The 227,717-nt window shown below is 46.7% G+C and overlaps 5 protein-coding genes and 1 long non-coding RNA gene across 8 annotated transcripts in view; 4 read left to right on the top strand and 2 right to left on the bottom strand.

The window, feature by feature from the left end:
• LOC144935772 (uncharacterized) overlaps positions 1-7,232 on the bottom strand; it is a 17,804-nt gene extending 10,572 nt beyond the window's left edge. Inside the window, exons 1-2 of the mRNA XM_078862513.1 lie at positions 6,657-7,232; positions 1,766-1,860 (exon numbers count right to left, since the gene is read on the bottom strand). Coding sequence (XP_078718639.1) covers positions 1,766-1,860; positions 6,657-7,232 — 671 coding nt within the window. The remainder of the gene's footprint in view (positions 1-1,765; positions 1,861-6,656) is intronic.
• Positions 7,233-56,891: 49,659 nt separating this feature from the next.
• On the bottom strand, positions 56,892-67,149 carry LOC144935729 (zinc finger and BTB domain-containing protein 14-like). Of its 3 annotated transcripts, none has more exons than XM_078862468.1 (4): positions 67,029-67,149; positions 62,573-63,151; positions 59,991-60,540; positions 56,892-58,095 (listed from the first exon to the last, which is right to left on the bottom strand). In XM_078862468.1, the coding sequence occupies exons 2-4, from the start codon at positions 63,109-63,111 to the stop codon at positions 57,736-57,738; spliced, it is 1,449 nt and encodes a 482-aa protein (XP_078718594.1). In that variant the 5' UTR covers positions 63,112-63,151; positions 67,029-67,149; the 3' UTR covers positions 56,892-57,735. The 3 variants fall into 3 exon arrangements, with proteins under 3 accessions (XP_078718594.1, XP_078718596.1, XP_078718597.1); XM_078862470.1 differs by having other exon boundaries at positions 56,892-58,092; XM_078862471.1 differs by having other exon boundaries at positions 62,573-62,947.
• Positions 67,150-73,901: 6,752 nt separating this feature from the next.
• ALDH8A1 (aldehyde dehydrogenase 8 family member A1) lies at positions 73,902-86,803 on the top strand. Its single transcript, XM_078862467.1, has 7 exons — positions 73,902-74,146; positions 74,879-75,026; positions 80,454-80,609; positions 81,481-81,630; positions 82,549-82,805; positions 84,776-84,937; positions 85,531-86,803. The coding sequence occupies exons 1-7, from the start codon at positions 74,009-74,011 to the stop codon at positions 85,981-85,983; spliced, it is 1,464 nt and encodes a 487-aa protein (XP_078718593.1). The 5' UTR covers positions 73,902-74,008; the 3' UTR covers positions 85,984-86,803.
• A 2,170-nt stretch (positions 86,804-88,973) lies between these two features.
• PAFAH2 (platelet activating factor acetylhydrolase 2) lies at positions 88,974-141,375 on the top strand. Its single transcript, XM_078862558.1, has 13 exons — positions 88,974-89,116; positions 98,050-98,144; positions 109,648-109,726; positions 111,850-112,012; positions 113,021-113,114; positions 113,562-113,630; positions 114,116-114,308; positions 115,765-115,878; positions 117,632-117,723; positions 118,220-118,390; positions 121,732-121,880; positions 137,875-138,022; positions 138,339-141,375. Exons 1-12 carry the CDS (start codon positions 89,006-89,008, stop codon positions 137,982-137,984), a joined length of 1,440 nt encoding a protein of 479 aa, XP_078718684.1. The 5' UTR covers positions 88,974-89,005; the 3' UTR covers positions 137,985-138,022; positions 138,339-141,375.
• Positions 141,376-155,946: 14,571 nt separating this feature from the next.
• Positions 155,947-166,037, top strand: LOC144935801 (uncharacterized). Its single transcript, XR_013637350.1, has 3 exons — positions 155,947-155,970; positions 158,505-158,591; positions 166,022-166,037. It is a non-coding gene; the product is annotated as an uncharacterized LOC144935801 (long non-coding RNA).
• Positions 166,038-174,245: 8,208 nt separating this feature from the next.
• Positions 174,246-213,418, top strand: TNFRSF21 (TNF receptor superfamily member 21). The gene is made up of 7 exons (XM_078862557.1): positions 174,246-174,763; positions 186,233-187,977; positions 189,688-189,917; positions 193,048-193,971; positions 204,079-204,386; positions 208,520-208,799; positions 209,534-213,418. The coding sequence occupies exons 1-7, from the start codon at positions 174,632-174,634 to the stop codon at positions 209,761-209,763; spliced, it is 3,849 nt and encodes a 1,282-aa protein (XP_078718683.1). The 5' UTR covers positions 174,246-174,631; the 3' UTR covers positions 209,764-213,418.
• Positions 213,419-227,717: the final 14,299 nt, after the last annotated feature.

Below are 227,717 nucleotides of genomic sequence, written 5' to 3'. Positions count from 1 at the left end.
ACATTGGGTTTAACAGCCTCTGTTGAATGCATTATGGCGACACGCCAAGTTATATGAAGGTTGTATGAACCCGAACGGACCAGGCAAACTTACAAAGCTCTGAACCACCTCGCCCCAGCCTACAGCGTGGTCCAGATGTCTTGTGGCCCCAATTAAATTCTCTGAAACTAAATACATCTTTTAAGGAATATTTATTTCAGCGTATTCCTCTACTACTTCCTGTCCTCGTGCTTAAAACTTTAACCATCCTCTCCCTTTCCCTTCCTAACCTCTCTTTCCCTATCATCATCCTTCCCTGCCATCCCTTCCACTCCCCAACACTCAAACCCTATCAACCATTAGCCAACGCTAATGTACAATTTCTAACTATTGTTAAGCGCTTTAAAAAAAAGCGCTATATAAAATCCTAGAAAAAATTTAAAACAAAAATTAATATGCAAAAGGGAAAAAAAGTGTGAGGCTTTAATTAATTTGGGGGAGGGGGGGAGGTCACAAGAAATCTGTATCACCCTGTACATCAGGGACACGCTGTACCCACGTGTCGTCAAGGGTCTCTACGATGTGGGGATGCGGATCTTCTCCGCGTCCCCAGCTCGTGGAGGCTTCTCGGCTCGTTGGGGGTTGGCCCCCGGACTCTGGGGACCCTCTCTAATCCGCGACATCTCCAGGATCTCCGAGTAAAACACGACCGAAAACTTAGTTAGACACTTCCTTGTATTCAACTATTAGTTGGTTGAGATAATGGCGTTCAGCATTATTTTAGCATGATATATATATTTTGTTTCGTTAGCTATTTTTTACGCTGAGTGTTTGCTACCGTGTCTTGTACAAAGCTTTGAGATACTCGATGAAAGGTGCCTTATAAATTGAATAATGATTATGTACATCATACTGATATGGTAATTGATACGTATAAAAAACTAACAATAATACACAAGTGTTTGCTGCATATAAACTGACTCTTGCATACATTTTAGCAACATAGCGTACCGCTAAACTCTCCTCTGCATGAAGCCAGCAGAGATACAACGCTGTATTTAAAAAACCGTATGCGTTAAGTGCTTCGTCCCGCAAAGCATCGTTTTTCAAAGCTATGCTCTGTTCGTATCGCTGTCTTTGATTTTGACAACGATGATCGTGGTGGTGGTGATGGTGGTGCGGTGGTGATAGGCGGCGATGCCTTGGTAATCACCATCGCAATTGTCATCGTCATCTCACGGTTAAAATCTTGATCATCGTTACCGTCATCGCGCCCACCTTCGTCAAGATGAAGATCTTGATCATAACCGCCATAATAATCATCATCATCATCATGACCATCATTGTCAAAATATCGAATGATCTTGATTATAGTCATCATCATATTAAGATAAAGTCTTGATCATCATCGCCATCATCGTCATCATCATGTCAAGATGAAATCTACCTCGATGAGTAACGATGGGTCCCCGACGTCCCCAAAAAGTAAAACATCTGGGACACGTGGACAAACTGGTGAATCCTGCAGAAGGCGCCAATGTTTTATTCCTCTGCTGCTGTTGCTGCTGCTGCTGATCCTGTAGCTGCTGCTGTTGCTGCTGCTTCTCTTGCCGCTGCTATTGCTCCCGCTGTTGCTGCTGCTGATCCTGTGGCTGCTGCTGCTTCTCTTGCCGCTGCTATTGCTCCCGCTGCTGCTGCTGACGACGATGACGATGATGATGTTGATGCTGGAGTCGCTCTCCCTTCGTCTTGTGGCGACCCCTGGGAGAGGAGCGAAGCCACTCACGCGAGCGAGGAGACGGGCGAGGCGCACATGCGGGAAGCGGATCCGGCGTCCTTCAGCTCGGAGTCGCCCTTGGCAGCGGCCAGGAAGGGCCACGTCTGCGAATCAGACGAGCACGCGCACGCACGCGGTAAGACATCCCCAGATCGCCATTAACGCAATCGCCTAATATTCACAACGATGACATATGGTGTATACACGACCGAACACTGGCCTCATCGTCATCAACATCGTATACGGTCTATGCACTGCTGGATGACGATATTTCACCGTACACGTATATATGCACACATCCTACAGACTTGCTTCCCCATTGCTCATCACAGCGATGTGAGAGATATCACGTGGAGGGTCTAATCCTATCGGACCACAAAAACTGCGACGTGCATCGTGATCTTTTCACTTTAAAGAGGACTTCTTTTATTACACCAACGAGAGTGTGTGTGTGTGTGTTACTTCAAGAGTGGTGTGACCTTGTGTGAAACTAACTCGGGCAGTATTTTATTCGCCAAGTGTAGAATTACGCGCGCTGCTGCGCGCAGCGGTCCTCTGGCACCTTCACCTCTGAGCACTCGGCGCAAAACACAGAGCCGCTTCAAAGCAAACATCGCTCAGCAGTCGCCGTGTACGATATCGCTCCTGGCATCGTGCAGGCACACTGCGCAGTGTGCGCGGCGCCCTCCGTATATCTACTGACTGCTGGATCAAGGCAGGAGAGGTTTCCTGATCCACACTTCACCTCGCTGGTCGGCAGCGCAGGTTTTAGTGAAGTTAGAGGGGGCAGCCTAGGAATCGTGACGGATATCACTCGACAATCACGTTAGCCGTGGGCGGGAATCAAACTCATATGGATGGGTTTCAAGTGCTGTGTGTGTACCAATGCAAATATGCCACGCAAATTTTCCGTATAGTATAATTATGCGACGTAATGGCGCACAACAGATAAGACGTGTACATAAATAAACACACTTTATCTGTCAACAGACGCATGTTCATTATTCCAATGTTTTACGACAGCTCCATAGCTGCCTTAAGCGGATGGCTTTTGCGATGACACGTGTCAATAAAACAGCGGTTTGTTTACCAGGCCATACCCCTGCTGATGAAGCCCAAGAAGTCGAAACCAGTTCGGAGTTTGTCTGCTTAAACACATGCTGATGTGACACATTACGGTTTGAAAGGTCAATAGGCCGCATTATGTTTTATTTTATATTTCCTACCAATAGTATATGATTACAAATAATACATCATTTTTTAAAATACATGTTTTTTTTCTTGGAAGATACTTTGTGTATTTTCTGTATATATATTTACGTGTGCACGTTTGTGACTCCATTGCAGGCCTACGTTGTGTAACGTGAAGACAAAAATGCATATAACTGACTCATGCTGATAATAATTCGTTGAACGTATGTATATGTTTAAGTTGAACAGTGCACACGTAATAATGGAAAGGTGGGTGCTTGGCATTACACTGAAAGACGTGGAAGAGTAACGCATGGATTCGTGAATATAAAAACTAAACGATATATTCAATCATTGCTTATTTTACCAGGTAAGGCCCACTCAGCTCTATAGCTATTTTTCAGAAGCGACCTGGCCACAAATTATAGCTCAACGAAGTGGCTTATCGTGTGGAAATGTATTGCAACCAAATATTCTAAACGCGTGTTTCTAAATGTGGAGGTAAAAACCGGAAGGCCCGGAGAGAAGTCCACACGACCACGGGCAGAACATTCAAACTCCACATATACAGACGTGGGAATCGAACCCACGACCTCCTGTATACCAGGCGAGGTAGTTAACATCTCGCCACTGCGGCGGCCTTTAACATACGCAAAGTTAAAAACATCATACTGACTGCTAAGCAAATAAAGTGTCGAGAAGGTGATGACCGGTGACCGAAACGAACGTCTTCTGAGTGTCATTCACAGGAGAGAACGCGTGCAGGCGCTCATGTGGGTCGTTGTATCGCAATACCTTGAGAGACGGCGGCAGATTTGGGGAGGCATTTATCCAGCAGTGGATAGACCATAGCTGGCATTGATAGTGATTGAGTCACATCAAGTGCCGTGCAGCGTTTGGCTGAATATAAATACTATACAACCCCCAAAACAACCTCTCCTAATACGACAAAGCGTCAATATGCATGCACGTCATATTCGAGCATTGCCTCGTGACTCTCCACAGAATGAACGTTCATGCTTCCCAATAAGCCGTTTTGTACTCACATTATAAACCGATTTGTACGAGCATTACAGTAATGCATTCTCATTGTTACGAGTATTATTAACCGTGTTTTTGTACTTGGATGAATATTGCTCGCGAAAATGTCGACTGGCAGTGATTTTATTTTGAGATAGCCTACGTTTGCTCCACGTGATCATTTGAATACAAAACTCCAGTAAAGAATGGATCGACATTGACCGCTTATCAAGTTTCTGATTGAGCGACCTCACACAACAATAATTATCTAAACACGGCGGTACAAACGTATAATTAAAACAGACTTTATTTCCCCCATTGCTGAAAGTTAAAATCACCGTTCTTTCTGGCCTAATAAAAATCAACGTTCTGGCATAATTCACAAAGACTATTGTTTTAAAAAAAAACCCTTCACATTCAAGTAAGACTCACCAGCACAGCTGTACATGCCGCAGCGCTACGGAAATTATATATGCACATTCATTCGGTTGTAAAAACAAAGATATATTTTTTTACTTAAGGACTACTTATGCACATTCTGCGTGATTGCATGCGTAATATCATGATCCGTTGCCTCCTACATTGCCATTTGACCACGTCACCAATTATAAGACTGTCCTATATTAGAAAGGTGTGCGTTCGAACAGCGCGGGTGGAGCGGTGGCGCAGTGGTTAGCGCACTGCACTATGAACCTAGCGAGCTGAGTATGATTGCCCGGCCACGACCAACATCAGTTGCGTGTGACATCTGAAACCGGTTCTGGGCTCTTCGCCTTCACCAACCCGCACTGACCAGCGTGGTGAAGTATGACCAATCAACCACCACTGCGGGGACGGGTCAGTGAAAATGTCTACAGTCTACATTAGTGGTTTTTATTATTTAAAAAAATTATTCACTTTTTTTTCTTATTATTTTTCAATCTACGTGACTTTACCGAAAGAACCAAAGAATATTTATCTTCCTTCTCAAACGAGCGATGGGTCTGCCCTCATCTCCGTAAGCGGTACTAGGTGAGTGTTTGAAATTCCACATTTTCATGGCCGGATAAATAATAATTATAATAATAAATAATAATAATTAACGTATGTATGTTGAACTTCTTCGGCACCTTTACGTAGCCAACCGTGCTAATCGGAGGTGCCGGGGGAATGAACGCTTTGCGGGGTTTCAAGCAGCTTGTGCAAGAGGTTAACGACATTGCAACTTGTTCGTTGTCATCTCTTTTGAGGAGCGTTTGTTTCTGTGCATAAGGGCAGCAGAGATCCCGGAGAAATCCCACAACGCAAAGGAATGCGATGCCCTTCAAAAGGTCCGCCCACGGATAGGCTTCATGTGCTGCCATCTCCTGACCACCTCGCAGTTCTAGGGTTGGGAAGTGCCACTGGTCTCTACGTGATCCACTAACCCTTGCGTTGATAACGCTGGTTCGTAAGTGTGCGCCAACACGCCCAGCACCCATCTCACACAGTTCACCGGAACATTCTAATGATGTCAAAGAAGGGCGATAAGACTCACATTTCCCCACGAGTACAGTATTGTCCCAGCCTAGGCGTATAACAAACAAACTAAATCTGAAATTCTAAACGTTAGAATTTGGCCTCTGAAATAACGACACAGATGTTGATTGGTTACACAGATAGCGCAGGATCTGGCTTAACTTATAGATCGCTTTACGTCTCGTGCCAACTACTTACAAACACACAAACAAACCATCTCCTCCCCATTAGCGAGCCGAGACATTTGCGACGCTTAAAGTGGGACGCTGAAACCGATGGCAATCGGGCAAAGCTGCACCAAGTTACTACGGCTCATTGACCCCGAAATGCGCCTGATCGACACATTTGGGAAGCTCAGTAGGGTTGCGTCTGGTTAGCGCTTGCATGGCTGAACACCAACGCTTGCCACGTGTTGCGCGCTGCGAGGTGGTGGCCAGCATACACGGCAGTCATGAGCGGCACCCCCTCGAATACGTCGTGAGTATTCTTTTCTTCCCGGATACTCCGCTTCTTTGCCGCACGACGCCAAACAAGAAGTCACGGTATTGGATAAACATTCGAATGTGGCACGAACCTCTCGAAAAAAGAGTCCTGAAGACTCTGTGAGGTGTCCCTGGATGAGTCAAGTAGCGGCGTACCCACATTAAAGATACGGATTAGATTTAGAGGACGATTAATAGCCTCAGAAACTGAAAAGCTCCCCGTACACTTCAACCTTATCTTATCGAAATGTATATAGCGACTAAACCATTTAAATACCCTGCAGCTGTTCCCGTGCGGTACAATGTGTACGCAGCACTGGCCTGCAAATGTCCATAAGAGAAACCCGTAAAAACAAAGTTTTTCACTATAAATCCTTTATATGCGTGGCATCGGTTTTATTTTATTATTCATTTCTGTTTTTCTTGAGTAAGAGTTTCATTTTTATCACATTGGTATTTTAAATTAAATATGAAAAAAAAATTCCCAAAAAGTAGAACATTTTGGAAAACATTTTTCACGAAAATAAATTGTCACGCACAACGAGTCTGTGTGCAAAATGTCAGCTCGATTGGATCACGGGAAGTGGGTTAAAAACGACGGAAAGATTTGCACGGTCGTAAGCGCGCAAGCAAGCAAGCAAGTGAACTTAATATAAAGGATTTAAAAAGTGCATCGGCGCCCTGGGCAGACATCTGACGCAGTCACTCACCAGGTTGACCGGGTGCACGAATCCGTTCTGGTAGGTCTCGTCGGCCAGGATCTGCCGCAGGTGCCCGATGTAGCTGGAGGCGAGGCGCAGCGTGTCCAGCTTGGAGAGCTTCGTGTCCGCGGGCACCCAGGGAAGCGTGGTCTTGAGTCTGGAGAACGCCTTGCTGAGCACCCGCATGCGGGCCCGTTCCCTCGCGTTGGCCGCATTGCGTTGTCCGTGTTTGCCCTCGGAGAGGCCCTCTGCTCCGTCGTCGCCAGGGCCACCACCACCAGCAGCAGCAGAACCACCGCCGCCTCCTGCTCCTCGACCTCTGCGTCGACCCTGCGTGACTCGGCGTCGGCGCGTCGGCCTCATCTCCTTACTGCTGCTACTGCTGCCTCTGCTGCTGCTGCTGTTGCTGCTGCCGGGGCTGCAACCGCTGCCCTCTTCGGAGGTGAAGTCCAATTCGTCCACAGCGATGGTCGCCATTCCTCTGGCCGGGCGGCGTGGGTCGCTCTTCGCGCGCTCGTGTCGCGACCCGTGGCCTTCCAGATCGTGCAGCAGCTCGTCCGTGTCGCTTGTGGAACCCGTGGACATAGCCGGGGTGCGTGTGGGGTGTGGGGTGTGGGGTGCGTGTGGGGTGTGGGGTGTGTGTGGGGTGTGGGGTGTGTGCGGTGTGTGGGGTGAGTGGGGTGAGTGGTGCGTGTGGGGTACGTGTGGGGTGTGTGTGGGGTGTGGGGTGTGTGTGGGGTGTGGGGTGAGTGTGGGGTGCGTGTGGGGTGTGGGGTGTGAGTGGGGTGAGTGGTGTGTGTGGGGTGTGTGTGGGGTGTGGGGTGTGTGTGGGGTGTGTGTGGGGTGTGGGGTGAGTGTGGGGTGCGTGTGGGGTGTGGGGTGTGAGTGGGGTGAGTGGTGTGTGTGGGGTGAGTGGTGAGTGTGGGGTGTGTGTGGGGTGTGGGGTGTGTGTGGGGTGTGGGGTGAATGTGGGGTGCGTGTGGGGTGTGGGGAGCGTGTGGGGTGAGTGGTGCGTGTGGGGTGTGGGGTGAGTGTGGGGTGCGTGTGGGGTGTGGGGTGTGAGTGGGGTGAGTGGTGTGTGTGGGGTGTGTGTGGGGTGTGGGGTGTGTGTGGGGTGTGAGGTGTGTGTGTGGTGTGGGGTGTGTGTGGGGTGCGTGTGGGGTGTGGGGTGTGAGTGGGGTGAGTGGTGCGTGTGGGGTACGTGTGGGGGGTGTGTGGGGTGTGGGGTGTGAGTGGTGTGTGCGGTGTGTGCGGTGTGTGAGTGTGGTGTGCGTTGCCCTGCGGGCTCTTGCTCTACCAGGCTATACACGTGTTGAATAATACGGTGGCCTTCTGCCTAACCACACACTATATAGCGTGGTATATATCTAAATATCACTGCTGCAGTATTGATGTTTACGATTTTTATCGTACCGCCTATACAAATTATATGCTGTCTTGTGTTATAGCCGTTAAAGTCCGGGCTAACGTAAGGCTAAATAGTGTACTCTTATCCAGACTATGTGTAGTGTTGTAATTATCCGTAAATACCCAGTCAAAAAAGTGTACTATATATACTGTCAGACTTTAGTGTTCTAGCAAATAATAAAAATCTACGTAGTGTATTATATATATGTAGAGTTATATATTTATACTCTCGCATCTATCCAGCTTAGCACCTATCCAGAATACACCGTCTTATTTGAGAGGTACCAGGGTGTGTACCGTCACATCTACGATGGCTAAGTACGTATTGCAATGTCAGACAAGGCTCACTCTCTCTATATAATGCCATCAAATGCCTACCCACGCAGACTGCAGCGTGTAAGGTCTACCCTCCCGTGTGCGTCTTGCAGGCTCCGGGTCTGAAGAAGAGATTCTTGTAATCGTGACTCCCTTCCCTTCGCTGCGCCGTTGACTGGGAACCCAGATCCCCCCCCACACACACAGCCGTGAAATGATGCAAGAGGGGGGGGGGGTATATGAGGGTGGCTGCTGCCTGCGTCAGAGTTAGTTGGGTGGTCACTTTCCCATGGATATTGATTGACGCCGGGCTAGAGCAGCTGAACTCCAAGTCCTCCCTCCTGCCTCTCACTTTATCTTGTGCGTGGACTATACCAAGTGGGACATATGCAACGTGGTATTAAAAACGAAAGTTTGTTTTCAGGTACGGCCCATTGAGCTATACAGCTTTTTTTTCTTTTCAGGAAGCGACCTGGACACAAATGATAGCTCAACGAAGTGGCTTATCACGTGGTAATGTACTGCAGCCAATTACTCTAAACGCGTGTGTCTAAATGTGGAGGGGGGGGGGGGCTGAGAAAAGCGTGGTGTTGTTGGGACACCCGGATCGTCGTAATGATTTACACTGCCATGTATTGTACAGCTCTCTCATTGTCAATCCACTGCTGGACGAGGGGCCTCACTTAAACCGTGTGGGCCAAGTGTGATTTGCTTTTGCCACACCTCACTCAGCACGCTGTTCGCTGAAGTGGTGAACCTAAGCTATTAAAAATACGTTCAAGTATGAACCCACGATCGATTCCGATATCACGCGCCACTGAGTCCAGGTCGCCGTGTTGATATCGTAACGCGGTGCGCTAACCAGTGTGCCACCGCTCCAACCTTCGCTTCGTGATGTTTCGTTTTGCAATCACCAACTAACGCGCACAGGGACACCGTCCACCCCGCGCACGCCACCGTCTCACGACAAAGATGCACCACCACCTGCTGCTCTCATGCCCTCTCCCGACAGTTACATGGTGTGCGGGTTTGTGTCAATGATGCACACGTGCTTACGAGTTGTATTATTCTGGCATAACCATAGTTTAAGCAAATGCAGATGTTGTGTTGATCCTGTTTATTCTTTTGCGGGAAGATTAAGTGTGGATGTGTTCCTCACTTCCTTCTCCCCACTCCCCCCCACACACCCCGTAACCCATATTATGACTGTAATTCATCATCGTCGGCCACGGCCAATCCACGGCTGGATGTATGCCACTCCAAGCCTGCGACGGAATCTCATCCACCCCAGCAGCTGCACACGAACCCGAATCATTCGCTCCGTCTCCCCGGGGGACGTCCTCCCGGACGCGTTCTGTCACCCTGGCTGTCACACTCCGTCATTCGCCTTGGCCGTCAGCTCCCGTGTCACGTGATTATGCAACGTTTTGTAATTGTGGTGGGCGAGCATTGCCATCGATGTGTATGACTGTGGGTATGTTTATGTGACGGCCCTTTTTTAATCCACTGCTGGATGAAGGCCTCCCTACGCCTTGTCTGTCATGGAGGCGGGGTTGTTTGACCATACTTCACCATGCTGGTCAATGCTGCAGTCGGGGTGGGGGGAAGGGGTCAGGATCTGTTTTGTAAATTAACCTGTGGCCAATTCGCTATCCTGCTTCACGGGCACATTAAGAGTTGTGCTGAGTTTGAAATAAGAATTTCAACTTAACTTGCAACGTGCCGCACTCGAATTGCCCCACCGTCGTAGACAGAGAATGACTCAGAGGCGAGAGGAACTGCAGACAAGCAGGAAGGCAGCCACGCGATAGGCCGGCGCCAATACTTGCCCAAGCTCTGCGGTCTTCTATATATATGTGCATTATCGGCCAATTAATGAGTGTTTACATGTAGCAAAGGAAACTGGAGCACCTGGAGAAAACCCACGCGTGCGAGGGGGAAACACTCTATCCCAAATGTATGGAACGAGCGGAGTCCACAGTTTTGCTAAAACCGCCTGCTCCTGAGAGGCCGGCCTAAGACATTTTTAGACACCCACGAGAAGGGAGTTTCGCAACATTTGTGCGATCCGCAAAACCTCGCTTCCACGGGGCCTGGATTACTTGCTTGCGCAGCACCACCGCCTGGCCCATGAGTGCGCTCTCCTAGTGCCGCGTGACAGCCTCTCGCGGTACAACCGTGCACAACGTGAACATTAAAACAGTCCACCCTGGGGGTGTGCAGGATTCTGCAGCGGTGTGCGCGCACGAACTCAAGGCCACCCAGAGCGACACTCAGAGAGACCCCCGGTGGGACCCCATCTCAGCGACACCTTCCGCCCAACGCCCACTGACTCAAGACGCAGCGTGCGAGACCCAACCCGACTGCATCATTGCTTTGCTCGGCGGCCTTGGCTGAAATTGGTAGAGTTTGACTCCAAAGCACGCGGGGGGGGGTGCTCCATTGACATGCGTCTGTCCGTTAACCCAAGTCAAAGTTCACCACTCTGCACAAAACACGAGGTTTTAAGTTTCCCACTGGAATAAATCAAGCCGAGAAAAAGAAAAAACAAGTTCGGTATTTAACAGTGGATTAGAGAGCACGTATATCACACTAGAGACATTGTATCGACTGTTATGGAAAGTAAGTGGACTTGGGGAGGACACGTCGCTAGCAGGAATCATGATGATGGCCGGTCGGTGGTCGAGACTACAAATAAAAATGCTACGAGAGGCTACGAGACATGATCAAGTGGCACACTGTTATATTGGTAATGTAATCGTAAAAATGGTTATGTGTACAAATGCCGAGGGCGTGACCCGTTCATCCGTCTTCTAAAGCCCCACGTATTTTAATTGCGCGCAAAAGCGAGTCTGAAAATGCGTTCGTCGAAGGTCAATATTTTATCTTTATTTCTGCATTTGTGTGTGTAGCGGTGAATGCACCGCGCTACGCACCCGGCGACCCGAGTTCGATTCTCTCTCAAGGTCAACATCAACACCAAATGAGTACATTACCTGGTGCAGGGTGTAAACATCGCCGCTCGGGAGACAAAGGCGGCGGACGTGGTGCTGGCCACCCACCCCCTCGTGCGCCGTGTCGCCCTTCATAGCTGCTCGCTCACAGCACTTGCTCCCAGCAGTCTGTTAAGCCTATACGGGGGATCTTTGTATTTGGCGATCACTGACTACAACTGTATCGAGCAGCAGTCAGCCAGACAACAGCTTTCGATATAAACACGGCAGACTGAAAGAACTGTGCCAACTTTACAGTCTGGAAAGTCACAGAGTCCATTGCGATCTGAATGGTGCACAGTACAAAACAAAAACACGCGATTAGACGTTGCTGAATAAACGTGCACATGTAAAATAGCGTCTTCAATAATTTTCTGAAATCGCTCAAAGGTTATGATGACACGCAGCTGCGATCTGTTGGGTCTTTCACTGCAGAGCCGCGCAAGCAGCCGTAAATTTATGATGGTCGTGATCCAGCCTTATCCTGCTAAGTACCTTTAGAGCTCCCAAGTCAGACATGAGCTAAACGGCCTCGCAACCGTGGCCTCTTTCCCACGAGAATTTCGTCTTGGGGAAAAATAACTGGCAGAAGTGAAGCCGTATAAACTTGCCTCGGCAAGAGGCTCGCCCTGATAGAGGCCGGATTGGCCAACGTGGCTTATCTCCACGAGACGTAAATTAGAAAGCTGTGGACACATCGCAGAACACAGGATTTTAACCCCCCCTCCCGCCTCCCTTCAGAGAGGCGTGGTGTGGCTGCTAGCAGGCGGGGTTGTCTTGTTGTAAGATTGTGTTTCGTAGCACTTTGCAGGTCACACGCCTTTCTCTGAAGGGCGGAACGACAAACAGGAACAGCCGTTCCGACGTAGTCGTGGTTGCTCATGCGCACCAATTGAACTTCAGATTGCCGCTTTGGTGTTTCCGTCAACACCGAGATTTGCATGACAGTGTGACGCCAATTACATTTAAAGGGAATATTGGAGAATTTTTTTTGGGGGGGGGGGGGAAATGAAATGTTAAGATAACATTTTTCAATGCGGTATAGTTATTGGAAAAGATCGGTGTGCGACGAAGGCCCTATAACTGTGATTACTTAATTTTTGTTTAAAGTTACTGATATTAAATAATGAACAACACTAATATTTATGTTAGCCCTCTGTCAATCATCTGCTGGAAGAAGCCCCCCCCCCAAAGCTACATCGATGATGGATCAAGGTGGGGGGGGCGGGGGAGGTTGACCATACTTCACCACACTGGTCAATGCGGGTTGGTAACCAGAGGGCCCAGGACCAGTTCAGACACCACTCGCCGCTGATGTTAACCCTGGCGAGGAAGTTCATAGCACAGTGTGCTCACCATTGCGCCACCACTTGAAACAAAGTCAAGTCAAACGTGTTTTGTCGTCGAATATTACGCGCAGTTCTTTCAGCAGGCGGGGATGTCTTGTCTTAAACGTTTAAGTTTGAATTACAGCACAAATGACGTACAATGATGCATACTGTAGATAAAATACTGTATGCAGTAACTAATGCACCAAATATTCCTCGCTATACTCATTACATCTAAGCCGAACGTGAGAGTAAATATTCATCACGGACACTTTTTTTTATTGACCTCTGCATATTTCCGTTTAAAAATATATACATAGGCAATAAGACATTATCTGAATGAATATCAATATCATTAACATCGCAGTGAAAAATCGATTACAAAAAGAACAAAGGTCATCAATCCACTCTGAACTTTCTTTTCCCCTTGCCAAACACGCCTGACCATTTGTTAGGAGGGCCAAACAGGAGTGCACGACGAGGTTTGATCATGGCTGGTTGCTCGTGGTATATTAACACTCAATTTTTGCGTGCCGCCCTGACGTGCAATTTATCGAAGTCCGGGCGACGGAAACGCATGCGAGGCATTCCAGCAAGACACGTGAGATCCGTGTCCCTTCTCGTCCAAGCCGCGAGCTCTTTGCATCCATCTCCTGCTCTGCTCAGCCAGCGGCGAAACGCCGTTGACATTGGGCCGTGGTCGTCATCATCATCATCATCGCGATCAATGGGCAGATTGCCCGCAGTAGGTGTCCACTGCGCATTTCGTCATTTTTCGATTTAAAGCTTTCGTGACTGCAGGGATTCATATTTTTGGCTCTTTCGGTAAAGTCACGTAGAAGGGAAATAATAAAATAAATAAAATCAAACATAATATAATAAAATTCTCACGACGTTTCGGCCACAACACAAGCAGCCATCCAGGTGAAAAATCAGCTATCGGGACGCTGTCTTTCCGACAGCTCTGTTTTTTCACCTGAGGACGGCTGCTTGTGTTGTGGCCAAAACGTCGTGAGAATTTGATTATATTATGTTATATTTTTATTCTTTTATTATTTCCCTTCTACGTGACTTTACCGAAAGAACCAAGAATATATTTCGTCATTTGTTTCCACTTTCATCTCTCTCTTGTGCAATGTGCTCACGTACGGCCACGACTTTCTGGTACCAATCTCTGATGTCGCCGTGAAGCCATTCTCGTTTAGGTCTTCCTCTCTTTCCGGTTCCTTCCAGTTTCCTTCATTGCCTGCATCGTCCATCAGGTCTTCTTCTATGTGCAACCTTTTGTACTTCTACGATGGTCACTCTTTAGGCCCGGAGCTGCTCAGATATCCACTGGGGTCACCCCTCTGTCCAATGTCCCTTGTTTGCCTGAGCCCTTCTGGTCTGTGGGTCTCAGTATCGTCACACCGGCTGCACATTCAACAGCTACAGCATTTGGTATAATACAACATAGACAAAGTGTCACTGACATTTTTTATTTTACTTTATAATATGCTGTGAAAGAGAGCCATTTCCAGAAACTTCACATATTATCGACGGTATATTTCTGTGAAGGGCATATTATTATTATTGACAAACGTGTTGAGTGCATTTGTTGTTAATTGTGCAGAGAACCACTAGCCTATGCAGCATCACCGAAGAACTGGTTTAATATTTGAAGACAGAGGAAGGGTAGAGCAGGGAGAACACTGCGGCGAGTGGCAGCAGCGCTGTGCAAACTCTTCCTTGGCATTTATTCTAGATTTGAAGCTTTCGTGACTGCAAGGATTCATACTCTTAGGTTTTTTCGGTAAAGCAGAACAATTAAAATTAATAAAAGTAATAATAGAAATAAAATAAAATAATATTATATAATAGTAATATTATGTTATTTATATTATTCTTATTATTTTATTTATATTATTACTTTTATTAATTTATTTTTTACCTACGTGACTTCACCGAAAAAAACCTAAGAGTATACTTCGTTGGCAATGCAGACGCGATCCCTCCGACGTGTTCTGCACCTCGCGCCTTATTCGGCGTGACACTTCGCTCCACGTGCTGGGAGCTCATTGAGGATACGATGACTGGAGCAGTTCAGAATCAGAAATCTGTATTTATACCGGAAATATAAAGCTCTTTTTCACAAATGTCCAGTATATTTCACAGATGACGAGTACGTACGTATGTATGGTGAACTTATTTCGCACCGTACGTGGCCAGCCGTGATAATCGGAGGTGCAGTCTAGAGCTGTTCTACTCAGCTGCTGAGGAAGTTCACAGCACGCGGACCGAACAGTTGGACATTGTGCCGAACAACGCCGTGGTACGGCCAGAAAACAGAATTGAGCAATAGTGTTCCCTCGCTATTCGCGAGGAATACGTTCCAAGTATGTATGTTAAACTTCGTTCACACCGTACGTAGCCAACCGTGATAATCGGAGGTGCGAATGCTCGTGAAGAGGACATTTCGTGGAAAATTATATTGGCCAACGTAAACCTATATTTTTAATGAATTACCTTAAATAAATACTGGAGTAAGCTTTCTCTCTTATCACTTTATCTCATAGCTGTATTCGCATCACATTATCTCATCGCTTTCTTCCTCTCTTGATGCAGTCGTGTGGAGATCCAGATGCAATTCGCGGATATCAAGTTCGCGATTAACGGAGGAATTATTTTTAGATCGATCCCTCATATTTAAAATGTGGTCCCATCGGGCATCATGGCTCTTAAACTCAAGTTATAAGCCAACACCATTCGCTAAGAATGTATACAAGTCCCCTTGTGCAATATAAAAACCGAGAGAGCTGCAGTTCGATGGCTTTATATATATATTTACGTAATGTCATGCTATCCTATCAACGAGGGCGTAAGTGTATGCTTTTAATCACTGCATTGTAGCCCCCACACATTCCTCATTGTTTGGCAAAAAAAGTCTGTATTGGCCCTCCCCCCACCCCCACCACCGCCTTTATCTACGTAATGAGGACGGCAGCTAATCTGCGCCTTTATTTACCAAGTCATTTGTCAACCTCACTTGCCCACGACGTCAACAAACATCGTGCGCTTGTTGATGGGTGTTTTGACATCCCAGCGCATCCCAAATGTGCAGCGTATTGGGGGCGTCCGGTTTCGGCAGCAACAGAATTGTGCAGCCCAAGAGTGCCGTGGTTTTGGCCGTAGCGGTGTGCTCTATTGAAAAACAACTATTTTATATTTTACCAGATAAGGCCCACTGAGTTATACAGCTCTTCTTTTTTCAGAAGCGACCAGGTCATCACAAATGACGGCTCAACGAATTGGCTTAGCTGGTGGAAATTTACAGCAGCCAAAGAATCTAAACGCGTGATGTTGATTATAAATGTGGAGGGGTAAAAAACCCGGAGGACCCGGATAAAAATCCACGCAACCACGGGGAGAGATACATGCAAACTCTAAATTTCCAGGCATCGAACCCACGACCTCCTGTATACTAGGCAAGGGAGTTAACATCTCGCCACCGCGACGCCCCAAAGCATCAAATAAATGATGCTGACTATGATTGCCACGCCGCAGGGCCAGCTTGGGGAGACTTCATCCAGCAGTGGATTGATCATGGCTGATGATGATTGCGAATATGAGAGCCGAAAGTCGAGAGCACGCCTGAGAGAGGACGTCTACCGCCGAGATGGACGATGCCATCAGCTCGTGTGCGCGAGCTCGATGGATGGTCACGTCAAGTGGCGATGAAGGATGGCGATGGCTTGCGGAGGCCTTCCTCAAGCAGTGGAGAGATCGTGGCTGACTACGATGATCCTTACAATCGATACTCACTATTTTGCTTATTCCATAGCATTGAGGGCAACAAATGCATAATTATGATGGGCTTCAAAAACAACCACGAGTCACATGTTTATGCATTATATATGCTGTACTATAATACTTGATCATTACAGGGTGAACCATTTAAGCTCAGTTGTAGAGAGGCTTCATGTATTTTCTGTTCATTTTTTCTGCAACTTAAATACACGTGTAATTTATTATTTGTGTGTGACTTTGAAATGTGAGTCCTGACACCGGTACACAATGGCCTACATTTGTCAATGATCACAAGAATCTGGACACGGTGCATGACTCTACAACTGTTACAAAAATACAAGCGGTTCAATGCTGGGATATTTTTTTTTTGCGCAGTTAAAAGAGCCTAATTATTTCTCTCTTACCCTTAATGCCACCCAATCATTGCGGTGGCCAGCTGTGTTTTGGTTCCCACGTAATGGATATTTCTGACGAGCTGCCAAATCCACGGGGCTTTTTTTTGGTGCAGGCGCTGTTAATTAGGGGGCAGCGAAGGCGGGCCCCTGATTACCCGTGGCATCCTCCCCGATGTCTCCTTCCCATAACAAGAGGATTTGCTGCTGAGAGGGTAGAGCTAGAGGGACCCGCAGCGGTTGCCTTTGGCTGCGGCGATCTCGCACAGAGGAGGGCCGAGTCGTAAATGGAGGCCCTCGGATTGCGGGGTTAATTGGTGTCAGGCTGCGATGGGAGAGCGCGAGAAAGGTTTCGATGGCGGGACGGGGGGGGTTGGAGGAAGCCGTGGTGAGTAGAGTTGGTTTCAGTGCTTGGGAGTAAGGGGTGGGCAGGTTTGGAATGGACGCGTTGTGCAAAAAACAAACGCAACCCTGACTGGTGTTGCGTTTCTTTGTCCTGGGAATTTAGTCGGGGTTTCGGTTAGTCAGTTGGTGGCTTGTTAACAGATTTCTACGTGTGTGTTCACGTGCATCGGTGCGCTTACGCACATGCCCTGCTTGTTTTTGTTCGGTTCAGCGAACCGTCGCGTATTTTTTTGTTAACGCGTAATTATTGTTCATTAGCTTCCAAATGCCGGCTTCGAGGAGAGCTTCCGCCGGGTCATTAGAAGCAAGGTCAGCATCCTCGAGCGTGCAGCGGCTCGGTCCCCAAGGTCGCCGGGTCGCTCTCACTTGGCAGGTCATGGCTCGCTGCCCATCCAGCGAGGAGTGAACTCGCAAATAAACGGACGCTGAGCTCGGTGGCACGGTGGGTGACCACCGCGCAATGGAAGTTACACCATCAGACTCGTGTCATTATGCAATAAATATTGGGATCCACATCACTTGAACGTGTTTCATAGCCAACTGTGTGAAGCCAACAAAAAAAACATTTGTACGACCGGGATCATCATTATCATCATAAATAATCATCATCATTTTCAGTTTCTTATTTTGTATGGCTGATGTTAGATGCAAAGCAACAGCTACAATTTCACAATCAGGCGGTCAAGCAAGATAACCGAGTCAGGAGCAGCGCAGTTTATCATCACTGTGATGTCTCCTTCGTATTTGTGGATCGAGCATTGCGTCGTCATACGTTGCACGGTCTTTTCTGGGTGACCACAGTCGCGTACAGGAGATGACACAAAGCCGTGACGACAACAGGCGACTAACACGTCATTCTCTCGGCCTAGCGGTCGTGATTCCAGAGGGGTGCAGATAATTTTAAGTAGTTATGTACGGGGCAAGCGTTGTCCAGATCTATAGTGATTCAATTTAATATACCCCACTAATTTCGAATAACCCTCTGTTAGTGTCTTCTCAACAGGTGAGTGAGGATTGTGAAAGAGATGACTCCCTATCGTATGAAGGAACAGAGGTTAAAGGTGGGTATTGATGTAACATGTACATTGAAATTGGCAGGAGACACATAGAGGGCATTTAAATCAAAATGCCCCTCTCTCTATATTTTCCTTTTGATTAAATATACGCTCCAAGCCTGGGGTGTTTCATTCAGACGCTGTCTTGTCGCCAGACCTGTTCTTCACCTGAGGACGGCTGCTTATGTTGTGGCCGAAACGTCATGAGAATTATTGTATTATGTTTTATTTTTATTATTTTATTATTTCCCTTCTACGTGACTTTACCGAAAGAACCAAGAAGATGAATCCCTGTGGTCACGAAAGCTTTAAATCGAAAAATTGAATGATGTATTATAAGTTTACCAAATTGTATACTGAGGCCAGATTTAAAAAAAACTGTGAGCATCCTATCTAATGTCTACCTGACCTCTCTGTATGTATGTACAGTTGAACTTATTCCGCACCGTCCGTAGCCACCAGTGCTCGTTGGAGGTGCGACGAACTCTCTGATGAAACGCCGCGTGTCCACAGGCGAGCAAACAGTTTGAAGTTGGGGCATCAGATCTCTGGGCCCGTCGTCTCGGTGGCCGAGTGGCGCATGGGACACTCTGGGCGGCATGCTGGAGCACGGAGGAGCCAGCATTGACACGATCCACGATTGAAGCCAAACGGAGAGAGGTGATGAAACAGGATTCTCTCGCGTGGCGTGTTGACGGTCTCCTCGATCGCCGGCCCACCCACCACCGCCGCCTCTCCTCCGATGAAATTGAATTTTTTTTTTTTCACTTCATAAAACACGCAGGCCGTCACATCTCCGGCTGGCTCGGGACTGTAGTAGTGGCGGATATGCGAGTATCGCTAGTAAATCAAAGTTGCACCACGCACAAGAATTGCGCTATGTGTGGGCGGTTAACGTGGTCAGGTAGGACACTTTCACGGTTGGATATGCGACTGTGTATTTTACTGCATTTGCCCATCCGAGGACCAAAACAAAAATACTGCTGTTATTGCCGTTTGATCGAGCACATCTACAGCACATCACGTGGGGAGCAGTGCCCCTCGTTTAAACAAGAAGCAAATGCGGCAGTAGCTTCGTGATATCGCCCCGCACCTCCTATTAGCACGGTTGGCGGCTACATACGGTGCGAAATAAGTTCAACATACATACACACATACCTTCCGGAAGCCGTTTTCAAACTCGGGGTCATGCGCTGCTTCTGTGAAATCTCCAAATGAAGCATTCGTTTGCCAGCTGACATAACGTCGATAGCACAATTGTAGTGAAATTGGCGGAGAAGAGAGCGTCGTGAAGGGTACACTGGACTTGCTGAACTCTAAGATGCCCGCTGCGTTCATCATCACAGTTCTACGTGTGGAAGATCCTTAAGCCTTCACTGTAAACATTCGTCAAGGACGCTACACCTCTTTCATAGGAACGTATGTAATAACAACAGCGCAGTGTGCATCCACTGCTGGATGATGGCCTACCCACAACTTGCCAGTCTCCAGGATTGTTTGACCAATGGCCACGCTGGTCAATGCGATGTGGTGAAGAATGGAGTGACCGGCACCTATTTAGATATCACTCGCCTCGAAAGCAACCCGTGGCTGGGAATCGAACACAGGTAGCCAGGTTCATAAACAATTACGCCACAGTTTCCCCCGATATTTCCATCATGTATTTTTGTTTATCTTGCCTCTGATTTTCGTTCCACAAGCAAAGGGTGCTTCTGAATGAAGTTCTATGGAGCTCTTTAAAGGAGTTACAGGGGGGAAAAAAGTATTGTCACGGGAGCATTGATTAATATTCTACAATGCGTAGGTTCTCTGTCTGTGCCCAACCAAGCGTGAAATCTAATTTGTATCAAAAACACCTTTCGTTGGAAATCGTGTAATGTTGTTGTTTTTCTGCAGTGTTTCTCTTTAATACATCGACCTTTTACAATATTCATCTTTGATTTATGCTCCTGTGTTGTGATTCCTGGGAGGTAGGTTAATGGGTGATCGCCAGTAAAATTTTTGTTTTTCTAGTAATGTGACGCTGCACTTTCAATATTGAACTTGCAGAGCCGGAGTTCACGGTGACCTTCACGAGATTTATTTTAGTCTCTTTGATGAAACTTTTAATTAAAGCTTACATTATATCAACTCGTCGCTTTTATTTTTCGTCTATAGTCTAACCTGCAATTTCTGTCAACTTACAGCAGTTGGTGGAGTCTTTGTTATGATTATATATATTGATAATAATAACTTTAAACACTGTGTCATTCTACCGCCAGGATTTTCCCTCCACATTTTAGAATCAACATCACGTGTTTCGATTCTTTGGCTGCTATAAACTTCCACATGATAAGCAACTTCGTTGAGCTATCATTTGCTGCCAGGTTCCTTCTGAAAAAGAGCTATATAGCTGGGAAAATAAGAATAGTTTAGTAGTTTGATCAGTGGGGGTTGGCGAATGGGGGGGAGCTAGCATTGGTTGAGATATCACTTGGCATGGCCAGAAATCAAACCTATGTCACCGGGTTAACCATTAAACTGCCGATTTACCTTATCTTACTGTGTTAATGCATACTAATAATGACTAAAATGATAGCTTCCTAACAATGTGAATAATAGTTTCGTCAATTTGGAGATGCAGCGGTTAGCACGATGCAATTTGACACTGGCGACTTGAGTTTGATTCCTGCCAAAATCTTGGGCCGAGTGATGTCTGGGATAGCCCTTCACATACCCACACTGACCATAACGGCGAAAAGATGTCAACAGCCCCATAACTAACACGATGTGGGGAGGTATTCATCCAGCAGTGGACTGGCCAAGGGGTGACTATCAAGTCTGATGTTTAAGACTTTTATAGACTTTGTGTCAACGAACTAACTGAAAGAGACAAAACATTTTAAAAGATAATTTAATGAAATCATATTGTCTGTATTAAAAAATATGTCATAATGTAATAATTAAACGTAATTTATGTCGACAAGTTTGAATATAATTAATTAAATTTGTATTGCTTTTTTTGTTGCTTTACTTTGTACAGAGTAGTCTGATTGAATCTACAGAATTTTCCAGAATGTTTGATCAATTATTGAAGGTTTACATGTAAAATAAATTAGCATTCATGGAAAAAAAAAAACTTCACACAGATATAATTTTAGACCATTCAAACGCCACACGGATTTTCAACAGCCTACTTGCTGTACCTCTTCCTATACGACCCACAGGAGGGTGTCTCTCCTATCCTTTGACCGAGCAAACCGCATCATTTGCCGTCAAACGTTCTGTTAAAATAATTTCCTCCAAAAAATTCACCCTGGAGCTTCGTTTATGAACAAAGACAAAGTGAAGTCTGAAGCGTGGAAGAAATGAGGCACGCAAAAAAATCCCCACGAGGAAAATGGGAAAATATTTAGTTAGCGGCGTTCCTCTGTGTTTACTGAAACATGTCACGGATGTACTGCTTACACTAGCCATAAGCCCCGCGTTTCCAAAAAAAAAAACCCAGGGTTGGCAGATGTGGATAATGTAAACACATCGCCGAGCAGAGAGATTTTCTGGAGCTCAGAAAAACCGCTTGACCGAGCCGCGCCACTTAGGAGGGCGCGTCAGGGAAGAGTTGGGGCGAATGACGGCTTGAACTCAGCTGGTTATTAACCAGGTAAATGAATTAAACCCACTGCAGGTGGGAGACTGACATGTTACACACCTCTAATTGCCCTGCGACTGTGTGACTGGGACGACTGTAGACCATTAGGGCATGGTTGTATATGCAGAATGCATCACCTGTATTTATAGAATCACAAATTATTCTATCTCCTGACGTGGAAGTTGATAAAATGGGGAAATTAATAAAATCCACCCCCCCGCTTCCTCTGTGCAGCCAGCACAATAAATGGGTTCACCACAGCTGATCGATCGGCAGGTCACGTGTGGTGGGGTCAAGTGTGGGTACTCCCAACCCTTCGAAGACGTCTAGCCAGTGTGGACAAGTAGGCCAAATTCATTCGAGGAGGGGCTTCTCTATGGATGCCTGTAATGGAGGCCCGTCATAGCAATGTGAGGGCTGTAACTTTTACCGTTACATTGTAAAGAAAGTGTTACATCTTTTTTTACTTCCGATTTTTCTTTGAGTAAACATGGTGCTCTGCTCCGTGCAGCCTTCATAACAAAAAACAGCTTAGGCAGCAAAATAATAGTAGTAGTAGTAAAATCCGCAATAAATGTGTGGATATTCCACGAGACCACATCTGACCTCTTTTTTGTTGCGAAGCTGCACAGCGTCAGCGAATGCATCTGCTTGGAGCATCTGGGAACACGGGAACTTGCTTACAGCCAAGTCCGTGTAAACTCACTGACAGTTTACAAAGGCCGTTTGCATGGCGCACTGTCAAAACACCAATATATTTTCGTGTTGTTTAAACACGTTGTGCCGACTCATTAGAAATATGCACAAAAGCCCACATCTGTTCGCCTTAAATTTTAGCGGCGGTTGTACAACGCGCACGGATTCCGCTCGCGATCTGTTGATGGACTCGACTTGAAGGTGCACGTGCATCGCCCGCCTGTGTTTACGTACTGCACCGCTTGGTAAAGGTAAAAGGTGCAGCCCTGCAATTTCTGCCTCATTCCACTGCTGGCGGAAGACTCGCTGCCCATGTCCACCGCACTAATTCTTAACGTATTTACACATTTTTGTTTTGATATATCAATGAAAGGCACAATGAGTGTTTCTCAGATGGTAGTGTTTGCTCTTATGTAAGAACCTTGACGTGTTGTAATGTGGTGGCCATCTTGAACGTTGCGTCTTTCTCTAAGATTGATATTAGTGACATTGATACCACGCTGTAATCCTGCGATATATAAACAAAGATCCAATAACTCAGTCTATACTCAGACAGATCGATGGAAACATCGCAGGAAATATGGTCCCAGAAGACCCCAAATAATAAACGATGGCCACCCAAACTAATGCCAAAGTCTTTTCCGAAAAAAAATGGACTTGAGCAAAAGTGTAACAATGTTAACGCATATACACAGCAGCACTGTATACACTGTGCAATAAGCTGATGGTCACAGCTCCTACTTTAGGATTATTGAGCATATTTTGTGACCAGGAATAAACCAGAGGTCCAGAAGAAAATCCATTCATACGAGAATAGATTACACGAACTTGCCATCAATAGGATGTGTACCACCAATCTGGCCTTTAAAAAGAAAATCTTGATTTAACATGAGCTCAGATAAATTGTTGAATTCATGACGTTGTTAGTTGTTTCTGTTATTTTACGTGTGCATTAGCAGACCGTGTTTATGGAAAACAACTAAATGTATTATGTTTTATTCAATGTCAGGTCATTGCGCTTCGTGGTTAATTTTTGGGTAAGAACACTGCGCCAATCGGAAGAATTATTGCAAAGAACAATCTGTGGAACGAAGTAAAATGTTTATTTCATCTTACATTTTTAAATATAGATTGGCAAGATGGAACCAAATTCCACGTGTTACATTTAATTTGGAATTTAAGCTGCATATAAGCGGACTTATTAAACTCACCTGTGTGTACAAACTCAGGCACGCGCTGCTGTGGTCAAAAGCATCCGTAAGAATAACTCCGTTCTTTATTGCCACATACAAATAAATACTTTTACCGGTGCAGTGTTTGCTTGCTTTAAATGAATACTGCTGGATAATATTGGTCGGAGAATCTAGTGGAGCGCAGATGAACCAAAATGGATGTTATTCATGTGTGGAGACTCAGAACTGAGATCTGCGTATACTGTATACTCTTAGGTTTTTTTCGGTAAAGTCACGTAGGTAAAAATTAATAATAATAAAAAAATAGAAATAAAATAAAAAATCACGACGTTTCGGAGGCAACACAAGTCTCCGTCATCAGGTGGGACCGTCACAGCTAAATTTACTGTATGTACGCTCTTTAACTCGTGCAATTGTTGTCTGGCTCCCAGAGTAAAGATGGGGAATTTTTTTTCGAACCAAGTGCGGTTAATTTGCCTGGGTGAGACATTCATTAACCCATTCTGAAATGTGAGCCTAAGCTTTGGCCACAACACCTATTTTGGAATGTCTGCTCGAACCCACGCAGCCATGCTGGAGGTCTGCTCTTTGTATCAACGTCTGGAACACCCAACAGCCCTCGCCAAGGCATCTCATCATCTGCCGGACACATTATATTATTCAATTTCTGTAAAAGCTTTCCTTATTTTTAATTGCTATAGTATAAGGTCACCGTAATGGGATAACGGTTCCCACGTACTGCCGGACTCGGGTAAAACACACACGATCGGATTGCAGACGGGAAGAACATTTCTCTCCCACCCTAGCCCCCGTGTTATGTCTCCGAGTCATCTCTCTTAGCAACGAGAGGAAGGGATCTCTGATGCCCTGTCTGCAGCTTGCTGCTGCTGCGTTCTCGCCTGCTGTGCCGCATCTGTCATCCGCCCTCCCCCCACTGCGCCTCCCTCTCGCCACACCCAGCGACGCGAGTAGCTCGTCCCTCCACGTCCCTCCACCTCCCTCCACGTCCCTCCACCTCCCTCCACCTCCCTCCACCTCCCTCCACCTCCCTCCACCTCCCTCCACCTCCCTCCACCTCCCTCCACGTCCCTCCACCTCCCTCCACGTCCCTCCACCTCCCTCCACGTCCCTCCACGTCCCTCCACCTCCCTCCACGTCCCTCCACGTCCCTCCACCTCCCTCCACCTCCCTCCACGTCCCTCCACCTCCCTCCACGTCCCTCCACCTCCCTCCACCTCCCTCCACGTCCCTCCACCTCCCTCCACCTCCCTCCACGTCCCTCCACCTCCCTCCACGTCCCTCCACGTCCCTCCACCTCCCTCCACCTCCCTCCACGTCCCTCCACCTCCCTCCACCTCCCTCCACGTCCCTCCACCTCCCCCCACGTCCCTCCACCTCCCTCCACGTCCCTCCACCTCCCTCCACCTCCCTCCACGTCCCTCCACCTCCCTCCACGTCCCTCCACCTCCCTCCACGTCCCTCCACCTCCCTCCACGTCCCTCCACCTCCCTCCACGTCCCTCCACCTCCCCCCACGTCCCTCCACCTCCCTCCACATCCCTCCACGTCCCTCCACCTCCCCCCACGTCCCTCCACCTCCCTCCACCTCCCTCCACCTCCCCCCACCTCCCCCCACGTCCCTCCACCTCCCTCCACATCCCTCCACCTCCCCCCACCTCCCCCCACGTCCCTCCACCTCCCTCCACCTCCCTCCACCTCCCTCCACCTCCCCCCACCTCCCCCCACGTCCCTCCACCTCCCTCCACCTCCTTCCACGTCCCTCCACCTCCCTCCACCTCCCTCCACCTCCCTCCACGTCCCTCCACCTCCCTCCACCTCCCCCCACGTCCCTCCACCTCCCTCCACCTCCCTCCACCTCCCTCCACGTCCCTCCACCTCCCTCCACATCCCTCCACGTCCCTCCACCTCCCTCCACCTCCCTCCACCTCCCTCCACCTCCCCCCACCTCCCCCCACGTCCCTCCACCTCCCTCCACATCCCTCCACCTCCCTCCACCTCCCTCCACCTCCCTCCACCTCCCTCCACCTCCCCCCACGTCCCTCCACCTCCCTCCACGTCCCTCCACCTCCCTCCACGTCCCTCCACGTCCCTCCACCTCCCTCCACCTCCCCCCACGTCCCTCCACCTCCCTCCACCTCCCTCCACCTCCCCCCACGTCCCTCCACCTCCCTCCACGTCCCTCCACCTCCCTCCACGTCCCTCCACGTCCCTCCACCTCCCTCCACATCCCTCCACGTCCCTCCACGTCCCTCCACCTCCCTCCACCTCCCCCCACGTCCCTCCACCTCCCTCCACCTCCCTCCACCTCCCCCCACGTCCCTCCACCTCCCTCCACCTCCCTCCACCTCCCCCCACGTCCCTCCACCTCCCTCCACCTCCCTCCACCTCCCTCCACGTCCCTCCACCTCCCTCCACATCCCTCCACCTCCCCCCACCTCCCCCCACGTCCCTCCACCTCCCTCCACCTCCCTCCACCTCCCCCCACGTCCCCCCACCTCCCTCCACGTCCCTCCACCTCCCCCCACGTCCCTCCACCTCCCTCCACGTCCCTCCACCTCCCTCCACCTCCCTCCACCTCCCCCCACGTCCCTCCACCTCCCTCCACCTCCCTCCACCTCCCTCCACCTCCCTCCACCTCCCCCCACGTCCCTCCACCTCCCTCCACGTCCCTCCACCTCCCCCCACGTCCCTCCACCTCCCTCCACGTCCCTCCACGTCCCTCCACCTCCCTCCACCTCCCTCCACCTCCCTCCACCTCCCCCCACGTCCCTCCACCTCCCTCCACGTCCCTCCACGTCCCTCCACCTCCCTCCACCTCCCTCCACCTCCCTCCACCTCCCTCCACGTCCCTCCACCTCCCTCCACCTCCCTCCACCTCCCTCCACCTCCCCCCACGTCCCTCCACCTCCCTCCACCTCCCTCCACCTCCCTCCACCTCCCTCCACCTCCCCCCACGTCCCTCCACCTCCCTCCACGTCCCCCCACGTCCCTCCACGTCCCTCCACCTCCCTCCACCTCCCTCCACCTCCCCCCACGTCCCTCCACCTCCCTCCACGTCCCCCCACGTCCCTCCACCTCCCTCCACCTCCCTCCACCTCCCTCCACGTCCCCCCACGTCCCTCCACCTCCCTCCACGTCCCTCCACCTCCCTCCACGTCCCCCCACGTCCCTCCACCTCCCTCCACCTCCCTCCACGTCCCTCCACCTCCCTCCACCTCCCCCCACGTCCCTCCACCTCCCTCCACGTCCCTCCACGTCCCTCCACCTCCCTCCACCTCCCTCCACCTCCCTCCACCTCCCCCCACGTCCCCCCACCTCCCCCCACGTCCCTCCACCTCCCTCCACGTCCCTCCACCTCCCCCCACGTCCCTCCACCTCCCTCCACGTCCCTCCACCTCCCCCCACGTCCCTCCACCTCCCTCCACGTCCCTCCACGTCCCTCCACCTCCCTCCACCTCCCTCCACCTCCCTCCACCTCCCCCCACGTCCCTCCACCTCCCTCCACGTCCCTCCACGTCCCTCCACCTCCCTCCACCTCCCCCCACGTCCCTCCACCTCCCTCCACGTCCCTCCACCTCCCTCCACGTCCCTCCACCTCCCTCCACGTCCCTCCACCTCCCTCCACCTCCCTCCACGTCCCTCCACGTCCCTCCACCTCCCCCCACGTCCCTCCACCTCCCTCCACGTCCCTCCACCTCCCTCCACGTCCCTCCACCTCCCCCCACGTCCCTCCACCTCCCCCCACGTCCCTCCACCTCCATCCACGTCCCTCCACCTCCCTCCACGTCCCTCCACCTCCCTCCACGTCCCTCCACCTCCCCCCACGTCCCTCCACCTCCCTCCACGTCCCTCCACCTCCCCCCACGTCCCTCCACCTCCCTCCACGTCCCTCCACCTCCCTCCACGTCCCTCCACCTCCCCCCACGTCCCTCCACCTCCCTCCACGTCCCTCCACCTCCCCCCACGTCCCTCCACCTCCCTCCACCTCCCTCCACGTCCCTCCACCTCCCTCCACCTCCCTCCACGTCCCTCCACGTCCCTCCACCTCCCCCCACGTCCCTCCACCTCCCTCCACGTCCCTCCACCTCCCTCCACCTCCCTCCACCTCCCTCCACGTCCCTCCACGTCCCTCCACCTCCCCCCACGTCCCTCCACCTCCCTCCACCTCCCTCCACCTCCCTCCACCTCCCCCCACGTCCCTCCACCTCCCTCCACGTCCCTCCACCTCCCTCCACCTCCCTCCACCTCCCTCCACCTCCCCCCACGTCCCTCCACCTCCCTCCACGTCCCTCCACCTCCCCCCACGTCCCTCCACCTCCCTCCACCTCCCTCCACCTCCCCCCACGTCCCTCCACCTCCCTCCACGTCCCTCCACCTCCCCCCACGTCCCTCCACCTCCCTCCACCTCCCTCCACCTCCCTCCACGTCCCTCCACCTCCCTCCACGTCCCTCCACCTCCCTCCACGTCCCTCCACCTCCCTCCACCTCCCCCCACCTCCCTCCACCTCCCCCCACCTCCCTCCACCTCCCTCCACCTCCCTCCACCTCCCTCCACCTCCCCCCACGTCCCTCCACCTCCCCCCACCTCCCCCCACGTCCCTCCACCTCCCTCCACCTCCCCCCACGTCCCTCCACCTCCCTCCACCTCCCTCCACCTCCCCCCACCTCCCCCCACCTCCCCCCACGTCCCTCCACCTCCCCCCACGTCCCCCCACGTCCCTCCACCTCCCTCCACCTCCCCCCACGTCCCTCCACCTCCCTCCACCTCCCTCCACCTCCCCCCACCTCCCCCCACCTCCCCCCACGTCCCTCGACCTCCCTCCACCTCCCTCCACCTCCCTCCACCTCCCCCCACCTCCCCCCACGTCCCTCCACCTCCCCCCACCTCCCCCCACGTCCCCCCACGTCCCTCCACCTCCCTCCACGTCCCTCCACCTCCCTCCACGTCCCTCCACCTCCCTCCACCTCCCTCCACCTCCCCCCACGTCCCTCCACCTCCCTCCACCTCCCCCCACCTCCCCCCACGTCCCTCCACCTCCCTCCACGTCCCTCCACCTCCCTCCACCTCCCTCCACCTCCCTCCACCTCCCTTCACGTCCCCCCACCTCCCTCCACCTCCCTCCACCTCCCTCCACCTCCCTTCACGTCCCTCCACCTCCCTCCACGTCCCTCCACCTCCCTCCACCTCCCTCCACCTCCCTCCACCTCCCTCCACCTCCCTTCACGTCCCTCCACCTCCCTCCACCTCCCTCCACCTCCCTTCACGTCCCTCCACCTCCCTCCACGTCCCTCCACCTCCCTCCACCTCCCTCCACCTCCCTCCACCTCCCTCCACCTCTCTCCACCTCCCTTCACGTCCCCCCACCTCCCTCCACCTCCCTCCACCTCCCTCCACCTCCCTCCACCTCCCTCCACGTCCCTCCACCTCCCTCCACCTCCCTCCACCTCCCTCCACCTCCCTTCACGTCCCTCCACCTCCCTCCACCTCCCTCCACCTCCCTCCACGTCCCTCCACCTCCCTCCACCTCCCTCCACCTCCCTCCACCTCCCCCCACGTCCCTCCACCTCCCTCCACGTCCCTCCACCTCCCCCCACGTCCCTCCACCTCCCTCCACCTCCCTCCACCTCCCCCCACGTCCCTCCACCTCCCTCCACCTCCCTCCACCTCCCTCCACCTCCCTCCACCTCCCCCCACGTCCCTCCACCTCCCTCCACCTCCCCCCACGTCCCTCCACGTCCCTCCACCTCCCTCCACCTCCCTCCACCTCCCCCCACGTCCCTCCACCTCCCTCCACCTCCCTCCACCTCCCTCCACCTCCCTCCACCTCCCCCCACGTCCCTCCACCTCCCTCCACCTCCCTCCACCTCCCCCCACGTCCCTCCACGTCCCTCCACCTCCCTCCACCTCCCTCCACGTCCCTCCACGTCCCTCCACCTCCCTCCACCTCCCCCCACGTCCCTCCACCTCCCTCCACCTCCCTCCACCTCCCCCCACGTCCCTCCACCTCCCTCCACCTCCCCCCACGTCCCTCCACGTCCCTCCACCTCCCTCCACCTCCCTCCACCTCCCTCCACCTCCCTCCACCTCCCTCCACGTCCCTCCACCTCCCTCCACCTCCCTCCACCTCCCTCCACCTCCCTCCACCTCCCTCCACCTCCCTCCACGTCCCTCCACCTCCCTCCACCTCCCTCCACCTCCCTCCACCTCCCCCCACGTCCCTCCACCTCCCTCCACCTCCCTCCACCTCCCTCCACCTCCCTCCACCTCCCTCCACGTCCCTCCACGTCCCTCCACCTCCCTCCACCTCCCTCCACCTCCCTCCACCTCCCTCCACGTCCCTCCACCTCCCTCCACCTCCCTCCACCTCCCTCCACCTCCCTCCACGTCCCTCCACCTCCCTCCACCTCCCTCCACGTCCCTCCACCTCCCTCCACCTCCCTCCACCTCCCTCCACGTCCCTCCACCTCCCTCCACCTCCCCCCACGTCCCTCCACCTCCCTCCACCTCCCTCCACCTCCCCCCACGTCCCTCCACCTCCCTCCACCTCCCTCCACGTCCCTCCACCTCCCCCCACGTCCCTCCACATCCCTCCACGTCCCTCCACCTCCCTCCACCTCCCTCCACCTCCCCCCACGTCCCTCCACCTCCCTCCACCTCCCTCCACGTCCCTCCACCTCCCCCCACGTCCCTCCACCTCCCTCCACCTCCCTCCACCTCCCTCCACGTCCCTCCACGTCCCTCCACCTCCCTCCACCTCCCTCCACCTCCCTCCACCTCCCTCCACCTCCCTCCACGTCCCTCCACCTCCCTCCACCTCCCTCCACCTCCCTCCACCTCCCTCCACGTCCCTCCACCTCCCTCCACCTCCCTCCACCTCCCTCCACCTCCCTCCACGTCCCTCCACCTCCCTCCACCTCCCTCCACCTCCCTCCACCTCCCTCCACGTCCCTCCACCTCCCTCCACCTCCCTCCACCTCCCTCCACCTCCCTCCACGTCCCTCCACCTCCCTCCACCTCCCTCCACCTCCCTCCACCTCCCTCCACGTCCCTCCACCTCCCTCCACCTCCCTCCACCTCCCTCCACCTCCCTCCACGTCCTTCCACCTCCCTCCACCTCCCTCCACCTCCCTCCACCTCCCTCCACCTCCCTCCACGTCCCTCCACCTCCCTCCACGTCCCTCCACCTCCCTCCACCTCCCTCCACCTCCCTCCACCTCCCTCCACCTCCCTCCACGTCCCTCCACCTCCCTCCACCTCCCTCCACGTCCCTCCACGTCCCTCCACCTCCCTCCACCTCCCTCCACGTCCCTCCACCTCCCTCCACCTCCCTCCACCTCCCTCCACCTCCCTCCACCTCCCTCCACGTCCCTCCACCTCCCTCCACCTCCCTCCACGTCCCTCCACGTCCCTCCACCTCCCTCCACCTCCCTCCACCTCCCTCCACCTCCCTCCACGTCCCTCCACGTCCCTCCACCTCCCTCCACGTCCCTCCACGTCCCTCCACCTCCCTCCACCTCCCTCCACCTCCCTCCACGTCCTTCCACCTCCCTCCACGTCCCTCCACCTCCCTCCACCTCCCTCCACCTCCCTCCACGTCCTTCCACCTCCCTCCACGTCCCTCCACCTCCCTCCACGTCCCTCCACCTCCCTCCACCTCCCTCCACGTCCTTCCACCTCCTTCCACGTCCCTCCACGTCCCTCCACGTCCCTCCACCTCCCTCCACCTCCCTCCACGTCCCTCCACCTCCCTCCACCTCCCTCCACCTCCCTCCACCTCCCTCCACGTCCCTCCACCTCCCCCCACGTCCCTCCACCTCCCTCCACCTCCCTCCACCTCCCTCCACCTCCCTCCACCTCCCTCCACCTCCTTCCACGTCCCTCCACCTCCTTCCACCTCCCTCCACCTCCCTCCACCTCCCTCCACCTCCCTCCACGTCCCTCCACCTCCCTCCACCTCCCTCCACGTCCCTCCACCTCCCTCCACCTCCCTCCACCTCCCTCCACCTCCCTCCACGTCCCTCCACCTCCCCCCACGTCCCTCCACCTCCCTCCACGTCCCTCCACCTCCCCCCACGTCCCTCCACCTCCCCCCACGTCCCTCCACCTCCCCCCACGTCCCTCCACCTCCCTCCACCTCCCTCCACCTCCCTCCACCTCCCTCCACCTCCCTCCACGTCCCTCCACCTCCCCCCACGTCCCTCCACCTCCCCCCACGTCCCTCCACCTCCCTCCACGTCCCTCCACCTCCCCCCACGTCCCTCCACCTCCCCCCACGTCCCTCCACCTCCCCCCACGTCCCTCCACCTCCCTCCACGTCCCTCCACCTCCCTCCACCTCCCTCCACCTCCCTCCACGTCCCTCCACCTCCCTCCACGTCCCTCCACCTCCCTCCACCTCCCTCCACCTCCCCCCACGTCCCTCCACCTCCCCCCACGTCCCTCCACCTCCCCCCACGTCCCTCCACCTCCCCCCACGTCCCTCCACCTCCCTCCACCTCCCTCCACGTCCCTCCACCTCCCTCCACCTCCCTCCACCTCCCTCCACCTCCCTCCACCTCCCTCCACCTCCCCCCACGTCCCTCCACCTCCCCCCACGTCCCTCCACCTCCCTCCACCTCCCTCCACCTCCCCCCACCTCCCTCCACCTCCCTCCACCTCCCTCCACCTCCCTCCACCTCCCTCCACGTCCCTCCACCTCCCTCCACCTCCCTCCACCTCCCTCCACCTCCCTCCACGTCCCTCCACCTCCCTCCACCTCCCTCCACCTCCCTCCACCTCCCCCCACCTCCCTCCACCTCCCTCCACCTCCCTCCACCTCCCTCCACCTCCCTCCACCTCCCTCCACGTCCCTCCACCTCCCTCCACGTCCCTCCACCTCCCTCCACCTCCCTCCACGTCCCTCCACCTCCCTCCACCTCCCTCCACCTCCCTCCACGTCCCTCCACCTCCCTCCACGTCCCTCCACCTCCCTCCACCTCCCTCCACGTCCCTCCACCTCCCTCCACCTCCCCCCACGTCCCTCCACCTCCCTCCACGTCCCTCCACGTCCCTCCACCTCCCTCCACCTCCCCCCACGTCCCTCCACCTCCCTCCACGTCCCTCCACCTCCCTCCACCTCCCTCCACCTCCCTCCACCTCCCTCCACGTCCCTCTACCTCCCTTCACGTCCCTCCACCTCCCTCCACGTCCCTCCACCTCCCTTCACGTCCCTCCACCTCCCTCCACCTCCCTCCACCTCCCTCCACCTCCCTCCACGTCCCTCCACCTCCCTTCACGTCCCTCCACCTCCCTCCACCTCCCTCCACCTCCCTCCACCTCCCTCTACCTCCCTCCACCTCCCTTCACGTCCCTCCACCTCCCTCCACGTCCCTCCACCTCCCTCCACCTCCTTCCACCTCCCTCCACCTCCCTCCACCTCCCTTCACGTCCCTCCACCTCCCTCCACGTCCCTCCACCTCCCTCCACGTCCCTCCACCTCCCTCCACCTCCCTCCACGTCCCTCCACCTCCTTCCACCTCCCTCCACCTCCCTCCACCTCCCTTCACGTCCCTCCACCTCCCTCCACGTCCCTCCACCTCCCTCCACGTCCCTCCACCTCCCTCCACGTCCCTCCACCTCCCTCCACCTCCCTTCACGTCCCTCCACGTCCCTTCACGTCCCTCCACCTCCCTCCACGTCCCTCCACCTCCCTCCACCTCCCTCCACCTCCCTCCACCTCCCTTCACGTCCCTCCACGTCCCTCCACGTCCCTCCACCTCCCTCCACCTCCCTCCACCTCCCTCCACCTCCCTCCACGTCCCTCCACCTCCCTCCACGTCCCTCCACCTCCCTCCACCTCCCTCCACGTCCCTCCACGTCCCTCCACGTCCCTCCACGTCCCTCCACCTCCCTCCACCTCCCTCCACCTCCCTCCACCTCCCTCCACGTCCCTCCACCTCCCTCCACCTCCCTCCACGTCCCTCCACGTCCCTCCACGTCCCTCCACCTCCCTCCACCTCCCTCCACCTCCCTCCACGTCCCTCCACCTCCCTCCACCTCCCTCCACCTCCCTCCACGTCCCTCCACGTCCCTCCACGTCCCGGCCATTAACTCACTAAGAGCACCGCCGTCCGTTTCTGTTTTCTTAACCGTTACCTGAATTAACAACAACAACAATAATAATAATGTTGATACTGCTGTTATGGCAGTGGTGTAAAAGCACAATGAACAAAAATAAACTCAACACAATCATCAATTACACTGCCGTAAAGAGGACACGCGTCTACAAGGTGGCGTTTGGGCATTGGCACTTTATCATAGACGAGAAAATTCACCCTTTTCCCTGCAAGTTCGTATCAGCCGGAGCGAATATGTAAGGTAATCCACTGCTGGATGTCGGCATCGCCAACCCATGTCGGTCACGGGGTTTGTTTGACCATGCTTGGCCACGCTGGTCGTGGCGTGTTGGTTCATGGAGGCCCAGAACTGGTTCAGATTTCACTCACCACTGATGTTAGCCGTGGGCAGGAATCCAACCCGTATGGCTGGTTCAGTGAACAGTCTGTTAACCGCTACGCCACAGCGCCACCTCAGCCAGAACTAACTATATTGACTCGTTCGAATTTTCATGGTCAAATAAACTCAAGTAGCATGTACATGAAGGAAGGAAAGTTAAATTAGATAGCGCCATAATGATGAGTCGATTCACCGTTTAATAGATTGTCACGCTCATAATACCTGCATTGCATCGCGTGAGTTGAGGATCGATGTTTTTTGATTGGTAACTGTTGACTATAATGGGCTCACGTGACCCAACCAGCCGCTGGTCACGGTCACAATATTCGTGATGGTTACACAAAAATAATGAAAAACCTCAACACACTCGTCATTAACGTTGCGTGACCTTAAAAGGAAAACCAAATATATAATATGCGACGTTTCGGGCAATTACCCTTCTTCACAGCATAGAAATATGAAGGCCAGAGAGATGGAGCAAATAAAAATAATAGTTACAGACTGCAGTTTTAACACCATGGTACCTGATAATATATATATACATTAACGGACGAAGAGTTAATCTATTATTATTTATTGAGTAACTGCAAAACCATCTTCTTGGTTCTTTCGGTAAAGTCACGTAGAAGGGAGATAATAAAATAAAAAAATAAAACATAATGAAATAATACAATTCTCACCGAAAGAACCAAGAAGATGAATCCCTGCAGTCACGAAAGCTTTAAATCGAAATTTAACTGCAAAACCCTTCAGTAATCTAAAAAATATTCATAAATAAACTAATTTGTATTAAAAGTAACATTCGAAAATGTTGCTGGCACATCACATCATGGGAAGAATCGTTTCTGCGAGGTCACCGATTGATGAAGTGATGATCGTGACCCTGAATCGTGACAGTGTATTGATTCTTCACGAGCAGTTCTATGTTGTGTGTCTGCACACACACACACAAAAGTGTTTTAGTCCATTGGCTTATTGGCGTTGCAGGCCAAGATGATCCAGCAGCATTTGTTTAAGCAAGCAACATGTCGTTGTGTACCGTGGCTAATATGGCTGAACATTTTAAAAGTTATCTTTCAATTAGTATTTCCTCTGTGAGAGATAGGGTAGACATCAACTTCAGGACCCCCCTCTGAGATTGAATCACATGGGACGCAGGTCCTCTACTCCCCAGGATTCTCAAATGTCCTCCTTCACAAAGAATAAAGAAAGAGAATGGAGCACGAAAAAGAGGATTTTCCGTTTTGAAGAGGAGAAAAGGCAAATTTTCTGCTCAAGCTCAAACTCAAACAAATTAGTTTTTCAAAAATTAGCAAAAATGATTAGCCATATGAAACTGTGATGGATTTAGCGTCGTCCAACTGACAATGCAATGTAAACAAACGGACAGGACAGCAAATATTGTGTTGCCCTCTCTGAGCTCTGAGTGTTCTTCGCGTGGATGATTGTGTTTTCTCCGTGATTACCAGTTTCCTCCCACGTGCAAGTATATTCCTTTTTTAATGGGCCACATCTTGCATCTCAGTGAGACCTTTCTGGGAAAAAAAACAGTGGACATGACCTTTATATAAATTATATATACTGCTTGGCATAACCGTGCATTATTCCAAAAAGCAGGTGTTTTTTCCGCAAACCACTTTAGTGGTTGGAAAAATTGGGGAGACGAAAAGAAAACTACGCCACGAAACATTTCATCCGCTCACTCGTGCGCGGCCGTATCGTTAACGCTGACGTCCTGTTTGTCTCCCTGCCGTCACATTTTCTCACAGCCTTCCGTCTTTACCGCAGCAGCTGCACAGATCACCCCCCCCCCCGAACGCCGGCCCCGGGCTCAGCCGCTTGCCGTTGTTCCATCGCTCTCACGGCGCGTAAGCGCTGGAATATCACCCCCCCCCACCCTTCTCATCCCACAGGCCGAGCTATTTGACCGCAGCCGACGCATGAAAAGCGACGCCTCATGCGTTTTCACACGGGATCGCTCTGTTTTTCACACCCGCGATTACGAGCTTGTGTTATGAACACGCTTGTTTAGATCTGGCCCGGCGGCTCTTGGGGATAATTGCCATGTTAAGAAGCAACTAGGATGGCGCAGCTGAGATCCTGAGTTTGAATTCAGATGGCCACCCATGATTATGATAATGCCATTATATTAACCATTGTAATGATGATGCCAATTGTCTACCCAGGAAATATCTCACCGAATCTCAAGATAATATATTCAGGATGGTCATACTACAATGGGATGGGTTTTTTTTCAATCCCATTTAAAGGATGTTTGATTTCACGTGGGAGAAAACCAGGGTGCCTGTAGAACCCCCATCGTGTGCATAGAACAGGGTGACACTCATAAGCTGCCATCTCCTGGCCACCTCGCAACCCCATGCCTATAACACCTGGCAAGCGCTGGTAATAACCCACGCAAGTACTAACCAGGCTCAACTCGGCGTAGCTTCCGATATCTGACATGATCGGTCACAATTAGAGTTATTGATCGAAGGTAAACAGCGTTCTCCAGTCGCAAGTATCGTGAGCTCATGTTGTCTTTGCACTAAGCTTCGGCAAGTCCAGCTTTAAAGGGTAAAATGTAATGTATCCCTCTTCTATGCTTGCATGTGTTGGCAATGTGTTCGGAAGCTAAATGCCATTGTCGAGGTCTGCTAGCCCAGACGAGAGGGATCATGGAGAGGTCTGTGTGCTCTTGCTATTCCTCCCACATTGCAGGAGCGCAGACCGCAGCAGTTTGCTATATGGTCCATAGTTTGGATTGCATGGCCACTTTCGCACTGTGTGCCTTGTTGATTTATCATTAAATTGTATATTCAACATTGTATTTGTACACGTGTAAGACCCATCATAAATGTACTTTCGCTTAATTTGGTCAAGAACATGTTAAGCAGTACGTAATGTGTATTAAATGCACTACAACACATTACACGCTATAAAATTTGAACATTATAGACGCCAGTGCATTTATTTTGCCCCGGTGCGTGCTGACGACGCCTCGTTTGAAATCACTCCACAGCCCCAGTGACGGTGGCAACCCTGAGCTCCAGTGCCAACATATTATTGTGTGGGGAGCGGTAGTGCAGTGGTTAGCGCTACGCTGCGCTACGCACCCGGCGTCCCGAGTTCGATTCCCGCTAACGGCAAACTCCAGTGACGATTATCTGAACCAGTCCTGGGCGTCGCCTAGGTCGACTCGGCCTCAAATGATTACCTGGTGTGGTGTGTAAACATCGCCACTAGAGAGACAAAGGCGGCCGGGTGTGGTGCTGGCCGCCGACTCCATCGTGTACCGTTCTGGCCTTCATCGGTGATTGCTAACAGCACTTGCCCAAGCAGTCTGTTAAGGCTATACGGGGGATATTTGTCTTTGTCTTTTTTATGTATGCTGAACTTCTTTCGCACCGTACGTAGCCAACCACGTAGGACGCGGGGAATGCGTGCGGGAGCTGCCTCACCAGTGCCCGTGTTTAAATGCCTCCAATTCTCGCCGGTCATTCCAGCGGATGTGAGCAGGGCCGAGACAGCCTCGTAAGCGCTCTGGCAAGCGTGAATTATAACCAGAGCGTTGTCGATTTTGCGTAGGCCAAGAGCTGGGCCAGCTCTTTCCTGAACGCTGTGACTCCTCAACTCCCATTTGACATGACGAACAAAATTTTTACCCGAAATGGAAACAGATTCCAGTTTTTTATGTCGTTGGTGGGTGGAGAGAAATAAAAAACGAGATGAAAAATCCCCATAAAACACCAGTCATTTATAAAGAAAACACTTGAGAAAGAGAGAGAGAGAAGAAAACTCATTTCATTGACTTGTCAAATGTTCCATTTGTCTGATCATTGTTTGTTTTTGAACTTCGTCACACTTTGATATAGGTATACACATTGACGCAGGGAAAATTGTTGAAACTTCCACATTCATTTTCGGCCAGATGATATCCCTATGCAGTGTTAAAAAAATACCAAGTTAAAATGGTGTTTTCCTTGCTTAATGACTGATGGTACTAAAGGTTCCACATTGCCCTCACGCGCACATGGCAGTTTAGAGAATCATTTGTTAAATGTTGCGGGGATAAAGGTTTGCAACACCCAGTGTACAAAGACAAGCGGCAGTCATGTTTGCTCCTTAGTTTGGAGAAAGTAGCACTGAGCACAACATCAAGTAACACAACCCACGATGAAACCCCTATCCTCAGTTATTCCCAGTCTGGTGGGAAATGACTGTATGAAAAAAATAATGGGAAAAATATACAAATATATACTTTCGTTCAATTTGACCAAAAGCTCATTTTGTGAAGAATAACATTCTGACATGTTAGGCATAAAAACAACACTACCAAGGGATTTGATTAATTGTCACAAGTTGGGGTCACAATTCTATTTAAGAATAAAGTATTTGTCTCGTTTATCTCATTTGTACAGTTTATATTTTCGCCATGAGCCTAAATATCACCTTGTCATGTGATTTGCATTTTGTAATCCATTCGCATAAATTGTTTACAATCCATGAAGCAATAAAGCATTTTAAGGGATGAAACGCATCCCTTATAGGGATTGAAAACTCGTTAATTTCGAACTGCTTTTTGTGTTTAGTTTGTTGTCCTTCCCCTGCGCCTCCGATTAGCACGGTTGGCTACTTACGGTGCGAAAGAGGTTCCACATACATACCTCACCACACGCAGGTAATCTGGTGATGTGTGCTCGTGATACAGCTATCGTGCTGTGACGGTTCCACCTGAAGACGGAAGCTTGTGTTGCCTCCGAAACGTCGTGATTTTTATTTTACTTTTTATTTTACTTTTATTAATTTTATTTTTTTACCTACGCGACTTTACCGAAAACCTTAGAATATGAGTCTCTTTCTCCCGCGAAATGTCAGCAGCCTGCAGCGGCTGCGGGGATCGAGCAAACCCATCACTCGCAACATCTGCGGTGAATCTAAACGCATCGTTCCTCGCAAATGCGATTCCATTCATTCATCGTGAGTTTAAACATCGATCATTAACGGGTGCTTTGCATGCGTTGTTATACCCACAATCGTTGAACTAACAATAATAATTATTATTATATTGCGTGACTGGCGTGTGGGTGAATCAATAGATATAGTTTGATGACTGTTGTCTCGCGTTGGGTAAACAGTACATCTTAGTCTAGTATCTCCGTAAGTCTTTCTCTGGTGTCGTCATCAATTGCGGTGCAATTCATTGTTTTTTTTCAAGCATCGTGTCAGCAGTAGATGGGTTGGATCACAATATATTGTGGCCAGTTGCATTCGTATCCACCGCAGGGCGAGGTGCTCCAATTTCCAGCACGGGACTGTGGTCCTACACGTTATGTAGCCGCAGGTGCAGTGGTAATTGTCTCATCTGTTGTTCTTTTTTTTATTGGGCAGACACATCACTGGACCCTGATTGAGAAACACGTGTCAATCAATAAATAACTACAAACGCTGTGAAGTCAACTCAAGCCTGCATAAGTGTGCGAAGTATTTAACTGACTAACGCTTAAAGGTGGAGGTGGTACCGCAGTGGTCCTAGGACTGCGCTCTGAACTTGGCCACCTCAGTTTGATTCCTGGCCATGGCTTACATCAACAGCGAGTGATATCTGAACCTTTCCTAGACCAGCCCTTCACCATCGCATTCACCAAGGTGGTGAAGTCTAACGGCGCTTTGAGTGGCAGATTTGTTCTAGTAAAAATACAATTCACTCGACTTGAAACACGCCGTCACGATGTGGGGAGACTGTCACCCAGAGAAAGAACTCTCATTTATTACGTTATTATTTTATTATTTTGGACATGTAAAAAGTCACTTTGCTGTCCCATATCATCATGATCAGCCACGATCAATCAGCTTCTGAATGAAAGGACATCCCCAGGCCGGTACCAGATTTTTTTAATAGCCTAAAATCTCAATGCACTCTCCAATAAAACTGCCTAAAAGAAATGTGAAATTGATCAACCGCAATAGAATACGGGCAATTAACGGAAATGTTTTGTTCATTGCGCTTGTGCATCACTGACAAAGCAACATCATCACCAAATGCACCTCTCACAACCTGGGTTATAATCCATCTTTGACTCTTACAATTGTTTTAATATAAATACCTCTTCCACTTCCTTCTCTGTTGCGCAAGATTTGTTTTGCCAAATCGCGCCTCGCTCTGTCCGTCCGCCGCTGCCGTTGTGTATTTCCGTCGAAACTAAAAAATAAGTGTTCGTAAGTTATCTTTGTGGGAGTAGAGGGGAGGTCGGATTTAAAAAGATGACCACCGCAACGAAAACACGGCGAGGCAGCGGGTCTCGCCGTGTGTGTCAGCCCCAGCTCTAAGATAAACACAGCCGGGGCTGGGAAAATAAACGGGCAGAGCGGCGAAGAGATAACGGGGCCATCCCGAGGGGCGAGCGGAGAGAGAGAGGGAGAGGACCCTGCCAAGAGCGAGCGTTGTCCCTCCGTGCAGACATCCCAACACGGAGCCCGCAGCGGGAAGCAAGAGCGATCGGCGGTTTGGCATTGGGGCTCATTCTCGCGACGTTCACAACCACACGACCGTAACTCCTTAAAAGTGAATTTTTCAATCAATCTAAAAAAAATGTAAATGTCTGATGGGTTAAACTGCTCAAGTGTTTTTTTTATTTTGCAGTGGATTAGCGAGAAAATTATCCAGTGCTGGATGAACCATGGCTGATAATGATGTGTATTATTACATTTTAATATAACTTTGGTGTAGTGGCTCGTGCACGACGCTATGAACCCGGTGACCTTAGTTGAATTGCCCCCTCCATGGCTATAATGATATATTAGAAGTGGCCCTGGGTTTCTCCCCATACTTCACCGATCAGCGTATATGAAGTATGGTCCAACAACCCCCATGAACTGACAAGGCATGGTGGGGCCTACATCCAACAGCGGATTGCTAAAGGGCTGTAATATTATTATTTTCTGTATCGTAACACGCAAAAAAAACCTTAAAATGTTGTAAGATTCCAAAGCCTAAAGGCTGAGAAAAATGTGGGAATTTCATTATTGGCCCCATGATAACGGTGAGTAGAATTACAAATTCCAAAACGCAGTTGCCACGATTTGATGCTGGGCAAATCCTGGTGGTAATTATATCCAACACCCCTCCCCCCCACCTCGCACTGTTAATGTAAACTGCTCGGAAATAGTTTCACAAATTCGCGTCGAGAATTCACCAAAAAAAACATGTAAACACACGTCGTGGGGAGAATTTCCAAATGAGGTTTTTTTTGTTAAAATTCCATGTATCTTACTCCACGTAGCCCTATCGCAATCCTTTATTCCCTGCAGGAGGAATGGGAGGGGGAGGGATAATTTTCCGCCCGGCAGTGTGGCCCAGCTGCTCGAACGCGACGTTTGATCCGCTTGTCAATGGCTGTCGAGTCGGCTTGACGGCTCCATCGCGGCCCCTTTTATCTCTGTCCCCTTTGCACTCCGTGGCTGGGCCAGACTGCATGGTGGCCCACAGAGCCAGACACCACGAGACGCTGGGAGTGCAAAAATATGTGGAACGGTTTCTCAAAAGTCAACAAATCAAAAACGGCGCTCTCAAGCAGGTGAGTGAATGAATTAATAAAGTGCTTTAATGGGGGTGTTTTGGGGGGGGGGGGGGCTCGCTGTGGTGACACCTACTGATACCGTGTGATGGTGGGGGAGGTGTGACTGGGGTGAGAGGTCAGGCGAGGCCAACTGATTAATTGTGTCTTGGTTGCCTGATTGTGGCAATGATACGGTTTGAGAGAAGAGATAATTCATTACCAGTGACGAATGCCCAGTGATAGGGATACATCAAAATTATTGTCTTTTAAAAGCCTAATACGTTTTTTTTAGTTACCTACCACATTGTATTTCTACTGGTTTGTACACGATGCTTTTTTTACATGAAATAGAAGATAATATTTGTTTTTCTTTCACAAATGTGAATTAATCACAACAGAGTGAGCTTGGAAAGGTGAAATTGCATGATTTACTTGGGTGTAACGATGTACAGATTCATCAATGAATATCAATCCTTAAGCTCATAACGCGTGCAGTTCATCGTTTGTCTAATAATATGTTTCTATTCATATCTACTGTATTGAATGGACTCATGATGTGACCCCTCCTGTCATTCGAGGCCACTACCTTCACCACAAGGTAAAAAAGAAAACTCGAATAAAATCATAACCATGAATTGTGACAATTCAATTACCACTACGAGGCAGCATTTATGATGAAAGTGCCGAGTGTACTGTGTTGTATGTTGCAGAGTGTCTTGAGATTGCATGTTGCATTTAGACCGTGGCTCCGGGTTGGGGACGCGACAAAGGCAGCCTCGGCGTTTCCCAGTCTCGGGCGACATCGCGTTGCAGGTGCAGTGATTGAGAAACTGGAATGCGCTGACGGTAGCTTCATCGTCAGCAAGCGCTAAAGCCTCACAAGACTCACACGGAGACGTATAGACTCGTAAAGACACCCATAGACTCACATCGAGACCAGTCGAAAAAAACTTGAATGCGCTGGCGGTAGCTTCATCGTCAGCAAGCGCTAAAGCCTCACAAGACTCACACGGAGACGTATAGACTCGTAAAGACACCCATAGACTCACATCGAGACCAGTCGAAAAAAACTTGAATGCGCTGACGGTAGCTTCATCGTCAGCAAGCGCTAAAGCCTCACAAGACTCACACGGAGACGTATAGACTCGTAAAGACACCCATAGACTCACATCGAGACCAGTCGAAAAAAACTTGAATGCGCTGGCGGTAGTTTCATCATCAGCAAGCGATAAAGCCTCACAATACTCACACGGAGACGTATAGACTCGTAAAGACACCCATAGACTCACATCGAGACCGATCGAAAAACACTTGAATGCGCTGACGGTAGCTTCATCGCCAGCGTTTTCTCCAGCAGACGGAGGCACTCGCAGTGCACGCAGGCTCCCAGGAGAACCGGTCTGGTGAGAACCCCGCACTGGTGAGAACCCCGCACTGGTGAGAACCCCGCACTGGTGAGAACCCCGCACTGGTGAGAACCCCGCACTGGTGAGAACCCCGCACTGGTGAGAACCCCGCACTGGTGAGAACCCCGCACTGGTGAGAACCCCGCACTGGTGAGAACCCCGCACTGGTGAGAACCCCGCACTGGTGAGAACCCCGCACTGGTGAGAACCCCGCACTGGTGAGAACCCCGCACTGGTGAGAACCCCGCACTGGTGAGAACCCCGCACTGGTGAGAACCCCGCACTGGTGAGAACCCCGCACTGGTGAGAACCCCGCACTGGTGAGAACCCCGCACTGGTGAGAACCCCGCACTGGTGAGAACCCCGCACTGGTGAGAACCCCGCACTGGTGAGAACCCCGCACTGGTGAGAACCCCGCACTGGTGAGAACCCCGCACTGGTGAGAACCCCGCACTGGTGAGAACCCCGCACTGGTGAGAACCCCGCACTGGTGAGAACCCCGCACTGGTGAGAACCCCGCACTGGTGAGAACCCCGCACTGGTGAGAACCCCGCACTGGTGAGAACCCCGCACTGGTGAGAACCCCGCACTGGTGAGAACCCCGCACTGGTGAGAACCCCGCACTGGTGAGAACCCCGCACTGGTGAGAACCCCGCACTGGTGAGAACCCCGCACTGGTGAGAACCCCGCACTGGTGAGAACCCCGCACTGGTGAGAACCCCGCACTGGTGAGAACCCCGCACTGGTGAGAACCCCGCACTGGTGAGAACCCCGCACTGGTGAGAACCCCGCACTGGTGACGCGTCATCGCTGCCTCTTGCTCCCAATTATTACACTGGTCAACACACTTTTTCTGGCATAAGGTATTCCAACGGTGTTAATGCAATTTTGGGGTGCTGATTCCAAATCTGGCATCAGTGTTTGTCTATCACATCAGGTTTTTGAGATATCAAATATTGCATTTTCAATAAAAACTGCAGAAGAAAAATGTTAAATAAATGTGGATATCTACATAAAATGATATTATAAACACACTATCCTAAAAATACAGCACCATATTTTAACACTAAAGCAGTCACTGACTCGCAACAACTTGCAATCATAAGTGACAGAGTTAATTTCGGGTAAAATCAATGAAAATGGGGTATGCCGATAGCATAAAAATGATGTGATAGAGCAAATCTGAGATCAGATTTGGAATCGGCACCCTGAAATTAGTCTAAAACAGCTGCAAAAGTCCAGGCCAGAATTGTTTTTTTGTTGACCAGTGTTATCAACGAGTTCCACCCGCAGGAACTATCGCCTGAGACTGGAAGACCCGAGGTGGACTTCGTCTGATCTGACCGGACACACGTATGTACATCACCCCCAGCTATCCGCTTAATAGCAATGCACGGTCATGTTGGAGTGTGCGCGTTCACCGTGTGCTGAGCCTTGCATTGCCCATTCGCCCTGAAAGAGAGAGACAGTCAAGGTGAGACTCACAACGAGAATGTTTCCTCTCGTCATGTCGGCCTCTCAATGAGCACCCGCAGTGCCATGACCTCAGTTGAATCGGGCGGTGCTGTCTGCTCCGTCGTGGACAGTTCCACAATTCCAAGGATGTACATTTCAGACACTTCAAAGGTGGAGTTGGTGGCGCAGTGGTTCGCGCTGGGCTTTGAACACAACGACCTGAGGTTGATTTCCATAGCTACCGCCATGGCTAACACGGTGTTGGCTGTTTTTGCACATGGCCAGGTTACGTGCCGTGTGTAGGTTGTCTCCAGGTGCTCCGGTTTCGTGTGCCATACCCTGGCTTGCCAGGAGAAAGCGGTACAGCCAAGTGCGGTGTCACCTTCATCTGTCCCATCTGCACGGGATATAGTGCTGCCCCCTCGCATGTGTAGGTTGTCTCCGGGCGCTCCGGTTTCCTCCCACATGTGTTAACACTCGTAAATTGGCTGAATACATCGTCATATATATATCATAGCCACCCCCGCGTGTTGCGGATTGCACAGCGTTGTGAGATGCAGTTTGCGCGAATGATGCAGTTAGCACGAATGATGCAATGTTAACACACTGATTATAATTGTTGTTGTTGTTATTTACAACATTGGCGAGTGGTATCTGAATCTGGGCTCCAACCCCTCCGCCCCACCTCTTCACTTTTGTGTTGTGTTTGTTGTCCTTCCCCCGCACCTCCAATTAACACGGTTGGCTACGTACGGTGCGAACGAAGTACTGTCCAGCGCAGTAGAGTGTGGTCAATAACCCCCGTGACGAGGGTAAATATTCATCCAGCAGTGGAGTTGACGAAGAGCTGTGCATTACGGTATTACTGTAATGATGTGGGTCATCATTAGTATATAGCATAGTATGTTACCCGATTAGGACTATCATTCAGATGGAAATTATTATGATTTGGGAGAAATGCTTGCAAAATACCAGTGGTGTCGGACGTACACAGACAGCTTGACTTTTGCTATCCACACTGGGATGGTGACGGCACATTCAGTTTCGCGTCTGCGTCAAAGCACTCATATTCTGTAAGATATACTTTTTAAGTTGTATGTATGTACGGTTGAACTTCTTTCGCGCCGTACGTAGCCAACCACGCCAATCGAAGGTGCGGGGAAAGGACAATAAACTAAACACAAAATAAATGATGATCACCTTCAAAATTACACCAGATATGTGAGATTGCCTAATTTGTGGAACTCCCCTCGTGTTATAATATACACAATCATGCCCAAACTGAGTGTGGCTTATTGAGGGACACCTTTAAACAACACATCATTATTTTTCTGACCTCAATTCGTCACACGAACGACCACCGGTATGGCCATAACAATACCAACGCTGTGCGAAGCGCAGCTCGCCAAAAATAAAAACCCCGCTAATGCCTTTATGATAAACTTGAGCGAGCCATTCACAGTTTCGCTTCGCAACTCTCTTCCTCGTTCGTGTGCAATCCTCAACTTTAAACCCCGCGCACAATGCGGATCGCAAGGGGCAAAGCGCCACCTGGCGGCCCGGCTACATCTCCTGCCGAGTGGCGAGTTTGGCTGGCCACGTACGGCGCGAAAGAAGTTCAACGTATATGCAAGTGATCAGTGCACTTTCACGAGTCGCCACGCTCTACTATACAATACTGCGCGGTCTGTAAAAGGCCCTCCTCGTGGGTGAAGTATTAAAGGAAAATCCATACGGTGAAGAACAGAAGTCAACGGAAGCCCGCAAATGTGTTAAAAAATCATCAATAATAGAGGTTGTTGGGTTAGATCGTGTAAATATATAAATGTGTCGTTAAACCCGCCGCCACCCAACACAGCCAACTAGTAAGGGTTGTCACGTAAACAGAACGTGGCCAATTCGTCACTAGTACAGCACTAACCGGTGTGTTGGAGATCTGGCTGTACGGCTGTCTGGCTGTCGCCTGATGAAGCTAGTTGTAATTACTGGCGAAACGTCGTACTCGGATTGTAAATGTTGTGGCTTGGCTCTCCAACACACCGGTGTGCTGTACTAGTACACTACACTATACACTACACTATACACTACACTATACACTACACTACACACTAGTGCTGTACTAGTGACGAATTGGCATGTTCTGTTTACGTGACAACCCTTACTAGTTGGCTGTGTTGGGTGGCGGCGGGTTTAACGACACATTTATATATTTACACGATCTAACCCAAAAACCTCTATGGAGGATATTGGTCGCAAAAGCCTACAACGTGTTAAACTGTTAAAGAATACTTAGTATAATTCCATAGCAGTCATTATAAACCATGATGTTGTCTTAAACAGAGACATCCTCCGAGGAAAGTTAAATAATTAATCAGTCAACACTTTAAAAGCACTGACATTGCAGTGGCACTGCGGTGTTACTGTAAAACACACATGTACTGCTAATTGTAGCGCGTGCACAGATAGTCTGGTGTCATTTGCATGTTGTGACTTTCTCCCCGGATGATTCCCTTTAAGCCTTCCATCATCCACCGCCAGAGTGTGGAAAAACAACATCGCCTTTGTGGCCGACGGAGACCTGGTGGCAGGATGGCGACTTAAGTAACAACAAAGACAAAGATCCCCCCCCCGTGTAGCCTTAATAGACTGTTGGGGCAAGTGCTGTTGGCGAGCACCTATGAAGGCCGGCACGGCACACGAGTGGGGTGGGTGGCCAGCACCACGCCAGGCCGCCTTTGTCTCCCCAGTGACGATGTTTTTCCGAGCCACACCAGGTCCTCATTTGAGGCTGAATCGACCTAGGGGAGGCCCCGCACCGGTTCAGATAATCGTCACTGGGTGTTCGTAGCGCGGCGCGCTAACCGCTGCACTACTGCTCTCCAACACCCATGAATAATAAAGTTAGAGTATGAATTATACATTCTCATTGTCCGACAAACAAATGTTAATCGTTCCTTCTACATGAAAATAGATATACGGTATGCACTGCATATTAAATGTCCCCACAAATGTACAAAATATTACTTTAAAATTCATTCCGACGGTGTGGCACTCGACCTAAAATATCTCAGTTCAAATCTTCGCTAAAATATTTGAGATCGCACCATTATTCTATATTGTAAAAGTGCACTTAAAATATGTTTATCGGAAGCCCTTTTTAAAATGCTAAAAATGATTTACCAAAATCTCTGCTTTCTGTTTCACTGACTTACAGCATTAACTAAAATGTTCAGAAAAATTGAAGAGGAAATGGTAATAAAATCACATTACAGCCGACGGGAAACATTGCAATTGTGGAATACCGTACAGTGTTTCAAGAGGGCTTCCTTAGGATAACTGTTTCCTAAATTTACGTTTGACATTGAGGAACAAGTAATTGATTATGTGGCCTCCTAATCAAAAGGCAGGCTGACTTGCAGGGAGAAGTGGGTGTTCTGTTGTTCAATGCTTTCACCTCATGATTTGTATGTCTGGTTTGAATAAAATCACGGTGGCGAGATGTTAACTATCTCGCCTGGTATACAGGAGGTCATGGGTTCCATCCCAACTCTGGCGCCTGTATATTTGGAGTTTGCATGTATTCCTCTCTCCACGTAGTTGTGGATTTTTCTCCGGATCCTCCGCTATTTCCCTCCATATTTAGAAACATTCATTTAGAGTATTTGTCTGCTTTAAATTTCCACGTGATAAGCCACTTCGTTGAGCTATAATTTATGATAAGTTTAGTTGTTTTTAGTTTTAAATCCCAAACTTATATGTCCACTGTGGTGGGGACATTGCCAAAAAGCGCAGACTGAGGAGTGAGGATACATTGCGAGTTCCCATGAGGATCGCGAGAGTAAACCATTTTACATGACTGCCATTAGTGACACCCTGTTTAGAAAACTGCCCTCACAGTTGCTAAATCGTCTCTTTGGACACTTGCCTCAGATAATGGTCCATTTGAGCTAAGAGCCTTGGGGGATTTTCCAAGGCCAATCTGTCATAAAGGGGCCCTGGTGACTATGGAAGTCCCCAAGTGACGAGATTGACTACCAGGCCAGACGAACGGCTGGGCGGCATAGAAAGTGACGCAAATAATTCACGGCAGCTGGGGTTTCGGTCAGTGATGCCCAGAGGGTGGCTATGAAAATCCACCCAGGTCCTTTCACAGACGATAGCCGAAAAGCACCAAACATTTATGAGGCTAGTTGTAATTACTGACGAAACGTCGTACTCGGATTGTAAATGTTGTGGCTTTGCTCTCCAACACACCGGTGTTGCTGTACTAGAAACGAATTGGTACGTTCTGTTCACGGAACAAACCCTTACTAATTGGCAGAGGTGTGGACTCGAGTCATGTGACTTGGACTCGAGTCAGACTCGAGTCATGAATTTGATGACTTGCGACTCGACTTGGACTTGCATAACAATGACTTTGTCCCACCTCTGCTAATTGGCTGTGTCGGGTGGTGGCGGGTTTAACGACATTTATATACTTACGCGATCTAACCGAAAAAAACCTGTATTGTGGAGGTAGTTTATTATTTGCAGTGCAATGTAATTTGTATGTTACAAGTCCTTCCACACACACGATAATGGTCATGCAGCATTTATTTGTCTGTTTGGCTTTTTCTTTTCTCCACAAGTTTCAGGACTCACCGAGCAGCACCTCAACTCCTGTTTTCAAGCCAATGTGGTTGAGTTTATAAGAGACTGACGTTTTATAATGGACAGACATTCTTTAGGCTCCTCACTGAAACCTATTTGAAACCCAATTTCATCTCAAAATGCCTTTTCTAATGCTACGTCTTGCTGATGGATTTCGGAGTAGCTCCAGTTGTATATCTCGAGTGTCGTTGAGGTGGATGGATGGACGGATCTGTAACGAGAGCATTGAGTTAGAATCGCTGAGACCCTGGGTTTGAATCCAAGCAACAACCACCTATGATTAAACTGTACTCTTAAATGCATGAATTTGATTATGTCGGCCAAATCACCAATAACTACACAAACCATCCCACTAAAATAGTTTTCACTTCATTTGGGCCAAATTCCAGCTCTACAAATATTTTTTTCAACCATAATTTGACTCATCCGATAAACATGTTTTTCACCTCATTGCAGGGCATGACGGAAAGTGTTGCCCCCCTCTGGGTGTCGGCGTGAATCAAAGGTCACTTGAAGTGAATCTCAGAAACGTTTGCGATATCCGCCTCACAAAGGCCGTTCTCGAACGAGCGGGGGGAGGGTGGGGGGAGGTCGCGCACCGCTCTGCGAGAATTCCAGACGGACACTTCGTCCAATAAAATGATACGGAACGCACGTTTGGAATAACGTTTGTAGCCATGGAGTCAACATTAGGGGGGGACCAAATCTTCCAGGGGGTCTGGGGTCCCCCCCCCCAGAAAAAATAAATACATTTTGAAACGAATTTCCTGCCATTTCTTGCCGAAAATGCACTAACACATAGGATGGACTTTTTATTTATTTTTTACAATAATGTTTTATAGTGTATTATATTACATTGCTCTGTTTAATCTTTTTTTCTTGTTCTTGTTTCATTGTATGTAATGGCAGAGATTAGGGATTAATAAAGTACAACCACAATCATATAAACAGAAATCTATTTTATAGCAACATATTGGGGGGCGGGGGGCATTTTTAGCATATTTGAATATTGGGGGGGATGTGTCCCCCCTAATATTTATTATAATTACGGCCTTGTAAAAAATGCAACAAAAACATATCCGAGTAGAGTTCGAGCGTGCGTGCAACTGTCCCAATGAAGCAAATCGTGCGGTGAAGTGGGCTGGGCCTGCCTTTGTTCATCATCATGAAAGAGGTGTGCTTTGTATAAACCACGTGAGCCCTCCACACAAACACCATGTATCTAACCATGTTCACAAGCTCGACAAACTGCACTCTGTGTCAACGCGCCGTGTGTATTGCTCGCAGCACAGCTGTTGTGCGTCGTGCAAACGCACGATTCACGCGGACTGTGCACGATACACACACATACAGAGCACGATAAACACACGTACAGCACGTCTGTCAATCCCCTGCTAGGTGAGGGCCTCCCCCATGCCTTGGGGGCCGTCCGAAAATGACGTCACGCGATTTTGGACGATTTTTGACCCCCCCCCTCGTCACAAAAAGTCAAACCCCCCCTCAAATATGACGTCACAAAGCTCTGCCCCCCCCCCCCCCCAAATAAAAATGCTTCAAATCGCTTTAAACTATTGTCATTGTAGTGCGTATTTAATGTGGCGCTGCACTCTGATGTCGTAGAAGAAAACATTTATTAAAAAGTCTATTTAATTAAGTAGAACGTGTTGTCTATATTTCTTTAAAGTTGCGCATTTTGATGTGACGTCACATTTCTCAAACCCCCCCCCCTCGCCACAGATCTCACAAATGTCTGCCCCCCCCCCCCCTAGGTGCGTGACGTCATTTATGGACGGCCCCTTGCTAGGTATGGGTAACGTTTGATCATACTTCACCACACTGGTCAGTGCGGGTTAGTGAAGGTGGGGAGGGGCGGTATGGCGGGGGGGGGGTACGACACAACAGATCATTCTGCGTTGCCCCTCGTCTGCCGAACAAAGCCTTGGACGGTCGCCCATCCAAGCACTATCCAGGCTCAACCCTTGCTTAGCTTCCGAGATCTGACAAAGGTTGGATGCATTAATTCACGTGTATGCGAAATGAACTGATGATATCGGCAGCACTGCGGAGAGAGCATTTGACTGCTGCAGCAGTTCGTGCTTTTGCAAGAGAAAGTCGCGTTGTTTTCAGCTGTTGTTGACATTGCTGGCTGTAAAGCACGCGAATGTATATATGTGGATGTAGACGCACGCTATGCTCTTCATTTGCTCACATTGCGAAGGGCTAAAAGGTGCAGCCTTGCAATGTCTTGCTCACACGACTGCTCGCGCAAGAGCCTCCACTCGAGGGAGCTCTAGAGAATACTTTTTACGGGGTAGTTGGCCTACTCTTCCATGCTGGCCACACGTCGTAGAAAGGGTAAGAGTGGCCACAGTTTACCCCACCACACACGACACGCTAATCGACCGTAGGGTCCTGAATTGCACTGGTGGGTGGACAGAGAAGGGGAGATTTAAGGAACTTGCACCATCGATTCAACAGCCGCGCTGGGAAGATGAACCAGTGACCTCGCGATTGCCAAGTCCGGCGTGCCAAACAGCACACGACGGCAGCTTTCAAGATTCACCCCTGGTCACTTGAAAATTCAAAGCGTCGTAGATCCCCCTTTAAGTACACACCCATTATTTTGTGACGATGTGACCCGTGAACATTCGTAACCAATCCGTGGCCGTGGCTCTGTCTGTGTGTGTGTGAGAGCCGTGTTTATTCAGACTCGGGAGAATTTCCCCGGAGATGTGGTGATCTATGTCCTCCACGCGTCCCCACTGTGTAAGCACCAGGGGGTTGGTGTGTAGTGGTCGTGAAATATTGAGTGCTCTTGCTGGGCTGCCGACTGACATGTCATTCCGTTTTAATTTCTGCGGTCCCATCGCACGTGCCTTTGACACGCTGCTCACAGCACGATGTGCAGGCAATGGTGGTGCTTTAAGCCGATTATTGCAGAGAGGACGGAAACCTTTTATGGCCTCTTGCCTAAAATAAAATCCGAATGGTGTGAACGAATTTATTTATTTGCCAGGTAAGGCCCCCACTGAGCTGTTTCGCTCTCTTTTTCTTCAGAAGCGACCACAAATGATAGCTCAACGACGTGGCTTATCGCGTTGAAATGCATTGCAGCCAAATACTTGAAACGCGTGATGTTGATTCTAAAAGTGGAGGGATAAACCGGAGGACCCGGAGAAAAATCCACACGACCACGGAAAGAGAACATACAAACTACAAATACACAGCAGGCGTCAAGGGTCAGGATCAAACCCATGACCTCCTGTATACCAGGCGAAGTAGTTAACATCTCGCCACCAAATAGGTCTGGAAGCACCCCCCAAGTGTCCTTTTGTTAGATGGCATGGCAGAGACTTGATGTTGGTCCCCATTGCATTTTACATTTCACACGTCACCCTTTTCATGTATAGCCTTATTGTATTGTTGGGCACATGCTTTTGTTTTCATTCACAAATGGTTGCAAGGGAACGCTTAAATCATACGCTCTTCCCATTTATCCCCTGCTGGCTCAGGATAAGCTTAGGTAAGAGTGCACTTCCTTCCATAAAAAACGTAACCCATAATGGAATTTTTATATCGCATTTGGCACCATGTGCTGAACACTTGCGTATACATTTGCTGTGCTTGAACACTTCATCGTACTACGCTGTGTATCATAATATGCATTTACTGACGTATTAGAAGTTACCTTTGGGGTAATTTCATAACCACGCTTGAATTGTAATAATAATCGTTCAATCTCGATTTAAAGCTTTCGTGACTGCAGGGATTCATCTTCTTGGTTCTTTCGGTAAAGTCACGTAGAAAGGAAGTAATAAAATAATACAAATAAAACAATAAAATAATTCTCACGACGTTTCGGCCACAACGCAAGCAGCCGTCCTCAGGTGAAGAACATGTCTGTCGACATGACAGCGTCTGAATGTCTTGTCGACAGACATGTTCTTCACCTGAGGACGGCTGCTTGCGTTGTGGCCGAAACGTCGTGAGAATTATTTTATTATGTTTTATTTTTATTTTTTTATTACTTCCCTTCTACGTGACTTTACCGAAAGAACCAAGAAGAATAATCGTTCACTTATACAAAAGCAGAATTCCAATAGCCTGCACGACAGGTGGACGCCATGTGTAACCCTGTGAAAGTGAGGTTCATGTGAACGGTTCGCCCAGAAAGGTAGGTACAGAAATTACATCAGAGGATATATCTATATTTATCGATACAAGAAACAAAAATTCACTGTAATATTGTCAGGTGCAAATAATGACACTCGATTTGTTTCAGTGTTGCTTTCGCATCGGCATGTTTACGCACTGCATCTTAAAAAAAATGTTGCAGCCAGAGGGGGAAAAAACATTTCCTTGTTTCTGTGAACTGCACTTAAAATCCGCGCAACCTATACTAACGGCTACCTATTGGACTGCTTCGTTTCATCATTACCGTGTTCAACCACCGTACTGAATATCAAACACTTCTCTGTTTGCACAGCTCGACTTTGGGATTCCCTCCTATGGTCTGATTTCCCCAGCTGTGACCTTGTTCAATTCAAGCAATGTCTAACCCTTATACCATGAATAGTGCTGTTTGTTGCTGGCTGCTTAACCTTCTGGGCTTTTGTGCTCGGCAACTGTGATACAAAAAAATCATCCATCTTTATTCTTGCAAGAAAATGCATTTCGCAAGCAAATTTCTGTGTACAAATTAAATGATGCAATACAACACATCGCAAGTGCAAGTATTTACAAATGTAGTGGGTAATTACACAGACATGCATAAATGAATAATATAATGCAACTTTAGTCAGATTATATTTAGCTCAGTAGCAAAGTATATTTATTTGTTCACGTGAATCTCATACATCTGGTAATTTCCAACTTTACATAACTACAGCGGACTGGACACATAAAATTATTTAGTCATTCAACCAATGGTGAATTAAGAGTTGTATGTACAAACAGTAAGGGATAACATTGTATGTCTTGATAGTTAGACCATTGATGGTAATGGTGATACTGCATATTTTGAACTTCTCTCGCACCATACGTACTCAACAGTGCTCAAAAAGCTACACGAAATGTTCTTCCTTAATGACACACATTTGGTTATTTGTGGTCATTTGATCAATTAACGATAAAAACTCAAATTTAAATACTGTACTAAATATTGGTTCCAGTTCGAAAATTCAATGGTACAATATAAAAAAACATTAATTTCCAGATATTAATTTATTTTTTCTGGAATACCAATTTTAAACCCAAGCAAAATAAGACGTATTTTTATACTGGAATCAAACTTTTAACCTCTGCAGTCGTATCAGCCACATGCACTAGTCACCTTACTCCAGTGAAGTACAACACAAGCATCAGCTGATGCACTGGTGAATGTGAAATCCTGGGATTAAACCACTCACAAACATCAAAATCCCTCACCAATGCACACTTCACTCAGGTGAGTTCACTGCAATGGATATGAACAAATCTCAGCATCAGTTAGGAGGAATGTCAATAAAAAATTTCATCACTGGCTTTGTGTTCTGCTCAAGACAAACACTTCGGAATGTACATTTTGTATAATGGACACAACAAACGTTTAATTTCGTGTACATTTCACTATCAAAACAACGTAAACAGATGTAACATTAGACCACAAATCCTTTTTTTAATTATCTGCCTGTTAGCTAACATGGAAAGCTCGTTCAACGTCAGCAATAGTATATTTCATATGATGCAGCTTGTGTTGTTGACATGAAGAAAATAACAGTACAATGTTCAGAGAACGGAAAAACATTATAAACGTCTTAGCTACTGTCCAGTTGACAGCTCTTCAAAATCAATATTTCAAATGGCAGCAACTTAAAACGACAAACGTGGACACTCCGCTTTTCATGCTTTTAGCGTTCATAAGCACATAAATAGTCAGATGCACAATTGCCAAAGTGTACACCAAGACATTATGGGCAAGAGCAAACACAAATGCATTACCCTCCCGAATACTAAACACATAAGTGCTGCTTCACAGAAGTGCTCTTTCAACATTTAGAACGAAAGTGCTCGACCACAGGCACAGTCATGAGTATTTGTAAATGGAACATTAATTAAGCTCGTTTCAATTTTACTCGCCAAAGCCGCGTGAAATTGGGGGCTGCGTCTCAAATGGAGGCATTCTGGGCTTGACAGGGGGGCTCCTGCCGTATGCCTCAAGTGTTTAGACAAGAGACGTCATCTCAGACGATGCCAATAACACAATTAGTGCAGTGCCTTGTTAGCCAGTGCAGGTACTCAATATAAATAAGAATGTACATTTAACGTGTAGATTTATATATGCTCCAATTAAGTGGACTGAATGTTATCATTTTAACCACAACATAACTATTAACTGAAATCCTATTTAATACATTTTATGAATGTTCGTGTCCAAATCACCATAAATACAGCCCAATCTCATCAGATCTAGAAAACCAAGCTGGGTTGAGCTCGGTTCGTAGTAATAGGATGGGCGACCAGCAGAGATTGCCAGGTGATGTCGGCATGGGGCTGCCAGACGGTCAGAAGATTACATGCGACGCGTCAGGCCCTTGTAGACACGACTTTTCTCTGGGTTCTTCAGTTTTTGCCCACGTTAAGCCAACCGCTCATCAACCGTATCTGCCAACCATCCCAATACAGGACCCTCATAAAATGTAAGTAATGTTCTGCAAGTATTTAGTGTTATAATAGGCTTATTATATTTCACCCGTCCATCAATTCTGCCAAGCTAGCACAATTTAACCTTTACAATGAAGATACAGAAATGTAGCAGTGAAAGGCCGACAAAAAATGTATACCGCACCTACGTGGCTATGCTTTTTAACGGAGCTTGGTACTGGCAGCAAATCACAAGTGTCAGTCCAATAAATCGTTCCCGCCCCCTCCCATTTTGAACCTAGCAAGCAGATGGATAAAATGTAAATATTTATAAACTATCTCGATCTGAAGTTTCCGTGACTGCAGGGAACCATACTCTTTGGTTCTTTCGGTAAAGTCACGTAGGTATAAAATAAAATAAATTAAATCACGACGTTTCGGGCACAACACAAGCGCCCGTCATCAGGTGGGACAACCACAGCAAGAAACATTTGCTGAAGTGGTCAAGAGAACTGCTGCAAAACAAGAGGGTGGAAGCAAGGGGGGCTGGGAAGCTGAAGAACAAGATGCGGAAAAAGAAGCAACAACAAAACGCAATTATGGTTTTACCTACACTCCTGCAGTTGCAGTTCTCCCTTCCCCCGTACTCTCGCTGCCTCACCATTCCTCCCGCCCCACGACCCCCCCCTCTGCCTCCCCTCCCTGGTCCCCCCCCCTCTCTTACTTATATATAACCTCTTGTTTTTCAGCTGTTCTCTTGACCACTTCAGCAATTGTTTCTTGCTGTGGTTGTCCCACCTGATGACGGGCGCTTGTGTTGCGCCCGAAACATCGTGATTTAATTTAATTGATTTTATACCTACGTTACTTTACCGAAAGAACCAAAGAGTATTTATAAACTATATTTTGAAATCCATGTAATCTGCACAAGTCTGTATAATTACCTATCTAAAATTACTGTACACACATACAGCACATTTTAAATAACATTTTAAATAATGCCTGAAGTTCTGCAAGAAGCTCTAACAATTTAAATTCCACTGCGAGCTCATATGGTTAAAACGCTATATTCATTAATTACAAATCCAATAACTCGGGCATAGGCCACTTGTGAAACCAAAATTCATAACAGTTAAAAATTACTTCAAAGCTAAAGTTTGTCCAAAAAACACATCTCGAGTCAAGAGAAAACGCAGAGCAATAAAGCTTCAGGGCACAATTTAAACCAAATAATTGTACATTTCTGACATTTTCACACCTGGTAATCTCTACATTAAATTCTCACAAAAACGAAAGAGCCATGTCGAGTGCATTAAGTAGAAAAATAATATATTATTGTTCTCCGATGTGTGTTCGGGTTGTACCGTATGTTGTCCGGGACCACGTCTGACGTTTCGCTTTACGTGCTGGGAGTTCGTTCCCAAAGAAGTTTCAGTTCCTAACGCTGCTGCCAACACGCGAAGCGGACGTCATGCCGAACAGGCGCAACACAACCGCAAAACACATCGGAGAGTGATACAGCACAACTGCAAAAACCTACGCAGTAAGAATATATTATAATCATTTCAAAAGTCGAATTAGAAAAATCTTGGTTTAATACTCGACACATTGTTTTAAGTTTACAAGTTCACAAACCCCCGCCCTTTACTTTTCAAAATATTGCAGAGGCTCCTCTTGACAAGTAGCTAAAGCCCTGCAGCCCCAGCGATGTGAGAAATGTCCGAGCCGTCGCCTCCTCCTCCCATGAACTGCGATGGCGACAGGGGCGACGCGTGCTGCCCGTGCATCGTGTTGAGGTGCCGCTTGAGGTCCGACGTCTTCCCGAACGCCTTGAGGCAGACGCGGCACACGAAGGGGCGCTCACCGCGGTGCCTCCGCTCGTGGTCCTTGAGGTGTGACTTGTGCTTGAACGCCTTGAGGCAGAGCGGGCACATGAAGGGGCGCTCGTTGGTGTGGACGCGCTCGTGTTTCTTCAGGTCGGGCCCCCGCGCAAACGCCTTGCCGCAGCGCGTGCACGCAAACGGCTTCAGGCCCATGTGCACCTGCTTCAGAGGCCAAACAAAAGCGAGGCAAACACGTGAACTGTTTGCATCTCCAAAGGCGATAGTAGAGGTACCTACACATTACTTAACTTTGAAAAATAAAAAATATCGAACACGGGCAGCTAACCGGAGTGTATCTGGCATAGAGATGGGGAAGCTTTAATTCAGCAGCAGCTGATTAATCATGGCTGATGATTTGGACAGCTCAATTAATGCCAATTTGTATGTACCATGTTACCAATCACTTGTTAGTTTCTGACTAATTATTCTTATCAATAATCTGCTATTAACCACTTTTTCCAATTTGCTCAAGATTATAGTTACTGAATGGGAATTTATCACAATCTCAAAGTCAGAAACAACCCCATAACACCTGAGAATGCATCCTACTGCCTGAGGCTCGGTCTTTTGTAACAAAAACAACTTTTCTATCCGTGGCAATGTCTTCCTCCACCTCTATCCCCACTTTATCATGTCAAGTGCTGGGTATGTCATAAGTGACAAATTAGTACTGAACAAAGTGAGAAAATCCTAATGTTATCAAGTAATGCATCAAATGTGACAATAATTTATTAAAACAGTCATGGTTAATGAGAGACCTTTATTTACCTGGGAAAAGAGTCTTCTTGGTTCTTTCGGTAAAGTCACGTAGAAGGGAAATAATAAAAATAAAACATGTAATATTTGTATTACTTTATTATTTCCCTAAAACATGTTAAATTTTTATTATTTTATTATTTCCCTTCTACATGACTTTACCGAAAGAACCAAGAAGATGAATCCCTGCAGTCACGAAAGCTTTAAATCGAAAAAATGTCAAGAGTGTTGTGGCCAAATCTTTATTGTGTTTGTGCTGGGGGAAAAACTCAATTGCCACAAAAATCCCACACATGTACTGTATACGAGAGAAGGAAATACATCAAAAATCCACAAATGGGTCAATAACCTAATTCCTTTCTTAAAATTGTCACGTGCCATCTTAGTGAACTGAAGGTAAAAAAAGTAAAAACACAAGCATCCATTTCAAAAACATTGAGGTCTATGTGACCAAAAGGCTTTCCAAGCTAATGTGTTTCAGCTATTGGTCTACAAGGCATTGGTCCAGGTTTTTCTGGCCGATGGCCATACAAATATTTTTTATATATATTAATGACAACTTCTATCGCACCATAACATGGCAAGCCATGTGAAACAAACCCTTGTGCATTGATTTACATCACACGTTCTGCACTGAATGAAGGCCATTTCGTAAACCTACACCTGGGAACATCACGGACATAGCAACCAACCGCCACCACCTCCAAAGAGCTGCAGCAAGACGTCTACTACCACAGCGATCGTTCGTCAAGACGGCATTGGTACCATGTCCACACTTAACAAGATGCATAACTCAGCTACCCTCAGAGCATCTGGGCACATCCATCAAGGATGATAAAGCGTTCGAAAGAGCCCGGAACCTCTTTCTTAAGAAGTGTAGCGAGGTTGTAAATTGACAGGACCACTTGGCTGTATTCTGTAGTTGCCTCTCAATTTGAAACGTTGCAAGGTATTTTTAGCTGTGGCACCTCTTCCCACCCCACATAAGTATTTGTCACTGAAAAGGCAGGTTTTCATGATGGCAATGGTTAATGAAATAAAGATACTGACTTGCGATGCCTTATCGTTGCACAGAAGCTGGATATAAGCACACCCCTTGGGAGCAAGTCCAGGTGTGCTAATATCAGAAGTGTGCTTGTAACAGAATGTACCCGTTTCCTTTCCCCACCAGTGTAATGTAATGTGTTGCATAAATCATAACGGCGGTTGTATGAGATCTGCTTTATTCAGCTTCTAGTCGGTGTTGTTGCATTGTTGTCATGAATTAAAGTTTACACCAAAACGCTGGCACACCCACTCACCTTCATGTGCTCTCTGAGATGGGGCTGCTGCATGTAGGCCTTGTCGCACATGATGCACGTGAACGGCCGCTCGGCAACATGGTGCTGCTCGTGAGCACGCAGTCTCGGCTCGGACGAGAACGCACGACCGCACTGCTCGCAGAAGTACGTTCCGCCACCACTGCCACCACCGCCGCCGCCGCCACTGCCACCAACACTCACGAAATAGTCCAGGTTCTCTGTGGCCTCCGAGTCCACGGCAGCTTTGCGCAGCGCGTCCATGTCCTCTCCGCCTAGGAAGTCCTGCTCGCTTGGCATCAGGTGGCGGTGGTGGTGGTGGTGGCGTGACTGCTCGGCCACAGAGGCGAGCGCCACAGGGCCGGCGAGGGCTCCCGGTGTGCTGCAGCGGTAGAGGCCGCCACTTACGCCGCACGCGTGCTCGCAGCTGCTGCCATGGCCGCTCACTCCAGAGCCCAGCGATTCGCCAAGGCTACCCGAGTAGGGCCCATTTACGACGATGGCAGCGGCTCCCTGCCCTTTCTCCGCCTCCAGGCAGTCATGTGAGCGACGCCTGCACGCCAAAGCGACCGACCGTAAAGAAGCGGGCGTGTAATTGTGCACCGATTCGCCGATTGATACACAATATTGACTGATGTGTGTGAGAATTGATAATTTACAATCTATGCAGATTACATGTACGTGGCATGCTGTTACCTTTCAGTGAATCTCAAGCAAAAAAATGTACAGAGGTAGCAACAAAAAAGAAGCAATAATAAAGAGACAAAATAGAATAGATTTCACTTGAATCGTGACCCACAAAGAGTGGCAGTTAATGACATTGCTAGGGGGTGAATCGTTACATGCCTACAACAAAGGTGCATTGTTCTCACAACAGCTCTGCAGCAGCAGTCCAAATACTGTCTCCACCGCACTACTGTGTGATCCGTATTACTGGAGTGACGAAGCACAAAGAACCCAAAAAAAACATTCGTCAATAACACTTCCCTATAACTGCTCTATTCTTATGAAGATATAGGCAGTAGAGTAAATAAAAAAACACATTGCAATCATCTGCTGATTGGCAATAACTAGATATGGGTTGCGGTCGAAATGTGGTTTAAATGAAGATGAAATGCGGCAAATAGATTGTATCTTGTAGTTTAGTACCGAGGCTGCGATCGGATTATCCAACACCAATTTAAAGCAATGTTAATGAGAAAAAACCTATAAAAATGTGGTCAAGCACAGGATAGTGAGTTTCATCTCTGTTTAAAAAACAGTGAAACTAAAGCAATACTTCCTTTCATCAACTTAATATATTTTCCAGATTCACAAGACAGCCTAAATTGCAGACAGCAGAGGGCAGTGCAGAATATCCATTGTGCTACTGTACCATACACCCCAGGCTATGCTCCCCACCTTCACCAACCCAAACTGACTAGCGAGAAATATGGTCAAATAACCCGCATGACCGACACGGCGTGGGGGGAGGACCTAATCAAGCAGTGGATTGACAAAGTGCTTTTACTGGATATGAACATGTCACAAGACAGCCGGTAATAAGAACATAACCTAAACGTCCATGGTGCTTTTATAAACATCCCCATTTAGTTGACGTGCCTCTCTCGAACAATTACACTACGCCTGCTGCCATCCCCGTGCATGGCAATGAAACAAATAATTGACTCAATAACATTTTACCAAGAATCTAAAAAGAATAACATGTGAATGTCTCACATGAATGTAACACTGGACATTTATAAATCACCAGTGCTGCTACAACCCAAGTAATGGCTTCCAAATGTTTTGAGGCACAAATTCATGACCAGCTGGTTGATAATACAACTCCAAAATCAGTTGCCACGTTGAGAAAATTCCACAGCTACTTATTATTTTATCGGCATAGCCTGAACTGCAACAAGCCGGAACGAGTGAAATATGGGAAGATATGTTGCGCTATGGCCAACAAAAACAAAACATGAATCTTCACTGTCAACAGATACACGCCTGGTAATCTTCTATCGGTAGGTTTTCTCTATGTCCACTGCATGGAACATACGAAAGTGCACATTAAGCATATCTCCCAAAAGGAACTGCATGCATGAGGCTTAAGAGTGTTGTTAGGGAAATATTTAGTTATTTTAAACAAACGATAAAAAATTGAATCTCACATTGTGGCATAATGCTAGTGAAAATATTTGCTTGAAAGGCAATCTAACATGAACCCAGTGAATCAAGTTTGATTCCCTCCACGGTTTACATCATTGGCGAGGGGTATCTTAACCGGTCCTTAGCACCACCCTTCACCAACCTGCACTGACCAGTGAGCTAAAGTTTGGTCATTTAAACCCCACGACCCACAGCATGAGGAGGCCCTCGTCAAGCAGTGGATTAAATTTCACGTTACATTCCTCAATGTCACTGCATTACAGTATTATGCTCTCACATGTCCTGATACAATTGTACGATGACCTTTATAACCAGGTAAGAGTGCCCAACAGCTCTTACAACCAAAATCTGATTTAGCAAAGTGTTGTAATTTTTTTTTATCAGTGCCTTCATTGTAAATTTTCCCTACATTTCGTGTTGACCGGTACAGCTACCTGCAGGGTGCCATGACGGGCCGGTGGATGCGATCGCTGATGCTGTAGGGGTAGCGCGCTTTTCGTCGTCCCTCCGATGGTGAAACCGGTATGGGTCGCGGAGTGGACCCTGCCACGGACGACGGCATCGGCTGGCAGGAGTGGCCCTCGCACAACGCGCCGCGCTTCTCCGCACAGATCTCATCGACGAAGGCCACGCCGAGCGCCCGCCCGGACGCCACTACCAGCTCGAGGTCCTCGGGCTGGACGCTGATCTCGGCCGTGTACATGTAAGCGAGAACGGCCTCGAACACGGCCGGGCGCACAAAGTCGAGCTGCAGGACAGCCGGCCGATCTGTGCCTGGGTGGCCGCACAGCAGCCTACGGAAGTAAGAGCTGCACGCGGCCAGAACACAGCAGTGCGCGGGGTAACACACGCCCTCGACGATCACCGAGACGTCGCACAGCGCACCGCCCTCCATGCGCTGGTCGTTCAGCAGGCGCAGCAGCGTGCTGGAGTGGCGAGCATCGCGAAAACGCCGGCGTTCAAAGGCTGCCATGGCACCACCCTGTTGCCGCCAACCCTACACCACCAGGTTCCTGCAACAGATGTCTTGGCTTTTAATACAGTAAAGTGTATGGCAGAACCGTGAGAGATGGCTATGATTTGAGGCCTTCAACCAGCAGTGGGCTGATCTTGGCTCATGATGTTGAATGGGAGGATTGGGGAACCGATGGCCCATAGGCCAGACCGCTTCATATGGCCTGCAGCTACATGCGGCCTGACATTGAAAATGGGTCACAAATTATATTTATCACCGCAGGTATCTTAGCCGCGTGCCTACGTTGCAACGGTGACCCGACATCAATGTGTGTAGCAAAGGTAAGCCTTCACCATATTTTGTATTCTTATTGTAGAATTCCAAAATGTGCAGCTTACCAAATATATTTCAAAGTCCTATTTGGCCCTCACGAAGGAAATGTTGCCCCGACTCTTATGCATAGCATGGAATTTATTGCACTTACACAGGCACGGAGGTAGAACTGTCAGCATCGAAAGTTTAGTGTCCAGCAGTGGATTGGGAATGTGTAACACGCCAGAGCTTGGACCAAAGTTGAAGCCATTTGCCAACTAATTGGAAAGGTAAGTACATTAAGTTTACGCATGCTAATGGATTTTGATATGAAATGCATTTGGCCCCTTTTATGTAGGCTACCAGAACAAATTGACGGTACATTACTTGCAATTAGAAGCGGCCTTTTCAGTTATGCTTAATTACTCAGGCAACTAATTTTTTTAAGTTCAACGTTGCCGTGCATTACTATATTAAGCATAATTGGCATTCTGTCTGTTTATTGTAGTTTTTACAGAGCTGGTCGATTAGGGATGCTAAAGAGTCTTATTGTGTAGACCACGCTTAAAACGGATAAACCTGGTAGTCACAGCCCGATTCCTAACCCAACCAACAGAGCCACTTGGTCAATAAATGAGGTCTTTGACCTCCGTCATGAATGCATGGCTTCAACTTTAGACCCATAAAGTTGAAGATCTCACGAGGGTGACCCCGTGACAGTCACACCAAGTCACTTGTGAGGCCCAGCAGCAAAATTCAATGTGGAGAGGAACTTGCAAACGGCACAATATACAAACAGTGCCCTAGATTACATCACAGCTACTAATTCCATGAAATTACAATCCAGCATCAGGAATCTAGTTACTACAGTATTACATGATGGGGGAGTGGTGGCATAGTGGTCTGCACACTGTGGTATCAACTGGAAATCTAAGTTTAATTTCCAGCCACAGCTAACATCAGTGGTGAGTGATATTTAAACCAGTATTGGTCACTCCCTTCACCAACCTGCTGCACTGGCCAGCGTGATGGGAGTACGATACAGGAAAACAACCGCCTTAACCGAAAGGCATTGAATCATAATGAGAATATTTATTTATTTTGGAGGAATCCAATGAGCTACAAAGCTCGTGTTCACAAAGTATCCAGTTGGGGCGGGTCATCTAGTAATGGATTGAAAAAAGGGCTGCACATTAAACATTACATAACATTCGTTAATGCTATTGCATTGGTTTTATGGCTTAGTATTTATGATGTGAATAGATGATGATGTGAATAGATGATGATGTAACCGAATAAGAGCACCCATTGATCCCACAAGGCAATTTTTCTAGGAGACCTGCGATTAAACACGCCTTATTGTGGGAATTGGACAAACATGTCAATGAAAATAAGTCTGGATATTGTGAAGCTTTTACACGCATCAATATCATAAATATAGCAACATTAATATTGCAATGAAGGCATTGCAATTATTCTAGTGTGAACTTCAAGTTGCTATTTTTTTTGGGGTCAGTAAGATTAACACTAGCTTGCATTTATAAACGATATAATGCAAACACATTCAATATCAAACAAAATATTCGCCAAAAGTATTGGACTGTAGCGAACAGGAGGCAAACAGCCTTAGCCCACCAATGTTTTAAACTCAAACTAAACTATATTTTTTACCAGGTAAGGCCCACTGACCTATAATGTATATCTCTTTTTCAGAAGCGGCCCGGCCACAAATTATAGCTCGAAGAAGTAGCTTATCACGTGTGAATAAATAGCAGCCAAATACTCTAAACGCACTTTTTCTAAATGTGGATGGAAAACCTGGAGAAAAATCCACGCGACCGCGGGGAGCTGACGCAAACTCCAAATATACAGCAGTCGTCAGGGTCGGGATCGAACCCACGACCTCCTGTATACCAGGCGAGGTAGTTAACATCTCGCCGCCGTGTTTTTAAAATAACTATCAGACCACCGGACTTTCTGGACCAATATTTGACAGCACAATTTGTTCAGCTGATTCGGCTCAAACAAGGCAAAAACGGCCAAGGGTTTGCTGCATAAACAAATGCTGTTGGGAAACTCTGATCCAGAAGGCCTCTATTTTGAAGGATCTAAGTGTTCTTTATTATTTCATGCCGACAAAATTGAACCTTGTCTCTGCTTTCGTTATCTTAACTTGCATAATAGTCCAAGTTCTAGTCTTGATTCAGAGCACTCGATCCATTACACACACAAACACACCAATATGTACGTATGAAGAAGTGTTACGTATAAACAAAACATAAAAAACATTAACAACCCAGCACAAACCAAATAACCCACAGCAACGGGCAGCACCACGCCCGTCCGCTCGTTTCCAGCCAACCCCTGGCGACAACGGGGTCAGAAGCGAGCTTGGCATGGGCTGACGTCTGTCAGTCAATACACAACACTAACAAACACCACAAACAGTGGCCCGACTATAACACTGACAGAATATTAACTAAAAACAACCAAGACCCGAGCGAGGCCTAGGCGGTGCGTGGGCCCTCACGTCAGCCACGGCAACTTTAACACGCGCGCTGACTTACAACGTTAAGAAGTCGCTCAAGTTGACGAGTGTGTTCGACAACACGTGTTTTGTCAGTGTTCGGCAATTGTTTATGCCATGTGGTGTGCTTCTTTATCATAACAGGTACATGCTCACCAGGGTTAAGACTGTTGTGGGAATTTGCATGCAGTCTATCGCAGCCTGTGTGTGTGTGGGACACACGTGAAAGCAGCCTTCATCCAGCAGTGGATTTAACAAAAAGGGCTTCAGATGTACGTGGCGTGTGTTTGTGTACAACACAAAATTGCACGTGGATGCTGTAGATACAACCTATACGTGTTTGTTTTGTTTGCGTGTATGCAAGTGTGTAATGTTTATATGTAACACGTGGGTACTGTATACACATGTTGTACGTGTTGTTGTTGTTGCAAGTGTCTGTATAACGTGTCTAACGTGTGGGTAATGCCTGTATAACCTATGGGTTTGTGATTATAACATGTGCACACTGTAAAAAATGTGTGTACTGTGTCTAACATGTGTGTACTGTGTATATATAACATGTGTGTAATGTGTGTAAGCCTAGATATGTATATGGCAGGACGTGTGTAAATGCGTGTATCTAACACACGTGTGTTCAAATGTGCATATAACAAGTGGTAAAACGTATGTATACATAACGCTGTTAATGTATTGATATTCTTCGGTCATTATACTATTATTGTGTGTATATTAAAACATAAGTGTATAGTGTCATGATGTTGCTGTTAGTGTATCAATACCCGCGTTATGTTGTACTTGTGTGTTGTGCTATTTCTGTATTACTATAATACATACTCCCTGGTCGTAAAGCTATCACTGTTGTCTACCAGACGTCTATGTGTCGTCCTTAGTGTACCAACACCTACCAGGGTCATGTGTAATCAGACAGTCGTCGTTATCTACATGTGTGTGTATATATTGTTACTACTACTTTTAACTAATTCACACGCACACACGCTCTATGTATTATCACACTGCTATCATGGTTAGCCTATCAGCTGGTGATAGCAGCTGACAAAGCGGCAACAAGCAGGCGTGGTGGATGTGATCACTCTACCTGCACGGGGACACGCGGCCTCCTCCCGCGGGCTGGGGGGCGGGCGCGAAACGTCGGGGACGACGCGCCCGGGTCGCGGCTCGGAGGCTGTGAGGCGCCAAGCGACGCGCAGGGCCCTAGAGCCCCGCCCCCCCAATACCAGTTCCCCCGCCCCCACCACAATTCTCCCCGCCCCAATACCAGTTCCCCCGCCCCCACCACAATTCTCCCCGCCCCCTCCACAATTCTCCCCGCCCCCTCCACAATTCCCCCGCCCCCATCACAATCCCCCCCGCCCCCTCCACAATTCCCCCCGCCCCAATTCCCCACCCCCCGCCTCCATTCCCTCCCCCCGCCCCTATTCCCGCCCCCCCGCCTCCATTCCCTCCCCCCGCCCCTATTCCCGCCCCCCCGCCTCCATTCCCTCCCCCCGCCCCAATTCCCCACCCCCCGCCTCCATTCCCTCCCCCCGCCCCTATTCCCGCCCCCCCGCCTCCATTCCCTCCCCCCGCCCCTATTCCCGCCCCCCCGCCTCCATTCCCTCCCCCCGCCCCAATTCCCCACCCCCCGCCTCCATTCCCTCCCCCCGCCCCTATTCCCGCCCCCCCGCCTCCTTGGCCCTTAACTTTGCCCCCAACCCTCCACCCCGCCCGGCCCCGAGAGTGCGCCCCTCCCTCCCTCCCTCTTGATTATTCATGCCCCGCCCCTCTCCCCCCGAGTCCAGAGTCCCGCTCGCTCCCTTTGCTCGCTTCCTCTGCCGCCCTCACCCCGCCCCTCCCCTCCACCATCCACCGCTCTTTAGCCCCGCCCCCTTCATTATACCCCCGCCCTCTACGATCATTTAACCCCCGCCCCTTCCCCCCCACCCTTTCTCTCGCCCCCTCCCCACCGGCCCCGCCCCGCCCGTTTGTCGCGCGACTCAACTCCACACGCCCTCCCCTCTCTCCTTCCTCACCCCTCCCCTCAACCCCCCGCCCCTCCGCTCACACGGGGGGGGGGGGTGCCCAGACGCTCCCTGCGCGTGACAAGAAAAGAGCGAGCACGCGCGCGCGCCCCGTGACCAACGTTGCCAGGGCAACAGGCGCCCCGGTTAACCCGAACGGAATACCGAAATTAGGGTTATAGAAAACGCGAAACAACGCGATCCACGTACCGTCACCAGAAACCCTAAATGCTACCGAATACTTGCATCTAACTCCGGCCAAGAGGGAGGTCGGCCCCTTCTCCCGTGCTGCCTGCATTGTCCGAAAAGGGCCACATCTCCATTTAATGCGACTTTCAGACAAATGCTGTCAATTACATTGCAAATGCTGAACTCCATATTTTATTCACAATAATTTTAACTTGCAACGCAAACTATTCTCACAACTGAGGCGTGAAAAACCATGCTAGAAGGCAGCCAGGTGGTGCAACAATTTCCCAAGCTCTGCGGTCCTGTTTATATTAAGGTGTTATCGGCCAATTTGGAAGAAAACAGAGAACCTGGAGAAAACCCACGCATACAGATGGAACAGGTTCAGCTTAGTCCACATGTCCCGTACTGCCTTTTAGCAAACCAGGGTATAATGTGGCACGTCGACACCCGTGGGAAGGGAGTTTCAAAACATTATCCATTAACCCTCACCTCCACAGTGCTGGGTTACAGGTGTGCACCACCACAAACTTTATTGGTCTACTTCAATAGAGGGCTCTTTGGATATCTGCCATTGGAACATGGGCATTTCCACCACCTAACCATATGAAACAAAATAAACATACCATATTCGTCATCAACACTGCCTTATTAATACCAAAGATGAAATAAAAGTTACAATTAATGGTTACAATTTTAAATCTTCAGTTACAAGGCAGTGTTAATGACGTATTTGGTGCTTAATTTCTGTGTACAACTGCCAATGTCGTTCCTTGATTTTTTTGTAAACACCATTATCCATAGTAATGGGTTTTTACCCTTTTATCTGGTACAAAAACTGACACCTTTATACAGGGGATGATGTTTGCAATAACCACAACACAAGCAGTCAAAATGCAAACAAAAATAAACAACTCTGATAATGATAATGATATGCACTGTCCTTGAAGTTGATTGGTCCACACCCGAGACAGCTTTTCTTAGAGCCTAGTCTCCATTGGTGTTGGACCAGATGACGCCAAAAGGCGTACAACTCAAAAACAGCGCACTAAAAGGGTAAAAACCTATTACCTATTACTATATTTGCTACTGGTAAAGGAGGTCTCATAGTGTAAACCATTATCCATATTAATTGCATAATGATAAGAATGTATGAGCATACTAAAAAACACACCTTCTAGACCATCAACTATAACCAATGTGAACTTTTAACCTTCAACAGAGGCATTGAAGTAAAAGACAGCAACATCAACTGAACCCAATTCCTGGATTAACGATCTGGGCACAGTCTGATAAGGTGATATTCATCCAGCTAGATGAAAGAAGACCTTTGGCCACGTGCCCATATCCAAGGCAGGAGATGAGTACGGTACTGACCATCGTTATACAAAGCATGGGGCATATAAATTGGTTGGCTTTTGTTGCATTAAAGCTGCTGCTTTAAGCCTACACGATGGAATCGACATCATCAGGAACAATGTAAATTGGGCACCCACATCGATACCGTCAACGTCATATTAAAAGTGGCATACTAAAATAGCAGACCTTGAAGGTCAGTATCAACTGCCTAATCGCTGTGGGATCTTGCAGAAGAAAGAAAGTGATGGTAAAGTCTTTGCGGCATCAATTGCATTGGCTTTCATGACCTTTAAAACTTACTTTCCTGAAGAGTCGATATGATGATTCTGGTTAACACGTAGCCCACAAACTTTTATTATGAATGATGCTTCTGTTTTGTATTTGTTCCCTCATCCATGGGTTCCTATTTATATCTTTCAGTGTAATTTCAAGCACACATATCTTATTTTTTTTCTGAGTGTACTTTTCCAGATTCTGATCCATATATCATTTCAGGTAATTTTCACTGAGTGCTAAAGTTCTTCTTTAGGCCCATTGGTTTGTTGCTTTACATGATTGAAATTACAGCTTTTAATAACACTTTATATAGTACATATTCACTTTCTTTATTTAATGCTTTTCACGCCAATCTATATCAACAATAGCCTTAGGTAATCGTATTTTGCTGTTTTCTAGTATTATCCCTCCAACAATTATTGCTTTTTATAAAATTGTTGTACATGACTTATGCTTTGCTCATATATATTTACCCCAACTCTGTGGCATTTTTTTGTTAAGGTATTCCATAATTTTCCATAGTTCATTTAAATTGTTGTTATCATGACTATTTCCTCATCAAATCTGAGATGGCTTTTCCTTTCTCCATTAATGTTCATCCAGTACGGTACTCTTTCTATTTCTCAAATTTAATCTTCAGAATAACTTTCCTAATGTTGTGATAGATAATATTGGTAAGGGCATATCTCATTGCCTAACTGATTTTCTGGCTTGTATTTTTTGTGATCTTCATACAATATTATTGTAAAAGTTCCCTCTTTGTAAACGGTCCCTATATTTTCTATATGTTTTCATGAAGGCCTTGGTTTTTGTGACCTTGGATGACTGCATAAATTTCCAATGCGTCGAATTGCCTTTTCATATTCTGCAAATTCTAGTAATGATATATTAAATTAATTTGTCTTTTCCGGAATCTGAATGACAGTCTGTATGTAGTGGATGGTAAAGCAATTTTTTCGAAACCTTGTCTGCTAACATGGTAGTGTTCGACTTGCAGCATCACAAAGGATGGCAACGGCTTGGGGAGACCTTCACCTAGCAGTGCATCGACGATGGCTGATGATGCTAATGAAGATCTGCTTGATTTTATGTGGTTAAAGGTACCATCTGATACTTTATCTATATGGCATTCATCTAACATTGTTACCCCTTTGAGCTCAGCTGTTTCAGAGCCCCGGTTTCAGTCCCCCCGCCCACACACTGACCATTACAAGTGAGCAGTAAATTATTTACTCTGTGTACAAGAGTCGGGGTGAGGGCAACACTGGGGTTACCCCGAGGCAATGGTTGTCTCAACTAGGGGTCTGTGATTACAGCAAATCCTCACTGGGGCACTTTTGGCTCTTCCGTGGCTGTCGGCAGATGTCGCTTTGTCTCTGTTATTACTGGTTCACACTTTATAATATCTTCGTGTTAAAATTTATAAGCCACCTAAAAGCCCTTAATGGGGATCCTTCAGTGTTTGATAGTAAATGCCTGGAGGGCATTACGCGACCCTCTCTCCACAGTTCATTTGTTTCAATTACTAGAGAAGCATTGTTTATAAGCATCGCTATAAATCGGCCAAAATAATTAACACATACTCTACAAACATTATGCTAATTGCAGTGCACTTAGTTCGTGAAGAGAATTGAACACTAAATCATGACATAGATTACTGTACAATATTTCTTTATCATCTACGATAAAAGTACATAAACCACATACATTACGTAGTGTAATACAATTGAATTGTGCAACATACGTAACAAATACTTATATTGAGCAATAATGCTAATTATGAAAAGGACCGCTCAACTCACCAAGGCCATGGTCATATATCGAGCAAGATTTAACTGAAGCTGTGTTAAGGATTATCCACAATTGAGGAGACAGCAAAGCAACATCACAATATATGGCTTTAACATTCCATAGAAAGTGACGGGAGCAAATTGCTCCAATGTGAAAGTAAACCCCCGTAATCTTGCATATGGTATATGAGATCAGAAGCACTTTCCCTATTGTTACAGACATTTAGAGTTATGATGGAGTGGTAGTGCAAATATTAACAAAGGAGCAAGGGGAAAATATCTTCCTGTAATTTATAAGTTATGCAGCCTTGCATACAAATTATTAAGGAGTGGTGCCAAGTGCTGCATTTGGCACTGATTACTGCGTGCGGTCTACTTAAAAACGCCTGTTAATTTGAATAAGCTGGGAGGCTTTGAATAAGCTGGGAGGCTCAGGGCTAAGAATATTGAGTTAGCAACACTGAAATCTTGAGTGTGAATATGGGTTTGTCCGCCTATGATCAAACCAGGCTCAGTTTAACACTTCAATGGGCTTTGCCTGGTAGGATGGGGATGCAGTGATTTTGCTGTGACGGTTCCACCTGAAGACGGAGGCTTGTGTTGCCTCCGAAACGTCGTGATTTAATTTATTTGTTTTCTTTTTTAACCTACGTGACTTTACCGAAATAAACCAAAGAGTATGTATCCTTGCAGTCACGAAAGCTTCAAATCTAGAAACGATGGGGATGGTTTAGTTTTATTTGTATGTTTTTGGTGATTTGCTTACCTTTCTTGTACTTTGCACTCCTATCGTGAATTGTTTGTTGTAACATTCTTACCCGCCCCTGCTGGACATCTGTGAAAAGCGCTTCATAGATTATCGGATTCCTCCAGTATAAATACATAATCTGATTCCGAGAAGTTAATATCCTCGGCCCAGTTTTCACTTAATTTGGCTAAATACCAGCTGTGAAAGTAATTTTTTTTTATTTGATTGAAATGCAGCAAACATTTTTCTGTCGTACGGTGTATGGGAAAGTGCATACCGTAGTGTGTGGATAAATAAATATCACTTGAAGTGAACTCAAAAGCAGTTCAATATTTCCTTCCTAACCCAAACTCGAACACATTGTGGTTGCACAGCTATGCCTGTTCGAATGGATACTGCCTAGTGCTATGATGCCGAAAGCAAAACTGAAAGCAAACTGTGGAAAACACAAAAAAAGTAAACAAAGAAAATTGGTCTGGATGACTGGGTGGTTCAGAGGTCACAGAACTGAGCCGGCACCACTGAGATTCTGGGTTTAAATCCAAACAGCCTGCCGTGATTAATTAAATCAGGTTTTTAAAGTTTTCGGGAGCTCATCATCTCAACCCAGTCAACAATTACTTCACAAAAAAGAAGTCACTTTAAATATGATTTCGCATTTCAATTAGCTAAATTCAAGGTCGGATCATTGAAAATACTGGGTTGACTGTTACGTGACGTACACTTCTCTTCGTGGTAGGGCAGATGGGAGAGTGTTGCCTACTCGTGTGAATAAGATGTCACTTTCAGAAGCAGTGCTGATATATCCTACCACGAGCTGTTCTAGAACAAGGGGCGATGCACTGCGCTGCGAGTTCCCAAAATACTGTTTGTTTCATGCCATGGCGTAGACAGCACTGTGAGGATACAATTTGGGTAAAGAAAAACGACCCCATCACATGACATCACGATTCATTTGGTGATAAAATCCCAAATTTCAAAGACATCGCATACAATTTATACAGGTGTATGGGACGCCGATATATGTCTCAGTGGCATAAAAGGACAAGGTGCAGCCCAACATTTTCATGCTCATCTAAAGTGGCATCTGACCGGGTTAAATAAAGCTCATCAATCAAGACAAAGATCTCCCCATATAGCCTTAACAGACTGTTCGGGCAAGTGCTGTTAGCGAGTACCTATGAAGGACACACGAGTGGGTGGTGTGGGCAACACCACGCCCGGCCGCCTTTGTCTCCCTAGAGGTGATGTTTAAACATGGCACCAGGTACTCATTTGAGGCTGAGTCGACCTAGGAGAGGCCCAGGACCGGTTCAAATAATCGTCACTGGTGTTGGCCGTGAGCGGGAATCAAACCCGGCCGCCAGATTCGTAGCGCAGCGCACTAACCTCTACACTACCTCTCCAAACAATCACACAGACGCACACAGGCACACGCATGGGATGCTGGAATGAATAAACACACAGCTGATCCGGTGAACGTTGACCCCTAGAGTGGGCGTGGTCTCGCAACGCCCCTCGCTCTCATTGGCCAATGGCCTTGGCGTTGGCGCCACATGGAGCGCACGTGTTGGGCACGACCGTAGGCATTTAAACTCTCGGCTGAGGCTGCACGTTTCAAGTTGCTCGGGACTCCCCATTTGAACAACAACGGCAATTGTAATAGCCCAACAACAGCACGCTACTTTGTGCACAGATGGCGTGCAGCGGCGTCCTGCTGGTGCTGGAGAACTACATCAATGGCGAGTTCGTGGCCAGCGAGACGCACGTGGACTCGTTTGAACCATCATCCGGCATGGTGTACTGCCGAGTCCCTGACAGCGGCGAAGCCGAGGTGTGTGTGCGCGTAATGTTATTGTTGTCTTTGTGGGGAGCCGTAGTGTAGCCCTGAACATACTTGTTCATGCAACCGCCGGTGGAAGGGATTCCAAATGCAGGAAATTTGGCCTACTCTTCCACGTGGACACACGGGAGGATTAAAAAAGCAACTGGCCATTTTATCTGCCACGCGAGTCGAACGAACCAGCGACTTTTGGCTTCAAATTTCATTGTTGCCTCCCATTAGAGCTGAATTCTAGTACGTTACGAGTTTGACTTTAAAGCCATCTTTCTCAAATGTGTTTGGCTCGCGGACGATCTGGCCGATGCAAACATTTCCGCGGACCACCCGACCCCTCGCCCCTGATGACAAAACGCATTCACTTCTCTCTAAATACCAGTGAAAATTATTCGTATTACCCGTACGTGTAAACTTTTTTTTAACGCAGCTATACGTTTTTTATGGGGGGGGGGCATTTAGACCATATGGCGAGGGTAGCTTAATCTGGGTAGTTACATTTTTTATGTAAATATCATAAGTCAAAGCTTAATGTCCAAAATAACAGGTCATTATGTCTGGCTCAACCTCCACTTGCATCACCGTTCGCGGACCCAACCTTGAAGGTCCGTGTCCACTGGTGGCCCAGGCGCCCACACTTTGAGAGCACGCCACTGCTTTAAACAACACGCAGTGTACGCTGTGGCATGACGGTGGCATGACATCCCCTCTCGCTGCCGTGGCGAGCAGGTGAACGCCGCGGTGGAAGCGGCGAAGCGCGCCTTCCCGGCGTGGGCTGCCACGAGTCCTCTGGAGCGCGGCAGGATCCTCACCAGGCTCGCCGAGCTCATCGAGTCCCGGCTGGAGGAGCTGGCAAGAGCAGAGTCCCACGACCAGGGTATGCCTGTTACCTCTCGTCCACTTGACAACCGAGCCACGTCGTTTTCATGCCTTGCCAGCCATGCACGGCTCAGGAGGCATCAGGTTGTTTCACCCTGCGCTCGCTCGCAGTGTTTTGTCCGGAGCTAGATTCAGATGTCTTTGTGGAGCCAATGTTTCACAGTTTGGTTCTGGCTCGGCTCGGTAAATTGCCAGTGGGAAAACCCACCCTTGCCACGAGAGCCCCGCACTGGCGTGGCTCAGATGCGCCAGTGGAAAAGGGATGTGTGTGATTCGAGCCATGCTGCACTGATACCCAGTTTTCATGGGCAGCAGTCGCTGTTCTTTTCCCTAAATATGACTGATGAAGACTTTAAAGATAAATTCTTGCCAGTCAAAGATCAGTCGGAGTGCATTTCTGATGAAATGAAAGTCCAATGAAGTGTAATATTAACTACGCCAGACACAAACTTGATTTGAAGCTTTCGTGACTGCAGGAATTGCTCTTTGATTCTTTCGGTAAGTCACGTGGAAAGAAAATCAATTAAAAAATAGAATACGTCGTTTTGATTGCAACACAAGCAGTCGTCATCAGGTAGAACTAAATTTGAGAGAGAGACAAAACACAGACACGGAGACACACAGACACACAAGCAGAGAGCGACAACACAGAGACACACAGAGATAGACACACAACATAGATACACAGAGACCCAATGCCTCTGTGTCGAGGCCATAAATAGAGAGGGGGGGGGGTCTTTGTGTGTCTATGTTGTGTGTCTCTCTCTCTGTGTGTCTCTGTGTTGTCTCTCTCAGCTTGTGTATCTGTCTGTGTGTCTGTGTTTTGTCTCTCTCTCAAATTTAGTTATACCTGATGACGACTGCTTGTGTTGCAATCGAAACGTCGTATTCTACGATTCCAGATACCTACAACTTTATTTTTGTTCGACATGTGTAATGATGTATTACTGCTCAGCCTGGATTCTGACGGAGAGACTTTCATCTAGCCCACAAAGCGAAATCGGCCTGCAGCATTTGGGCTTTAGCACAATGTCAGTTGAATAAATAAATATATGGAAATGCGGGGCCACGGGTGCAACTACAATACTGTAAAAAAATTTAAGAATACTTTGATACTGGCAAAAAGGTTATATTCGAGTACTGTACATATTCGAGTTCTGTGGCTCATGGAAACCTATTTAATTATATATCATACTAGTTTATTATGGGAGATATCCTCCATGATTGGAAATGCTCACCCCCAAATTAGCTTGGCTTCCAAGAGGCGTTGCTGAATTAATAGTGCGTTATTGGAGTGTGCATTGTATCGATTATAACACAGCATTCTGTGTATATCGGCAATGCTCTTTAATGTGAGCAGTCGCTGCATAACTATTAACATTAACAAAGACAATTTCTATTGCACCGTAGAATGGCAAGCCATAGTACGGGTTTTGCCACGTGATGGTAATGTATTATATATACTGATGATGCTCGTGTCGTTGGGGTTTATCATTAAACAGTACTGTACATATATTATGCAAAGCAGGACTTGCCTGCTTGCATGCAAATTAGTTTTGCATTCACAAAATGTTAACCTTTCACAAATGCTAACATTTTGACGCTTTGAAAATGGGCACTCGCATGTTTTGTGAATAGATGAGGTTTCGTGGCTCATCCAAGTGATTTCATATCATTCATAACTGCTTGTGGGCAGTGCCAATATTTGAATGTTTGTAAGCCTACCAGATTTGTTTAAAAAATATGCAATGTTATTGTAACCAGCGTCACTGGCAGATACATTTTAGCAAATTTTCAATTTCCAATTTGTTTTCGAACGTTCATTAAAAACTTGCTCGTTTGCAAATGTTGACCTGCATTGACCAGGAGTGCTTTATTTATTTATTTACACGCTTTTATTGAACTCCGTCTGTTGTATCCTTAAAAAAACCTTGCAACTAAATTTTTACCCACTTCCCAATGTGCTATCTATTGCAAACTTGGTATACTTATGTCATACTGATGACAAGACTATATTCTATCATAAAAAAGATATATATTTAAAAACATTTTACACGCTTTTATTTAACTCTGTCGTATCCTCAAATCTTGTAACTCAATTTCAACCATCTTCCCAATGTCGTATCGACTGCAAACTTGGTATACTTATGTCATACTGATGACAAGACTATATTCTATCATAAAAAAGATATATATTTAAAAACATTTTACACGCTTTTATTTAACTCTGTCGTATCCTCAAATCTTGTAACTCAATTTCAACCATCTTCCCAATGTCGTATCGACTGCAAACTTGGTATAGGTATGTCATACTGATGACAATACTACATTCTATAATTAAAAATTAAAAATGTATATTTTTAAACAATCTTTTTTACGGGTCTAATTGTCCACGCTCAACTCACGTTGGCTGTAAATCACCATGGTCCCTGACGTTATGGAGTCGTGGAGTTCTGCCATTACGAGTACGGTACATTTCATTAAAGCGTGTTATTAAAAAAAATATTTTGAAATATTTTATGACAATAACATTTGGCTCCACTAATGTTTCTGTTTCCAGGCCCGTACAATAGAGTAACTGGAAACAGTTTTTGCACAAGAGGCGTTGCATATAATAAACAACATACAATTTTTTCGTGTTTAGTTGTCCTTCCCCCGCACCTCCCATCAGCACGGTTGGCTTTGTAGGGTGCGAAAGAAGTTAAACATACGATGATTTTTTTCTGAGCTGTTTGTGCACACAGATTGCCGAATGATCAACAATGTTAAGTAAACAATTCTTTTAACTCCGTGCATGCTGGCTAAGGCATTCCTGAGTATTGGAGAACAGTGTTTAACCCTGGTGCGTAAACCAGCAGATAATATATTTCGCCGTATTACAGTTACAGAAACTTATTATGTAAAAAAGGAGCAGTGTCGTCTTCAAGATCGGGATCTTGGGCGCTGTTTTGTCTCACTGGCTTCACCTGTTTAGCAGTGGTAGTTGAAATTGCGGCAACTTATACCTGGACAAACATTTTTTTAATTCTCTCTCACAGTTGGACAAAAAATACTTGACCCCAATTTAACATTAAAGTTCGATTTCATTAATCTGTCACACAGAATCCCACCCCCCTCTTAATACCGAGCTGATTTAATTATGTACTTTTAAGTTTATCCATTCAATAAATTCTAGAGTGAAACTGCTCTTATCTGTGTAGATATGGGGTGTGTGCTCTTCACAGCTCCTGTCATCCTTGTTTATCTACTTTAAACCCTGTTTTCTGTGAAAACGTCTGAATAAATGCAGACAATGAGTGATTTGCCCCTTGAGTGTGATGTGATATCTACCATTGACATCACCACTGTCACTATCTTTATCAAGATCATCTTAGTCATGTCATCATCCCCCATTTGTCTAGTGACTGCTAGTAAGAAGACTGCTCATGCTGTCGCTGTTCTCAATGGTTCTGCGACGCAAAACTCCGTCTCACCTTTACACACGAGTCGCCTTCGTTGCTGTGTCTCTGCAGTAGTCGCCATCGGTGCATTTTCTTCATCGGCAAAGTATCTATTAATCGCAGACTTTTGCCAGCGCTGGAAATATTTTAGTGTGCCGTGGATGAATATGGATATAAATCTCCCCCCCCCCCACCCGCTTATCTGTGAAATGGCCACGAATAACAGAAAATAAATGTCCTTTATAATAGGAGTTTCTACTGATAGATTTTGGCCATGGAAAACAGATATCGTGCGTAATCGGGTTGCTGATCATTTTTGAGTGCCATTGTTTATACTGTATACCAGAGGTGGGACAAAGTCATTGTTATGCAAGTCCAAGTCGAGTCGCAAGTCATCAAATTCATGACTCGAGTCTGACTCGAGTCCAAGTCACATGACTCGAGTCCACATCTCATAGGTGGGACAAAGTCATTGTTATGCAAGTCCAAGTCGAGTCGCAAGTCATCAAATTCATGACTCGAGTCTGACTCGAGTCCAAGTCACATGACTCGAGTCCACACCTCTGCTGTATACTGTATACTCTCTATACAGTATGAAGTGCATACAGTGGTGCTCATCTGATTAAAATATTGTTTTGCAATCACTGTACTGTGCTACTTTCATAAACCATCGGATAGGTTTTATTTATAACTTGATGAAAGTCCGTGAGTGTGCAGTAATGGAAAACAGACCTTTGTGTTTTGACATTCAGATCTGCCCTTGACTCTGACACAATAAATTAAATAATGATTGCAGTGCTGCCTTATGAGTGCTGGCCTCATCCCAAATGTCAGGGCATGTTATCTGGCCAAACTAAAGGCTCTGGTAGCATCAATAGGCATGGGGCTTCACTAACAATGGAGTTGGAGGATATTTTTTATAATTCTGTTCCATTTCTCAATATGTATCAATATTGTGCTATCGGCATCGTGTCCTGAGACAAAAGAGTCCATTGGGAATACTTGCAGAGCAATGCATCATCACACCCTAGAGAATGGTTCGTGGAAGGAGATATGACAGAACCTCGACTGAATCTCAAGTGACCTCTGATCCATACTTAGGAGCAGCAATTCCCCCCCCTTCCTTTCTCCAGAAAGAAATGTTAATATCGTGGCATTCTGTTTTTTTTCTTCTCAGAGCTGGAAGGTAGTTGAATCAAGCACAAAACCAATGCAACATTATTATTATATGCAATCATTCCAGACCAAAACTATCAACTCATTACAATTGCGAACCTGGGATAATCAAAGCGGCTGACCCGATTGAGTCCAGAGTGTCAGTAGTGTCCACTTGGCCCTCTTGTCTGTTGAAACTCTTACAATCTCGGTGTACAGTAGCCATGTATCGCAATGATGAAATGAAACAATCGGTTCCACTTATGTTACACTCATCAAAGCTGTGTGTGTTAGAATTAATGACATAATACATTAATGTTGGGGTGCAGTAGTGTTAAGTGCTCCAGTGGCGAGATGTTAACTACCTTGCCTGGTATACAGGAGGTTGTGGGTACGATCCTGACACCTGCATATTTCGAGGTTGTGTGTTCTCTCTCTCCCTAAAATGCTTTTAGAATATTTGGCTGCTATGAATTTCCACATGATAAACGACTTTGTTGGGCTATCATTTGTGGCCAGGTTGCTTATTAAAAAGAGCTATATAGCTCAGTGGGCCTTACCTGATAAAATAAAAAATGTTTTTTTAGTAGTTCGTTTTTAAGTGCTCCGCTCATAAAATGTTGTTGGTTGTCTGAGAAATATATTGTGAATTTTAAGTTGGTGTGCTACTTACTACCTTTATGCTGTGCTCTGCTCAATCGTGCTTCTTCATTCCGTTTGCGCTGCAGGGGTTGTGTCGTACGCTTGTGCGAAAGGCGTGATACTGAGTACCAAACGATTGCACGTCGCCCTAACCGGTCGACTCTGAGCGTCCTTCGCTGTCATTGCAGGAAAAACACTGGAACACGCAAGAACAGTGGACATCCCGCGCGCCGCGTACAACTTCAGATTCTTCGCGTCCGCCGTGCAGCACTACACCAATGAGTGCACGCAGGCTGACCACATGGGCTGCATGCACTACACGGTGCGCAGTCCCGTTGGAGTGGGTACGTAACCGCGTGGCGCGAAACATTTGCAGGACATTGCACGCACGGACAGCAAGCAAGTTTGCGAGCGAGCCGCAGTGCTTCATGTTTGGGGCATTGAGTTCATTCTTAACTGGGAACACCGGGCATGATGTCGTAGTCGGTCACGTTGGCACGGTGATAACTGCTATTACTCGATCGTGTATCGTTTTGTCGTTTGGCATTGTACTATGTTTTTTATACTATCATAGACTCGGGAATATGTTTTCGGAGAGCAAAACTGTGGTTTTTGGTAATGCGATTGTACGTTATGGATATCAATTGACTTTCATAAAACTGTATAGTATAAAATTTCCGCTGGTGATGTTAGCCAATTGCATATTCGTATTAGTCTGCATATACAAAGTGTCGTGAGTTTGTATTGTATAAAGCCACTGGGTGAATCTAAGTTTGTTTTACTTTTAATGTTTTTTTCCACACAATGGAAATTAGATCTGCATATTAGTGTTAAGTGTGGTGAACATATAAAATATCTTGATTCTTACATTTGGAAAATAAAAACAACTTTTAAATAACTTTGATGTCCCACACAAAGACTGTTGATTATTGGAATAAAATTAAACATTATTTGAGGACAATGTTTCACTTTTATTGTGGAACAAAACAGAGTGGCACCAATGTTGTGTGCTTGCATCAGAAGCACGAGTCGGGTGTAATATAACATTCCCAGCGAAGCGTCAAATACAAGACTTGCACCTCCTGTCATACTGAGCTCCGGCACACTGCGGAAACTGGCCACTTTACTTTGCCCCCATACGCGTGTGGGCTCACGTACTGAACCTTTGTAGGTCGACAAATAATGAGCTTGTTTGGTGTGCACGTGCTTTGCCAGTTGGGCTGATCAGCCCGTGGAACCTGCCGTTATACCTGCTCACGTGGAAAATCGCTCCAGCCATAGCCCTGGGAAACACGGTGGTTGCCAAGCCCAGCGAGTTGACCTCTGTGACCGCATGGATGTTCTGCATGCTGCTCAAGGAGGCTGGTGAGGTGGCCTTTTACATCTTTCTTGTTGTGAAAAATCTATAACTTTGCACATTTCTTGTAATAGCCGTTACATTTACCCGATGCTATTCCGGTTGTGCTATTGGCTAAAATTTAGTTTTTATGTTACGTTAAATTTGTTTTATTTTACCAGTTAAAGCCAACTGAGCTATGTAGCTCTTTTTCAGAAGTGACCTGGTCGAAAATGATCACTAGATGAAGTGGCTTATCATGTGGAAATTCATAGCAGCTAAACACTCTGGCATCGTTTCACGAGTAGACATTGCATCGTCATCCCTGTCAACGATGAACGTCCGTTAATGGAAGCTGCATTTTGTTGAATAATCACAGCTACTATAAAGCCGAATATACGTTATGGTCAGTTGTACATATCTTTGGTCAGTTTTGATGATGCGACAACTTGACTCTAGTATACTACGTTAAAACTCTAAGAAAAGAATAAGGGTCTCATTCTTGATTGCCATACTACAGCGAGAGAGATTCTTATGTTACGAATCAATGCAGTTCACATTATGTTCCTGTGCTAATTGCTGAACATGTAATCCATGGAGACTGGAAAATTGGAGGTTATTAACGGTTTGCTATACAAATGCACAACTATTTTAATGATATCGCCTGTGTAAAATTAACGGAGTCAGTCAGTAAAACTGTTAATGATAATTTGAATTGTTCCAAAATTATGGTCATTCCTTTCAAGACTTGATTATTGTTTGCCATCTCAATGGTATTGTCTTGTTTTTTTAATTCATTCCATTAAAATATATAGCGCATAATCGGTGTACAATTCGCATAATTAGTCATCCATTCTCCCGCGCAAAATGCAATGCACCTATCGCGAACGTGAGATTCTGCAATAACCGAATGAAGCAACGCATCATTGGGTGATTCTACGGTTCAGGCGTGCCGGCTGGCGTGGTGAACCTGGTCCTGGGCACGGGCAAGAAGGCAGGCGCCGCCCTCGTGAGCCACCCCGACGTCCCAGCGATCTCCTTCACGGGCAGCACGGCCACGGCGTGCGACATCACCGTGCGCAGCGCACCTCACTGCAAGCGCCTCTCCCTGGAGCTCGGCGGGAAGAACCCCGCCGTCATCTTCGCCGATGCCGACCTCGACGCCTGCGTGGCGACCACCGTCCGATCCAGCTTCGCCAACCAGGTCAATGGGGGGGGGGGGCATTTTCGCTCACAGCTGGGGGGGGGCTCGTCCGGCTGTGTTTTCCGATAGGCCACGTGCCATCATCACTCTCGGTTAAACCCTTTCCTGTTCCGATGACGAGTACGTCTACGTCATCGGAACGGAACCGGAAGGGAAAAAACAACTTTATCAGTACCACTGTTCCCACAAGGCCATGCGGGAGGGTGTGTGGCACAGTTTGGCGCCAGCTATCACAGAGTGGCATCGTGCTGCTACAGTTCTCTGCAGTGAGTACAGTGTCTTTAAAAACGACGTCGATATACCTCTCTAAATAAAGTTAACACTAACCGCTTGCACGTTCTGAGATTCGGTGGTGAACGGGACCCACCCTGCAAACTAGAGACGTCTCGGAATGGTGAAGGGTTAATATTTGTAGCACGGCTGCAATGCGGTATTTCTCGGTGTTCCTTGTGGCAGGGAACCCCCCTGCGGCATCTTTCCCTGTGTGGCACAAGGTGAAATTTGCACCGGCCAGCAAGTGAAATTTTATATGCCAATAGGAAGCGATGTTGCTATGCGCCGTGATCAAATTGGGTACACACCAGTACACGTGACCCACTATTTTTTTTAAAGAAAATAACTTCACAGAATGTTTAGTGTCCACTACAAAACAGACTGCATGGATCATGGCAGCCGCGGAGCCCGAACTGCAAACTTTTTTAAACAAGCAGAAAACGTGCTACCACTCGGCCATGCCGCTGCCCATGTGCGATGGGCTTTTATTCATAGCAAAGTTCATCAGCTATATTTTCCCAGTGGGCTGTGGTGCAATGGTAAGCACACTGGACTTAAATCCCCCTGCCTCTTCTCCACGCAGCAGTACAAATGGGGGTACATCACCACAGTCGATCGGCCGGTTGCGTGCGATGGGGTAAAGTTTGGGTACTTAGCTCTTGCAAAATATCTGGCCAGTGTGTAAGAGTAGACCAAAATACCCCCGAGGTTTCTTTAGAACTCCCTCTAGTGGAGGCCCTTCTGTGAACGGTGGTGTGAACAAGAATTTTCAGGGCTGCATTTCCACCTCGACCAAAGGGGAGGCTCAGACCAGTTTGGGATACTAACAGCCGCTAGTGTTGTTATATCATTGAATATCTGTTTTACATTGTCGTGAATCTAGCAGCCTCTAGTGGTTGGAGGGGTCATGCACACTCATTATAACATGTAAACTATTCGTACGCACCAGATGATGCTGGTATAGTGAGATTAAGGTCACTGTTAATTAATGATTTTATGAATTTTTACACCCCTAAAAGGTACGTGAATGATTCACCCCCTGCTGCTTTATTTTGATGAATTGTCATGATTTGGAGTCATGATTATTTCAAGAATTATTGTTTTGTTTACAGCGTCTTGTTTGTGTTGCCTGCCTCAACTATATTCGCCTTTTTTATAATCTCATAAGGTACTGTGTATCAACTGTACTGTGTATCAACTGTACTGTGTATCCCTTAAATAAAATTTTGTCTTTTTTATGATTGTGCTAACCATTGACCTTCTGGTAAAATTTCCATATAATTTACTTGAATTGAAAATAATTGTTAATATGATTGAGTCGATTGAGTCGATGCATATTTTGTGAGCATAAGATATCAATTTTATTCGATGCATCAATTAATCTTCAAATGCCTAGCAGTGGCTTATTATGTCCATGTATAGATGAATCGCTTGTGAATTGAGTATCGGCAAGAAATCTATATGCAAGTTGTATATCTAGCTGATGGCTTCAGAGGACGTAATGTGTATACTACTCGCGCTCTCGGGTTAATGCTCGTAGTGAACATGCGTTCGCCGCGTGTTCCACTGTTGAAGTGTACCGCAGTGGCATTTGGACGATTCTTTGATTTACCGCTGGAGAATGTTTTCTTCGGACCAAGCGCCACTGAAATGATGCTGGATTAAGATTTTTTACTCTCTAACATATCTTCCTGCAGGGAGAGATCTGCCTGTGCACAAGTCGTATCTACGTGCAGAGGCCCATTTTCAAGCAGTTCCTGAAAAAGTTTGTCGAAGCATCCCGTGCATGGAAGGTGGGACCTCAGAATGACCCCACCTCCAACATGGGACCCCTCATCAGCAAGGAGCACCTCGCAAAGGTGCGTGTGTGGTGCTGTGGTTAGGGCAGGGGTGAGGTACTGGGCCTTTAATCGGGTGCCCAATCGGACTTGCAACCACATTATTAACACGCACCTCGGTGTCATCGAATAATTACGCAAAGAATTGTGTGCGTGTTGATGGAGAATAAAGAGGCCCCTGCAGGGACAGAAGTTCTTGCAGGGGCCTCTGAGTATCCTTAAACTAGGAAGACTGTTTTTGGCGTGTCGAATTTATACCCTTCAAGTAACTGATTCGCGTGGCTAAGATGCTTGCAGTGATGGACAGATATCTTTGTGGGCCGTTCTGCAGTGGTAATAAAGTGGCCTATTGTTGCAGGACAACAATTTGTACCCTTTGTGTATGTGTAATTATGCGTGCATGTAGCCTGGCACAAGAACGATGGTGACCTCAATGCCACTAATTGGTGAATGGCAGATGTTTTTGCTGTTGTCCTTTAACACTTGGCATCCCCAAGCAGTGCCCTACACTAGTACAAATTCGTCTCAACCCCACTTGGCTTCCTTGATCTGGTAGCTACAAACTCCCTGACCGGTGCGATGCCGCGTGCGTGCGTGCGTTGGCGTGCGAGCAGGTGCGTGGATACGTGGAGCAGGCGGAGCGGGATGGCGGCTGCGTGCTGTGTGGCGAGGGAGTGGACCCCCTGCTGCTGCCCCCGCGGTGCCAGGGCGGCTACTTCCTGGCGCCCACGGTCATCACGGGCGTGCCGGACGACTCGGCCGCCATGCAGGAGGAAATCTTCGGACCGGTCGTGTGCGTGTCACCCTTCGAGGACGAGGACGAGGCGGTGGCCCGCAGCAACGGCGTGCGCTACGGGCTGGCGGCGGTGGTGTGGTCCAGGGACGTGGCGCGAGTGCATCGCGTGGCCAAGCGTCTGCAGGCTGGCATCGTGTGGACCAACTGTTGGCTCATCCGCGAGCTCAACCTGCCCTTCGGGGGGATGAAGGCGTCGGGCATCGGGCGTGAGGGGGCCAAGGACTCGTTCGAGTTCTTCACCGAGGTCAAGACGATCACCGTCAAGTACTGATCACACGTGATCTGTGTACCACCTGACCAAGCCAATCGGCGTGCTAAATTAAATTAAAATCCTTCATTCCTTTTATGCCTGGTTTAGCTATTGGTGGTCATTCAATTATTAATTATAAGTGTGCAGTATATTGGGACTAACTTGCAGGTGGGACTGAATGTTGCCCAATGATAATTGTGTTCTCTTGATGAAAACAATCAGCTGATGCTAATTGTCTGTGCCTCTTGTATTATGTGTATGATAAATTGCCGACTTAATCAAATGTATCCTTGCAGAGTTTTCTTGCATTGTTTAGCTATTCATTGCCATTGTCTTTTTAGAAGTGAGCAATGTATTGTACTTTAACTTGCAGATGGAAGCGGATTTTTGGTATAAAAAATGAAGTATGGAAGATGTTTATGTGCTAAAATTGTTAGAGCTTATGTTTAATGCTGCGATTGTCAGATTCTCATCTATTATGAACACCGCCTTATATTACACTTTTTCTTATATTGATTCAGTAACTAATAATGTGCACTTTTATATTGGTGGATCCAATTGGCTTGTGATAACGGTAGGCGAGAAACGCTGATTTAATGTGCTTTGAAAATATGCAATTTCTACCACTGCCATGTAATGTTTTCTTGTTATTGCACTCCTTATAATTCTGCTAAATGCACACTGCCATGTGATCCTCATTTTTGATTTTAATTTTTTTAGTAGAAAATGCCAAACCAGTTGAAGTATGCGAGCAAACACACATTGCATTATTATTGGTGTTAACCACAAGCATTGACAAGAAGTACCCGTGGTGCCTTGATTTAAGTTTGAAGATTCTACGCTCGCCCGTCTGAACTTGTCTGAATAAACACTGCTTGCAAATAACGGGGACTTTGTCACTTGATGGTGTGTGGCAGCATCGGCTCGCTGCTGATTCAAGTGACCTTTGCCCGAGGCACTCAAGGCAACATTCCCGCAGTTGATGGGACCCAGTGCTCTGTGCACTGCGGTGAATGAGTTGGCAGATCTTATACCACCGAGTGACAGGACAAACCTGTTCAACCTCACGCCGCCCGATTGGCGCGGTCGGTCTACTTAGGTTGCAAAAGAGGTTCAACAAGCAGACATCCTCGCAGTGGCTTTTAGCTAGACATCGAACAAGGACGGGTTACCGCATCGTGCGCTTCCAGATGCGCTTCTGCGACTGTCTGGAACGCTCTTTTAGATATAAGGAAGCCACTGGAGCTATGGACTTTTACAGCTGAGTTGAGAACTCTTTTTTTGTAGAACTGCTTTTTGTGTTTAGTTTGTCCTTCCCTGATGTACGACTGTTCATCCGATGTCACGACTCTTCATCCGATGTCCTATTCACAACACGATTTTATTATCCTTACACGTATCACTTTGTGACTGGCATTTGCTCTGTTTATCTCCCCCCCCCCCCCCAAAATGGCTGGAGTTTAATTATTTTATTTTTCCTCCAGTATGTTAGTTCTGGGGTTCCTTGTACAATGACTGTGACCGGTCTTGGAAGCAACAACAAAACATTTCTCCCATTTCTAAGTGAACAGCTGTAGAATGAAGCCATCAAAATTAAATCTACCCCGGACGATGAGCACTCGAGTTTAAACGTGCTGATTCGGGTTGAAGAAGAGATTGATATTCAAGTGAAAAACGTGAATTCTTCCTTGGATGAAAAAAAACCCCTCCCATGATGAAAACAAAGGAATATAAGCTAATTCTAGAATACAATCAAGTGCATGTATTCATTCAAGTGTAGTACAGCTATTTTTATCTGAGTGGTAATTTCGTGATGTTTATTGCACAATAGAAAGCTCTTCTCAGTGGTTGAGCACATGGTTTTATCTTCACATTCGCCGGTTGTGCCCTCACTTTGTTATAAATACTGTACAGTAACACTGTGGTTACACATTACATAAAGAGTCCATTGGCTTGGGGAACAGCCTGTGTTAAGCGTGTTTACTCGATGGTCTGATAGTATCACATTGTTTCAGTACTGTGAGCTGCAATGCAAACTTGAGGATTGTATTAAATCGCTTTGTTAAACATGTTGCAGAAAATGGAAAACGTAGTAGGAAAATCAAACCTCGCCACAAAAATCACACCATACTCTTTGGTTCTTTCGGTAAATTCGCGTAGGTGAAAAAATAAAACATATAAAGAAATCACGACGTTTCGATTGCAACACAAGCAATCATCATCAGGTGTGACAACCACGGCAAGAATTTTGTTGTTGTTGAAAACTTCAAAAATCACACCGTCGGTTTTTGGTTATCGAATGTCTGCTGATGCTGGGGGGACGTGGGCCATGGGGGGGGGGGGGCGGTTGGGATGGACGTGAAATGAATCGGAATCTTTATGCGGGAGGAATCCGATGAGCTATAAAGCGCTTTTTCACACACGTCCAGTAGAGGCAGCTCAGAAAGTTACAACAATCATACAAAAAAACCACGTATAGGAGTGCAAAGGGGCCGCCATAAATTACGTCACGTACCTAGGGGGGTGGGGTCAGACATTTGTGACGATGTGTGACGAGGGGGGGGAGGGGTTTGAGAAATGTGACGTCACATCAAAATGCGCAACATTAAATACATATAGACAACACGTTCTACTTAATTAAATAGACTTTTTAATAAATGTTTCATCCTACAACATCAGTGCAGCGCCACATTAAATACGCACTACGATGACAATAGTTTAAAGCGATTTGAAGCATGTTTTATTTGGGGGGGGGGGCAGAGCTTTGTGACGTCATATTTGAGGGGGGTGGCTTGACTTTGTGACGCTGTGTGACGAGGGGGGGGGCGGTCAAACATCGTCCAAAATCGCGTGACGTCATTTATGGACGGCCCCAAAGTATCGGAAGGGTAAAAACATAAATCACAATTGCTTTTTAGTTTTTTCTGTCTTAAAAAAAAAAACTACTTTATTAAAATGTTTTAGGTTAAATACACTCATTTTGTTTGCGTGCGCACCAGGACGTACATTCGTCACCGGGGCATGGCGCGATGGGGGTTGTGCAATGCGACTGGAGGGGCGTTCCTTGTGGATGTATAAGGAGGGCACACGGGGTGAGAGGCGAGGTGGTGCTGCTGCGTGTGCTGGTGGAGTGGCCCGACGAGACGCGCGAACGGTGAGTCCCATCTCCATCCCCTCCCCTCGTGTTCGGGTTTGGAGTGGGGTCTCACACAAGCACACAAGCACACACACAGCTACACACAGTAACACACACACACACAGCTACACACAGTAACACACACAGCTACATACAGTAACACACACACACAGCTACACACAGTAACACAGCTACACACGCAGCAGCACAACACACGCAGAGCGCTGTGTGTCGTGTCGTGTGTCGTGTTCTGCAATCGACGGCTGCCCTTGTGTGTGTTTGTGTGTGAGGTTTGGTTGACTGTCGGTCATCTCGTCAGCGCTCGTGTGAGTTTGCACATTTCTGCCCCACTCACACACACAGTGTACACACACAAAGACAAAGATCCCCCGTGTAGCCTTAACAGACTGTAGGGGCAAGTGCTGTTAGCGAGCACCTATGAAGGCCGACACGGCACACGAGGGGGTGGGTGGCCAGCACCACACCCGGCCGCCTTTGTCTCCCTAGCGGCGATGTTTACACATCGCACCAGGCACTCATTTTAGGCTGAGTCGACCTAGGGGAGGCCCGGGACCGGTTCAGATAATCGTCACTGGTGTTGGTCGTGAGCAGGAATCGAACTCGGGTCGCCGGGTTCATAGCGCAGCGCGCTAACCGCTACACTACCGCTCCCCGCACACACACACAGTGCACAAACACACAGTGCACACACACGCAGTGTACACATACACACAGTGCACGCACACACAGTGCACACACACACAGTGCACACACACACACAGTGCACACACACACACAGTGCACACACACACAGTGTACACACACACAGTGCACACACACACACAGTGCACACACACACAGTGTACACACACACAGTGCACACACACACACAGTGCACACACACACAGTGTACACACACACACAGTGCACACACACACACAGTGCACACACACACAGTGTACACACACACAGTGCACACACACACACAGTGCACACACACAGTGAGACACACACACACACAGTGCACACACACACAGTGAGACACACACACACACAGTGCACAATACACACAGTGCACATGTAATGTAGTAACTCGGCGGGAGACGACTTCACGGGTAACACACTCTTTATTTTATCAAACTCGTTCACAGGTGACTAACACCTACTTTGTATCTCGGGTGACAAACACCCACTTAGTATCTCGGGTGACAAACACCCACTTAGTATCTCGGGTGACAAACACCCACTTAGCTACTTGGCGACTAACGCCCACTGAGCTACTCGGATGACCAACATCCACTTAGTATCTCGGGTGACAACCACCCACTTAGCTACTCGGCGACTAACGCCACTGAGCTACTCGGATGACCAACATCCACTTAGCTACTCGGCGACTAACGCCACTGAGCTACTCGGGACACTCCCTGCCCGGGGTATCCGTCTCGACTGTGGGTCCCCAGCCCGACCCACGGGGGCGTCGGACCCCGGGTCCCACAGCCTCGCCTCCGAGCCACACAGGGCCCCGGTCCCCACAAGGACGGCGGGACTAGGGGTCTCGGGGCACTAGGTCTTCAGCTCCGTCTTCGGGTCTTCAACTGGGTAACTCTCCCCGAGTGCTCTCGCGCGTCCCCCTTTATACCCCACCTGCGGACGTCGCTGCGAGCACCCACTTATTCGACCAATCGCCGGGCGCTGGCTACGATCCTGTTTTCCCACATCTCATCGTGCCTCACCACCCACGCCGCGCCGCCCCGTCATCTGTCACTCCCGGCGCGCGCGTCCACACCACGCCCACAACGCGTGCCCAACCCCGCACCCCGCGCCGCCCCGTGATCCATCACTGTCACAGTCGGCGCACGTCAATACCACCACTACATCACCCCCTACCACATAGCTCGCAGCCGACCCGGCTGCTATAAAAATATACAAACCGCCCTGTGTGCCCCGTAACACAACACAACAACAAGAACAACTAACGTAACAACACAACACGACGCGAACACTACCATCCGCAACCATCAACCAGTGCCACCGCGACAATAGAACAATATATACAAACCGGCGAGTGACAATAGCAATGTGTATGCAAAAAGGAAAATAAATGGAAAAAAAAAAATTTTTCTTTCGACTCGTGCAGTGTCCCCTTCTTTTTCCGAGCGTCCCTACAACGGGACATTACCCCGGCAGAGGGGAACACCGGGCGAGCTCGGTGTAGAGAAAAAAACGTCTTCATGAAAATTGTTGAGCCCTAGCCCGAGTCCGCCTTGCCGGTCCGTCGTACGGCACCAGACGCGGTTGAACGTCCGGTGGTGCCGGCGGTTCAGGAAGACATCGGCCAGGCATCGAGGACCCGTGCGTGCCCCGGGGTTCAGGCTCTCGACGGTCAGCAGCCGTCAAGCCCGAGGCACCTGGGGGTGGGTCAGGTGGAGGCACGTGAGGATCAGCCTGCGACACCTCCCTCCCCGAGTCGACAGTCACATCACACACCCGGTCGTCACGGCACAGAACGGGGTCACACGGTGCCGCATAGGGCTTCAGTCGGGAGGGGTGCACGTACCAACGGCGTTTCCCCCATTTAATCTGTATACTCTGGGGTCGTGCAACCCGCACAATTTCCACCGGTCCCCTCCAAGGTCTCAACAACTTGGGGGACGTAGCCAACGGTGCATGTGGACAATGCAGCCAGGCCTTATCGCCTGGTTTCCAATCATGCGTATGCACCCTCCGCTCATGCAATTTCTCGTTCGCAATTTGCCGCGACCGCGAATTCAACCTTGCCGCCTCCCGCGCTTCAGTCAATTTGGCGATATTAAATTTGATGTGGTCTGCCAATTTAGATTTTGCACGTGGCTGGGAAATCCCCAGTTGGACGTCCATGGCCGGATCGGCCTCCCGCCCATACATAAGAAAAAATGGGGAAAACCCCGTCGCCGCATGAGGGGCCATTCGATAGGCCGCGAGTACCCCCGGCACCTGTAAGTTCCAATCAACCTGATCGTCGCAGACCTGTTGGCACAACATAGACGTAATCGTCCTGTTCAGACGCTCAACCATCCCGTCAGTCTGCGGGTGGTAGGGGGAAGTACGCACTTTCTTTGTACCCAACAGGTCGCACACCTCGCGCAACAAAACGCTCGAAAAATTCTTTCCTTGATCCGTCAGCAAGCGTTCGGGGGCGCCCTTGTCCAAAACATAACCCTGGACAAAGGCGTCCGCCACCGCCGCAGCCGACTGGTTGACGAGCGGCCATGCCATAGGCCATCGGGTGAAGTATTCCACGCCAACCAGCAGGAACCTATTTCCCCTTGGTGTAGCCGGAAAGGGCCCCAAGATGTCCAACGCTACCAATTCGTTTATGCGCGAAACCTGAATGGATTGCAGCGGTGGATTAGCTGCCAATGGTGGCGGTTTCCTTTTGGCGCACCCTACGCATCCCTTAAGAATATTCGCCACGTCGTTACCCATCCCCGGCCAATAATAGTCTCGCTGGATTAGGGCGAGCGTTTTGTGAAAACCCAGATGCATGAGCCGTTCATGAGCTGCCAGAACAACCCTACCCCGCATAGCAACAGGCACAACGAGCACGTGACGCCGGGACATGTTGTCCCACTTCATCAAAAGGCCCTGTCTGCACACCCAGGAACCGACCCGCGCCTCCCCTACCTCGGGAGCGCCAACTTTCCGACGTAGCGTAAGTAGGGAGCTGTCGGACATCTGGAGGCGGCCCCACTCAATGAGGGGCAACGACAACAGCGAATCCCTCCCCGTGGGGGCGTCCTCTCCCGGGGTGTCAGTGGCGGCGAGCGCAACTCCCGGGGTGCCGGCAACCGGGGGTTTGCACCGCGCCGATCCCAACAAACATGTGCAGTCCGTGCACGGAGGCAACCGCGACAAGGCGTCCGCATTTGAGTGTCGCAACCCCTTGCGGTAAATCGTCGTGAATTGGTAGTCTTGAAGGACCTCCAACCATCGGGACAATTGGCCCGATGGCTGTGCCACGCGCATAGCGTATTGTAGAGCCGCATGGTCCGTACGGACCGTAAAATGACGGCCGTAAAGATACGGCGGAATTGCTGTGTAAAAAACACAATGGCTAACAATTCACGACGAGTTACGCAATAGCGTTGTTCGGCGGGGGAAAGAACTCTACTACCGTAGGCGACCACCCGTTCAACCCCCCCGACCACCTGTGAGAGCACCCCCCCGATACCCGTATTGCTGGCGTCTGTGTCAAGCAAAAACGGTTGTGTGAAATCGGGGTAACACAAGGGGGGAGCCTGCACCAAGGCGTCACGGAGGGAGCAGAACGCAGCCTCCTCTTCCGCCCCCCAGTGAAACCTCACACCCTTAGCCGTCAAAGCGTGCAGGGGCCTGGCTATGGTGGCAAATTGCTTGACAAAACGACGGTAATAGGAGGCGAAACCAATGAAACTACGAACCTCCGTGACCGAGGTTGGCGTTGGCCATGAGCTGACGCAATGCGTCTTAGCAGGGTCCGTCGAGATCCCTGAACGACTCACGATATGGCCCAAATACCTGACCGATTCCCGAAGCAGAAAACATTTAGCCGGTTTAAATTTAAGCTTAGCGGAACGCATCCTGAGGAACACCGCTCTCAGTCGCTGGAGGTGCTCCTCGAAAGTCCGACTAAAGACGATGATATCGTCGAGATAAATCAAACAGGTATCCCATTGGAGGCCCGACAAAACCAATTCCATGAGTCTCTGGAACGTGGCGGGAGCGGAATGTAAGCCCATGGGCAAACGGTTGAATTCAAATAGGCCCCCAGGTGTCCGGAAAGCAGTTTTAGGTTTAGACTCGTTATCGAGTGGCAATTGCCAAAATCCAGAAAGCAGATCGAGTGTGGGAAAAAAACTGCGCTCCCGCCAAGGCATCCAGCGACTCATCCATCCTGGGGAGCGGATACGCATCCGCCATCGAGATTTTGTTTAAGCGGCGGAAATCGACACAAAACCGCAAGGACCTGTCCTGTTTCTTTACTAGGACAATAGGAGCACCCCACGGACTAGAAGAGGGCGAAATGATATCGGCCGCCAACATATCATTAACCGCCGATTGCACATGTTCCTTCTCGGCTGGGCTGAGCCGGAAGGGATTCTGACGAATAGGGGCCGCGTCCCCTGTAGCTATGTGGTGGCGCAACAGGTCAGTGCAGCCGATATCGTACTTATGTTTGCTGAACACATCAGCAAACTCGATTAGCAAACCCCTCAATGCTCCCAATTGCACCGCGGACAAGTTAGCAGAACCGGCACACAACGAGTCCAACCACTCAGTCCCCTCATCACTTGGAGGATGCGACTTAACAGTGAAATCTGCTTGAGCCACGAGCCGTTCCTCAACGGGTAGCGGCGCGGCGTGAGCCAGCACCGTTCCCTGCGCAATTACGGCCGGCCGCGACCCCGTATTCAGGACCATTACGAACGGCTCACTGTCCCCTCTCACCATGGTTTGAGCAACCGCTAAGTCGAGGCCCCTACTGGCTCTGTTAGACGGCCCCAACAGCACCCCCTGTGCCTCCGCACCCACCTCGAGTGGCTTCCTGAACCGAAGGGGTACTAACATTTGCGATCCCGGGGGCACCCGTACAGTGTGAGTCGCCAGCGCCTGCACCGTCGCACAAACCGTGCGCATTTTGGTAGGGCTCGACAAGAACGCAACCCGCCGACCTGACGGAAGCTCTATGCAGGCCTGATCTATAAGAATTTTGATGGGCATTTTGGACAAAAAGTCCGTACCTAGCAAACAGGGAACGGCCAGCGATGATGATACAAAAATAGGGCCCGCCAATTTGATGTCACCAATGCAAATAGTCGCCCGAATCTGGCCGATGATCCCCAGGGATCCCCCATTCGCCGCATAAAATGGCACGTCTAATGGCAGAAGGGGTCTACTTTGGACGGGAAGAATGTTATAAATAAGGTCCGAGATGATGGTGGCCGACGCACCCGTGTCAACAAGCACCCGGACCTCAACCCCGTCAATGAACCCCGTTACCACGGACGACCCGGCCGACGCAGCCACGATCCTGTGGGCCAATTCGGACCACTCGACTGCTTGCGGGCCGCGTACGGACCCCCCTCGCCGAAATGAACCCCCGGCACCCAGCCGCGAACCCCCCACCGCGAAGCGGCGACCCGAATGTGCCGTGTTTGTGGACCGAACGTGTGAGGTGCCGCGACTTGCCGGGTTTTGTTGGGATGACTTGTGGCCCTGGTCGTCGTCCCGACGTGGTCCTGTGGCGCGCTGACGCGGGGCCCGGCACCCGGCTGCGACGTGACCCCGAAGGCCGCAGTTGTAGCAGACGACGGACGTCGTAGGTTTCGGTTGCTCCAGCTTGCGGGGCGAACGTGTGGGCGAACGACCTCCCGTTCTCCACTCCCCCGGACGCGATGCAGCGAAGGCCTGCTCCTGCACCGCAGCTGGCTGAGGTTCGGCGATCGTGGCGGCCAGTGCCGCGTTCCCCGCCCATTTGCAGACGACCCCCGGCTTGCGTTTGAGGACCTCGTACGCGTGGATGCTCGTGGCGATCGCCAGGGAGCAGATATCCATCTCGTCCGCCACGTTGATGGGGACCCCCAACTCGTGGGCCAACACCAGCAGCTGCTCCGTCACCATGGCGTCCTTCCCCTCCTTATCCATGCGGGGAAAAGCTGCGTCCGCCAAGGCGAGTAGTGCCGTGCGATAGGCGAGCGTCGTTTCTCCAGCCACCTTCCGCCGATCGTAGAACTGGTGGCGACACGTGGAGGGCGGCCCGAACACCTTCGCCATCAGGTGTAGTGCGGCCTGGAGCGTAGAGCGGGACGACCTTGCAGCAGATGTGAAGGCTGCAAGCGCGTCGTCGTCAAGCATCGCTGGCAACGCACGCAGGGCAGTGGTGTCGGACCACCCCGACATCTCCTGATGAGCGAGGAACCTTCGTTGGAAGGCTCCCCAGTCGCCCCCATCCGCCTTGAACGCCGACAGCGCGGGCAATCTTTGCTGGAGGACCCGATCGTCGTCGACGTCGGAGAGATTTTCCCGCGCTCCGCTGTAGTTGTGTAAAATGTCGGCTCGGTTGTCAGGCGCAAAATGGAGGGCTCCGGCGCGCGCTGATGACGTGGGCTGCGCTGCGCGGAGGTGTCCGGCCACGTGGCGTCCGTCTTTCCCGCCAATCGGTGGCGGCCCCCCAAAAACGGCGGCAACTTCCAGACTTTTGGCGCGAAGCGCCTTTTGGCGGGAATCCTCCAACGTCGCTTCCTCCACGACCCCCGCAGCCGTTTTTCCGCTCGCCGGAACGGAGATGTCGGCCAAGACAGCGGCGGCGGCGAGTAGCAACTCCGCCAACCGGGAGTGCGCGTCCTGGAGGCTGGTGTCGGAGGCAAGCGGAGCGTCGGCCATCACCGCGAAGTGCTGCATCGGCGGCAACTCCTCGTCCTCTACTCCCGAGGTCGGTGTCCCCGGTACGCCGTCGTCGTCCCGACCTCGCTCGTGGGTACGGGTAGTCTTCCTCGTGTCCATACTTCTTGAAGACAGGTTTACTTCTGACGCCAGTTGTAATGTAGTAACTCGGCGGGAGACGACTTCACGGGTAACACACTCTTTATTTTATCAAACTCGTTCACAGGTGACTAACACCTACTTTGTATCTCGGGTGACAAACACCCACTTAGTATCTCGGGTGACAAACACCCACTTAGTATCTCGGGTGACAAACACCCACTTAGCTACTTGGCGACTAACGCCCACTGAGCTACTCGGATGACCAACATCCACTTAGTATCTCGGGTGACAACCACCCACTTAGCTACTCGGCGACTAACGCCACTGAGCTACTCGGATGACCAACATCCACTTAGCTACTCGGCGACTAACGCCACTGAGCTACTCGGGACACTCCCTGCCCGGGGTATCCGTCTCGACTGTGGGTCCCCAGCCCGACCCACGGGGGCGTCGGACCCCGGGTCCCACAGCCTCGCCTCCGAGCCACACAGGGCCCCGGTCCCCACAAGGACGGCGGGACTAGGGGTCTCGGGGCACTAGGTCTTCAGCTCCGTCTTCGGGTCTTCAACTGGGTAACTCTCCCCGAGTGCTCTCGCGCGTCCCCCTTTATACCCCACCTGCGGACGTCGCTGCGAGCACCCACTTATTCGACCAATCGCCGGGCGCTGGCTACGATCCTGTTTTCCCACATCTCATCGTGCCTCACCACCCACGCCGCGCCGCCCCGTCATCTGTCACTCCCGGCGCGCGCGTCCACACCACGCCCACAACGCGTGCCCAACCCCGCACCCCGCGCCGCCCCGTGATCCATCACTGTCACAGTCGGCGCACGTCAATACCACCACTACACACACACAGTGTACACACACGCAGTGCACACACACAGTGCACACACGCAGTGCACACACACAGTGCACACACACACACAGTGCACACACACACACACAGTGTACACACACACAGTGCACACACACACAGTGCACACACACACAGTGCACACACACACAGTGCACACACACACACACAGTGTACACACACACACACAGTGTACACACACACACAGTGTACACACACACAGTGCACACACACACACAGTGTACACACACACAGTGCACACACACACACAGTGCGCACACACAGTGTACACACACACAGTGCACACACACACAGTGCACACACACACACAGTGCGCACACACACACACTGCACATACACACAGTGTACACACACACACAGTGTACACACACACAGTGCACACACACAGTGTACACACACACAGTGCATACACACACACACAGTGTGTGTACGTTGCGTGCTGTAAGCTGCGTGACCTCGACTGTCTGTGTCAATCGTGTTTGATTGACAGGTGTTAGTATGAGTTTTACTCCTTTGATACGTGGTTTTTTAAATAAAATTTTCGATTATTTGTGTTTTTTGCTTGGCTACAGGCGGCTGCTGCTCCTCCTCGGCTGCTGGCGATTATCGTGAGACCAAGTTGCCTTGAAGTCTTGGTTCTTCCGATAAGGGCTGCTGCTGTTGCCAGGTGAGCGGTGTCACACAATCTGGTGGCCAGGAGGCGTTCACCAACAAGGCGGGACCGTGGGGTCCATCCCGAGCCTGACCATGTCTGGGTGTTATGTGTTCGGAGCAAAGGAAAATAATGAGATCATATTTGATTTGGAGCTTTCGTGACTGCAGGAATTACTCTTTGGTTCTTTCTGTAAAATCACGTAGAAAGAGAAAATTAATTAAATAATATCATCATCTGATGATGATTGCTCGTGTTGCAATCGAAACGGCGTATGCTATTATTTTATTTATTATTTTATCTTTCTACGTGACTTTACCGAAAGAACCAAAGAGTGAGACCATAAATTGTTCTAACTCTTTGGCAATAGGACACGTGCTTTAAGATGTCCCCGCACCAAATAGGCGCTTTGCAAGGCAGTCGCGTCTGCATTAACCGCAGACGTGCTCGTGGCAATACATGCGAACAAATATGCTCTGATAATATAGTTTGCGTTTCTTTTTTTTCTCTCCCGTAACATAAACATTTAGAATAAACATCACGCGTTCAGGGTATCTTGGCTGATATAAATGTTCACGCGATAAGCCACGTCGTCGAGCAATCATTTGTGGCCAGGTCGCTTTTGAAAAAAACTCCAGCTCTGTAGCTCGGTGGGCCCGAGCTGTAAGATTTAACAAACCAAAACCAGTGTTTGAGTTTATTTGCTCTGCGAGGTCAACAGATTTGTAGCGTGGCGTTGGCAGAACGTGGGGAGTGGTGGCGCAGTTGATGGCGCACTGCCCTACGAACCCGGCAAAGGGCCGAGTTGTATTCCTGTGACGGTGCTGAATATATCTCTGTGGCTGTCCCTGGGTCGTAGACAAGGTCGACTTCGGCTTAAATGTAAACATCGGCACTGGGGGAGACAAAGGCGGCCGGGCGTGGTGCTGGTCACACGCCACCCCCTCGTGCGCTGTGCCGGCTTTCATTGGTGCTCGCAAGCAGAACTTGTTCCAACAGTCTGTTAAAGGGGGATATTTGTATTTTTAAGAATGTACATGTGCAAAGGAATATTTCCTGTTTGTGACTGTAAGTATACTATTTGTAGATACAATGTATAGATACAACTTATTTATTCACTCAAGAGGACGCTTTTCATCTGTTCATGTCACTTGACTGGGCCACGAATGGTTGTCAAACTGATTTCGGATCCGCGAGTCATCCCAGATTCAAGTTCTCAATGGAGCTGCTCCTGAAACAACCATCCATGCCATCGTAACCCTGTTGAGGAGTAATTATAATAATCTGTAGAGCCCCTTTCATACCACTAGTTTCAATGCCACATCACAAAAATTGGGATGAAAAAAACATTTCCAAAGACACGTTAAAGCGCCCATTACTACTGTTGACACCGCTGGAGACTTGTAGATCCACACGGAGCTTCATGTAAGGGCTTGCGCCAGTTTTATTAAACACTCTTCTTCACACACGACTCTGCTTACACTCTGAGTACGGCCCACTCACTGCCTACACTCCACACCTGCCTCCCATTATTCTAACCCCCCGGCACGACTTCCCTTCGTCTGCCCCGGGCGGGGGCATGCCCATCATCGCCCGGCAACGAGGTGGGGCTGTAACCCTCTCGCGTTCCTTCGGCGGCGGCTGGGCTGTTCCCACTGCAGGCACACGTTCCCATCTCTAATTAGCCGCACTCTACAGCTCAGGAAGGGTGCTGGGAATTTCTAGCCCTTACACAGGCTGCTCTATCCTGGCGCTAATTTCCCCCGACTCTGGTTCCAACTTCCATCTTCACACGATCCCGGACTCCTACAACGACCTGGAACACGTCACGGGTCCCAACCTAAATACCCCAGGGGGACATGACGTCGCCGTCCCGCCCGCCGTGCATGACGTCACTCTCTGACGTCATCGCACCGGAGGGTGAGTGTGACGTAACATCATTAACTACTACTCTACTCTTAATTTAGGAGCTTTCGTGACTGCAGGAATTATTCTTTGGTTCTTTTCGGTTAAGTCACGTCTAAAAATAAAATAATAAATTAAAATAACATATTACGACGTTTCGATTGCAACACAAGCAATCATCATCAGGTATAAAAGAAATAGCAACAAAAAATCTAACTAGAAAACTATAGACAGACATACAAGCAGACAGACATCACAACGGCACACAGAGAGAGGACACACATCGGCACAAAGAGAGGGGTTGTCTCTATGACGGTCCCTTAAATATAGAGAGGGGGGGCGAGAACGGAGAGAGGGAGGGGCAGAGAGACTTAGCATATCAATGAGTGTACGCCAACGTACTGCTGCTGCTGCAAGTAAGATGACAATGTGGAACGCGCACGCAAAATTGAAAACTAGGAGACAGGCACACGAAAATTAAATAACCCAGCAAAATATCGAAATGTGATGTAATACAACACAGAGAGTCGGTTAACACACAATTAACGCATAGCCTGGTTGATTACGTGTTTCAAAATTTGCTAAGTTAGAATTTTAAGTGTGAAAATTCCAAAGAGAGGACACAGGCAGAGAGAACAAATAGCCAGAAAGAAAAAGGATAAGCTTAAAACTTCCCCGTAGAAGTGGTTCAATCTTAATTTAGGAGCTTTCGTGACTGCAGGAATTATTCTTTGGTTCTTTTCGGTTAAGTCACGTCTAAAAATAAAATAATAAATTAAAATAACATATTACGACGTTTCGATTGCAACACAAGCAATCATCATCAGGTATAAAAGAAATAGCAACAAAAAATCTAACTAGAAAACTATAGACAGACATACAAGCAGACAGACATCACAACGGCACACAGAGAGAGGACACACATCGGCACAAAGAGAGGGGTTGTCTCTATGACGGTCCCTTAAATATAGAGAGGGGGGGCGAGAACGGAGAGAGGGAGGGGCAGAGAGACTTAGCATATCAATGAGTGTACGCCAACGTACTGCTGCTGCTGCTGCAAGTAAGATGACAATGTGGAACGCGCACGCAAAATTGAAAACTAGGAGACAGGCACACGAAAATTAAATAACCCAGCAAAATATCGAAATGTGATGTAATACAACACAGAGAGTCGGTTAACACACAATTAACGCATAGCCTGGTTGATTACGTGTTTGAAAATTTGCTAAGTTAGAATTTTAAGTGTGAAAATTCCAAAGAGAGGACACAGGCAGAGAGAAGAAATAGCCAGAAAGAAAAAGGATAAGCTTAAAACTTCCCCGTAGAAGTGGTTCAATCTTAATTTAGGAGCTTTCGTGACTGCAGGAATTATTCTTTGGTTCTTTTCGGTTAAGTCACGTCTAAAAATAAAATAATAAATTAAAATAACATATTACGACGTTTCGATTGCAACACAAGCAATCATCATCAGGTATAAAAGAAATAGCAACAAAAAATCTAACTAGAAAACTATAGACAGACATACAAGCAGACAGACATCACAACGGCACACAGAGAGAGGACACACATCGGCACAAAGAGAGGGGTTGTCTCTATGACGGTCCCTTAAATATAGAGAGGGGGGGCGAGAACGGAGAGAGGGAGGGGCAGAGAGACTTAGCATATCAATGAGTGTACGCCAACGTACTGCTGCTGCTGCTGCAAGTAAGATGACAATGTGGAACGCGCACGCAAAATTGAAAACTAGGAGACAGGCACACGAAAATTAAATAACCCAGCAAAATATCGAAATGTGATGTAATACAACACAGAGAGTCGGTTAACACACAATTAACGCATAGCCTGGTTGATTACGTGTTTCAAAATTTGCTAAGTTAGAATTTTAAGTGTGAAAATTCCAAAGAGAGGACACAGGCAGAGAGAACAAATAGCCAGAAAGAAAAAGGATAAGCTTAAAACTTCCCCGTAGAAGTGGTTCAATCTTAATTTAGGAGCTTTCGTGACTGCAGGAATTATTCTTTGGTTCTTTTCGGTTAAGTCACGTCTAAAAATAAAATAATAAATTAAAATAACATATTACGACGTTTCGATTGCAACACAAGCAATCATCATCAGGTATAAAAGAAATAGCAACAAAAAATCTAACTAGAAAACTATAGACAGACATACAAGCAGACAGACATCACAACGGCACACAGAGAGAGGACACACATCGGCACAAAGAGAGGGGTTGTCTCTTTTTTGTTGCTATTTCTTTTATACCTGATGATGATTGCTTGTGTTGCAATCGAAACGTCGTAATATGTTATTTTAATTTATTATTTTATTTTTAGACGTGACTTAACCGAAAAGAACCAAAGAATAATTCCTGCAGTCACGAAAGCTCCTAAATTAAGATTGAACCACTTCTACGGGGAAGTTTTAAGCTTATCCTTTTTCTTTCTGGCTATTTGTTCTCTCTGCCTGTGTCCTCTCTTTGGAATTTTCACACTTAAAATTCTAACTTAGCAAATTTTGAAACACGTAATCAACCAGGCTATGCGTTAATTGTGTGTTAACCGACTCTCTGTGTTGTATTACATCACATTTCGATATTTTGCTGGGTTATTTAATTTTCGTGTGCCTGTCTCCTAGTTTTCAATTTTGCGTGCGCGTTCCACATTGTCATCTTACTTGCAGCAGCAGCAGTACGTTGGCGTACACTCATTGATATGCTAAGTCTCTCTGCCCCTCCCTCTCTCCGTTCTCGCCCCCCCTCTCTATATTTAAGGGACCGTCATAGAGACAACCCCTCTCTTTGTGCCGATGTGTGTCCTCTCTCTGTGTGCCGTTGTGATGTCTGTCTGCTTGTATGTCTGTCTATAGTTTTCTAGTTAGATTTTTTGTTGCTATTTCTTTTATACCTGATGATGATTGCTTGTGTTGCAATCGAAACGTCGTAATATGTTATTTTAATTTATTATTTTATTTTTAGACGTGACTTAACCGAAAAGAACCAAAGAATAATTCCTGCAGTCACGAAAGCTCCTAAATTAAGATTGAACCACTTCTACGGGGAAGTTTTAAGCTTATCCTTTTTCTTTCTGGCTATTTGTTCTCTCTGCCTGTGTCCTCTCTTTGGAATTTTCACACTTAAAATTCTAACTTAGCAAATTTTGAAACACGTAATCAACCAGGCTATGCGTTAATTGTGTGTTAACCGACTCTCTGTGTTGTATTACATCACATTTCGATATTTTGCTGGGTTATTTAATTTTCGTGTGCCTGTCTCCTAGTTTTCAATTTTGCGTGCGCGTTCCACATTGTCATCTTACTTGCAGCAGCAGCAGTACGTTGGCGTACACTCATTGATATGCTAAGTCTCTCTGCCCCTCCCTCTCTCCGTTCTCGCCCCCCCTCTCTATATTTAAGGGACCGTCATAGAGACAACCCCTCTCTTTGTGCCGATGTGTGTCCTCTCTCTGTGTGCCGTTGTGATGTCTGTCTGCTTGTATGTCTGTCTATAGTTTTCTAGTTAGATTTTTTGTTGCTATTTCTTTTATACCTGATGATGATTGCTTGTGTTGCAATCGAAACGTCGTAATATGTTATTTTAATTTATTATTTTATTTTTAGACGTGACTTAACCGAAAAGAACCAAAGAATAATTCCTGCAGTCACGAAAGCTCCTAAATTAAGATTGAACCACTTCTACGGGGAAGTTTTAAGCTTATCCTTTTTCTTTCTGGCTATTTGTTCTCTCTGCCTGTGTCCTCTCTTTGGAATTTTCACACTTAAAATTCTAACTTAGCAAATTTTGAAACACGTAATCAACCAGGCTATGCGTTAATTGTGTGTTAACCGACTCTCTGTGTTGTATTACATCACATTTCGATATTTTGCTGGGTTATTTAATTTTCGTGTGCCTGTCTCCTAGTTTTCAATTTTGCGTGCGCGTTCCACATTGTCATCTTACTTGCAGCAGCAGCAGTACGTTGGCGTACACTCATTGATATGCTAAGTCTCTCTGCCCCTCCCTCTCTCCGTTCTCGCCCCCCCTCTCTATATTTAAGGGACCGTCATAGAGACAACCCCTCTCTTTGTGCCGATGTGTGTCCTCTCTCTGTGTGCCGTTGTGATGTCTGTCTGCTTGTATGTCTGTCTATAGTTTTCTAGTTAGATTTTTTGTTGCTATTTCTTTTATACCTGATGATGATTGCTTGTGTTGCAATCGAAACGTCGTAATATGTTATTTTAATTTATTATTTTATTTTTAGACGTGACTTAACCGAAAAGAACCAAAGAATAATTCCTGCAGTCACGAAAGCTCCTAAATTAAGATTGAACCACTTCTACGGGGAAGTTTTAAGCTTATCCTTTTTCTTTCTGGCTATTTGTTCTCTCTGCCTGTGTCCTCTCTTTGGAATTTTCACACTTAAAATTCTAACTTAGCAAATTTTGAAACACGTAATCAACCAGGCTATGCGTTAATTGTGTGTTAACCGACTCTCTGTGTTGTATTACATCACATTTCGATATTTTGCTGGGTTATTTAATTTTCGTGTGCCTGTCTCCTAGTTTTCAATTTTGCGTGCGCGTTCCACATTGTCATCTTACTTGCAGCAGCAGCAGTACGTTGGCGTACACTCATTGATATGCTAAGTCTCTCTGCCCCTCCCTCTCTCCGTTCTCGCCCCCCCTCTCTATATTTAAGGGACCGTCATAGAGACAACCCCTCTCTTTGTGCCGATGTGTGTCCTCTCTCTGTGTGCCGTTGTGATGTCTGTCTGCTTGTATGTCTGTCTATAGTTTTCTAGTTAGATTTTTTGTTGCTATTTCTTTTATACCTGATGATGATTGCTTGTGTTGCAATCGAAACGTCGTAATATGTTATTTTAATTTATTATTTTATTTTTAGACGTGACTTAACCGAAAAGAACCAAAGAATAATTCCTGCAGTCACGAAAGCTCCTAAATTAAGATTGAACCACTTCTACGGGGAAGTTTTAAGCTTATCCTTTTTCTTTCTGGCTATTTGTTCTCTCTGCCTGTGTCCTCTCTTTGGAATTTTCACACTTAAAATTCTAACTTAGCAAATTTTCAAACACGTAATCAACCAGGCTATGCGTTAATTGTGTGTTAACCGACTCTCTGTGTTGTATTACATCACATTTCGATATTTTGCTGGGTTATTTAATTTTCGTGTGCCTGTCTCCTAGTTTTCAATTTTGCGTGCGCGTTCCACATTGTCATCTTACTTGCAGCAGCAGCAGCAGTACGTTGGCGTACACTCATTGATATGCTAAGTCTCTCTGCCCCTCCCTCTCTCCGTTCTCGCCCCCCCTCTCTATATTTAAGGGACCGTCATAGAGACAACCCCTCTCTTTGTGCCGATGTGTGTCCTCTCTCTGTGTGCCGTTGTGATGTCTGTCTGCTTGTATGTCTGTCTATAGTTTTCTAGTTAGATTTTTTGTTGCTATTTCTTTTATACCTGATGATGATTGCTTGTGTTGCAATCGAAACGTCGTAATATGTTATTTTAATTTATTATTTTATTTTTAGACGTGACTTAACCGAAAAGAACCAAAGAATAATTCCTGCAGTCACGAAAGCTCCTAAATTAAGATTGAACCACTTCTACGGGGAAGTTTTAAGCTTATCCTTTTTCTTTCTGGCTATTTGTTCTCTCTGCCTGTGTCCTCTCTTTGGAATTTTCACACTTAAAATTCTAACTTAGCAAATTTTGAAACACGTAATCAACCAGGCTATGCGTTAATTGTGTGTTAACCGACTCTCTGTGTTGTATTACATCACATTTCGATATTTTGCTGGGTTATTTAATTTTCGTGTGCCTGTCTCCTAGTTTTCAATTTTGCGTGCGCGTTCCACATTGTCATCTTACTTGCAGCAGCAGCAGTACGTTGGCGTACACTCATTGATATGCTAAGTCTCTCTGCCCCTCCCTCTCTCCGTTCTCGCCCCCCCTCTCTATATTTAAGGGACCGTCATAGAGACAACCCCTCTCTTTGTGCCGATGTGTGTCCTCTCTCTGTGTGCCGTTGTGATGTCTGTCTGCTTGTATGTCTGTCTATAGTTTTCTAGTTAGATTTTTTGTTGCTATTTCTTTTATACCTGATGATGATTGCTTGTGTTGCAATCGAAACGTCGTAATATGTTATTTTAATTTATTATTTTATTTTTAGACGTGACTTAACCGAAAAGAACCAAAGAATACTACTCTACTACACTACTATACTATGGGAACCTCATTTGCCAGTAAAAATATGATAATTGGTTTTTTACCCTTCTATCTGGCAACAAAACTGACACCTTTTTACAAGGAGTCATGTTTGCATAGACCGCAATACCTGCAGTCATAATACAAAAAAAGACATAACTCTGATAATGTGCACTGTCCTTGAAGTTGATTGGTCCACACCCGAGACAGCTTTCCTTAGAGCCTAGTCTCATATGGGTTGGACCAGATGACGCCAAAAGGCGCCTTTTGGCGTCATTCACCCAGCGTATTGAACTATCGTGAATGTCTTTATTACGTTATATTTGTCAGAAAGCCCACGTGAAGTCTGAGTAAAGTGTCAATCATTTATGTTGTGCTGCATGTGTAATATTTGTAGTAGCTTTCAGTTATTGCATATTCGTATGGTATATGATAAAAAGCATGTGTTCATTTGATGAAAGTGCAAGCAGTTTTATTACAGTCAGCTTTCATTCACAGTGAGTGTCATCTTCTTGGTTTTTTCGGTAAAGTCACGTAGAAGGGAAATAATACAATAATTCCGACAGACCTGTTCTTCACCTGAGGACGGCTGCTTGCGTTGTGGCCGAAACGTCGTGAGAATTATTTTATTATGTTTTATTTTTATTATTTTCTTATTTCCCTTCTACGTGACTTTACCAAAAGAACCAAGAAGATGAATCCCTGCAGTCACGAAAGCTTTAAATCGAAAAGTGAGTGTCATCATGAGCAAGAGGAAGGGTGGCATATATTTTTTCTGGGGGGGAGAGACCCCCAGACGCCCTGGAAGATTTGGTCCCCCCCAATGTTGACTCCAAGGCTACGGCCTTGGTTTTAGCTGTGTTAGTAAATGGCGGCTTGCCATCTGCTTCCACCTCCATGTGGCAATGGCTCCTTCCGAACTCTCTCCGAGCTTACATTTACAAGCAAATCTCTTACATTGACACGTTAATCTCTCACAATACAATGGCCACCCCCATAGCTTCGTTTGTCAAGATTTCTCCTATCTTACATTTACATGCAAATTTCATCTCTAGCACCGCCCACTGACCCTTGGATTACACCCATCTCAAACCTTTATAACTTCCTGCCTTAGCAGCGCTCCAACCATATATTTTTTTCTGCCTCAGCAGCTCTCCCGTTATATTTTTCACCTGATGACGATTGCTTGTGTTGCGATGGAAACGTCGTGATATTGTTATTATTTTTCTATCTATGTGGCTTTACCGAAAGACCCAAAGAAAATTAATTCCTGCAGTCACGAAAGCTTTAAGTCAAGATTTAACACACAAGCTCGCGCACTCTACATGCCGCAACCCTCCCCTCATTAATAATCATGAGCGGGTGACGTCACTCCACATGCCGCACCCCTCCACAATAACCATGAGGGGATGACGTCACTCCACATGCCGCACCCCTCCACAATAACCACGAGGGGATGACGTCACTCCACATGCCGCACCCCTCCACAATAACCATGAGGGGATGACGTCACTCCACATGCCGCACCCCTCCACAATAACCACGAGGGGGTGACGTCACTCCACATGCCGCACCCCTCCACAATAACCATTAACCGGTGACGTCACTCTATGGGGCAACCTCCCCCGCCTCATTAATAATCATGAGCTGAACAATTTTTATTTTGAATATTTCAGATTTATTGCAATATATACCCGTCCTTGGACGGGCAAAAAAGCTAGTTAATTAATAACGATACATCAAGAGAAGGGGAGAGGCGTGAAACTGTAAAGTAAGATGACAGAATGAAATCAGAAGGCTACATTATACAACAAAGTATGTCGTGAGCCTTGATTTCAGAGTAGCCACTTAAAGTATCCTACATTTATATGGTCTTCCTGAGTCATTCACATGATTCTACGGCGGCGAGTAGTGGGGGTTGTATGTGTATACCTGCATGTTGAACGTGTTTCACGCCATACGTAGCCAACCGTGCCAATCGGAGGTGCAGTTTGGTTGGTGACTCAGTCGGTGAGAGGTCACGGGGGCGGGGGGCTCACAGTAGGTGAGAGGTAATGGGGAGGAGGGGGGATCCATGGTACTGCTGATCTGGCAGAACTGGTGATGCTGCTGCTGCTTCTGAGGGACTGGAGTGGGGAGTTGGACCATCCAGGGAGTTGGTGGTGACTTTAAACACCTTCCTGGTCATTCCCTGGACTTCTTCTGATGTCGGGAGCTCAATAGTTTACTCACGCCCCATGCCGTTGCGTGTCTGGGGTGACTGCGGGATGGACTGTCCTATACGCTACAAGACTGCGGCGTAGGAATAGTCCGTAACATAGTTCACGAAAAGTTTGTTGTAATATGTTTACCCCTGTACCCTTGATCATGTGTTGTTTTGTATGTATGTGTTGGTTATTTGTGGTGTTCACAACACTTTTTACATTAAAATGTTCACAATGTTCGGCATTTTGAGATGCAATTTGCATGAAATGCACTAAATATAAGAAACTTACTATTATACATACCTATAGCTGTGCAAACAACAACGCAGAGGGAGAGTATACTGTATACCTCATTTCAATCCTTTCATTGAACAGGGAATCAATAACATCAAGCCTGACTGCTGAGGAGACCCAGATGGTTGAAACCGGTCCAGTGTTTGCCTGCTTAAGAAAATGCTGCTGAATAATATTGGCCTGCAAAACCAATGGGCTGATGGACTTGAAAACATTTAAAATGTACATGCATGCGGAGACAGAACGGAGTTATACTCATACCGTTTATGCTGATACACCTATATGCAGGCTCCCTTACTGAAGCTTCGTTGATGAGAATGCTCTACGATTCTGGTCAACTGCTTCCTTATGCAGCCTACAACAACCTGTCATGCATGTGAAGAGGAGTTGGAGACTGGCTAAGCACTTCTTTATTTCTCCAACCCACAGTAGCACTCGTTCCAAAACCAACCACTAACACGCGTCCCACAGCCCCTTTTAACCCCTCCATCTCCACCCTCGTGCCCAACACACATCCTCGTATCGCACGCCTGGTCTCTGGTGACGTCGGTGCCCTCTAACCCTTGACCCCCGTCTAGTGTATTCCCGTGCGTGTGATTGGTGCGTGTTATACCGAGTGCGGAGATTTCATGTCTGCGTGGTGTGTGTGCGTGACGGTGGCTCGAAGATCCCTTACACATGCATGGTGGGCACCCATCCAAGCATTAACCTGCCTCGATCCTCCTTAGCTTCCAAGAAGAGACCAGCTTGGGGACATTCCTGTTCATGCTGGCCTCGGTCACTAATGGGCTGCACCTACAAATGTAATTGCAGCGCTTTGGTTGTCTCTTTAATGAATGTTTGCACTTGTTTTGTTTTCTGCCACTGTGCCACGTCGTCGACTGTGGTCGTGGTGCAGGAATATGGCAGGGATTCCGCCAGGAACGGGACCGTACCCGGTGGGCTGCACGGATGTAATGACTCCACACGGCGTGCAGGTGAGCTGGCTGAACGCTGGGGTACAGGAGGTGTTCGAAGTGGACTAGAGGGCGAAGGAGGTAGTGGCGTGGGGCACATTTAGTGATTCTAGAAGTGTTTATCTGAGTAAAAAAAAAATTCAAACTGAGCGTTGAAAATGCGCAGTGTGTTTACCAAGATGCAGTGTCCACTGTACAACCATTTTTTGGCATGTGTTCTGACGGCTAATGCAAGATCAGACTATGTCCGTCTAGTGTCTGCCAAGCTGCATTGGCTTCCGGTTGCCGAACGATTACATTATACAGTTGCACTCATTATAAACAAAGTGCTTGCCACAAATGAACCACAATACCTTGCTGATCTCCTCAGGGAGCAGAAACCATCACGCGAACTCCGGTTATCCGCACCTACGATTAGTATGGTTGTCTACGTACGGTGCGAAAGAAGGTCAACATACATACATCCTCGCAGTGGCTATTGGCTAACCATCAAAGAGGGTTACCACATCACTCGCTTTCAAATGCGCTTCTATGGCCATTTGGAACGCTCTTCCTTTTGATATGAGGAAGCCACTGGAGCTATGGACTTTTAAGTCTAAATTGAAAGCTAATTTGTTGAACTGCTTTTTATGTTTAGTTTATTGTCCTTCCACCGGTTGGCTACATATGATGTGAAAGAAGTTCATACATAAGGGTTGTGAACACCATAGAGAAACAAACGACACATGATGTAGCGGACATTATTTCGGTCAATAACACAGCCTTAAAGGAAATGAATCAATAATGGGTGACATTTTGGGCAATGGTCCTTCATAACACATGTGTATCTACATATATTTCCTTTTTAAAGTAGTGTTATTGACGAATGTTAGTTTTTGTGGTTGTGCAGATATTCATTTTGGACACCAACCACACCACCACCACATTGATAAGGAAGGAGGCGGTTTTCAGTGCACTCCTGCAGTAGGAATCACAATTCACAAACAGGAGGAGAACATTGACAGCGTGGTTTAGGACTGCCCACTTTGCCAGTAATGCCCATAATACAGGGTGCTGTTAGAAGTACATCAGCAGGTGCGTTGCTTTGGCAGGCCAGGTCTTTTTGATGGGCTATGCAAACCACGTTGCAAGAGAAGAGAGACACGACTTGAGTGTAATAAAAGTGAGTGTTGCTCGATGTACGCGTTAATACGATTATGCGAATCCTGGGTGGATTTTGCGCAGGATGAGGGAGGCACATTTTGCCGAGACTAGCCCAGGGGGTCCCAGGGGGACACTTAAAAGACCAGATGGTGGGAAACTTGCAGGGAAGCTCTTGGGAGGTAACCATTCTACTGTGCAGCAACTGAGAGTAAAAGCAAAGCATTGGGGAGGTGTGGTGGTGTCGACAGCTTTGGCCATGGTAATTATTCTTGATCATAGTCTAGTTGACAACAAGCTGTGAAAGTTTAGTCAAGTTCAGGACAAGTTCTCTTAGCCCAGTCTTAGTGGTTCAATGTTGGTGTCAGAGGCACACAATTTCCCATCCGAACCCCACACATTTCAGGTCAGCCAATCCGTGAATTCACTACATTTTGATGTATATACTTACACTTATAGCCAATTATGTTTGGTCTTCTCCAGTGTATTGCAGTCTCTGATGTTCCTAAATTGAAATCTGCATCTTCGTTCCAACGAGTTCAGTTTGTCCCATCACAGTGGGTAGTCTTAGTGATCATCGTGCTTAATTTCTGTCCACTCATAGTCATCGCTGACGAAACAAAACGCTGTTGTCGAATACCTGCCACTAGTTTCAATAACAAAACAATTGACGGACAACCCCGTTGTCGTCGTAAACTTTGGTTCTGCATTTCATAAGGATGAATTCCACATTAAGTGTTTGCTAGGTGGGAAAGTGATGCCCCATACTTTTGGATCACAGGACCAGACCAGGAGTCAAATTACCTCTCAAGCGGTAGCTCAGTGATACCCACTGTCGCCAATTTTCTAAACAAACTCAACATTGCTAACAGGTGGCCGACCAGCTCGTAGTAGCGTGGAGCTGGCACCGCTGACAAGCTCCTCCGTTTGAGGCTCAAGTGCTGTCAAGTCTTCCTTCCTCCCTCCCCGTCGCATTTCTTGGTGTCGCGTGTGTACGTGCGCAGGGCAGCTTCATGCGCGTTTACTACCCGGCTCGTGATGCCGTGGTGCAGCAGCCCAAGGTGAACCCGCAGCCGCTGTGGATTCCTCGCCGGGAGTACACGGGCGGGCTCGTCAACTTCCTCAACCTCAACCCGTGCTTCACGAGCTTCTTCAGCTTCATGTTCGGTGACGATCTACCAGCCACACGGGGCACCGCTTGCGCTCCTTAAGCTTCAAGCTAAATGTGGTGTATTTCTTCTATAATGTCACGAGAAATAATGTCATCTGTGTTTGCTTCGTTTATCTTACGGGGCACCGCCGAGGGGCATAAACTTCGTTCAACATGCTTTGAATTGAATTTCGATTTAAAGCTTTCGTGACTGCAGGGATTCATCTTCTTGGTTTTTTCGGTAAAGTCACGTAGAAGGAAAATAATAAAATAATAAAATGTAAACATAATAAAATAATTCTCACGACGTTTCAGCCACAACGCAAGCAGCCGTTCACCTGAGGACAGCTGCTTGCGTTGTGGCCGAAACGTCGTGAGAATTATTTTATTATGTTTTATTATTTTATTATTTTCCTTCTATGTGACTTTACCGAAAGAACCAAGAAGATGCTTTAAATTGCTTTGTTTTTTACACAAGCAACATGCACTCTGATTTGCTGTTTGGGATGATGTGGTCATCATTTTAATCTGCTCCAACATGCATGTTTTAAATGCATGACAAATAGGAAGATGGTTGATGAGAACATTTTACTAATCTCAGTTAATGGTTTCAGCCCAGCCACCAATGACTGTACAAAAGCCCAATCACGTAAAATTTGGTTCTGCATTCATAAGGATGAATTCCACATTAAGTGTTTGCTGGGTGGGAAAGTGATGCCCCATACTTTTGGATCACAGGACCAGACCAGGAGTCAAATTACCTCTCAAGCGGTAGCTCAGTGATATCCACTGCCATGGCCATTCTCTAACACAATGGACCACTATGGACTGCACTGCTCTGCGATCTGAATAGATACTTTGTCTTGTGATAAAATACCAACAGCACAACCGGGATCAAATTGGATAAATAATAATAAGGACATTGTTGTGTGACACAGACGTCGTTTTTAATGTCACCATTTAATGTAAATGATTGACCCACGCTTGCTTACTAACTGCCATGTGTTGGATATTTGTGTTCCTAGCTTCGTACCATGTTCCTGTGGAATGGAACGCACCGTTTCGTTCTGGAGAGAAGTTTCCGCTCATCATATTTTCTCACGGTCTGGGGGCCTTCAGGTACACATCGGGCAGGGCTGGGAATGCACCGTGGCTTCTGACTTGGGTTTTGCGGCACACCCTTGTGCAGTTCTTAACAGTATGTGGTGTGCAATTATTTACTGTTAAGAAGAAAAATAATGATTAAAAACATGCTTTATCATGCATCAGCCATAATACAGAAAGTATCAATGATTAATTATATAATTATCTATGCCCTCATGATGATGTGTTCAATCACGCACATGATACGTTTGGGCAAATAAAGCTGTACAAACGAGAAAGAACGTAAAAATAAATACTATGTAAATGAGATGGCAAAAAATGTGACAGAAAATATGAAATTATCTAACCAAATCGTGATGCGGAATTATGACAAGTCATCGAATCGCCGACGCGTCTGTGAAGCGTTACGTTCCTGCTCGTGTGCCGTGCTGGCCGTGACCGAACCCGGGTATCTGTGTGCAGGACCCTGTACTCGACGGTGTGCGTGGAGATGGCGTCACGGGGCTTCATTGTGGGAGCGGTCGAGCACAGGTAAAGTTGATTCAACTGTCGCAACACTTGCAAAGAATTGACACTTGAGTCACTTCAATAAGCCTACTTTCATCAACACTGCATTCAACTACATTTGTCGGTCGTCCAATTGTATCTTCGGTTCAGTCTTGAACTTGACAATGTCAAATTTTATTGAAACGACGACATTTCTAATGTTCATTTGCACGGACATTGATTGATAACCGGGCCAAGACCAAGAGATGCACTGCACTTTAGAACCAGGTTAAATTACAGGTGACCGCCAACATTCAAATCCAGGATATCAGTGGTGCTGACTCAGAACGGCACCGGAGCTCATGGGCCAGAGCGGCCTCGGCGCCGGGATACAAAGACGTGAAAAAAAGATGGGGGGCCCCCGGCTGGATGAGAGCCCCTCCCTATCCCAACTGCGCTATGCCACTGACTCAACGTGACGTTCCCCGCTAGTGATCTTTTTCAACGGTCACGTCTGCTCTCCCTACCAGAGACCTGTCTTCCTCGGCCACTTACTTCATTCGGCCAAAAGAGGGCGAGGGAGGGACAGCGGCCGAGACGGCGGCGGCGTGTGAAGGGGAGGAGAAAGCGGCGCTGCAGAACGGCGAGTGCATGCAGGAGGTGTGGCTGCCCTACCGCAAGCTGCTGCCCGGAGAGAAGGAGTTCCCCCTGCGCAACCAGCAGGTGGCGCACCTCGCACATCTGACACGACAACTGCGGTCTGGGGCAGAGGTCGCAAACGGGTTTTGATTCCTTACCCGTACCCGGCCGCACCAGGGTCGCAAACGGGTACCCGTACCCTACCCAATATCCAGCCGGGTACGGGTAGCCGGGTATCGGGTAGGGTACGGGTACCCGATTGCGACCTCTGGGATGAAGCCATGTTGCAGGCGCGGGTGGGTTGATTCTAGGAACTTGAATTGTGAGAAGAGACAAGAGGCTGGGAAATGAGTGACAAACGGTTACTCACCAGTGACTCACGGCCTACCCGTACCCAGGTGCACTAGGGTCGCAAACGGGTACCCGTGCCCGGCCGGGTACGGGTAGCTGGGTATCGGGTAGGGTACGGGTATCGGGTACCCGATTGCGACCTCTGGTCTGGGGGGAAGAGACCAACTGCCGCCCTGTGTTTACCACCAAGCCTTGGGCTGACGCGTGCAGGTGGATTAGCTCAGCGATGTGCCGCGTGTTAATACGGCACAACCTCGGTAAACGAGGGACGCAGTGTTGCGATTGACAGTGGAGATGAGCAGGCGGCAACGTGTGATAATGCGCCATTGCTGGGCTCCCATCACATTCCCCCCTCTCTCCCTAGTTCTCTGCCCAATGACGGATCTTTGGCTCAAACTCCATCTTGTCCAGCTGCTAGCTTCGTCTTCATTTTACTAAACGCGCCCTCCTGCAATAGACACCCCCTGCCCCCTCTGCCTTCCTTCAAGTTGTCATAGCTTCTTTCTGGTTCTGCCAGGTCCCCCTCGCAAAAGGAGTTTCTAACCTCAAGGGTTTTGACCTGGTTAAATAAAGGTGAAATATAAATAAAATTTTGGCCTTTTTGCAAACATTCTTCCTTCTAGAACGTCCTTCAGTAAGCTGCCACCTCTGAGATTATACTTTGACCGCATATTTAGCTTTTCCTGGCTTGTTCTAAATATACGTGTTTCCATTGCATTTTTCTGGTGAATCTTGTGTCGACGAAGCAGTGCCGTTACGCATTTAATGCCGCTGCACGCGTCGGCTGAGACTGGACAACCCGAAGCGGAGTTAGAGCCTCCTCAGCCCCGGAGAAACGAGCCGCCATTCTATTTCGGTGCACGGCCCCCTCCGTGGAGTTATTTGGCTCATTAGCCTGATTTCAGATTAATTTCACATTTGGCCAACAACCTTGTGCTAATGCAGATTGTACTTTGGCACTGATTTTTGTTGTTGTCCAAAAAAAATCTGTAAGAAATATAGGAGCCAAGTGCCGTGCGCGAACGCCTGGTATTTGCGATACTGCGGATGTTGACCACGTTCTGTGCCCTGCGCAGGTAACAGGTGTGGCGCTTTGGAATGTTTGGAGTGCGGCCTTGAGGCCAGGTTAACGTTAATCCACCCCAGTGGACGAGCGGGAAAATCTGACGGGAGAGACTTTGTCCCCCAGGTTCACCAGCGAGCGGACGAGTGCGTGCGCGGCCTGCGTCTGCTGGAGGACATTAACGAAGGCCGTCCCATTCAGAACGTGCTCCCCTCGGGCTTTGACTTCCAGCAGCTGAAGGTAAAAACCAGCGCCGCTGGAAACGGGGGGGCACTGCCTTTGTTTTATATCAAGGCTACTCGGGCAATAATTCAAGTGCTCAAATAAACTGTCCCTGTGTCCAAAATCGCCGTTCATTGAGGCAAAGAGTAGTCTGACACTGAGACTTTGCATGAATGGTTCGGAGAGCTTTGCGGATTATATACATGCACTAGCATAAGTACCCGGCGTTGCCCGGGTGAAAAATATATTTCTTAATAACCTTACATATATACACAGATGGGCTGCTACCCTTGCCCCCCCCCCCCCAGCCACGATCTCCTGGGCCGCTGTGCAGTAATATGTACGGCCTATAGTGTGGTGGGGTGTCGAGGCCTAGCACCGTGCAGAGCCTCCGGCCTCGCCTAGATTGCCTACCCGGCTGAGGCTGGGTACCGGGGCCGTTACACCCCCCCCCCCCCCGCGCTACAATAATACTGTGTAATCGCTATAATTTTATTATCTACCGACCCTATAATAGTAATTGCACACATTGTGGTGGGAGGGGAGTGAAGAGGACGTGAAACTTTGATGAATTTACCTCAGTCGCGTGGTGGGTGTCAAGGCCTAGTACTGTGCAGAGCCTCCGGCCTCGCCTAAATTGCCCACCCGGCTGAGGCTGGGTACGGGTGGCGTTCCCCCCCCCCCCCCCCCGCGCTACAATAATACTGTGTAATCGCTATAATTTTATTATCTACCGACCCTATAATAGTAATTGCACACATTGGGGTGGGAGGGGAGTGAAGAGGACGTGAAACTTTGATGAATTTACCTCAGAGTCGCGTGTTAATGCGTGCGCATATTTTTAACGGGAATTAAAAATGGCGTCCACCCCGCAGCGAATGCGTCGCTACCCGTTGCCAGGGGCAACCGCCGTCCAATGAAAGTGCGTATGGTCCGGCGACACACAGACACACACACAGACAGACAGACAGATTTGCGATTTTATATATATAGATGCGCAATTGACGGCTAGATGAGAGCCTCCCCATGCCGTGCAGATGGAGAGGAAGTGGGAATTGGATCATACTTCGCCATGCTGGTTAGTGCAGATCGGTGAAGGTGAGGAGAATGGGTGTGGGAGCATAGACGCACAGCATAATAATGGACTTTGCTCCACTGCCCTCTGCTGCCCACCACTTACAGGGCAGTCAATCAATTAGTCTTCATTTTACATGCCAATATCACCGTCAGTAAAGTAGGCATCAGTGCAAATAACAACGGAACGGGTACAGGGGGCACAGATCAACAGGAATTAAAAAATAAACCCGTCACATCAGCAGCTTACACTGACTTGGGCAAGTAAATTGCGACCGCGCACGAAATAAAGTGCAACCGTGCCCCATGAATAACAAAAATGAATGAAAAGCAGAGAGACCGTTTTTATTTCGAAATTATTATTTCATGGTATCTTTTTTTTAGTTTTAGATTTTGGATTCACAGCACCCAATCACTGTTCACCTTCCAGCAGCAGTTCAAGGCTCTTATCTGTTGAGGCTCTCATCTGTTCAGACTGGCGTTTGAGCTCCGACTATGCGCCTCTTGAGTTCTCTATCGAACAATGGGTCCGATTCGTGAAATATGTGCCCATTATAAATTGTGTCTATTATTAACGATAATTCTGAATGTTTTTATTTTTTTGAGACGTTCTTTTCCTTCAACGGGTGACCTGCTCGTATCTGCAATTCAGTATCAGCTGTTACACTCGGTGGCGCCCTTTGTCACCGATGTGCAGGGAAGCATGGACCTGGAGAAGCTGTCGGTGATGGGGCATTCGTTTGGAGGAGCCACTGCAATCGTCGCTCTGACCAAAGAGCCCCGCTTCAGGTGCATTTTGCTTGTTGACGCCTGGGGGTGGAGGTGGTGGTGAGCCGGGGCTGCCCAGTGAATCCTTGGAGTGCACGTGCCTTGCACCATCACATGGTTGTGGATGAGCTTGGTTGTTTTGTTGTAATGAGTAGCGTTTTTGCTGCCTGTCCTGGTTTTCTCAGAATCCGTAGTTCTTCCGTCTGCTGGTATTGTGAGATTTTGTCATTTCCACGATATATCCTGGGTTTTATTTGGATCTAAGTGCAGCCCTGGTTATGGGTAGTGATAGAGTAGATTGAATGCTGTGCTGACCACTGAACCAAGCAACAAAGGTCAAATTCCTGGTCATGGAGAACAACGGTATGGAGTGATAGCCAAAACTGGCAAAAGCTTCATTCGGATATACGTAACCTCATACTGTGAATTTTGGTCAAATCGATTTTTGCGAACCGCACTTTCCCTGCTGACACTGTGCTGATGTGGGATCTTTGTGTTCATCGCTGTGTTTTGCCAGGTGTGCTGTGGTCATGGACAGCTGGATGCTGCCGATCGAGAGGGACCTGTACCCCAACGTCACGCAGCCGATCTTCTTCATCAACACGGAGAAGTTCCAGTGGGTGGCGAACATCCAGAGCCAGCGGCAGCTCGACTCCAGCACCGTCGATCGCAGGATGATCACCATCCTGTGAGCAGCCGCTGTTCCCCTCACCTATTTTGTACTCGTGTTGAATGATGTTAGCTCATTGCTGAGTAAGCACAACATGTTGGTGATGGCCTTAATAATTGTCCCTAAGCATTGACTCTAAGCATGGTCCCAAAGCATTGTCCTGAAGCATTGTGTGGACATTGGTGGTTAATTTCTGACAAAAAGTCAGATTGCGTGCAGGACAATGTAGCGGACAGAGCAGGGCCATGCAGCAAGATCCATATTTGTACTGTATTTTCTATGCTCCCTGCCTTCATCAACCCGCACCGACCAGTGTATTGAAGCACGGCGAAATAAAGTCCCACGACTCGCACGGTTTGGGAACTCCGTCATCCAGGTAGCGAACTGACAAAAGGGTAGGGCTCTTCTTGTTTGTAAATACTTGCAGTCAGTTCTGTTGTCTTCTCAGTGGAAGATGCCCTGCAACAAATCCTGGCGCCTAACCAGTGCCTAGAAGGTGGCATTTGGCAGAGAGACACGGTCCTGTAAGCTCCGTGGACACTAAAAGCCACTCTTCAACAAAGAGCAGGCCTCCTGGAAACAAATCCTGCTGCGAGTCAATAAGATGCTTCTTCTGGGCCACATTCTCTTCCACATAGATAACAACCTTTAACATTCTTTAAACATACTTTTCCCCGTGACCAGGATTTATTCGCTTCACTATCTCTGTCCAGCATACAGCGTAAAAAAAAGATTTAAGGTATAAAAAAAATGCGTAAAAGCCGGGGTTTGTAAAACTCGATGGGTGGGTGGGGGGGCATTTGGAAAACTTCCAGAATATCCCGGGACCCAGCGGCTGTTGACTGCTTGCCCAACCCATCGTGGCCTCGCGACGTGCAGTCCCAATCCCCCGCTGCAGCAGCAAGTGTTTGGTTTTTGCGAACGAAATAAGTGATGAAAATGTTCCTCGGCAAGATGTCGATCTCATGATGGACCCTGTGTGTGCATGAATATCGTCAAACATGACAATGACCCGCCGCTGTCCATTCGAAGACCACCCAGCGCGTGATTGACTGTGATGAGCCAAAATTTACGGTTCTGAATTAAGACCAGAATGAATTAATTTAGTAACGTTATCGGACACTGCAGTGCACTGAGGAAGACCAAACATTGAAATTGGCTGTACACGTGTATCGAAAGATTTACCGAGTTTATTTATTGGCTCGCCTTATTATATAAAGGGGAAAATTTGCACGCCTTCTCACGCCAACATTTAATGACGTAGTATTGGACAAAATGTTTGATGGCTTTAGACCGGTGGTTCTCAAAGTGTGGTCCCCAAACTCCCGGTGGTCCGTGGCGGTCCTCTAGGTGGTCCACGGTGCTGTGATGCAAATGCAGATTGATGTGGACATAATGACAACTTTCGTTATACCTTTTGTTACGGACATTAATAAATATTTTGTGATATTTAATTTAAAAAATTAAGTTTGGTAAACTACCCTCATTAAACTACCCTAATCCTAAGATCTAAATGGCACTCCAAAAAATTTACTTTCTCGCTGCGTTTAAAATAAGAAAAAGTGTTTATGTTCCGGTTAATAGGAATCATTTAGTATGAATGGTATATAGAGCGGGAATTAAATGCGTTTTGTCACCAGAGGTGGAGGGGGGGCTGGGTGGTCTGAGGAAATGTTTGCATCGGCTGAATGGTCCACAGGCCAAAAAAGTTTGAGAAACATTGCCTTTAGACTAAGAGAATGACTAAATCAAAACCACAAGTTGTTGTTGACTCTACCAAGACCGACCAAAATAAAAGATGCTGACTAACACTGCAGCAGCAGCAGCAACAGTAGCGGACAATCGCGGCTCACCTTACATTCACCACACAGCTGCTTTGAGTCACCGGCTCATTTTGTGAGCTCACTGTTTAGTCTGAGTTGTGACGGAGTAACCGTGCTCATCGTGCCGGTGAAACGGCGCACGATTTGTAATGTGTTTCTTTGCCCCGAGACCGTCACGCTGACGCACACGCTCAACGTGAGTTATTGCCGCTCAGACGATTTGTGTTAATTCGTGTTGCTCCGCAACTGCGTGCCGTTCTTGGGCTCTTTTAAAGTGGCCTCTCTCTGATTTAATGGGTGCTCCTTTGTTCAGCTCATCACTGCTTGCCTGCGCTTTTAAACATGCCACTCTTTTTTTAGGCCATTAATTGGATGTGCACAATTGTCGTTTGTGGGTGTGTGTTAGGAATACGTTTTACAAGAGTGTCTATTGTTCTAAGGGTAATTTGCGTGTTGTGTTATGTCACGGTGTGTGCATGTGTGCTAAAAGGGAGCCGTGCTGTATTGGTTGGTGAGCCGAACTATGATTCCACAGACCCAAGATTCGATTCCTAAGTCGTGGTGTAAAAACACCACTGGCTGTTAGTATCTGAAGCTGGTCTGGACCCTCCCCTTGGTCTAAGTGGAGGTGCAGCCCAGAAATTTCTCCCTCGCACCACTGTTGGCAGAAGGGTCTCCACTCGAGGGGGACTTTTACCCCACCACACTTGCGCCCTGCTGATCGACTAACCATGATATACACATTTATACAGCTGGGCGGACACAGGCAGTGGCGAGTCAAGAAACGTTTGCTCCATTGATTCAAGAGTCGCCCTGGGAAAATTAACTAGTGGCCAAGGTCGCAGGTCCAGTGTTGTAACCATTGCACCGCGGCAGTACCCCGCCCTGGTCAACTCGGCCTTCAAAGGAACGCAAGTTTCCCTCTCTTGATGCGGTGGTAGATGCGTTCTAAGAAAAGGGCGCACAAAGCGAAATGGCACGAGACAACGGCGTGCCGAGTAGCGCATCCAGTACACGCACCAGAATGTTGTCCCACGTCCGACCCCATAGCCGCACGTAGAGTGAATTCAAACCGCAGAGAGCAAATTCTTTGATAGAAATAGGTGAGCCGCATGTTCACGAAATCGCACAAACCAAACCCGTAAAAAATGAGGGAAACCTGCACCTGATACGGTGAAGTTGAAGGAGGAGCGGCGTGCTTGGTGTTAACCACACGGTTGCCTCGTGTGCTGTTCTGCCTTTAATCTTGATCTTTTCTTTGCTTGTCCATCGCAAATGATGACAACTGTGGAGAACAGCGAGTAGCATTTTCCCGTGTGCTGGTGGAATGGGAGAGGTCGGCCCTGTAGCGGAAGCATCAGCCTGAGCTCTGGGCAAGAGTTATTAGTCTCCTGGATGGGATTTATGTTGTGCCGCTGCGAGTGTTGATGCTGATAGGTTTTTTTTTATTTCTGCCTTTTAATAAGTGCTCGCGAACACAATTTTTTCCATCGGTCTTCGCGTTTAACGACAGGTCTCTGTCCTTGTGTTGCGAAGGGGCACGGTGCACCAGAGCCAGGCCGACTTCACCTTTGTGACGGGCTCCTTTCTGGGGAAACTGGCCAAGACGCGGGGAACGCTGGACCCCTTGACCGCCATCCACATCAACAACAGGGCCTCGCTGGCCTTTCTGCAGAAGCACCTGGGTAAGCACACAGCCTTGGCCTCCTCGACGCTCGGCTTAGTTACCCGTTTTACTCTTCTCGTTCTATGCTCTTTGGTTCTTTCGGTAAAGTCACGGAGGTAGAAAATAAAATAAATCGCGACGTTTCTGGCGCAACACACACGCTTGTGTTGCGCCCGAAACGTCGCGATTTATTTTATTTTCTAACCACGTGACTTTACCGAAAGAACCAAAGAGTATGGATTCCTGCAGTCACGAAAGCTTCAAATCAAGATCTTCTCGTTCTGTTTATTTTCATTTCCCCCCCATCCCCCCTTTCCCCACTGCCCCCTCTCCCATCCCGCATGCAAATATGTTTACCCCGCAGGCCAGGCCTGTTCACTCACACTCAGTATATACGCGTGTGTAATTGTGTTTTTGCAATAACTTAAATTATTTTTTTTCCTCGGTGAGCCCCTCACTGAGCCCGTCGCACTCGTATTCAGAAGGACCTTGTTTGCGGTATTTGAATCGTTTCTTGGCCATATAGACTCCACATTAGGATTGATGTAATTGCTCTCAATGCGGTTCACTGAATTTTCGAATCAACAATCGTTTTTATTTTTTGACAATGTGGTGAATGGTACCACCGATGGAATCTGCATAGGTCTTGAATTAAATGCAACTAGTTGTAACATGTACAAATAGAAAACGGTAGATTCTCACATGCTGCATGTATTGCGAGGCAAAAGGAATATATTTTAATCGATGCATCGCTATATCTCTGCCATATATGTATGTGCGGTACATATTTTCTCCTGCACGTAGCTATGGTCATTCAATACAAGGCCACACATTTGAACTTTGGCAGGATATAAAAAAAAAACCCGTTGAGATGCTCATAGGCCTTATTAAAAATGCCATGGGTCTTAACAGCTTTAACTTGCACTCCCATTAGTGCCATTTGAGCCGAGCCAATTGGAGCATCTGAAAAGCGTTTCGAAAAGCCGGGCCGCGTTCGTGCCGTTTGATGCCGTCCATCACAAAATGCTCGGCCGCCTGAAAACGACACGCACGGCTCTGCAAGTTACAAGCAGAGGCATTTTTCCCCAACACTGAATGCGCAACTCTGTACGTCTGGCGAGAAGGCATGGAGCTGAAATTAAACATGCCCTTTTGTGCCCTCCTGCTAGTTAGTATTGTGCCCCTAATGGCAGAAAGAAAAATGGGGTAGTGCAAAGGCCCATATTTTTTGTTACGGTGTAACCGCTACAGAGCTTATTGGAAATTGACTCAAGCCAGCGGAAACTTTGTTTTTATTCCCTGCAATGGCACATGCAAAAGTTGGACACTGAATAGTCATCCAAATGAAAGATCGTTCTTATTTCGAGGGTCATTGCCTGAAACGTAAAACTGCCATACAGCAGAAATAAATATATAATAGTGTTCATGACGGACATGATGACTTTATTTCACATGTGCCTTTGCGCGGCTGCCAATGTGATGCTTACATTTTTCATTTTTAGACTACCAGGCTTAAGTCTCACAGAATGGATACACGCCAAGTCAAAAGTGTCTCCATGCTCAATTGAGCATTGGGCAGCATTCGGTTTGGTTTTCACGGTTGTGCTTTTTTGTATTCAGTTTGTTGTCCTGCCCCCACACCTCCGATTTAGCACGGTTGGCTATGCACGGCTCTCCGATGTGTTTTGAGTCGTACCGCCCGCCGGTCAGCACGACTTCTGACGTTTCGCCCCACGTGCTAAGAGCTTTTTAAGAATTCTGAATAATAATAACAACACGCGGTACAACCCCTAAACAACACATCGAACAACCGTTCTCCTCCGTCGGTGGGCCTGAGCCACTGGCGAAGCTTTTACCTTCACGTAACGAGGAGGGGCGGCAAGACTTATCTGACAAAAGCTTGCTGCAAACGAACCGTCGGAAAAGCCTCTTGAGGTCAGGTGCTGACATTGGGGAAAGTGCGTGTGATGAAAATGTGCCCTGAACTCACGTGGGTGCCCCATCGTGGCTCGTGGGATCGCATCAACTTGATTTTTTGTTTTTACCAGGTGAGACCCACTGAGCTATTTAGCCATTTTCACAAGCGACCTGGCAAATGATAGCTCAACGAAGTGGCTTATTGCAAGGAAATGTTTCGCGGCCAAATTCTCTAAACGCACGTTTCTGAATGTGGAAGGAAAAACCAGAGGACCTGGAGAAAAAGCCACACGACCAAGAGAGGGGGGAGAGAGACACCACAATCTCAAATATGCGGTCGTTAGGGTCGGTATCAAACCCACGACCTCCTGTATACCAGGCGAGGGAGTTAGCATCTCGCCACCGCTGTGCCCTCCTGTGGGTGCGACATGGGCAGAAGTCATGCAGCCCCAGCCTCAGTCCGCCCCCTGCCTTGTCCGCTGGCCTTTATCGAGATAATCGGCTTTGAAAATCACACAACTCACGGAGAGTTAATGAACGTGGAATCCGCAGCAGAATGCAAAAAAAAGAGGCTAAAATTGCCTTCCTCTAAAGAATCCCTCGTGATGAGTGGTTGAAAAACATATATTTTGGTCATATGGCTCTCAAGATGTACTTTGGAGAGTATGACTTAGTTAATTGAGTTACATTTAAGTCGTGTAATAAGAGTAATTGTAATAGCATTTTATGTCCCAAGAGTAAAAAGTGGATTTGAAAATGTTTTCTTCTCCCATGGAGCTTATGAATAAACAATTCCCTCAGAGTTGTTATTTTTAATAACGCTAATACAACATGGATGTAAGTTATTTTGAGCATTCCCTCCGACTCCCTGTTCATTTCGATTTTACTTTACGCCCTGTTTTATAACTGACTAGCGGAAGTACCCGGCTTTGCCCGGGTGAAAAATATATTTCTTAAAAACCTTACATATATATACACAGATACTAAGGTATTGTCAAAGCCCGGCGGGCTGTTTGTACATTTCTCCACCAACAAATATATAAGAGGCTTTCACAAGTCCAAAAAGTTGTAGAAAGTGTGGGGTAAATAGTTGATGTCAAAAGGTTTCCGAAAATTGCGGTCTCCCCCCCCCCCCTCAAAAAATATCTTTACCCCTCGTAGGTATATATACTAACAACACCTTACATACAACAGAGGAAGTGGTATCTATTGACTCTGTAGTAGTATCTACTGACTGTACCGTAGTATCTACTGAGCCAGTAGTAGCTACTGACTGTGTAGTAGTATTTAGTGACTGTAATAACTACTGACCATAGTAGTATTTACTGGGCCTACAGTAGTATCTCCCGACTATATACCCGTAACGACTAACTGTATAGTATCTGCTGACTCTATAGTTGTATCCACTGACTATAGTAGTAACTACAAAATCTATAGCAGTATCTACTCACTCTATAATAGTATCTACTGACTCTAGTAGCTACTCACCGTGGTAGTATGTACTGACTGTATAGTAGTATATACTGACTGTAGCAGTATTGACTGACTGTAGCGGTATATACTGACTGTTTTAGTGTTTACTATAGCGGTATCTACCAACTCGATAGCAGTATCTACTATCGCTACAGCAGTGTATACCGACTGAGGTCGTACCTGCTATCACTACAGCAGTGCATACTGCTGTGTTGGTACCTGTTATGATGACAGCAGTGCATATTGTGGTGGAACCTGCTATGATTACAGCAGTGCATACTGCTGTGGTGGTATCTGCTATGATGAGAGGAGTACATATTGTGGTGGTGGTACCTGGTATGATAACAGCAGTGCATATTGACTGTACTCATCATTCACCCTCACCATTCACCACTCACAACTCACCCTTACCACTCATCCTCACCACTCACCACTCCCACTCACTATTCACCATTCACCCTCACAACTCACCACTCACCAACCTCCCTCACCAATCTCCCTCACCACTCACCCTCACCACTCACCCTCACCACTCACCCTCACCACTCACCAATCACCACTCACCCTCACCACTCACTCTCACCACTAACCCTCACCACTAACCCTCACCACTCTCACTCACCACTCTCCCTCACCACTCACTCTCACCATTCACCCTCACCATTCAGCCTCACCACTCACCCTCACCACTCACCCTCACCACTCACCGTCACAACCACCACTCACCACTGAACTTCACCCTCACTACTCACCATTCATCCTCACCAATCACCACTGACCAATCACCACTCACCACTCTCCACTAACCCTCACCACTCAACCTCACCACTCACCCTCAAAACTAACCACTCTCTCACCACTCACCCTCACCACTCAGCACTCACCCTCACCCTCACCACTCACCCTCACCACTCACCCCTCACCGCTCACCACTCACCCATCACCACTCACAACCGCCACTCACCCTCACCACTCATCCTCACCACTCACCCTCACAACAACCACTCACCCTCACCACTCACCCTGACCACTCACCACTCATCCTCACCAATCACCACTCACCCGCACTGCTCACCCTCACCACTCACGCTCACCCTCACCACTCACCCCTCACTAATCACCACTCATAACCGCCACTCACCCTCACCACTCAACACTCACCCTCACCACTCACCGTCACCACTCACCCTCACTACTCACCACTCATCCTCACCAATCGCACCCTCAACAATCACCACTCACCCTCACAACTCACCCTCACCACTCACTCTCACCACTCACCACTCACCCTCACAACAACCACTCACCCTCACCGCTCAGCACTCACCCTCACTACTCACCCTCACCACTCACCACTAATCCTCACCAATCACACCCTCACCAATCACCACTCACCCTCACCACTTGCCACTCACCACTCACCCTCACCATTCACCCTCACCACTCTCCCTCACCACTCTCCCTCACCACTCACCAATCACGCTCACCACTCACCCTCACTACTCACCACTCACCCTCAACACTCACCCTCACCTCTGACCACTCACCCTCACCACTCACCCTCACCACTCACCCTGACCACTCACCACTCATTCTCACCAATCACACCCTCAACAATCACCACTCACCCTCACCACTCACGCTCAACACTCACCCTCACCACTCATGCTCACCACTAACCCTCACCACTCACCCTCACCACTCACTAATCACCTCTCACAACCGTCACTCACCCTCACCACTCACTCTTACCACTCACCCTCACCACTCACTCTTACCACTCACCCTCACCACTTACCCTCACTACTCATCCTCACCAATCGCACCCTCACCAATCACCACTCACCCTCACTGCTCACCCTCACCGCTCACCACTCAACCTCACCCTCACCACTCACGCTCACCCTCACCACTCACCTCTCACTAATCACCACTCACAACTGCCACTCACCCTCCCACTCACCCTCACCAATCACCACTCACCCTCACCACTCACCCTCACCATGCACCCTCACCACTCACCCTCACCATTCACCCTCACCACTTTCCCTCACCACTCTCCCTCACCACTCACCAGTCACGCTCACCACTCACCCTCACTACTCACCACTCACCCTCACCGCTCACCACTCACCCTCAACACTCACCCTCACCGCTCACCACTCACCCTGACCACTCACCACTCATCCTCACCAATCACATCCTCACCAATCACCACTCACCCTCACTGCTCACCCTCACCGCTCACCCTCACCACTCACCCTCACCACTCACGCTCACCCTCACCACTCACCCCTCACTAATCACCACTCACAACCGCCACTCACCCTCACCACTAACCGTCACCACTCACTAATCACCTCTCACAACCGTCACTCACCCTCACCACTCACTCTTACCACTCACTCTTACCACTCACCCTCACCACGCACCCTCACAACATCCACTCACCCTCACAACAACCACTCACCCTCACTACTCACCCTCACCACTCATCCTCACCAATCACACCCTCACCAATCACCACTCACCCTCACTGCTCACCACTCAACCTCACCACTCACGCTCACCCTCACCACTCACCCCTCACTAATCACCACTAACAACCGCCACTCACCCTCCCTACTCACCCTCACCACTCACCCTCACCAATCACCACTCACTCTCACCACTCACTACTCACCCTCACCACTCTCCCTCACCACTCTCCCTCACCACTCTCCCTCACCAGTCACGCTCACCACTCACCACTCACGCTCACCACTCACCCTCACTACTCACCCTAACCACTCACCACTCACCCTCAACACTCACCCTCACCGCTCACCCTCACCACTTACCCTGACCACTCACCACTCATCCTCACCAATCACACCCTCACCAATCACCACTCACCCTCACTGCTCACCCTCACTGCTCACCCTCACCACTCACCCTAACCACTCACGCTCACCCTCACCACTCACCCCTCACTAATCACCACTCACAACCGCCACTCACCCTCACCACTCACCCTCACTACTCACCACTCATCCTCACCAATCACACCCTCAACAATCACCACTCACCCTCACAACTCACGCTCAACACTCACCCTCACCACTCACCGTCACCACTCACCCTCACTACTCACCACTCATCCTCACCAATCACACCCTCAACAATCACCACTCACCCTCACCACTCACTCTCACCACTCACCACTCACCCTCACAACAACCACTCACCCTCACCGCTCAGCACTCACCCTCACTACTCACCCTCACCACTCACCACTAATCCTCACCAATCACACCCTCACCAATCACCACTCACCCTCACCACTTGCCACTCACCACTCACCCTCACCATTCACCCTCACCACTCTCCCTCACCACTCTCCCTCACCACTCACCAGTCACGCTCACCACTCACCCTCACTACTCACCACTCACCCTCAACACTCACCCTCACCTCTCACCACTCACCCTCACCACTCACCCTCACCACTCACCCTGACCACTCATCCTCACCAATCACACCCTCAACAATCACCACTCACCCTCACCACTCACGCTCAACACTCACCCTCACCACTCATGCTCACCACTAACCCTCACCACTCACCCTCACCACTCACTAATCACCTCTCACAACCGTCACTCACCCTCACCACTCACTCTTACCACTCACCCTCACCACTCACTCTTACCACTCACCCTCACCACTCACCCTCACTACTCATCCTCACCAATCGCACCCTCACCAATCACCACTCACCCTCACTGCTCACCCTCACCGCTCACCACTCAACCTCACCCTCACCACTCACGCTCACCCTCACCACTCACCTCTCACTAATCACCACTCACAACTGCCACTCACCCTCCCACTCACCCTCACCAATCACCACTCACCCTCACCATTCACCCTCACCACTCACCCTCACCATTCACCCTCACCACTTTCCCTCACCACTCTCCCTCACCACTCACCCTCACCACTCACCAGCCACGCTCACCACTCACCCTCACTACTCACCACTCACCCTCAACACTCACCCTCACCGCTCACCACTCACCCTCAACACTCACCCTCACTGCTCACCACTCACCCTGACCACTCACCACTCATCCTCACCAATCACATCCTCACCAATCACCACTCACCCTCACTGCTCACCCTCACCGCTCACCCTCACCACTCACCCTCACCACTCACGCTCACCCTCACCACTCACCCCTCACTAATCACCACTCACAACCGCCACTCACCCTCACCACTAACCCTCACCACTCACTAATCACCTCTCACAACCGTCACTCACCCTCACCACTCACTCTTACCACTCACTCTTACCACTCACCCTCACCACGCACCCTCACAACAACCACTCACCCTCACAACAACCACTCACCCTCACTACTCACCCTCACCACTCATCCTCACCAATCACACCCTCACCAATCACCACTCACCCTCACTGCTCACCACTCAACCTCACCACTCACGCTCACCCTCACCACTCACCCCTCACTAATCACCACTAACAACCGCCACTCACCCTCCCTACTCACCCTCACCACTCACCCTCACCAATCACCACTCACTACTCACCCTCACCACTCTCCCTCACCACTCTCCCTCACCACTCTCCCTCACCACTCTCCCTCACCACTCTCCCTCACCAGTCACGCTCACCACTCACCACTCACGCTCACCACTCACCCTCACTACTCACCCTAACCACTCACCCTCAACACTCACCCTCACCGCTCACCCTCACCACTCACCCTGACCACTCACCACTCATCCTCACCAATCACACCCTCACCAATCACCACTCACCCTCACTGCTCACCCTCACTGCTCACCCTCACCACTCACCCTAACCACTCACGCTCACCCTCACCACTCACCCCTCACTAATCACCACTCACAACCGCCACTCACCCTCACCACTCACCCTCACCACTCACCCTCACTACTCACCACTCATCCTCACCAATCACACCCTCAACAATCACCACTCACCCTCACAACTCACGCTCAACACTCACCCTCACCACTCATGCTCACCACTAACCCTCACCACTCACCCCTCACTAATCACCACTAACAACCGCCACTCACCCTCCCCACTCACCCTCACCCTCACCAATCACCACTCACCCTCACCACTCAACCTCACCCTCACCACTCAACCTCACCCTCACCACTCAACCTCACCCTCATCACTCACCCACACCACCACCACTCACCCCCTCACCGCTCTCCCCCTCACCGCTCTCCCCCTCACCGCTCTCCCCCTCACCGCTCTCCCCCTCACCGCTCTCCCCCTCACCGCTCTCCCCCTCACCGCTCTCCCCCTCACCGCTCTCCCCCTCACCGCTCTCCCCCTCACCGCTCTCCCCCTCACCGCTCTCCCCCTCACCGCTCTCCCCCTCACCGCTCTCCCCCTCACCGCTCTCCCCCTCACCGCTCTCCCCCTCACCGCTCTCCCCCTCACCGCTCTCCCCCTCACCGCTCTCCCCCTCACCGCTCTCCCCCTCACCGCTCTCCCCCTCACCACTCTCTCCCTCACCACATGTTAAGGGCGATCCTAAAGGAATCTACAACCTTCGATGATTCCTTTGCGCGATTCAAAGAATCGATTCCTGGCGCATAGGAGGTTTCCATTTTTAATTACAGAGTTTTATTTTCATTGTTATGTTATGTTTTAAAGTTTTCAGGCATTTTTTATTATATTTTAGCCCCGGTCAACGCCGGATATTTCCCATTCGTAGCAGTTTATATCAACTTTATAACCAACTTATATTAAACGGAAATAAGGCGATTCTAAATTAATCTACAACCGTCGATTCCTTTTCGCGATTCAGAGAATCGATTCTTGGCGCGGTTGGGTTTAGAATTTTAATTACACAGTTGTATTTTCATTGGTATGTTATGTTTTAAAGTTTTCAGAAGATTTTAAATGTATTTTTCCCCCGGGCAACGTTGGGTATATCGAGTTTATACCACAAAGTCGTCGCCTGACAGAGTTGCGTGTCGAGGCCTAGTACCGTGCAGAGCCTCCGGCCTCGCCTAGATTGCCCACCCGGCTGAGGCTGAGTGCTGGGGCCGTTAACCCCCCCCCCCCCCCCGCGCTACAATAATACTGTCTAATCGCTATAATTTTATTATCTACCGACCCTATAATAGTAATTGCACACATTGGGGTGGAAGGGGAGTGAAGAGGACGTGAAACTTTGATGAATTTAGCTCAGAGTCGCGTGTTAATGCGTGCGCATATTTTTTAACGGGAATTAAAAATGGCGTCCACCCCGCAGCGAAGTTGTTGCTACCCGTTGCCAGGGGCAACCGCCGTGGTTCGCGCCGGTCGGCGATATTAAATAAATAAATAAAGCGTTAAATAAATAAATAGAAATCGCACTAAATCGATAATCGGTCCGATTTAAAGTTTAGAGACGAAAAATCGGAAATGCCTAAGTTTACCGCGGGGCGGGGGCGTGCCCACCTGCAAAATTTAATCTCGGCGAACCCCACGGTCCGAGAGCTACATCCCCCGCAAGGGAGCGTACGCAGACGGACGGACAGACAGATAGACAGACAGATAGACAGACAGACAGATAGACAGACAGACAAAAAATGAATTATATAGGTTAGATAACACTTAACGGTGTTTATCATTGCTTAATGTCTCATTTTTAAGTTGTCTGGAAGCATGGTGCAACGATTGCTATTTTGGCATTCTGTCAATCAATCTTAACAGGAATCCAGAGGGTAACCTTTCTTAATCACGCGCACCTGACTCTGAAATTGTGCACATCAGATGTGAAATTTATCCAATTTGTTTGTCACTAACAGCATTTCATTTTTCTTAGATTTTTTTGGTAAAGTCACGTAGGTAAAAACATTAAAAAGTGAAAAAAAAAAATAAAAAATAAATACTTGATACAGCTGTCGTGGCTGTGACGGTACCACCTGAAGACGGAAGCTTGTGTTGCCTCCGAAACGTCGTGATTTTTATTTTATTTTATTTTTATTTTTTTTATTTTACTTTTTAATGTTTTTACCTACGTGACTTTACCGAAAAAACCTAAGAATATGAATCATTGCAGTCACGAAAGCTTCAAATCTAGAAGCATTTCATTTAGTTGTGTGTTTTGATTTCATTGCTGGATGTCAATGATACCGTGTAGGATTTTTGCCTTGATGCACTTTCATTTGTTTTCCTAAGCAGCACTAAATGCAGCTCTAAGGAGTGAGAAACATGAGTTTAGAGAATTGGGCTGCGATACATTTCCACGCGATAAGCCACTTCGTTGAGCTATTATTTGTGGCCAGGCTGCTTCTGAAAAAAAGCTGAAAAGCTCAATGGGCCTTACCTGGTAAAATAAAAATAGTTTAGTTCAGTAGTTTTCTGTTTTGGCCACTGTCCTGCTTTGCTCCACTGTTTTTGGAATGAGAAACAAATTGTTAACGTAATGCAAGCAGCGTTAAGGTTCATGTGATATTAATTAGGCTTGTAAAGTGCTTACTTGAAGATCAAACAGTTGTTGCCCATGTTGTCTGCATGATCCGCAACATAGGATTTTAAAAAGGGTGGAATATTAACTAAGTAAACTATTTATACATCACGGAAAAAAACCCCTGTAGATTTTTGTTAACCCTACGTGGGAATTCCCACACAATTTGAACCGTTCTGAGTAACCAAGCTCAGAAATTCAGCGACTTGACGGCCACACAGAGAGCTTCAGATGCACAGATACACGTCAGCCGTCAGACTGTGATGTCCACTCATTTGAGAAGTTTCTTCTCTGTATTGTCATTCAGGAGAGTTTGAAGTTGAGAAAAACATAGGGCAACTAAAAATAACACGGGGTGTCGGGAACCCTTCAAAATGAGGCCTCAGCTCCCGACCTAAAGGTTTCAGTCTCTTTTGATTAATATTTCGACCCTGCATGACATTTGTTTTTTATTTTTAATCATTGCCTGTAATGCTTTTACGTCTCGGATGCCTCTTTTCTTAGAAGAGACATTTAGTTTCAATGAGCTCTCACCCAGTTTAAAATAAAGATATGATTGACTCAATGCATTTCTATTTTGCCAAAGCATCTCAAGTGGACCTTGCTGTCGATGTTTGGCCAATTTTTGTTAAGTTTTCTCTGCATGTGGGAGTAATTCACAAGCTCCCCAGAATTCCCACTTGTCTGATTTGAAGAACAGTCAAACGCCACATGAAAGCCCCTCGCTGTACCTCCTCCACACCTGCAGTCACAACCTCTGGGGTTGCCTTGCAAGTGGATGTACCGCCTGCACGTTGTTCAACTCAACACAGTCTGCCCACACATAACGCAAAACAGGTTTTAAACTTCGGTAGTAGTTTTTTTTGTATAGTAGCGTGGTGTTGTTTTCCCTCGTCTATCTTGTTTCGAAATCGAGAATATTTCCACGGTGGAAATTTTTTATCGAACTCGAATCTGTATCTGTTATTGAGAAACACGAATAGGTTTTACCCTTTATAGCAAGATGTTCAAACACCAAACAGAAAACTTTTGCAAGCAACCAATGTTATTGTGTTCTCGTAGCGCAGCACATGTGGATCTTTATCAGACGATGAAGAAAGCACCCCACGCGTGAGCCGCTACACCGCGCACGCACACACACACTCGCTTTGCGCGCTGTGCCGTTGGTCAACAACACGGTGGATTTTCTGAACAGCCAAAATTTTGTTTTAGTTCTAGACTTTTAACAAGGACCATTTGGCTCAGAGGTCACAGCAACTGAGCCGGCACCATGTCATATGACTAGGTCGTGTGTGAAAGGCTAACGCTTGAACTCCGAGACGACACCACTGCCCCGTTGGGCTCGAATCTGTGTATCACCTACTCTGAATTTTTTTCGGTAAAGTCACGTAGCTAAAATAATAATAATAAAATAATAATAAATGAAAATAACTCAATTAAATCACGACGTTTCGGAGGCAACACAAGTCTCCGTCTTCAGGTGGGACCGTCACAGCTAAATTTACTGTATGAAGTGAAGAGAAATCCAAGAGACAAGATCTTATATATACTGGTTAAGGGGAGGGGGGAGGAGCTTATCTAAATGTGGCAGTCAGGGACTGGGAGGGTGGGCGGGGCTAGAAGGGAAGGTGGGCGGGGCTAGAAGGGAAGGTGGGCGGGGCTAGAAGGGAAGGTCCAAGTGAAGAACCTCACAGGGGTTACGGCCGATGTTGGCTGCCAAAACCAAAACAGCAGCGCTGTTAAACGCTGGGGATGTCAACAACTCGGTAAAATAGACTAGTACCTGTCAAATAAGATGGTACAAATATGCGTAGTTAAATCTTGCGTATCACCTGCCCGCGATTTATACAAGATCTCCAGTGGTACGGGTTGATGGTCTCGGCACAGTCGACAGTGATATCACGGGGACCTTGGTGAGTCACAGAGGAGACCAATGGACTTACATAGACTGAGTTGTGAATAGATTGTATTCTTACGTGTAGCAAGTCGCCAGTACATTTTGGGGTTTTATTCATTTGGATAAATCGATACCCTAATAATTGAAACTAAATGTCGATTTGATTGTCAAGACGCATTTCGCTTTGCAGATCATGGGGGGTAAAGGGCAGGAATCCCCTTGTTGTGTGGATTACAAATGTAACTTTTTTATCCACACATTGATTTGAATTGGAATTTAACAGGTTTCTGCCATGGAAGATCCGTGCATCACGGTCACGAATTGTCTGGGCCGGCTTCCACCAGGCTGACCAGGTCCCCCCACAGGCCCCCTCCCATCTCTCCTAAACGACACCCTGGAATCAGGATGGATCCGGACCAATTGCCTGCACTGACCATTGGCCGTGCATTTCAACGGCAACGCTGGAGAAGTTTTGAACGCCAATTCTGGCTGCCTGATATCGGGGTCAAGTTCAGCTTCGAGCAGAGTCTCCGCTGAAACAAACTACGTGGGTATTGGCCATGCGATTCAATGGCGATTTTGCTCAGAATCAGAATCTTTACATCGACCGGAGGAATCTGATGAGCTTCGAAGCTCTTTTTCACCGATGTCCAGTAAATTCACAGATGACCACTCGGCCGGATAGCCCCCCACAGGTCCTCCCCCCTCCCTGCCAGAATGTCAAGCTGGGCTCCGTGTAGCCCTCCCGCCATCCCCCCCGCCCCAACGATCCCACCGATCCCACAATCACATTAGGAAATGGTATTTTGATGTAAAGCTTTCGTGACTGCAGGGATTCATCTTCTTGGTTCTTTCGGTAAAGTCACGTAGAAGGGAAGTAATAAAATAATAAAAATAAAACATAATAAAACAATTCTCACGACGTTTCGGCCACAACGCAAGCAGCCGTCCTCAGGCGAAGAATGAGAACATTATCAAGCTAGGAGCTTATATAGGTGTAGCGAGGAGGAGCGCCTTAACAAAAGAATGTGCATATGAAGAGGAATTTAGCATACCAATGGGCAATGAGTAGGAGGTGGGCGGAGGGGTTTCAAAGTCCCATTATGCCCCTGCATTATGCAGGATCAACAGCACCACGGGGGGGCGCAAGGAACAGCGTTAATAAAGGAAAGGAATGTTAATGATATGTAGCTGCATTTACCAAACAACCACGTAGAAAACCAAAGTAAAAACTACATAAAAAACTAAAATATAAACTGATACTTACTATACTCTACAATAAGCTGAGTTACTAACAACAAATAATAAATTACAATTCTACGTCGTAAGAAGTATATAATATACTTCCATCTAAACTTTATTCTCTTAGCATATACAGTACTATATACTGCCATAGATAAACCCAACATTAAATTATATACTGTATTATATATAATTTCTCGCTACACCTATATAAGCTCCTAGCTTGATAATGTCTCATTCTTCGCCTGAGGACGGCTGCTTGCGTTGTGGCCGAAACGTCGTGAGAATTGTTTTATTATGTTTTATTTTTATTATTTTATTACTTCCCTTCTACGTGACTTTACCGAAAGAACCAAGAAGATGAAATGGTATTTGTCTCAGAATCAATTTGTAACTCTACGCAGTAGCTAAAAATCCTGCATGTATTTTTCTTCCAATTGTGCAATTAGACAAACCACAACAGAGAAAGTGTGCAAGCGTCTCTTCGTTTTGTGTAACCCCCCCCCCCCCCACGTGATTGATGGCCATCAGAAAAGTGTCGAGCAATTGGTAATTCTGTCTGTCGTGTGCCTCACCAGCTGCGGCCTCCCATTTAGATTCCTATCGAGGGAAGTCGATCCCGGCCTCGTTTCCGATCTCGTGCTTGACACAGACTCTGCTCCCCGTAACTCACTTCCATTTGGAAATTGCTAATCATCATTAGTGTGGCGTAATTTGATTTTAAATGAGCAAGCGTGCCCCGGCTGTAAGCTTTCCAGCAACGGCCGGGATAGATGGACGACGTGTCCTTAAACAAAGATGGTTGTTTTATGCTCCTCCTGCTGCTGTTGTTGTTGTTGTCGTCGTTGCCCCAATGCCTCCTCCCGGCAGACGTGGTAATGCAATTTGAGGGGCGCGTTTTCGTGCCGGTCACGGTCTGAACGCCCGTGCCCAGGAGGGTCGCGTCCGCACCTGCTCGATGCGGACGCTTCCGTCGGCTAACGACCCTGAGCTTTTGGCACCTTTTGCCGCGAGGGGCCGGCGTGTACTTTGCGAGCGCGGAGATTAAATCGAGCGCCGCGCCGCGTGTCGTTGCATCGACACACAGCGGATATGCTCCGTGCGGGCCGAAGGGAGGTGCTTGTACAAGAAAACGCTGCGTTGAACAAGTCTGGGATGAGGGAAACACCATGCATACGTGTTGATTATGTAACCAATTCCAACATGCTTTTGACTGCCAATATTAAATGAGCAGCTTTGAGGCCCAACGGTATCTGTCAGGGCAAAAGGCATTTGTGCTTCTGCGCATAGTTCTGTGGTTCATGTCTGCAATTTTTTGGCGAACCCTTTGATCAACTTGTCCTGTTTTAATTCGAGTTAAACATTCCTATATGTTTGTGGAATTAATAGCTGATTATAAAAGAAAATCGAATCCAGTTCAATGTTAGTTATGATCAAGCTGACTCGCACGAAAAAAACGTTCAGTGTGAATGATTACGTGAATACCTATTGCAAGCAAAATGTATGCTAGAAAATGTAGTCCTTTGTCTGTCCACTGCTGGGTGAAGGCCTCATCACACAATGGCAACCATTGGGTTTGTCACGCTGGTTAGTGCGGGTTTGTGATAGTCGATAAAACAATACACTTTAGTGCATGCCTTTCGAAAATGTTAAAAGCACCCCGCAACCCGCATCTAAAGGAACTTCTCGCTGGTGTACTTTATATTGCAGGTTAAAGGTAAAGGTGCAGCTCTGCAACTGCTTGCTCACGCCACTGCCAATAGCCCACGTCGACTGTAACAAAGATGTATCTGACTGCCCAGTACTGGATGAAGCGTTTTCCCACCAAAGTGCACGATGGGCTTCACGTGAAACAATGGCAGGGGGGTGGCATTGAGACCGGAGGGGATGGAGGGAGGGAGGGGTGGGAGGGAGGGAGGGAGAGGAGAATCTGCAACCCACCATGCCCGTGTGCGCCCTCTCGTTTTCCGCTGCAGATCTCGACAGGAACTTCTCCCAGTGGGACAGCCTGCTGGACGGGAAGGGCGAGCACGTGATCCGTGGGACCAACGTCGTCATGCCGAGCGTTCCCCCGTCGCAGCTCTGATTCCCCGTCTTCGCCGCACCCCCTCCCCGGCGTTCAAGGTTTGGCTTTGGAGGTCGCAAATTCCTGCCGGTGCCACCGTGGTGAGCGGCCCTAGCGCCTGCTCTCTTTTTTCTATTAAATCGCCTTGTTTGATCTGCTTGCACTGTGTTATGTAACAAAAACGGACAAGTGTATAATCGCGTGTAAAAACAACACATTGTCGCCGTGCGTTTACGCGGGTTGATATGCAAGTTCCTCGGATTAGCACGGTTGGCTACGTGCTGTGCGAAAGAAGTTCAACGTACATATCCATGTTGAGCTGTTTATCGACATCACGCTGATTTCTAACTCCCCTTATTTCTTTCTTCTCGGCAGGTGCTTGAATATTGTGAAGGTGGTGGCTCCGTGTCTTGCAGAGGAGAGTGAGAGGTTTTTTTGTTGAGTAATTTGGGCTTTGGTGGGAAATGTGTCGAGGCTCTCCAGCAAGATGTTGTCATCTGTAAAGTTTCTGACGGTTATTTTTGTGTGGTATCGACAATTAGATCACCCTGTATGTGACGGTACAGGAAAAGAAATTTACTTGGAGAAGTTGACTTAACGTCTGACGGTGTAGGCTTTCGCGACCTATATTATTCGTAAGAATGTTTTTTTTGGTTTAGATGACGTAAGTAGAAATGTGTCGATAACCTGCCACCACCCGACACAGCCAATTATTAATGTTTGTCACGTGACTAAAAGGTGTGCCAATTAGTAATTACTTCAGCACCACTGATGTGTTGGAGAGTAATTCCATAACATTTACAATTTGAGTGCTGTGACGTTTCACTGGTAACTGCATCTGGCATCATCTGGTGGGCTGAAGTAGTAAGTAATTGGCACGTTCTGTTTACGTGACAAACCTTACTAATTGGCTGTGTCAGGGGGTGGCGGGTTAACGACACAATTATCCTTACACGATCTGAAGCCAAAAATCTTTATTGTGACTTACCGTCCATTCGTTATATATTCATTACGTAACTATGAGTAGCTAATAATGAATGTTAACTTCCTAATGTAATGTCACGAAGCCTTCATTTAGGAAAGCTTCGTCGAGTTATGAAACACTTTTTTTAAAGGAGGGTCTTGCATTGGTATATTTTAACTAATTCGTCAATGAGTATGAACACAGTATATTAGTGAGTAGGTGTTCGTGATATTTTTATGTAGCTCTCCGATGTATTTTTTGGGTTGTTCCACGTGTTGTTCAGTGTGATGTCCGACGTTTCGCTCCATGCGCTGGGGATTGGGCTCTTTATAAATGAACTCTTTTGTGCCGCTCACTTCCCCCCTTGATTACAGAGCTGTTGCTGGCATTGTCTGCTCTCGATGCTGATTGGCTCAGCTCTCTGACCTTGTTTCCTCAAGCAAAAATGTGATTTCGTGATTTTTGCTTGAGAGGAAACCAGAGTACCCGGATAAAGCTGTTCATCCGGATATCTGGGGACATCGCAGACCGTGCAACATCTCGTGAACGATTGCCCAATCAGATCATTTAACGGCGATCTGAAACAAGCAGTCGAATGCGATGTGAAATCTCGACATAAATTTGCAATCTGTTGCAAACCCCAAAAATGCCCTACGAAAGAAGAAGAAGATCTGGGCACTTTGTAAAACAGACCGGAGAGCAATGAAGGCTCAAGCGTTGGTGCTGCTGCACAGTCGAGGCACGCGGTTTTGAATACAACCAACGTATTTTAACCTCACTGCTGATAAGGACTGGTATATTTCGCATTGTATTTTCGTGCAATTGTTTCGTCTTTTTTTAAAGTTGAGAATAATGAAAAGTTGTTTGAACTGCTTAGGGATTTTATTTTTATAAAAAAATAAATCCCTTCTCACTGTTAGTTTTTTTTTATAATCATTGTAATCGTTCTATGAATATTGTGCATGATATGCAAAATAGCATCATAAAAAAATATCTAAATTCTATTTCAGCCTTCTTTACGAACTAGGAATAAATGCCTGGCATGTTATATATAACACTTGAGTTGTGAGATAAAATATGTGTTCAAAGACAAAGAGGGATTAATCGTTTCTGGCAAGAGAGTGTCCATTCTGTGCTTTTATTATTTTTAACTAAGTTAAATTTAGACAAATGTGTGGCATTTTCATCGCGTTTTGAGAGCACAGAAATCGACGCAACTGTTTACAGAAATAATTAAATTTGCACAAACAAGGCCTCTGTTACGAGTCATTATTTTCACCATGGCTCGAAGCAGTGTAGCCAACGGAGCAGAAAACGATCTGCTGGCTGACCAATGTTTACGTTTATATTCAACATTGAGCCTGGTTCATAATGGACAATCGAACTGGAGCCTTAGAATAAGAATTGCGGTGGATTTAATGTCTTTATATCATACATTGTGTGGTCTTTGTATTATCCAACAAATTTGCACGGTTATTGTACGCAGTGAAAACATGTGGAATGGTGCTGCCATGGTTAGCAAACCGCGCTGCGAATCCAGTGACCGTTTGATTCCCAGTCACGGCTAACATCAGTGGCCAGGGATCTAAATCGGTCCTGCTCACCTTCCCCCCCCCCCCCTTTCCCTAACGCACACTGACCATCGTGGTGAAGTATGGTCACACAACCCCCACGACTAAAGGGATTCTTAGTAAAGGGATTATTTGTCATGTATGCAGTAAAAGGTGGCGATGGCCAGGTAAGCGCAGTGTGCGACAAACCCTTGTGGTATTTCTCGTCTTGCCATGCAAACCAGTGGCCAAGAGTATCTTGAAATAATCTGGGCCCTATCTGAGGTCATCTCGGCCTGCAATGCGTGCCTGGTCCCGTGTGACCAACAACTTCCTTGGAGAGGCAAAGGTGACTGAGAATGCTTAATCCTGGCCATACTACCCCACCTCCTCATGTGCCACAGTGATCCTGAATAGGTGCTTGCAAAGAGTGTCCAACAGCCTAGGTAGTCTCGCAATTTCGTAATGTAAGTAGTGCCTCATCGTCTGCCTTTATTAGTTACACATTTTAAACTGTAATGTGGTTTTTTGATAAGCAAAATGCCATCTTGGTAATTCTGTACTTTGTTACCAAAAACAGATTAATTCTGTATTATCTTTACAACAGTAATACAAAGCTAATTGATGTAATTTTAAGAGTTTATGACTTATTATTTTATTAACCCGAGTGAAAATGTATCTTTGTATACTGCAGATTAGTTATAAAAATGTCTGGAACATTTAAAACATATTAACAGATGATATTACTTGAGAAACACGCATTACGCCATTTATAGTTCATGGAATAGCTGCTGAAGCAAATTGTGTGTTTTTATCATGAAAGAAGAGGCTGCCCCTGAACTCTATGTACAATGTGATCCCGCATTAAAACGCTCATCTCCTATTGCAATAATAAACGTGTATTGTTCATACTGTTTTTTTTTACCGGGAAAAGGTTAACTGTTCCCGGCATTGCTTGAGTCTTTATTCTAAATTCTTGTTGGGCGTGGTCATGGGATATAACAGAACTTGAAATGTCTCACTTGTGCATGAGTCACACACGTGGCCTCAATAATGAGCAACCAAATTAAGTGCGTCATTGACGTGGCTCAACACAACTTCATTGTATCATCATACTGGTAGGAACCTCCTGGTTACACCAGCCCACAGGGGATTATTGTGTCCGTCGTGCAGGAAGGGGCTGGGTGGGGAGGGGAGGGAGGGACTGGGTGGGGAGGGGAGGGGCTGGTCACCCCGTGGTGCCCTTATAAAACTCAACGTTTAACCTACTCACGCCGGCTTGTGCCCGCCCTCACAGTCGGGCATATTTGCGGAATACACCACGCCGCCGTTGACCGTGGCCATTGACCGAGCAACCCAACGTTCCTACCAGCTCCCTCCGCAGGAATGTGTTAGCACCACAAACTACTGTGTGGGCGGTTGAATGCATCTTTAAGCGCAGCAGGTAAAACAAATGAGGCGGATTTCCTAACTCACTGCCGCCTCTGTCCACGCGGCAGTGTATATGGGTACGCCACCACCGTTAATCATTTGGAAGGGGAAGGTCTCGTTTGGTGGGGTGAGGTGTGGGTAGGATAACTTTTTTCCAACACGTTCGATCCACGTGGAAGAGGAGACCCTGTACCCTCCAGGGTTCACTGTAGCGGTGGTCTTTCCACTCGCACCTTTACCTTGTATGTCCTATGTTGAACTTCTTACGCACCGTACGTAGCCAACCCTGCTAATCGGAGGTGCGGGGGGAGGATAACACTTAACACAAAAATCAGTTATCAAGAAATGCGTTTTCAATCTAGAAAATTAATTTTCAATCTTCACGCAGAGCATACAAGGGTGCTTTCTAAAAAAGATAGCAAACACATCCCCAATCAATCTGGCTCCACAATGAGTGAACTATTCAATATGAATATCTCAAAGTTTTTCAGGTTGTATGCAACATCTTGATTGCCAATTTGCTCCACATGCTGAAGAAGCTCCCAGCCCGTAGAATGTGAGAAATCTGACTGGACAACAGCAACACATTACAACTCGGAAACCCATCGGAGAACTGCACCGTGCAGCCGCGAAGACCTACATGGGGAGGAATATATTTTAATTACATTTAAAAGATACAGTTTTTTGGCCGCCCAATCTTTCTCCTTTCACTAATCCCTGGCGCGCCAATCTTGGGATTTTGTTTGCGGAATTTCTGCCCCCACACCACCCGCCCATATTTGTTCTGCGATTGTTCTGTACCGGGCTCGCGTTGAGTTGAAATTAAATCAATTAAAATATTTATATACATACGTATAGTTGTGCCAGTAACATCGTATGCCTTGAAATAAAGATCCAGAAACAGGGAGCCAAACAACTAAACACCCTGGGCCCTCCTGATTTTAAGTGACTTGTAGTAACTACCGAGACGTTTGACTCCGCGTCCGAATTGCACCACGATCAATGGGCTCACACGATGGCACGTCGGCAGTGTTCACACTCCGACTTGCAAGGGCGATGGTCTTGCCTGCCCGTGCACATCCCGGCCCCCACGGGACCAGGAAAATGATGGCAGCAAGCAGAGGCACCCCAAGGGTATCGGCCCAATTTCCACTTGGACGCCACAAGTTTGGTCACATCGCAAGTGTTGCGCATTAAGATCAACGGGATGACGGCCGCTTCTGCTGGTGACTGATGGAAAATAATTCCTGTGACCTGCACGGCATGGCAAGGCCCTCATCCAACAGTGTGTCACCTTCATTCCTATAACCCACATGTAATCAATATAGGGTATAGCATACAGATGTTTTTTTACAAGCACATTCATACTGACACAAGTAATCTGGCGTGCACTCTACACAGATTCCATCTTCGCCATCTTACGAGCCCCGACCGTGAACCCCACACACTCGGCAGTGGAAAACATCGGGAAGCGTGTTGTGTAATGCGCGCAGTACTAAATTAGCAACTCGTGACAGGGAACGTGTTTGTCTGTGAGCCACACAGAGAGGGGCGAATTCTAAGAATCTGGCGGCTTCCAGGCATTTGTCTTCGTCTTCCAGCATGATTCATAGAAAACTTTGCCCTTCCATTGAAACCTCATCCAATGGTGTAAATGCTTACCCCGAGCTCTCATACTCTGATGGTGCATTGTCTTTGATTTGTGCGCCTTTTGGCGTCATCTGGTCCAACCCATGTGAGACTAGGCTCTAAGGAAAGCTGTCTCGGGTGTGGACCAATCAACTTCAAGGACAGTGCACATTATCAGAGTTATGTTTTTTTTTGCATTATGACCGCAGGTATTGTGGTCTGTGCAAACATGACTCCTTGTAAAAAAGGTGTCAGTTTTGTTGCCAGATGGAAGGGTAAAAAAACAATTATCAACTTTGCCCTTGCTGATGGAAAGGTTATGAGCAAAATACGTAAAACCTTTAAAGACACGAACACTAAACAAATGCTATATTAATTTATTAACTATGACCTTGCTTGGCGTTACACAAAGGTTACATGTTTTTTGGATATGTTTTATAAAAACTTTTTTACAATTTTAAATACAGTGAAAACGGTGTATATCCGACCGTCAGAGATATCTGCCCAGATTCTTCAACCACCCATAGCCCAGTGCGGTGTTTATACGTGCTGTAGCTTTCATTTAATGGCTAAATATTTGTACCGTTTTCACGTACAGAAATGTTAATATCAACCGAACACACATCCGCTTGATTGATAAAAAGCATTTCACCACGTCCAAAGCAGATTGCGCTTCACACATTTTGACAGCAACCCACGTGTGCACAGTTCAACTCTATAACTTCACGTCCCCCAGATGTCAAGCCGGATGAAAAACATTCTTCTGTACAGTATATATTTGTATGAGTATTAAGCAGCGTGAAATAACCACGCCTTAATGAAAACACAGTCAATGGGGTTTTTTTTCCCTTCCGGCTAAGAGACCTTCTTTACTTGCTTGAGGTGCACACACAGATTTGTTTGACTTATTAAGAGAAATATTTTTGGCTGGCGTAGCCATCCATTGCCAAGTTTTTAAGGGGGGCTGAACCGGGTCACGTTGATCCGTCTGCCCCGTTTCTCTTTCTCCCTCCCGTCACAGTGCCACAAAGATCACGCGCCAGGACTGAGTGTCGATTTATCTTGAGAATACTGCACACCAAAGTGTGCTCTTGCCCTTAGTACGTGACTACATTACTTCTCCTCCCCATGGTGACATTTCATGAGCGTCATTGCTTCCCTCTGACTTTACTTCCTGTCTCTCTATGCCAATAATTTCTATTTCCTTAATTTCCTGCTCAGACAGAAACAAATTGCAACGGTGGTCGTGAGGACAGTGTATTTCCGCATCTTTCTTTGTATAAACAGTACTGTGAAATGAAAGTGTCTAATTTTGAGTCAAGGTTGAAATCATAATACAGTAATGTGACATAATTTCCCGCACCTCCGATTAGCATGCTTGGCTAGGTACGGTGCGAAGGAAGTTCATACATACATACACAATGACTCTATTTATGTATTCAAATTCTATATTTGTTACAGTAGCTTCATTCAGATGTTGGAAGCCAAGCAGGTTTGAGCTTGGTTAATATTTGAATGGAAGATTGCCGGGGAATATTATGATTATCTTGGGCTCGGGGCTGGAAGGTAACAACGAGATTACAGTGCTGAGTGATACCACGTCGAAAGCATTCGTTTTCTCCGTGTTCTCCTATTTCCTCCCACATGCCAAATGCTCATTAAAAGGAATTAGCCAAGCATCTTCGTCCAGGACCCTCCTGGAAAGGAAGCTAGACCAGTGAGCACCTCCATACACTAGATGGACATCATCTCCCTCGATCCCCCCGCTCTGGATTTGTATAATTCGAAAAGGCCACGTGCCCTAGAATGTTGTATTTCCTGTGCGTCTGGCATTGCAATGGCACAATCCGTGGATTCACATGCCACGGCTTCGAGGTCGATTTGTGGCTTTCTATGTGTCTAGACACAATATGGTAAGCATTGTTTCACCTTTTAATATCGATTCTTACGTTCACGAGACATGCATTGTAATCACGGGGTTCATAAATGATCATGTTTCAACGTATGTGGAAATTATATATGCCATTGTCACATTTAGGCTCACATAGCGAACAAAACTGCATGGACTGAAAAAACCCACTCATTTCGGGTAGGGTACGGGTACGGGTAGGAAACGGCTACCCGTACCCAGCCGGGTACGGTTACCCATTTGCGACCCTGGTGCGGCCGGGTACGGGTACGGGTAAGGAATCAAAACCAGTTTGCGACCTCCGCTGCGTGCTCCTGGGAGCATCTTCACAAACTTCGTCTTCAGATGAGGCTCTCAGCGCGTGCGGCGAAACGTCGGACAATGCGCGCCCGTTCGTCGCTTGACATCGAAGAGAGGGAGGGAGGGAGAGGCCGAACAGCGCGACCCACCCAGTCGCATTAGTCGACTGCCAACGGCTACCGCGAGGCAGCGCGAACTCGCTTTGTTGACGGGTCACGAGTTAATGTGTAACTCTGCAAAATGCTGCGTGACCACCTATTAAGGTGGTCGGCTCCGTGACTTATAATGTGCGCACGATATGTACCTTGCTTGAACTCGTTGCGAAGGAATATTCCAGGGTTTGCTAGTTTGTAGTTTTCTAATGCGGTCAGTGGACGTCCGTGAAAGATTCATATCTAACCTGTCAACTTTCGCGACGAATATTATGATTCCTGATAGATTTGTTGGGTACCCAAACACACACATTATCAGTCGAAAGAATACTATTTTCAATTAATTTATTTGTTGCAATGAATCAATTATCTAAGAGGCACAGACTACATGGCATGCTTACATTTGGTTGTTTCGTTTGCAGTCTGCGAGAGGATTTTGTTCCGGTAATTTTTTAAAATGGAATTAAGGTTAAAGAAGGATTACGGTCAAGGTGGCCGAGTGGCTCAGGGGTCAGGTGACTGATCAAGCGCCGCTGAGACCCTGGGCAGCCAATCAGGATTAACGTGAATTCTCACGTGTAGTGAGGAGGTCGTCCCAGCCCAACTAGCCCCATAATTTCACATTTAGTATTTTTTCATTTAATTTGGTAAGAAACGGTAGTTCTGAGAGTCAATATAATTGGTTTGATTACTCTGCATGTAGGAAATTGCAGTACTTCTCATCTGGGTCACGGGTCATTTGCGAGGTTCTCAGAGTTAGTTATCTGCGTCTGAAGAGCTTCCTCTAAGAGGCTGTTGTCCTGATGTGTGAGAATTTGGAATTGTGCCAATGCTGTTGAAACACTGGAATAAAATTGGGAAACAAATTCAACAATGCTTTTGTTTTTTACAACTGAGATTAAGATTATGTTATTTTATATCTTAATGGACGATGCAGTGCTAAGCCCATTAGAGCCCGTGGTACAACATCAGAAGGTTGTGAATTTCAAATCCCAGTCGGGGGCATGAGGGTCAAATCACCCTTGATGCCCCTGGGGCCAATACAATGTGGGCATTGACCCTTAATATTCGCGGGATCATTTGTGGTTAACGACATGAATATTAATATTATTATAAGCTTATGAGAAGACAAAGGCAGAGTGAGCAGGAGAGCGATGGTGCATGGGCTACTTTTGCACTATATTCTTGGGGTGTTTCGGTAAAGTCACGTAGGTAAAAAATGTAAAATTAATGAAAGTAAAATAAAATAAAAATAAAATAAAATTCACGACGTTTCGGCGGCAACACAAGCTTCCATCTTCAGGTGGAACCGTCACAGCACGCTTGCTGTATCAAGTAAAAGTACTTTTGCACTCTCACCATCCACGTCGCTCCAATGCTTCACGACCTCTTAAAACACAACCCCGCGAATTTATAATAGCACTACAATGAATGTGTCGCTAACACACAATCGCGATTGGAAACCCGCGATTATTCCGGGGGAACTGTGGCACTTTAGGGGATGTCTTATAAACTAAAAAAACATTTTTTATATTTTACCAGGTAAAGCTCACTGAGCTGTATAGCTCCTTTCCAGAAGCGACATGGCCACAAGTGATAGCTCAACGAAGTGGCTGATCATGTGGAAATGTATAGCAACCAAAAACTCTAAACGCATGTTGATTCTAAATGTGGAGGGGAAAACCCGGAGGGCCCAGAGAAAAATCCACGAGACCACGGAGAGAGACATGCAGGCGTCAGAGTTGAGATAGAACCCTCAACCTCCTGTATACCAGGCGAGGTAGTTAACATCTGGCCACCGCGGTGCCCATGCTTAGATCATCCCTTCCAGGTGAATGTGGCATTTCCATCACTGGTTAAGGGCTGTAAATAAGAAGTGAGTATCTCCCTACTCTCATTTGAGTGGGAAACCACGTTGATAGTAATGGGATTTTACCCTTTCAACTGGTACAAAAACTGACACCTTTATACAAGGCATCATGTTTGCAATAACCACAACATAAGCAGTCAAAATGCAGAGTTGTTTCTTTTTGTTTGCATTTTGACTGATTGTGTTGTGGTTATTGCAAACATGATGCCTTGTATAAAGGTGTTAGTTGTTGTACCAGTTGAAAGGGTAAAAACCTATTACTATATTTTGCCACTGGTAAAGGCGATGTCTCATAGAAAAACCACGTTGATGTTCATGTTTAGCGAAGGGCTCACATTTTTGAAATGATTGTCTTTGGAAATAAAATTCTCGCCTTCACTTCTGAATTAAAATTGTAATTGTTTAGCTTTTTTTATTCATGAAATATCGGTCTGTTATTCATGAAATATCGGTATTTGACAACAGCTTAGGGCTCCACAAGTGTGACCTCCGTGTTCAGGTCTCCCTCTCTCTGTCCATGCACCTCTCTCTTACCGGAGAAGGGTCATTGACCAAAAAGCCAACGAGTTTACGTTGTACGACTGCATGAGTGGCGAATGGTGATAATTATTTTCGTTGGTTCTTGCCAACTGCTGGAAACATAGTTCCTCGTTTTTTTTGGCTCGCTCTCACAAACACTCTTACACACACACATGGATGTGCCGGATACAACTGGTTCTTGTTTTTTTATTACCAAGGAGCGCTGCACTGAGCCTTGACCTATTCCGCAGTCACTTTATGACGTACGTACTAATGTTTAAAAGCAAACGTCGTGATAAAAAAATATATACTGTCTGTGGTTTGGTAAATCATTAATTGATGGTAAAATGAGATGGCAATCGAATACACACATAACAACACGAGCATAGTCAGGCCGGTTGCCTCTGACCAGGTAATTTAAATTAAGCGCGGTAGTGGCACAACGAAAACTTTCGCAGGTAGAGTGGCCGTCATTGGATCTGTCCAGACATCTAGATGCAGAACCTTCCTGAATTAAAATTAAAGTGGAACGCGAAAGAATATCCCTGTCCCCAAAATCTAACGAGGTATGCCGAAGCTCACCGAGTGTCCGTGTTTCGTGGCCTGGGGTCTGTAATGGAATGCCCGGACTTTGACCTTGCCATGTGCTGCGAGCAAGAAGGGGGCGGCTGGTGTTAATAGACGCGCGTGTTTTCCAGTCTGCCCAGTCAAACCCAAAGGAATAGCGGTCGCTGTGAACAGAAGGAGACAGACTGCAAATAAGGGAACACACACGAGTCCAGGGTTGTCGGTAAAAGTCGTAATCTAATTGAATAATAATATATTCTTGGTTCTTTCGGTAAAGTCACGTAGAAGGTAAATAATCAAATAAAAATAACAAAAATTATCCCTTCTACGTGACTTTAGCGAAAGAACCAAGAATATGAATCCCCGCAGTCACGAAAGCTTTAAATCAAAATTGAATGATACAAATGTCTCGTTTTTTGTTGATTCACTGCGATGTGAGGGCATATTCACGCTGTAGGAGGGTTTGTCTCGCCAGACTTCGCCACGCCGGTCCGTGCGGTTTGGTGTCGTGGGGCGGAAGGGGGCGAAGATTGGCCACCCGCGGTCGCCACCGCCGGGAATGGAGCTCACTTCGCTGGCTTTAACGTGCTCACCGCTGCGCCAGGACACCGCACCGGCTCACGCACAAGCGTCGTCAGATACGATTGGTCCACTGCTGGATGAACACCCCTCCAACAAGTTTATAATTAGATTAACTCCCTCTGTAGTTCACTGGGGAAGAGATTTCACTGCAGTGATTACGAGAATACGGGGGCGGGGAGGGGGGTCTAAGTGAAGTACACTTGATCCGAGGCTTTGAATGGTTTGAAGATAACACGGTTTGCACTAATGCTTCATCTCTTGGACACGTTTAAAACGTCATTCAAATTACACGGCTGGGGTGCACTGTTCATCTCTGACATTCTTGCTGCCACGTAAGCGCGCCCACAAACCGAACAACACGAGTTGCTGTGGCACTCTCCTCCTTAATAATAGATCTACAGAAGGCGGAGGGGGGGTGCTGTCGCTGGGCGACGTGCCACTCTTTCTCTCTCTCTCTCATGGCCACAAGCGCCATTCGCCTCCAGGTGTCTGCCGAAGAACAACAATCTCTGAGAGTCATTCGGCCGTCTTGCTCGAATGTGGTTTGACCAGAACTTAAAATGTCTCGAGTGACCCCCAACACCGACCCCCCCATCCTCACTTCCCCTTTACTCTGTTCCTTCCCCATCACCTTCCCTTCCCCATCCAAGAAAACACAACCCGTGCCCCCCCCCCCGTCCGTTGCTCTCACGTAAGTAAGACGGTGAGCACAATCCCCCCCCACCCCCACTCATGAGCTCTGTGTTTGGGGCTTTTGCCCCCCGCGGAATTTCTGTGACCCCCCCCCCTCCCCCTTTTATCCATTGTCATTGTTCGCCTTCTGTCTCGGGCTCTTGTCGGATGAACAAAAAATGCCTCGAGTGAGATGAATGGCTCACCGAGTGGACGTGGATTTTTGGTGTGAAGTTTGGCTTTGATGTGCATGGTGGATGATAAGCGAAGAGGGCTTCTTTGTTTTTCATCTTCTCACTTTATTGGCACTCGGGCGCGGGCGGGTAGGGGGGATATTGCGATGTGTCGCTGAGTGAATGGATCCGGCAGTTGTTTTTTCTCCACCTGGTCACGAGGGTTTGCCAAAAAATGGTGACTGAAAGAATTGGACGGTAAGAGGAAGTTACCCTTTAACGTTGGATGTTGACAACGAGTCAGAATGTATTACTTTAGAGTATTTAATGCCAACCTCGGCACGTGCTTTTTTTCATTCTGCTCAACTTCATTATTGGTTTTGACCCAGTTATGGAAATCCCACAGTTGTATGGCATGACCAGGACAACATCTGTTGACGTCTCACAAGGTAGTTATAATTTCAGAATCGCTTGGAGACTAGATTTTGGAGTCAGATTTGAACCCAGAGCCTGTTACTTCGCCAACTTACCCGTGGACTCTACATTAACAAGACATTTAGTATTACGGATTACATGTTTAAACGTAATAAGAATTAAAATCTCGACTTAATCTCTTTGGTTTGTTGTTTCTTAAAGAAACGTTTTGTAAACTTATTGTATGGGTACCACGGTGGTGAGATGTTAACTACCTCGCCTGGCATGCAAGAGGCCGTAGGTTTGATCCCAACCCCGACGCCTGTATATTTGGAACTTGCATGTCTCTCTCGCCATGGTCGCGTGGATTTTCTCCGGGTCCTCCAGTTTCCCCCCTCCACATTTATAAACACGCGTTTAGAGTATTTGGCTGCCGTACATTGACACGTGACAAGCTTCTTCGTTAGGCTATCATTTGTGATCGCCAGGTCGCTTCTGAAAAAGAGCTACATAGCTCAGTGGGCCTTATCTGGAAAAAAAAATGTTTATTTATATTCTTTGGTTCTTTCGGTAAAGTCACGTAGGTAGAACAATAATAATTAATAAAATGATTAAAATAAAAATAAAATAAAACCACTAATGTAGACTGTAGTCTGGTTCTTAATGTTTTATTATTTTTAGCATTTATTATTATTATTTTTCTATCTCCGTGACTTTACCGAAAGAACCAAAGCGTATGAATTCCTGCAGTCACGAAAGTTTGAAATCAAAATGTAATGTTTCTTTCTGTTTGTATCGCTTGTCACCTGCCACGTGGTTTGCATCATTGTTTTTGGCGTGACTTGGCCACCAGGTCTTGTTTGGTGACTCAATAAGGGTGAAAAAACCGCACGAGAAGAGAAACGACCACGGACTGCACGTTAAGTACACGTGGCCTCCTGTAACCTCAAGGACCACCCCCCACCCACACATCGCCCCGTGCCTAAATTCAAGGAAATGGAAAAGAACCAGCTGAATGCCAGTTTTTGTCGTAGACGTGCAAAACATGTTGATTTTAAACTCAGCCCGCGCAGGACAGAGCGAGCTGTAGGGATGGGCGTTGCAGGAAGCCGCCGCAGTCGCCGTTGCACAATGCGAAGAAGTAAAATCCAAATTGAGACCGGAGCGCACTTGGGCAACATTGGGCCAGAGAACGCGTCACGCCACATTTGCGTAGTAATAACCCTCTCAGGCACGAGTTATTAAAAGCTAAATAAAGCGTAAAATGTTCCGCGTTGATATGGGATTACAGGGAACCCCGCCCTAACAAGCTGTACCCTCCACACCTCCGATTAGCACGGCTGGCTAACGTACGGTGCGAAAGTAGTTCAACATACGTGCGTGTGTACATACGTGTTCCTATCATTTCACAGGGGGTCCTATGAATCCCGGGCAGTCGAACGCAGTGGACGCGATGAAGCGTGCGTCAAAATGGGATTCTGCCTCCACCCAGCGAGAAGCAGCTGGGGCTGGTTGTTTTCTAGTCATCAAGTTGCTGTTTTTATTTATTTTATTCAAGGATCCTTCGACAAGGGCGGGTTGATACGTAAAGGATTTCAATATTCTGTAGCCTCTGTCGGTGCAATTTCTTTAGAACTGATTTTTATTGTTTAGTTTAACACGTGGGCTTTCGCGACTAATATTATTCATAATAAAGGCTTGTGGGTTATATCGCGTAAGTATGTGTTGTAACCCTCCACCACCCGACACAGTCAGTAGATTTTCCAGAATCGCCCGATGATGCTGGATGTAATAACCAGTGAAACGTCGTGCCACTCAAATTGTCAATCTTGTGGATTTATTCTCCAACACACCGGTGGGCTGAAGTAGTAATCGAATTGGCACGCGTTGTTTACGTGACAACCCTTACTGGCTGTGTCGGGTGGTGGAGGGTTATGACACATTTATACCTACACGATCTAAACCAAAAACCTTTATTATTTGTATTATTGTTTAGTTTGTCCTCCTTTCCCCGCACCTCCGATCGGCTACATACGGTGCGTACGAAGTTCAACATTCTTAGAAATTTAGCAAAAATGTAACTTGAATGGGCCATGAGCCTGGTATTATTGGGTCGTTTTCTCTCTCTCCTGATTTCGCTTTTCGATAGCAGAGATATCACGTGATCAAAGACTTCCGTACCCTCACACAGCCGTGAAGTATAAGAGCAGCAGCAGCAATCAATAATTTTGTTGTGTTCTTTAAGGATGTAAAATAAGTGACATGTATCGCGACTAATGACGCTGCAACGTGACAAAAGCTGCGTTAATCGTGACAGCATTTTAAACAATTACTGGAATTTCTACAATCAGGACGGGAAATTGTTGTGATGACAACATGAATGGTTGGCCAGTTGACGCTTTACCTCCAGCCAATGTTTCTCGTGTTGAGTTGTTGGGTGCCACGGTGGCGAGATGTTAACTACCTCGCTTGGTATACAGGAGGTCGTGGGTTCGATCCAATCCCTGACGCCTGCTGTATATTTGAAGTTTGCGTGTTTCTCTCTCCACGTGGTCGTGCAGAGTTTTCCCCATCCACAGTTAGAAACCTGCGTTTAGAGTATTTGGTTGCTGTCAATTTCCACATAAGCCACTTCGTTGAGCTATCATTTGTGGCCAGGCCACTTCTGAAAAAGAGCTACATAGCTTAGTAGGCTTGACCTGGTAAAATAGCTTAGTTTACATAGTTTTAGGTTATGGACACGTGAGTTGGAAGCATATATCAGAGATTATCGGGATAAGTGTGGGAGTGGTTAATTCCATAATCCATGACAAGTTGCATTTTGAATGTGGTTCATCAGCGATGAAACTCTTGAAATCTAAACGTCACCCTTCGTGTTTTCATCTCCGGATGTTTCGACAGCCAACCACGAGACCTTTCATTCCGGCCAGGCCACGTGCCAGTTTCCGAGGCTTAACTGCTTCAGAAGGTCTCAACGATGCTCCTCACGCTGTCCTCTTCAATTTCTCACGATTGGCTGTCCAAACGTTCACAAAACGAAATCACTACGGGGGGAGGAAGGATCTTCTTGGCGAGATCTGTCCTTAGCCATAATTGTCTAGATATTTAAGTCTAAATCCCCCAAATACCACAAATGAATGGTTGTAATGCGACGAGGCTGTGAAAGCAGTGGTGCCGTCAATGGATTAAGGGCACAGCCACACGACTTCTGTGCTGTTGGCATTAGGGAGAGGTGTGGGCTGCTGAGACGCGTGCATATTAGTAACGGGTGACTGTGAGTAGAAAGAGTGTTAATACTGGTAGGAACCTCCTGGTTACACCAGCCCACAGGGGATTATTGTGTCCGTCCATCGTGCAGGGAGGGGCTGGGTGGGGAGGGAGGGGCTGGGTGGGGAGGGTGGGGAGGGGCTGGGTGGGGAGGGTGGGGGGGGAGGGGCTGGGTGGGGAGGGTGGGGAGGGTGGGGAGGGTGAGGAGGGGAGGGTGGGGAGGGTGGGGAGGGGCTGGGTGGGGAGGGTGGAGAGGGGCTGGGTGGGGAGGGGCTGGGTGGGGCTGGGTCGGACTAGGTGGGGGGTGGGAGGGGTGGGGCTGGGTGGGGAGGGGCTGGTCACCCCGTGGTGCCCTTATAAAACTCAACGTTTAACCTACTCACGCCGGCTTGTGCCCGCCCTCACAGTCGGGCATATTTGCAGAATACACCACGCCGCCGTTGACCCTGGCCATTGACCGAGCAACCCAACGTTCCTACCAGCTCCCTCCGCAGGAATGTGTTGTTCTTTGGTTATTTCGGTAAAGTCACGTAGGTATAAAATAAAACAAAATAAATCACGACGTTTTCGGGCGCAAAACAAGCGTCCGTTATCAGGTCGTGATTTATTTTGTTTTATTTTCTACCTACCTGACTTTCCAGAAAGAGCCAAAGAGTATGGATTCCTGTAGTGACGGAAGCTTCAAATCAAGAGTGTTGATGCTAACAAACGTGCTTCGAAGAAAAAAGCCCCAACAACCCCGTGTCTCTTCACATTTTGAAACACGATCATGCGCTGAAGACGGATTGCTTTCAGAATAAGCTAACGCCGCCGCGAGAGCAGAGGAGAAGTTGGATACACTCCGTTCCCCGAAGTGAGTAAGCCCAGCTTCAGTACACTTTTGCGGTCGGTCTGACACCGTCTGACATTGAACAGGGAAGGCAGCCCTGTAGCGTGACCTTGTTAAAAGGGGGGGGGGGGGGGTCATACATGAACTCATGGGGCGCGATAAAGGCAATGTTGGCTAGGAGATGTTAACTCCCTCGCCTGGCATGCAGGAGGTCGTGGGTTCGATCCCGACACTGACGTCTGCTGTATATTTAGAGTGTGCGTGTTTCTCTCTCCCCGTGGTCGTGCGGAGTTTTCCCCTCCACGGTTAGAAGCACGCGTTGAGAGTATTTGGTTGCTGTCAATTTCGACACGATGAGAAGCCGCTTCGTTGAGCTGTCGTTTGTGGCCAGGTCGCTTCTGATAAAGAGCTCCATAGCTCAGTGGGCCTTACCTGGTAAAATACATTTTTCATCGTTTTTAAACAAATGTTAAACTCTAAACAGAATGAGTACAAATACCATTGCTCTTCGTCGATCATCCTTTCTGCTCAAGCTCTCATTCTTTACTCATATATATGAAATATGGACAATATTTATCATCTTTCATTTAGAGGGGGGGAGGGGGGCTGAGCCCTTAGCAGAGGGGCTTTGATCCCCCCCCTCCATCCCCACTGAAGCTACATGGCTGACGGGATGCCGAGCAGTGGTTACGTGACCCCTGGGAACATTTTGAGGGAGTGGTTGGGGTGCGGCTTCGTTGGCTGGGCCAAAGGTTTTCCGGTCCATAATACAGGTTGGCTTTTTTGTGGTTAGATCGCGTAAATATATAAATGTGTCGTTAAACCCGCCACCACCCGACACAGGCAATTAGTAATGTTTGTCACGTAAACAGAACGTGCCAATTCGTCACTGGTACAGCACACCGGTGCGTTGGAGAGCCAAACCACAACATTTACAATCTGAGTACGACGTTTCGCCAGTAATTACAACCAGCTTCATCAGGCGACAGCCAGACGCCTGACACTGCCACGGCAACCGCTATATTGGGAGACGTGTACTTTCCGCAGGTTATTCCCAAGGTGCCAGGCCGTATGGGACCAGACTTATCTCAAGAGAGAGAGCAATTTGAAGGCTACCCAACAACGAGCGGCATGAAGCAGAGTTTACAGCCGCACTGGGAGGATGTCTCCGTGAACCCGGTGATGCGAACGTGTTTGCTTTTTTAATTTTTTTCCACACACAAATTTGTTTCGTACTGGATTCATTTTCCGGTGCCGGCGGCAAATTCATACATTCATCCGAAAGATAATCTTGCAGATGTGAGGATATTTTTGCGGATATATGCCGATAATGAGATTCGGAATGATCACCACACCACACTGTTATCAAAGCGGATTAGAGCCGTTACACTGCATTTGTTCACACGATTTGACAATTATACACGTGTAAATGCAACACAGATTGTATTTATATCACGTGCGTTTTTTAAATTAACTTACAGCATCTAATTGCAACCCAATCTCAATAATCTGCAGATAAATTGATGTAGTTGTAAGAACACTGCGGTGGCTGACAATTGAGCCGCTTGTGAGCCACACAGCACCTCACGTCAGCACAAACTCCTGCTGGATGTCTTACTGCCCCATTTTGATCTGATAGGAGAGGAACGCAAAGTTTAACGTCATTATCCTGATGTCCCAGGCAGCACAACTCGTACATTGTCAATACGCGTGACGTAAACACGACTTGGTTCAGTAAAACAACACGTGCTGCGATAAATCACTTCTTCCCGATGCAAGACAGTTTCAGTCGCTGCCACTCCGGATGCATATTCCTATTAGGACGTCATTAAAGCTCTCAACGCGGTCCCCCCGGTTGAGCAGGTGCAAGCCGATCCCTGTCTCTACGGTGCACCCAATGATGGCAGCTTGGGCAGCTGAAGACATAATTGTGTTCTTGTCGGGCAATGCGTATGATGCCCCCCCCCTCTCATTGGGTGTCCAAAGGCCACGGTGATGATGGCCTCCGCTGGGCAAGCCGACATGTGCCAGCGTGCCCTGTCTGGGCCAAAATTATTTGTACTCTGCCCTCTTGAAATGTCGGAGACGTCCTGTACAAGAAGTGCTCGTAAAGCTAAGGATAGTGTGGCGTGACTTCATCGTATGCTGCCCTGATACTTACTCCAACACAAGGGGAGCGTGTTGAGGCAAGGAGTTAATCAAAGTTGCAAAACTCTTTATCTACCCATGAATATCTCACTGAGGCTCAAGACTATTTTCAAGAAAGTCTTGCATGGGGATGTTTTGGATATATTCCATGAATGAGTGTTTGGATTTTTTTAATCGCAAGAGCAGGATTATTTGTGCGTGAAAAAAAGCACGCCACCCAAATGTGTGTTTATTCCAAGAGTTTAACTGAATGCCGCTTTTCAGGAGGAGTTAATGGTCAAATGAGAGAGAGTTACACAATGCCATTTTGAACCTTTTATTCAACTATTGCTGGAAGAACCTCCCCATGTCACATCGATCGTGGAAGCTGATTGACCATACTTCACCACGCTGGCCAGTACGGGTTTGTGTCGGGGGTGGGGGCCCACAATTGGTTTGGGTATCATTTGCCACTGATGTTGGCCATGGCTGGGAATTGAACTCAGTTTGCCGGGTCTACAGCGCAGTGCCCTAACCATTGTTCCAGTGCTCCACCTCCAATGGACTCAGATACACGCCTTTGGATACTATTTCTATTTTCTCTCCCCAGCTCACTCTGTGTAAGGACACCCGTCCCCTCATCTCATTCATGTGGCCTTCTCGCAGTTCTTAGCCACTGAATGGTGAGTTGGGTGGCATTAATTCTGGCTAATTGGATTAAAAAGGGACACAGTTAAACAGAAAAGTACTGCATTTAGCATACCTTAATTGTTGTAAATGTTTCATAGTAATTTTAGTAGGTCTTAGCTGCCAAATACGCCAAACTTAAGGACATTTAAGACTTTTAAAGAATGCAATTCCCGTGCCCCAATGCAAAGTTCTTATTAAAATGTGGCCAGTGTTCTGTTTCCTGCCGGTCTAAATGCCTTCGTTGTTAATTTTGTTCACCAATAAAAAGAGGACATTAGTGTGGCCATATCTTGTGTGGCAGCATATGTGACATTACTTTGAAACGATGAAAACATTTTTAGACATTTCGTGGGTGCCAAAAAAACAAGTGTGTGCAGGCTCTGCTTCCGCGTGTTTATGTTTTTGTTACATTATTAATCAACATCTGTTGATATTATAGCCACCCAATATTTCAAAATCAAGCACATGTCTGTGTATATCTTATATATATAATGTATTCAGCAGGGAAACTGATTTTCTTTAATATATTTAAAAAACACCTAAATTGCAAAGAACACTGATGCAGACTGGAACTAAGCGTTTGTTTTTATATATCCAGCGTGGCGTTTAGGTCTGGCTGTGAAAAGCTTTTTTAACTTCCGTGCCTCACGTGTGATCTTGTGCATGATGCAGCAAAGTGCCGAGCCAAATTATACGTTCATGAACAAAATGTTCTCTCCATTTTTTTCCCCAATTCCTTTGAGACCTTCCCAGCATGAGCGAGCTATTCTGCAAGTAAAATGAACCCCATCACAACAAAACACACGAGTGCTTGCTCGTTCATGGCGCATGTTTTCGGTCACTTAGAATTTCAAACGTTGTAACCTTTGTTGCTGGTTTTGATGTGCCTGAAACAGATACCGCTGCACCGCGGCTTCGGGAGGGTGTAGACGTTGCAGAGGTTCGCGGTTCGAATCCAGCGGCCGCCCCGGCTATTACTGCGGGTGAATTAACCGTAATGATACTATTTGTATACTTTATTTACCAGGTAAAACTCCCTGAGCAACGAGCACGTTTTTCAAAGGCGACCTGGCCACATATGATAGCTAATCATTACCTCCAATTATCCCGCACCTCCGATGAGCACAGTTTTGCTACGTATGGCACAAAATAGGTTCAAAGTACATACATAACATAGGGAAATTTATAGTCGTGGCAAAATAATCTAAAAGGAAGTTTCTAAATGTGGACGGCAAAACCGGAGGAACCGGAGAAAAATCCACACGACCACGGGGTGAGAGAACATGCAAACTCAAAATATGTAACAGGCGTTAGGGTTTGGATAAGGAGTGAACCAACTACCCCCTGCATGCCAGGCAAGGGAGATCATGTCTCGCCACAGTGTTCATTAAAGATCCCTTGATTTCATTGGCAAAACTAGGCCACTATGTGCCGTTGTTAGAAACGTATCCGCAAAATGACTAATTTTGGGATTATACATAGCAATCATCGCCTCCCACTGGCAGGCCGCTTGCTCCAGGTCACTCTAGAAAACTAGACTCTTCTGGTCTCTTGAAGTTCTCACCTGGTTGAACTCAATACGCTTGAAACTCGCAGTTCGAGCAGCGAGCGGAGTTGCAGAGAGGTAGCCAACAACGGGCAGTGTTTTTCATAATAGAGTTGTTGTTTTCTTTAACCCCAAAAAAACAACTCTATTATGGATGATGTTGGTCGCGAAAGCCTACGTGTTAAACTGGTCAGTGTTGTGTCAGCCCATATGTTGCCTGTGCGGTTTGGTCACGCGTATCACTCTCGAAGAGCACGCGTTGTTTTGTCCCATTTTTTGTTTTTGTGCATTCCTGTACTTTTCCGTAACTTTAAGCAAACGAACAATTAAACAGATAGATAAACGCCCATGCTGTACGTTTGTTATGTAATATTTCTCGCTCGAAGTCCGGGCAGAAATAACAACATCTGCTTATTGCAACGTAAGTAGTGTTGTAATTTTCGGTCCAGAGTTTAAGCAAAAATGTACCCAGGAGTAAGCCAACTTAAGTCACCCCAAACACTGGCAGACATTCGAGCGCAAATACGGTCACGTGTCACCCGGGCAACGCCGGGTACTTTCCGCTAGTAGGGGGCCGTCCATAAATGACGTCACGCACCTGGGGGGATGGGGGGTCAGACATTTGCGACGATGTGTGACGAGGGGGGGGGGGGGTTTGAGAAATGTGACGTCACATCAAAATGCGCAACTTTAAATAAATATAGACAACACGTTCTACTTAATTAAATAGACGTTTTTTTTTATAAATGTTTTCTCCTACAACATCAGAGTGCAGCGCCACATTAAATACGCACCACAATGACAATAGTTTAAAGCGATTTCAAGCATGTTTTATTTTCAAAATGGAAATATGGTTTGGGGGGGGCAGAGCTTTGTGACGTCATATTTGAGGGGGTGTCTGACTTTTTGTGACGCCATGTGACGAGGGGGGGGGGGGTCAAAAATCGTCCAAATTCGCGTGACGTCATTTATGGACGGCCCCTAGGTAATAAAACACAACAGGCTTGTCCACAAAAGGTATTTTTGAAGTGGGCATAGTAAACGACTGCTCTTTTAAAAGCCAATGTTATTCGTGCTTGAAGAATAAAACACGTTAACATTGATCAGTGGCTGTAGCCTCACCCTGAACCCTGACTATAGGACGAGTTTATCTGGCTGTCACCATGCAAAGTTGTCGCTTCCAGTAAGAGTTCCACACACATATCGAGAGTAAATGTTCTGCGTTATAGTTTACAACACAAGTTATACACGTACAATTGACAATAAAAAAGTGTATTCTTTGGGTCTTTCGGTTAAGTCACGTAGATAGGTTAAAATAAAATAACAAAAAACTACGACGTTCTAGCCAAAGGGTTGCATTTCGCAGTCACCCCTAAACCCATCCCAGTTGATGATATCATTGCCCATGTCGACGTAGCCCTTAAAGGTTTGGGACACATTACTGCAAACGTGGCAAGATCGGAAATTGCTGCAATCCTCAAAAACGCTAAGACACATATTAGCAACATGAGTAAAGATGAGCGCTTTGAGCTTTCTCAATTAAAAAACAGAGATGACATCGTCATCCTCTCAGCCACCAAGGGCAATGCCACGGTCATCATGGACAAAACCACGTACAATAACAAAATTCAGGACCTACTTAATGATGGTAGCTATAACAAAATTAAAAGAGATCCCACCAACCGCCTCGTTACGAAAACCAACAATACCATCACTGATTCCACATCTTTGATCCAACCAACCAAGCGGTTTTCCTTAAAACCCTCTGCTGCTAGACCACCCAGATTGTATGGCTTACTAAAAATACGTAAAGAAGGGACACCCCTTCGTCCTATCGTCTCCACCACTGACTCACCCACCTACAAACTGGCCTGATTTCTGTCTGAGACCTTACAACCATTCACTGGTAAGACCACCTCAGCTGTACTCAACTCAGCTCACTTGGTATCGTTAATTAAGGACATCTCACTATCTCCAGGTGATTTGGTCGTTAGTTTCAATGTGGTCTCTTTGTTTACCAAAGTTCTTGTGCCTGACACAATTGCAATCATTGAAGATTTGGTCCAACAAGGACTGAATGCTGATGTACCGGCCCTGGTGAGACACTGCCTCACCAACACTTACTTCACCTGGAATGGAACATTCTATAAAGAAGTTGAAGGTACCCCAATGGGTTCTCTCTTATCTCCAGTTGTAGCCAATGTTTTCATGGAAAAAATTGAGACAGATGCCATCCAGGCATCATTCTTGGATGTTTTAATCGAAAAGAGACCAGATGGCTCAATGGGACACTCTGTCTACAGGAAAGCCACCCATACAGATGCCGACCTAAAAGCTGACTCCCACCACCATCCATCCCAGAAGAATTCCCCCATCAAAACTCTACACCATAGAGCTCGATGTATTTCCGACCGTCATCGCCTAGCCAGTGAACTGGAACACGTACACCAAGCTCTCAAGATGAATGGATATTCAGACTACGTAGTCCGTAAAGCTATCACCCCAATCGTTGGGAAAGAACCATCTGAGGACCCAATCAAAACCATCACCTTGCCATACATAGCAGGGGTCACTAAAAATATTTACAAAATCATGAGCAAACACAAGATCCAGGTTCGATTTAACACAGTACATAAATTTGTGCTCTGATCCCATCTGTGAAGGATGTGATCCCTGACATGCAATACCCCGGCGTCTACAAACTAAGCTGTGTCTGCGGCAGTAGTTACATTGGGGAAACTAAGCGACATGTCACGGACCGTGTTCGTGAACATCAAGCAGATCTGAAACACGGTAGGACCAATACCTCGGCCGTGGCTGATCATTGTTTTAATGCGGTGGGCTCACACGAAATTGATTTCTCTAAGACGAAGGTACTTTGCAAGCCCACTGGCTATCAACAAAGATTAGTTCATGAAGCCATCCAGATATATAGACACAGACACAATTTCAACCGAGAAGATGGGTACATACTGAGCAATCATTGACGTTATCAACCAGTTTAAGTCATAATTGGCTATGTTAGTTGTGCTTTACTCCCATTTAAAACGTGTGCTTCATTAACATCCTAATATCTCATTAACATGCTAATCTGTCATAAACATGCTAATTTTCACCTGGCAGCCCTTTGATTGGTGGAAAACCAACCACCGTGGGGTTGTCTGCCCACCACTCACATTATCATTGGCTGCTGACATTTGGGCTACGCCCATTTCAGACCCTTATATACAGTTTGCCTTGGAAGCTAACCCCCTTTTTCCTGAAGACGACCGCTTGTGTTGCGATCGAAACGTCGTCGGTTTTTGTTATTTTCTTTTAACCTATCTACGTGACTTCACCGAAAGACCCAATAATATGAATTCCTGCAGTCACGAAAGCTTTAAGTCAATATTTATATATATATTTGATCTTATCAGTTATAACCTCAATAATCAATTTTGTTTCGAGCAACCCTCGTCTCTTACGTCCAGTCGGACACCCATAACCAGATTGTTTTCAGGTTAAATTTCTCATCATCATCATAATCATCCTGTGGCTATGTACCACTCTGGTCAACAACAAAATGTATACAGACTATACAAACCCCCTGTGGCCACGACACGCACAACAAGACCCCTGCGGTGGTGGGGAGAGAGGGGGGCATCGTTGGTTGTGCCGCAGCGAAGCAACCGCGACGGGAGAGCGCTCGAGTCGACGACGTTTCGCATTCAGAGCACGCCCGGGGCGGCACGCAGCTTGCGACTCGGCAGCCTTGGCGGGGGTAGGGAGGGAGGTGCGGGCTGGGGGGTGGGTGTTGTGTGCGCTGGGGCGAGTCGATTGTTGCGAGAAGGCGCAGAGTGGTCCCCTAATGGTCCGGCACGACGAAGCAGACACGACAACAACAACAAGACCGGTGCACGGCACACGAGACCCACCCCACCCCCGCCACTCCCTGCCGCGTGCCCCGTTGATAACCTAGGAAATCTTCTTGGTTCTTTCGGTAAAGTTACGTTGAAGGGAAATAATAAAATAATAAAACATGATAAAATAATTCTCTGAAGACGCTGTCTTCCCGACAGATATGTTCTTCACCTGAGGACGGCTGCTTGCGTTGTGGCCGAAACGTCGTGAGAATTATTTTATTATGTTTTATTTTATTATTTCCCTTCTACGTGACTTTACCGAAAGAACCAAGAAGATGAATCCCTGCAGTCACGAAAGCTTTAAATCGAAATTTAACCTAGGAAATGTACAGGGTGGTCCGGATGTCTTGTGACCACCTACGTTGTCGAGATGTTAACTACTTCGCCTGGTATGCAGGAGGTCGTGGTTTCAATCCCGATCCTGTCGATCGCTGTATATTTGGAGCTTGCACGTTCTCCCTGTGGATCACGTGGCTCTTGCTCCGGGCTCTCCGGTTTTCCCTCCACATTTAGACACACGCGTTTAGAGTATTTGGCTGCTATACATTTCCACGTGATAAGCCACTTCGTTTAGCTATCATTTGTGGCCAGGTTGCTTCTGAAAAAGAGCTCTTTAGCTCAGTGAGCCTTACCTGGTAAAATAAAAAAAAGACAGATTTGACACCATCTGCACATTCATTCATGTTTTCAAATAAACCTTACTTTTAAAAATACATATTACGTCTTGGAGAATTAAAGAGGGTCACATGACACCTGGACTGCTGTTTGTGTTTAGTTTAGTCTCCTTCCCCCGCACCTCTGATTAGCATGGTTGGCTATGTACGGTGCAAAAGAAGTTCAACATACAGACGGACCACCCTGTGCGCATCCTCACTAATTCACGGGTGTGGGGTTTTAAATATCCCTTCTTCTCAACAGCGTCCTTTTGAAAGTGCTGCGTAGTAACATCAATTATTAAAGTGGAAAAGCGTTGCAGCCGGAGTGAGCGAGTCTGTGAAACCACTGGTAAATGAACCTCGCAATTTTTTTGGGATTTGTTTTAACCCTTGGAGGTGAAATATCTCCATGACTACTGCACATGTGTACATGTCAATGCACTGCTGGATGATTTCCGGCCCACGCTGCATGGGTAATCGTTGTGGTAATTGCTGAGGTCACGATTCACAGCACGCTGGTGCGGATGAGTGAAGAAAGCTGGAAGCATCGACACATCCCAGTAACCAAACGTTGGGCCCACGGTTCCAATAACATGTCAACGTTGACACAACGTTGACACAACGTTTGCATGTTTACAGTACAACAATGTATTTTTCTGCACTGCCTGCTGATGCCCACAATGTAGTCCCACAGCAGCCTATAACCATGCATGGTGCTCGTTGATATAACTACAATGCATACGTACCCAGTCTCAAACCCTCTCAACGCCCTGGGATATGACAAGATCGGGCACATGCACATCGCGGCTAATTTGGTCATTGGCTGTGAGATATGTACAGTACACGAGAGAAAGTAATTTCCACAGTCCGTATCATTTTCTTCATGAGTGCTTTTACAGGATCACCAATTTATAGAATGTACAGAAAAAGCACTCATATTTTAAATAAGTATACAAAAAAATGTTAAATGAGTGAAAACTGATGTGGCCACAAATACTGTACATTGCAGCATTTCCAAATATGAAAGCACTTGGTATCATTTGAATAAAAATGTTTTTAATTTTTTTTTAAATTATTATAAAAAATAACTTTGAAGACGTGCGTTACATTACAGTGGCAACAGGGAGATGTAATTGGAGAAGAAGTCCCTTTAGGGGTTTAGGGGAGCCGGAGGTCAAGGGATTGATCCCGACCCTGACGCTTGTATATTTGGGATTTTCATGTTTCCTCCCCCCCGTGGTCGCGTGGAATTTTTTTCTCCAGGTCCTCCGATTTGTCCCTCCACATTTAGAAATGTGTTTATTTAGATTATTTTGCTGATATAAATGTCCAAGTGATCAGCCACTTTGTTGAGCTATCATTTGAAAAACAAGTTAATACCTCAGTGGGTTTTGTTTGGTAGGATGGGGATGTTAAATTTCGATTTAAAGCTTTCGTGACTGCAGGGATTCATCTTCTTGGTTCTTTCGGTAAAGTCACGTAGAATGGAAATAATAAAATAATAAAAATTAAACATAATAAAATAATTCTCACGACGTTTCGGCCACAACGCAAGTAGCCGTCCTCAGGTGGAGAGCAGGTCGGTCGAGTAGACAGAGTCTTAACCGAAAGAACCAAGAAGAGGATGGGGATGGTTTAGTTTTATTTGTATGGTTTTGGGTGAATTGTGTTGCCTTTCTTGTACTTTGCACTTTCATCGTGTTTTGTACTGTCTGTTGTTGTAACGTCCTTACCCGCCCCGACTGGACATCTGTGAAAAAGAACTGTATAGCTCATCGGATTCCAGCAGTATAAATAACATTTCTGATTCTGATTCTACAAGTGCGCATACTTACACAGTATTGCAATTAAATAACGAGCCGACTGATTGGACGCGCAATCGTTTTACGCCTGGATTGGCACCTCGATATAATGGGAGATTGATCTCTCATTCGAAGGATTTTACCCCGAAATTGCCTCGAGATGGTTTCGCTGGAAAACACACAAATGCTTACTTCATCAAATTCGAATTTGGCCGTGTTTTTTGTTTGTGGAAGCATTTGCGAAATGTCTTGGCACGCGCACAGTTAAGGTTTAAAAAAAATGCAGAACGTGGTGTTTTTTTTTTATAGACTGTGATTCGTAATTATGTAGCATTTATGGGCTACCAATGTGTAACAAAACACCTTCAGTGCTAGAACATGACGTGTACAGTTCCAGAAAGATTAAAAGAAAGTACAGCGCTTAATATTCAACATTTGGGGGTGGTGTTTACATGAATGACGCTGCATAACATCAAACTATGTTATTGCTATGTTTGTTCTTCCCAGGATTTTCTCAGACGTCAGGAGCTTAAGTGTTCACTGTCCCCTCACCTGGTTCGAGGTTAGTTCACCTCCGTTGAGCGTTTTTGTCTATCTCCTCGCCGGTGTTCTCGTGACATATTCTACGTGGGGTGCGCGATGTTCAGAACACATTCCTGCGGAGGGAGCTGGTAGGAACGTTGGGTTGATCGGTCAATGGCCACGGTCAACGGCGGCGTGGTGTATTCCGCAAATATGCCCGACTGTGAGGGCGGGCACAAGCCGGCGTGAGTAGGTTAAACGTTGAGATTTATAAGGGCACCACGGGGTGACCAGCCCCTCCCCACCCAGTCCCACCCTCCCCACCCAGCCCCTCCCCACCCAGCCCCTCCCCACCCATTCCCACCCTCCCCACCCAGCCCCTCCCCACTCTCCCCACCCAGCCCCTCCCTGCACGACGGACGGACGGACACAATAATCCCCTGTGGGCTGGTGTAACCAGGAAGTTCCTACCAGTAATATTGAGATGCAATAGCATGGATTACGCGATATGTAATACAATCATGATTATTGATGTTATCGTTCTTGTCAAGCCACTGCTGCATTAAGGGCTCTCCATGCACTGTTGCTGGTCATGGGGGTTGTTTCACCATACTTGAACATGCTGGTCAATGCGAGTTGGTGAACAGGGGACTGACGTTTTTCAGACATCACTCGCCACTGATGTTAACCATAGCCGGGAATCAAACCTGGTTGGCTGGGTTCATCGCGTAGTCCTCGAATAGTCGCACCACCACTGCACCCCAACATAGAGTGACAATCGGAATATTTGTGTTACCTCCAGAAATACGATGAGCTTTCAAAGCTCTTACTGGTAGGAACCTCCTGGTTACACCAGCCCACAGGGGATTATTGTGTCCGTCCGTCCGTCGTGCAGGGAGGGGCTGGGTGGGTAGGGAGAGGAGGGGCTGGGTGAGGAGGGTGGGGAGGGGCTGGGTGGGAGGGGTGGGGCTGGGTGGGGAGGGGCTGGTCACCCCGTGGTGCCCTTATAAATCTCAACGTTTAACCTACTCACGTCGGCTTGTGCCCGCCCTCACAGTCGGGCATATTTGCGGAATACACCACGCCGCCGTTGACCCTGGCAATTGAACGAGCAACCCAACGTTCCTACCAGCTCCCTCCGCAGGAATGTGTTTTTCACAAATGTCCAGTAGGGGCGGGGCGGGTAAGAATGTTTCAACAACAAACAATACAAAAACACAATAGGAGTACTAAGTATAGGAAATGTAAACAAATTACTTTAAAAATATACAATTGAAACTATTTTTTTTTTACATCTTATCAGGAAAAGCCCCCCCCCCGACCTGTGGCTATGTGCCACTCTGGTCATGTACCGTGATAAATTATGTACCACTTTGTGGGAAACCACCTGCGGTTGTATCATGAAGTGATTGGTCCCTGCCGTAGAGATACGAGAAAATGACACCCACAGCAAAGGAACGTCAACAGAAATGAGTACTAAGAGTAGTAATAGGCAATTTAGGCTATTCCGTACTGTACTGGTTATTCCTAACAAGAAATGAAACAAGTATATAGATGTATAATTGCCCTTGTAGAAAATAATCTGGCCACAATTTACATGTTCTCCCTGTGGTCGTCTGAATTTTTTCTCCGGGTCCTCTGGGTTTCCGCTCCACATTTAGAAACATGCATTACGATTATTTAGATGATTTTAGTGCTATGAATGTCAAATGATGGGCCACATTGTTAAACTCTTATTTGTGGCCAGATTGCTTCTGAAGAATAAGTTAATACCTCAGTGACCTTTGCCTGGTTGGATGGGGATGGTTAAGTTGTATTTGTATGTGTGTGGGTGATTTGTTTACATTTCTTGTACTTTACACTACTATCACGTTTTGTACTGTTTGTTGTTGTAACGTTCTTACCAGTCCCTACTGGACATCTCTATAAAAGCGCTGTATAGCCAACCGGAGTTCTCCAGTATAAGTTAATATTCTGATTCTGATTCTACAAGTGCGCATGCTTATACAATATTGTCATTTATAACGAGCCGACTGATTGGATACGCATCCGTTTTGCGCCTGGATTGTGAGTTGGTGGTCTAAAACCAGGCTGTGTGCATTATTCACACAAGCATGGTGGTGTCACATCACATACAACGTATGATGGGAGGACCGAGCCTTTGGTCACAATCGTGCCTTTGCTGCGAATAAATCACCGCCGTGGTCATTCCACTGCTGGATGAAGGCCTCATCAAGGTATGTATGCTGAATTTCTTTCGCACCGTACGTAGTCAATATCTAGATACTGTATAGTAATCCAAAATGCACCTAGACACGCGCTGACGTCATCGCTTCATCTTCTCAGCAGACGTCCTCTTGGAAGCGTTCAGCCTGTCCACACCTTTTTATTCGTACGATTAATCATTTACTGAAAGTGCTAGAATTGGTTTACAGATGAACGCTACTCAATGCTCATGTGCGAGTGGCGGAGATACACTTTGTGTATCTACACTACTACGGCACTTACTGGGCCGTGTGTAAATGGGTGGCGTGCGGGAGTGGCGAATTCCCGTTCGCACGCATCACATCTCAAATGCGGACCACGAATCGGAGATGAGTCAGCCAGCTCGCATTACATAAAGCCCCACTCGTGGAATGAAAACAGGCCTGGTTTCCCGTAACCTCTTCATTATCATCACAGCCATTGCTGTGAAGTCAGCGTGGAACGGTTGGCAGGGCACGTTAATGGGCGACGGGGGTTGTTTAAGGATGATCCACATTTAGCCATGTCACTGGATAGCCAGTCAGCGGAAATTCTGCATGGAAGCCGTTGTGACAAACCAAACACGGTTTATAGGAGGGCAGACACAACTGTGTGTAGGAACACAAGTCAGGCGGAAGGGAATACGAGTGAAAATTATTATAATTATGTGTGGGCTTGGAGTGAATATAAAAATGTTCTCAACCTTAGACCGGTGTTGAGAGCATAAGGGTTGACAGCAACAGGAACATTAAAAATGCGTTGTTCGGAAAATGGAAGGAACCGGAAAGAGAAGAAGACCTGGCAGAGAACGGCTTGACGACATTTAAGATTTTGTGCCAGAAAGTTGTTGCACTACTTGAGCATATTGGCACAAGGCAGAGGAAAGTGGAAACAAATGCGAAATGTGCAGTGGACACCTTTTGGGCTAATTGCCCATGGATCGTGATGTTGATGATCATGCTGCTGTACATGCAATGTGGCGGTGACGTGACATGCATGGAAGACGTGATGGAAGTCGTGCACGCCCTGGCTATTCGTGAGCACACCTTGCCGTGTTGTTATATAAACAATGGTCTGCAGGTGCGAGGTGTGGATTGTTGCAGGATTTGGGGAGGCCTTCTTCCAGCAGTGGCTGATGATGGTCTGTTTCAACACAACACAATCATCTGATGACAGACAAGCCTTAAACCAGCTGACCCACCACCCCTACGTCTTTACACGTTTACCAAGTTACTCTCATTCAAATACAAATTAACTCGTAGCACGTGGCACGCGCCCAATGCGTCACGTGGAACACGTGCACACACACCCGTGGAACACGTGCACACACACACACGTGTTCCACGTGCACACACACACGTGGAACACGTGCACACACACACGTGGAACACGTGCACACACACACGTGGAACACGTGCACACACACACGTGGAACACGTGTACACAAACACACGTATATCAATCTTCATTTGAATAACTAAGCGTTAATCGCATAGCACGTCACGTGGGGCATATTTAACAAACATTGGGCGCGTGCAGCGTAGAACGACTGAATTTGTATGAGAATGGGAGACAATTGGTCCTCTAACACGGGGAGTCGGAGCGCGGTGGTGGATGGCCGGGAGGACTGAAGTTTGGGAAACCCTAAATTACGTCCATTTTACGAGGTGCATGGATCAATGTCCATACGTCTCTTCTTCCCCACAAGTTGGCACCACAGTTTCTGGCTGTGTAATGCTGGAGCCTTCGCCACCTTATTAATTACATTGTCACATTTGAATTGCATCCATACCTTGCCCTATGCGGTTTTATTGAGCGCGTGTTTCGGCTATACGCGGTTTACATATTGAGGTCCATTTTCCGGAACACTGGGGTGATATTTCGGCTCTGCGCGGTTTGATGTTGCTCAGATTCTCATCTCCGAATGCTGTTTGGGGTCTCCACCTGACCCTGATGTGATTACATAAATAAAAGTGCAGTTCTTACACCCTGTTACTCTGGAGAGGGCCCCTCAATCCTGTAAGCCCGCTCCGACAGACACAACAACATCATATTCACCCTTAATTTGGAGCTTATTCACCATCATATTTGATATTCATATTCACCATCATCATTCATTGCAAGTCAAAACATATTTGATTTTTACTTCATTTAATTCAGTCTTAATATATAGTTTTATTATATTGACATGTACAGCATTACCAAGTGGGCAAAAATAATGTTGAATTACTGTAGTTAAACAAAGAGGAAAGGGTGCTAATTTCGGACGTGTTTTGCCCAACACTGAATTTTCCAGGAATGCGTTTGGCGAGGTATCAAATCTACTCTTAACCTATTACAACAGACGTACCACCAGATTTTTTCGAATTAGGATCATGTGCTCATTGCCTTAAACCAGGGGTCGGCAACCTACGGCTCCGGAGCCGCATGCGGCTCTTTACGGACTGCTTCTTGACGATATGTACGTATGTACAGTATGTACTCAGATGCATTGCGGCTCTTGAAATACTGAATTTTGTACCGAATTGGAAAGAAATGGCTCTTCTTGTTATTTTGGTTGCCGACCCCTGCCTTAAACCATTATGAAATATCTCCAAGTATTGTGGACCTCTCTACTTGTTCAGCCATTCTCTATCTGCTGCTGGGCAACACGTGCCATGCTGGGTTCGGTGTCTCGCTCCCACAAGTTCCCCGATGTCAGACATCTCCTCGTGTCCCCGTCAACATGCAGCCCCATAGTGAAAACCAAAAACGCATGTCAGCATGCCACATGGAAGAAGAAACAGATTTTAATAGACGACATTTCGAACAGTGGCACTTATTCACAGCACTCACGTGTAGTGGGGGGGGGGGCTGGATGGGCCCATTTTCAAAGAAAACAAGATACATTTCACCGCAAACTATTACAATGATTAAACCTCTGTGACATGGGCTTTCCACGTTCCCACCCGCAGTGGCCACGCGGTGGTTAACACACCCCTGACAGCCGAGGTGGGTGCAAGTGTACACAATAAATCCCGACTAATGCCCCCCCCCCATCTACTAAGGCTACCACCACCAATAGCCGCCAACCACCCCAGACGTCAACAGCAGCAGCAATGCGCAACAGATCAGAGGCGGGCGAGGGTGTGTCGGCTCCGCCCACACAATTAAGCCCCGCCCATAGTGACGTATGCCCCGCCCCTATCTGCAGTAGCCCCGCCCCTATCTGCGGTAGACCACGCCCCCTGGCCGCATTAGCCCCGCCCCCTGGCCGTGAGTGCCGCAGCGATGCAATCGCCCCGCAGTGACGTCATGGCTTTGCGACGGAGTCGGGCAGAGAAGAGCAATTTGTGAACTTGTCTTTGAATGGACCCCTCTGGAGATTGTTTTATTGGAAATGACCCATCCTTTTTGGCAACACGAATAAACAGACGATACGTCTGCCTCGCGCAGCCGTCTCTCTCTCTCTGCACAAAAGTAACAAGAGTTTGCTATTGCGCGACCCATCTCGTGGAGCGTTACGCAAGCACATCTAGCACATCTCTGTGGGCCGGTTTGGACACTCAAAATGGCTCATCAGCTGAGTTCGGACTCGTTTGAATCAATGCAGATGGAACTGCCGATCCTACAGGCAAGGACTCCTCTCTGAACAATATGAGTCCTCGTTGGACGCAGATATGATATGGTGGGAATTAACTCGGGATAATTCAGCATCCTGCAATGTCTCCATGTATCCGTCTCTCCACACAAACATGCTTTCGCACAACCCATCATTCTTTGGCATTTGAAGGTGTCACGGCGTATACTTGAGTCGTGAAAAGTGTTATTGCTTAGCATTTGATACAGTAGCACGTATAAATAATAGATTTTCTAAACTGACAAATCTGTCGGGTAGTGGAGGGTTCACGAAATAAATTTTGGTATAAAGCCTCCACGTGACCCAACCCAAAAACAAATATGAACATTGCATTGGCTATGAAAACTTGTTTTATTTCATGGTTCATCTGTTACTACATGCATACTGCTCATGTGCCGAATTAATATTTCATCTGGAAACATTCCTAAAATGACATCTATATCAGGTCCCCATGATTGTATAAAGGCATGCAGTCTCCCAACTTTAATTCACTCAATTATCTCTGATCTCTGAGCAAGCTCTTACAAACTTGCTCAGTGGAAGACATGTCAGCTCTTAACTATTACAACTTTGACAGCGCTCACCAACTGTTAAATACATCTTGCCTCTTTGTGCTGTGACGAAGGGCCATTGTCCAAAACGTCACCGATTGCAGAACTGTATGCTGTCCTTTTCGGGCAGCACTATTTTATTTCAGAATATTTGTACTGGAGGAATCCGATGAGCTATCAAGTTATTTTTCGTATGTTGAGCTTTTGTTAGGTGTCCGTGTGCACCACTGCCAACAGAATATCACAACAACAAAAACACATTTAGTTCATAATCTTCCGGGCATATTCTATCTACTGCTGTATATAAAAAAGCTTGCTTCTTACAGTCACCACCATGGGCCATAATTTGTGTCAACTCCTGCACACAAGCGAATTTAATCTCCCCATCTGCGTGGTGGGATGTCTTCTCAGGCATTTGCCCTGCATGGGCTGCCATTCCATTACCAGTCTCGTCCACAGGCCATCAGCCTCTGTCGTGAATGTGTCCTCCTGTTCAAGCCCAAAATCAATGTCTGTGTTTGTTCTCTGATCCACGTGTCCTCCTTTTCACTTCTCAGTGTAACTCCCAAGTACATACCTGTCAACCCATACGGTTCACCGGTATTCTTGTACATGGAAATTGAGCTTTCAGGTCTAAACGGCATAAAGACGTTTCAATGGTAATATTTTTGTCTGTTTGTGTTTCTCCCTAGTGATGTGACTTTGTATGGTGAACGTTGAGATGTATAAGGGCACGGAGGTGACTAATAAGGTCTGTAATAAGGTAGGCACTGATAAGGGGTTGATAGTTATGCAAGTATGACATTTTCTTGGAGCTTTTATTCTATTTGTCAGTGTCCATGTTTCTTGATCCATGCTCTGGCAGAATGTACAATCAGAATCTTCATTTAGACTGGAGGAATCCGATGACCCACCAAGCTCTATTTCGCAGATGCCTAGCAGTTTCGGCGAGTCAGCGAGATACACTAAGTGGTAGTGACGTCAGAACGGTGTTTGTGCCAGGCTAGGTGCACTTTGAGGCCACGTTAAGTGTCGAACGCCCGCTGACAGGTCACGGGACAGACCCAGGTTCCATGGGTTGGCTGAGTCATGGCCGATGCACCATCTGATCCTCCTACAATAACACAGTATGACAATCATTGAAGGCAGACCCGGGATCAGAAATTATATTCGGACAAGCAACAAAAAAACAGGATGGCGTGATTCTTTGCGGAAATTTCACTTTAATCATGAAAAACCAAAGCAGTAGCAGGAGCACATGCCAACTCCTCCCGTCGTGAAATCTGGGCAACAGGGAGCGGGGTGGCGGTAAAGAATAAATAAATTTTCATTATTTTTGTCTCGCGCGACGCCGCCAACCAATGGGCGACTGTTGCTGGGGCTCCGGCTCGACCAATGGGCGCGTCGCTGCCGTCCAAGGCGGCGACGTCGCCACGTGCGACGAGACTCCGGGGGCGGCCATCTTTCTCAGGGGGGTTTGTCAAACGCCTTTGTGTTAATGTTCGTTTGATGATTTTAATTCGATTTAAACTCGATCCACGCGCTTTAAACATCACTTTTGGTAACATCGCAGCGATAAACTGAAATGTGACATTGCAGTCGTTAGTTCCCTGCATAGTCGCATCAAGGACGGAATGGAGCTCCTTGGGAAAGACGACCACGTCAGGCTGCTGCAATTTTAGATTTTAAAATTATCTTCAAATATACACGCGGATGTCGTGATCGCGAATGCGGAGGGGAGGGGCAGGCAGTGACGCCAAGGGCTTGGGGGGGGGCTGCAGGGCGGTGCTCATCTCCACGCTCCCTCCCGCCTCTCCCCCAACCACCGTCGCCTCCCTTCTTCCCTGGGCTGCTCCTCCTCCTCCCTCTCCCCTCCTCCTCCTCCCCAACCCGGCCCGGCGACGAGGGGCAATGGTGCTGCTCTCTTGCGATCTGCGCAGAGACGACAGCCGTACGATGGACGCGCGTCCCCGCCAGCACGCGGTGTTCGAAGCGGGCGGCTTCACGTGGTCCAAGTACAACGTGAGTTAGCCGGCACACGGGGAGGGGGGGCAGCGAGGTCGTGGTGGAGACGTGAGGAGAGGTGGACAGGAGGAAGACATACTTGGAGCGAGGAGGCGGTGGTGGAGACGAAAAAGAAGACAACACGGGGCAGGCAAAGACGACGACTGGACGGTGGTGATGGGGGAGGAGGTGGCGGCGAGGAGGATGGAGGTGGAGGAGGAGATGATGGTGGCTGGTGGAGGTGGCCGCTCCGTTCCGGAGCTGATGAGGAGGAGGAGGCCCTGTACAGCTTCTGCTGCCACTGCTGTGGTGAGAGAGCGACCTTTGTTTATTGCGATTTAGGTTTTCCCATTGTCACTCGGCGCGGCTTGTGTCGGTGCAGATCTGTGTGCCAAAGTGTCATCAGCGGACACTGTCAATGTGAGTCCACACCCACCCCCCTTTGTTTCTCAGGATGTAAAGACACGTCTCATTCGGTGTCACTATCAAGGTTGTTGGTATCGCCTTCTGTGTGCCACATTGTGTTTCTGTACGGCAGGTGTCACTGCGTGTGTGTGTTCTCTGTTGAGTGCCGCTGCCACGGTGTCAACGTGTGTGTCAGACTCATGAGGGTGGCATTGTTTTATGTTTAAATTGTCAACGGTGTCGACCTTTATGCCGCCCGATGTGGTACATATTGCCACCGTGGCTGGGTTCCTTGTGTTGAGTGATACAACACGTTGAATCACCCTATTGCCAAGCTGTAAATAGAATGTCAATGTAAAGATGTCTTCATCACACTGGGTGGTGGGTGTGTGTAGATGGCACATATAGGCCTTTATAACATTTTCAAGGTTAAATGAGAGCGATTTCGTCCAAGGTTATCCATTTATAGACAAGCCACTAAAATAACATGAAAAAAATATCTTACAAACATGTTATTGTAAAGCCTCTACATCATTCATTCCGCCAATCTCAAGACACCATTTTCGACCTTTTGGCACACACCGCTTATTCAATCACACCATTCAATCACCTGTTGAAAGGGAAGGATTAGAAATCGGTAGGATGTCGACAATTGTTATTCTCTCGAGTAGCGCGGCTCCGTGATGTGCGGGGATCGCTGTGTGTGCCTGCCTGTGCACGTGGCGTGTCCTTCATGCCAATGCCGCCTTGTGGTGGTGGTGGTGGTTGGTGCCTCTTGATCGCGATGCCCTCTCTGCCTTCGTCCTGCCCGATTGAGTCTTGCAGGTGAGAGACGTTTATTCACAGAGCTGGGCTGCAGTCTGGGTCCAACGCGTGTTAGTGTTCCTGAGCCCTGTCCTGTGATCGAGAGTACATCTATACCACATCGGCACATGCGTACACATGCCCGTACGTACAGGTGCAGTCATTTTGTCAGTCCACCCGTTAAATAAAGGCCTCTCCCCCCCCACGTTCCGAGGATGGGTGGCCACCTTGCGCGTTAAATCGGTGCCGTAGACTGTGAGAAAGTTGGTGGCAGATTGACGGGTTGCACCCAAAACAAGATAATTAAACGTGTTTCATTTCCTTTTTTCCAAAATAGTTTTTTTCTTCCGAGCGCAGTCGCGCTGATAAGAAATTAATTGGTGGCCTTTGACGATTTATTGTACTTTTTTAAACACACCCTGGAATAAAGAGTTTTTTTAATTAGAAGGCTTCGTATGTTTATAGCACTTAACATATTTATGATATCCATAATACAGTATTTTTGTGGTTAGATCGTGTAAATATATAAATGTGCCGTTAAACCCGCCACCACCCGACACAGCCAACTAGTAAGGTTTGTCACGTAAACAGAACGTGCCAATTCGTCACTAGTACAGCACTAACCGGTGTGTTGGAGAGTCAAACCACAACATTTACAATGTGAGTTCGACGTTTAGCCAGTAATTACAACCAGCTTCATAAGGCGACAGACAAATTTGTGGATAGAATCCTCCTTAAGTAGAGGGGTAGATGTGATAGATGTGCATTTCTTATGCACAATACATACACGTAAAGCCCCCTTTGTTGCTCCACAGCTGCATACTTATCACCCAACTCCATGCAGGTAGTGGATGGCAATTTGACCATGCTTCACGTTGGTCGGCGTGGGTTGGTGAAGGGAGTACAGACGTAGGAGCATAGTAACTACAGTACAAAGTTGATTTTACTCTACTGCCCTCTACTGGCCACCACGTGGCCCTGCAGCAGTTTACAACAACCTGTTTATGCATGGTGGTTACTTCAAGCACTCGCCCAATGCTGATTTGCTTCTGAGAACTGATGACATCTGGCACATTCTGGGTGATTTGGTCAATCACTGTAAACTGCCGATTATATTAAACGAGAGGTTATTTACTTAATTGGCTTTGGGATATGTTCAAAGATGTGGGCAATACACATGCTGGAAGGAACAACCTTTTGGAATTAGTGACCATGTGGCCAGCATGAATATCTGAGGGCACTAAGATCATCAAAATCTAGTAGCAGCAACGTGCCTACAAGAACTGTGGGCTGATTAAAACAAGGTTGTGGTTTCCACATAAGATGGGCCAACATCTAGCAGTGGATCAGAGAATGGGAACTATGTGCAGAAAATCTATATCGCGTTGTTTGGAATACATAGTGACATTTGGCACAAATTGTGCTTATGTTTGGGGGTCAATATTTAAGCAGAGGACATGCTTGGCAATGTAAATTGGATAGAATGACATTTATGGAGATGGAGAAGCCATATGGGGAAAATGGGGAGTTATTTGGTGATGGAGAGAAATCTTTTGGCTTTCACAGGCAAAATAAAATGCTGCACCGAGTCTTACTTTTGGAACAACATGGGTGTACTGTCCAAGTGAATGTCAGGGGAGTGCTGTATAATGATGCAAGTGCATTTATGAAGTATACGGGGACAATGTGTTGCAGTACATCTTAAAGAATACCATGTTCACGTGGATGCATTTACATTCAATCTGGTTATTTTGTCAGCCTTTTTATAGTGTTCAGCAAGACAATTTACTGATAAACACGGTGCTATCTGATGAAACTGATGATTGATGATAGTGAGGATGGCAGCTTGACCATCTGCTTATATGTAGCTGCAGTTTTTCTTACTTTTTAAATTATGTCAATTGCATCCACATAATTCCAGAACATTGCAAGTCCTATAGTTGTATATTCGGCTGTACTTGTACATCCCTTTTCTCAATCCACTTCTGGACGAGTGCCTTACCCCACGGTGTGCAGGTCATGGGAGAGAGGCGGGGGGAGGGGTTAATTGACCTCACTTCCATGTTGGGTTGTGCTGGTTGATGGACATGGTAGCATTGAAGTAGAATACAAAAATATTGCCACAGTGAAATGTTATTCACGGCCCTATGTTGCCCACCTCGGAGCCCCACCGATGATAACACCTGTTATGCATTGTGCAGACCCATCCATGCACTGTCCAAGTTCAAGCGGGCTTAGCTTTCGAGATGTGACGAGATTGGGCGAATTTCGGGCGATCTTGGTCATAGGCGCAGACTTTGAATGGAGCATTAAAACTGATTTGCTTCTGAACTGTTTTCTATGCTATTCGTTATTGATAGTGGTTATGCCAGTCTTACCATCTGTCATGTAGCTAGTAACACTGATAATTAATTGACGATTTTTACAATTATGGCTCTTAAGCCACTGTTAAACTACTTAGTCAATGCTGATGAGTATTTAATTCTACAATCTCTCTGCATGCACTATCAGCACTATGAAAAATTAACATGCTTCCTTTCGGCAGTTTTCGCGTACATTTAATCCCGATGACGATATTTTTTGCATTTTAAATGAAATACTGTTTTACGAAGCAGACCGTCTAATTACGATATTACTAAGAGCATGTCCACCCTTGGCATTTACTGGCACCCCGATTCACATCTCTCCCTTTTATGTCGTTTTGCAAATACGTCATCACTTTATTCACACCACTACCCGAGTCTGCATCGCCTGAACCCAAACGTCGCTGACGGCATCGTCCGTCCATCCTCGTTATCGGTCACCTCTCGGCCTTCGCCTCCACCACCGAGCCTGTAAATCGCTTTGATTTGCATCGTTTCGATTATTCGTAGTCGCACCTTTCAGGAACTCATTCCTCCCCCCCCCCCACGTGAACCCGGGATGTTACTTGTATGTCAGCCGCATTGAAATATAAGCATTTATTTTTTTACGTTGCATCTATGAAGTCAGAGCCATCCGTCTTCAGATGACTGGCCTCGGCAGAAACGTTTAAAATAGGGGCTTTAAAAAAAAAATCAACCGTCACCAGTAAATGATCCCGACCTTTCTATGCAGCCTGTGACAGCACGCGATAGCTGACATCTCTCTTACAAAGTGTCTGCTAATGTTTGCACGCCGCAGGAAGCAAAATATAAAAAAGAAATAACCAAATTGGAGAGAGGTACTGGGCCACAGATGTTCGGTGGACCATAAAGATTTGCACTTTTTTTTTGGGGGGGGGGGCTCGAAATGCATTACTCTGTCACGTGGGGATATGTGTTGCCAATTTGTAGTGCTGATAGTGCATGCAAAGTGCTCCCCGGAATCCTATTGTTGATAGCTGCAAACATCTGCTCCATTTCAATTGTCATCTAACGAGCTCTTATGTGCAGGCCAACTGTACGCAATTTAAAATATTTGATAACGTAGGCGTCACTTTATAGGACTGCTGTATTTTTTTCTGCATTGCTGCACACAATTTATAAATACTCTACTATACATTATTAGCATGTTTTTTTTCTTCCATTGATTTCATAAAAATCCTTTGAAAGCCCTGCTGCCATGGATATGTTTAGTTCTATCCTACACACATTTTAGAATAAACTTTGAGGTCGGACTGGTGGTTCACCAGTTGCATTGCTTCAGGCAGGGCAGATGTAAAAATAAGAATGCAAATTATTGTGCAGAAAAACCTCGCCGAGTGTCAAGATCTTATGAGGTGGGATCTGCATTGGAATATTTGGCTAATTTCTTGGATGAGTATTGAGGAGAAACACGCAGAAGTGGGGTAGCACTCAACACTGTCATTTCCTGGCCGCCTTATAGCTCCACGCCTTCACCACGTGGCAAGCCCTTTCAGTCATTCAAGCACAAACCAGGCTCAACCCTCATGAGCTTCTGAGATTAGGCACACGAAGGGCAATTTGGTTCATGGCTTTTGGTTTGTTTAACACGTAGGCTTTTGTGACCACTATCCATAATGCAGGTTTTTTTTGGGGTTAGATTGCGTAAATATAATTGTGTCGTTAAACCCGCCACCACCCGACACAGCGAATTAGTAAGCTGTCATGTAAACAGAACGTGCCAATTGGTTACTAGTACAGCACACCGGTGTGTTGGCGAGCAAATCCACAACATTTACAATCCGAGTACGACGTTAATAATTACAACCGGCATCATCAGGCGGACAGCCAGATTTGTGGAGAAATCCTCCTCCTGTGTCGTTCCTTAAATAGAGGGATAGATGTGATGATGTCACTTGTGAGCCCTTCACATGCGAAGAGGGGGATTCATGAATGCATATACATTACAATGGGTATCCATTACCGGTCGGGTTCTTCATATGGTAATCAACGCACATCATGCATGCACATTGTTCTTGTCCCTCCTGTAATTTGTGTGCACTAGAATAGCAGTAGCTGTTACTGTCAGCCCACAGGTAATCCACATTAACGTCTGTTGACCTGTATAGGCATGCGTTTAAACAATGTATCATTTATGATTCGCTTCCAAGCAGAGCTAAGCCTGTAGCTATCCGAACGGTTCAAATTATTTGTATTTCTCTCAATTTCGATAGATTCTATAATTCGTCTTGGCCAGTCTTAACTAGTTTTGCACAGAACTTCAACATTATTAAAATCAATTGAGTGTCATTGTTGGCACGCGTGTTCTGCCACTACCGACAGTTGTATTTGGGAGTAGTTAATAATCCTTTGGTGTTCTTTTAGTCTCATGCTGATCATTCGTCTTTTTTGCCCACAATAGCATTTGCCACAATATCAATTATTCTGGTACACACTTTCAGTTGATAGCTTCGGTAATACATCTTAAGTTCCAGATATTAGTTTGTGTATTCTATGTACCGTATAAAATCTGACTCGGGTGTTTTTTTTTTAATCGGACTAGTTTATCAGTTACTCTCACAATGTATGCTATTTTACATGTTTAATTTGACTTCTCAGACTATTACCATCTGACACTTTCTTAGCCTGATGTATGAGCGTCTTGATGAGAGAGGATTTCTGTGCGGGGTCATGGTGTGACTGCATTCAGGCGAAACGTCATACTCAGATTGTAAATGTTTACACCACGCCAAAAGGCGCGTCATCTGTTCCAACACCATGCGAGACTAGGCTCTAAGGAAAGCTGTCTCGGGTGTGGACCAATCAATTTCAAGGACAGTGTATACATTATCAGCGTTGTGTTTTTTGTTTGCATTATGACTGCAGGTATTGTGGTCAATGCAAACATGACTCCTTGTAAAAAAGGTGTCAGTTTTGTTGCCAGATAAAGGGTAAAAAACCAATTATCATTGTAAATGTTGTGGATTTTCTCTCCACCACACCGGTGTGCTGTAGTAGTAACGAATTATCATGTCCTGTTTACGTGACAAACCTTACTAATTGGCTGTGTCGGGTGGTAGCTGGTTTAACGACATTTATATTTAAGCGATCTAACCCCAAACAAACCCCCTGTATTATAGCTTTTGGTTTGTTGGCTGAATTATTGCTGAGCCAATTACAAGTGAAACATTTCATTTGGACATACAGTCCTAACAACTGCGCACTCTTTTGTCAACCTTCACCTCAACAGCACCTTCCGTCATCCCTTCCACCTCGTTCTTTGTTTGCCATCCTTCCCCCCCAATGCCCCTGCCAACTCCCCCATTTTCCATTCACGGTGCAGTGTCCTGTAAACACAGCGTGGCGCAGGCCGACATGAATAGCCTCGGTGCCACTGTGTCTTTCTTTGAACCGTAATACGATCGCCGCGCTGTATAACACCACACAAGCCCCTCTTGAATGTGACCCTCATCCCAGCCGGCGTGCACAAGTAGATCTGCTTTCTGGCTGTGTTTATCCCCGTGCCGGAATGGTTGCACACTGTTGCCATCGTGTGTGTGTGTGGGCCGCCCGAAATGTATTTCCTTTGGCTACACTCAGCGCTCGGGTTACGGAGCAGGTGTAACCATGTAATGGAGCTGTCAACACTGCATTATTTAAACAAAAACAAAAGCAAACATCTCTCAGGTGTTCCATTACTTGCTGATGTTAGCATCTTTGCAAGGAGCATGTGTAATGTTTTAAAATTAAACCGTGTTACATCTGAAACATGTTAAACATTATGCGGTACAGAATATACAAAATGTCATCTTTTAATTTAAGTGGCGTACTGCACTTAGCAGTCGGCTTGTCATCAATAGCTACCTCGTTGATTTCATAAATTGTGACGATTCCATAAATTGTGTCAATTTGATGATTTAGTGCATTTTGCTGTCCACCTGGCCACCCGAGTATTTTTCTTCCCAGCCACAGATCACATCAGCAGCGAGTGACGTCTGTCCTGGCCCTTTGCCATCTCACCTTACGAAACCCCCACTTACCAGCGTGGTGCATTATGGTTAAACAACCCTATGACCAAAAGTATGGGGAGGCCTTTCATATTCCAGTGGATTGACAAAGGGCTGAAAATTATTACGTTTATATTATCCTCACTACAGAACATGCCAGAAGCCCTTAACCTGGTCAATGGCCAAGTGCTTGCCAGCTGTTCCTTTTGCTTTTCTGTATCCATGAGGGAGATATTATTTGTCCACAGCACACAGATTTATTCGTCATTTAACTGTGCGAACTTTACTTCTGCAAACTGTTACTTCATGCGTGCCAACAAAAGAACAAAGTGATGAACAATTATGGAATTAAATGTGTCTTCGGGGATGCTGTGGATGATCTATCTCAAGAAATGTAAACCTATTATGGAAATAATTGACAAATTTTCATAATTGAGTATTACATTTTATTGGGATGTATTGTATATTTCATATGGGAATACGTTTAATCGTTGGCTCTGGCTGAAATTGCTGCTTTTACATAGTGCACGAGCAATCAAACCGTGATTCACGAGCCACATGTGGCTCCCGGGCAGTCCAGCTGCGGCTCGATTGTGCATCTCAACTTGTCAGTATATAACTTTATTTTAAGCAGGAAATATCTGTGGTAACGTGAGCGGCCCGGGACACTCGATCCTGGCAGCGGAGCGTGACACCAGTACATGCAGGAATATTCACGCCAATTTCTAAATTCTAAGTTCCACAGCCTCTCGACCATGTTAAGAGGCATGTGGCTCATCGGTTTAGGGAGTTTCTGCCATCCCTGACAGTGTATCTTGGGGTTTACATTGTATATCGAGCCTCCCTCTTCAACTTCAGCCCCGTTGGCTTGGTTTGTTGGCTCATTTGGGTCTTTAAAACTGGCCGTGCCTATTGAATGTTGTATTTGCCACAGAATCTTTTGCCAGCATCTGCCAATTAAATCGAGCCTCTCCAACTCCCCCCCCGCCTTACCATAAGTGCGCCTTTTCCAGTTGTTTCAATTCAAACGCAAATTAAGTTGTTGCGCATTTCTTGCATCATTTTTTGAGGGTGAGGAGTAAAATTTACAACAAAAAATGTTCAATAGATACAAAAGGGACAACAAACAAGAAATGTACAAACGAGACAGTATAAATAAGATGAAAAAAAACTATTCTAGCATCATGACCCTGCATTGTGACGACCTCAAATTCATTGAATCGTGGCGAAGATTGTGGCATGAATGCTTACATAACCACTACTGATTAGTGTTACAATATTTAATTGGCATTGCAGCGCATTCACGTTTGAGCATTCATGGTGACTTCTTTTACTCTAGCGGCCTTTACATCACCCAGGAGGGAAGTGAGGTGACTTTCAAACTTTTCAACTGCCGCGGTGCAAGTCGGAGAGCTTTGTCCAACAGCAAATGCTTGTGATAACGTGGTCACCGGAACACCCTCCCGCTGTCAAACAGAACAGAGTAACCCCTATGGGAGCTTTTGGTGGCCGTAATTCATCGCATTGTCGTGTCTTCACGAGCGGCTGGTGGACAATTTGCGACCCACATTTAATTCATCAAGAGGAATTTGAATAATCTGAAATGGCAGCGGAATATGATCTTCCAATAATTGCCTGTGTATCACGCATGGTCTGTTCTGCTTGTGATTTAAATAATCCTGTAGTTTATTGCAGCCCATTGTCATGAGTCATAGATACTGTAATAATTGGCCCGATAAATATTGCACTGTTGCATAATCTATCAAAATATGCATGGTGCATCTAGCCACTTAGATGAACTGTTATGCCACGTATATTTATTTAAGGTGCAACATTAGTTGCCTGTTTCCATGGATATATTGGGTGTGTTTTTATTGTGAAGTAAATTAATTATATTTTATCCTTCTGTCCATTGCCTAGATCGAGCTTTACCACAAACCAATGATGTCAGTAGACATGCATGCCTGCTGAGCATGAAAGAACAGCTTAGAAGATACACTATACAGTTTGTGAAGGAAGACTTTGCCAATTACAGTAGTCACATGTACCAGCATGTTTTCTTTTGCATTATTGTGGTCAGACTAATAGATTTAACATAAATTTAATGGAAAACAAAAGTAATTAACCATATTAGCCTACCTTGCATGAATACTCAGATACATTTTTCTGATTGGGTAGCAACAAGGTTAATCTGTGGTGGATTCCTGCGTTTAGTAATGAAGCTCACATGACAACGGCATTGTCGTGCCATTAGTGCATACTGGCCTGTAAATGCAGGAGCAGTTTGCAACCATTCCACATGACTTGACAATATATGCACACAAAATGTCTAATCACGCAGCATGCAGGTCTCAGTCAGGCAGAACCATGCTTGACACCAAACGATGAGCGTACGGCCGTACCCGTCTCGACATTATGTAACGTAGTGGGATGTTGGTTGCTGCGTGCGCCAGAGATCGCAATCGGGTTTTGATTCCTTACCCGTACCCGGCTGCACCAGGGTCGCAAACGGGTACCCGTACCCTACCCGATACCCGGCTACCCGTACCCGGCCGGGTATCGGGTAGGGTACGGGTACCCGATTGCGACCTCTGGAATGAAACCATGTTGCAGGCGCGGGTGGGTTGATTCTAGGAACTTGAATTGTGAGAAGAGACAAGACGTTGGGAAATGAGTGACAAACGGTTACTCACCAGTGACTCACGGCCCACCCGTACCCGTACCCGGCCGCACCAGGGTCTCAAACGGGTACACGTACCCGTACCCGGCCGGGTACGAGTAGCCGGGTATCGGGTAGGGTACGGGTATCGGGGGGTACCCGGTTGCGACCTCTGGCGTGCGCACGCGTGTCGGCACCGATGTTGGAGTGCCAGCTGCAGCTCAAGCGTTCGTGCTGGAGCGCTGTGCATTCTTCTCTTTGCAATTCACCCGTCGTGCCACCAAAGTGAGGATTTTACGAGTGGTCAAGCTTCGTGTGCCCGAGAGATGCCGCCTCAAATGCACAATGCGGGCGTGCTAAACGCCTATTTTCATTTTGTTGCAATGTTTCTCTTTGTTTCACAAGCCGTTGAACAAAAAATATTACTAATGGCTGGAAATGTCAAGTAAATGTACAGGCCTTTTGGCAGTCCACTGCTAGATGAGGGCTTCCCTATTCTGTGAGGTTTCTGGAAGTTATTTGAACACTTAATCACACTGGTCAGTGCGGGTTGATGAAGGTGAAGAGCATTTGATGCGTTAGTATAGAACCACAGGCCAACAGTCGATCTTTCTGCACTGTCATCTGCTGTCAGCAACATCGCAGGGCCCTGAAGCCACCTAATAATACCTGGCATGCAGTGGAGCCACCCATCCGAGCACTGTCCAGGCTCAACTCTGCCTATCTTTCGAGATCTGACGAGATCAATGCGCTTTCCGGATGATTTGGTTACATGTGGAACACTCATACTTGGCTATGAGTGGGAATGAGGAATCATTTGCCTGTCAGGAATGGCCCATAGCAAGCATTTTGCAATTGGCTGGTTGCCCACTGTTTGCAGTGACCATAAAAAGGTGTAAAAGGAAACAACACATTTTTATGAAATGACCCAACATTCCTGTGCATTCGTGATGTTATGGTAAATTATTATACTTTTTACTTTAACTATGTTCATCAGGAATATGATCTGATTCATCTTTTTAATTTGGCCGATGGTATTTTACACATTAACACTTAACAGCATTAATTTAGAATATTAGATTAGTAGGACAATAGTGGGTTCTGAGGAGTGAACGTTAGGCATTCCTCAACTGGCGCTTCATTTCCAATTCTCGCAGACGATGGTGGGTAAACATCGAGGCATAGTGCGCTGGAAGGAACCAATGGGAATGTTAACTCTGAACACAAGGGCCAGAGCCAGAGAGATTTTGTCCAGATTAGTCTTGCTTGCCCGCTACACAGACGTACGCGCTTAGGGATGCGACACACATGTACGCCGCAGTAATTAACAAGTCGTTACGGCACGGCGGGTCGAAACACTGGCACTAAAAATCTCACTTGGCTCGGAAGTAATGTTTAATTGCTCACAAAACCATTGTTTCACATTAGCTCCTGAAACATTTTAATGGTTGAAGAAATATTTTCCAATTTTTCAAACGTTTAATTATTAATTGCATGCCCTGCAGTTCTAACTTTTGCTTTGTTTCTGTCATCTCGACAGCTGTGCTTTTGGTTTGCTGTTGGTGCTGTTGCTGCCCAGAACCCCAACTATGCCTCCAACTCAAGCCAACTCCACCTTTTGCCCCAGAGCTATGCAGAACTGGACAATGGAAACGCTTCTCAGCTCCGTGACTACTCTGGCCATCAGCAAGGCGTTGAGCACGCAGAACCATCTGAAGGACACATCCTTACAGTCGAACAAGCTGGAGAAGCGGGTCCTTCCGTCGCTTCCACTTTAGGCCCTACTCCTAATCAAGACTATAAACAGCCAAAGTGGCTGCCAAGTCACGGCAATCCACGCCGAGAGCTACGTGAGAAGCCTGTTCACGGTCGCACCGGAAGATCCACGGAAGACGGCGAAAGCGCCCAGTCCAATGTTCTGCTCTCAGGGATATCCCAGCACCGCCGACTGGACTTGAAGGAAGCAATAGGTGGAAGTGGAAGAAATGGTGAGGACATCGGGCACCTACGTGGAAGGAGGACCAGGAGCGCCAGGGAGACGGACACGTTTACAGAATTGGAAACAAAACTACCAAAGAATGTGAGAAACCATGACGTCGATGGCCTGTCCGAACAAGAGCACAGGCTTAGAAGCTACCATCGGCATCATCCATGGATTGGAACGCCCTATGATGGTGTCTCAGGACCCACGGAATCCAGAGAAGGCCACTGGAGAGATTCACCAGGCGAGCGGAGAGTCGGCACCACCAAGAAAATCAGACACAGGCGGAAGAAACCAAGCGTGCAAGAGAAACGCAGACCCAGCATCAGCACCATCCAAATCAAGGAAAGCAGCTCCCCAGAAGACATGCACGATGCTGACTCCATGCCTCGACCACCTGTTGGCCACAGCTCTCGACACATCTCGCTGCGACGTGAAAGGAATCCCAGGCTGGAAGAAAAGGCAGAGCATCTGCTGGCTGAATTGGTTGAAACTCATCGAGGAAGGCCAGAACCGCGGTTAGGTCATCAGAAGATGGCAGCTGGAGTGGCCAGACCAAAGCAATCAACATCCCAGCAGGGCCAACTCGACACAAGCAGAAGGCAACACCATGATGAGAAGCCCATTGAGCAGGTTGGTTTCCCAGCAGAAGGTGAAGATACACTGGACAGTATGTCGAGGGAGACACTGGCAGTCGATTTGCCAGCCGGGCATGAAATGTACTCAAATCCACCAAGATTCGCGCCTATTTATAGAACTTCCGACAACTCGGCAGCACCAACAAATGAAGACATCCACGGCTTGGATGTGGAAATGGCAAGCGCGGTGTCCGCGGCGCCTGGCAGTAGCAGTAGCAGCAACAACAAGAACAACAACGAGAGCGCCGGTGAAGAGAGCCGGTCCCACTACTGGCGCGTGGACCCGCAGTCCGGGGTGGAGGTGCTGTGCGACAAGTGCCCAGCTGGCACGCGCGTGCTTTCGCACTGCACGGCGAATGAGCTGCGTGTGTGCGTGGCCTGCAAGCCGGGCACCTTCTTGGAGCACGAGAACGCGGCGAACGGCTGCCGGCGCTGCGGGCCGCCCTGCAGCGAGTCTGATGCCGTGGAGCGGGCGCCGTGCACGCAGCGGCACGACCGCTTGTGCGCGTGCCCGGCAGGATGGTACGCGCGCGACGGTGGCGACGGTGGCGACGGTGGCGACGGTGGTGACGCGGTACCCGGGCGGCACCTGCGCTGCGCTCCGCACACCATGTGCCCGCCCGGATGGGGCGTCCGACGCAGGGGCACGGAGACTCGAGACGTCAGGTGAGTGAGTGGGGGAGGTTGGACGGAAGTGACCCCATGCGTCGATGGTTTGACATCAAATGTCACCTACTATTGACGTGCACAATAAAACGAATACGCATGTAGAGTAGGCACGTGTTCATATAAACATGTGCGATGAAACCAATAGGCCATATTACTGGAAGCATGTACAATAAAACCTAGAAGCATGTGCAACAGGCATTTTGTAGGCATGTCATTATTCACTGCCCCAATGCACAAACCTTCCCCAAATAATTGGATGCATTGTCATTCATTGTCACTTTTGAATCAAGAATATTTTTTGGCCCATTTTTACCATATCCCGTCGTGTTATCTGTCTCTTATCTGTCATCGAGTTTATTTGGTCAAATTTTTTTTCATTAGCACAAAATGTACATTAGCCTACGTGCATTTCGGAGAGGATTGACTGCGTTTTTCAATGGCAATTTTTTTTTGTTATAACACTACAAAACTTCTGGGTCTGGATTGGCTTTTACAGATTTACATGGCAGCTGTTCATGTAAGAACACCTGGGGAAGTCACTTGCATGCTTCAAGGATGTGTGTTGCAGGCCACACGTGAAAATTGCACTGGCTTTTGCATTGTCATCATCTTTTCCTCACTGCTTAGTGAACCGAATCCGGTCTATGCTGATGTCGCTGTTACTGATCCTGTGCAGCTCTAAATCCATGCTCAGCCCCCATCTGTGTTCATTTCCTTGTTCCACCTCCGCTTCGGTTGTGCCTGTTATGGCCATTTGTGGCCGCTCTTGTGCCACTTGGCTTGAATGTCGGCTTAGTTTCCTCATCGTAGGGTTGTGTCTTTCTGAATTACTCTTCATTATTATAATTAACATGTTCCTTTTGAGTTGTATTTGAGCCAAATGGTTCATGATTTGAAGTGGCCTGTAAATAGTCATACAGGTGATTGTGTTCATGGTGTTCGCTTGTATGAACATGGTTTGTTAGGTTCAGGGTAGTCCTTGACTTTATTGTTTGCAGTTGGGAACATGAACCAGTGTAGGGTAGAGATTGTAAGAGTTTGCAGATAGTGTTGCGTAAACAAACTCTAGGACAATATTGCACTCAAAGCTCCAAACATGATCTGGCAAGCTGGCAGCTGTGCAGGATGCGGTGCCATTGTTTATTAATTTCACAACGTGTTGCAAGTTCCCCTCTGATGGATGGATAATTTTTTTACACATATTTTTGAAACTCACAGGTGTTTGTTTCCGACCTGGGTTCAGCACTAATGACACTAAGCAGTTCAACTGGGTCACTGCCTGCCCCTGCATAGGCTTTGCATGGGCACGCAGCACTGTCTGATACAGAGCAGCTAAACTGTATGTCTGTATACATGACGGATATTTACCAGGCATGGCTAAGGGTGGACCATGTTAATGATTTACTTCCTCCCGCATATCAGGCTCGTATCCTGCCTTCTGGACAATTTGTATCTGCCATCGCTATTTTGAGCACGTGCGTTGCCTTCCAAGAGTTTAAATACATTCACCTTTTAGGGCAGTGCAGCTAAGAACACTTCCAGTTATATTGTATGGACACATCGCTCTGGAATGAGGGAAATATAATGCCAAATATAATGCCGCCAAAATGCAAATGTGTGTGCTTTGGAGCTTTAAGAGACATTGCTTTCCCTTGCCTTCTCTGCCGCACATCCCCTTCCGCCCCCCTCTAACGTGTCCCGATGCAGATGCAAGCAGTGTTCCCGCGGCACCTTCTCCTCCGAGGAGTCGTCCACCACCCGCTGTCGCCCCCACACGGATTGCGCGCTGCTCAATCTCCACATCGCCTCCCCGGGTGACGAACGCCAGGACAACGTGTGTGGTGGCAACGGGGGCTCGGCAGAAGAAGAAGGTGGAGTGGTGGACGCTCGGGCAGAGCCGAGCCGCGTCCCCACGCCAGCCAGTGCCGCCCTGCCTGGTGAGTCAAGTGTTTTGTGGTGCTTGACCGTGTGGTCTGTGCGGAAATAGCCTGGCTTCCTGTGTCAGAAAGTTGTTGCAGGTGTATGCAAATGACTGACAGCTGGGCTACTCGAAAGTCCGTATCGATTCCCTCTTGTCATAGGAGGCACGTCGGCCAGCCCTACAGTATCTGTACATGTACAGCTGGAGATGTGGTTGGCGCAGTGATAAAGGGGTTGGGCATGAGTGAATCACCATAAAGAACGCTGCTGCTGCTGCAGATCCATGCAGTTCCTGGGTGCATGCATTGTCACGTTAAAGGATGAATCCTGCCAGCTCAAGTTTATTTTGTTTAACTAGGTGAGAACTCGGAGACCAGGATAGTCTAATTTTCAAGAGCGACCTGGAGAATTAGTCTCTCGTAGAGGGCTATATGAGCACTGTGCATAATCACAATTGAGTAATTTTGGGAGCAATTTTCGAATTTGGCAAATTTGGATCCTGACACCTCCGCACCATTGTGAATGACGTCAGGGGATCTTTAACATCCATGTGATGCAGGTGGCCTGTATTTTTGTTACGGTTACGAGTAAAGAACCTGTTGCTGTGCAACAGAAAAGAAGGCCCATCTGTGGTTTTCATATTCTTCTCACTTCCTGCACATGGAGGACTTAACGTCCTTTTTTCTGTAGTAAAAAAAATATTACGTATCGTCACTTTTTTTGTACAGTTTTCAGGATTTAATAAATTAATATGAGCACATAATTGAATCAATGCGATCACACGTGGAAACAGTTCGATCAATTTTACATGAACCACGTTTGACTTCTGTATTTGTTACTCGCGCCTTTTTGACGTCACCGCCTATTTTGTAGGTCTTCCGAACTTCTTCCGCCGTTTGAAAGCAGTGTTTATTTGTAACGCGTAACATCCCGTTTTATCCAAGTGCCCCATCTAGTTTCGGTGGCAATGGGCCCGCAGAGTTATCGTTGGGGTTGAAGAGGTGCCCAGCCAGCAGCCAACCAGGAAACTCAAGGCCATAGATTCTTCTTTAGGGGCGAATGATTACACCCACAATAATAATCGGGATGGCCACTGGGTTCGATCGGTGAACCTCCGCAACAAGCAGCGAACGTGCTCCCACTAGGCCGTGGCACCATCCTGAAATAGAAATTGGCACTTATGTTGCATTGCGCTGTCTGAGCTTTGCACATGCTGAGACCAAATTGATGCATCAATCTGACACGGCAGTGGTCAGTGACTTGCACTACTTGTCAAGAAGCCGATTCCTTCATCGGTAAATGTACGAGTTTATGTATGTTTAACTGAAAAATTGTTCTGCTCGCATTAGTCCGGTAATAATTTATTGATTAGAATCGAGTCCTTTGCTCGATAAATGCAGAAATGTACGTGCTTGAGAATCAATTTATTACGATCTATGCAATTAGATGCCAATGTGCCTTTAGACCAATTGAGCAAAGAGAGAGCACAAATGTGACATACGCTGCAATGAAATAGACCGTGCAAATGAAACGGTACAAACAAGACAAAGGTTAATCAATCCTTAAGTTTATTAAGAGTTTACAGATGTAAAATTTTTACTACTTAGCATCAGTAAACTTTGATTCCAATGACATTCTACCCGAGGAATAATCATGCGCAAGCATAATATTATGTCATTAGACCTCCTTTGCCAGTACCAACATATAATAATAGGGTTTTTCCCCTTTTTTCTGGCGACAAAACTGAAACCTTTTTATAAGGAATCATGTCTGCATTAACCACAATATTTGTGGTCAAAATGCAAACTAAAAACACACTCTGACAATGTATGCATTGTCCTTGAATCTGATTGGTCCACACCAGAGACGGAATTCTTTTGAGCCTCGTGTCAATTGGTGCTAGACCAGAGGACGCCAAAAGGCGTACAGTAGAAGCTCACCCCGAGCCCTCATTACTCTGATAGTGCATTGTCCTTGAGCTGTACGCCTTTTGGCGTCCTCTGGTCTAGCACCAATTGAGACGAGGCACAAAAGAAAGCCGTCTCTGGTGTGGACCAATCAGTTTCAAGGACAATGCGTATATTATCAGTGTGTTTTTTTTGCGTTTGACCACACGTATTGTGTTTTTTTTTGCAAAAAGGTTTCAGTTTTGTTGCCAGAAAAAAGAGGAAAAGCCCTATTATAATATTATACATAGTCCAGCCAAGTTAGTGCAGCGTTATTGCCAATCAATCGGTGACCGTGTGACCAAACATAAGGCTGCACATGTTTGGCCTGGGTGCTGAGCCATGTGCGTGCACCTGCCTGTTGCGAGGTTTGGTTTGGATCGTTGCAGGACTTGCTGGTTTTGAAATGAATGGAGCGCACAGATGGTGATGTTGGAAGGTTCGAAGGCATTTGAACAGATTGAATATTGGCCAAAGCATAAATTATAAACTAGCAGTTATGACATTTACTGGCACACTTTCCATTTATCGCAAAGGATTTAAAAAAATGTATAAATAATTCGGTAAAAGTTGTGTATAGGTACACAGAGGTTGACAGTACAATTTTGAAGAAAGCCTTTTAATTAAACACACTACATTACCTCTTGCAAGCATTGTCACAGTATATTTATTATTATTTAGCTAAACTTAATATGAATTGGGAATATATTTCAGCAGCACTTAAGAGCAGAATGTCAGAAAAAAAATTACCGTTGTATTAAAGTTATTAATTAAGTTGTTGGCAAAATACAGCTCTTGTTGTGATAAAGAAATTAAAGAAACTTGTTAAATACAGTGACCTAAATAATGTAGTTTTTCTACCTGGAAAAGCCACAATGAGTGTCAAGAGACTTTATCAGAAGGATCCTGCCTTGGGATGTTTGGTCAGACAGAAAAGCCCAGTGCACCCAGAGGGGACCAGTGCATCTCATACACACTGCTTTTTTCTGGCTACTCGTCACCTCCAATTAGCACGGTTGGCTACGTACGGTGCGAAAGAAGTTCAGCATACATATATACTCACATTTACAGCCGGTGATCCACCAACCCTTGCCTCAAAAGCGGTGGATCACCGGTGAGTGCCACGTAACAAATGGGATAACACTTGTGAAATGAATGTTGTTTGAACAAGACGTTAAAAACATATTTTTGTCTTGTCCAGGTGGGGCAGAGGAGGAGGGTGGGGTAGAGCTGGTGGCCCCAGCCACACCACGTTCTAGCGGTGAGCATCACCTGGACCCACTTCCTCTGCCCAGTGGTGCCGACAGCAGATATGCACCTTCACCATCAGGGCTCCAACCACAGCCAGGAGATCCTCATCAGCAGGGCCTGGTTACATCACCACTCACTCTGGAGAGCCGAGGTAGCGCCATTTGGCGAACCACTCCCGAATCTGACGTCGCTACCACTGCCTTCAGCTCCGACATCCCAATCACACCAGTGGGCGACAGCGCGCACACCTCCAGCGCTCAAAGCGAGAGTGGCAGTAACATGACCAAATTGCCAAAGCGCGCAGTGCCAACTATATCCGGAGACAGCACCTCCGGTGAAATGCCCACGATGCAAGCGCGGCCCTCCCTCGACGATGTCGACCGACGCGACAAGGCATCGCCACCTTCAAGGGAGCCACCCCGTCGCTGGCCACCCCTCTCTGGCTCATCGGCGGCAAACATTCCGCCTGGGCTCAGCAGGATTCCTTCCCGCTCCTCATCAGGCCGCGCTCTGGCCAAGCCTCCGCAGCCTCCGCCAGCGCCCTTTGACATCAACGAGCACGTGGCCTGGCTGGTGGTGGTTTTCATCCTGCTGCTGCTCGTGGTGGCAGTGGCGTGCAGCGTGTACCGCAGCTCGCGAGTGCTACGCAAGGGGCCTGGGGAGCCGCCCGAGACCATCCGCCAACGAGCCGTGCCGCCCCAGATGCAGCAGCAGCAGCAACAGCAGCAGCAGCATCAGCAGCTGCCCCATCACCACCATCATCACCACCACCAGCAGCAGCATAGTCAGAGGGCGAGAGGGCAGTCCCGCACGCAGCTCAACCTGCAGATTGCCGAGCCGGCAAACAAGTGGGTCTTCAGCTACCAGGGCCAACGTAAGTCCAATTTAAGCTAACTATTTTTTTTATTTAAAGCTTTCGTGACTGCAGGGATTCATATTCTTGGTTCTTTCAGTAAAGTCACATAGAAGGGAAACAATAAAATAATAAAAATATAAAACAATAAAATGATCACGACGTTTCGATTGCAACACAAGCAATCATCATCAGGTGTGAAAACCACAGCAAGAAAATTTGAAAAAACGTGACTTTACTGAAAGAACTATTATTGCTTGAATGTTCATTGTTTGGTCCTGAACCACCGATAAAAATGCCACATTCCTGTGGCAGAGATCATTGACATTAAACCATGTTTGTGGAATTGAAGCTGCAATCATCTTCAGTGAAAAATGTTAAAATAAGTCAACTTTTGCCAAAAGTGGATAGTGGACCAGTAATTGCAATGAAATGCTTCACCCGGCAGGGATGACATCCAGGGGATTCTGAACGGAGTTTTATACTGACTACGGCGTATAAAATCACACGTTTATGTATTATTATCCAACTATGTGGCTACCAACATGATATGAATGCCATATCCATTTGTGAAACAACATATTTAACATATTTTGGTTTGGCTGAACAAATTTAAATCATTCCTATCTTACTGTTTGAGATCCATTATAGGCAAGACGCAGAATCATAAAAAGTTTGAACATTTTCTTCTCGTGTGTTTATCTGTGGGGACATCACCCTATGATTCCCATTTATTGACGCTGTTTAAATCTCGTGTTTAGCAAATTATTGTACTGTTGCACATTTTATTTTGCAGGGCCAAGACCACATGTTTGACATTGTACCATAAGCTAATGTTCAATGATGATATCTGTGCTATAGACGGCACTGAATTTTGTTTTATTTTTGTATCTTGAAACATTTCTCATGCCTATTTGTCAACAAAGGTTGAACCAAGTAAGTATTAAGAACCTTCAACAATTGTCCTTTTTTTTAGAACTGCCTCTTTACAACATTTGTGAAGCAAAAATATAATTGCAGTGTAATTTTTAGTTTTTAATATCTGTTTGCCATGACTCGTCTTATTTTGTTGACAGAGAATCTAAAATAAACCAGCATTGAATGAGATGGTGTTAATGTGGGTTATAGAGTTCATTGGGATCAAAAAATAGCATTTTCCAATCACGTGCCATGGGCTTAACAAATATATCTCTCCATCAATTTAGATCCCCCCCCTCCATCCCCTTTTCATTTAGTGAGTTTCTAAAAGAGTTGACGAAGAGTGGCTTTAAGACAGGCACCAGTATAACAGATATGAAATTAAACAACGATTGTGATGGAAATCAAACTGAAAATGAAAGAACTGCATCCGTTGGCGGTGTACAAGCACGAACGAAAGCATCAACTTGTGTTCTTAATGCTGCCGCAAGTTTCGTTCCTAACAGAAGTTATGGCAGGCTGAAGTTCTCGGTGTAGTGGCCCTCTTTCAGAGAACGGTGAGCTGGGGAGGTGATGTTTTTGGCTGGCCATCGAACAAAGACGGTCACCGCATCGCACACTCTCAGGTGCACGTCTGCGGCTGTCTTGGGGGACGCTCTTCCTTCCGATATTAGGAAGTGACTGGAGCTCTGCACTTTTAAATCTAAATTGAAAAAGAATTTCTTTTAATCCTATTTTTTTGTGTTTAGTTTGTTGTCTTTCCCGCTCACATCTGATTAGCGCGGTTGGCTACGTACAGCGCGAAAGACGTCCGCCGTACGTAAATATAAATGACCTACGGTTGGAAATCACGGGGCACTGTAGTGCCCTGAGTAACCAACTTATGAATCGGTCCATTTGCCTTTCCCAGCTCGCTCCCATCGTAAGTCCAATTGCCAAAAACATTAGTCTTTCGTATATATTTGTCCATCATAAACCGGTGTTAAATGGCGTCTCCACCATCATCATCGTTTCCTTCTCCCGTTCCCATGAGTGCCATTCCTTCTGTGTCCCCAAGGGGTCAGGTCCCCTTCCATCCCTTGTGCTTCTAAATGGATAAATACGGTTTCCGTACATTCCTGTGAGCATCACTTCCGTTCCCGCCCTTTCCTATTATTTTAAGGATCATTATCGTTTCCGTAAATAAGTGTAGCACGTATATATTTATGTACGTTGAACTTCTTTTGCATCGTTACCGTAGCCAGCCGTGCTTACCGTGGTGATCGGAGGTGCGATTATCACGGTAAGAAGTGTAATACCCAGAATCTCTTAGTTGATGCTGATCCACCTATTTTCAGCTTCTATTGCACAGTGCTTGATTGCTAAGGAACAAATTTATCTTTGAGAGTAAATGGCTTGAGGTTAGCCTGGCCTGCTTCTTGATGAGTTGTTTCAAGTTTACTTAATGAAGTTGTTTTCCGTGATGTTATCCCAAAATTACTTGGTGCAAGATTAAAGTTGTTTTTTCGCCAATTTAAACAAAAATGGTTGACGTGGCCTTAAATACCGGGCGTAAGGTCATTTGATGAATAATTACGTAAACACGTCACGACTGGAGTAGAATATAACCCTATTTTTAGGCAAGGGGACGGTGTTGTTGTGAAATGTATTAGACTTGACAGATGCTTGTCATTAATTTTACACTTATTTTTAGGCTAGCTTTTTGTAAAACCTAATCTGCCCAAGTTATCGAGATTATATTTGCGTAAAATCTTGACTTAAAGCTTTCGTGACTGCAGGAATTCATATTCTTGGGTCTTTCGGTAAAGTCACGTAGATAGGCTCAAAGAAAATAACAAGAAATAACAAAAAACTACGACGTTTCGAACGCAACACAAGCGGTCGTCATCAGCCACCGTTGCTTGTTTTCCTCGATGTGGTGGTGGCTGTGTGATTTTACATTGACATGCTAATCTCTCACAATACAATGGCCACCTCCTCAGCTTCGTCGTCGTGGAGGTAGCTCTCCAATCTTACATTGACATGCAAATTTATCACTTTAACATCACTAGCCCTGCCCACTTCGCTCATGACCCTTGGGCTACATACATTTCAAACCTTTAAAACATCCTGCCTCACCAGCTTTCCCGCTATTTTTTTCACCTGATGACGATTGCTTGTGTTGCGATCGAAACGTCGTAGTTTTTTTTGTTATTTTCTTTGAACCTATCTACGTGACTTTACCGAAAGACTCAAGAATATTTATTTGCGTAGTCAATCTTAGCTTCTTGGAAAAACGGTATCCTAAAACAGAACTCCTTAATTTAAGACCAGGTTAAAAGTTATTGAGACGATAAGGCCCCTTTTTAGTGGAGACCTGCGGAAGTATAATTTAGGGTTGTTAAACAACATTTGTTAAACCGGAGAGCATCATTATCGATCGCCAGTTCCAACGGTCAGGAATAGTATCTGTTCTACTATTCTTACAGTGTGTTGGAAGAGCTAAGTGTGTGCACGATTTGTACCCCACCACACCTACCCTGCCAATCAATTAACTGTGGGAGTACCGAAGTTAAAGAAACGTGCCCCGTTTTTTTAATTTCTTTGCTGGGAGTCTTGATTCGAACCACTACTTCTGGATTGCAAGTCAAGTATGTTAACCATTATGCCACATATATAAGATGACAAATGGACTCACAAACATGCAGGGTTGTACATTTACGGTAATTGTTACACATCGTGTGTGCGGCAAAACCGGTAATGCTTTTTTTTAAACCGGTTTTTACAACGTGCTCACCGATGATGAAATAAAAATGTTTTTTTAATAACCACAAAGCAAGAGCAAGCGGGGTCAAGTGCAACACATGATGACACAGTTATCTGCCCTGTAGTAACTTGCTGTATTCCTCACTTAAAGTGATCGCACACGAGAAAGTCATTGAATCACTGTTGCACTCAGGGAGTGTGGAGTCCAGCGGTTCTGATGAGTGAGCGTGCAGCGTGCTTCTGTAAATGCTTTTGGCACAGGGCAGGATATGTGTCTGCGCCTCGGCACATGGGCAGAAGTTGTGGGCACAGTGAATTTAACAAAAACAGCAGGTGCAGAGCAGCGTGCAAAAATAATGTTCGTGTATGGTGAAGGCATCAACATGTATTGCATTCACATGTTTTATATAATATTGGCCGTGGCTTCCGTTTGCGTCAGTGAGCTGTATAATAACTCGGGTTATTTTTTCAGTCTCGTGTAGTAAAGATGCGAGAGATTCGGTTTTCAGATACCCGAGTGATGGCACATGTTTGAGGTCGCCACATTTGTGGGCTTGGCTCCGTGGTCCACTGCAGTCTGGTTCAAATTCCCTGTGTTCTTGGCATCCCTGCTGATGTGTTAGTTCCATTTTGATGTAAACATTAGTGTGTAGTGGTGTTTGGGTGGCAGGACAGACTTAAAACTTTTGGCATAAACCTCCAGCATTGGCCTTTTCTTTTTTTGGTCCACCGACCTCTTCGTGAGTTAATCCGCACGTAAGCTGGCCCTATATTTGTCTGGTTGTTTCCATTGTGAGTGCACTTGATGTTTTGGGTTGATATTAAATGGCGTGTGGAAAAGAAAGTGTGTGCGTTGCGTATATTCGCCACGCATTGCAGATTGCATTCACTATCCCACGCAACTGCTGCTGCCTCTCCCCTTAATATCCTTCATAGGCGTTTGGGAATTCTTCGACTTGGTTTCAAACCGTGGGTGAGTTAGCTATGACCTATATTATTTGGGTCTTTCGGTAAAGTTACGTAGATAGGTTCAAAATAATTTAAAAAAAACTGTGGTCACTTGATGACGTCTGCTTGTGTTGCGATCGAAACGTCGTAGTTTTTTGTAATTTTTTTGAACCCATCTACGGGACTTTACCGAAAGACCCAAAGAATATGAATTCCTGCAGTCACGAAAGCTTTAAGTCAAGATTTATCTGTAACCTCTTAGGCAAGATACGGTTTAAGCAAAACATCATATTACAATGCAGTGCAGAGTAGGCACAACTGCTTAGTCACTATTCACCGTGGCCTAGTCGTAAATAAACTGTGTGTGTTCCAGACAAGTCGTTGGAAGAGCATAAATGCCAGCTAAATTAAGACCCATGCCAAAACCGATCGTAGGGCTGTGATTGATAGATTCTTGGAGATAAAGCCAAGGTGTAATATCTTTTGACATTTTAAGTTATGTCGCTGGGATGTATGATTGCACAGTTATCACCAAGTATGCATGCTTTACAATTTTTACTTAAGGAACACGGTGTTAAATCTTGACTTAAAGCTGTCGTATTTCAGGAATTCATATTCTTTGGGTCTTTCGGTAAAGTAACGTAGATGGTTCAAAGAAAATAACAAAAACTACGACGTTTTGATCGCAACACAAACGATCGTCATCAGGAGGAAAGATGACGATCGCCTGTGTTGTGATAGAAATGTCGTATTTACACTGAGACCTCCTTTTCCAGTAGCAAAATATAGTAATAGGTTTTTACCCTTTTATCTGGTACCAGATAAAAGGGTAAAAACCTATTAATATTACAATAACAGAAACGTCGTAGTTTTTGTTATTTTCTTTGAACCATCGATGTGACTTTACCGAGACCCAAAGAATATGAACACAGTGTTCTATTTAATATTTTCTTTGCTTTTGATTGACTGTTCAAACAAAAATCAGTCGGAACACGGTATTCCAGAAGGCATTGTACATTCAGCAACTTTGAACGTAACTTAATATTCTCAACACGCTGCTTTTGAAATAATATTATAATGCAGTACATCATTGTGAGCTTGCTAGCACAATTGCATAATTCATTTTGAGAAAAAATATTCCTTTTGTTGCAGACTGTATTAATAGTAATAATTTGTTTTGGAGCCTGTGACCGTATCACCCAGAATGTGCCTGATCTTGTCAGATCTCAGAGGCTAAGCAGGCTGGAACCCGGATACGCCCTTGCATTGGCGACCACCATGCATGACAGGTTGCTATAGGCTGACAGGCTACGTGGTGGGCAGAAAAATGCAGTGAAGCGAAAAGCCATTAGGTGTTCTACGCCTATTGCTGTAGCTTCGTAAATTAAACATTTTCTGTCTTCATGGGTTAATCTAATTATGATTCGCAGAAAGATTCATGAATATTCCTGGACACATGAACAGCCAGATTTGTACTATTGATGTATTTAAGAAAGCATTGCTTCCATGTGTAGTTACTCACAGTATTGTATGCCTTTTGGCGTCCTCTGGTCTAACACCATTCTGAGACTAGGCTCAAAAGAAAGCTGTCTTTGGTGTGGAGCAATCAGTTTCAAGGACAATGCATATATTATCAGAGTATACTCTTTGTTCTTTCGGTAAAGTCACGTAGGTAAAAAATGAAATTAAAATTAATAAAAAATTAAAACAATAAAATCACGACGTTTCGGAGGCAACACAAGCTTCCGTCTTCAGGTGAAACTGTCACAGCAAAAAATCTGTATCAAGTGGAGAGAAGTCCCAAGAGGTACGACCTCATATACTGGTTAAGGGGGAGGAGCCAGGAAGGGCCGCGGGAGAGGAGGAGTTGTGAGATAGTCAGTACTGCTGCTGGAACTGAGCGTTTGTAATGTAGATGGCATATGTAGATAAGCCAGCTAGGATTAAGCCGCCTTTTGTTTTACCTACGTGACTTTACCGAAAGAACTAAGAGTATGAATCCTTGCAGTCACGAAAGCTTCAAATCTAGAATTATCAGAGTATGTTTTTTGGTTGCATTCTGACCACAAGTATTGTGGTTAATGCAGACATCATTTCTTGTAAAAGGTTTCAGTTTGGTGTTTTAACATCTTAACACAACTGTTTTGTTGCCAGAAAAAGGGGAAAACCTATTCTCAATATTTGTTTTGTCTCATGCCTTTGCTGCGGTTGTGTTGTTTTGGCTGTGGCTTTTTGGTTGCTAGAGCTTGATTATACTCGCATGCATATTATTAGTGTTAGCTGCAGGAGTGACCCTCGTGGTGGAGAGAGGCTCAAATATCGAGTGCTGTTTTTGAGCGAGGTTTTATAACGATTGGCCAGTCAGATGCATTGGCAGCCGTGGACCCAGAGCTTGCCAGACTTGTCAGCGATTCGTCAGACCTAAAAAAATTGATGTACAGGTCATCCATAGAGTAACTAAGACATGTCTAAAAGTTTCTGGTGTTTTCATACATTGCTTCAAGGATATGACGAGGTAGGAGTCTCTCACCGAGACGCTGACACCGAGCATGCAGAGAAAGTACCAAAGTGAAGCTTTGTTTTGAATGAGAGCCAATCCCAGCATCAGGCGTAACGAACCTATACAGAGCATCTTGTGTGTGGAATAGGCACTTGCCTGAGTTGATGCAGCAGCGGGGCATAGCACGGGCGTCTATGGTCTTGTCTTTTGAGGCGCAGTACCTCTGATGATTAAGACATTGTGCATTCATCTGACACGCGTAATTATCAGATCAACCATACATAGAAATTAAAAAATGCCATACGGGCTTGCCCGAATGGGAAACAAATATAAACTTTAGTTTGCCCCTTGGACATGCTCCGTGCGTGACCTGCCCGAGGCACAGCAACTTCTCGTCACTGGACGTCATGGCGTCCAACATCCAGGCCAGCTTTGCTAGCAAAGGTAGTGGATATCGTGGCTCGTGTAACGCCTTTGTAGGTGAAATGGTGACATTGTATTGCACAGGATATGTGGCCTGTCTGCGGCTTTAAATTTTGGACATGTAATCCGTACGCGGGAATTTAGGTAAAAAATGTAGCTCTTGAATTGTTGTCACTGAAAGGTTTTTGCTTGTTTTTTCATTGGGGTTCGAGGGGGTGGGATGGGGTGGGGAGAGGGCTGGGAACTCTATACTCGTTCAGAGTTGTGATCCAATGTCTTGATCATTAGCCTACCTCTGTTCTCAGCCAAGACTGGAACACCAGCTGTTCATTAAAAGTCTGCTGAGGTTGGCTGTTCCACCAGCAAAAAAGTTTACGGAATATTTTTGGTTCGTGTTATCTTAAAATATTTTCTCCAGGGGTAGTTTAAAAGCAGGATACATAGCATGTGTGCAGCATGTGTGTTGTTTAAAGCAAGTTAAGTTAAATATGGCTAAGGCATTGGTGCATTATTTAATTATGCATAAAGAATAGCAACCTCCCTGATCACTGTAGATTCTTTAAGTGTAACTCATCTTTTTTTTTGCCCAATTTTATTGTAGCTCTACTATCAGTACCATGCCATGAGATAGCTGAATATCCTTTCGGAGAACAATTCTGTAAATTGATGCCATGGAGCGACTTCCGATGTCGACTCCTCAGGCCTCGTTATCCACATTAGGGGGTGCACCTTTTTGTATATATTACAAAATGTGCTCATTGCTTGTCAATCCAACACAACAAATATATTACTGAGAGCCTGGAATAAGCTGATGAAAGCCCATATGTCATTATTATTTGTTCAGTAACTGGACTGAGGCCAACAATTTTCGACATTTCACACGACACTACCCATTTTAATCATGGGCGGCAGCCCAGATTCAAACCCATGGGGTGTCCGCTCAATGCTCTCATGCAGTATTAGCCTCCTAAGCTACCCATCCTTGAGTAATCTCTCCACTGGTGATGAGCCCCGACTATGACGTTTTAAATCTAGACTTAAAGCTTTCGTGACTGCAGGAATTGATATTCTTTGGGTCTTTCGGTAAAGTCACGTGGATAGGTTCACTAACACAGCGGCCCACCACTTGCATTGGCATTGGCTGGTGATATTTGGGCTACGCCCATTTCAAACCTTTATAAGCAGTTGTCGTTAGAAGCTAACCCCCCTTTTCCTGATGACGACCGCTTGTGTTGCGATCGAAACGTCGTAGTTTTTTGTTATTTTGTATTTTTTCTTTGAACTTATCTACGTGACTTTACCGAAAGACCCAAAGAATATGACGTTTTACCAAGGGGATGTTTTTCTCTGTATTATTTCCCCTCTAATCAAAGTAGTCGAGTTTATGGACGATCAAGCACTTGCTAATTCTCACTTCCAGTCACTCGCTCACTCACGGTTGGTCACCTCTTTACCGCTTTTTTTTTCTGCTGCCGTGATTCCTGTTTCCGTGGACCTCATTTATTGATTCCTCTACCCATGTTGAGGACACAGTGTGCCAGGCTGACTGCTTCATCTTGTCCGTGCTGTGTTCATCAATCATACTGCAGGTCAAAACACTTCTCTTCCTGCTTGTTTCCTCACACTGCTCGATTTTTGGAGTTCCCCTCCCATCATTCCCTCCCTACTGGACATCTGTGAAAAAAGAGCTTTATTGCTCATCGGATTCCTCCAGTATAAATACAGATTCTGATTCTGATCGTGCCTTTTCCGAAGCTCGTATAACGTCGCTCATTTCAAGAAACACGTTAACTTTCATGGTGAGGTTGGAGAGCACATATATACAATACAACAGCAGATTTTGCTGCACCACCCTCAGCTGTCCACCATGCAACTTAGTCGTCTATAGAACGTAACGACATGCCAAGCATGCTGATTGCCCATCCAGGTGATATCCTTGTTCAACTTTGCATGTCTGCTGGGATTTAGTGCATTCCAGGCAATTTGGTCATAGGGTAGTGGGCTCTTGTGGCTAATAATTTCCACAATTCACGCCGCTGGTCAGTGCGGTTTAGGAACAATTGCACCCAGAATCCGTTAACGTATCGCTCGCCACTGATGTTAGCCGTGGCCGCGAATGGAACTTGAGTCGCCAGGTTCATCGTGCAGTGCGTTAACCACTGGCTCTTACCTAGCTTTTAGTAATGTCATGTAATCATCATTTAAGAAATGCAAAATCAAGCTCTTGGCATCTCGAATGTGCATTGTTGTCTGGTCACACTGTGTTCATTATATTTATTTGAAGGTTTTATTATTGAGTTTGTCGGGTAGAGAATTCCATCCGATGGGGCCCAACCTTCTGAAAAGCGTGGTCGTTGCGCGTCTTTAGTCGGCTTCGTGTAACAACAACAACAACAACGGGATCACCACGAGTAGCAGCAGCAGACCGAAGGTGTTTCCGTTTTCGATCGTTGGCGACAGGCGCGCATAACGCCGACAAAGAGCGCCGCTGCATTACCACGTCGGCACTTGTGCGGTGAATGTCCACGTCTGTCTGTGAGAGTTAACCGAGGTGAGGCGCCCTCTCTCGCCTCCCATTCTCCCCGTGGGCGCAGGCGTGGACATCCTGCTTCTCGTCGCCGGCCACATCGGCTGCCAGTGGAAGGAGCTGTACCGCGCGCTGCTCGCTTCGGCCGCTTCCTCGTCCTCCGCGGTGGCGGCGGCGGCGGCGACCGAGGACCCGACGGCGCTGGTGGACGAGTCGGCGCACGCCTCCTACCAGGAGGCGGCGTACGCCGCGCTGCTCGGGTGGACGGCGCTGGACGCCGAGGCCAACCTGGCGCGTCTCATCGGGGCCCTGCGCACGTGCGGCTGGAACAGCCTCGTGGAGCGCATCCGCGCCATCATGGAAGACTCCGCGCTGGTGGGTCCATCTCCCCCGTCGTGCGGTCTTCGCACGCTCGCTCGGTCCCCCGTCGGCTGTCTGTATTCCAAGCTCTGAGATGTGGTTGGGGTTGGTCCCACGTGTTGCTCTCCAACACACCGGTGTGCTGTACTAGTAACATGTTCTGTTTACGTGACAAACCTTACTAATTGGCTGTGCCGGGAGGTGGCGGGTTTAACGACACATTTATATATTTACACGATCTAATCCAAAAAAACCTGTATTATGGATGATATTGGTCGCGAATGCCTACGTGTTAAACTGACGGTGTCTGACGTGTCGCTAAAAGTGCTCCCGGGATGTGGCGTAAAACGTCGGGTTGTTCCGCGTGTTGTGCGGAATGATTTCCGACGTTTCGCTTTGGCTGCTGGGAGCTTCCTAAAGGTGCTCCCAGAAGAAGCTCCCATAGGCACGTGGAGGGAGACGTTGGACATTTTGCAACCCATCAGAGTGCTCTACAGCACACTCCTGGAAAAAAAACTATGCAGTGGTCTTCAACAATATCCTTCAGACCAGAGAAGGGCAATTGCCTGAAATTTTATTCTTAAACTGAAATGTCTTATTTTACCAGGTAATGCCCCCACTGAGCTATGTAGCTCTTTTTCAGAAGCGACCTGGCCACAAATGATAGCTCAACGACGTGGCTTATCAAGTGGAAATGTGTAGCAATCAAATACTCTAAATGCATCTTGATTCTAAATGTGGAGGGAAAAACAGGAGGACCTGGAGAAAAGTCCACACGACCACGAGGAGAACATGTAAACTCCAAAATATACAGACATCAGATCGAACTCGCGACCTCCTGTATGCCAGGTGAGGTAGTTAACATCTCCCCACCGTGGTGCCCATATACTTATACTACATTATACTACTATTGTTAACGCTGTCGGTACGAAATTTTATGGAAGCTAAATTTAACATGATATGTGTAAGTTATTGGTGACTGGTGGAAACCTTCAACTTGCTACATATGTAAAGTATATTTAATACCGAGTGTCTGCGCAGATTCAAAGCCAGTATCTCAGTGGTGCTGGATCATTGATTGACATGACCAGTGGAGCCCTCTGATCCACCCCAAGTCACCTGTTCTCTCCGAATGTACACATTGTTAAACGTGTTTTTTTTTTTCTTTCACATCGTCATATCTTAATAATGTTTAAGTTTAACATGTATATATTTTCTTGGTTGCTGCGGGCATTTATTACATACTCATAATTTATTTCATGTTTAAGACCCTTTCACTTGTTGCGTTTTTCTCGATGGCAACCAATCATTTAAACACCTTGAGCCGCATAAGGAGACTGATGATTGAGATTGTTGTTCACCCAGTATGAATAATTCCTCTTCTAAATGATTATGTAACCAGCAAATGCTATAAGGAGACAATAACAAATGCATCATGAGCGACAATTAACAGAGTGTATTTACAATACACATCTAAAGATTGGTCACTAAATGGTCCTGTTAAGCAGTCACAGATCAATGTACATGCCTCTAGCTATTTCAATACTAAGAGCTGGCCTATTGATATAGCATACATTTTTAATCTGCTGAAGGTACCCAGAAATAATGGGCTGCTTTGGGTCAGAAATTAAATAATCCTGGTTGTTATCTGATCCACCATAACATCGTTTTATCGTTTTTAAATAATAATAATAACATGAAGAGTGAAAATATTCTGGTTTGCATTCTGTGATGTGCCGTGTCGAGGGTAATGCATCTCTCCTGCCTTCCGACTGTCATGGCTTCATCATCCCATTAAGGGCGACAGCAAGTGGAATGGTCTTGGCACACGCAACGCTAGCTATTTCTAACACATTGTAAAATAATTGGCATTCAAACCAATAAAGAATTACCACGTCAAAAATTGTTTATTTAGTTCCCATAATTGGTCAGCGTTTTGTAAAGTGTGATTTGCACAGTACGTGAGCGCCAGCTGTTTCCATTTGGTGCAACCTCAGTTCTGCTTTCCTTTAACACAATGTTCCCTATGGATCCTTGAATAAAATGAATAAATAACCCGAACAACATTGCATGACAGGAATAATGGCATTGGCCATGAAAATCGTTGCTATGTATATATCATTTGTAGAAATCTCTCTGAGAGAGAACGCTCAAAGCACTGCACCATTTGGAAATTTGATTACATATTTTCTTGCACATTTCCTTGAAAATGCTAATAAATGTGGCTTTGTGAAGTACAAGTTATTATTTCAAACATCTATTCATTGCAACGAGGTGCACAGCGATGCCTCTCTCTGTAAGCATTAGTCACAACTGACTGTTGGTGATCAAACTGCTGTCAACATGTTGACTCCCGTATTGTGATAAATGCATGTATGGAATGTTGGTAAACTAATGTCCTTTTGGTTTAGCATCGCTGGGGTTTTTTGTTGTATATTTTTGTTTTTTTCCATTGTAGATTGCATTCCTTATTAGAATATTTACATAAAAAATTATTGGTGTTATTGCCAAAAGACCTGGCTGCACTTTGTGTTGCATTAAACCTTGCATTTGAGCAATGACAGAGGTGTCTTATTAAACAGTCCGCTTCTGGAACGTGAGCTCTATGAGATAGCACGGCTGTGGTCAGTGGTAAGGTAATGGCATCGTAAGCATCTGCAACGAAGGGACTTCGCCAAGTGCCTTGTTTCGTTTGTGTGCCGAATTTGCATGTGCAGGAAAGCCCTGTGTTCAGGTGTGAGATGAAGTGGTGTAGATTTTCTGTACACGATATATATCTGAGCAGAAACATACAAGGGGGCTTAATTCAAAGGGACGAGCAACTCCAACCTTGTCACATGTGCATGATTCAAGGAGCCTGCATGGCTCAAGGCTAAATTTGGTGAGAGAAAAAGACAATGAGCAGAACAGGCCATGGAGTAGACGGAAAAAGACATTGCAGCGATTTAGTGTTGACAAAATAGCATTTTTCTACATTGTTATTCAAAAGTCGCAGTCCATGAAGGTATAATTAACTTGGTGACCTTGAGCAGAAATCCTCAAAATGAGATGGGGCGGCAGTTCATTGCATCTGTTTTCCCGAGGTGACGTGCTGGAGGCCGCACCGTGGCAATGGCTATAAATCTTATCACTGGAGAGAAAAATGCTGACCTGCCAAAGACTAGGAAACAACGCCTTTTAGCATTTATCCTGCGGATCACGGCATCACATTTGGCGTGGAAATAAGATCTAACAGGGTTAAGGCAAGGGTGCAACCCTTGGATATAATATCTATATATAATCATGTAATCTTCCACGGGCCGTTCGATTTGTGTATTTGGAGCATAAGAAAAAAACTTGAATAGAAAAAATCTACGCACCATTGGTTGCCTAACACGGACTCACTTTATCCCCAATAATACAGGTTTTTCGGTTAAATCGCGTAAATATATAAATGTGTCGCTAAACCCGCCACCACCCGACCCAGCCAATTAGTAAGGTTTGTCACGTAAACCGAACGTGCCAATTCGTTTGGAGTACATCACACCGGTGTGTTGGAGAGCAAAGCCACAATATTTACAATCGGAGTACGACGTTTTTACAACTAGCTTCATCAGTCGACAGCCAGATTTGTGGAGAAATCCTCCTGTTTCGTTCCTTAAATAGAGGGGTAGATGTGATGACAACACGTGTGCGCTCTTCTTCTGCGAAGTGGTGGGGGGAATTAATAAGCGCCTATAAATGACTATGGGTATCCATTTCCGTTTGCGTTAATTATATGGTAATCAAGTTATATTATGCATGCGCATTATGCAAGCCCATTGCTGTACTTCCTATCGATTGCGTGTATTGAAATAGCCGTAGCAAAGGTAGTCCCGATTGAAGTATGGTGACCTGTATAGGCATGCATTTAAACGATGAATGATTTGATGATTTGCTTCCAAGCAGCACAAAGTCTGTGGCTATCCGAACGGTTAAACATTTATATATTACACTTATATATTTACGCGATATAACCCAAAAGACTGTATTATGGATGATATTGGTCGCGAAAGCCTCCGTGTTAATCTCACTTTATCCCACCGCACGTTTGTGCACTGGCATCTCGAATCTGCCGCTCACTAACGACGGGGATGCTCCCGAAAATGCTCTCGTGTGCGCCCCTCTAGACGGAACGGGACGAGGTGGGTCCCCTGCCGATGGTGCTTTGTGCCGGGCGGGGTACGCGAGGCTCCCTGGCGCCGGGGTCTGACGCGGGGACGCTGTCGGGGGCCGGGGTTGGGGCTGGTGGTGAGGGGCGGCTGGGCCTCCACACGCCCGTGGGCGGGGCCTGCAAGCCGGGCCGCACCGCCCCCTTCCAGGACGAGTCGGAGCCGCTGCTGCGCTGCGACTCCACCTCGTCCGGCTCGTCCACCGGCTCCGCCAAGGCCTGGTCCTTCATCGCCAAGGGTGAGGCCACCACCCGGCAGATGCGCAGAAGTTCCCCTTGAACGTCGTCTTACTCGAGCGTTTCGTGGCAATTTTTTACGATTTGTACGTACGTATGTATGTTGAACTTCATTTGTACCGTACGTTGCCAACGGTGATAATATAATCAGAGGTGTGGGATTTGCCCCTCTCCCTAATTGCAATTTGAGGCCACGGTTCGATTGGATGTTTATTTTTAGATACGAGTTGATGTGTTTCTTGAATTGAGCAAGGGAATACAAACGTTGATGAGATGAAACGGTCCAGTAGACAACCCTTAATATGGGTTTAGGATTAAAGAGTGCAGTTCAAGGGAAAAGTAACTATGCTGCATAGGTTCATGTGAATCGATTACTTTACAACAAAAACACCTCGCATATAATCGATTCTCATATGTGATTTGAAGCATGAGCATAATAAGATTTGATGTTAATCAATGATTGATGAGAAATCGCATGATCGCCATGTTGAAATGTTAAAGGCTTAAAGCTACTGATTCATTAGGGTTTTACTTGAGGATGAGTCTGATGTTTAAATTAGATTTACATGGAGGTGGCTAATGAGCTGATGAAACTGTGCGACAAAATGTATACGCAAATAAACGGACGCGTCCTTCACGAACACCAATGCGTGTATGGCCTTGGTTTTTAGGCCTTGGGGATGAAGGGGCGGTGCACTAACCCCACAACCCCTTCTGGGTGCGTGCGCGCGCGCAGAGAAACGAGACACCATCCTACGACAGGTGCTGGCCGACTCGCTGCAGCTGCAGCCCATCTTCGACGACGTCTTCTCGCTGCTCTCGGTGGAGGAGCTGCGCGCCGTGGAGGCGTGTGGCCAGCCCGACGAGAAGCTGGAGCGCATCTTCGACATCCTCGGCTGCAAGAGCCGCGAGGCGAGCCAGCGGCTGCTCGACTCGCTCTACGAGCACCTGCCCGAGCTGCTGTGAGGCGCCGTTTGACAGGAACCGCCGGCGCCGGAGTGGCCGCCCTCTTACTAGGGTCACGGGCCGAGCCGCTGTAAAACTCACGCACGTGCGCACGCTCCCAACTCCTCTCTGCTTTGCGTCATCTCCGCAACGTAAACGCCCAGTTATTTTTCGAGCGGAAGAATATGTTGCGGATTCACTGGGTTTGCGCCAGGTCTGAAAACGCATTCACGAGTTAACTTTTGCCCACCTCCGCAAACAACCTTGAGACTTGCCGGCGGAGACCAGTCGGCTACAGCCTGAAACCAGCTGCCGTGCTCGCACACGCACACACGCGCGTGTACACACGCGCGCACGTTTACCCGTGAGCGAGCGTCTGTGCGCGCATCACGTGACTTCCTCACAAACACGGTCAGTCTGAACGCTCCAACCGGGCGGTCACGCCTGGTGTCGCACATTTCTTGGTGTGGACACCTTACAACATGTGTAACGACAGGTTAAACAAAGACCTGGAACAAGCGCCAACGGAATTATTGCGCCCCCCACCCCCCCCCTATAGGCGTGGAGCTGCCACTACAAAGCTTTCCTCCCTAGATGCACCGAGCGGGCAGTTGTTGTTTTATCGTACACGTAATGTTCGTCTGCGTAAGCAGTTTCTGACTAATATTCAGTAAACCCAAATGCATGACAAGTAATTGTCCGAAAGGGTAACGAGTAAGTGCACCGCCAACCTGTTAACTCCCTGCACGTGCATGCGTGTTCTAATTCAAATATGTACACTTCAAGCACTTGCCTGAATGGCATTCGTAAGGTGGTATAAGCAAATACAAGTTTATTCGTAGGGAGGCTAATCGTGTTTACTATTTGATAGCGTTTTCTTGTTTAGTACATGAACCCCTTAAGAGCGACAACGTTTCTTCATCATTTGCGGAGTGGGGTCCCTGCACAGCGCTTATTTTACACATTGCTCCGAGTAAATCCCTGAGCATCTTCTTCTCCTTACCCATTTTAGTTCCTTTTTTCATGGAAACAATGCCGCAACGCATCAATGTGGATTTACCATTCTATGGTTGTCGTCAATGTGCGTGCCAAGTTGGTAGCGTGATCGTTTAAACGTTTTTTGTTTGTTGGCAACCTCCCAGATGAGTGCGCAAGCTTCTCATGTGCAAGTGGGCATTAGTCATTTTGTTTTCCAATTTGAGTTATGTTTCACTACATAATGGTACTGTGTTATGTCACCAAGTGTAATGTATTTATGTATGTTACTAAGTACTGTATATGTTTCATGCGTTCATAGATTATTAGCACTTTAGCGGCCATACAAACATCAGTTAAAGAACATGAAGGGATTTTTTTTGTTCGGTAGAAGGATATGGTTTACCATGCCCTCTTTGTAATGTAAACTGTATATACGTAAGCATTCACGTTTGTAATGGGTGTGTTATGTTTCCATATTTACTTGCATGTGTCTTTCCATGTGTACACAGCATATACATGTGTGTGTGTGTGTCTACCCATGTCATCAAATTATTACTCCAGAGAAAATGCTCAAATCAATTATCTCGGTGACAAGCAAACAATGTGTGGCTTTATATAAAACCCAACCTCGCAAATTTCTGATAAACATTACAGAGTTGTATTTAAAAAAAAAATACTTGTATACTTTTGTAGAGGTGGTGATACCTACAAGAAAACCTAAATTCACTTTTAAACATAGATTCGTTTGTGGAAAGTGTAAGTGAATAAAGTTAGAGCAGCACTTTTGATGGACAACAATTACTTACAAGTTATTATTCTGGCAACGCTTCACGTGAACAGAACTCGGGTAGCACATGATTGTAAAACAACTAGGCCCTTGTGTATTTCAGACAATGTTAATATTGATGTTAGAAACTTGTGCTCAGAGCTTTTGGGAGTTGCTTTCTCTGTTGTCCTAGAATATCTGCAGTCAACGCAATTGAGAACGAGAGTGGCATAAGCATGGAATTGACAAAAGTTAGCAGGCATTGAATTATCGTCCTGATCGAGCCAGGTTGTGCTTTAGCCATCGTATTTCTGTGACCTCTCTGCTGGACATTAATTTGGTTGTTGATGAAACCTTAATTGGAAACGTTTAACGCAGCTTCGGCATCCTACAACTGCACTGTTTTGACGAGCTGCCCGGAAGCTTTTGAGCAAGAGCTGCCTGTGATCATCTGCTTTATAACGACTGGACAAGCACTCGCCTTAAATTACATGAATCGAGACTGACGCACCGCAGTGGCACCAACAACCGGGACCAAGGCATTCTGTAGAAGATAGCGAAGACGCTTTCCGAACCTTCCCATGTGACTTTGGAAAGTGAACGGCATTACTCGTGGACCTTTCGTAGTGAAATTTACCGCCGGCTTGAGAAGACGACGTTCGTTACGGCAGGCCTGCATATCCGCAAGGACAAAGCGACGTGAGCGCACACTCGCGCGGCCCACAAGCATCTCGCGACCCATCTCGAGCAGACCGGTCCATTGCTCTGGGAATAACAACGCGAGGCCTTTATTTCGCACAGGGTATGCATCTTAGCCACTGAGCGAGATCCGAAAATGTGTCGCGGATGATTTGAAAAACGTAACTGTTGCGGATTAAATATATATTGATATATCAACCACAAGCACAGCTTGTATTGCTGAGTAGTGTGGATAAACCTCCCCCTGCCCATGCATGCAAGTCTTCCGTCGGTGAGTGCTGTTGTGCTGACGTGATGTACGTTGTGTAGACAAAATGCACTGTGCGCGCGTGTGTTTGTAAACGGTTAGACTCTACAAATTATCCTGTGTGTTCTTGCCGAATGGTGTTGCTGTAGTTGGGATATTTTAAAGCTTTCGGCTCAAAGCCTTATTTAACGATTGCCTCTTAAAGAAGTGCTTCTGGATATGTTGGCTATGAGGCGCGCACACGTGTTTGTTTATTTTTTAATTTGTGACGTGGAAGTTTCGCCACTGAGCGATTGGTATTCGCCACCGATTTCAGTGGCTCTGAAGGGAACAAGTGCAGTTCACTTTGGAGTGGAGTGTGTATACGAAACATGTGGGAGATACCCTTTTGAGACATTTACACTATACTCTTGAACACCAACCACCACTTGATAGTTAATGCTCTATTTAAATGATTACTAAACGCACTTATGAACACCTTTTGGCTGTGCAGGCCATTGCCATCGGAAACGTGGCATTTCAGTACGTTTGTGTAAGAGCGTTTGCTGTGCGTTACTTTTGGTAGCTACTCCTTCAAATGCTGTACTATTTTTTAACAAAAGTGATGTGCGGCAGATTTGCAGGGCGAGTGATTCCTCTTAATGGCTTCATGCCAACGGTGCAATGATTGTTTAATGTAGGTGTAATCTTTCAGGTGCTTCTGTTTTTATTTCGTATGCTGATGTTTTGGCACACCTTTATTGAATTACCACGTTTGTCCGGTTTGCTGTATTTGGTAATTTTTTTCCTTATTTGTCATACCTTTAGATTTTTTTTGTATGTGTGTGTGTGTGTTTGGTGACATGCGGTCCATTCCTGCCAGTCTTGCAGGAAAGGCCCTTTGGAGATTGTAACAGACATCGCCCCGCTCATTTAGTTCACCTTACCTGTTTAGCCATGGGTTTGTTTGCTTGATGCACAATTAAATGTTCAACATTTAAAAACTCTTACCGACTTGTTTGACATTTAAAGATCATCATGGGCTTTGCCCCCCCCCCCCCGTGTGGCGGTTGAAACATCGGGAGAAACGTTCCTAAATCGCACCCATCTCTGTCCACGCGCCGGTATTAATAGGTACACCACAGTCGATCGTCAGGTCACACGTCGTGAGGTTTAATGGGGGGCACTCCCATCCTTTTGAGCACAGGAAAGTCGAACAACATGCCACTGGAGGGGCTCCCTGGGGTTTCCTCCATAGTAGGGGCCCTTTTACCTGCAGCAGCATGGGCAAGCAATTGCTGTGCTGCTCCTTTTACCGGCTTGAAGAGGGTTTCCCCTTTTTGCTGGCATCAAAACAGGTGTGAAGATGTTAAAACACCAAACTGAAACCTGTTACAAGGAATCATGTCTGCATTAACCACAATACTTGTGGTCAGAATGCAAACAAAGAAAGCTGTCTGGTGTGGACCAATCGGTTTCAAAGACAAGGTATATATCAGTGTTTTTTTTGCATTCTGACCACAAGTATTGTGATTAATGCAGACATGATTCCACGTAAAAGGTTTCAGTTTGGTGTTTTAACATCTTAACACCTGTTTTGTTGCCAGAAAATAGGGAAAAACCTATTCTCATATTTTTGTACTGGCAAAGGATGTCCCATGATGTACCTGTTTTGTTGCCAGAAAAAAGGGGAAAACCTATTCTCATATTTTGGTACTGGCAACGGAGGTCCCATGATTTTACCGGCTTGTTTGAACGCCGCACGGTAAATGCTCAGAAGTGGGTTCAGGCATGAGGCAGAGGAGCAGTGCGCTGGACTGCTTTTGTTTGGCAAGACTGGGGAAGAAGAGACGGCGACAGTGAACCTGAAAGGATTACATTACAGCTGCATCGTGCATCCTAGGCAAAGATAACAATATGGAGGTCTTAATCCAGGCCAGAATAAAGAATAGCTGATGAAGATGACATCCTTTCAACAAGACTATAAGGCATTGTTTGTAGATGTATCATTTTTCACCAATGGAAATGTCTTCATCTTTTGGACGTCTGAAATTGCTTGGCATGGCATGTGAAATGTGAACACGTAGAAGGGATTTATCCAAAACGTTAACGGCAGATTGAGAAGCTCATTTCACACCAATTCTGCAGCAAGTTTCCCTTTCATAGGTGAACGAGGATCCTGGAAACTGACATTTAAATTTGATGAGAGATGCCCTTAAAAACAATTGTAATGCTTGTTGAATACCGTATGTGGCCCCTGCTGTTGGCAAGGAAACAGGATTAAGTGCTGCCACCAGAAAATATATCCCTGCTTGAATTTGTTACATTTACATGATTTGTGTCTGCTGTTCAATCGCTCAAGTCTGTTTCCTGATACTAATGCATACTAATGCGGCTTCCCACCGATGGATTTTAGGTAGACCTGTGGTCCGAACCACAGAAAGAATGCGGTCAACAAAAAAACTCCATAATACAAAAAAAACTCCAAATGAAAGTGTTAATGAACGCAATATTTATACAAACTATAACATTGCATGCAATAGTGTTTGTTTCAGGACAGTGTACTCAATCAGGATGTAATCCTACGTGGCATCGCAAAGTATAGGATTCAAACGTATGTGGTTTCTTTTAGGTTGCTGCAGGAAGCTCTCATCCTGGCATAATAAGAAATAACATTTGACGTGGCATTGGTCCCATAATTCTGCGTTGGTTAGGACGAGTTAACCCCATGGATTGCGGGATTTTGATGGTGGGAGGAACAGCGCTGTAGCAAAAGGGAGGAGGGCACCCCCCCCCCAAATGTCCGGTCGAATTATCGGAAACGAAGTGAGCAGCGGCGGAGATTTGGTGATGCGGCGTGCTGGTGAGGCGGTGTGCTGGTGCAGAAGCAGTTTGGGGGTGGCTGTAGGTGGTGGATGCGGAGGAGGGAGCTGTCGGGAAGGATGGCACCTTGCCCCAGGTCCCGCAATGTCTTGCTATGCCTCTGATGGACAATGGATGTGTAATGACTGACTCAGAGACACTAAGAGTAGGAGGCACTCTGGTTTATTAACACGGCCTGACAATAACGCCAGTCAGGACAGCTGGTAGACTGCCTGACTGGTGATGCCGAGATGGTGAAGACTCCAGCAGCAGCAGCACCACGGGGATCCCCCCACTCCACACGAAAGCCCCGAGCTCCCCTCCCGCGGGGCCCCTCTTATACTGGGGGGCGTGGCCTGCTGGCTCCGCCCCCGGCCACGCCCCCTTTCTGGAACCTCCTAACGGGTTCTCGATGTGCCCCTTCGTAACCTTCCCCCTACATCTCTCTCTGGTCTATCACGTGGCCTGCTGTCAGTCAGGGCTGCTGTAAGCTGCAGATCCCCTTCCCTGCCAGCAGCCAGCGCTGTGCTGCTACGTGACCGATTCTATGTCACTACAGATGGATGGATGGGAAAGCAGGGGATTGATGTGGTTCGAACAGCTGACTTGGTGCCAATCCATCTCCCTTGCCCCAGGGGTGATTGTTTGATGCACAACCGATGCATTATTAAAGCGATCCGAACTCGGCTCATCCATTTAGGGCTGATGAACGTGTTCAAACATGAGCGATAGATTTTAGGGTGTGGACTTGTTTTTTATGTTGATCTCAATATGCTTTAATGTTTGCCGCACGTGTGTTCAGTTCATACTATTGTTGATTTCGTACACCCCATATGCTGCATATAAGTGGGGCAGTAGTTGGCGTTACTGCGCGAGGAACACGGCGACCGGAGTTTGAGTCTCGACCGTGAATGACATCATGGTTGAGTGATGTCATAAGTGGTCCTGGACTCCCCCATTCACCAACCTGCACTGACCAGTGTGGTGAAGTATGGTCAGATGTATCCTGATGACATAGCCATGGATTAAAAAAGAGTTTTTCTATATTTTTGAAAATCAACATTTGATTTTACAGAATGTAATCAAAACCACTTTCATAAGCATTAGTTTCAGTGTCTACAGATATATATAAACAAATCACAGTGGGGTTTTAGAGATACTCGCTCAGGGTTGGGCAACCTGCGGCTTGGGTGCTGCGTGTGGCTCTTTAATGAGCTGCTTCGTGACGTCGTCCATGCCTGCCAACCCCTTATCAGTGCCTATCTTATTACAAGCCAATTCAGACCTTATCGGTCACCCCGTGCCCTTATAAATCTCAACGTTCGTCCTACAAAGTCCCATCACAAAGGAGAAACACAAACAAACGGACAATGTTTTTCTTTGCACTCATTGAAACGGCTGTACGCCGTGTGGACCTTGAAAACTCAATTTCCCTGTACAAGAACACGGGCTAAACCATCTGGGTTGACAGGTATGCGTCGTGTATCAAGTACTGGCCGTCTCGTCGTATTCACCACCATAGTGCGTTGCGGCTCTCTGAATATTGAGATGTGTTTATATTTTGATTTAAAGCTTTCGTGACTTCAGGGATTCATATTCTTGGTGCTTTCGGTAAAGTCACGTAGAAGGGAAATAATACAATAATACAAATATAAAACAATAAAAATTCGCACGACGTTTCGACTGCAACACAAGCAATCATCATCAGGTGTTCATATGATTTGCAACAACAAAAACAAATTGTCTCTTCTTGTTTTTTTTGCCTGCGAGCCCCCTTGGACGAGCTCCTCACAACGCGTGCGCACTTCGATGAGCCTGCTCACGACATTTCCCGTTGCCAGTATCTTGCACTCACGAGCGAGAGTTCAAATATCTGTATTCTTAGGTTTTTTCGGTAAAGTCACGTAGGTAAAACATCAAAATGAATGAAAATAAAATAAAAACAAAAATCACGACGTACAGGGTGGGACCGTCACAGCCGAATTAGCAGCTAATTCGGCTGTGACGGTCCCACCTGATGACGGAGACTTGTGTTGCCTCCGAAACGTCGTGATTTTTGTTTTTATTTTATTTTCATTAATTTTGATGTTTTACCTACGTGACTTTACCGAAAAAACCTAAGAATATGATGCCTTGCAGTCACGAAAGCTTCAAATCTAGAATTCAAATATCTGCTTTTTACATAAGCCAAGGTCATAATTCATACGATTAATATAATTCATCATGTCAGCATTCCATATTTCAGGCAGCGTACAGTAACACATTATCTTAAGTGCTGTTTTATACACAATTAAGGGATTAATAATTCAATTTCGTTTTTTTATGTGCTTGCCAAGCTGTTTGTGAATTAGCGTGGTGTGTCTATCAGACATACATAACCACAAGCCATAACTACAATTTATTATCGGCCTTTTCATAAGCATCTGTACAATTTTCAGTGCTTCCCTTTACCAGAAGACCACAACATTCAAAATCTGATCCTAAGCTCAATCGGACAAGCTCAAGTATATTAAATAAAGCGTGGCCAGTTTTTGGTTGAAGCGATTGCTGTTGTACCCCTTTAGCCGGTAAACGGACACTGACGTAGGATCCTTGGATGAAATGCGCCTTCCAAATGTAAGTTATTATTATGAGTGTCGGACGAATGCCTCGGGGAGAAAAGGAAAATAATTTCTGACAAAGGTGCCAGACGTATGAGTGACGGACACCGGCCCTCTGACTTAATGACAAAATGTGTGAACAATGTTGGCAGTTCCTGAGCCATTGGGCCACTTTTTTTGTTTAACGCCTGAAACTTATTTTCTAGCACCGGTGCAGGGAGGGGGGCTTGTTTATATACCTTGGGAGGGGGGGGGCGTCGTGTCGGGTCTCGTGTACATCACTGTAACCTTGCCTTGGGGGTCGTCCATAAATGACGTCACGCACCTGGGGGGGGGGGGGGGGTCAGACAATTGTGACAATGTGTGACGAAGGGGGCGGGGGGTGAGAAATGTGACGTCACTTCAACTTTAAATAAATATAGAATTGTTATAACAACACTAATTGTTATAACAACACTCCTACAACATCAGAGTGCAGCGCCACATTAAATACGCACTACAATGACAATAGTTTAAAGCGATTTGAAGCATGTTTTATTTTCAAAATGGAAATATGGTTTTTTGGGGGGGGGGGGGGCAGAGCTTTGTGACGTCATATTTGACAGGGGGTCTGACTTTTTGTGACGCCGTGTGACGAGGGGGGGGGGGGTCAAAAATCGTCCAAAATCGCGTGACGTCCTTTATGGACGGCCCCTTGGTTAACGAACAAATGCGTTGCGTTCCAGCCTTCCTCTGAATGCAGGAGCCCTGAACGCGCTCTCGTCCGCGGACAAGCCGACACGCCGATTTCCAGCGATGAGGTTCTTCGACCATGTATGTGTGGTGTGTGCACGGTGAACTTCTTTCGCATTGTACGTTTGCCAACCGCGCTAATCGGAGGTGCGGGGGGGGGGGTTAGGACACAAACTAATCACAAAAAGCTGTTATAAAGAAATACGTTTTCAATTTAGATTTAAAAGTGTAGAGCTCCAGTGGCTTCCTAATATCGGCCGCAAAAGCGCAATCTGCAAATCCCGCGATGCGGTGACCGTATTTTGTTTGACGGTTCGGCAAAATCCGCCGCTGCAAGGATGCCCGGGGTTTGCGTGATGGTTTATGTCCTTGACGAGATCAGCATGGTCTCGTGTGGTTCAAAGGTATTCATCATGCGTCATCTGCATTAACGACCAATCAACAACGCGCCGTTCCTCGCACGCACAATGTCTCACTGCCCCCAAAGACGCCTGTGTCGCCGTTCACTCAACGATGCCACGTTTCCAAAGTGAATTTCGAGGTGGAATGTCAACAGTTGCAGTTTACCAGCCAATCGCAATTGTCTATTCCAAGGTTTTAATTTAAAGAACACATCTTAACGACTGTACTTTTCTCAGTGGGTAGTGCTCAGAACCGTTTAGAAAAACTGCAGAAATTAGCATAATTAATTTAATTCCAAAGCGAACACATGCAGACTGTTCGGCCATAAACCTGCTTGAGGCATCCCACATCACAGCAAATAAAAAAACATACACTTGTTGGAGATGCTATTTCACGTGTAATTCATACGAGGCAATAACACACCTGTCATTCATTTACGTGCACTTGCTGCTGTTACCTGTTCCCACAAAACAAGACATATCACATTCAAAACACAGCGCCATTGGCAAATTATGGTGAACATTGGCACGCACTGCATTGCATTTTTGAATGTCTGCTCGGCCTGGAGTTAGTGAATGAATTATGAACGTGCAGCAAAGGAACTCGAGTAATAAGAGTAAAAGCGGTGGCCGTGAGGGCAAACGCGAGCGAACGTCGCCGTGACTGCTGAGACACAGGCGGCTTGGACAGGACGCGCGTCGCGAGAAGCGCCGGCTCCAAATGAGGGAACACGTGCCACACGATGATGCTGATGCTGATGTGCAAGGAGGGCAAAGGCCTCATTGAAACTATACAACTAGCAACGAAGTGGCACGTTTTGTTTACGTGGTAAACCTTTACTAATTGGCTGCGTCGGGTGGTGGCGGGTTTAACGACACATTTATATTTACGCGATGTAACCCCCCCCCCCCCCCAAAAAAAACCTCATGGATAATATTGGTCGTGAAAGCTCACGTGTCTAAATTTACTGCTTTTTTATTTTACCGGGTAAGGCCCACTGAGCTACATAGCTATTTTTCAGAAGCTACCTTGTCACAAATGATAGCTGAACGAAGTGGCTTATCAAGTGAAAATGTACAGCAGCCAAATACTCTAAACGCATGATGTTGATTCTAAAAGTGGAGGGGAAAACCGGAGGACCCGAAGAAAAATCCACACGACCACGGGGAGAGAGACACGCAAACTCCAAATACACAGCAGGCATCAGGGTCAGGATCGAACCCACGACCTCCTGTATACCAGGCGAGGTCGTTAACATCTCGCCACCGTGGCGCCCCAATTGCAGCAATTGCATCCATACATTGTCACACTGCATTGCGGCAATCATCAAGCACATACATTGCTTTGTTTTGCCACCACCGACAACCTAACCCTCTCCTCCACCCAACAACAACGCGATGTTAATACCCTATTACAAATCCGGAATGTTTGCAGGAGAAACATTCCGGACTCTTGTTATCCGTGGGGTTGCCTGTCAATTTATCTCAATTATCCATGGGGAAAAAATGTGGATACTCACAGTTAATAAGTAAGTCTGAGCATTCCTTTTCTCGTATGTGTCCAGTCCATCACAAAAGCACATAAATATGAAGAATAGGGTCGCACATACTACATTTCTGTAGACCCTAACAGCTACCGTGATAATCGGAGCAACGTGTAAGAGGGTCGTGAATAAGAGGAGCTCAATAATTGGCTGCCTTGTAACGTTTTTGGGACTGGAGCTGCTCGTGCCCACCTATAGCTAAGGGTGGCATTGGCTGCGAACACCACAAATATCTGCCCATGAGATCGATGCAGTCAAACATTTATAACAGCAAGGAATGTCGCTGTTTTCCTCCTGCATTGAAGTTTAAACGCTTGAGGTGGGTCACTATTGTGGCAAATCGCCCGATGATGCTGGACGTAATTACCAGCGAAACGTCGTACTCAGATTGTAAATGTTGTGGATTCATACAAATTGGTTATTTCGGTAAAGTCACGTATGTAAAAATAATGATTAATTATAACTTGATTTTTAATTTTATGTCTACATACGTGACTTTACCGAAAGAACCAATGCGTATAATAATTCCTGCAGTCACGAAAGCTTCAATCCTAGTTGTGGATTCACTCTCCAACACACCGGTGGGCTGAAGTAGTAACTGTTTGGCGTTTTGTATACTTGACAAATCCCTTACTGTTTGGCCGTGTCGGGTGGTGGAGGGTTTCGATACATTGACACTTACGCGATCTAACCCAAAACCCTTAACTATGAGTAATATTGGTCGCGAAAGCCTGCTACGTGTTAAACTACGACAACAGAGGCTATCCGCTGAGTAATGTGGCCCTCCGGTGGAGTGTTTCGGAATAGCATCTTATTGCTGTGACGCAGCAACACTCATTGCCATGGTGGGATATTGGGCGGGATTGGTGGCACAGCGCTCTCACTCAGCGGAGTGCACGTACGTGCTACGGAGCCGGCAACCTAAGATCGATTCCTGATGACGAATAAAATCAGTGGCAATCGATATCTGAACCGGTCCTGCCCCTTCATCAACCTCCATGGTGAAGTATGGTCAAACAACCTCCAAGATCGCCATGGCAGGATGAAGCTTTCATCCTGCAGTGAATGGAAACAAACACAACTCGGAGCCAGGATGTCTCAAAAGCACGTGTTTGTTCTCTAATCAATGTGTTTGTTCTCTAATCAATGTGTTTGTTCTCTAATCAATGTGTTTGTTCTCTAATCAATGTGTTTGTTCTCTAATCGATGTGTTTGTTCTCTAATCGATGTGTTTGTTCTCTAATCAATGTTTGTTCTCTAATCAATGTGTTTGTTCTCTAATCAATGTGTTTGTTCTCTAATCAATGTGTTTGTTCTCTAATAAATGTGTTTGTTCTCTAATCAATGTGTTTGTTCTCTAATCAATGTGTTTGTTCTCTAATCAATGTGTTTGTTCTCTAATCGATGTGATTGTTCTCTAATCGATGTGTTTGTTCTCTAATCAATGTGTTTGTTCTCTAATCAATGTGTTTGTTCTCTAATCAATGTGTTTGTTCTCTAATCAATGTGTTTGTTCTTTAATCAATGTGTTTGTTCTCTAATCAATGTGTTTGTTCTCTAATGAATGTGTTTGTTCTCTAATCAATGTGTTTGTTCTCTAATCAATGTGTTTGTTCTCTAATCATTGTGTTTGTTCTCTAATCAATGTGTTTGTTCTCTAATCAATGTGTTTGTTCTCTAATCAATGCGTTTGTTCTCTAATCGATGCGTTTGTTCTCTAATCGATGTGTTTGTTCTCTAATCAACGCGTTTGTTCTCTAATCAATGTGTTTGTTCTCTAATCAATGCGTTTGTTCTCTAATCAATGCGTTTGTTCTCTAATCAATGTGTTTGTTCTCTAATCAATGTGTTTGTTCTCTAATCAATGTGCTTGTTCTCTAATCAATGTGTTTGTTCTCTAATCAATGTGTTTGTTCTCTAATCAATGTGTTTGTTCTCTAATCAATGTGTTTGTTCTCTAATCAATGTGTTTGTTCTCTAATCAATGTGTTTGTTCTCTAATGAATGTGTTTGTTCTCTAATCAATGTGTTTGTTCTCTAATCAATGTGTTTGTTCTCTAATCATTGTGTTTGTTCTCTAATCAATGTGTTTGTTCTCTAATCAATGTGTTTGTTCTCTAATCAATGCGTTTGTTCTCTAATCGATGCGTTTGTTCTCTAATCGATGTGTTTGTTCTCTAATCAATGCGTTTGTTCTCTAATCAATGTGTTTGTTCTCTAATCAATGCGTTTGTTCTCTAATCAATGCGTTTGTTCTCTAATCAATGTGTTTGTTCTCTAATCAATGTGTTTGTTCTCTAATCAATGTGTTTGTTCTCTAATCAATGTGTTTGTTCTCTAATCATAGTGTTTGTTCTCTAATCATTGTGTTTGTTCTCTAATCAATGTGTTTGTTCTCTAATCAATGTGTTTGTTCTCTAATCAATGTGTTTGTTCTCTAATCGATGCGTTTGTTCTCTAATCGATGTGTTTGTTCTCTAATCAATGCGTTTGTTCTCTAATCAATGTGTTTGTTCTCTAATCAATGTGTTTGTTCTCTAATCATTGTGTTTGTTCTCTAATCAATGTGTTTGTTCTCTAATTAATGTGTTTGTTCTATAATCAATGTGTTTGTTCTCTAATCAATGCGTTTGTTCTCTAATCAATGTGTTTGTTCTCTAATCAATGTGTTTGTTCTCTAATCAATGCGTTTGTTCTCTAATCGATGTGTTTGTTCTCTAATCGATGTGTTTGTTCTCTAATCAATGTGTTTGTTCTCTAATCAATGTGTTTGTTCTCTAATCAATGTGTTTGTTCTCTAATCAATGCGTTTGTTCTCTAATCGATGTGTTTGTTCTCTAATCAATGTGTTTGTTCTCTAATCAATGTGTTTGTTCTCTAATCAATGCGTTTGTTCTCTAATCAATGCGTTTGTTCTCTAATCAATGCGTTTGTTCTCTAATCAATGTGTTTGTTCTCTAATCAATGTGTTTGTTCTCTAATGAATGTGTTTGTTCTCTAATCAATGTGTTTGTTCTCTAATCAATGTGTTTGTTGTCTAATCAATGTGTTTGTTCTCTAATCAATGTGTTTGTTCTCTAATCAATGTGTTTGTTCTCTAATCGATGTGTTTATTCTCTAATCGATGTGTTTGTTCTCTAATCAATGTGTTTGTTCTCTAATCAATATGTTTGTTCTCTAATCAATATGTTTGTTCTCTAATCAATGCGTTTGTTCTCTAATCAATGCGTTTGTTCTCTAATCAATGCGTTTGTTCTCTAATCAATGCGTTTGTTCTCTAATCGATGTGTTTGTTCTCTAATCAATGTGTTTGTTCTCTAATCAATGTGTTGTTTCTCTAATCAATGTGTTTGTTCTCTAATCGATGTGTTTGTTCTCTAATCAATGTGTTTGTTCTCTAATCAATGCGTTTGTTCTCTAATCAATGCGTTTGTTCTCTAATCAATGCGTTTGTTCTCTAATCAATGCGTTTGTTCTCTAATCAATGCGTTTGTTCTCTAATCAATGTGTTTGTTCTCTAATCAATGTGTTTGTTCTCTAATCAATGTGTTTGTTCTCTAATCAATATGTTTGTTCTCTAATCAATGTGTTTGTTCTCTAATCAATGCGTTTGTTCTCTAATCAATGTGTTTGTTCTCTAATCAATGCGTTTGTTCTCTAATCAATGCGTTTGTTCTCTAATCAATGCGTTTGTTCTCTAATCAATGCGTTTGTTCTCTAATCAATGCGTTTGTTCTCTAATCAATGCGTTTGTTCTCTAATCAATGCGTTTGTTCTCTAGTCAATGCGTTTGTTCTCTAATCAATGTGTTTGTTCTCTAATCAATGTGTTTGTTCTCTAATCAATGCGTTTGTTCTCTAATCAATGCGTTTGTTCTCTAATCAATGTGTTTGTTCTCTAATCAATGTGTTTGTTCTCTAATCAATGTGTTTGTTCTCTAATCAATGTGTTTGTTCTCTAATCAATGTGTTTGTTCTCTAATCAATGTGTTCTGTCTCTCAGTGATAATTACAAAGCACGCGTCTCTTTGTGCTTCTGTGCGCACTGCTCAGTTTCTGTTCCGTCTTTACTTTCGAGTGTCCTTGTCATGGATGGCTGTACGCACTTGTCGTAAACCCCTTTTCAGGTACATTGTCACGATTCCGTTCTTTCTCGCTCCTGGCCCCCCTTACATTGGAGCAAGCTCCCCTACACGTCAAACCATCAGCCTCACTGTCCATTGTCCAAATTTAGACTTTAAACTTTCGTGACTGCAGGAATTCATATTCTTGGTTCTTTCGGTAAAGTCACGTAGATAGAAAACTGAAATCAAAATTGAAAGCAAAAAATCCACGACGTTTCGATCGCAACACGAGCGTTCTTCTTCAGGTGGAAAGAAAATAGTTTAACACGTGGTCGGCTTTCACGTCCAATATCCACAAGAGAGGTTTGTTGGGGGGTTTAGATCGCGTAAATATAAAGGCGTTGGTAAACCCGGCACCGCCCGACACAGACAATTCGTAAAGGGTTGTCACGTAAATAGAACATGCGTTACTAGTTTACTCTTAAACACACCAGTGTTCTGCACTCGTAACGAAGTGGCACGCTTTGTTTATGTGACAAACCCTTTACTCATTGGCTGTGTCGGGTGGTGGCGGGTTAAACGACACATTTATATTTACGCGATCCCACCCCCCAAAAAAACCTCTTATGTACAATTTTCGTCCTTACCCTAAAACACTCACTTATTATCCCTTGCTTATCCAAAACTCCTCTTCTCCCCCCTCTCCCTTTCACATCATTAACACCATCCCTCGTTCCAACTTCTCTCCCCATTTATCACGCCCACTCATCATTAACCACTGATTGTCACTCTCGTCATCGTTCATGGCACGCGTCATCATCATATCCATCACGCGCTGCAATCCTTCTCATCGACTCATCTCATCGCATCGCACTATTTTCTGCTGTACAAAGTGTTCATTCTTTGTTCTGCGTATTCGTCAATGTGCTATAAATCTAAAATTGGAAAGGTTGGATTTTTCAAAAGCATTGCGACGAGCTCGTTCTCATTATTTAACCATTTTGATCTAAATATGCCTCAGCCCTACTACTTTCAAGTGCTTCACATCTTATCGAATTCCTCCAGTCTAAATAAAAAAATCAGATTCCCATATTATGCAGTTCAGCATACAGCAATTGTGAGTAATGTCAACTCCAATATTGTAACTGTGTTCAAGGACTAGCCAACTTAGATTTTCACGTATCATTAAAAAAAGCTCCGAAATAGTGGGCCAATATTTTTTAATGGTTTTGCGCCTGAATGTAACGCTTATTAAACTTTCTATCAGGAGGTAATCAAGGGTGCTGAATAAAAATATAAAACATTAGATTTTTGAAATCGAAAAAAATTGTAGTTGTTCATTCTTGACCCTGCCCACTCCCCCCCCCGCCAAATAATAATTAGGGGTAAAACAACCTTGACCCTTCTAGATTTGAAGCTTTCGTGACTGCAAGGATTCATAACTTGACCCGTTTGTTTTTGAAATGGGTCTGTGGAAGTTTGTATTTGGAGGCTTTCAAGGATGTTTCATCGAATTTTTTTTTTTGAGATCCATATTCGTGTCGATTTTTTAAGAGCGTGACACTAAAGCCGCTATGAAGTGGGCAGAAGCCAACGGTTATTGTACTAATAGTTCTGCTCGGCTTGGCCAGTAAGTGCGGGCATGTTGTAATGTGCAATTAGCCCACGATAGTATTTCCTCGACGCCCGCTGATAAGAAACTTTTCTCGTGATGAGTTTGGAATGCATATTTGTGTATCGATTGCTAGCTGCATCATTAACGGAGAGAGATCGCTCTCATGGATTTCTGGATACTGTAATTATGTAATAGCCATGTTAACATCTTGGTTCTTTCGGTAAAGTCACGTAGAAGGGAAGTAATAAAATAAAAAAAATAAAACATTATAAAATATTTTTATTATTAAAAATAAAACATAATAAAATATTTGTATTATTTTATTACTTCCCTTCTACGTGACTTTACCGAAAGAAGCAAGAAGATGAATCCCTGCAGTCACGAAAGCTTTAAATCGAAATTTAGCCATGTTAACAGTTCGGGGACTGCGATTCGAGTATATTGTCTCGTTTAGAATTATTTCTCAATGTTTCCCTTCTCACGTGTATTTTGTAATCCCCAATAGCCTAAAATGTAAAATGAGTATTTGCATATGATTTGCACAAATTGCAAGTAATTGATTCCCGTAAGCACAGTTTTGCGCAGGTTGTGGGTTTTATTTTAAATAAATTAATCGGTGCATTGTTTGGTGCAAACAATTTAATAGGGTTGCCATGATTTTGTTTGATTTTGAGCCCAGGACATTAACCATGCGAACAGTCATGTGGCTTTCAAAAAGTGAATATGACAATTACAAACTCAAACTATAGATGTAATATTAATACTTAATCATGTATATTCATCATAATAAGTCAAGGTCAATGAAGGCTTTGGCAAGCCACATGTATATTATTGGCACATGAGAGAGCAAACTTTAATTTAAGCCACTATGAAGTTGACCTGCGGTAATTATTTAAGTAGATGTTCACGTTCATTTCAAAGTAGGCGTCGTCCTAAAATGAAATTTGTGTTTACTTTAAAGAAATTAATTTTAAAAAATCATCTGAGAGGCCATTAAGGTCAACATTTTGGTCAATATTTTCCGTAGGCAATTCTAGAGACTGCAAAAAAATGTGACAATTAATACATCATTACCATCGATGGTTAGACTAACTGCATACAGTATAGATATTCAGGGAGATCATGCTGTCACCAGCCTCATGTATTATTCAGGAACTCGATCCATTCTTGTGAAGTGCGCAGAGACAGCCATATATACACACACAGCACTCTCGACCAGCCAGGCAATATTTCACCCGTGTTTAACCTGTTCAGCTCCAACGTTCCGACAGAATGCACGCATGGCTCATGGTTGTTATACGCTTGTTCAACCAGCTGAGACCTCAAGAGGGCAGAACAGGTCTCATTTGAGAGTGACCTCGGTCACAAAAAATTGCAAACCACAAAATAAAAGAATATAATGTACAGCGATGAAGCAGATTGAGATGAGAGCAAACACGCGTGCGAAATCAGTACAGTACTCATGAAGCACGGGCACATAGTCTTTCAT

This window comes from Lampetra fluviatilis, chromosome 14 (assembly GCF_964198595.1).
Source record: "Lampetra fluviatilis chromosome 14, kcLamFluv1.1, whole genome shotgun sequence".
Lineage (NCBI taxonomy): Eukaryota > Metazoa > Chordata > Hyperoartia > Petromyzontiformes > Petromyzontidae > Lampetra > Lampetra fluviatilis.
This window is presented reverse-complemented; position numbering and strand designations above follow the sequence as displayed.

Bases quoted from the DNA above. Each gene is read 5' to 3' on its own strand.
- TNFRSF21 (XM_078862557.1), top strand. From the start codon at position 174,632: ATGGGGGAGGAGGTGGCGGCGAGGAGGATGGAGGTGGAGGAGGAGATG. The intron at 189,918-193,047 runs GTGAGTCAAGTG...TGTCTTGTCCAG, and splicing joins AGCCAGTGCCGCCCTGCCTG to GTGGGGCAGAGGAGGAGGGT. The intron at 193,972-204,078 runs GTAAGTCCAATT...CCGTGGGCGCAG, and splicing joins CTTCAGCTACCAGGGCCAAC to GCGTGGACATCCTGCTTCTC.
- PAFAH2 (XM_078862558.1), top strand. From the start codon at position 89,006: ATGCGACTGGAGGGGCGTTCCTTGTGGATGTATAAGGAGGGCACACGG. The intron at 112,013-113,020 runs GTGACGATCTAC...TTGTGTTCCTAG, and splicing joins CTTCTTCAGCTTCATGTTCG to CTTCGTACCATGTTCCTGTG. The intron at 114,309-115,764 runs GTGGCGCACCTC...TTTGTCCCCCAG, and splicing joins TCCCCCTGCGCAACCAGCAG to GTTCACCAGCGAGCGGACGA.
- ALDH8A1 (XM_078862467.1), top strand. From the start codon at position 74,009: ATGGCGTGCAGCGGCGTCCTGCTGGTGCTGGAGAACTACATCAATGGC. The intron at 81,631-82,548 runs GTGAGGTGGCCT...TCTACGGTTCAG, and splicing joins CATGCTGCTCAAGGAGGCTG to GCGTGCCGGCTGGCGTGGTG. The intron at 84,938-85,530 runs GTGCGTGTGTGG...GCGTGCGAGCAG, and splicing joins GCAAGGAGCACCTCGCAAAG to GTGCGTGGATACGTGGAGCA.
- LOC144935729 (XM_078862468.1), bottom strand. From the start codon at position 63,111: ATGGCAGCCTTTGAACGCCGGCGTTTTCGCGATGCTCGCCACTCCAGC. The intron at 60,541-62,572 runs GTAGCTGTACCG...TTTGGCGTGCAG, and splicing joins CCCGTCATGGCACCCTGCAG to GCGTCGCTCACATGACTGCC. The intron at 58,096-59,990 runs GTGAGTGGGTGT...TGGCCTCTGAAG, and splicing joins ATCTCAGAGAGCACATGAAG to CAGGTGCACATGGGCCTGAA.